We start from the raw sequence: 288358 nt of genomic DNA, 5'->3' as shown, positions 1-288358 counted from the left end.
CCTTAATGCACAATCCCTGTCAAAGAAAACTCACCTCCTTCACAACTACTTAATGGAAGCAAAACCGGACCTCTGCGCGATTACCGAAACCTGGCTAAAACCTGAAGATTCTCCACTAATCAACCAACTCCTTACCCTTTCCTACAACGTCTTCTCTATCCCTAGAATTAAAAAAAGAGGCAGCGGTTTACTACTAGCTGCTAACAAAGAACTAGGTCTAAGCCTACAGTTCACAAACTTCTCAACCTCGCTTGAATTGGAAGTATTTAAATCCAAACACCTACAAATCTGCCTAGCGTATGCCCCCCCTGGAAGTTTAGAATTGGATCCATCTCCATTAATTGAATTCATAGCCAAACAGATCAACACAGATACCCCTGCTATAATTATGGGAGACTTCAACCTGCACGTGGACACAACCCCTCAATCTTCCAATTGTGAAACCTTCCTCACCACTCTGAAATTTATGGGATTCAAACAAATTACAATCACAAAGCAGGACATACGCTAGACTTAATCTTCATAAATGAAAGCCTCACTACCCCTACATCCACGACACGTTCTCTGGTCCCATGGTCGGATTACAGGTTGATTGCTGTAACTCTGAAGAACCTCCAACCCATCCTTCAACCGAGACAAAACACCACGATCCAATTCAGAAAACTATGCAACCCAGACATCCTTAGCTCGAACCTATCCGCAGCATTAGACCAACTGGACCTCTCTGATGCAGAGTCAGCTTCATCTTCCTGGATCAAGATCACCAACCGGACGCCGACAACAGGAAACCTGTTGTCGGCGTCCGGTTGAAGGGCTTTGGTGGTACACACCTCGACCTAAAACCCTCAAACAAGAGCTTAGAAGCAGCGAACACCTATGGTGAAATAATCCATCAGCAACAAACCAGGGGGCTTACAATTCGCTCATGCACCACTACAGGATAGCCATCCTTCGAGCAAAAAGATTTCTTCTCACAGAAAATACACAACTTCATTTTCAACCCCAAAGCGTTATTTTCACTCGCTTCGTCCCTCACCAAATCTCCCCCACGACCATTCCAGACGATCAAGCAGCCAGAAAAGCCTCAGAACTCGCCACTTACTTCAAGAAAAAAATCACCGTTCTGATCACACAGGCAAAAACCTACACTGGCCCCAGTCACCCACACGCCTACTCAGCAGACATCGAACAGACCTCAAGCCTGTTAAACTTCGAGATGACTTCCTCCATCGAGATTGAATCATTACTAAAGAAGCTAAAACAGTCATCTCACCCCATGGATTCGATCCCATCCAACTTACTCATCTCCATTCCAAAAAAGAATCTCACCCCATCTGTTCCTCTCTGGGAGTTCCTCAGGGATCATCTTTATCCCCTACCCTCTTCAATATTTATCTCTTACCACTTTGCCATCTCCTCTCCAAACTAAATCTAACCCATTACATATATGCAGATGACGTGCAAGTACTTATTCCAGTAAAGAAAACAGTACAAAAAACCACAGACTTCTGGAACAACTGCTTTCAAGATATCAACCACCTCCTCACAAGCCTTAACTTAATCCTTAATACTAATAAAACTACTCCTAGTCTCTCAAGACTGCAATCACACAGTCGCCAACACGCTCTCCACAAGTCAACCATCTTTCTCCCTTCAAGTCAGAAACCTCGGTGTCTTAATGGACAACCAATTGAACCTAAAAAGATTCGTCAATAACACCGCAAAGGAAGGCTTTTTTAAATTACAAGTTCTAAAATGGCTGAGACCACTCCTTCACTTCTAAGACTACCGTGCAGTACTACAAGCAATTATCTTTTCAAAAATTGACTATTGCAATTCCCTGCTACTAGGCCTTCCAGCGAACACCATTAAACCCTTACAGATGTTACAAAACACCTCAGCCAGGATATTGACAAAGTCCACAAAAGAGAGCATATTACTCCCATCCTAATGAATCTGCATTGGCTCCCAATTAAATTTAGAATAATGTACAAAGTACTAACGATCATACACAAAACCATCCACAATATCAGTCCACTGGAGATCAATATCCCATTTCAGCTACATCTACCCTCCAGACCGGTGAGATTGGCATATAGAAATACCCTCCTTGCCCCACCTATTAAATCTTCGTTAAGAAAACGAGCTCTATCCACATCGGGCCCCGCGCAATGGAACTCTCTTCCACCAGAACTCCGGCTAGAACAATGCCATACTACCTTCAAAAAGAGACTGAAAACGTGGCTGTTCGACCAAGCTTTTCTTTCATTCAGAGGATCTTCCTAGGTCATGACTTTCACACCAATAGACTATAATTCAGGCTAGTACTCTAACCTGACAGATGTCTAATCTAATTAGGCTCCATTTTTACCTTTTACCCTTAGTTTATCCAAATCTCATTCAGATTTTTAGACAGCCAATTCACTGGCCCCTCGTTAAAAGCCTATAATTCTATTGTTCTTTGACCCTGTTACTTGGCACCAAGTTATCTTATACCTGTTATATGTAAAAGCATTCTTACATGCTAGTTTATGTTATACTGTAAACCGAAGTGATATGTAATTGTCTACATGAATTTCGGTATATAAAAATGTTAAATAAATAAATAAATAAATAAATAAATAAATAAATGATTTTAATGATAGGTTACAAATTTTTACTAATAGGTCTGAAATTTCATTTTTTAATTCCTTCAGAACCCTGAGGTGCATACCATCTGGTCCAGGTGATTTACTACTCTTCAGTTTGTCAATCAGGTCTACCACAACTTCTAGGTTCACCATGATTTTATTCAGTCCATCTGAATCATTACCCTTCTCCTGTCCTCCCCACCCTCAAAACCTAACCTAATTATCCACAAATTTTTATTTTTGTACTTATTGCTCCTCTGGAGCAGAAGTAATCTCCGCGCGCTGGCCGGCTGCCGGCACGTGCTTCCCTGGGACAGTGTCGAATGTTGCTGTCTGGCCCACCCCTGACCCACCCCTTTGAAAAGGCCTGGCACTGCAGCACATACCAGGGTTTGCACGCATGGCTGAGCCTGTTATAAAATGCACGCAGCGCACACAAGACCCAGCCATGCGTGTAAACCCCGAAATTTAAATGCGTAGCCAATTTAAAATTTACTTGAGTGTGAAAAGTGCTCTAAATTCTGTGGAAAAACTGAACAGTATGCTTAGGTCTACAGATGATATTTTAATGATGAAATATATAAATACCATCATCTCTGGGTTAAAGCACCAGTCATTTTTTAAAACTATATCATAATAATAATATTAATAATAATAATAATAATAATAATAATGAAACAACTGATTGTGTTATCAATGTTTTTTTCTTGTCTGTTTTTTCAGAAATACGTATTGAACCTGAAATACCGTATGAAGAGGACAAAAGTGTACATTTTGCCTTGTATATAAAATAGTGAAAGAAAAATATAAAAGTAATTAATTAACAAAAATATATCTGAACTAACAACCATGCCAAGCATGGTTTAAGGGTATATGGATGTTTTTGGGACACAGAGGGCATCCCCCACACAAAACAATTATAGCAGACAATGAAAGACTGAAGAAGTTAGGGCTGTTCAACTTGGAAAAGAGACGGCTGAGAGGGGATATGATAGAGGTCTTTAAGATCATGAGAGGTCTTGAACGAGTAGATGTGACTCCGTTATTTATACTTTTGAATAACAGAAGGACTAGGGGGCATTCCATGAAGTTAGCAAGTAGCACATTTAAGACTAATCGGAGAAAATTCTTTTTCACTCAACGCACAATAAAGCTCTGGAATTTGTTGCCAGAGGATGTGGTTAGTGCAGTTAGTGTAGCTGGGTTCAAAAAAGGTTTGGATAATTAATCAAGGTTACTTAGGGAATAGCCACTGCCATTAATTGCATCAGTAGCATGGGATCTTCTTAGTGTTTGTGTAATTGCCAGGATCTTGTGGCCTGGTTTGGCCTCTGTTGGAAACAGGATGCTGGGCTTGATGAACCCTTGGTCTGACCCAGCATGGCAATTTCTTATGTTCTTATGTCTTAATAAGCCTCACTGATGACTATGCTCAGACTGTAAAATTGATGATATAGCAACCATTTCATGAACTAAGAGAATGGATATTGTAATCAACTAGGTGGAAGCAGATGTCTGGACTCAAAATCTGTGAATAGATAATCTAATCAGGGAGAAACAATGTATAATATGAAATCTTTGGAGGAAAATAAAGGGCCCAGTTGATAATGACAATCCACTCAAGAGAACTAACTACCGTAAGAGGAGTTGCTTTAGGCATTACAGTTGTTCAACACATGAACACTGGGCAGTCAGTTTTGTGATACAATACTTTTGAGGATTGCTGTGGGTTACGCCTCTGCGGGGAATGTAGGTACACCCCAAGAACTACTAAATTACAGAAGTGTTCACCAGTCTGCAGTTTGTAAAGTGACCCAAGGCCTAAAGAGACATTGATAATTTACTCAAAAGGCCTGTAAACTAACTTATACTATAAGGAGATGGTGAGGGTGCAACAATGTCCATCACATGACAGCCAGATTTGTGATACAATACTCAATACTTTTAAGACTTGTTGCTGGGAATAAAGGTATACCCAGGGACCAGAAAAGTTCACCAATCTTTAGATTGTAAGATTTGAAGAGGCTGAAAAAGAAATGGATTCTTTAAATGAGAGGCAAAAGGCAAAGTTTATAAATAAAATGTCACTTACTAAACGGTGGTAGCAAAGAAAATTAAAATGTAAATAATGGTTTTGTTGTAGCTTCTGTTTTTAGATATGATTTTAAAACTATTGTAAAAGAAAAAAAAAGTGTTGACTGTTTTTTATTAGACCAAGGAAAAGTATCAAAACCGGATACATCTTTGAGCACAGACCAACAGCCAATATGTGGTGAGACCCCAAAAGAAAAAACTAAAAGGCCACACAGCTTTTCTGAGAGCAAACCAATCGAAGGTAAGTAAACATTTTTTACTTCTGAATGAGCAAACTTCAAAATAGTTCTCAGGTGTGTAAATGAAAAAGATATTGCTGTGTGTTTTTACATATCAGACCAAGAACTGAATAAGCAAACAAAATCTGAAGAACCAGCTTACAAGAAACCTAAAGATAAACAACATAGTAAGTACTTTTCTGTTAGAGTTCACAAGATTACACAATTCTTCTTAAAATATTGTAAAAGGAGTAAAATGTGACCCCCCCTTATTACTTTTTTTATTTTTTATTTTTAGACTGAGAAAATTTCCCCCCAAAAAAGAAAAGGCAGCGAGATCTTCTCAGAAGGAACCAACGCACAGTGACACAGTAGAGAAAGATTGTGAAAGCATGGAATTTGATAAATTTACTGCCAATTAGGGGTGTGCATTTGTTTGCAACGTATTGGCAATCCGCAACATATATGCCATATTCATTGTATTCGTGGAGGTCACGAAACGTTTGGCGAACCCCCACGAATACAACGTATCACTAAAGAATAAACCCATACCCTCCTGACCCCCCCCCCCCCAAGACTTGTTGCATCCGTTCTCGGGGGACCCCGATCCGTTCATTAGTTACATATGTATTCGTTTCCTAAAAAAAACCCCCATCCCAACCCTTTAAATTTAATTAACTAAACCCCCCACCCTCCTGACCCTCCCAAGATTTGCCAAAAGTCCCTGGTGGTCCAGCAGGGGTCCTGGAGCCATATCCTGCACTTGGGCCGTCGGCTGCCAGTATTCAAAATGGCACCGATAGCCTTTGCCCTTACTATGTCACAGGGGCCTACTGATGCCATTGGTCAGCCCCTGTCACATGGTAGGAGCACAAGATGGCACTGGCCATCCATTGCCAAAAGTCCCTGGTGGTCCAGGACCCCGCTGGACCACCAGGGACTTTTGGCAAGTCTTGGGGAGGTCAGGAGGGTGGGGGTTTTAGTTAATTAAATTTAAAGGGTTGGGATGCGGTTTTTTTTTTGGAAACAAATACATATGTAACTAATGAATGGATCGGGGTCCCCCGAGCACGGATGCAATGGAATTGGGTCCTGACGAATACAAATACCGAATAGGACGAATCCGTCCCTGCTGCACAATCCTACTGCCAATGACTGTGTTTCAGAGGGATTGGTAAATAATTGTATATCAGGCCTCTCTGAAAATGCACCTGCAGAAAATGAACTGGTGAATTTTGTGCAATTTGTGAGAAGGCAGAGCCATGAATTAGAGAAATATCACTTAGAACATGCTGTATGCACACAAAATCTTGCACATCTCTGAATGGGGTTATTCTTTAGATATATATATATATATATATATATATATATATATAAAACAAAATTCCTCTAAATTAGTGTTTTTAGTGCTGCATTTTCTTCTTTTCATAAATTAAAGAAAATGTGCTTATGAACTGATTTAGTACTACAAATGAGGCACTAAAAACACTTGCACAGGCCTGTCATCTTATCATCAAGCCAGCAGACAAAGGGGGGAATTGTGATATTTATTTATTTTTATTTAAAAACTTTTCTATACCGTCGCTAAGTTATATACCATCACAACAGTTTACAAATAGGCACATAGACTAAGGTAAGTAAATGTAGGATATCGTACATTCTAACAGGTGCCAATAAAGTTCGGTTACAATTTCATAAATAAAATCATGATACAGAATACAAACAAATATAAAGATGAGAAGTATTATGAATGAGTAAATGAAGATCTTACAAATGCATTGAAATCACAAATTAAATCTCTCATCCAGACAACTATTTTTTTGACAGTTAAAGAAAGAAGATTTCTTCTTGATAAAGATTCAATTATTCCAGTTATTTTACTCTGTACTGTTGCATTGGAGGTGGATCCTTGGGCTGAGGTGGGGTTGACGCAACCCGCAGGCAAGGGTCTACAGGTCCCACCATCAGTAAGTGGAGTGGGCTGAAGCTAAGGCCACAGGAGCTTCACCTATACCAGACCACATTCCCCTCGGGTCGAACCTTTGGTTGCCGGGGCCGGCAGGACTTAGGCGGGCCTCGAGATTGGATGTCAAAGGCAGATATTTCAGCCCAGAGACAGCAGTCAGCAGGTGGCATAGTTCTATCCTGGACTGGTCCCAGTACAGGAACCCAAGCACCAAGGAATGAGGATTGACTGAAGGTGATTGAGCAAAGAAAGGCCGGAGCCTTAGGAGTCCACATCCAGAGGATAGAGACAGAGGCGTCACTGTCTAACTTGTATGAGAGCTGGCAGCAACTGGAGGGTGTAGCAAGCAATGTAGAACTCTGGATACAAAGGAGTCTATAGCATGGTCATCCATAGCAATGGTTAACACACCTGCATGCCCTCCAAAAACTTAATATAAATCACACCACAAATCAGAGGTCCTGAAGTCAATCTTTACATTTAATTATCATTTATTAGCAAACTATTTCTTATAAATACATTCAATATGGCTGTTCTTTGTGTTACCTACTCGGACCCTTACCTGAACACTCTAAAAACACACTCATGCTTTACCCTTAAATACTTTCATTCATACCATACACATCTCATTCATACCCCACTCATTCTATACATAAAATATATAAAGTGCTAGAAATTCCTTTGCATCCAATGCAATTACAATACTAAATACATCATTTTTTCATCCTTATTTAACACACTTGTACCCCTTATACTTTTTAACATATGATGTTAATTGCTCTTGCACTACTGTGCATTAATTTGTAACGGTGGTCAAGGTTGTTTTCCATAGACTATTAAGAATGGAGATGTTTCAGTAGCTGTGGCAATGTGTCAGTTATGGGAGAACTCTACCCAGGATAAGTGGTCTGACCAGTTGTCTTGTCAGTCATTAATATAAGCACATAAGAATGCCTTCAAGGAGCGGTTCATCTGTTCAGCTTGCCCGTTGGCTTGGAGGTGATAGGCAGTCGTGAGGCTGATGTTAATATCGAATTTTCGGCAAAGAGTGCGCCAGTACCTGGCAACAAATTGAGGACCAAAGACAATATCTACTGGTAAACCATGTAGTCTGAAAATGTGATGCGAAAATAATCATGCCAACTCGGGTTCCAATGGTAGGCCCGGAAGAGGCACAAAATGAGCCATTTTCGAAAAATGGTCTATGTTAACCCATATCACAGTATTACCCTTAGAAGGAGGCAGATTCACAATGAAGTTCGTTGACAAATGGGTCCATGTTTCTTCGGGTGCTGGAAGAGGCTGTAAGAGTCCCCACGGTCACCCGACTGGGGGGTTTTGTTGTGCGCAAACATTACAGGATTTGACATACGCCTTTGCGTCGAAGACCAAAGTAGGCTATCAGAAAAACTGCTGGAGCAGTGCCACGGTTCACGCTTGTCCTAGGTGACCGGCAATCTTGGAATCGTGTGCCCAATGGAGAATTCTTTCTCGGAGTCGTCGGGGCACTATGGTTTTTCCCGTAGGAACTGAATGGGTGGCAGACAAGGAGATACAAGCTGGGTTGATAATGTGAGTTAGCTCTTCTGGGATATCTTCGGGTTCAAATGAGCAGGATTAAGCATCTGGCCAGAGGTTTTTATTGGCAGGGCGGTAGCAAAGCTCAAAATCAAACCTGGAAAAGAACAAGGCCCACCGGGCCTGGCGGGCATTGAGGCACTGTGCTTGACTTAGATGCTCCAAATTTTTATGTTCTGTGAACACCGTGAATTTATGCTATGCACCCTCGAGCCAAGGACACCACTCTTCCAGGGCCAATTTTATGGCACGTAGTTCGTGGTCCCCAATGCTGTAATTTTGTTCTGCTGATGAAAATTTTCGAGAATAAAATGAACATGGAACTACAGTACCAGAAGCGGTTCGCTGGCTGAGGACAGCCCCAGCACCTACAGTGGAGGCATCTACCTCAACTTGGAACGGGTGAGTTGGATTGGGGTGGCGTAAACAGGATCCCTTTTGAAAGGCTTCTTTCAACTGATAGAAGGAAGCTAGGGCCAATTCCACGTTGAGTGGTGGCGTCCTGAGAGTTGTGTGTATTTTATGCAGGAGAATGATATATACATCCGGAGAATTTTTTTGAACAGCGGGGATAATGATTATACGTGAATTAACGCTTACATAATTTATCTTGAGGAAGTGTTTGAAGATATACATTGTATATATGAGATGGTTTGATGAATTAAGACTCCACAGATTGTTGGTGTGGACACCGGTGTAATGACATTTGGAAGGTTCGGGACAACGGGGAATTGACGCTTTCAGTGAGAGGGAGAGTCTGTATTAGAGTACCGCGAAGGATAACCCCTGAAGAAGCTATTTTGTGAAACGAGGTTCCTTGTCGGGGTGATGAATTACAACTTACTAATATTTGATAAACTGAGTATGTGAAGGTCATGGACTCGAGTTGAAAATCCTTAGAATACCCATGTTCTGAATTAATATATAATATATGTCATAATACCTATAGTTTGAATTAAGGAATAATGCAAAAAATTGGGAAATGGTGCAATATATGTTGGGAGGGTTTTTAATTAATTAATTGGATGAATGTGGATGAATGAATGGTTTGGTTGTATTTTAAATAATGGGATATTTATTGTTGGTATTTATGTGGGATATTGAGGGTTAAGTAGGGTGTCCACACGTTGTTTAAAAAGATTTGTTAAAAAAGACTGCTTTAAAAACAATGTTTAAATTACTAAATTTTGTGATAATATGTTAATTTCTGACAATTATATGTACAATAAAATTATATATATATATAAAAAAAGATTTTTAACTTGTGAAGATAGTTGATTATATGCATGTTAAATTTGATGCAGTATAATATGGTATATTGTTAATTGGTGTCCTTATGGTGCTATATTGCCTTCCTGGTCAAGGTCTCAAGGGGGCGGCCACTGTGGAGTAATGAGGGATAAAATGTCGGTAATAGTTAAGGAAACCCAAGAAACGCTGGAGTGCCTTGAGTCCCACAGGCTGTGGCCAACCCCGGATCACCCTCAATTTATCCGGATCCATAGAGAAACCTTGTGGAGAAATGATATAGCTGAGGAAATGCAAGCTGGACTTCTCTAACAAACACTTGTTGAGTTTCACGAACAAATGATTTTCATGAAGGCGCTGCAGTACCATACATACATCAGTCTGGTGGGTGTCATGATCTTTCGAAAAATTGAGGATATCATCCAAGTAAACCACGACTTTGGTGTACAGTAGATCTCTAAAAATTTCATTCATCATTCGCTGGAATACAGCAGGTGCATTGGAAAGGCCGAAAGGCATCACTAAATATTCATAGTGAACATCTCTAGTATTAAAGGCGGTCTTCCGGATGTCAGCGGGACAGATTCTCACTAAATTATATACCTCACATAAATCCAGCTTCGTGAACATGGTAGCGCCCTGAAGACGATCGAAAAGTTCTGAAATCAATGGTAAGGGATATTTGTCCTTACAGGTGATAGCATTTAGATCGTGGTAGTCAATGCACGGTCTAAATGACCCGAATTTCTTTGTCACAAAAAAGAAACCCGCTCCGGCGGGCGATGTAGAAGGACGGATAAACCCTTTTTTCAGATTCTCTCGAATATATTCAGAAATGGCTTTTTTCTCAGGTAGTGACAAAGGGTAGGTGCATCCATGAGGGGGCGTGGTTCCAGGAAGAAGATCGATTGGACAATCAAACCACTGAAGAGATGGGAGAAGGTTGGCCTTCTGTTTGGAAAATACATCCTCATAGGCAGCGTATGGAGCAGGTATGCCAGAAGAGGTGGTAACCAAAGGAATCGTTGCTGACGGAGTCACTTTCTGAAGACAGGACTGGAGACTGAGTGGACCCCACTCTACCAACTGTAGTGAAGTACAATTGAACTGGGGAGAGTGCTTCTGTAGCCAAGGAAGTCCAAGCACTATGGGATGGATAGATTTACCCAATGCTAGTAGCTCAAGTTGCTCAAGATATAAGGCCCCTGTGCGTAACTGGACAGGTTCTGTGGTCAGGGAGATACGGCCGGGAAGCAGCTCTCCGTATATAGAAGCAATACACAAGGAGGGAACCAACGAGTGGGTTTTTATACCCAAAAGTTGTACGAGATCTTTGAGAATAAAATTACCTCCTGCTCCGGAATCTACCAGAGCAAGGACCGGGAAGGAACAGGAGTCCCAAATTAGTGTAACAGGAACTGAGAGTTCAGAACCCAAGTTCAGGACCCCTACTGAACTTTGGCCCTAGAGTTTCCTGGATGGATGGGACAATACAGACACAAGCCAGTTTGTCTTCGCCGGAGGCGCTCTTCCGGTGCCAGTCGCACACCCAACTGCATAGGTTCCTCTGCATAGGTTCCTCTGCCCTGAACCAAACTGCATAGGTTCCTCTGCCCTGACCACTCTATTGTCACTGGAGGTGGAGTTCGTGATTGGTGGTGAGTGGGAATGAACCCGCGAGGGCCTCTTGGGCATCCAATTCTCCCGGTGATGCTCTTGAAGATGGTGACCGATTCGGCCCATCAATATAAGATTGATGGGCCGAATCGGTCAAGGTAAATGGCTTGAAGGAAATCCTCTTGCCAAATGAGCTCGGAAGCCAAGGTCTGAAACTCTATAATATAATAAAAAAGACTTTGTTGTCCCTGACGAAGGTGAAGGAGACTGGTTCTTGCTACACCATGCCGCCCTGGATAATCGAAGGTCCATTTGAAGACAGCCACAAATTTAACCAGCTCCTTCAAAAGGGAGTAGGAACGTTCCCACAGGGGAGAAGCCCAGACCAGGGCTTTCCCTTCAAGACGAGTCAAGATAAACGTGACTTTTGTTAAATCTTACTGGAAGATGGAGGGTTGCAGAGTGAATTGCATATAGCACTGGTTTATAAACCCTCTGCGGAGCTTGGAGTCACCGTTGAAGCATGGAGGCGCTGGAAGAGTCAACAAGGCTCATGGCATTGATGGAGGTGGCGGTGGAGGAGGAGGAGGAGCCGGGCCACTAAGGAAGGCATCAACCCGGGCATGTGCCACTTTCAAAAAAAAAAAAACATCAACAAAAACTTTATTGAGAATTCGATCAGACCCCGGTAGGCCACTACCAGACACATAGGGGCGGATTTTAAGAGCCCTGCTCGCCGGTGCGCCTATGTTCAATAGGCCTACCGGCGCGCGCAGACCCCGGGACTCGCGTAAGTCCCGGGATTTGGCGAGGGGGGCGTGTCGGGGGCGGGCCCGGTCGGCGCGGCATTTTGGGGGCGTGTTGGCAGCGTTTTGGGGGCGGGCCCGGGGGCGTGGTTATGGCCCGGGGTGGTCCGGGGCGTGGCCGCGCCCTCCGTACCCGCCCCCAGGTCGCGTCCCGGCGCACTAGCGGCCTGCTGGCGCGCGGGGATTTACGTCTCCCTCCGGGAGGCGTAAATCCCGCGACAAAGGTAAGGGGGGGGTTTAGACAGGGCCGGGCGGGTGGGTTAGGTAGGGGAAGGGAGGGGAAGGTGAGGGGAGGGCAAAAGAAAGTTCCCTCCGAGGCCGCTCCGATTTCGGAGCAGCCTCGGAGGGAACGGGGGTAGGCTGCGCGGCTCGGCGCTCGCCGGCTATACAGAATCGATAGCCTTGCGTGCGCCGATCCAGGATTTTAGCGGCTACGTGCGTATCTACTAAAATCCCGCGTACTTTTGCTTGCGCCTGATGTGGCAGCAAAAGTACGCCAAATCGCGCGGTTTGAAAATCTACCCCATAGTGAATTCACTAATACATTTAAAAGATGTTAGACACATTCCTACTCCCATAGCAACCTAAAACTTAACTAGGAACTGATCAAAATTGAGATGAAGGCAGCAGTCCAGCAGCAAGAGGGGGGCTTCCCAGTCTTTTGCATCGAGTGTCACATGTATGATTTTTTACCCACCGGTGAGAAGTTGTACATGTGCATGCGATGCAAAGAGCTCCTGGCTCTCAGAGAACGAGTCCAATCTCTGGAGGCTAGAGTGGCAGACCTGGAGGCTAGAGTGGCAGACAGAGAGGTATATAGATGAGACCTTCAGGGACATAGTAGTCAAGTCCCAACTTCAGACTGGAAGCCCTGGTGCTGCCTTGGAGGAAGAAGGTCTCATGATGGGAGAGCACCAACCAGGTGTAGCAGGAAAGAATCCTGTAGCAAGGACCTGCTCTCCAGGTGATACATTATCCTTTCGCACTGAGGATATCTCCCCAAGGCCTACTGCCCAGGAGAGAAGGATTAGGTCGGCCGTCATAGTTGGTGATTCGATTATTAGGAATGTAGATAGCTGGGTGGCTGGTGGGCGTGAGGATCGCCTGGTAACATACCTACCTGGTGCGAAGGTGGCGGACTTCACGCGTCACCTAGATAGGATTTTAGACAATGCTGGGGAGGAGCCGGCTGTCGTGGTACATGTGGGCACCAACGACATAGGAAAATGTGGGAGGGAGGTTCTGGAAGCCAAATTTAGGCTCTTAGGTAGAAAGCTTAAATCCAGAGCCTCCAGGGTAGCATTCTCTGAAATGCTCCCTGTTCCATGCGCAGGTCATCAGAGGCAGGCAGAGCTCCGGAGTCTCAATGCGTGGATGAGACGACGGTGCAAGGAAGAGTTTTGTTAGGAACTGGGGAACCTTTTGGGGAAGGGGGAATCTCTTCCGAAGGGATGGGCTCCACCTTAACCAGGGTGGAACCAGACTGCTGGCGCTAACCTTTAAAAAGGAGATAGAGCAGCTTTTAAACTAGAACAAAGAGGAAAGCCGACAGTTGCTCAGCAGCGCATGGTTTGGAGAGAGGTATCTTTAAAGGATACTAATGATGCAATAGAATTAGGGCATCCCGACAGTGAGGTTCCAATAATTAGAAAAGTAGTCCAAGTGCCTGTAACTAAAAACTCACCTGAGCTAAAAAATTCCAACTTATCCCTATCAATTAAAAAGCAGAATGAAAATACAAACAAAAAACAAACTTTGAAATGTTTGTATGCTAATGCCAGAAGTCTAAGAAGTAAGATGGGAGAATTAGAATGTATAGCAGTAAATGATGACATAGACTTAATTTGCATCTCAGAGACATGGTGGAAAGAGGATAACCAATGGGACAGTGCTATACCGGGGTACAAATTATATCGCAATGACAGAGAGGAGCACTCGGGAGGAGGTGTGGCGCTTTATGTCCAGGATGGCATAGAGTCCAACAGGTTAAACATCCTGTTATGCTCCCCGACGGCGGTAAGCCGCCGCCGGGGCTGCCCACTCACCGGGGCGGTGGACCGCGCCGTTCCCGGTAACCTCCGTCCTTGCCCCATGGTCCCGCGGCGTTCTGCTCCGGCTCCAACATGGCCGCGGCGTCTGCAGCCCCAACGCGCGCCTGACTCCGCCCCCTGCTGGTTCCCTAGAGCCGCGCGCGGCTGAAGAATTCTTAAAGGAGCCACTACAGGAAATTGAGTGGCTCCTTCCTGTCAGCTCCTGCCGGCTAGGGTATTTAAGGCAAGGTCTGCACCTCAGACCTTGCCTTGGCTTCTTGGCTCCCAGTGGTTCCTGTTCTTGTTTCCTGCGCTCCTGTGATCGACTCCTGGACTGGTTTTGGTGTGGTATCTGGCTCTTGACTCCTGGACTGGCATCGGCGTATTCTGGCTCTTGACTCCTGGACTGGCATCGGCGTATTCTGGCTCTTGATCCCTGGACCGGCTGAGGTGTGTTCTGGCTCTTGATCCCTGGACCGGCTGAGGTGTGTTCTGGCTCTCGATCCCTGGACCGGCTGTGGTCTTCTCTGGCTCCGATCCCTGGACTGGCTGCGAGTTTCCCGAAAATCCTCTTGTTTTGGACGGCATCTATTCTTCTCCTTCTCACGACCTGCTGGAGGCGCCAGCCATCTGGACTACACGACCTGCTGGAGGCACCAGCCATCTGAACCACACGACCTGCTGGAGGCGCCAGCCATCTGGACTACACGACCTGCTGGAGGCGCCAGCCATCTGGACTACACGACCTGCAGGAGGCGCCTGCATCCAGATCTTCTTCTGTTTCCACATAAGGGCTCGACAAGGCCTCGCCTTCCAGTGTTTGAACACCCGTTCTTCGCTGGACCAATTACAGATTCCTATTCGACCCTGTCCTACACCATTAGTCGTTTCCTCCATCCATGGGGATCCACTACCTGGGACCATTACTCATCAGACGGAGCTTCTGGACTGTCATATTGCTCCTAACCACTCTGAACGGATTACCTTCTATGTACTTAAAAAAGCCATTCATCCGGTGGTCCTTGGCATTCCGTGGCTTCAACGTCACAACCCTCAAATTGACTGGACACTATTAAGACTCACGAAGTGGGGACCACATTGTTCGGGAGCATGTTTAAATCAAACTCCTCTATCTCGAAACTTACTTTGCACCTCTGGCCTAGGGGGATTACCCCCTCAATATAAACAATTTGCAGATGTATTTTCCAAAGAGGCCGCGGACATATTACCTCCACACCGGGAGTTCGATTGTACTATTAATCTGATTCCAGGTTCTACACCTCCGCGGGGGAGGACATATCCATTATCCGCTTCAGAGACTGTGGCCATGTCAGAATATATACAGGACAATTTACAGAAAGGCTTCATTCGAAGATCCACCTCTCCGGCTGGAGCTGGATTTTTTTTTGTCAAAAAAAAAGATGGTACCCTACGACCTTGTATTGATTTTAGGGGACTCAACGCTATAACTATCAAGGATCGATACCCGCTACCCCTTATTGCGGAACTATTTGATCGTTTACAAGGAGCCCGAATTTTTTCTAAACTTGACCTCCGTGGAGCTTATAATCTAGTGAGGATTCATGAGGGGGACGAGTGGAAGACGGCTTTTAACACGAGAGACGGACACTACGAATATTTAGTCATGCCGTTCGGATTAACCAATGCTCCAGCCGTCTTCCAACATTTTATTAACGAGATCTTCAGGGATCTGCTCTATATTTGTGTGGTGGTTTACTTAGACGATATATTAATTTTTTCTAAGGATCTTCAAACACATCGTCAACATGTTACGCAGATTTTGCAACGTCTACGAGACAATCATCTATTTGCTAAATTGGAGAAGTGTGTTTTTGAGACTGAATCATTACCTTTTCTGGGGTACATTATCTCCAAACAGGGGTTTCAGATGGACCCTGTTAAGTTAAAATCCATCCAGAACTGGCCTCAGCCCACGGGTCTACGTGCACTTCAGAGATTTCTCGGATTCGCTAATTACTACCGTAGTTTCATCAAAGACTTTTCCAAGCTTGCCGCTCCCCTGACGGCACTTACACGCAAAGGAGCCAATACTAAGACATGGCCAAGAGAGGCCATAGAAGCATTTCAAACCCTTAAGGAATCTTTTCTACGACAACCTTGTCTGCATCACCCAGATCCTAGACGACCCTTCATAGTCGAAGTCGATGCTTCCACTATTGGAGTTGGCGCAGTATTAAGTCAAAGGACTGTTACTGGTACGTCCCATCCTTGCTCTTATTTTTCCAAGAAATTCTCATCTGCAGAACGCAATTATTCGATTGGTGATCGGGAGCTGCTTGCCATTAAGCTCGCCTTGGAGGAATGGCGTCAGTGGTTGGAGGGGGCCCAGCATACGATTACCATTTTTACAGATCATAAAAACTTAATCTACTTACAACAGGCCCAACGTTTGAACCCACGCCAGGCCCGCTGGGCACTTTTTTTTACTCGCTTTGATTTTGAGATTCGCTATCAACCTGCTACTAAAAACATTAAAGCCGACGCATTGTCACGATCTTTCGTCAGCGAAGATGTCATAGAGCCTATACAGAATATCATCGATCCTGCCCGCATTATCCTTTCTGCTACCTTCACGGTGCCCGTCGGCAAGACGGTTGTACCTCGAAGACTTCGCAACAAAGTATTACAGTGGGGACACGACTCTAAAGTAGCTGGGCATTCTGGACAAAAACGTACGCTTACCCTTTTACAAAGGCACTATTGGTGGCCAGGAATGCGCAAAGACATCCGCGCTTACATAGAATCGTGCCCTGTATGCGCTCAACATAAAGGTTCTACAGGGAAGACTTGGGGGTTATTACAGCCACTTCCAGTACCCACTTCACCTTGGTCACACATTTCAACGGATTTTATTGTCGACCTACCGTCTTCTGAAGGACATACTGTCATATGGGTGGTAGTGGATCGATTCTCCAAGATGGCACATTTTATACCATTGCCCTCCCTTCCTTCTGCTCCCCGTTTGGCTCAACTCTTTATGTCCCACATTTTTCGTCTCCATGGGGTTCCGCAACACAATACCTCTGACCGCGGTCCACAGTTCACTTCTAAGTACTGGCGGAGTCTTTGCACTAAGTTTCATATTGCTCTCGATTTCACCACAGCTTTTCACCCCCAGGCCAATGGGCAGGCAGAGAGGACCAACCGGTCTCTTAAGCACTTTTTGCGTACTTACGTGAACTCCCGACAAGATGATTGGGCAGCCTTATTGCCCTGGGCGGAGTTTTCCCACAACTTTCACTCCTGCACCTCTACGGGAACGTCTCCGTTCCGGATCGTTTATGGCCGGCAACCCGCTCCGCCTATCCCACTACCAGTCCCGGTTGCCTCCCCAGCGGCTCACCTTACGGCTCTCCAACTTAAGAGGCTATGGACACAGACCCAACAGATGCTTCGAAAGGCGGCGAGTTCGGCTAAGAGATTCACGGATCGCCATAGACGACCTGCTCCACGATTTTTGCCGGGTGACAGAGTGTGGTTAAGCACCAAATACATTCGTTTAAAGGTTCCTTCGATGAGATTGGCTCCGCGGTACATTGGCCCATTTCCAGTGCTGAGACGTTTGGGCCCTGTGACGTATCGATTACGTTTACCTTCTACTCTTCGGATTCATAACTCCTTTCATGTATCTCTCTTAAAGCCGGTTCTCCTCACCTGGTCGTCCCGTAAGATGCCTGTTTCCCCAGTGGTTACGACTGCGGAGGATTCTATCTATCAAGTGCACGACGTTTTGGATGTACGCCGCCGAGGTCGTACATGGGAGTATCTTCTTGCCTGGGAGGGGTTTGGACCTGAGGAGAATTCTTGGGAGCCAGCCGCGAACATCCTCGACAAAGATCTTCTCAGGAACTTTCATACTAGTCATCCAGATAAGCCCAGGCCTTCTAGGGGGAGGCCTAAGGGAGGGGGTACTGTTATGCTCCCCGACGGCGGTAAGCCGCCGCCGGGGCTGCCCACTCACCGGGGCGGTGGACCGCGCCGTTCCCGGTAACCTCCGTCCTTGCCCCATGGTCCCGCGGCGTTCTGCTCCGGCTCCAACATGGCCGCGGCGTCTGCAGCCCCAACGCGCGCCTGACTCCGCCCCCTGCTGGTTCCCTAGAGCCATGCGCGGCTGAAGAATTCTTAAAGGAGCCACTACAGGAAATTGAGTGGCTCCTTCCTGTCAGCTCCTGCCGGCTAGGGTATTTAAGGCAAGGTCTGCACCTCAGACCTTGCCTTGGCTTCTTGGCTCCCAGTGGTTCCTGTTCTTGTTTCCTGCGCTCCTGTGATCGACTCCTGGACTGGTTTTGGTGTGGTATCTGGCTCTTGACTCCTGGACTGGCATCGGCGTATTCTGGCTCTTGACTCCTGGACTGGCATCGGCGTATTCTGGCTCTTGATCCCTGGACCGGCTGAGGTGTGTTCTGGCTCTTGATCCCTGGACCGGCTGAGGTGTGTTCTGGCTCTCGATCCCTGGACCGGCTGTGGTCTTCTCTGGCTCCGATCCCTGGACTGGCTGCGAGTTTCCCGAAAATCCTCTTGTTTTGGACGGCATCTATTCTTCTCCTTCTCACGACCTGCTGGAGGCGCCAGCCATCTGGACTACACGACCTGCTGGAGGCACCAGCCATCTGAACCACACGACCTGCTGGAGGCGCCAGCCATCTGGACTACACGACCTGCTGGAGGCGCCAGCCATCTGGACTACACGACCTGCAGGAGGCGCCTGCATCCAGATCTTCTTCTGTTTCCACATAAGGGCTCGACAAGGCCTCGCCTTCCAGTGTTTGAACACCCGTTCTTCGCTGGACCAAGGGTTCACACTCCGCAGCATAACACATCCTGCGTGAGAATAAATACAAAATTGAATCTTTATGGGTAGAAATCCCTTGTGTGTCGGGGAAGACTATAGTGATAGGGGTATACTACCATCCACCTGGTCAAGATGGTGAGACGGACAGTGAAATGCTAAGAGAAGTTAGGGAAGCTAACCAAATTGGTAGTGCAGTAATAATGGGAGACTTCAATTACCCCAATATAAACTGGATAAATGTATCATCGGGTCACGCTAGAGAGATAAGTTCCTGGATGGAATAAATGATAGCTTTATGGAGCAATTGGTTCAGGAACCGACGAGAGAGGGAGCAATTTTAGATCTAATTCTCAGTGGAGCACAGGACTTGGTGAGAGAGGTAACGGTGGTGGGGCCGCTTGGCAATAGTGATCATAATATGATCAAATTGGATTTAATGACTGGAAAAGGAACAGTGTGCAAATCCAAGGCTCTCGTGCTAAACTTTCAAAAGGGAAACTTTGTTAAAATGAGAAAAATTGTTAGAAAAAAACTGAAAGGAGCAGCTACAAAAGTAAAAAATGTCCAAGAGGCGTGGTCATTGTTAAAAAATACCATTCTAGAAGCACAGTCCAGATGTATTCCACACATTAAGAAAGGTGGAAAGAAGGCAAAACTATTACCGGCATGGTTAAAAGGGGAGGTGAAAGAAGCTATTTTAGCCAAAAGATCTTCATTCAAAAATTGGAAGAAGGATCCAACAGAAGAAAATAGTATAAAGCATAAACATTGGCAAGCTAAATGTAAGACATTGATAAGACAGGCTAAGAGAGAATTTGAAAAGAAGTTGGCTGTAGAGGCAAAAACTCACAATAAAAACTTTTTAAAATATATCCGCAGAAAGTCTGTGAGGGAGTCAGTTGGACCGTTAGATGATCGAGGGGTTAAAGAGGCACTTAGAGAAGATAAGGCCATCGCAGAAAGATTAAATGATTTCTTTGCTTCGGTGTTTACTAAAAAGGATGTTGGGGAGGTACCCGTAATGGAGAAGGTTTTCATGGGTAATGATTCAGATGGACTGAATCAAATCACGGTGAACCTAGAAGATGTGGTAGGCCTGATTGACAAACTGAAGAGTAGTAAATCACCTGGACCGGATGGTATACACCCCAGAGTTCTGAAGGAACTAAAAAATTAAATTTCAGACCTATTAGTAAAAATTTGTAACTTATCATTAAAATCATCCATTGTACCTGAAGACTGGAGGATAGCAAATGTAACCCCAATATTTAAAAAGGGCTCCAGGGGCGATCCGGGAAACTACAGACCGGTTAGCCTGACTTCAGTGCCAGGAAAAATAGTGGAAAGTGTTCTAAACATCAAAATCACAGAACATATAGAAAGACATGGTTTAATGGAACAAAGTCAGCATGGCTTTACCCAGGCTTGCCTCACAAATCCGCTTCACTTTTTTGAAGGAGTTAATAAACATGTGGATAAAGGTGAACCGGTAGATATAGTATACTTGGATTTTCAGAAGGCGTTTGACAAAGTTCCTCATGAGAGGCTTCTAGGAAAAGTAAAAAGTGATGGGATAGGTGGCGATGTCCTTTCGTGGATTGCAAACTGGCTAAAAGACAGGAAACAGAGAGTAGGATTAAATGGGCAATTTTCTCAATGGAAGGGAGTGGCCAGTGGAGTGCCTCAGGGATCTGTATTGGGACCCTTACTTTTCAATATATTTATAAATGATCTGGAAAGAAATACGACGAGTGAGATAATCAAATTTGCAGATGACACAAAATTGTTCAGAGTAGTTAAATCACAAGCAGATTGTGATAAATTGCAGGAAGACCTTGTGAGACTGGAAAATTGGGCATCCAAATGGCAGATGAAATTTAATGTGGATAAGTGCAAGGTGATGCATATAGGGAAAAATAACCCATGCTATAATTACACAACATTGGGTTCCATATTAGGTGCTACAACCCAAGAAAGAGATCTAGGTGTCATAGTGGATAACACATTGAAATCGTCAGTACAGTGTGCTGCGGCAGTCAAAAAAGCAAACAGAATGTTGGGAATTATTAGAAAGGGAATGATGAATAAAATGGAAAATGTCATAATGCCTCTGTATCGCTCCATGGTGAGACCGCACCTTGAATACTATGTACAATTCTGGTCGCCGCATCTCAAAAAAGATATAATTGCGATGGAGAAGGTACAGAGAAGGGCTACCAAAATGATAAGGGGAATGGAACAACTCCCCTATGAGGAAAGACTAAAGAGGTTAGGACCTTTCAGCTTGGAGAAGAGACGGCTGAGTGGGGATACGATAGAGGTGTTTAAAATCATGAGAGGTCTAGAACGGGTAGATGTGAATCGGTTATTTACTCTTTCAGATAGTAGAAAGACTAGGGGGCACTCCATGAAGTTAGCATGGGGCACATTTAAAACTAATCGGAGAAAGTTCTTTTTTACTCAACGCACAATCAAACTCTGGAATTTGTTGCCAGAGGATGTGGTTAGTGCGGTTAGTATAGCTGTGTTTAAAAAAGGTGTGGATAAGTTCTTGGAGGAGAAGTCCATTACCTGCTATTAAGTTCACTTAGAGAATAGCCACTGACATTAGCAATGGTAACATGGAATAGTCTTAGCTTTTGGGTACTTGACAGGTTCTTATGGCCTGGATTGGCCACTGTTGGAAACAGGATGCTGGGCTTGATGGACCCTTGGTCTGACCCAGTATGGCATGTTCTTATCTTCTTATGTTCTTATGTAATGGAGTTTGTGGTTACGTGTGTTTTGGTGGATCCTTGGGTGCTGTGGAGATGATCACACCCACGCTGAAGAGCCCCGTGAGGAGCACAGCACTGGGCTAGACTCGTACTACACAAAACACAAGATAGTTCTTTATTAGACAGCTTGAAGAGAGCCACCAGAGGTGGCAGTAGTGAGGCAGTCTCAGGGACCTCAGCAGAGGGAGCCCTTGTCTTCTAGATGACATTAGGAGGTTCCGCAGCAGGTCTCCCAGTGAGGAGATACTGTGGATGAGATAGACCGAGAGTTAGAGTACTCCCTAGGTGTTTGCTGTTGGATTGCAATTCCACCAGGTATGTTGTAGAAGGTACAGGCACCAAGGCAGGGAGAGCAGGCCCTCGAAGAGCGAGTACCTGTTCCCTGTAAGGCACCTGAAATAAAGCAGAGGGCCCCCGAGGAGCAGGTACCCAGGTTAGCAGTTACCTTGAAGGGCAGAGAGAGAGCTTCCTGCGGCAGCACGGAAGTGGCAGAGTAGTGTAGACAGGAATGGATTCGAGTCCTTGCTAACTCAATGAGCTAGCAAATTAGTGAAGGTAATATACCTGGATGGTGTGATGTCAGCATGAAGGAACACCCTCGAGGTACGCGCCTAGGGTGGTACAAAGACATGGGTTGCACACACGCGCGCACACCCTAGTAGGTACCTGGGAGGAGCAACGGTGGGAGGCTGCACCATAGCAGTTCCTGGACGCCAGAGAGGTCAGCTTGTAGACACGGCGTTATCCATCTTTCCCAGGTAAGTGGGAGGAGCCGTGAATAAGGTGAGGCAAACAGGGTGAATCCGTCTAGGACCGATGTATGCAACAGTATCCCCTTCAAAGGGCGTCCACGCTGTTTCCTACCAGGTCTTGGTTTTTGAGGATGCAAGTGATGGAAATCCTGTAGCATCTCTTTATCCAGGATATTAGACCTAGGTGTCTAAGAGTTTTCTTCAGGGCCATACCCTTCCCATGACAGGAGGAATTCCCATACTCTGCCTCATCTTCTCACATCGAGAACTGCATCTACTTTGTATTCGATGTCTTCTGCATCTATAGTTGTAGCTTCAGGTATCTTGTTGGAGAACTCACTAAGGATCAATAGTGAGACGGGGAATGCATTGTGGATCTTTAAAGTAGATAGTAGCTTCAGACTGTAAGCGAGATTGCCCAGTCGGAGAATGGGAAATGGTCCAACGAAATGAGGAGCGAAGTGAGCTGAAGGAAGTTTAAGTCTTAAGTGCTTCATGGAAAGCCAGACTTTATCATTAGGCTTGAAGTCTGGAGCCTTGCAGTGATGAGCATTGTATCCTTTCTTTGCTCGAAGTCCTGCTTTAATAAGCATCTCTTTTGTCTGAGACCAAAGTTGTTGGATATCTTTGGCAGTAGATTGAGCTGCCGGGGACGACACTGATAACGGAAGTGGCAGTGGTGGCAATGGTAGTCATCCGTAGACCACTTCAAATGGTGTTGATCCAGTGGAAGTAGCTGGATGAGAATTAATGGCAAATTCTGCCCAGTGCAACAGTTCACTCCAATCATTCTGGAGAGTGTTTACGTAGGCATGAATGAACTGCTTGAGAGTCCTGTTCATCCTCTCTGTTTGTCCGTTGGATTGTGGATGGTATGCGGAGGTGAAGTCGAGAGAAATATCAAATTTCTTGCATAGTGCCTTCCAGAAGTTAGCTGTGAATTGGGCTCCTTGATCAGAGACTATGTGCTTAGGCATGCCATGCAGGCGGAAGATGTGCGTGTTGAATAGCTTGGTGAGCTCCATGGCGGTGGGTAAGCCTGGGAGAGCCACAAAATGAGCCATTTTGGAGAACCGATCTACGGTTACCCAAATGGTGTTGTTTCCTCCTGAAGATGGTAAATCTACCACGAAGTCTGTGGCAATATGTGTCCATGGTTCTTCTGGCACTGGCAAGGGTTGGAGTAGACCCCTTGGACAACTCGGTGGTGTCTTCTGTTTAGCGCAGATTGTGCAAGATGCAACGTAGTAGAATGTGTCTTCCTTCATGGTGGGCCACCAGTAATAGGTTTGAAGCATAGACAGAGTTCTGCATTGACCAGGATGTCCTGAAAGTTTAGAGTCGTGGGCCAAAGCCAATAACTTTTTCTGAGGTTCTTGGGTACAATAGTCCTTCCTGCGAGTACTGAGTGGGTAGCTGCCAATATGACCTTCTCTGGGTCAATGATGTGTTGCATTTCTTCAGGTATGTCCACGGAGAGGAATGAGTGAGATAGAGCATCAGCTCTGATATTCTTATCTCCAGGGCGGTACTTGAGCACAAAGTTGAATCTGTTGAAAAACAGAGACCATCTAGCTTGTCTATGATTCAGGCGCTGTGCGTGGAAGAGGTAATCCAGATTCGTATAGTCTGTGAAGACCGTTACTTGATGTAGCGCTCCTTCAAGCCAAGAGCGCCATTCTTTGAATGCCATCTTTATAGCAAGAAGCTCCTTATCTCCTATTCCATAATTTTTCTCTGCAGGAGAGAAGCAACGGGAGAAGAAGGAGCATGGTTGTGGAACTTTTGAATCACCAGCCTGGCTTAATACGGCCCCTACGCCAACATCTGAGGCATCGACCTCCACAATGAAAGGCTTGGAGGGGTCTGGGTGTTGAAGGCATGGCTTGCTTGAAAAGGCATCTTTTAGTTTCTGGAATGCAGCTATAGCCTCTGGAGACCAATTAGCAACATTGGCACCTTTCTTCGTCATAGCTGTAAGCGGCACAGTAAGTGAAGAGTAATTCTTGATGAAGGTCCTGTAAGAGTTGGTGAAACCTAAGAAGCATCTGAGAGCTTTTAACCCAGTGGGTTGCGCCCATTTCTTGATACTCTTCAGCTTCTGTGGGTCCATTTGGAAGCCTTGATTGGAAAGGATGTAGCCTAAGAAAGCAAATGTTGCTTATGTTGTGGAAGTCACTGTTTAGTGGATCCTTGGGCCGGCCTGCTGGAGACTGGGAAGGATGGTCAATGTCTCTAATGAATAGCAGGCTGGGAGGCAAATGTTCAGGCAGGACGCAGATGCTCTTCACCCTGGAAGCTGGTACTCCCCCGGGAGGAGCCCGTAGGAGCCCAACCGCTGGGACTTAGGTGGCTTCACCCTTGGAAGCCAAAGCCCCCTGGGAGGAGCCCTTAGGGGCCCGGCCACTGGGACTTAGGCGAGTAGTGGATCAGGACAGGTAACTGGAATGAGACTAGGACAGTAGCAATACTGTAACTGGGTTCGGATTCTGAAACCAGGCAGGAACTGTAGCAAGACTCGGGTACTGAAACCAGGCAGGTACTGTAGCAAGCAAACAGGAACCAAGCAGGTATTGTAGCAGGTAAGCAGGAATGGAGCGATGAAACAAGACGAGTTGCTCCGGGGCACAACGCAGCAGGGAACCAGGAAGCTAACCCGTTGCAAGGCAAAGACTGGAAGACCGCAGCCAGCTTATCAAGGCCGCGGCATCTGACATCAGGATTTGGGTGGAGTCGGCTCTGGCGGGAAACAGCCTAGAAAAGCGCCCAAGTGGCGCGCGCGCGCCTAGGAGCAGGGCATCCATGGGAGAGCTTGCAGCGGCGCCGCCCCAGCAGGGACACCACCACACAGGCCGCAAACCAGCCCTCTGGAAGCTGGAGCAGGACCGGGAGCCCGGAGGTAAGGGCCTGTCCGCGGTGCTCGTGGCCAGAACCGCAACATTACCCCCCCTCTTACGCCCCCTCTTAGCCGATCTGGGTTTACTTGGGTAGTCCAGATGGAATTGGCGTAATAAGTCCTTGTCGAGGATGTTACGGGCCGGTTCCCAAGAATTATCCTCGGGTCCGCAACCCTCCCAGGCAAGCAAGTATTCCCATCGGCGTTGATGGAACCGGACATCCAAAATTTCACGCACTTGATACGTGACCTTGTCTGGTACTGAAGGATCTGATGGCTCAGGAGCTCGGGAGTGGTACCTGGATAACACAAGAGGCTTCAGCAATGACACATGGAACACGTCATGTATGCGCATGGAGGAGGGCAGGCGTAGACGGTATGAAACTGTTCCCACTCGTTCGGCGACTCGAAAAGGCCCACAGAACGTTGGAGTTAGTCTTTTAGATGGGATATGTAGCAGTAGATTTCTGGTGGTAAGCCAGACATGGTCCCCTGGAAGGAAGATGGATGCTGGCTGACGATGCCTATCCGCCCATTTCTTGGTGGATAGGGCGGCTTTATGGATCTTTTCCTGGGTAGAGATCCACAGGGAACGAAGTTGACAAGCTGAGAGTTGCACTGCTGGGAGTGCACTAGGTTCAGGCGAAGGCAGGGGTGGTCGAAGTTGCTTCCCATAAACAACGAGGAACGGCGAACTTCCAGTAGCTGCATGCGTGTGATTGTTATACGGGAGTAGATTGGCCCAATTATCTTGTCGTTCATTCACGAAGGCACGGAGAAAAGTCTTCAAGGTCCGATTGGTTTGTTCCGTTTGCCCATTACTTTGAGGATGGAACGCTGACAAAAGACTAAGTTGCACATTGAAGCATTTAGATAAGGCTTTCCAATAATGAGCTGTAAACTGTGGTCCTCGATCGGAGACTATATCCTGCGGGAGGCCGTGAAGTTTAAAAATATGCTGAGCGAACAGGTCAGCCAGGTCAGGTGCGGAAGGTAGCGTTGGCAAAGGGACAAAGTGCGCCATCTTGGAAAATCGGTCCACGGTTACCCAAATGACCGAATTACCTCCTGAGGCAGGAAGGTCCATGACGAAATCGGTGGAGATGTGTGTCCAAGGTTCCACCGGGTTGGGCAATGGTTGCAACAGGCCCCTGGGCTTCCCGATGAGTGGCTTTTGAACAGCACAGGTAGGGCATGAACCCACAAAAGCTTGGACGTCCTGTCTCACCGTTGGCCACCAATAGAAACGGTTTAGCAAGTCTAAGGTCCCTTTCCAACCAGCATGGCCCCCAGTAAGGGACTCATGAGCCCAGGTGAGAACAGCTCTCCGGGAGGGGCGTGGCACAACGGTTTTCCCTTGGGAGGACACTGAGTTTGCGGCTAGACTTACTTTCTCCAGGTCCAGGATGTACTGAGGTGTGTCAGGAGTCTCTTCGACCTCAGAAGAGTGTGAAAGCGCGTCAGCTCGGACGTTCTTTGAGCCGGGTCGGTAGCGTAAGGTAAAGTCAAACCGATCAAAAAATAGCGACCACCGGGCTTGTCTCGGGTTTAGGCATTGAGTTTGCTTCAAGAATGCTAGATTTTTGTGATCAGTGTAAATCGTAACCGGGTGGTTGGCTCCTTCCAACCACTGTCTCCATTCTTCCAGGGCAAGTTTCACGGCTAGCAACTCTTTGTCACCAACACAATAGTTGCTCTCTGCCGGAGAGAATTTCCTTGAGAAATATGAACAGGGCAACAGCTGTCCGGAATCAGAGTCCTGACTCAGTACGGCCCCCACGGCTACATTGGAGGTATCCACTTCCACCACAAAGGGCCGGCTGGGATCCGGATGACAAAGGCAGGTGTCCAGCAAGAAGGCTTCTTTAAGGATCTCAAAGGCATGACAGGCAGTAGCAGGCCAATCCACCGCGTTAGCCCCCTTTTGGGTGAGGGCAGATAGCGGGGCCATGATACGAGAGTAATTGGGAATAAAGTGATGGTAGAAATTGGAAAAGCTGAGGAAGCGTTGCAGCGCTTTAAGACCCCTCGGCCGGGGCCAATTCTTAATAGCCGCCACTTTCTCGGGATTCATTTGAAATCCAGCTGCAGAGACTATGTATCCTAGGAACGGCATGGACGTCTTTTCAAAGCTACATTTTTGCAGCTTTGCGTACAGACCATGCCCCCTAAGTATCTGGAGCACTTGGCGGACGAGCTGACGGTGTGATGACAGGTTCTGGGAGTAGATTAACACGTCATCGAGGTAAACAATTACGCAGGTGTTCAGAAGGTCCTGCAGCACCTCATTCATCAGGTGCTGGAACACTGCTGGGGCATTACATAAGCCGAAAGGTATCACGAGATACTCGTAATGCCCGTCTCAGGTATTAAACGCGGTTTTCCACTCATCTCCGGGATGGATTCTGACTAGAGTGTACGCTCCTCATAGGTCCAACTTTGTGAAAATTTTTGCTCCCTGAAGCCGATCAAGGAGCTCTGGGATTAACGTGGTCTCGCTTGGTAATAGAATTTAGACCTCGATAGTCTATGCACGACCTCAGTGAGCCATCTTTCTTGCTGACAAAAAAGAAGCATGCCCCTGCAGGCGACTTAGACGGGCAGATAAACCCTTTGGCCAGATTCTCGGCAATGGATTCAGACATGGCCTGGGTCTCAAGTATGGATAAGGGATAAACCCTTCCTTGGGGAGGCATGGTACCAGGTAGCAAGTCTATAGCACAGTCATACAGACGATGCTGCGGAAGGATCTCCGCCTTGGTCTTGAAGAATACATCCGTAAAGTCCTCATAAGGTGCAGGAGGACCCACGGCAGAGTGCATCAAGGAAAGTGTAGGACTCTTAGGTACTTTCATACAGTTGATCAGGCAAATAGGACTCATCTGACAATCTGTAGCATATCCCACTGAATCATGGGCGAGTGTTTCTGCAGCCACGGCAACCCTAGCACCACAGGGTGGACAGCCTTCTCCAACACTAAAAAGGCTATCTCCTCCGAATGGATCACCCCAGTGCAGACTGTAATGGGTGCCATGGACATCTGGACGGGTCCTGGAAGGAGCGTCCCCTGAATAGAGGTAATTCGTAACGGGACCTCTCGTCTATGCGTAAGGATTCGCAACTGGGAGACTAGGTCCTGCAGGATGAAATTACCTCCAGCTCCGGAATCCAGGAATGCCATCGTCTCAAAGGAGCCTCTGGGATATTCCAGGGTACAGGAACAGTAAATTGAGGAGCTGTAGCACAGCCTAAGAGGAGCTCCTCCTGACCTCCTAGGCTTTGGTGTTTTCCGCACGCTCCTAGCAGCGTGCCAAGAAGTGGCCCTTCTGGCCACAATATAAACACAACTTCAAAGAATGGCAACGTTGCCTCTCTTCAGCAGAAAGCGGGACCCGTCCATGGGTTCATGGACATGGGTTCGCAGGTGGTAGCGTCTGGACGAGAAATCTTGGGAGAGGGCACTGGTCTCGGCTCAGGAGTCGGACTATAGCGAGAGGAGCGCTGCTCCTTGGCCCGTTGTTGTAGGCGGCGGTCAATGCGGGCAGCCATCTCAATTAGGGCGTTGAGGTCCTCCGGCAGGTCTCGAGCTGCAATTTCATCCTTTATGCGTCCGGAGAGGCCTTCCAGGATGATGGCCTTAAGACTACCATCTTGCCAACCTACTTCCTGGGCTAAAGTCCGAAAGTCCATTGCATAATCTGCCAAGGAGCGAGCCCCCTGACGAAGTTGCAGCAGGTCAGAGGTAGCCGTGGCTACTTGGACGGGCTCATCAAAGGCCTGGCGGAAGTTCGTTATGAACTTTTGTAAATCCGTTAGCGAAGAATCATTGTTTTCCCAAAGGGGAGAAGCCCATATTAAGGCGTTCCCATCAAGCAGGGACAGGATATATGCCACTTTCACTGCATCCGAGGGGAACTGCCGAGGCAACAAGGAGAACCGCACAAAACATTGGTTCAGGAAGCCGTGGCAGGTCCTTAAATCACCAGCATAGCGGGAGGGTGCTGGTAGCTGAGTCTCAGAGGAGCTGTGACCCTCATGGGCCCTGCCAGCGGAAGGCAGGAAATCCAGGCTCGAGGATAGCCGTTCCACCGTGGCTGCCAAGGCATCTATGCAGCTCTGGTGCTGTAGCATCTGTCAGGCCATCCCGGGCAGATCAGAGGGAGCGGGTGCATCCGCCGAGTCCATGCCCTTGCAATCTGTTGTGGAAGTCACTGTTTAGTGGACCCTTGGGCCGGTCTGCTGGAGACTGGGAAGGATGGTCAATGTCTCTAATGAATAGCAGGCCGGGAGGCAGATGTTCAGTCAGGACGTAGATGCTCTTCCTCCTGGAAGCTGGCACTCGGGAGGAGCTCATAGGAGCCCAATCGCTGGGACTTAAGTGGCTTCACCCTTGGAAGCCAAAGCCCCCCCGGGAGGAGCCCGTAGGGGCCTGGCCGCTGGGACTTAGGCGAGTAGCGGATCAGGACAGGTAACTGGAACGAGACTAGGACAGTAGCAATACTGTAACTGGGTTCGGGTTCTGGAACTAGGCAAGAACTGTAGCAAGACTCGGGTACTGGAACTAGGCAGGAAATGTAGCAGGCAAGTAGGAACCAAGCAGGTACTGTAGCAGGTGAACAGGAACCAAGCAGGTACTGTAGCAGGTAGGGATGTGAATCGTGTCCTCGATCGTCTTAACGATCGATTTCGGCTGGGAGGGGGAGGGAATCGTATTGTTGCCGTTTGGGGGGGTAAAATATCGTGAAAAATCGTGAAAAATCGTGAAAAATCGTGAAAAATCGCAAAACCGGCACATTAAAACCCCCTAAAACCCACCCCCGACCCTTTAAATTAAATCCCCCACCCTCCCGAACCCCCCCCCCCCCCAATGAGTTAAATAACCTGCGGGTCCAGCGGCGGTCCGGAACGGCAGCGGTCCGGAACGGGCTCCTGCTCCTGAATCTTGTTGTCTTCAGCCGGCGCCATTTTCCAAAATGGCGCCGAAAAATGGCGGCGGCCATAGACGAACACGATTGGACGGCAGGAGGTCCTTCCGGACCCCCGCTGGACTTTTGGCAAGTCTCGTGGGGGTCAGGAGGCCCCCCACAAGCTGGCCAAAAGTTCCTGGAGGTCCAGCGGGGGTCAGGGAGCGATTTCCCGCCGCGAATCGTTTTCGTACGGAAAATGGCGCCGGCGCCGGCAGGAGATCGACTGCAGGAGGTCGTTCAGCGAGGCGCCGGAACCCTCGCTGAACGACCTCCTGCAGTCGATCTCCTGCCGGCGCCATTTTCCGTACAACGCAACAGGGAATTAGGAAGCTAACCCGTTGTAAGGCAATGACTGGAAGACCACGGCCAGCTTATCAAGGCCGCGGCATCTGACGTCAGGATTTGGGTGGAGTCGGCTCTGGCAGGAAACGGCCTAGAAAAGCGCCCAAGATGCCACCACACATGCCGCAAACCAGCCCTCTGGAAGCGGGAGCAGGACCGGGAACTCATGGTGCTCGCGGCCAGAACCGCAACAGCTTACCTGTAACAGGTGTTCTCACAGGACAGCAGGATGTTAGTCCTCACATATGGGTGACATCATCAGGATGGAGCCCAATCACGGAAAACTTCTATCAAAGTTTCCAGAACTTTGACTGGCCCCTACTGGGCATGCCCAGCATGGCACTAACCCTGCAGCCAGCAGGGGTCCCCCTTCAGTCTTATTTGAAAGCTACAGGCAGTGCCGAAAAAACAGAACAAGAAAACGTAACGAACCCAACACCGCGGGGCAGCGGGTGGGTTTCGTGAGGACTAACATCCTGCTGTCCTGTGAGAACACCTGTTACAGGTAAGCAACATTTGCTTTCTCACAGGACAAGCAGGATGGTAGTCCTCACATATGGGTGAGTACCGAGCTGAGGATGTCCAAACAGCACCAAATGTACCCAACGGCATACAACAGGTGCAACAACTGGGGTGGAATTTGGTAGAGGGCATCCTGAACCCCACCGGGCAGGCGGAAGGGTGTTGGTACGTCACGTTGGAAACAGGTTACGCAGGACAGACTGGCTGAAGATGAAATCTTGTCTTCCGGCTTTGTCCAAGCAATAGTGGGCTGCGAAAGTGTGGAGAGAACTCCAGGTGGCAGCCCTGCAAATGTCAGGAAGCGGCACAGATCGTAGGTGTGCTACTGAAGTCACCATGGCCCTCACAGAGTGTGCTTTAACACTGTCTTGAAAAGGAATGCCTGCTTGCTGATAGCAAAAAGATATGCAGTCCGACAACCAGGAGGAGAGAGTCTGCTTACCCACAGGTTGCTCTAATTTGTTGGGATGGAAAGAGACGAATAACTGAGTGCTCTTCCTGTGGGCAACTGTACGGTCTAGGTAGAACGCTAGAGCCCGTTTACAGTCAAGGGTATGCAGAGCCTGTTCCCCTGGATTGGAATGGGGCCTGGGAAATAAGGTAGGTAGTATGATGGATTGATTAATGTGAAACTCCGAAACTACCTTAGGTAAGAACTTAGGGTGAGTCCTGCAGGAGTTTAGTGTAAGGCGGATAGGTAACTAGGGCCTGTAACTCACTAACCCTGCGAGCTGAAGTGATAGCCAAAAGGAAAATCACTTTCCATGTGAGATATTTTAGGTCACAGGAATGAAGAGGCTCGAATGGTGGTTTCATGAGCTGACCAAGAACCAGATTAAGGTCACAAAAAGGGGCCGGAGGACATACAGGTGGCTTGATATGGAGCAAGCCCTTTAAAAAGCGTGTTACGAGGGGTTGTCCCGATATAGGGACATCCCCGACACCTTTATGGAAGGCGGCTACCGCACTGACATGCATTCTGATGGAAGAGGTCTTTAGACCTGACTCCGACAAATGCCAGAGATAGTCCAAAAACCTTGGGATTGGACAGGAAAAGGGATCAAGGGACTGCGAGGTGCACCATGAAGAGTACCTTTTCCATTTATAGGAATAAGATTTTCTAGTAGAAGGCGTCCGTGAAGCAATCAGGACACAAGAAACCGAATCTGAAAGGTTAAGTGGTTGAAGGATTAACCTTTCAACATCCATGCCGTCAGAGACAAGGCCTGAAGATTGGGATGGCGTAGACATCCATCGTTTTGAGTGATCAGATGTGGGTCCGTTCCCAAGGGAATGTGCCTGCGGATGGAAAGATCCTGAAGTATGGGAAACCACACTTGGCATGGCCAGTGAGGCGCTATCAGGATCATTGTTCCCTTGTCCTGACGTAGCTTCACGAGAGTCTTCGATAGAAGAGGAAGTGGAGGAAATGCATAGAGCAGACCGGTTGCCCACGAGAGGGAGAATGCATCTTTGGGTGGAGAGTGCTCGCTCCGAATGAGAGAGCAGTAGTTGTCCACTTTGTGGTTATGAGGGGACGCAGAGAGGTCTGTCTGGGGATAACCCCATTGTTGGAAGATGAAGTTCGCAACTGAGGGGTTGAGAGACTACTCGTGCAGTTGAAAGACACGACTCAGTTTCTGCCAAGACATTGTCCACTCCCGGCAAATAGGTGGCCCTGAGGTACATCGAGTGGGAGAGTGCTTCTGCCCAAATCTGAGCAGCTTCCTGACACAGAAGGAAGGACCCTGTGCCTCCCTGCTTATTGATGTACCACATGGCCACCTGGTGGTCCGTCTGAATCAGGATGACGTGATTTGATAGGCATTGCTGAAAAGCCCTGAGAGCATATCGCATTGCTCGAAGTTTGGCTTCCCCTGGAGACGAAGACCCTTGTGTCTGTAGATTGTCCACGTGGGCTCCCCACCCGAGGTTGGAAGCATCGGTGTTGAGAATGAGTTGAGGATCTGGCACTTGAAAGGGCAGTCCCTGGAGGAGATTGTTCTGATCTTTCCACCAGGCGAGAGACAGATGGAGTGAGTCGGTGATGCGGACAATGGTTGACAGAGGCTGGACAGCTTGAATCCATTGTGACCTCAGAGTCCAATGCATGAGCCTCATGGCAGGTGGGCCATTGGTGTGTCATGGACTGAGGACGCCATGTGTCCTAGAAGGACGAGGAATTGGCGAGCTGTTGCTGTATGCTGAGACTGCAATTGGTGAGCAAGAGACACGAGGGTTAGCGCTTGTTGTTGAGGTAGAAAGGCTTTTGCCTGCAAGGTGTCCAAGTGTGCCCCAATGAACGACAAGGTTTGAGATGGGACTAAATAGGATTTTTGTAATTGACGAGAAATCCTAGAGAAATAAGAGTGTGTAGGGTCAAATCGAGGGACGACCGAGCGGCTTGCTGGGTTGGAGCCCTGATTAACCAGTCGTCCAGATAGGGGTAGACGTGAATACCTTTCCTGAGAAAAGCTGTGACAACTACGAGACATTTGGTAAAGACCCGTGGTGCTGATGCTAGGCCGAACGGAAGCATGCGGTATTGATAGTGCTTTGGGCCCACTAAAAACCTGAGGTACTTGCGATGAGCTGGAGTTATCGCAATGTGTGTGTATGCGTCCTCAAGGTCCAGAGAGCAGAGCCAGTCTCCTCTTTGCAGAAGAGGTAAAAGCGAGCCCAAGGTTACCATCTTGAACTTTTCCCGCTGGAGGTACTTGTTGAGAGCACGTAGGTCCAGAATTGGACGAACTCCCCCGGATTTTTTGGGGATCAAAAAGTACCGGGAATAGAACCCTAGGCCTTGCTGCGAGAGTGGGACGGGTTCTATTGCTCTTGACTGGAGAAGAAGGGAAACCTCCTGCTGCAGAAGGACAGAGTGGTCGGATACTCCCCACCCTTGCAGAGGTGGTGAGTCTGGTGGAAGAGCAAGAAAGTTTAGGTGGTAACCCTGAGCAATGATTTCTAGCACCCATTAGTCGGTTGTGATTGATTGCCATTTGCTGTGAAAGTGGCACAATCGACCTCCCACTGGTATGCTTGGCAGAGGAATCAGGCTGCTGCTCTCCAGTGAAAGTAAAAAACCTGAAGCAGGCCCCGGCTGGGGAGCTGCTTGCGGCTTTTGCTTTTGGGCCTGGCGAGGCTGAGTTTTTTGATAAGGCCTCGTAGTTCGGGACCTTGTTGGTGGAAGATAATACTTCCTTGGACAGAAGAATGACTTCTTAGAGTCCTTCCTAAAGGGCTGTCTTGAGGGGAAGTTGGAAGGTATCAATGAGAGCTGTTTAAGGGTCTCATGATGGTCCTTTAATTCAGCCACTATTTGCTGGATCTGTTCACCGAACAGATTGTCTCCTACACATGGTAGGTCAGATAGCTTGTTTTGTACTTCTGGGCGAAGGTCAGAAGATTTGAGCCAGGCCCATCATCTTGCCGAAATGGTAGCTGCAGACACTCTAGTTGAGGTGTTGAAGATATCGTAAGCTGTTCTTATCTCATGCTTTCCTGCCTCAAACCCCTTGTTGACAAGGATTTGAAGCTGTTCTTGGAATTGGTCAGGCAGGGTTTCAGAGAAGTCCTGTATCTGCTTGAAAATGACCCTATTGTATTGGGTCATATATAGCTGGGAAGCAGCAATTCTGGAGATGAGGATGGTCCCTTGGAACACTCGTTGACCAATTTTGTCTAGGAACTTGTGTTCCTTAACAGGAGGGGTAGAGGAGTGAAACTTCGTTCTTTTTGCTTTCTTTTGAGCCGATTCTACCACAACTGAGTGGTGGTCGAGCTGAGATTTTTGAAAGCCAGGGGCTGACTGCACTAAATTGGTAGTGCCAGCCTTTCTGTGTCCTGGAGCAATGGATCCAGGGTTCTCCCAGTTCTTTTTGAGGAGGTCAAGAAGAACTTGATGAATAGGAATAGAAGTGATCACTTTAGAGGCATCCAGGAATTGGAGAAGCTCCATCATCTGGTGCCTATCATCCTGTTCCGTCTGAAGCTGAAAAGGGACCAACTCAGACATTTCCTTCACAAAATTAATGAAAGGTCCTCTGGAGAACACTTTCTACTTTCAGTAGGAGAGGGAGGTGAAGGTAAGTCATCGGTGTCTGTGGAAGTATCATCATCCCAGATGTCATAAGGATCAGCAGACTGACCTATAGGACAAGCAGGGGGTTGGATACCCGAAGGCCCCGGCTGAGGCTCCGAGAAAATCGAAGGAATCACCAGGGGCACCGTGGACACCCTGGAGGGCATCGGTGCCAGCATTGAAGGCATCGATGGCGCCAATGTGCGTATCATCCCCGATGAATGAATCGGTGGTGAGGGACGACATGGCATCGATGGCTGAGGCAATACTCCCGAAAGAGGAATGCGGAATGGTGTTTCTCCTCCCGAAGAAGCTGTCAACGGGGAGCGCACCGGAGCCATCGGAGACCCAGGAATCACCGGTAGAAGGGCGGTCATGAGCGCCTCCATCCAGAATAGCAGCGGTGCCAGCGCTGCTGCAATTGGGTCGGTGACCGGTTCCACTCTCGGTGCCAATGTCGGTGCCGGAGGAACCTGGAGCCGTTGCATCGCCTTGTCGATGGCCTCCTGGACCAGCCGGTCCAGTTCTTCCCGGAGACCTGGAGCAAGCAGCCCTGGCTCCATGACGGAAGAGGGAGGCGGAGGCACAGTCGGAGGGACCACCTTTACAGGTGGAATCGCGACTCCCAGACCCCAGTCGGGTGAGGGTGGCCTCGATGTCCTGGTCACAGGAATGGTCGGTGCCATTCCTAGACTGGGCTTCTTCGATGGTGGCTCGGACGGTGGCGAGGTCAATGATTTCGCTCCCTCGACGGTCCGAGATTTACAATGCCGATGGCGATGTTTCTCCTACGATCCCCTTGATCTTGAGGGGGAGTAACGGGAGTCGATGGCCGTGAAGACATCGATGGCGGACGGTCACCGGACGGTGGTCGATGCTGGTGCGACTTCGACAGTGCCGGTTCCGATGACGTTGATGCGATGGACGGCGTCGGAGTGTGAGCACGGAAGAGGAGTCCCATCTACTCCATTCTGGCTTTGCGACCTTTTGGTGTCATGAGGGCACATTTGGTGCAAGTCAGGACATCATGCTCACGGCCTAAACACATCACACAGATTCCATGAGGGTCTGTGATAGACATGGTGTGAGTACAGTCCGGGCACCGATGAAACCCTGACGCCATGGCCATAGAAAAAAATCGAGCCGCGGTACAGTCGACAGCCAGTAGGCCGCGAAGGCCAAACTCGATGGTAATCGACGAAAGATGGTCAAAAAACTTACCGGAGTACCGCAGCCTGAGAAAAGTTAAGGAGGGACCCCTGTGGGGCAATTTAAATTTAATTAACTCCGTGAGAAAAATTCCAGTCAGGAATCTCTTCAGAGCTCTTAAACCGCGAAGCTACTGCTGCGCGGAAAAAAGAAGACTGAAGGGGGACCCCTGCTGGCTGCAAGGTTAGTGCCATGCTGGGCATGCCCAGTAGGGGCCAGTCAAAGTTCTGGAAACTTTGACAGACGTTTTCCGTGATTGGGCTCCATCCTGATGTCACCCATATGTGAGGACTACCATCCTGCTTGTCCTGTGAGAAAGGCACTGACTCCTTGTGAAATTCACATTTGGATAGCTTGGCGTAGAGATGATTCTCTCGGAGCCTCTGTAGTACTCTCTTAACATCCTCCTGATGAGTGGTCATGTCTTGCGAGAATATCAATATGTCGTCCAAGTAAATAACAACACACTTATAGAAGAGATCCCAGAAAATGTTGTTCATTAAATTTTGAAAGACAGCCGGGGCGTTGCACAGGCCGAAGCGCATCACTAGATATTCAAAGTGGCCGTCCCGCGTGTTAAAGGCCGTCTTCCACTCATCGCCAGCTCGAATGCGAAGTAAATTGTAGGCTCCTTTCAGATCCAGTTTGGAAACGATTTGAGCTACTTGTAGTCTGTCGAATAGCTCTGAAATCAGAGGCAGAGGGTAACGATCCTTTATTGTTATTTCGTTGAGGGCCCTGTGGGGGATGTAAAGTACCATCCCCTGTGGGGGATGTAAAGTACCATCCTTTTTGCCCACAAAAAAAAAGCCTGCGCCAGCAGGGGACTTGGATGGTCTTATGAAGGCTTTTTGGAGATTTTCCTGAATATATTTGGACATGGCTTTATTTTCTGCCATTTTCTACCTTTGGGTGGCTCCGTATTAGGCTTCAGATTAATAGCGCAGTCATAAGGTCTGTGAGGCGGAAGTATCTGCAGCTTCTTTTGAAAAGACATCACTGGGGTAGTAGGCATACAGGGTAATGGAGCTACCTCCATCAGGCATTTATCATGGCAATCTGGACCCCATCTTGACAGTTCCAGTGTAGCCCGATTGAATTGAAGCATATGCTGCTGCAGCCAAGGTAATCTCAGTACTATAGGGTGCATGGCCTTCTCTAAAAGAAGGAGATGGTCTCAGAATGAAGGACATCGGTCCGTAGATGCACTGGTTCAGTGCATAGTGTTACTTCACCCAGTAAAGGCTCTCCATGGATGGATGAAAGAAGTAGTTGAGACTTCATAGTGGAAATGGGGATCTGTAAGTGCTCCACTAATCATTGTAGAATAAAATTGCCTCCTGCCTGGAGTCCACTAGGGCAAGAGTCTGGTACTCTAAAAGTCTGCAGATCAAGGATACTGGAAGAGAGAGTGGAGGAGAAGGAGTGGTGAGACCTAAGAAGAGTCCTCCTGCAGGACTTAGGTCTGCCAGTTTCCCAGACATATAGGGCAAGTTTGGATAGCATGACCTGCTTGTCCACAGTACATATACAGCCCCAATTTCTTCCGCATTCTTCTCTCTTTTGAAGTCATATGGCTGCGGCCTAATTGCATAGGTTCTTCTTCGCTGGCTGCTGGGACCAGAGGATGGGGAGTGGACTTGACTCGAACTTCACTCAGAAAGGGTCTCCTGGGAGTCTTGGTCTCTTGAACCTTGTTGCGAAGTCAGCAATCGATCCGTGTTGCCAATTTCACTAGTTCAGCCAAGGTCTCAGGCATCTCACGAGCGGCGAGTTTGTCTTTCAGATGGGAATTCAGTCCTTCAAAGAAGAGGGTCTTCAGGCATCTCGGGTCCCAGGATAATTCAGATGCCAGTGTCTTGAATTCGATAGCGAAGTCAGCTAGTGGTTTGTTCCCTTGCTTCAGGTGAAATAAAGTAGATCCTGCAATGGTATACCGGGCAGGATCATTGAAAACTGACTTAAACAGTTCAAGAAATCCTTCAAGGTCATGAAGAATCGGATCCTCGCACTCCCACAGTGAAGAGACCCAAGACAATGCTTGTCCATCTAGATACAACAGGGAAAGTGGCCAGGTTGTATTGCAAAGTGCATGCAACACTGGTTAATGAAGTTTCTGCATCTCCAGACTTCTCCCGAGAAGCAGGTGGGAGCTACTACAGGCACATTAGTCTTGACCGTCACCTCAGACAGTTTAGCTTCTTTACCTGAGGTGGAAGGCGAGTTCATCTGTGTGTGCAGTAGATTAAATGCAGCGGTCAGTCCCTCCAGTGCAGTCTGCTGCTCGGAGATCCGCTAGGCCAGGCCTGGAATGGCCTGCAACGCAGTGAGCTAAGCCGGATCCATGGAGTTAGCAATCTGTTGTGGTTATGTGTGTTTTGATGGATCCTTGGGTGCTGTGGAGATGACCACGCCCAAGGGGAGGAGCCCCGTAAGGAGCCACTGCACTGGGTTAGACTAGTACTACACAAAACACAAAATAGTTCTTTATTAGACAGCTTGAAGAGAGCCACCAGATATGGCAGTAGTGAGGCAGAGGGAGCCCTTCTCTCCTAGATGACATCAGGAGGTTCCGCAGCAGGTCTCCCAGTGAGGAGATACTGTGGTTTGTTGGTATGCGATTCCACCAGGTATGTTGTAGAAGGTACAGGCACCGAGGCAGGGAGAGTAGGCCCTCGAGGAGCGAGTACCTGTTCCCTGTAAGGCACCTGAAATAAAGCAGAGGGCCCCCGAGGAGCGGGTACCCAGGTTAGCAGTTACCCCGAAGGGCAGAGAGAGAGCTTCCTGCGGCAGCACGGAAGCGGCAGAGTAGCGTAGACAGGAATGGTGTTACGATCATGGCTGCTATGCCGCCTCCTCACCACCAGAGGTCCTCCACGAGCATGTTCTTCTGGCTGGGCCACTCCCTCCTTCCTGTCTACTCTATACCCCAGACTTTCCTTGATAACCCTGTCTAGCAGTTTCATCGGTGCTTCAGCATCGAGCTCGCCTGGGCTCCCTGCTCTAGCCTTCTGTGCCTTTGTGTATCTGGCCTACGGGCCTTCTGACCTGACCTGCCTTTGTGTATCTGGCCTTCTGTGCGTGTGTGGCCTAGGGGCCTTCCGACCTGCCTTGCCTTTGTGTATCTGGCCTACGGGCCTTCTGTGCGTGTGTGGCCTACGGGCCTTCTGACCTGCCTTGCCTTCGTGTTTCTGGCCTACGGCCCTTCTGCCTATTGTGTGTGTGTGGCCTACGGGCCTTCTGCCTATTGTGTGTGTGTGGCCTACGGGCCTTCTGCCTATTGTGTGTGTGTGTGTGGCCTAAGGGCCTTCTGCCTATTTTGTGTGTGTGGCCTACGGGCCTTCTGCCTATTGTGTGTGTGTGTGTGTGTGTGTGTGTGTGGCCTACGGGCTTTCTCCGCTCTGCTGCCTTCAGGCAGCAGAGCGGAGAAAGAGCAGAGCAGTTTTCCTGTACACCTTTACCTACATTCACGCTCACACATACCTCCATGCTGTTCCAGTATTCAAGTTCACCCTTTCCTTCATGCATCTGGTATCAGGTATCTCCAGCCACTATTAGACCTAGTCTGCTTATTCCACCTTCCCACTTACCCATAGGGTTACTCATTCCTGCCTGCACCAGCCAGTACTAGACACTACTGTCTCTCTCCACCCCGAGACACTCCTCATAGCAGTGTTCTATACATGAGACCTGTGCCCAGTCGTAACAAACGGATTTGATTCCTTGCTAACTCAACGAGCTAGCAAATTAGTGAAGGTAATATACCCGGATGGCATGATGTCAGCATGAAGGAATGCCCTCAAGGTACGCGCCAAGGGTAGTAGAAAGATGTGGGATACGCGCACGCGTGCACTCTAGTAGGTACCTGTGAGGAGCAATGGTGGGAGGCTGCACCATAGCCGTTCCGGGGACACCAGAGAGGTCAGCTTGTAGACGCGGCGGTAGCCATCTTTCCCAGGTAAGCGGGAGGAGGCATGAATAAGGTGAGGCAAATGGGGCGAAGCCGTCTAGGACCGACGGACGCAACAAGGAGGAGGCCAGTGCCTCAAGGAATTGCGGCTGTTTTTGGACCTTGGAAGCCAGGCCTGGAATGGCCTTGAGGTTACGCGGCTCCACTGAATCCATGGCCTTTGCAATCTGTTGCACTGGAGGTGGATCCTTGGGCTGAAGTAGGGTTGACGCAACCTGCAGACAAGGACCTACAGGTCCCCACCATCAGCAGATGGAGTGGGCTGAAGCTAGAGGCCACAGGAGCTTCACCTATACCAGACCACATTCCCCTCGGGTTGAGTCTTTGGGTGCCGGGGCCGGCAGGACTTAGGCAGGCCTCGAGATTGGATGTCAAAGGCAGATAGTTCAGCCCAGAGACAGCAGCCAGCAGGTGGCGTAGAACTATCTTGGACTGGTCCCAGTACAGGAACCCAAGCACCAAGGAATGAGGATTGACTGAAGATGCTTGGGCAAAGAAAGGCCGGAGCCTTAGGAGACCACACCCAGAGGATAGGGACAGAGACATCACTGTCGAACTTGTAAGAGAGCTGGCAGCAACTGGAGGGTGTTGCAAGCAATGTAGAACTCTGGATACAAAGGAGTCTATAGCATGGTCATCCGTAGCAATGGTCAAGGCACGGAGAAGACAGGCGTGGTCAGGTGTAGCAATGGTCAAGGCACAGAGAAGGCAGGCGTGATCTGGCATGACAATGGTCAAGGCACGGAGAAGACCAGCAAGGTCGGACATAGCAGAGGTTGGGCTTGGAGAAGGCAGGCAAGGTCAGACGTAGCAGAGGTCAGCACCAGGAGGTCAATCAAAGTACAGACGAGACGAACGAGGAATCAGGAACTTGGAGACAATCAGGAACACGGAACAAGGAAACACGGAGGCAACGAGAACTCAGAACCTAACAGGGAATCAGGAGACCTGTTGCAAAGGCAGCGTGATGATGCGAGGCCTGAGCATTTATACGCTGAAGGATCTGACATCAGCATCCGGGTCCGTGTCCAGGTTCCCGTTGCGGGCCCTTTAAAAGGTTTACTGATGCTTGCGTGCCTAGGGAGGAGCACGGCGCTGCTGGCGGTGTCTCTCCGCGAGCCCTGCGGAGAGACGTGACAAATGGAGGAATCCTGGCTGGAAGTGCCAGGAAGTGGAGCAGGGTCGGAGGCGTTGGCGGGAGCCCGAGGTTGGAGTCGGCAGCCCACTGCCACAAGCGATGGGGAGCTGGAGCCTTGAAGTTGCTTAGAAAGGTGAGAGGGCCACACTGCGCGGCTGCTGCAGGCAGAGAGCATAACAGGTACCTAAGGTTCATAAGTTAATGTGTAATCCTTCCGTTAGACCAATAATTTCACCAATTGGATCTTTGTTGGAACCTTTGGCTATAGTTCTGGATCGTGTTTTGAAATCGGAAGTCTCACAGGCTAAGTCCTATATACAGGATATGTCTATTTTTTGAGCAATTTACAGTCTATACAGGTGGATCAATACCCACTGGAACAAGGCATGCAGGAACACAGAGCAACATGCACTGCACGGCAAGGCGAGAGACCCATTGCTAAGGCATTGACTGTAATGCAACTGGGGTTTAAATACCCAGCCATGAGATGTCATCAGGAGACACCAGCACTGAGATTTCCTGCTGCTGGGCCCTCAAAGGCCAGCATGCATCACATGCACCCTAGTGGGGAGTGTCAGTAGGCCACAAGTGATGGTGGCATTCTACTTCATGGTATCAGGGTGAGTAAAGCCTAACATTACAATAATGATTTTTTTAAAAAAAATTTTATTTATGCATTTTTAGAATATAATAAAAAAAAACTTTACAGATATTTAAATTCCAAATACAGAAATATATTCTTTCAAAATCAAGGTGGGGGCCCGCTCACCATATACGGCTCACCATATAAGGTGAGCCGTGCAGAGGAGGCGCTACGGGAACAGACCTTAGCCAAAAAAACAAAACAAAAACAAGAGGAGCAAGCGGGAAGCCTCCGAGCCAACGCCACGCAGTGAGTTAGCCGCACCCACCTGAGAGGCTCCAGGCCTATCAGAGGACACCGAGAAGCCCTTTAAATCAACGCTCCTTATGGCGGCGTTGCGTGCCCGAAGGAGCACGACCTAAGGGGCCTGTCCCTTAGCGCGCCCCTTTGCGAGACCCAGGACCCAGGACCGGGCCTCTCACCGCGCGGACAGCCTCCTCCCAATTCTACAGATTGAAACGTCCCACTCCAGCACACTCATTATCACCTCATCAGCCTCAACCAACTTCCATCCAAACTCTTCAGGCATTCATCCACCCCTTCATCAAACAAACACTCTTCATTCCTCCATTCTTCCATCCTTATCATTCAGCAGATCGACAACCATCTGACCCACTCAGCAAACTTGCAGACTCGCACAACAGATGGATACGCGGCAGTTTTCACTAAGACGGTCATTCAAAGGTCTCAATCAACCTGACAGACACTCAGCAGACTGACTCAGCAGTCTCTCTCAGCTGACAGACACTCAACAGACCCACACAGCTTACGGACATTCAACAGACTCATTCAGCAGACGGACTATCAGCGGACTCACACTGCAGACGGTCATTCAACAGACCCACCGACATCCACCAGCCAAGATGCGCACCTTCCCAATCCTCATCCTCCGCAACAACTTCAGAAACCACTCTAAACCCACCACCTTTCCTATCATCCAACCCAAGAGGCTGATACCCATCATGATATCCCCCCTCACTCAACTACTGGGCCTTTCCTTGTTTTCACTAACCCTCTTTAATGCCCAATCGCTCACGGAAAAAACCCACATTATCAATGACTATCTACTGGATGCTAAACCTGACATATGCGCTATTATGGAAACTTGGATGAAACCTTCTGACGCAGTGCTAATCAACCAACTTCCCACTCAGATGTACGACATTTTCCCTATCCCTAGACCCAAAAAAAGAGGTGGCAAACTCCTCCTAATGGCAAAAAAAGAGCTAAGATTTTCACTTCTACACTCAGAATCAGTTGCAAAGCTTGAATTCGCAGTCTTTAAATCCAACCAGCTCCAAATATGCCTAATTTACGCCCCTCCAGGGACTTATAGAACGCATCGCCAAACATATTAACTATGACAACCCTGCTATAATATTGGGAGACTTCAACCTACACGTTGATGCCTCCCCTCCCTCACTCAATTGCGAAACCTGTCCCTCCTCACTTAAATATATGGGTTTCAAACAAATCATAGACAGCCCAACGCATAAAGCAGGACACACTCTGGATCTAATATTCCTAAACGAAGGCCTCTCCTACGCTGCCAGACCCATTTGCACACCCATCCTCTGGTCAGACCACCGGTTGATTACCTCAACCGTTGAGATCACCAAAACTACACCCCAACCATCTCATAAGTCTACAATACAATTCAGGAAACCGTGCACCCTAGACAACCTCAGCTCCCACCTCTCCAAAGAATTAGATCATCTTGATCTTTCAGATGCAGATGCGGCCACCACCTCTTGGTTCAAGATCACTAATAAAGTGGCAGACCTAATCTGCCCTACAACTACTAAAGTATTACACCCAAATACCGATAACAGGAAACCCTGGTTCACATCGGAATTGAAATCCCTCAAACAAGAATTAAGAAACAAGGAACACAGATGGCGGAAAAACCCCTCCACATCTACGCAAGCGGCCTACAAAGAGTCTATGCACCGTTACAGGAATACGATCATCCGAACAAAGAGAGATTTCTTTGCACAAAAAATTCATCACTTCATCTTTGATTCTAAAGCCTTGTTCTCGTACGTCTCATCTCTCACTAAATCCTCCCCACCAACTATTCCAGATGACCAAGCTCTAACTAAAGCCACAGAATTAGCTACTTACTTTGAAAAAAAAATAATCAACTTGGTAGCGCCACTTATCTCCAACAATAACCATCCCCATCTCTCTTATAATACTCCAACTCAGCAAAACTCCAGACTCGAAACTTATAATACTCCAACTCAGCAAACCTCCAGACTCGAATCCTTCGAGCCTACGTATTCATTGGAAATTGAAACTCTGCTCAAGAAGCTCAAGCCATCCTCACACCCTTCTGACCCTATACCTTCAAATCTACTCATCTCCATCCCAAAAATCATTGCCAAGCCGATTTCTGATATCATTAATTGCTCGCTCTCACAAGGCTTAGTACCAGACACTCTCAAGATTGCGATTCTCAAGCCGCTGCTGAAAAAAAATGAATCTCTCACCTTCTGACCCAGTCAACTTCCGCCCAATAGCCAACTTTCCATTCATCGCCAAACTCTTAGAAAAAATCGTTAACAAGCAACTCTCAGAATACCTAGACATTCATGAGATTCTTGCTCCAGCTCAGTTCAGTTTCCGCAAATTGCTCAACACGGAATCCCTTCTAATCTCTCTCTCAGACTCCATTATCCTTAGCCTAGAAAAAAGACAACCGTACCTTCTGGCTCTTCTAGATCTATCCGTGGCCTTCGACACTGTGAACCACTCCATTCTTTTAAACCGCCTCACAGACATTGGTATTACTGGTACGGCGCACAGTTGGATCAAGTCTTTCCTCAGTAACAGATGCTCTAAGGTCAAAATTAATAACAAAGAATCGCACCCTGTCTGCTACACCACAAGGTTCTTCTCTCTCTCTAACCATTTTCAACATTTACCTCCTTCCGCTCTGCCAGCTTCTAACAAACCTCAAGCTAACCCACTACATCTACCCAGATGACGTACAGGTACTCATCCCTATACAAAACCCTCAGCTTCTGGAATAATTGCCTCCAAGCAATCAACCACCTCCTCTCCAGTCTTAACCTAGTCCTTAACACCAATAAGACTGAGATTCTCATCATCTCCCAAGACGACAATAATAAACTAACCAACACACCAATCACCTCTCAATTGAATTTCTCACTGTATGTCAGAGACCTGGGCGTCATTCTGGACAATCAGTTTAACCTAAAAAAATGTGTCAATGCAACGACTAAGGACTGCTTCTTCAAATTACAGGTCCTGAAAAAGCTGAGACCCCACCTCCACTTCCACGACTACCGGACGGTGTTACATAAGAAAATGCCATACTGGGTCAGACCAAGGGTCCATCAAGCCCAGCATCCTGCTTCCAACAGTGGCCAATCCAGGCCACAAGAACCTGGCAAGTACCCAAAAACTAAGTCTATTCCATGTAACCATTGCTAATGGCAGTGGCTATTCTCTAGGTGAACTTAATAGCAGGTAATGGATTTCTCCTCCAAGAACTTATCCAATCCTTTTTTAAACACAGCTATACTAACTGCACTGACCACATCCTCTGGCAACAAATTCCAGAGTTTAATTGTGCGTTGAGTAAAAAAGAACTTTCTCTGATTAGTTTTAAATGTGCCCCATGCTAACTTCATGGAGTGCCCCCTAGTCTTTCTACTATCCGAAAGAGTAAATAACCGATTCACATCTACCCGTTCTAGACCTCTCATGATTTTAAACACCTCTATCATATCCCCCCTCAGTCGTCTCTTCTCCAAGCTGAAAAGTCCTACCCTCTTTAGTCTTTCCTCATAGGGGAGTTGTTCCATTCCCCTTATCATTTTGGTAGCCCTTCTCTGAACCTTCTCCATCGCAATTATATCTTTTTTGAGATGCGGCGACCAGAATTGTACACAGTATTCAAGGTGCGGGCTCACCATGGAGCGATACAGAGGCATTATGACATTTTCCGTTTTATTCACCATTCCCTTTCTAATAATTCCCAACATTCTGCTTGCTTTTTTGACTGCCGCAGCACACTGAACCGACGATTTCAATGTGTTATCCACTATGACACCTAGATCTCTTTCTTGGGTTGTAGCACCTAATATGGAACCCAACATTGTGTAATTATAGCATGGGTTATTTTTCCCTATATGCATCAACTTGCACTTATCCACATTAAATTTCATCTGCCATTTGGATGCCCAATTTTTCAGTCTCACAAGGTCTTCCTGCAATTTATCACAATCTGCTTGTGATTTAACTACTCTGAACAATTTTGTATCATCTGCAAATTTGATTATCTCACTCGTCGTATTTCTTTCCAGATCATTTATAAATATATTGAAAAGTAAGGGTCCCAATACAGATCCCTGAGGCACTCCACTGTCCACTCCCTTCCACTGAGAAAATTGTCCATTTAATCCTACTCTCTGTTTCCTGTCTTTTAGCCAGTTTGCAGTCCACGAAAGGACATCGCCACCTATCCCATGACTTTTTACTTTTCCTAGAAGCCTCTCATGAAGAACTTTGTCAAACGCCTTCTGAAAATCCAAGTATACTATATCTACCGGTTCACCTTTATCCACATGTTTATTAACTCCTTCAAAAAAGTGAAGCAGATTTGTGAGGCAAGACTTGCCCTGGGTAAAGCCATGCTGACTTTGTTCCATTAAACCATGTCTTTCTATATGCTCTGTGATTTTGATGTTTAGAACACTTTCCACTATTTTTCCTGGCACTGAAGTCAGGCTAACCGGTCTGTAGTTTCCTGGATCGCCCCTGGAGCCCTTTTTAAATATTGGGGTTACATTTGCTATCCTCCAGTCTTCAGGTACAATGGATGATTTTAATGATAAGTTACAAATTTTTACTAATAGGTCTGAAATTTCATTTTTTAGTTCCTTCAGAACTCTGGGGTGTATACCATCTTGTCCGGGTGATTTACTACTCTTCAGTTTGTCTATCAGGCCTACCACATCTTCTAGGTTCACCGTGATTTGATTCAGTCCATCTGAATCATTACCCATGAAAACCTTCTCCATTATGGGTACCTCCCCAACATCCTCTTCAGTAAACACCGAAGCAAAGAAATCATTTAATCTTTCTGCGATGGCCTTATCTTCTCTAAGTGCCCCTTTAACCCCTCGATCATCTAACGGTTCAAACTGACTCCCTCACAGGCTTTCTGCTTTGGATATATTTAAAAAAGTTTTTACTGTGAGTTTTTGCCTCTACAGCCAACTTCTTTTCAAATTCTCTCTTAGCCTGTCTTATCAATGTCTTACATTTAACTTACCAATGTTTATGCTTTATCCTATTTTCTTCTGTTGGATCCTTCTTCTAATTTTGAATGAAGATCTTTTGGCTGAAATAGCTTCTTTCACCTCCCCTTTTAACCATGCCGGTAATCGTTTTGCCTTCTTTCCACCTTTCTTAATGTGTGGAATACATCTGGATTGTGCTTCTAGAATGGTATTTTTTAACAATGACCACGCCTCAGACATTTTTTACTTTTATAGCTGCTCCTTTCAGTTTTTTTCTAACAATTTTTCTCATTTTATCAAAGTTTCCCTTTTGAAAGTTTAGCACAAGAGCCTTGGATTTGCACACTGTTCGTCTTCCAGTCATTAAATCAAATTTGATCATATTATGATCACTATTGCCAAGTGGCCCCACCACCGTTACCTCTTGTTGCAATCTATCATTCTTTCAAAACTCGACTACTGTAACTCACTCCTCCTAGGTCTCCCAGCAACTACTATCATACCTCTGCAGATGGTTCAGAATGCCGCCGCAAGGATCCTGACCAACACTAACAGAAGAGAGCACATCACCCCCATACTTCGTAACTTACATTGGCTACCCATCAAATTCAGAATTCTCTACAAAGTCCTTATGATAATTCACAAAGCTACACACAACCTTATTCCTCTCGATCTTATCTTACGTCTTTGCTTCCCCGAATCTTCCAGACCTGTTAGATCTGCTTACAAAGGTTCTCTCTACACACACTCATGCAAGACCACCCTAAGGAATCGTGCTCTATCCCGCAGATCTCAGGCTAGAACCCTGCCATCAAACCTTTAAAAAAACCTCAAAACTTGGCTTTTCAAACAAGCCTTCTCATAACCAGACGTTCCTTTCAAAACAAGCCTCCACATATCCAGACGACACATTCCTCCATTGTAGGAATGACTTATACTGGATCACTTAATAACTATCTCAACACTCTCAAGGACATTCGTTCCTACTTGCTCTTAGTTCATACTTCCATTCTGGTCAGGAATGGTCTCTTCATCTAGATTGTCAGGTCTCATCATAACTTCCGACATTCTCACAAGCTTTTTACCATCGCACTTTTAAGGTTTTATTGTATTGAACTGCACCTAATTTGATTATTCTATAGATTCATCACTGTATCTTCTGTTCAATGTCTCATTGCAGTTGATTGATTGGATTTTGTACCTTATGTTCAATGTATCTTTGGTTTGTTTTTTTGGTTTGAGTTTCCCCACCCCTTACTTGGTCTCTATTTAACAGTTTCCAATTATGTTCCTTAACTTTGTATTACTTTGCTCCCAGTTCTTTATTACCCTGTTCTTTGTAATGCTCTTTGCAACCTGTGTTTCACTGTAAACCGATACGGTATGTAATCTACCACATGAATGTCGGTATATAAAAATCCAAAATAAATAAAATAAATAACAATTATCTGTATTTAAAGAAAAAGTTAATGAGGCAATCCTCAAGAAGTAAGGAAGGAAACACATAGGTAAACATGGAATATCCAGTTAACAATTGAAAAATAAGATTAAAGACCTAAATATTTCTATTTATTTGCCGTGTTTTCCAAGACTAAGGACTCATGGGCTATAGAATCCAAATACATTCTTAATTGTGAGACTTCAAAGAAAATATTTTTCTGATTTTGATGCATTATCTCACATCTACATGGGAATTTTAATATCATTTTTCCCCCCATTTTTTCAATTTCAGATTTTAAGGCAAGAAACTGCCTCCTCCTTAATTGTGTTAATCTAGAAAGATCAGGAGATATCCAAATTGGGGCCCCATGAAATTTCTCCAATCTTTTCCTCATGTAGAGGCGGAAAATAGCATCTCTATCAGACTCAAAAGCAAATGTTATATGCAAAGTTGCCCTTGTTGTAATTATAGTTTCTGCAGTACATTCTAAAACTGCACTCAGATTCAATTGATGCTCCTCTGGTTTGTTATCCAAGATTATTTTATTCCTTTTAGGTAAAATATAATATATTTTTGAGATCGGTGGAAGAGATTCTTGAGGCATCTGTAGAATGTAAATGAGATATTCTTTGAACATTTCCATTGGGGAAATTTAAATCCTGTCTAGGAAAATTCAGTACTCTCAAATTAAGATATTTTAAAGTATTTTCAATTGCTTCAAGTCTCTTGTCATAAATTATCTCTGCTTTTGTGAATCTTTGATAACAACTTTCCATCTTATTCACTCTTTCTTCTAGTTGATTCTTTTCTCCTTCTATCTTTGTCTCAATATTAGTAACACAGTCTCAGTATTAGTAACACGTTGATTAGCTACTTCTGTTATTTTTGTTAATTTATCTATTGCTAATTCAAGTGCTTTGATAGCTGACCAGATGGAGTCCATTGTAACTTCCGCTGGTTTATCCAACTGCAGAGAAATATCACTTAGAATGCTGGATTGTTGTTGCCCTTCCTTAGCCAGGGCTCCTTCTCCAATCCCTTCCTTTGGTAAAGGTGGAGGAGGAGTATCCAGGGCACCGGGACTAAGAGATGTTTCGGCCGGAAGACTGGACACCTGCTCTATGCCCAATTCTTCAATGGCCAGATTCACCGGTTGAATATTAGGTATAGGTGAAAAGAATGCCTGGATCTGGGGTTGTGAAGGCTCAGATAGGGGAGAAGAGGTAATAACCTCCCTAATCTTTGCCTTCCTTTTTGTGTGTGGCATATCAAGTAAATAGTAAAGAAAAATAAAAATAACCCTCAGATCTTAAACACCTCTCCACAATCTTAATTGAATACCTTACTTCTCAAGTGGAGGTTTGGAGAGAGGATACAAAGTATTTTTAAATTAGGAATAACTCTCAATTACTACTCATCAGCAAAAGTTCAATAAGAAATTTGAATTAACTCATATTTGCTTACTTACTTACTTAGTTGGGGAAAGATATCAGGAACAACAAGAAAGGGAGGATCTTCTGCTCAATTGGGAGACGCACGCTCCTATGTCGACTGCGCGACGTGAGTAATCTATTTTTAAAGGACCTCCCAGTGACGTCACTCCCGGAAGTGGACGGGCTCCGTCGGGGCAAGTTCTTCTCCGTCCCCGTTTCCAACAGTAAGTTTAATTCCAAACCTTGCAGATGGAAATTAAGGTTCCTCTCTCCTTCTCCTCCTACAATAATGATCTTTTATACAGAACCAATAAGCTCCCCTCATTGGGGCTGATGCAATACAGTGCGCTCAGCCGAGTGCACTGTATAACCCGCAGACGGACACGGGTTAAATAGGCGCTAATCCACACCCTAATGCAATAGGGGGATTAGCACCTATTTAACGCGAGTCCCACTGTTTTGGTTATGAGGTGTTGGAGTGGATTCTTGGGTACTGCGGTGATGGCCACTCCCATGGGGAGGAGCCCCGTGAGGAACCGCAGTACTAGGCTAGACTCTATACACGCAAACACAGAGAAGTTGTATTTATTGTACAGCTCAATGGTACTGCCTGGGGAGTCTTAACGATCGTCTTAACGATCAATTTTGGCTGGGGGGGGGGAGGGTGCCGGCGCTACCTTTGCCCTGTCATATGACAGGGCAAAGGTAGCACCGGCGACCTCCTGCACTCGGGTCGTATTGCCGTATTGCAAAATGGCACCGGCCATATGGCCGGCGCCATTTTGCAATACGGCCCGAGTGCAGGAGGTCGCTCTCGGACCCCCGCTGGACTTTTGGCAAGTCTTGTGGGGGTCAGGAGGCCCCCCAAGCTGGCCAAAAGTCCCTGGGGGTCCAGCGGGGGTCCGGGAGCGATCTCCTGCGCTCGTGACGTCGGGGGACAGGAACCAAAATGGCACCGGCGCCATTTCTATTAACGCAGCCATGGCCCGAGAGTGGAAGATCACACCGGGACCCCCCCACTGGACCCCGTAATGGACCCAGGTAATGGACCCCGTAATGGACCCAGGTAATTTAAAACATTTTGGGGGGGTTCGGGAGGGTGGGGGATTTATTTTAAAGGGTCGGGGTGGGTTTTAGGGTTGTTTTAGTGTGCCGGTTTTCCCGCCCTCCCCCTTCCCCTCCCCCTCCCCCGATTTACGATTTTTGACGATAAATCGGGGGAATTCCTATTGTATCGTGCCTCTAACGATTTTTGACGATTTAAAATATATCGGACGATTTTTTAAATCGTCAAAAAACGATTCACATCCCTACTGAATATACAGTGGAGTTTAGAACACTAGCTACTGAGTTAGGTTGGCAAGAAGACTGCTTGCGGGCACTCTACCTCAAGGGACTGTCTCCTGCCCTTAAGGATGAACTTGACACCTGCGAGATCCCCGTATCTCTGGAAGACCTGATCTCCCTGGTCGGTAGAATTGACTACCATCTTCGACAATGACATCATGAGGTAAGGGTCCTGCGACCTCCTACCCTACGATCAACACATTGGGTGAATCCTTAGTTGAAGGCCTTACCAGCGGCTCCTCAACTTCCTGAGGAGCCTATGGAAATTAATCATGGCCACCTGACTCCAGAGGAATTCCTCCGATGCAGAAAGGTGGACCTTTGCCTATATTGCAGCGGTTCCGGACATCTTCTTCAGACTTGCCGTGTCCGTCCAGGAAACTCCAAAGCCTGAGTCCGGCGGGGGTCCCGAGCTTGGGCGCTACTGTTTCTGGCCCTCAACTATTTCTCCCTATCTCCCTCCTTAGGGAGTCATGATCATTTTCCACTACTGCCCTTGTGGACACTAGGGCGAGTGGAAATTTTATTATGGAAGATATCGTCAAGCTTCTCCAGATACCGGTCCAACCGCTAGAGGTACCACTCTGTATTGCCTAGATACAGGGAAAGCATCTCCTCAGTCGTATCACCCACTGTACCATGACCATTCGCCTCACCATTCGGACCCTCCATGATGAGGAGATCTCCCTCTTGATCTTGAAATGATCCACGCACCCTGTAGTACTTGGACTTCCCTGGCTCCAGTTACATGCACCCCACTTCGACTGGCAATCCCTGCAACTAACTCAGTGGGGCCCACAATGTCAAACCCACTGTTTACGGCACGTGTCTCCATCTGTGACCCTTCTCAACTCTACAACCCTTCCTGGATTACCTGCTCTGTACTTGGAATTCAAGGATGTGTTCTCCAAAAAAATGCTGACATCCTGCCTCCACTCAGAGTTTAACTGCCCCATAGAACTGCTACCTGGAACCATGCCTCCCAAGGGCAGAACCTATCCTTTGTCACTTCCTGAAACCCAAGCAATGTCAGCCTACATCAAGGAAAATTTGGACAAAGGATTCATAAGATCCTCTAATTCCCCGGCAGGAGCCAAGTTCTTCTTCGTAAAGAAGAAAGATGGCAGCTTAAGACCTTGCATAGACTACAGAGGTTTGAATGCAGTAACTCGTAAGGACCATTATCCGATACCACTTATTAGTGAACTATTCGACAGCCTGCAGGGTGCACAAATCTTTACGAAATTGGAACTCCGAGGGGCGTATAACCTTGTACAGATTCAAATGGAAGACATCTGGAAAACCACCTTCAACACAAGAGATGGCCATTACGAGTACGTAGTAATGCCCTTAGGACTTTGCAATGCCCCTGCAGTCTTTCAACGGCTAATGAATGAGATCTTCCGGGACTGGCATTTATATACATTTGTCGTAGTATATCTAGACGATATACTAATATTCTCCAAAGACCTGAAGTCTCATCATTCCCACGTTCAAACAGTCCTCTAACGTCTCAGAGTCCATCATCACTATGCGAAGCTAGAGAAATGCATTTTTTAACAACCCAGTCTTCCATTCTTAGGCTACATAATTTCCAACTGTGGCTTCACCATGGATCCCGACAAACTCCAGGGTATTCGAGATTGGCCTCAACCAGTGGACCTCCGCGCCCTACAAAGATTCCTTGGATTCACAAATTACTATCGAAACTTCATCGCTAATTACTCCACGCTGACTGCTCCACTCATTGTCATGACTAGGAAGGGATGTGACCTTTGAATGTGGAGCCCCAAGGCCCATTCAGCATTTCACGCTTTGAAAGAAGCCTTCTATACCAGTCCGGGTCTACGACATCCGGATCCTAATCGCCCCTTCATCATCAAAGTTGACACATCCTCCATCAGAGCAGGGGAGGTCTTGAGCCAATACTCCACTAAGGGAAATCTAGTACCATGTTCCTTCTACTCACATAAATTCTCCTCCATAGAACAAAATTATACTATAGGGGCCCGCGAACTCCTAGCAGTAAAACTTGCCCTCCAGGAATGGCGTCCCTGGCTGGAAGGGGCGCAACACAAATCCACAATATTCACTGACCACAAGAATCTAGAACACCTAAAGGAGGCCCAGTTACTTAACCCAAGACAAACCTGCTGGGCCTTGTTCTTTGAACGCTTCAACTTTGAGCTCCGATATTGCCCTGCAACTAAAAACCTCCATGCAGATGTGCTCTCTCGCTCCGTCGAGCCAGAAAACACACCCGAGACTCCTAAGCACATCATCAATCCAGCTTGCATATCAGTTGCAGTCACCACCATGGTACCAGATGGGAAGACGGTGGTTTCCTGCCGTCTCCGTGAATGCATGCTCCATTGGGCTCACAACTCTAAATTGGCCGGTCATGCTGGTCAAGCCCAGACTATCGAGATGCTTCGAAGGCACTATTGGTGGCCAAGTATGATAAAGGACTCTTGTGAATACGTGGCCTCCTGCCCAGTTTGTGCGCAGCAAAACCCCCCAATTAGCCACCCATGGGGGCTTCTCCAACCGCTTCCTGCACCCACCGAGCTCTGGTCAAACCTTTCCACTGATTTTAACGTGGATCTGCCTCCTTCAAAAGGAAATACTATAATCTGGATCATCATTGACTGCTTCTCAAAAATGGCCCACTTTGTCCCATTACTTGGTCTCCCCTCAGCTCCAGAGCTAGCTAAACTGTTCTTGACCAATATATTTTGTTTACATGGACTTCCACAAGAAATCGTCTTCGATCGTGGACCTCAATTTGCTGCTAAATATTGGAGATCTCTTTGTAAAAAGTTCAATATTACGTTAAATTTAACATCAGCCTACCATCCACAAGCAAATGGCCAAGCTGAAAGGACTAATTGCTCCTTGAAAATATTCCTGAGATCATATGTCAACAACCTGCAAGTTAACTGGGCCAACCTTCTGCCAATGGCAGAGCTATCCCATAATACCCATATCACCTCTGCCACCGATGTTTCACCCTTTGCGGTAGTCTTTGGCTGCCAACCATGCCTACCACTACCGGTGCCACTAGTGTACTCTCACCTGCTGCCCAGTCTACAGCACAAACCATACGCAGCCTCTGGATCAGGCCAAACGCTTCACAGACATCCATCGTCGAGCCACACCACTATTTCGGCCTGCCCAGAAAGTCTGGCTCAGTATGAAGCACATCTGACTACAATTGCCGTCTCACCGGCTAGCCCCAAGATTCTTTGGTCCATTTCCCATCCTGCGACACATAGGAGCAGTCACCTACCAGCTACAACTCCCAGCCTCCATGGGAATTCACAACACGTTCCACGTGTCGCTACTTAAGCCTTTAGTTCTGTCTTGGCCTTCCCAAAGGCCTCCTCCACCTACACAGCATACAGCAGAACCTGAGAACACCCTGCAGGTTAAGGAGGTCCTAGACGTACGATGCCGTCGAGGCCACTGGGACTACCTCCTGTCGTGGGAGGGCTTCAGCCCTGAGAAAAACTCCTGGGAGCCCTCTCACCACATCTACAACAAGACACTCCTGCAAGACTTCCATCGCGCCCATCCTGAGAAGCCCAGACTGGTAAGGGGGAGGCCTAGAAGGGGGAGTACTGTTGCACATCCCAGCTGCATTGGGACCGCGAAGGGACCTGCTCACCTAGCACTTCCGTCTACCAGATCCTGCTCCCCCTCACTCGCAGCCAGCGCCAGTGCCTCTCGTCCACGTCACCTGAGTGTCTCCAGGCCCATCGAGGCCTTCAGTCTCACAACACTCCTCACTTCGGGGCTCAGCGTCCTCCACGAGGTCGGCCTTGCCCCTAGATGCATGCACATGAACCGCACGGCCCTTTAAAGGGCCCAGTGCGGGAAGCCAGTCCACGGCACCCGCTGATGACCTCACATGATAGCAGTATATAAGGCGAGGCCCAGTCCCCAGAGCTTTGCCTTGGCAATCGGGTCGACACCGTTGGTGTGCTAGTTTGCCTCGTGTGTTCCAGTGTCTCCTCGTTCCAGCGTCTCTTCGTTCCCTGTGTCTCAGTGTGTTCCTGAAACCTTCTCAGATAGTACCTCTTCGGACTGACCTCTCGTACTGACCTCTACCTGCTTGACCATTGTTCTGTCTGCCGCCTAGAACTGACCACTCCCTGACTGAATATTCTCCTGTCTGCCGACTGGAACTGACTCTGGTATTGACCCTTGCTTTGGCTATTCTTGGACTGATACTCTGGCTCTGACCCTTGCGCTTCACTCGGACACTCTCTTCTGGCCTGCTGTGACTACCAGACCAACCTGCTTGGAAACTAATCGCGGCTCCCATGTGACTAGACCTGCAGGCTAGTCCTCCGTGAACTGCTACCTCCCTGAGATCTCCAGAGCTTCCAGTTCGGGTCTAGTCCATCCATTCTGCATCAGCCGCGCACCCTTGCTCATGGTGGGCACACCCCTCCGCTACCTCTCTGGGAGACCACCAGAGGCCCACCTAAGTCCAGGCGGTCCGGGTACCCAAGGGTCAACTTGCAGAAACCCTGGACTGTTATTGGTGAAGCTCCAGTTAACCTCTTTCTCCTTGTGTACTTCGTCTCCTGGTGGCAGATGCTCTCTGGGTCCGACCAGAGGAACGAACCAATCCTGCACAGGCCAAGGATCCATCTCCAGTGCAACACTGACAGGTGATATGAGAGAGGTTTATAAAATCATGAGTGGGGTGGAACAGTAAATAGGGGATGGTTATTTATCTCTCAAATAATGCAAGATTGGGAGAAACTCCATAGAATTAACTGGTAGCAGATTTAAAATAAAACTGGAGAAAGTATTTTTTCACTCAACTCACATTCAAGCTGTGGACCTGAAAAAGTTACTGCTTATCCCTGAGAGTAACAAGAAATAGATCTGCTCTTTGAGATTTGTGGGTAGTTGTAACCCAATTGGCATTGTTGGAGACAAGTTTTTGGGCTTGACGGACCTTTGGTCTGACCCATTACGGCAGTTCTTATGTCTTATGAATTTATTCTTGCCCCCTCCCCGAGCAGTCGGGTTAATTGCAGAATCTGTTTTAGTACTTCAGATGTGGCTGCCTCTCCCGTGTGGTTCAGTTCTGTGATTATAACCAGATCTCTATGGAACTGAACCACTCACGAGAGGCAGCTGCCCCTGGAGCACTATGACGGTGCCCTGGTGCTGCTATTTTCCTCTGAAAAGAGGGAGGGGATAGGGCACAGCCTCAAGGCATTGCCTAGGATGTGATCTGGGCTACTTAGAGCTGTGGTGACTGCAGTTTCCTCAGCCCCAGCTGGCTTGTTGCTGCAGATGTTCAGCCTCCATACACCCAGAGGCCCAACTGGATACTGCCACTCCAAAGCGAGATACTGATGCCTTAGGAGACCACACAAAACCTTCACAGGGTAATTTTCAAGCTTCCTGCACGAGTGCAATACTCACAGGAACATTTTATCTGCAACAATTTTCAAAGGGAAAGTTTTTTTCATTTTAAGTATGAGCACAAATTGACATCTGATTTTATGGGCAAAAGTAAGTTCATGCTTGCAAACCTCTCCCCGATCCCACCCCAGTGAACCCCTCTCCCCAGTGTAGCAAAATTATACACACAGAACCAATATGCGCATAATTTTACCTTAACATAGGGTGGGAAATTTTCAAAGTTGCCTCTTACCTGCTGAAATTACTTTTGAAAATTGCCTTTCCCAAGCCTAGATAAGACTTTAGTACTTGATTTCTTTTAACATTAAAAGCATTTAAATTTCATATCAGTCTTAATGCAGCAACTTTCAAAAGAGATAAAACGGTATTTATTTTAACATTTTTTTCCTTTAAAATAGTAATATACAAAATACAAAGACAAATAATATAAAATCTAATTAAAATTCAAAGTAAAAACATACAACAAATCTACAAAACAAAATAAAACACAGTTAAATAACCCCCAATAAAGCCCAATCATGGTTAGTCAGATTACTTTCCCCAGCTAGCCCTGATTTTCAAAGCAAGCTGGATGAATGGAAACCCCAGTCTCTGAATGCCCCTATTCTTTATTATCCTCCTCTTTATTATCTGTCCCCACTCTAAAATGCTTCTTTATTATCCAACTAAAACCTCACTATTCAGTGGGGAGGGAAATTCAAAATTTGGGGTTTGTCCAGATAAGTCTCAAACTTAGCTGTACAAACGCCTTTGAATACTGACCTCACAGTTCTCAAGGATTTAGAAAAACTCAGATAATCCTGAATCTCTCTAATATCCAAAGGAAGATTGTTCCAAAATCTTGGGCCAATGCACCGAAAGGCATAACCACGAGTACATTGCAGTCAGGCTTCTTTCAGTGGAGGAATTGTCAAAATGCTACTGTGAGAAGCATGGTACATGGGACAGGACAGTATAGATGCAGAAGATGTTTTACATAACTTTTTACATAACTTGCCTCTTATCATGAACAGATTTAAACAAACAGACATGAAATTTTAAAGTAAATTTGCTGATTAACTGGGAGCCAATGCAATTGTTTCAAAACAAGTGATATTCCCTCTTTAAACTGCATACTCATGATAAGATGAGCAGCTGTATTCAGAATTAAATGTAGGGCATTCCAACTTCTTTAGTCACCTTACACCCTGGGAGGCAGTTTCATTTACAGTTGAGGAAGAGGATATGGAGGTCAAAGTGATAGTGGTGCTGGAGGAGGTAGAAGCTTCCTCCTCGCCAGCGGTCTCCAAGTCAACAATATCTATTAAAAGAGAAAGATATGGCTGTTAATGCCCCAGATTGTAAAAAGTCTTAGCCAGCATTTTCTAGGTTCCAAAAATTGTCGAGAGAGCAAGTTGCAAACCTCACCCCATCCCTTCCCCTTCCTTTTAGCTCATTTCTCCTTGCTCCATCCTTGGTCTGACCTGACCTGGCAGGAGAGCAGCATTGGCAGCCTAGTGCTTCTAACCTCCTGCTCCTGTCACCAAATCCCCTCTCTCTCTCCTGTGCAGTTCACAGAACAGCTGTTTATCTAGCGCACACCATGGAGGTCAAACAGCTGATTGCTAGCATTGAGTAGGAGAGAGAGAGATGGGCTCCAGTAGCAGGAGGAGCAGGTTAGAAGCACCAGGGTGCTGATGCCACTCTTCTATCAGCTGAGCAGCAGAAAGGAGATGGAGGTGAGGGAGTTTGGATAGGGTGGCCCCAGCAGGCCTGTGCCACCATTGGAGGAAGGAGTGGGGCAAGCAAATTTTTAGAGCATCACCTAAGTGAATAAAGAGACACATTGCTCACAGCGTGGGCATCAATGCAGAGGCACCAAGGATGTTCCTAAATCTGCCCCTTACTAGCAGAGGTTACCCTTTACCCTTATGGCAGCAGTGGCCTCAAGTCTGCTGTGACAGACCTTACCTCATGTGTGATGTCTGTAGAGTGAAGTGTATTAGTGAGGAGAACCATTTCCCATTGGGAAGGGTTCTGAGGCTGAATAAAAACCCCTGTACCCATGTGATGCAGGAGGTAAAGAGGACTCAGGGTGGTGTTGATTTAAAAGTAAATGATGGTAATACAGCAGCAATTGTATGCACATCCACCCAGAGTAAATCAAATTCTGACATGGATCCCAGCTCCATGCCTGCTGAATGTCCTTTAAGATTTCATCTGCTCTTCTGTGTAGCTTACCCCATATCTTCCAGAAAGCACAATGCAGCCGCATCACTACTGCCTTGGGCCGTAACTGTTGCTCAGTGAAGGTTGCCCAATGCCTTCATTTGAGGGCCCCCTACAAAGACTAGGGGACTCACAATGAAGTTACTAGGCAATACATTTAAAACTAATGAGAGAAAGCAAAATTGCTTACCTTGTAATAGTTGTTATCCCAGGGCATCAGGATATAGTCCTCACATATGGGTGACATCATTGATGGAGCCCTATTGTGGAAAACTTTCTAGAAACTTTTGACTGGCACTCTGAGCCCACTGAGCATGCCATGATATTGTCAGCCACAGGGGTCTCCCTTCAGTCTCATATATAGCAATAAGCTTTAGCAAAAATAAAATAAAACGTATCTGACCCAACTCCGCGGGGTGGTGGGTGGGTTTCGAGAGGACGACATCTTGCTGTCCTGGGATAACACCTATTACAAGGTAAGCAATTTTGCTTTATCCCAGGACAAGCAGGATGCTAGTCCTCACATATGGGTGATTAGCAAGCAGAGGCTGTGTCATTTTGTAGTGAAGCAACACTGAAGTATTGTTGGTGAAAATGAGGCTGCCAAAGATCACAGCAGGTTGGATGTAGAAGGAGTTGGGATTATACTGGAAACAAGTTCTTTAAGACAGATTGTCCGTAGGCTGAATCTTGTCGTCCTTCTTTGTCCAAACAGTAATGAGCTGCAAAGGTGTGAAGAGAACTCCATGTTGGTGCTTTACATATGTCAAGAATTGGCACTTAACGATAGTGTGCTACTGAGGTTGACATTGCTCTTACTGAATGCACCTTTATTCGCCCTTGGAGAGGAAGGCCTGCTTTTTCATAGCAAAACTGTATGCAATCTGCTAGCCAATTGGAAAGGGTATGTTTACCCACTGCTTTTCCCGGTTTGTTTGAATCATAAGATACAAAGAGTTGAGTGGATTTTCTGTGGACTGCAGTGCGGTCTAAGTAAAATGCTAGCGCCCACACTTACAGTCCAAGGTATGTAAGGCCCGTTCTCCTTGATGAGAATGAGGTCTTGGAAAGAATGTGGGTAAAACTATGGAATGGTTCAAGTGGAATTCCATAACTACCTTGGGGAGGAATTTTGGATGTGTACGGTGAACAACTCTGTCATGTAGGAATTTTGTATAGGGTGAGTACATGACAAGTGCTTGTAACTCACTAACCCTTCTAGCCAATGTAATGGCTATGAGGAAGATAGACTTCCATGTGAGAAATTTAGGATCACAGGAAGTCATGGGTTCAAAAGGAGAATGCATGAGTCTTGTTAAGACCAGATTTAGATCCCATTCTGTGACTGGTGGCCTAATTGGTGGTTTAAATTGAGTTAAACCTCTCATAAATCTACTGACAAGAGGTTGTATGGATATTGGTGCATCTCCCACCTTGTTATGGTAAGCTGAGATTGCACTTAAATGTACTCTTACAGATGAGGTCTGGAGACCAGAATCTGAAAGATGGCATAAGTAGTCTAGTAGAGAAGTTGTGGGGCAGGAAAAAGGGTCAATGTTCTTTTGTGTGCACCACAAAGTAAACCTTTTCCATTTCGAAGAATAGTTCTTTTGTGTTGAAGGTTTACGTGAAGCTATAAGCACATGAGAGACATTGGAGGAAAGATTAAGTGATTGTAAGATCAAGCTTTCAACATCCATGCTGTCAGGAATAGGGATTGAAGGTTGGGATGGCGCAACCGACCCTGATCCTGAGTTATGAGAGTGGGAGCTACACCCAGGCGAATTGGTTCGCTGATCGAGAGGTCTAGAAGTGTGGGAAACCATACTTGTCGAGGCCAATACGGGGCTATGAGTATCATGGACCCCTTGTCCTGTTGTAGCTTCACTAGAGTTTTGGTTATGAGCGGTATCGGAGGATACGCATATAAAAGGCCTGAGTTCCAAGGGCAAGCAAAGGCATCCTTGGCTGGCTGGTGTTTTTGTCTGTGCTGAGCGCAGAATTTGTCCACTTTGTGATTCAGGTGTGATGCAAAGAGGTCTATTGTTGGTTGCCCCCAACGTTGAAATATCCTGGTTGTTACTAAGGGATCCGGGGACCACTCGTGTGGTTGGAACTGACGACTGAGTCGATCTGCCACTATGTTGTGAATGCCTGTCAGATAAGTGGCCCGGAGATAAGTGGTAAACAAGGACAAGTTGTCCTTGTCTACCCACCAAAGTAGAGATGAGCGCAGCTGGTGGGTTACTTGAATCGGAGAGGACAGTGGTTGAATGGCTTATAGAAACATAGAAATGACGGCAGAGGAAGACCAAACGGCCCATCCAGTCTGCCCAGCAAGCTTCACACATTTTTTTTCTCATACTTATCTGTTTCTCTTAGCTCTTTGGTTCTATTTCCCTTCCACCCCCACCATTAATGTAGAGAGCAGTGATGGAGCTGCATCCAAGTGAAATATCAAGCTTGATTAGTTAGGGGTAGTAGGGGTAGTAACCGCCGCAATAAGCAAGCTACACCCATGCTTATTTGTTTTACCCAGACTATGTTATTCAGCCCTTATTGGTTGTTTTTCTTCTCCCCTGCCGTTGAAGCAGAGAGCTATGCTGGATATGCGTGAAGTATTAGTTTTTCTTCTCCCCTGCCGTTGAAGCAGAGAGCTATGCTGGATATGCATTGAAAGTGAAGTATCAGGCTTATTTGGTTTGGGGTAGTAACCGCCGTAACAAGCCAGCTACTCCCCGCTTTGTGAGTGCAAATCCTTTTTTCCACATTTCCTCTTGCTGTTGAAGCTTAGAGCAATGTTGGAGTCACAGTAAGCATGTTTATGTTTATTGAATAAGGGTATTATCTCCAGGCAGTAGCCGTCATTCTGGCGAGCCACCCACTCTTCATTGACGGCCTCTTGACTTTATGGATCCACAGTGTTTATCCCACGCCCCTTTGAAGTCCTTCACAGTTCTGGTCTTCACTACTTCCTCCGGAAGGGCATTCCAGGCATCTACCACCCTCTCCGTGAAGAAATACTTCCTGACATTGGTTCTGAGTCTTCCTCCCTGGAGCTTCAAATCGTGACCCCTGTTCTGCTGATTTTTTTCCTACGGAAAAGGTTTGTCGTTGTCTTTGGATCATTAAAACCTTTCAAGTATCTGAAAGTCTGTATCATATCACCTCTGCTCCTCCTTTCCTCCAGGGTGTACATATTTAGATTCTTCAATCTCTTCTCATAAGTCATTTGATGAAGACCTTCCACCTTTTTGGTCACCCTTCTCTGGACTGCCTCCATCTTGTCTCTGTCTCTTTGGAGATACGGTCTCCAGAACTGAACACAATACTCCAGGTGAGGTCCCACCAAGGACCCATACAAGGGGATAATCACTTCCCTTTTCTTACTCGATATTCCTCTCTCTATGCAACCCAGCATTCTTCTGGCTTTAGCTATCGCCTTGTCTCATTGTTTCGCCGACTTCAGATCATTAGACACCATCACCCCAAGGTCTCTCTCCTGCTCTGTGCATATCAGCCTTTCTCCCCCCATCGAATACAGTTCATTCGGATTTCCACTCCCCATATGCATGACTCTGCACTTCTTGGCATTGAATCTCAGCTGCTATATCTTCGACCACTCTTCCAGCTTCCTTAAATCGTGTCTCATTCTCTCCACTCCTTCCGGTGTGTCCACTCTGTTGCAGATCTTAGTGTCATCCGCAAAAAGACATACCTTACCTTCTATCCCTTCCGCAATGTCGCTCACAAAGATATTGAAAAGGACCGGTCCCAACACTGATCCTTGCGGTACACTGCTTAAAACCGCTCTCTCTTCAGAGAGAGTTCCATTTACCATCACACATTGTCTTCTGTCCATCAACCAGTTTGCAATCCAGGCCACCACCTCGGCACTCACTCCTAAGCTTCTCATTTTATTCACCAGTCTCCTGTGCGGGACAGTGTCAAAAGCTTTGCTGAAATCCAAATAGATGACATCGAGTGCTCTTCCTCGATCCAATTCCTTGGTTACCCCGTCAAAAAAGTCAATCAGATTTGTCTGACAGGATCTTCCAATGGTGAATCCATGCTGCCTCTGGTCCAGCAATTCTCCCGACTGTAGATAGTTCACTATTCTCTCTTTCAACAGTGACTCCATTACTTTTCCCACCACCGAAGTGAGGCTAACCGGTCTGTAGTTACCAGCCTCTTATCTGTTCCCACTCTTGTGAAGCGGGACCACCACCGCTCTCCTCCAATCACTCGGCACTACTCCCGTTTCTAGGGATCTATTGAACAGGTCACACAGTGGACCCGCCAGCACATCTTTGAGCTTCCTCGGTATTCTGGGATGAACTTCATCAGGCCCCATGGCTTTGTCCACTTTCAGTTTCACCAGCTCTTCCCATACATTTTCTACTGTAAATGGAGTTACATCTACTCCACTTCCCTCCAGTTTCTTGTTAACTAGTGACGGTCCTTCTCCAGGGTCCTCTTTAGTGAACACAGAACTGAAGTATTCATTTAATATTTCTGCCATTTCTTCGTCTCTCTCCACACATTGATCCTTTCCACCTTTCAATTTCACTATACCACTTTGAACTTTTCTCTTTTCACTGATGTATCTGAAAAATGTTTTGTTACCATTCTTTACCTCCTTGGCAATCCTCTCTTCCGCTTGACTTTTTGCCATCTTGATTAATTTCTTTGTCTCCCTCAGTTCTACCAGATATTCTTCTTTGTGCTCCTCCTTTTGGGATCTTTTATATTTCTTGAACGCTGTTCTTTTAGCCTTTATTTTGTCAGCCACCTCCTTTGAGAACCAGATAGGTTTCATTTTTTCTTTTGCTTTTCTTTAGTTTTCTAACATATAGATTAGTTGCCTTGGTAATTGCTCCTTTTAGATTGGTCCACTGTTGATCCACATCTCTCTCTTTCTCCCAGCCTTTTAGTTCTTCCTCCAGGTACTTCCATTTCATCAAAGTCTGTGTTTTTGAACAGCAAAACTTGGGTTTTTGTGCTTCTTTTCTGTGTCCTTTTTGTGATATTAAACCATACCATTTGATGATCACTGGTGCTGAGGTGGGCACCCACCTGGACGTCTGAGACATTATCTCCATTAGTGAGCACTAAGTCGAGTATAGCTCCTTCTCTCGTGGGTTCCATTACCATTTGTTTGAACAAAGCTACTTGCAGGGCATCTACTATTTCTCTACTATTATTACTACTATGCACTTCCACCCTATTCCCACAATCAAGAGAAAACCCAGAAATAACACCCCACCAGACCCAATCCACATACCCAGACAACAAAGACTAATCTCCATCATGACATCTCCCATCACGCAACTACTAGGCCTCTCACTTTTTACTTTAACCCTATTCAATGCACAGTCTCTTTCCAAAAAAATGCACCTACTCAATGATTACCTCATTGATAACAACCCAGACGTATGTGCAATAACAGAAACTTGGTTAAAGCCTTCAGACATAACACTAACAAACCAACTACCAACACAAACCTTTGACATCTTCTCAATACCCAGACCCAAAAAAAAAAGGAGGAGGAATCCTACTTGCTGCAAAAAAACAACTGGGCCTAACCTTACAACAATCATACTCCACTACAAAACTGGAATGCTCCACATTCAAATCTCAACAACTTCAAATATTCCTCATCTACGCTACACCAGGAACCCTAAACGCTGACCCCTCTCCTCTAATAGAGCTGATAGCCAAACACCTCAACTCAGACAAACTGACCATCATCTTAGGAGACTTCAACTTACATGTTGACTCCACCCCTCAATCTTCAAACTGCGAAACATTCCTAACCTCCCTCAGTCACCTAGGATTCACACAAATAATCAGCGGTCCCACACACAAGGCAGGTCACACATTAGACCTCATCTTTATCAACGACAGCTTATCCGCCTACTCCAATCCCTCCTGTACACCAGTACCTTGGTCAGACCACCAGATCATCAACACGACCATCAAAATGAAAAACGCACCACCTCCAAACATCAACAAAACCACTATACAGTTTAGGAAACCATGCTCACTTGAACTTCTTAACGAACAATGCTCCAAAGAACTCAGCCAACTTGACCTCTCAGATGCCAACACAGCCACTACCTCATGGATCAAACTCACGAACAAAATAGCAGATCAACTCTGCCCAATCTCCTCCAAAATAATACAACCAGCACGAGACAACAGAAAACCGTGGTTCACTCCAGAACTCAAATCCCTGAAACAAAAACTACGAAATAAAGAACAAAGCTGGAGAAACAACCCCTCACATACAGCAAGACTGGACTACAAAAACGCCCTCAACACCTACAGAAATGCCATCCACAAAACAAAGAAGGACTTCTATGCAAAAAGAATTCACAATTTCATCTTTGATTCGAAAGCTCTATTTTCTTACGTCTCATCTCTTACCAAACCAACTCCCCCTTCCATTCCAGACCAACAAGCACTCAACAAGGCCAATGAATTGGCCACTTATTTTAAGACAAAAATTTCCAACCTTACTCTACCTCTTACAACCCACAATGCCCCACTAACACCTCTGAGAACATACCAAATCACTCAGAATGCCAGACTAGAGGCATTTGAACCCACATCCGCCATGGAGATCGAAAACATACTCAAAAAAATCAAACCAGCTGCACATCCCTCAGACCCTCTACCAACCAACTTGCTCACCTCCATCTCAAACACCGTAGCAAAACCCATTGCTGAAATCATTAATACCTCCTTAGCCCAAGGTACGGTACCCAATCAGTTAAAACTAGGAATTCTTAAACCACTACTGAAAAAACCAAACAAATCACCCACTGACCCAGCAAACTTCAGACCCATTGCGAACTTACCATTGATTTCCAAACTGATGGAAAAAGCTGTCAATAAACAACTTTCCGAATATCTCGAGGAGCACAATATTCTCTCTCCTGCACAATATGGTTTTCGGAAATCATTAAGCACAGAGTCCCTATTGCTTTCTCTCACGGATACCCTGCTTCTGAATCTGGAGAAAAAACAATCATACCTACTGGTTCTTCTAGATTTATCCTCAGCTTTCGACACGGTAAACCACTCACTACTCTTAGACCAACTATCAAACATAGGAATTAAAGGCACTGCTCTCATTTGGTTTAAATCGTTCCTATCAAACAGGTTCTACAAGGTCAGAGTAAACAATAAGGAATCTGAACCTATCCTATCAGACCAAGGCGTACCACAAGATTCATCTCTCTCACCCACCCTGTTCAACATATACCTCCTCCCCCTCTGCCATCTGCTATCAAATCTCAAGCTTAAACACTACCTCTATGCAGACGATATCCAGATCCTCATACCCATCACAGAATCTATTCAAAAAACCCTCTCCTTCTGGGAGGATTGTTTACAACCAATTAAACAACTCCTCTCCAACCTTAACTTGATTTTAAACTCCAGCAAAATAGAGATGCTACTTATCTCACTAGACCCACGTATCTACTCACCCAGCCTTTCGCAACCCTCCTCATTAAACATTTGTCTCCCCTCAGACATCAGGGATCTAAGAGCATGGCTTGACAATCAACTTAACTTAAAAAAATTTATAAATACCACCACCAAGGACTGTTTCTATAAACTACAAGTCCTCAAAAAGTTAAAACCACTCCTCCACTTCAACGACTTTCGCCTCGTCCTACAATCCATTATTTTTTCAAAACTCGACTATTGCAACGCAATTCTACTTGGCCTCCCTGCCAACAGTATTAAGCCTCTACAGATGGTACAAAATGCCGCTGCCAGAATCCTAACAAACACCAATAAAAGAGAACATATTTCCCCCATTCTGAGCAACCTCCACTGGCTACCCATCAAACAGAGAATCCTTTTTAAAACCCTTACCATTATTCATAAATCAATACACAACATTGCACCGATATCACTCCAAACTCAACTTCTTCCACACCTATCCTCCAGACCCATCAGAAGCGCCTACAGAGGCACATTGTTCGCCCCTCCAGCAACATCATTATTTATTTATTTATTTATTTAATATATATTTCTATACCGGACTTCACGAATAGAATTCACATCAGGCCGGTTTACATGGAACTTAGGGGATACACAAGTGTAACCAAGAACAAGAAGGCTGAATCAAGCAAAGTTACATAAAACAGGGGCATTGAACTTGGGGGCTAGAGTAGCCAGGAAGAAAGGTAGAGCGGAAATAAGCAACAGATACATAATATATAACTGGTTATGAGATTGGTAATTATCTCCGAACAAAATACAAAAAAGGGCATGCAGTTAATGGAATCCCTCCCTACGTAGAGGGGAGAAAAAAACACCCCCAGGGAAGTGTGATAATCAAGCTACCGACTTGAGCCACCATCTGAAAACTAGTTTTGTTTGTTGGAAATCCAAACGCTGCCAAGTGTGCATGCTGATGGCCGATTTAGCCGGCCTCCCTAATTCTGAGGTGAAAAAAAGGCTGGGGTGAAGAGGTTTTGCTTACTGTAAAACCACAAAGTGTTTCCATGGAGGAAGGCCAATCTAGAAAAAATAAAAAATAAAAAAAAACCCGAACATCTGTATCATTAGGGGCGGATTTTAAATGCCCTGCGTGCCTATTTTGCATAGGCCGCCGGCGCGCGCAGAGCCCCGGGACACGCGTAAGTCCCGGGGCTTTGTCAAAGGGGCGGGGAGCACTCTCAACTGCAGGACCACACCATTGGAACGCTCTCCCCCCAGACCTACGCCTCGAACCCAGTCTACCAGAGTTAAAAAAAAACCTGGCTCTTCAGGCAAGCGTTCCAATCTCAAGAATTTAACTAAGCGCCTCATCCTGACTGAACTTAGGAATATTTTGTATTACAGTTAACAATAGGAAAATTAGTTTCTTACCTGATAATTTTCGTTCCTGTAGTACCAAGGATCAGTCCAGGACACCTGGGTTGTGACTCCGCACCAGTAGATGGAGACAGAGCAAAACTTGTGGGCGGAGCATATATGCCCCTGTGCCAGTCACAGCCCCTCAGTCATACGTAATGTCAAAGTAGAAAATCCATAAGGCAACCATAGCTACCTACACAAACTTGCCAATGAAACGGAAATTCCAACACCCCTACAAGAACCAGACTCCCCAACCGAGAGAGCAAAGAAACAAGGGGCAGCTTACTAAAACCAACGATGAGCGGACTCTCCGTTACTTTAGCGTAGCACTGCGGGCGGGATCCTGGACTGATCCTTGGTACTACAGGAACGAAAATTATCAGGTAAGAAACTAATTTTCCTTTCCCTGTACGTACCAGGATCAGTCCAGGACACCTGGGATGTACCAGAGCTAACTTACCGAGGGTGGGAAGCAGAGAGTCCCGCTCGGAGTACCCTCTCTCCAAACCCTCCGGCCTCGGCAGCCTGAACATCCAACCGGTAATGTTGAATGAAGGTATGTAACGACTTCCAAGTAGCTGTCCTGCAAATCTCCTGAGGCGAAACCAGAGACGATTCCGCCCAAGACGCAGTGAGGGATCGTGACGAGTGAGCCCTGAGACCCACGGGAACAGGCTTTCCCTGCACTAAGTATGCTGAGCCAATGGCCTCCTTGAGGCAACGGGCGATCGGTGCCCGGGAAGCTGCGGCCCCTCTCTTGGGACCGGCGAACAGAACAAAGATGATCTGTCACTCGAAAAGGATTGGTACCCTCCAGATAGCGAAGGAGGGACCTCCGCACATCCTGCTTCCATAAGTCCTTCACTTTCGGGTCCGAGGAATCGCCTACCGGGAACTCGGGAAGCTCAATTGACTGATTTAAATGAAACGCCGACCCCACATTTGGCAAAAAAAAAGAAAGGACTGTGCGCAAGGAGACTCCCGAGTCGGAAGTGCGCAAGAATGGCTCCCTACAGGCCAACGCCTGCAACTTCGAAACCCGCCGTGCCGAAGAAATGGCGACAAGGAATACAGTCTTCAACGTGAGATCGATAAGAGTCGACCGCTTCAAGGGCTCAAACGGTGCCGCGCAGCGGCAGAGGGAGGAGAAAACCCAAGTCCGATTCCAAGACGGGCACGGATGACGGAATGGAGGACGGAGATGTTTCGCCCCCCGAAGAAAAACGGGAGATATCCGGATGCAGGGCGAGGGAGGATCCATGAACCTTACCTCGCAAGCAAGGGCCGCAACCTGGACTCGGAGGAAACTGCACGCAAGTCCTGTGGCAAGACCAGCCGGAAGAAACGCCAGGATCTCGGGGATGGAAGCGGAAGAAGGGTCAGACTCGGACAAAACCAAGGACGAAGACTGCTTTCTGGACCTCCACAGCGTGGACCCGAGGAACCGGTTTTCTACAACCGATTTCTCTCAAAAGCCATGTCGTGAGACAAAAGTGATCCGCATCCTCCAAACAGACGGGGCCTTGGCGGAGGAGCCCTGCCAACCCCCGAAGGCGGAGTGGAGCATCCACTGATAACTGAATGAGGACCGCGAACCACGGCCGCCGCGGCCACTCCGGCGCCACCATGAACACGTTGGACGGGTGCAACTCCATGCGCCGAAGGACCTTGCCTAACATCGGCCATGGGGGAAAAACACGTAGAGCAACACCTCCGTCGGCCAGGGGAGCAATAACGCGTCGACTCCCTCGGCTCTCCTCTCCTGACGCCGACTGTAAAATCGCGGAGACTTCGCGTTGTGCCATGTGGCCATCAGATCCATTTGAGGCACTCCCCACGCGTCGCAGATGAGGAGAAACGCCTCGTTCGCCAGCTCCCACGCTCCGGGGTCCAGATGATGACGGCTGAGCAAACGTGCCTGGACTTTGTCGACCACGGCAATGCGAGACGCTGCAATGTCGCTGAGATGTTGTACCGCCCAGGATACCAAGAGTTGCGCCTCTTCCGCCAGCAGTAGACTCTGTGTCCCGCCTTGGCGATTGATGTAGGCCATGGATGTCGCTTTGTCCAACAACACTCGGTCCGCCTTTCCCCGCATCAGCGGCAGAAAAGGACAGTAGCGCCAGGCGAGCCGCTCTGGACTCTAGCCTGGTGACGGACCATTGTGATTGAGCGTAAGACCATCGGGGTTACCACCGTCCAGTTGGGAACCAGGAGGGACCCTCCACAAATCAGGTGGTCCGGATCCAACCACCAGTGAAGACTGGACCTGGCCTGGGCCGTGAGTGGAAGCGGTAGGTGGAACTCTTCAGACACCAGCTGCCATCGGGAAAAGTAAGGCTGATTGTAATGGTCGTAGAAGCACAAAAAGCCCAGGGAACCACCTCGATCGTTGATGCCAGAGAGCCCAGAACAGGCAGAGAATCGCAAAACAGCGGCAGTCGAAGAGATAGGAACCGTCTCACTTGACACTGCTGCCTGCGCACACGGACTCCGGACCGGACCACTTCGCCCTGTTTTGTGTCGAACAGGGCTCCCAGGTACTCCAAGGACTGGGTGAAGACTCGCTGACTCATGTTGAAGTTGACGACCAAGCCCAGGGACTGCAAAAAAATGGAGGACTCTGGCGACCGCCTGACGACATCGATCCTCGGACTTGACCCGGATCAGCCAATCGTCCAGGGCGGGGTGCACCAGGAAACCCCGCTCGTCAAAGCCGAGCCGCCACTACCCCCATCACCTTCGTGAACATGCGAGGAGCCGTTGCGAGGCCGAAAAGGAGAGCTCGGAATTAATAATATCTGCTCAGAATGCAGGATGCCCACGTGGAAGTACGCTTCCGTGAAATCCAGAGAGGCCAGAAAATCGCCTGAAGCACCGAGGCAATCACAGACCGGATTGTTTCCATTGTGAAGTGTGAGATGCGAAGACATCTGTTTACCCCCTCCAGATCCAAAACTGGCCTTGACGTGCCGTCCTCCTTTGGCACGATGAAGCAAATGGAGTAACGGCCCTTGCCTCGCTGATCGGAAGGGACGGAGGAGATTGCTCCCAAGCTTTCCAGGCGTCGTAGGGTTTCTTGCACTGCCGTCCCTTTCTTTGGGCACTGGCAGGGTGACATCAGAAATATGTCTGCCGGACCGTAGCCGTGTCATATGACGCTGAGGACTCACCGATCCGACGTTATTTTGGCCCATTCCTTGAAGAACAACGTCAACCGCGCCTCTACGTTTGGGACGATGGCCTGAGGTTGATGCGAGGGATGAACCAACTGTATTTCAAAGGGAAGCCTTGGGCCCCGAGCCCGACAGGGCACCTCCTTGTCTACCGAATCTCTTCCCACAAAAGGACTGCTGCCACTGCGACCGGGAAGACGAGGACCGGTAGGAAGGCCCAGTAAACCCCTGGGGTGCGATCTTCCGTTTCCCCGAAAATGCGCCCTGCTAAGGAAAAAAAAAAGACCGAGTTCTGGGCATGTCCTTAGGCAGTTTAAAAACCCTGTTCTCCCCCAGGGACATCATTAAATCATCGAACTCCTTGCCAAACTGCCTCTAGAACGGCAGCGCTCCGAGGTGAGCCTTGAAGGATCCATTCGCCGCCCAATTGCGAAGCCAAAGAAGGCGGCGTGCGACCTAGCAGATGTACGAAGGAGATCGTGGAGGGCAACTGCTCCATAGGCTATCGCCGCCTCCAGCCGGTCTGCCTGCGTGGCTTCCTCCACTGCCAGATCTGCATTTGCTTGGAGGACCTGGGCCCAGCGTGGACTAACCCTCATGGCGAAGTTGCTACAGACGGGAGTACGGACCCCCAAGGCTGACACCTCAAAATCTTCGTAAGCTGTACCTCCAGCTTCCTATCCTGAATGTCTCTGAGAGCCGTGGCTCCCGCGACCGGGATCGTCGACCGCTTCGTCAATGCTGACACCGCCGCGTCCACCTTGGGGAGCCGTAGGAGCTCCAGGACGTCCTCCGGCAGCGGGTAGAGCTTATCCCTGGCCTTGCTGACCTTCAGACCTAACTCCAGTGAATCCCATTCGCGAAAACAGGATATCCAATGACGAAAAAATGGAATGGGAAGGCCACTGCTGGGTCAGTGAGACTTAAGAACACTGGGTCCATGTTGGTTCCTGGCTGGGAAATTACTGGTAGGGGCTCCACCCCCAGATCCTGAAGGATGGCCGGGATAAGAGGGGACAGCTCCTCTCCCCGGAACAGCCGAACACTTTCGGGGCATCCCCGTTGACGGCTTGTGTTCCTTCGCCCGCTCCGGGCTGGGCGGAACCATCCCCTGCTGTTCCTTTGGCCCCCCCCCGGGGGCTCCTCGGTCGAATCCACCTCCTCCTGCGAGGAGGACTCTGTGTCCGTCCCCTGAGGGACTCCTCTCGGCGGCCGCGTCCTCCTGAGCGGCGCTGGGGAAAAGCCTGGGGCCTCCTTGTTTTCCTCTTCTTAGGTTTGCCTGCCACTTCCGCAGGAAAAAATTTTCTCCGCCCTGCGCCTGCGTCTCTTAGGCTTAAGAGCTTTGCGCAGCAACAGGGCAAAGTCAGAGGAAAATGAGGACCCAGAGTCCGAAGAAAACTTCACCCGCACTGGCCTGCACAGGGAACTCAGCCCCCTTCTGGACCTCCACAGTCCCGGGGCGCCCCTTCTCGATGCCCTTCTCTGTGGAGAAAACGCGGGAGACATGGCGCTAGGCCCGGCGGCCTCCCGCGCGATTTCGCGGGCTGTCCTAAAATGGCCGCCACTCCCGCGCTACTCGGGAAGGGGTCAGCAGGCCTCTCAGAAACTGCAGCAACACGCGGCGGCGATCGAGCTGAGCGGGAACAGCACCCCCGACTCGTCCCGGACGGTCCCTCTCCGCCCGAGACACAGGAAGAACAGATGCAGTCCATAGAAAACCGCGCACGCGCCGAGCCGCATGACCGGCCGACCGACCCCCGCGGCATCTCGCACAAACGCGGCAAGAACACAGAAAATAAAACTGAAGAAAAAAATTAGATTCGGTCCCCCCGTCCAGCCGCTCCCCCCGAGAAACCCCTGAGACGGAGCGCAAAGAAAACGGAGAGCCGACAGAAATAAAATAAACACACTTTTTTTTTTTTTTTTGTACTTGCCGTTGTCCTCGGTCCTGAGGTCCTACTCCAGCGGGGGTGAGTGAACCGGGCTCCCCGGTGTCACCCCCGACGCTGCCACTAGTTCAGCCGGGCCCTCAGCCCTGGCAGCGGCCTCAACCAGGGGGGGATAGTCCCCTCAGAACCTTCAAACCCCCCTGGGAGGCAGGACGGACCGGATTCCTTCAAACTTTCCAGACTAAAATAAAACTAACCAGCACTAAGAAAAAATCAACAACCACCCTGACTGACTAAAAAAAGAACCCAGGGCGGGAAGAGGCTGTGACCGCACCTGCACCACCTACTGGAGACAGAGTAAGACTGAGGGGCTGTGACTGGCACAGGGGCATATATGCTCCGCCCACAAGTTTTGCTCTGTCTCCATCTACTGGTGCGGAGTCACAACCCAGGTGTCCTGGACTGATCCTGGTACGTACAGGGAAATACAATATTATCCTAAATTAAATTTAAATTTAATTTTACGTTTAATTTAAGTTTAACATGCTAATTGGCTTAATTTTAATTTAATTATGAAAATATTTAAGTATTTATTGTTATTGTTCAATGTTCAAGGATTGTATTATATTTTATTGTTCTATGTTTTATATGTTATTGTTCAATGTTCTTTGTAAAAAAAAACCCCGGTCTGACCTCCCAGACCAGGGCAATCTTTTCGTTTCATGTAAACCGGACTGATTTGTATTGTATACAGGAATTCCGGTATATAAAAATTAAAAATAAATAAATTAGATTCTGCAGATGGGATTCTCCAGTCTACATCTGGCATATTAAAGTCTCCAACGATCACCACTTCTCCTTTCTTTCCTATCCTGTGGATGTCTTCAACCAGATCTCTGTCCAGCTCTTCCTTTTGGTTTGGAGGCCTGTAAACCACTCCAATAAAAATGGATGCCCCATCTTTTTTTAAGTCGGCCCATAGTGCTTCTTCATTGCCCCATCTTCCTTGCAGCTCAGATGCTTGGATATTGTTTCTGACATAAAGAGCCACTCCTCCCCCTTTCCTATCCTCTCTGTCCTTCCTTAACAAGTTATAGCCTGGTATTGCTGTATCCCAGTCATGAGATTCCGTAAACCACGTTTCTGTGACAGCAACAATGTCCAAGTCCACCTCTACCATTAGGGCTTGCAGATCTGGGATTTTATTACCCAAACTACGAGCATTTGTGCTCATAGCTTTCCAGCTTTCTTCGTTCAGGTTACTGCTGTTCCTGGACTCCTTTTGTCACCTATTTAGTTGAGTTTTGTTATCCACTTTTCTCTTTGCATTTGTGCAAGGGAAGAGATTAGTGCCTCTGATGACAGAGTCATCCATCACCGTGAGCTTTTTTCTTTGGTTTCTGATCTGGAATTTCTGTATGCATTGGGTTTTTTCTCTCTTTTCCAATAACACTTCAATCTTTTTCTCAAGGACTTCTTCAGAATTTAATACAGAGAAGGCATTTTGTACTTGCTGCACTTGATACAGTGTGTGTCTCCGGAACACAGGTCTAATTCTACCAGAGCCCACTGTAATACTTTTTAAGTTTCTTAATGGCCTGTATGAGTGGGGGGATAGAGTTGTGGGCTGCACAGCTTTCAATAATGGGTGTCTGTGGGTTACAGGTCTTATCCTACCTGAGCCCACAGTAAATCTCTTTTTTCTTGAGTTTTGGTTATTCAGTGGTAAAGTGAAATTATTTCCTGAATAATGTACAGTGGCTGAGACTCTCTTTATTGAAGCTAATTCAGCTTTAAAGTCATCCAGCTCCTTTTCCAAGGTAGAGAGTTTTGACCAAAAGGGGCAAGCCTTAAGTGTTATGACTAGACGATGGGCAAGCAAGAAGTGGACCCTTGAGCCGACCTGCAGGTAACACAGGGCAGGCCGGGAGGCGGAGTCAGAGCTAGGCAGTAACACCCGGAGCCGGAATCCCCCCGGGAGGGGCCCGTAGGGACCCAGGCTCTAGGGATAGCACAGTTCAAGATAGTCCAGAGGGTTCAGAGAGTTCAGGTATGACTGCCAACGAGGAGACAGAGGACTGGAACGCCGGCAAGTCACTGATGAAGGCAGGGTTGAGCCGGCTGTGGGAAGGAGGCCGGGCTGCGGACCTACCTGAGAGCAGGAGGACAGCGTGGCCAGCGCAGGAGTCCAAGGCGGGCTGGGACCAAGGCAGACAGCTGGCAAGCGAGAAGTCCGTGATGCAAACCGGGATCAGGGCAGGCGGCAGGCTGGCGAGAGGTCCGTGAGGCAAACCAGGAACAAGGCAGGCAGCAAGCTGGCGAGAAGTCCGTAAGGCACACCGGGGTCAAGGCAGGCGGCAAGCTGGCGAGAGGTCCGTGAGGCAAACCGGGGTCAAGGCAGGCGGCAAGCTGGCGAGAAGTCCGTGAGGCAAACCGGAGTCAGGAACCAGGAGACAACGAGAGCAGTAAGAAGAACAGGAACAGGAAGCAACTAGTTCGCAGGAAACCTAATTGCAAGGCGTCTAGTGAGAGACTGGACGCCGGTTAAATCAGGGGCAGAGCGTGACGTCAGTAGGTGAGGCGGAGCCGGGCTTCCGGGTGCTGCGCGCTCAAGAAGACTGTTCTCGTGCGCGCGTGGGGCCAGGCAGGGATAGGCCTGTAATGGCGTCTTCCGCGTGGGGAGTCCCCGGCTTCCAACTCTATCGGGCCAGGATTCGAGCGGTTTCTTAAGGGAGCTGAAGTGCCGGTAAGCGGGCCTAAGCCCGAACATGAGAGGGGCGGTCGGGACCGCAACATTAAGTTTCCATATGATTACCCTCAATATAAAGGCTCCACAGCAGTTGCATTGGATAGTACTCATTTAGGTAAGTTATTTGATTGGTACACCTAAGGAATAATCAATTTACTAATTTATCTTGTTGCCAATTATGAAGTTAGGATGACTACATTAGAAATACAAACCTAGGGGTGGGTGGGCAGAGGGGTAGGGTGGGAGGGAGTTAAACAGTTTACACCTAGGTCAAGCTGGGTAGGGCAAGACACTTTCTGAAAGTGTACTTGTCCTTTAGCTAGTAAATGATCCCACAGCACTTATATCCCAATATGAAACAGATTATAATGACAGCTATACAATAAGAGAGATACTGGGGATTTTTCTTTTTTGTGGGTTTTTTGAATCGTACAGCAAACTAATATCAAGAAACCAAACAGATTAGTATACAATATATCAAGAAACCAAACAGATTAGTATACAATACTAGAATAGAAAGGGATTTGAAATCACAGAGCAGTTTTCTACACAGAAGCAAACCAATATCAAGGAACCAACAGATTAATATACAATACTAGAATAGAAAGGGCTTGGATCCATTGTGATCTTAAAGTCCATTGGGTTATTCTCATGGCTAATCTTGCCATAGGAGTGACATGAACTGTGGAGGCCATATGACCTAGTAAGGTCAGAAACTGATGAGCTGTTGCTTGTTTCTTCGAGTGTAGCGAGTTTGCCAATAGTGCAAGTGTTTCTGCCCGATCATCGGGTAGAAAGGCTTTTGAGAGGATGGTGTTCAATTCTGCTCCGATGAATTGAAGCAGATGAGACAGAATGAGATGGGACTTTTGATAATTGATGAGAAATTCCATAGAGTGAAGTAGAGCAATTGTTCGATTGAGAGAAGTTATTGCTCCTTGTCCAGATAAGGGAAGATGTGGACACTTTCCTTGTGGAAGTGTGCTGCTATTACTGCCAGGCATTTTGTGAATACTCTGGTAGCTGAAGCGAGACCGAATTGTAGTACCCTGTACTGGAAATGCTGATGACCCACCAGGAAGCGCAGATACTTGCGATAAGGAGGGAATATTGGAATGAAAGCTTAAGCGTCTTGTAGATCCAGAGAACAAAGCCAATCTCCTGTTTGAAGAAGTGGAAGCATGGTGCCTAGAGAAACCATCCTGAACTTTTCTTTCTTCAGAAATTTGTTGAGATTTCTGAGGTCTAGGATGGGACATAGGCCTCCAGTTTTCTTTGGAATGAGGAAATAACGGGAGTAGAATCCTCTGCCCTGCTGGGTCCAGGGCACCGGTTCTACAGCCCTGGCTCTCAGAAGGGTGGATAATTCTGCTTGTAGATGAATTATGTGATTTTCGCTTAATGGAAGAGATTTTGGAAGATAATCTCTTGGAATTGAGATGAAATTGAGTTGGTAACCTCGAGATATTATGGAGAGTACCCATTGGTTTGTTGTTGTTTGTATCCAATGGTTGTAAAAGGAGGAAACTCGGCCTCCTACTGGTTGTGGGTTGTGGAGATGGCTTTGATGTCCGGTGATGGCCTCAAAAGCCTGCAGCCGGTTCCATCTGCGGTGGAGGCTAAGGCCTAGCAGCTCTGGGTTGCCTGGGCTGAGATCTTTGCTGCAGACATGAAGATTTGCCCCTTGATGTTGGATGGTAGTAACGCTTCTGCCTGTAGAAAGGGTGTTGAGAGTCCTGCGGAACTGAAGATAGTTGATGCAGGGTTTCTGTATGTTCCTTTAACTGGGCTACAGCATCTTGCACCTTAGAGCCAAAGAGGTTGTCCCCCACGCATGGCAAATCAACCAATTTTTCTTGGACCTCAGGCCTGAGGTCCGAGGCCTTAAGCCATGCCCAGCGATGTGCACTTATGCTGGAGGCCGCTATTCTGGAGGCAGTTTCAAAATTGTCATAAGCGGCCCGGACTTTGTGCTTGCCAGCTTCGAGCCCTTTATGTATTATTGTTTGAGCTGCTTCTTGATACTGCTGTGGTAACAAAGTTGAGAGATCTTGCATCTGTTTTCACAGGTTTCTCTGGTATTGCGTCATATATAACTGATATGACGCAATCCTTGTATTTAGCATGGCCCCTTGATAGATTTTCCTACCCAAGGTGTCCAGGAATCTGTGATCCTTGCCTGGGGGAGTAGAGGAATGATGCCTTATTCATTTAGACTTCTTTTGTGCAGACTCCACAACAACTGATTGATGTGGCAGTAGCGATTTCTGGTATCCAGGGACAGATTGTACCAAATAAGTGGTGTCCATTCTCTTATTTATGGATGGCACTGAGCATGGATGCTCCCAGAGTCTGTGCTGTAAGTCTAGGAGAACTTCGTGGACAGGTATAGCCAAGACTTCTTTTGGAGGGTCCACAAATTGAAGGACTTCCAGTGTTTGCTGTCTTGTGTCCTCCTCTGATACCAAAGTGAAAGGTATGGTGTCTGCCATATCCTTAACAAAATTTTAAAGGATAAATCCTCCGTTGGAGATTTCTTTCTGTCTTCTGCAGGAGAAGGATCAGACATAAATCCTTCAGAAGAAGTATCTGTATGTCTACCATCCCAGGAATCGTCAGGGTCATCTTGAAGTGGAGACATGGGAGAAGACCTTGGTGGTCGAGAAAGCCCTGAAGGACCTTGCTGTGGATCATCGAATGGTAGCCATCCAGGGACATCTTCTTGTGGCTTGGTTGGAACCGATGGTAGAGCAACTGTCCATCAACAGTTGGAACAGTGCTAATTCCAGCTGTCCTGGAGCCTCAGGTGGCATTGGCATCGATGGAATTGGTTCCGGTATTGGGCTGGGCATCGGCGATGGTATGGGCATCGGCATCGATGGCCACTTCGGTATCTGTGCAGACTTCGGTGTTCGTACAGACATCGGTGCAGGCTCCAGCATCGGCGGGAGCACCTGCATCGGTGATGGCACCTGCTTCGGTGTAGGCACCAGCTTCGATGTGGGCACCGGTATCGACGATGACGAAGGCATCGACGGTTGCTGGTCCTTTAATGCTTGGAGCACCACTTGACAGATAAAATCCGTCAATTCCTCCATGGTAGCTGGTGCATGCAGAGCAGCTACCCATGGTGGTGGTGGAGGTGTTGATGGTCCTTCCACAGGGCCCTGTGGAGGTTCAATGATTGGTGCCTCGATGGCCGGTGAAGGCCTTGGCGTCGCAGGCCTTAGTGTTTCTTTGAGTCGAGGCCGTTTCACAGTTGATTCCTCTGGGGAGAGAAGCGCCTCCGGGATCGATGGGTGTTGGTGCTGATGGCGATGCTTTGGTCGTTCCGCCACTGACCTCATCAATGCTACGGATGGGGACGGCAATGAATGATCCCCCGAGCCTTCTGGATGATGCTTTTTAAGAATTAAACGCTTGGCAACTCCGGCTGGAGACGATTGCATAGACATCGACGAGGAAGACAAAAGTTGTAGATGGAATAAATGCTCCATCTTTTCTTGGCGGGTCTTTCTACCCTTCGCGTTCATTTTAGCACCCTTGGGACAGGTTGTTACGTCGTGTGTTTGACCTAAGCAAAGGACACACTCGAGGTGTGGATCTGTAATGGACATAGTCCGATTACAGTTGGGACATTTTTTAAATCCCTTGGCCATATTTTCATCGACAGCCTTCGATGAAAATGAGAGAAAAATGAGAGAAAAATTATTTTACTCCAAAAAGTAAAAAAGAGACTAATTTTACTCACCAGCCGGTGGTAACACGAGAGACCTCGATATGGGAGAGAATAAATGCTTTTAAATCTGATTTTTAGTCAGACAAACTGTGAGAAAACTCACATAGGCTCCTGCTCCGCGATGCCAACAGCAGCACGGAAAAATGAAGACTGAAGGGAGATCCCTGTGGCTGAAAATATCATGGCATGCTGGGTATGCTCAGTGGGCTCAGAGTGCCAGTCAAAAGTTTCTAGAAACTTTGACAGAAAGTTTTCCGCAATAGGGCTCCATCAATGATGTCACCCATATGTGAGGACTAGCATCCTGCTTGTCCTGGGATAAAATATTTTTTTCCTCAACACATAATTAAACTCTAGAATTCATGGCCAAAGTATGTGGTGAAAGCTGTTAGTGTAGCTGTGTTTAAAAAAGGTTTGGACAAGTTCCTGGAGGAAAGTCCATAAACCTGTTATGCTCGGGCTGTGTTCTGGTGTTCTGAACACCACCTTCTGGAGTGACTCCAGGTAGAGAGAGATAGGGATGGCTGGAAAGTCTCTGATGATGGTGACAGTGGAGCAGAGTAAGGTTGGAAGCAGTGTCAAATTCCAGGCTGGGTCAGGGCAGACAGCAGGCAACAGTGTCAGAGTCCAGGCTGGGTCAGGGCAGGCAGCAGGCAACAGTGTCAGAGTCCAGGCTAGGTCAGGGCAGGCGGCAGGCAACAGTGTCAGAGTCCAGGCTGGGTCAAGGTACCTAGTAGTAAGGCAGAGGGCCCGAAGGCCACACACGCACACAGTAGGACAGCGGACCCGAAGGCCTGACTCACACGGCAGAGCAAAGGGCCTGAAGGCCTCACTCACACGGCAGGGCAGAGGGCCCAAAGGCCACACACACACGGCAGGGCAGAGGGCCCGAAGGCCACACACATACGGCAGGGCAGAGGGCCCGAAGGCCACACACAAACGGCAGGGCTGGGAGCCCGAAGGCCACACACAAACGGCAGGGCTGGGAGCCCGAAGGCCACACACTCACAGCAGGGCAGAAGGCCCGAAGGCCACACACACACACACGGCAAGGCAGAGAGCCCGAAGGCCGCACACTGCGCAAGACAAGGCAAAGCAGGGTAGAAGGCCCGAAGGCCACACACAGCGCAAGGCAAGGCAAAGCAGGGTAGAAGGCCCGAAGGCCACACACAGCGCAAGGCAAGGCAAAGCAGGGTAGAAGGCCCGAAGGCCACACACAGCGCAAGGCAAGGCAAAGCAGGGCCCAAAGACCACACGCACAGCAAAGCAAGGAAGGCTAGAGCAGGGAGCCCAGGCGAGCTCGATGCCGAAGCACCGCGGGAACTGCCAGGCAGGGTTATAAAGGGAAGTCCAGAACATAGAGTGAACAAGGAAGATGGACTGGGCCCGTCAGGAGAGCCTGCTCTAGAAGGACCCCTGGTGGTGAGGCGGTTGCACAGCAGCCATAGCCGTAACAAAACCATTATTAAAATGGACTTGCACAAATTCATTTCTTATATCTGTGATTGGAATTTATCTACCTCTTGGGATCCTGCCAGGTACTGGTGACCTGGATTGGCCACTGTTGGAAACAGATACTGGGCTTGATGAACCTTTGGTCTAACCCAGTATGGCAAGTCTTATTTTCTTATGTCCATTAAGATTCTCTTGCCCTTGCTTTTTTGAAGTCTGTTACTCTTTTTGCTTTCACAACTTCCTCCAGGAAGGCATTCCAAGTATTCAACACCCTTCTCTTGTGAAAAACTACTTCCTGATGACATTCCTGAATCGAACCTCTTGGAGCTTCATGTTGTGACTCCACAGTTCCACAACTTCTTTTCCATTCAAAAAACTTTTGCTTTCGTGCATTAATGCCTTTCAGATATTTAAATATCTGTAGTATACCCCTCCAGTCTCACCTCTCTTCTAGTATGTGTATATATATATACAAGTTCCTTAAGTATTATTATTATTTATTTGATTTATATTCTGCTTTTTCAGCAACTTCAAAGTGGAGTACATATATGTCATAGGGCTTTTGATACAAACCTCACACCATTTTGGTTGCCTTTCTCTGGACCAAGTCTATACTTTCTATATCCTTTCTGAGACACAACCACCAGAACTGAATACAGTATTCCAAGTGAGTCCTCACCAATGACTTGTAAAGAGGCAATATTATCTCTCTTTTTCTACTGGTTATGCCTCTCCCTATGCATCCACGTATAGTCATGGTCCTGCCTACCACCTTCTCACACTGTTTCACTACCTTGAGATCATCTGATACTATCACATGAAGGTCCCTCTCCTGGTCAATGCATATGTTCTTCACCACCTATTGCAAACCACTCCCATTGATTTCTGCACCCCAGATGCATGACTCTGCACTTTTTAGGCATTGAATCTTTACTTTCAATTATTAGACCACTCCTCTAGCTTTCTTAGATCACTTTTCATTATGTCTACTCCTTTAAGGGGGGCCACTTTGTTGACAAGAATGAACCATTACTCGCAAAAAGGCAAACATTTCCCTCTAACTCCTCTACAATATTTCTGACAAAGATATTGAACAGAACTGGCCCTAGGACCGATATCTGAGACACTCTACTAATCACGCTTCTCAGAATGAATTCTGTTTACCATTAGCCTCTGTCTATCACTCAACAAGTTTCTAACCCAAGCCACTACCTTGGGACCCATCCCCAGGCCACTCATATGTACCCTGGCAACAATCACAGTCCTTCTCTAACTTGAACAGAAGTATTTATTTAGCATTTCTGCTTTTTCCTCATCTTCTCTGTCTTACAAAACCACCTCTGGCCTTCCTTCTTTCACATACATGAAGAAAGTTTAGTTGCCTTTCTTTACCTCTTGTGCAAGCCTTTCTTCTGTTCATACTTTGGCCATCCTGACTTCTTTTCCTGCTTCTATGACTTTCCCAGATATTCTCTCTCTTGGGGCAGTTTCGCCAAATGGGTTTGTTTTGCGCATATCTTGACAAGAATGAACCATTCATAAGCCAGGTTGTACTGGGAATGATTTCAATCTCTCATATTTACTGCTAATGCCCTTCTTAGTACTTGCTTTGTGCCAAAGAACCTCCTTCTGGAATTCATAGGGCATAATTTTTATAGGAAATAGATCAATTGTTAATTGTTAATAAGGCTTGCTTGCATCTCTTGGGTACTTAAGAATCTTGGTTTTCTCCAGAGGATTCACAGAATAGTCAATGGGTACTGACATTTCTATCAGCAATGCTGTTCTTGTGTTTTTATCCTTCACTACAATTCCTGATTTTCTAGCATCGACCTTCCTGTTGGTGAGAATAGGAAGGTCCCAGATTATCACAACTTCTTTATCCTCTTTTATTCTATTAGGGCTGTGTTCCCAGTGTTCTTTTTGTGATCCTTTGCTAATCTGGCCCAGTGGCCCTTACTATTTCTGCCACCTCTTTGGAAATCCATAACAGGTATTTTTTCTCTGCTTATTTTTATTAACCTTTCCTGATATAAAGATCTGTCATCCTGCTATAACTTCTTTTAGTTTAGCCCACTCTTCTTCCACTTTACCTACCTCCTCCCACCCTCTCAGAACCTGCTTAGATATTTCCTCATTGCACCAAAGTCATATTTTTGAAATCAAGGACTTTTACCTTTGTATGACTTCTCTCCTCATTGGTGACTGTATCAGCCATATTGTCTGACAGTTACTGTTGCTAAAGTGGGCTCCTACCTGGACATTAGAGACACAGTCTCCTTGTAAGTACTTTTCACTCAGCATACAATCAAGCTTTCAATTCTTTTGCCAGAAATAATGGTTAAGGAAACTAGAAGAGCGGATTTAATAAAAGAATTTTGAACAAGTTCCTGGAGGAAAAGTCCTTAAAACACTATCAGCAAGGAAAATAGGCAAAGCCATTGCTATCCCTGGGAGTGAGTAATAAGACATAGATCTACATTTTGACATCTGCTACATATTTATAGCTTGGATGTTGGGGAGGTACCCGTAATGGAGAAGGTTTTCATGGGTAATGATTCAGATGGACTGAATCAAATCACGGTGAACCTAGAAGATGTGGTAGGCCTGATTGACAAACTGAAGAGTAGTAAATCACCTGGACCGGATGGTATACACCCCAGAGTTCTGAAGGAACTAAAAAATGAAATTTCAGACCTATTAGTAAAAATTTGTAACTTATCATTAAAATCATCCATTGTACCTGAAGACTGGAGGATAGCAAATGTAACCCCAATATTTAAAAAGGGCTCCAGGGGCGATCCGGGAAACTACAGACCGGTTAGCCTGACTTCAGTGCCAGGAAAAATAGTGGAAAGTGTTATAAACATCAAAATCACAGAACATATAGAAAGACATGGTTTAATGGAACAAAGTCAGCATGGCTTTACCCAGGGCAAGTCTTGCCTCACAAATCTGCTTCACTTTTTTGAAGGAGTTAATAAACATGTGGATAAGGGTGAACCGGTAGATATAGTATACTTGGATTTTCAGAAGGCGTTTGACAAAGTTCCTCATGAGAGGCTTCTAGGAAAAGTAAAAAGTCATGGGATAGGTGGCGATGTCCTTTCGTGGATTGCAAACTGGCTAAAAGACAGGAAACAGAGAGTAGGATTAAATGGGCAATTTTCTCAGTGGAAGGGAGTGGACAGTGGAGTACCTCAAGGTTCTGTGTTGGGACCCTTACTGTTCAATATATTTATAAATGATCTGGAAAGAAATACGACGAGTGAGATAATCAAATTTGCAGGTGACACAAAATTGTGCAGAGTAGTTAAATCACAAGCAGATTGTGATAAATTGCAGGAAGACCTTGTGAGACTGGAAAATTGGGCATCCAAATGGCAGATGAAATTTAATGTGGATAAGTGCAAGGTGATGCATATAGGGAAAAATAACCCATGCTATAATTACACGATGTTGGGTTCCATATTAGGTGCTACAACCCAAGAAAGAGATCTAGGTGTCATAGTGGATAACACATTGAAATCGTCGGCTCAGTGTGCTGCGGCAGTCAAAAAAGCAAACAGAATGTTGGGAATTATTAGAAAAGGAATGATGAATAAAACGGAAAATGTCATAATGCCTCTGTATCGCTCCATGGTGAGACCGCACCTTGAATACTGTGTACAATTCTGGTCGCCGCATCTCAAAAAAGATATAATTGCGATGGAGAAGGACTACCAAAATGATAAAGGGAATGGAACAACTCCCCTATGAGGAAAGACTAAAGAGGTTAGGACTTTTCAGCTTGGAGAAGAGACGACTGAGGGGGGATATGATAGAGGTGTTTAAAATCATGAGAGGTCTAGAACGGGTAGATGTGAATCGGTTATTTACTCTTTCGGATAGTAGAAGGACTAGGGGACACTCCATGAAGTTAGCATGGGGCACATTTAAAACTAATCGGAGAAAGTTCTTTTTTACTCAACGCACAATTAAACTCTGGAATTTGTTGCCAGAGAATGTGGTTCGTGCAGTTAGTATAGCTGTGTTTAAAAAAGGATTGGATAAGTTCTTGGAGGAGAAGTCCATTACCTGCTATTAAGTTCACTTAGAGAATAGCCACTGCCATTAGCAATGGTTACATGGAATAGACTTAGTTTTTGGGTACTTGCCAGGTTCTATGGCCTGGATTGGCCACTGTTGGAAACAGGATGCTGGGCTTGATGGACCCTTGGTCTGACCCAGTATGGCATTTTCTTATGTTCTTATGTTCTTATGTTATGCTCGATGGACCCTAGCCTGACCCAAGATGCCATTTATGTTCTAGAGCCACATTGAAGTAAAGGGACTTCTCCATGGTCATACAGAGTCTGTCTGTGGGACAGCTGGATTAGCAATGAGGCACGAGGTGGTAAAGCAACTCGCCCCAAATTCCTGTTCCCCTCATGATACTAAACTCCTCTCTTCCTCGTCTGGTCACTTACCTAGCTCTCTCTCCTTGATTTTATTCCCACAAATGAAAAAAGCCAGGGCAGTGAGGGATACAATAATGACAGTCCCGCAGATAATCCAAGTGATAATCTCAGATCCCAACTCTTTGGAGACTGCCGGAAAAAGAGAGAAGATTTTATATCCAGATACCTGAATACCCCAGTTTGGCCTAAGTCTCTGTTTAGATGAATGGAAGCATGTGTCTGTTCCTTCCAGACAGAGTGCCCTGGGCTGATGTAATAAAACCCATATTAAAACCTGCATTATTTTTAGCATGGGTTTTCTTTTACTCACACATTAAAAAAAACACGTTGATGTGGGATGCAGTAAGTTAATGGCAAGCAAATGGCCATGAGTAATAAAGCGCCCTACAACATAACAGTATGGCAAAGTCGAGATGCTCAGTGCCAAAGGGTATACAGTTCAGCTGTAGGTCCCTATCCAGAATTTACGCTTTGATTTTACTTGTCATGCCTTAACAAAATGGTCTTGCATTTCAGATTGTGCCCCCAAATCAGAATGCACGGTGCCAATCTTACCTGCAGTGCCATTTTGGCAAGGTATGACAGTTAAATCAAAACATAAGCTCTCATGAGCAGTACACACTTTGGCAATGCATACTGTACAGCTGTTCAGAAAAATCAAGAAAACCTGTAACTGGTGCCTTCCCCAGAGAGCTTACACAGGAAATGTAACTCTTGGGTCTGAGATGGAGCAAACTTAAATTTCTGGTAGTCAGTGCTATTCTATTGCTGAGCTTATTTGGTAGTGCCTAGCTGCTTCTACCACACTGGGCACAGCAATAAAATAACATGACCACCAAAAATGAGTTAACCTTTACTTCATCTCAGACCCAGGAATTAAATTTCTAATATTCAAAGCGCATTCAGCGCTATTTAGCTGGATAAGTGAGACATATGCGACTAAGTAGCAGCTACTAAATGTGCGCCTACATTCAGCAGCCACCACTTAACTACATAAGTCACATATGTGGCTAACGTTTTAGCCATATAAGTTGTGGGTGAATTGGGGAGGAGCAATTAGCCACACAACTTATGCAGTTAACTAGCAATATTCGGACTTAGCTGCATAAGTTATACGGCTAAGTTAGAACTGCTCCCATAGCAGGTCTAAATTTAGCCATATATAACTTATACAGCTAAGCCATATATATATACACGTGTGTGTTTGTGTATATTCAGTGGTTTAGCCATGCCCCTGAATATACCTTGTAACTTAGCCATTTATTTATTTATATATTTATTTATTTATTTGACAGCTTTTTTTATACCCACATTAGAGGGCACATCATATCGGTTTACATCTGAACAAAAGGTGGAAATACAAAAAAACAGGGAGGGGGGAAAGGGAAGCAACAAGAGTAACAAGTTGCAACAAAGATGCTGCAGCTAGAAGGAGGCTCTATATGTGAGCCTGAAAAATTGAAACCAAAGGGTTAAAGATATTTACATATTAACATATTAGCCATAGAAGTTATAGCCAGCCAAGTTACTTAAACAGCTAGCTTGAATATTGCCCTCCTAGTATTAAGTACAGTAATTGTATCTTAAGCTTTCTGTCCTTGAGCAGGCCTTCCTGCATTATTGGGGAATAGCTAATTCCTTCATTAATATAGGGACTTACATCTTCCGAGCTATTCTTAGCATGGGTTTTAACTCCTGTTTTAGTGTCACCTCTGTTAAATATCAGGGTTAAGTTTCACAAAAAAATGAGCTAAAACACAAGTTAAAATCCAAGCTAATATTAGTGCATCTTATTACATCAGTATCCCAATACTCCCAGACAGGTATTTTTCCTAATCTGTCTCTGAACACCTGTAAACAAGAACTCCTCCCCTCCCTGTATCAGGCTTTCTGCATTAACAATGGTAGCAACAATAGTCATATCTACAATATCAGTTTCAATGAAATAATGCAAAATGTTACTTTTCTTGAGATTCCCTTGTTTATTTGCATTCAGGCACTGGATATTGATGGTGCTTTTGTTGTTCCTTCGATGGCTGTGGAAGGTTAATGTGCTATTCACTTGATACTCATAGGATCCAGAGAACACCTTCATGGTACGGTTGCTGTAATTCCCAATAACAATCTCCTCATTAATCAGCCACAACACTACTGGTGGAGGGTTGGACCGAATCCAGCAGTTGCATATAATCCTTTTACGATATTCTTTACAATTAGATTTCAGCCAGTCTCCAAATTCAGGCCAATCCACAAACACTGATGTGGCAGGAATGATAGTCCTATTGATTGTGGGTGTGGTGACTATACTGGATATGTTGGTAGTGATAATCATGGTGGATGTGGTAGGAGTGGTGGTCACATTGGGTGTGGTGGTAATCAGCATAATGGTTGCAGTGGTGGTAATCGGCATAATGGTTGCAGTAGTAGTTATGATTGTCATTTTCGTTGAGTGTGTGGTAGTTGTAGTGGTCGGCATTTCTAAAATAAACACATCAGTAGTGTACAATTAGAGGGAATCTTGCAGCTTTTCATCTTTCAAGCCGATTATCTTATATTTAAATCACATCTGCTGTATACAGCATCTGTGCTATACAACAGATTATCAACTTATTTATTTATTTATGGCTTTTATATACCGATGTTCCTGTACTAGTACATATCACGTCGGTTTACATAGAACCAAAGTTGGAAATTACATCAAACAAGAGGGTACAGAGAACAGGGCTAACTTCGTATGAACTTATAGATAAAGCAGCGAACGACTTAAAATAATATTAAATTATTATAAATATAAGTATAAATATACAAAATATAAATAAACAAACAATCAACAAACTTGGATTTACAGCAGACTTGAAAAACTTGAATGCATTATAACATACAGCTAGCGGGGAAATAATGAGATTAATTTATAAGATTAAATGGTTACGGCGTCAGACATCTCGCATATTGGGTTATGAAATGCGTGAATCTGACCCTGAGGGAGAGACCTTTAAGTGAAGGCTTTTGTGAAAAGCCAAGTTTTGAGCTTCTTTTTGAACGTCAGACTACAAGTTTCTAGCCAAAGGTCTGTGGGGAGGGCATTCCAGTGAGAGGGGCTGGTGGTCGAGAATGCACGTTTCTTGAGCAATGACTTGGCTGGAGGTGCATATAAGGTGCCTAAGTAGCTGGTTCTGATTGGTCTCGATGATGCGTGGGGACGAAGTGGGTCATTTAGATTTAGCGAAGTTTGGGAATGAATGGCCTTCTTTCAAAATGTCAATCACTGCATTTTCTAGTCTGTGCTGTATAATACAACAGTGGATTATTTTAGCCAGTGTAAAAAACATGAAGAGGGATTTAGTAAAGTTCTAGGAATGGTTTAGAGAATGGCAGCTAAAATTTAGTGCTACAAAATGCAGAATAATGAATTTAGGGTGCAAACACTAAAAGGGATAAGTATAGTATTGAAGTTCCAATTCTTCTAAGCACAAAAGAAGAGCAGGATCTGAGGGTGATTGTATCTGATGATCTTAAGGTGGACAAACAGGTGGATAAAGGAACAGCAAAAGCTAGAAAGTTCCCTGTACGTACCCGGATCAGTCCAGACAGTGGGTTAGGTCCCCCTTCCAGCAGAGGGAGTCAGAGGAAAACTTGAAGGGCGCTCTCCCAGACACAAGTGCGCCCTCTGTGTCCCTTCAGTATTGCTCTGACTCCAGCAGAGGAAAGTCACAGAACCTGCGGTTCCCTACTAATCTCTCTAGAAGGTTTGAATTTTCCTTTTCATCTCTACTTTCAATAATTTTTTGTTTCTCTTTGTTGGATGGATCATTTCTTAAAAAAAAAAAAAAAAAAAGAGAGAAATATTTAACCCGAGAAAGTTTCAGAGACCTCTTCTACTTTCTCCCGGCTTTCTCAGTAAATATTCTTGCAGGCATAACCGGCAGCAGGCTAGTTTAATATTGTTTTAAACTTGGGGTAAGTCTCTGTAATTTTTTACTTCATAGATTTAGTTTTGGCTGTCTGGGGGTGCACGTTGGTGGTCCAACTTCTCCCCCCACAATGATCCGCTGCCCTGAGAAGCCATTTACCTCAGGGCAGCACTTGCAGAGAAGCGGCATTTGTCTGCTTTAAAAAAAAAAAAAATATATATATATATATAGATATATATATATATATATATCAATAAAGTATAATAGGACTCTTTCAGTGGACATTTACTGGGTCATTGTTTCTTACCTGAGCGGAGGTTTCTCACTGTTTCCCGCTCCTCACAGCCTTCGGGGGAAGTTTTGTTATAGTTTTGTTTACCTTTTCTTCTCCCATGCCGCGACCTTCGCGATGTTCAGTGTGTGGAGAGCTGGGGACCCGGCTCTCCTGCCACGGCCTGTGTTGAGTTGCCTTCCTGGTGGGGAGGATACCTCGAGGCCAGCTGGGCATTCCTAAACGCGCTCTCAAGCGCGGCGGCTCGATGGGGGGGGGGGGGGGGGGTCGGCTCCTCTCCTGTCCAAAGCGGGAATGGCAGCCATTTTGTTTTCTGTGTTGGCTACTCCACAGCAGCCCCCTGAGGATTCAGATGTGTTTTCTCTGCCGAATCTGACTCCGGAGAACCCCCCTGATCAGGAGACTCCTCCCATCCATTTTCTCAGCAGATTTTATTTTATCTCTGCATAGGGCTTACCTAGTCAGTTTGGAGCAGCAGCAGCAGCATCCAGATTCTGGACCTACCCCTCCCAAGGTTGTCAGTCGCGGATCCCCTCTATTCTGCAGGAAGTTCTCAAGGTACCTCTCGGGTTAGGGTGGTTCCGCAGCCTGATCGTTCTCCTCAGGATCTCTGCCCACTGCCAGATACTGTCCAAGATATGCTGGATGATTATGTGCAAGTGGAAGGCGATGACCCATGGGTCCTGCATTTATTCCAAAGGGATGAGTTGGACCCCCTCATCCCCCATGTTCTGGCGGAGTTAGATATTGATGCTCCTCAGGAGTCGCTAGTTACCCCTTCGGGAACTAAGAAGGGTGACTCCTTCCATGCTGGGCTGTGCCTGCCCGCAAGCACCTTTCCTTTCCACCCAATGTTACTTCAATTGTTGTCTAGGGAATGGGATTCACCGGAGGCTAGTATAAGGGTCGGCAGAGCTATGGACAAGCTCTACCCCTCCCGGAGGAGTATATGGAACTTCTCAAGGTTCCCAAAGTTGACACATCAGTCTCAGTGGTCACTAAAAGAACTACTATTCCAGTGATGGGGGGAGCTGCCTTTTGGGACTTACAGGATTGGAAACTCGAGGTCTACCTCAAGAGGATTTTTGAAGTTTCAGCCACAAGCTGTAGCTCTGATGCAGCGCGCTAGTCTCCGTTGGGTCCAACAGCTACTTGGCACTCAAGATCTGCCTCCAGAGGAAGTGCAGCAAGCAGAACGTCTAGAAGTGGTAATAGCTTATGGAGTGGATGCTTTATATGATCTTCTCCGCGTCTTGGCCAGATCGATGGTATTCACAGTTTCTGCTAGACGTCTTCTCTGGCTCCATAACTGGTCAGCAGAGGCCTCTTCTAAGACTCAGTTGGGGTCTCTTCCCTTCAAGAGCAAGTTGGGGAAGATCTAGAGTGGATCATTAAATCCCTGGGAGAGAATAAGATGCATACGTTGCTGGAGGATTGTCCTCGGGCCTTTAGGACCTTCAACTCTACCAGAAGCCAATTCCGGGGTCAGCATCACTTTCGTCAGTCAAGGCCACCTTCACAAAAGCTTCCTTCCTCATGGTCGCATTCCTGGTCTCAGTCCTTTCAGGGCTGCAGACCAGCCTGAGATGGCTTCTCCCAAGGGGCCCCCTGCCAAGCTAGCCCAATGAAGCCTTGCCGATCCACTCTTCAACTCAGGATAGGGGGACGTCTTTCCCTCTTCTTCGAGGAGTGGGTCAAAATTACTTCGGACAAACGGGTCCTGGATATTCTACAGCACGGCTATGCTTTCGAATTTGTTCGCCCCCTTAAGAGACAGATTTCTCTTTTCTCCCTGCAGAACGCTGCAGAAACAATGTATAGTTCGACAAACGCTAGACCACCTCCTGGACCTAGGGACCATCCTCCCGGTACCTCCATCAGAACAAGGGTCAGGCCTTTATTCTGTCTACTTCATCATCCCCAAAAAGGAGGGCACCTTCCGGCCAATCCTGGATCTCAAGATGGTCAACAAGGCCCTCAAAATCCCATACTTCAGGATGGAAACATTGTGATCCGTAATAGAAGTGGTTCACCGCAGAGAATTCTTAGCCTCCTTGGATCTCACGGAGACTTACCTTCACATTCCTATCCTAAAGCAGCATCAATATTTCCTTCTGTTCAAGATACTCAGACAACATTTTCAATTTCAGATCTTACTGTTCGGTCTGGCGACCGCTCCCTGCACTTTCACCAAAGTTATGATGGTGGTAGCAGCAGCCCGAAGAGAAGGGATTCTGGACCATCTCTACCTGGACGATTGGCTCATCCAAGCAAAGACCCTGGATCATTGTCATCGGGCAGTTGACAGAGTCTTGAACCTTCTGCACTCTCTGGGATAGGTAATCAACTTTGCCAAGAGAAGCCTTTCACCCTCACAGTCGATCGACTTATTGGGAGCACACTTTGATACCAGCGTGGGCAAGGTCTTTCTCCATCATGATCATGCTCAGTCTCTTATCTCTCAGGTACAGCAATTCCGCTGTCTCCCTCTCCCCACAGCATGGGATTACCTTCAGGTCCTGGGCTCGATGGCGTCAACTATAGATCTAGTTCCTTGGGCCTTTGCACATATGAGATCATTGCAGAGAGCATTGCTCTCTCGCTGGAAGCCTGTGTGTCTCAAGAGTTCAAAGCCCTCCTGCCCCTGTCAGAGGTTGCCAAGGACAGCCTAAGCTGGTGGTTCTGTCTAGACCACTTGCTTCTGGGAGTGGACTTAGAGATCCCTCAGTGGGTGATCATTACCACGGATGCCAGTCTCTCCGGTTGGGGAGCAGTGTGTCAATCGCATTCGGCTCAGGGGCGATGGTCGTCAGTGCAGGTGACATGGCCAATCAACAGTGTGGAGACCAGAGTGGTTCGTCTCGTGTTAAAGCATTTCCTCCCTCTGGTTCATCACCGAGCATTAAGGATCCTCTCCAACAATGCCACGACAGTGGCTTACATCAACCGTCAAGGGGGCACAAAGAGCCTACATGTCTCTCGGGAGACAGGCAAGTTAATGGCTTGGGCGGAGCTCCACCTCTCCAGCCTGGCGGCCTCCCACATAGCAGGGGTCGACAATGTTCAGGCATACTTCTTAAGCCTCCAGCACATAGATCCCGGGGAACGGGAACTCTCCGCCAAAGTGATGGCACTGCTCGTCAGATGGTGGGGGTCTCCCCATCTGAACCTGATGGCCACTCAGCAGAATGTGAAGGCTCCGCGCTTCTTCAGTCACAGAAGGTAACACGGTGCAGAAGGCGTGGATGCCCTAGTCCTCCCATGGCTGACACATCTCCTTCTCTATGTGTTTCCACCATGGCCCCTGGTGGGCAAAGTGCTTTGATGGATAGAAATTCACCAGGGGCTAGTAATCCTGGTAGCACTGGTGTGGCCCCGAAGACCATGGTTCGCGGACCTTGTCAACCTCACAGTGGACGGTCCTCTTCACCTGGGACATCTGCAGAATCTGCTGCGTCAGGGTCCTCTATTTTTCGACCCGGCAGATCGCTTCTGTCTTGAGGCCTGGCTTTTGAGAGGCACAGATTGTGGAGACGGGGCTACCCGGAGCAGGTTATCTCGACGCTCGAGAGCCAGGAAGACGTCCAATTCCAATTCCTATGTCCGGGTCTAGAAGTTTGAGGTCTGGTGTGATTCCATCCAGATATCGCCATGTCACGCTTCTGTAGTCCAGATCCTCTCCTTTCTACAGCGAGGCCTTGAGAAGGGTATGGCTTACAATTCCCTGAGGGTTCAGGTGGCCACCCTTGGGTCTCTCATCCGTCGCCTGGACGGGGCTCCTCTTTCTTCACATCCGGACATAGTCCACTTTTTAAGGGGCGTGAAGCACCTACACCCACCGGTTCGCCACTTATGTCCCTCCTGGAGCCTAAATTTGGTTCTTCGGATCTTGGGCGGCCCGCCCTTTGAGCCATTGTGCAGAGCTACACTCAAAGATTTAACTCTCAAGACAGTCTTCTTGGTGTCTATCTGTTCTGCCCACAGGATCTCAGAGATCCAAGCGCTGTTGTGCAGTGAACCCTTCCTCCGCTTCTCAGACTTGGGAGTATCCTTGAGTACAGTGCCCTCTTTTCTGCCGAAGGTGGTCTCAGCCTTTCATTTGAACCAATCAGTGGAGCTTCCATTCTTTCCTGACGAGGATTCCAAGGAAGTTCGACGGCTTGATATCAAGCGAGTTCTTCTTCGCTACTTGGAGGTTACCAATGACTTCCGACTATCGGACCATTTCTTTGTCCTCTGCAGTGGTCCCAGGAAGGGGAATGCGGCTTCCAAAACTACTATTGCTCGCTGGCTGAAGGCAGCCATCTCTGCAGCATATATTTGTGCCGGGAAGCAACCTCCAGAGGGCATTAATGCTCATTGCCTTCAGGCTCAAGCAACCTCTTGGGCAGAAACTCAAGCAGTCTCTCCACAGGAGATCTGCAGGGCTGCTACCTGGAAGTTGTTGCACACTTTTGCCCGTCATTATCGTTTGAATCTCCAACCTCCGGTTTTTGGCTCGTTTGGCACTCAGGTCATTCGAGCAGGGCTATCCGGGGCCTACCCTATGTAGGGAAGCTTTGGTACATCCCACTGTCTGGACTGATCTGGGTTCGTACAGGGAAAAGAAAATTATTCCTTACCTGCTAATTTTCGTTCCTGTAGTACCATGGATCAGTGCAGATGCCCACCCTCAGATTTTCATGGGTTTTTGGGATTAGCCTCCAGCTCGATTATTGGGGAGATTTCAGACTGTTTGTACCTGTTTAAGTGTTCAGTTTGCAAGTTGTTTTTCTTGATGCTAAACTCAAGTTTTCGTACATTTTGTACATGTTTCCAGTTGCTTGTTTGATTTTCCATGATCCATCCTCCGTTCTCTTCTGGCTTTGATATTCTTAATACTGAAGGGACGCAGAGGGCACACCTGTGTCTGGGAGAGCACCCTTCAAGTTTTTCTCTGACTCCCTCTGCTGGAAGGGGGACATAACCCACTGTCTGGACTGATCCGTGTACTACAGGAGAAGAATGGTCAGCAGAAAAAGGGAGGTAATATTGCCTGTGAGACTTCATTTGCAATACTGTGTGCAATTCTGGAGATCACACCTTCAAAAGAATATAAACTGGTTGGAGTGGATCCAGAAAGCAGCTACTAAAATGATCAGTGGACTTTGCTGTAGAGCATATGGAGATAGACTTAAAGATCTAAACATGTATACCCTAGAGGAAAGGGGATATATGTTTCCATGTACGGAAGGTGTGCCTATTTCTTTTTTTTTTTTTTTTAATTTATTTATCATATTTTCAAAAAATCTTTACAAGAATCCTTGTTACAAATAGAAAAGAGTGTATAACTTTTCCAATCTATTATCTTATAACCAAAGAAAAAAGAAAAACCAACCATAATATACATCCAACTTTTCTAGTAGTCCACTATAATAAAAGATGCTGATTTATCAAATACTATTCCATTAATAAGGAAATAAATAACACTATTACAATACACAATATTGTTATCAGACAGTAACTGTAACTGTTTTTTTTAATATTAGGGACACCCATTCCTAACATAGAGGTATAGTCAGATCAAACTTATTTCTCAGAAATTTTATCGCTTAGAAAGAGAGATAATTGAGATGGAAAGTAGAAAATGTAAGAGACTCCTTTAAATTTTAAACAACATTTACAAGGATATTTTAATGCAAATATCCCCCCAATCTGGACTACCTTGGGTCTTAATAATAAGAATTGTTGTCTTCTTTTCTGTGTAGATTTTGAGACATCTGGATAAATTCTAACCTTCAATTTATAAAATTCCTCAAGCCTATATTTAAAGTATAATCTTAAAGTCCAATCTCTGTCAGGCTCTAGGGCAAAAGACACTATCAATGTCGCTGCCTGAACCATTTCAGAGTTGGAAGTCTCTAAAATGTTTGATAAATCCAGGGATAAAATATCCATTACTTGTCTGCCTTCCTGATTAGAATTTAAATTTTCTTGTTTCTTATATGGCATTAAATAATACGCTTTTACTATTGGAGGCATCATTTCCTCTGGAACTTTCAATATTTCTACCATATATTTTTTTAACATATCCTTTGCTGTTATATGGGGTAATTTGGGGAAATTGATAAATCTTAAATTCCTCCTCCTATTAACGTTTTCTAAATTTTCAACTTTTATCTGTAGCATTCTATTTTCTGCTATTATTGAATCTTGCATTGGTTTCCACTTAGATATATCCGATTTTACATTTTTAATATCTTTTGATGTTACTTCTTTAAATTTTTCCAATGTTACGAGCGCGCGCGGGCGCGGTCGTCGTAAGCGGGTGGTGAGCCCTTGGGCCACGGCGAAAGCTAGGGAGGAGCCCCAGCCACACCGTGGGAGGTGAGCTGAGCAGGCATGGTGAGCCAGGCAGGCAGGAACAAAAGCAGGGAGTCCGACCCTCAGCCCGACCTGCATGCCCATGGTAGCCAACACGGAGAAGTTGACTAATGAACGGTCCTCCGACTGTTCCCGGCCCTTTCGGACCTGCCGCAGGGTACGGCAATGGGCAGCAGGCCGGACAGAGGCGAGGGCAGACAGAGTCCTTATACAGAAGATGTCAGACGGGGGCTGAAGCAGACATCCAAGACAGGCTGAAGCAAGACGTTGGAGACATCAGGGCAAGGGCTGAAGCGAGACATAGGAAAGATCCAGGCGAGCGGGAACTCCGATGTTGGGATACTGACATCCGAAGCCCCTTCGGCTGGCAGAAGCTCAAGAGCCCGTGGGACGAATCCCTCCTGTTGGCCACTCCAGGGCCCAACAGGAGAGAAGGCTCAGGAACCAGACGAGGACGTAGGTCAAGGCAGAGACAGGAAAACATCCGGGCAGGGGCTGAAGCAAGACACTGTAGACAAGGCTGGACGGAAACATGGCACTGTCCATCAGGGCGCCCTACTCAGCCAGCACAGCTAGACTGGTCACGGACCACCCCGTCCCAGACACGCCCTACACAGCCCAGGAAGGCTGGTCGCGGACCACGCTGAGGAAAGGAGGGTGCAGGGAAACTCCAGGCGAACAGGAACTCCGATGCTGGGATACTGACATCCGAAGCCCTCACGGCTGGCAGGAACAGGAACAGACATCTAGGCAAGGTCAGAAACAGACATCGAGACAAGGTACCATCTAAGCAAGACAGACCACGGTAGACCTGGATCAGGCAAGGTTACAGACAACTGTAGAGCTTGATCCGCAGGCCAGTTGCAAGTGAACAGAAAGTCCTTAAATACTGGAGGTAGAAGGCAACTCCCTGGGAGGAGCTTGCCAGGACCGCCCACCGCTGGTCCTATAACTGGGGTAGAGAGCTGCGGGCCAGCCCCTAGGAAAACGGGCGTGGCTGGAAACCAGGAAGTCCAAACGTAGAGGCATGCAAGCCACAGGCACAGCTAGGCCTCTCAGGCCCTGGAGCAAGTCCCGGATGGAACGTAGGCGAAGCCCTGGCTTCAGAGCGGCCTCTGGAGGAAGGTAAGAGACCTCCTGTAGCGCAGCAGCAGGGGGGATCGCAACATCCAAATCACATACTCTCTTTTGTATTTCATTAACTTTCCCCACAATAGGATTTATCTGAGCAGACATTGACAAAGACAGTCCAACAATCGCTTCCCAGATTGTGTCCAATGTTATTAACTCAGGTTTTGCCAAAACCGGGGGACTAAATTCTTTAAGAAAAGGATCTCCCATTTCCTCAGTTTCCTTCTGTATTAAGTGTTCCATCCGACTATCTTCCTCTAGGAGTGGGCTTATCATAATCAGGCTACCCTCTCCAGACTCTCCAAGACTTGCTGACCCTGCTCCCGATGTTTCATTCGCGCCTTCCGCTTGTGAAGCACCGGGCAGCACTTCTTGAGCTCTAAAGAGTGCCGGATTCGAAGGTGGATCCCTATAAATCGGGGATAATGTTGTTGAAAGGTCTGGAGGTGTGGATGCTTGAATTTCTGCAACCACATCCTTCAACTGCGACCCATCCGATTTAACACCTCGTTTCACATGAGCATCCATAGGTCCTGAAACTTGAGACATCGGGGAGATAGCAGGGTCTGCTCTCTCTTTGGCTCGTTGTTTTCTGGCTGTATGTGGCATTAACAAATAGGCATATATCGTGGAGCCCACTTACTGCTTAAACAACTCTTTTAATCAGCAACTATTTAAACTTTGGGGGGTTTTTAGAGTAAATACTTATATCCTGTGAAAGTCCATAATAGTTTACCAAAACAAATTACTCACTTTTTGTCCATCACAAGATTTCCACAAATTTAAAACAAAGCCGCTTGGGCGCGCGCGTCTTAGGCAACACGCCGGCGGCGACTCACGCGCCGCAGGAGGGATGGAATTTAAAGATCTCTCCGTCGATGAAAAATGACGTCAGCACGTCGACACGTCCCAGCTGATCCCCGTCAGGGCCGGTAATTACCTGTACCCCCGGAAGGCCACTGGGTCTTTCTTCAAAGTTTTTCCTCCTCTCAACCCCCGTTCCAGTCCTGAAGAGGGGTGGAATTTAAAGAGCTCTCCGTCGATGAAAAATGACGTCAGCACGTCGACACGTCCCAGCTGATCCCCGTCGGGGCCGGTAATTACCTGCACCCCCGGAAGGCCACTGGGTCTTTCTTCAAAGTTTTTCCTCCTCTCAACCCCCGTTCCAGTCCTGAAGAGGGGTGGAATTTAAAGAGCTCTCCGTCGATGAAAAATGACGTCGGCACGTCGACACGTCTCAGCTGATCCCCGTCGGGGCCGGTAATTACCTGCACCCCCGGAAGGCCACTGGGTCTTTCTTCAAAGTTTTTTCTCCTCTCAACCCCCCAGGTGTGCCTATTTCAACAGAATTACATAATCAACTCAGAGGCACTCGGCAAATTATTATGCCCACACTTATTTTATTATCCAACTTTTAAACATCATTTTCATTATAACAATTATTATTAGACCACACTTCCCCCTATCATTCATTCATTACCCTTCATTCACACCACTCATACCACTGATACCTTTCATACAAAACTTCAATTAAAATACTCAAATATTTGTCATCCAACAATACCTACATCAAAAAGATTTTTTGCACATTACATTGCTTATATCCTATACTGATAACTCAAATTACTCATATATATTCATCTGTTAATTCCATTTGATGACTAATGCTTTAAACCGCACTGCATTCATATTATACAAGAAGAGATAATTCGATTATATATATGTCCACCCTATACAAGTAATGCTGTTCTAATTATGTGTACATCCAAGACATAATTCAATTATATGTATGTCCAACCTATACAAGTAATGCTGTTTTAATTATGTGTACATCCGACGAGAGCCTTGTTTTACCCTGAGAACCAGGGCTTCTTCAGGGATCTGCAATGCTTAATCTTGTCTTCATACTTTCATCATGAGATGTCTTTCCTCATTTGTTCATAGATCAAACCCCATTCTATAGTTACACAAATTTATGTTCCATATTAGGAGCTACTACCCAAGAAAGAGATCTAGGAGTCATAGTGGATAACACATTGAAATTATCAGTTCAGACTGCTGCGGCAGAAAAAAAAGCAAACAGAATGTTGGGAAATATTAGAAAGGGAATGTTGAATAAAACGTAAAATGTCATAATGCCTCTGTATTGCTCTATGGTGAGACCACACCTTGAATACTGTGTACAATTCTGGTCGCCGCATCTCAAAAAACTAAAAAAGATATAGTTGCGATGGAGAAGGTAATGAGAAGGGCAACCAAAATGATAAAGGGAATGGAACAGCTCCCCTCTGAGGAAAGACTAAAGAGGTTAGGACTTTTCAGCTTGGAGAAGAGGCGGCTGAGGGGGGATATGATAGAGGTGTTTAAAATCATGAGAGGTCTAGAACGGGTCAATGTGAATCAATTATTTACTCTTTCGGAGTGTAGCTGTGTTTAAAATAGGATTGGATAAGTTCTTGGAGGAAGAGTCCATTACCTGCTATTAATTAAGTTGACTTAGAAAATAGCCATTGCTATTACTAGCAACAGTAGCATGGAATAGGCTTAGTTTTTGGGTACTTGCCAGGTTCTTATGGCCTGGATTGGCTACTAGGGATGTGAATCGTTTTTCAACGATTAAAATTATCGTCCGATAATGTTTATATCGTCTTAAATCGTTATAGAACACGATACAATAGAAATTCTAACGATTTATCGTTAAAAATCGTTAAATCGTGTTAGTGCGCACTAACTCGAGTTAGTGTGCACTAACTCCCCGTTAGTGCGCACTAACTCGATTTAGTGCGCACTAACTGAAAATGATACAAATAAACACTTTCCAGGTCACTGAAGGTCAGTTAGGAATGAATATGTGTTCCTATTGGCTGGCTGCCCTCTTATCTATTGATATTACCAAGGTTACCACTGAGGTGATGGTTGGGGGGATGGGAAATGGAACTGGAAACTAACGAACACCAACAGAAAATGAAACAAAGTGTTCACACTTCCCAGGTCAGTAAAGGTCACTTAGGAATGAATATGTATGTATGTATTCCTATTGGCTGGCTGTGCTCTTATCTATTGATGTTACCAATATGGTTGGGGGGATGTGAAATGGAAACAGTTGGAAGCTTGACAAAAAAAGTAATGTAATGATCAGCACTCACGTGACTAGAACTTGTTTGTTTATTATTTTTGTTAGCAGGCACCTGAAATGCTAGTGCATGTTGAATTTGCCAATCACTGTGCATTTTAGAAAGGTGGTCCTGGCTGGAACTGTACACAGTTCAAATATATGTAATTGATTGTTGGTAAGTGTATTTTTTAAGTAGCCACACTGGCACCAGTATGTTTACTTTTCCTCCTACTTAACTCACTAGCTCAGCTTTGTAAGAAGGGCTTCTCTGCTTGTGTGTTGTTTTTGTTTGGTGTGAGGAGAGCAGAAACATCAGATCTTTATTCAATCTACTACAGTCATCTCTTACAGTGCCCTATCCCTATTAATACCAGGAGTGTTGTGATCTTCCTGCACACAGTGCCCTAACCCTGATACCAGTCTGAGACAGCTCCCTCCCTGCATTACTAGTGAGAGGCTGGCTTCACAGACAGGGGGGAGCTGCCTGACCCTCACTCCTGACTTCCCCCATGTCCCAGCTAGTGAATGGTGTGTGGGTGAGGGGGGAGGGGGGGGGGAGGATGGTGAAGTCTGAGACAGCTCCCTCCCTGCATTACTAGTGAGAGGCTGGCTTCACAGACAGGGGGGAGCTGCCTGACCCTCACTCCTGACTTCCCCCATGTCCCAGCTAGTGAATGGTGTGTGGGTGAGGGGGGGGGAGGATGGTGAAGTCTGAGACAGCTCCCTCCCTGCATTACTAGTGAGAGGCTGGCTTCACAGACAGGGGGGAGCTGCCTGACCCTCACTCCTGACTTCCCCCATGTCCCAGCTAGTGAATGGTGTGTGGGTGAGGGGGGGGGGGAGGATGGTGAAGTCTGAGACAGCTCCCTCCCTGCATTACTAGTGAGAGGCTGGCTTCACAGACAGGGGGGAGCTGCCTGACCCTCACTCCTGACTTCCCCCATGTCCCAGCTAGTGAATGGTGTGTGGGTGAGGGGGGGGAGGATGGTGAAGTCTGAGACAGCTCCCTCCCTGCATTACTAGTGAGAGGCTGGCTTCACAGACAGGGGGGAGCTGCCTGTCCCTCACTCCTGACTTCCCCCATGTCCCAGCTAGTGAATGGTGTGTGGGTGAGGGGGGGGGGTGGATGGTGAAGTCTGAGACAGCTCCCTCCCTGCATTACTAGTGAGAGGCTGGCTTCACAGACAGGGGGGAGCTGCCTGACCCTCACTCCTGACTTCCCCCATGTCCCAGCTAGTGAATGGTGTGTGGGTAAGGGGGGGGGGGGAGGATGGTGAAGTCTGAGACAGCTCCCTCCCTGCATTACTAGTGAGAGGCTGGCTTCACAGACAGGGGGGAGCTGCCTGACCCTCCCTCCTCCGGGGTATTGTGATCTTCCTGCACACAGTGCCCTATCCCTGATACCAGGGGTGTTGTGATCTTCCTGCATGCAGTGCCCTATCCCTATTAATACCAGGAGTGTTGTGATCTTCCTGCATGCAGTGCCCTATCCCTATTAATACCAGGAGTGTTGTGATCTTCCTGCATGCAGTGCCCTATCCCTGATATCGGGATGTGTGCAAGAAGATCACAACACCCCCGGTATCAGGAATAGGGCACTGCGTGCAGGAAGATCACAACACCCCCAGTATCAGGAATAGGGCACTGTGTGCAGGAAGATCACAACACCCCTGGTATTAGGGATAGGGCACTGTGTGCAGGAAGATCACAACACTCCTGGTATTAATAGGGATAGGGCACTGTGTGCAGGAAGATCACAATACCCCTGGTATCAGGGTTAGGGCACAAGTTCTAGTCACATTGACTGATCACATTACTTGTTTTGTCAAGCTACCAACTGTTTCCATTTCCCATCCCCCATATACTGTCAGTAGGAAACTTGGTAACATGAATAAATAAGAGGGCAGCCAATAGGAATACATATTCATTCCTAAACTGACCTTAACTGACCTGAAAAGTGTCAAATTGTATCATTTTCAGTTAGTGCGCACTAACTCCCAGTTAGTGCGCACTAACTCCGAGTTAGTGCGCACTAACTCGAGTTAGTGCGCACTAACTCGAGTTAGTGCGCACTAATCGGAAAAAACGATTTTTAACGATTTTTTAACTAAAAAATCGTGCCTAAGACGATTTTCTTGCCCTGCCACACGATTTCTATCGTTAAGACGATATGGAAAACGATTCACATCCCTATTGGCTACTGTTGGAAACAGGATGCTGGGCTTGATGGACCCTTGGTCTGACCCAGTAAGGCATGCTCTTAAGATTGGGATCCAGTATATTAGTAGATAGCTCCCAGGAATTTTCCTCTGAGCTGTAATTTTCGCAAGAGATCAAGTATTTCACCTTGTTACGTCTTCTGTAGGAGTCCAGCATCTGTTGGAATTCGTATACAGTGTCTTCCTTGGAAATGATTTCTTTGGGTTCCAGGGTGGTGCATACAGGCCAGGAAAGCACCAGAGATTTAAGCAAGGAGATGTGGAATGAATTATGGATCCTTTAGAGTGACAGGTAACCTCAATTGATAGGTGGTGGGACCTAGCTGACGTATCATTGGGAAAGGTCCTAAGAAGCGAGATGCCAAGCATAAAGAGGGTTTCCACAGGAGTAGGTGTTTGGTGCTTAGCCATACCTCGTCTCCTATCTTAAATTGAGAGGCTGGCCTCCTTTTGGCATTGGTGACTCTTTTAGCTTACATGGCAGCCTTGTGATCAGCTCATTGATTTGTTCCCAGACTATCTGTAACTCTTCAGAAGCGATTAGGACTGCAGGGGAGGTTACCCTTAGTGGAAATGGCAAAGGAATCAGAGGTTGCTTCCTGTAGACAATCTGAAAGGGGGGAGATCCAGTGGTGGTGGTTGAAGTGGTTATTGTGGGAAAATTCAACCCACAAGAACAGCAAGGACCAGTTGTCCTGGTACTCATTAACATAAGAGTGTAGAAAGGTTTTAAGGGTCTGATTTGTGCATTCTACTTGTCCATTGCCTTGGGAGTGATAGGCAGTTGTATAGTGTTCCCAAATTTCTTGCAGAGGGCTTGCCAATAGCGAGTGTAAACTGTACCCCCATCTGAGAGAATGTGGTCAGGCAAGCCGGTAGGTAGAAGATATGTTGTGTGAAGAGACATGCCATTTCTGGTATGGAAGGAAGACCTGGCAAGGGAACAAAATGTACCATCTTGGAAAACAATCTAATTATCATCCAATCACTGTAGCACCATGAGAGAGAGGAAAATCCATGATATATCCGTGGAGAAGTGGGTCCATGTAAAGTCCATCCAGGGAGATGATGTATTCTAAGATGTGGAGCTCCTCTTGCTCAAAATTGACATTTCTCAAGTTTGGCATTCAACTTATTTTCATGGAGACACTGTAGGGCCACCCAGATACGTCTGGGATGAGCAGTCAGGGTTTGTGGGAAAAAATCATGATATCATCCAGGTATATGTCCATGCAAGTATAGAGAAAGTCATGGAAAATTTCATTAACAATATTCTGGAAAGCCGCAGGAGCATTACAGAAACCAAAGAACACTACCAAAAATTCACAATGCCCATCCAGTGTGCTGAATGCTGTCTTTCACTCATCCCCAGGCTTGATGCGGATAAGACTATAGGCGTCTTGGATATCCAGCTTCGTTAAAATCTTGGCACCCTGAAGGTGATCAATAGTTTGGTGATCAGTGGCAGAAGGTACTGATTCTTCTTCATAATGGAATTTAAACCACAATAATCTATAAATGGTCTAAGGTGTCCATCCATTTTAGCCATAAAGGAGAACCCAGTGCCTGCTGGAGAGGATGATAGTCAGATAAACGCTCTGGCAAAGTTGTTTTGGATGTATTTGAACATAGTTGGTGATTCAATTATTATAAATGTAGATAGCAGGGTGGCTGGTGGACGTGAGGACCGCCTGGTGCGAAGGTGGCAGACCTCATGCGTCACCTAAATAGGATTATAGACAGTGCTGGGGAGGAGCCGGCTGTCATAGTATATGTGGACACCAATGATATAGGACAATGTGGGGTGGCATTCTCTGAAATGCTTCCTGTTCCACGTGTAGGTCCCCAGAGGCAGGCAGAGCTCCAGAGTTTCAATGTATGGATGAGACAATAGTGCAGAGAAGAGGGATTCAGTTTTGTAAGGAACTGGGGAAATGGGGAGACTTTTCTGAAAGGATGGGCTCCACTTAACCAGAGTGGAACCAAGCTGCTGGCACTAACTTTCAAAAAGGAGATAGAGCAGCTTTTAAACTAGAACAAGGGGCAAAGCTGACAGTCAGCAGTGCATGGTTCGGAGCAATGTATCCTTGAAGGATACTAATGAAACAGGAGAGTTCGGGCATCCCAACAGAGAGGTTCCAATAAAAGAAAAACATAACCCATGTGCCTATATGTAAAAAATCACCGAAGCTAATGATTTCCAAATTATCCCTAACAACTGAAAAAGCAGGTTATTAATAAAAACAAAAAACATTTATTTATTTATTTACTTTTATTTACCGACATTCGTGAAGCACATCATGCCGGTTTACAATGAACTCAAGGAGGAAAATTACAATAAAACAATAAAACAACAAATCAATAAAAACAATAGAGCAATAAAACAAAGGAGGAGGGTGGGGAGGGAGGATACGGAGGGGTGGGAGAGGGAGGGGATGGGGGATGGGAAAGGCAGAACTGATAGAAGAAGTAAGAAACAAACTAAAAAGAAGTAACTATATACAGTTGACAATATGTACAGTTGCAATCAACGTATGTTGATTGCAGGGTCACTACTGTGGCTAAGATGGAAAAGCCCATGCAGTTGGGTGGTGGGCGGCTGACACCTGAAGAGCGCCTCCGGCAGAGACAAACAGGTCTCTGCCGGAGGCGCTCTTGTGATATTGTGGTGCACCTGGCCACCATCTACAGACCTGTCCTATCTGTCCTGAAAACTTCCCGGCCTAAGTTCAGTAGGGGTCCTGAACTTGGGCACAAGCTCTCCGGCCCCCAGTTACTGTACCAGTCACATTGTTCTGGGGCTCCTGATTCTTTCCAGTTCTTGCTCTGGTAGATTCAAGAGCAGGAGGTAATTTCATTCTCAAGGATCTTGTCCAGCTCCTGGGTATAAAGACCCGCTCACGCGAGACCTCCTTGTGTATAGCATCTATTTATGGAGAGCCATTACCTGGCAGAATCTCCCTTACCACAGAACCTGTCCAGCTGCACACTGGCGCCTTATATACAGAAGAACTTTAACTGCTAGTACTGGAGAAATCCATACATCCGGTAGTCCTCAGACTCCCCTGGCTACAAAAGTATTACGTTCGTGCCTTTTCTCGCCCTCGCACCACCCTCTCTACCTTTGTGGCGACTCCCTTCGGGTCTGACGGACAGATGCTGCCGCGGCTTCTCCTCGCCTTTTCTTCCTGGAATCCCCGGGCTGGCTTGACGCTGCAGATCTGCCATGTTCCTGATGACATAAGGGCGCGTGCGCTCCAGACTTTGTACCAGCAAGGGCGCGAACCTCGGGGGTGTCCCCCCGTAGTGACGTCATCCGCTTCCAACTTAAAAGGTCTTTGCTTGCAACTAAGAATCAAGTTAGCAAGGAGGGGAAGGGAAAGGAAACCTTTCTTCGCTGCTCTGCCTCTACAAACTTACCTAGGGGTACCCGCGCCTCAGCTCAGCAACCCAGAGATCATATTCCAGTATATCTGAGGGACTTCAGCCCTGCCGGGTACATCAGCTCACTACTGCCACCTGGTTCAATTTCCAGTCTAATAAAGAACTATCCGTGTTTGTCTCATACTCCAGCCTAGCCGGTGGTCCCACTCAGGATCTCCTCCTGGGGTCGCTGTCATCTGCCATCGGCCCAGGGATTCACCATTTCTACTAAGTGTTTATTTCTTACACTACTAGCGGTATCTTACAGACTGCCATTCTGTGGGAGCCAACCTACTACAGATCAATATATTATAGTCTGCTAGCTCCTCCCCTTGGAGGAGCAGCATTGAACAGATTGCTAACTCCTCCATTCTTGAGGAGTAGATCTCTTCAGACTGCTAACGCCTTAGCAGATTTCTAACAGATTGTTAACTCCAGTGAATGGCTTAAAAGTATGGGACACATTTAACTTCATTGAATTCAGCTTTCAAGAAAAGCATTTGGAGAAGCAGTACTCCTGGGGATTCAGCTCAAGGTAATTGATGTTTGTAGCCCATGGGCCCGGCTCACCTTTCTGCCTTACAGGCTATTCCGGGCTTAGCTCAACACCTTTCAGAACAGCAAGAAATCTTGGAGAAAGTGACTGCAGCTTTCCACCAGCTTCACACACAGAAGGCACAAAGCACAGCTTCTATACAAGAAGGACTGTTACCAGAGGTAACTTTAAAGTCAGCTGTTCCACTGGCGGCGCCTGTTCGATTCTCCGGAGAACTCCAGAAGACTCGAGGCTTCTTGAATCAGTGCAACTTACATTTCTCTCTACAACCTTCATTGTTTCCCACAGGCCTCTCTAAGACCAGCTACATTCTGTCTTATTTGGATGGGAGAGCCTTATCGTGGGCATCTACCTTGTGGGAACGCAAGGACCCTATCTTGCAGGACATAGAAAGATTTATGGACTTGTTTAAATCCGTTTTTGATGACCCTGCTCGTATGTCTGTTGCTGGATTTGCTTTGGTGGACTTGAAGCAAGGCAACAGATCTCTGGCGGAATTTGCCATTGAATTTAAAACTCTAGCAGCAGAATTATGCTGGGACCCCAAATGCCTGAAGACACTCTTTTGCAGAACATAAGAACATAAGAAAATGCCATACTGGGTCAGACCAAGGGTCCATCAAGCCCAGCATCCTGTTTCCAACAGTGGCCAATCCAGGCCATAAGAACCTGGCAAGTACCCAAAAACTAAGTCTATTCCATGTAACCATTGCTAATGGCAGTGGCTATTCTCTAAGTGAACTTAATAGCAGGTAATGGACTTCTCCTCCAAGAACTTATCCAATCCTTTTTTAAACACAGCTATACTAACTGCACTAACCACATCCTCTGGCAACAAATTCCAGAGTTTAATTGTGCGTTGAGTAAAAAAGAACTTTCTCCGATTAGTTTTAAATGTGCCCCATGCTAACTTCATGGAGTGTCCCCTAGTCTTTCTACTATCCGAAAGAGTAAATAACAGATTCACATCTACCCGTTCTAGACCTCTCATGATTTTAAACACCTCTATCATATCCCCCCTCAGTCGTCTCTTCTCCAAGCTGAAAAGTCCTAACCTCTTTAGTCTTTCCTCATAGGGGAGTTGTTCCATTCCCCTTATCATTTTGGTAGCCCTTCTCTGTACCTTCTCCATCGCAATTATATCTTTTTTGAGATGCGGCGACCAGAATTGTACACAGTATTCAAGGTGTGGTCTCACCATGGAGCGATACAGAGGCTTGGACACCCGCATAAAAGGACGAGCTGGCTGCTCGTCAGACACCTGACTCCCTGGAAGAATTAATATCCTTAGCCACTAGGATTGACTGGCGACTCCGAGACAAGGTGAAGGAACTCCGGCCTAAGGTGTTACCTGGGATGAAACCAACCAGTGCTCCTGCACTACGAGGGGGTACAGCACCTCCTGCTGTGGAGAAGAAGGAATTGAAGGAATCTGGTCACGGTCACTTGACCTCTAAAGAGAGAGGATTTAGGAGGAAGAACGGCCTGTACATGTTCTGTGGTCAGCTAGGCCATGATGTTTTTGTTTGCCATATTCGTCCGGGAAACGGACAAGCCTGAGTCCCGCGGGAGGACTGTTCTTGGGCTATGGAGCAATATCTCCTCCACTCTCTCATCCAGTCTCTGTGATCCCTGAACCAGTGACGGTTCAAACCTCTGCACTGAAGGACTCGGGCAAGAGAACTCCAATCTCAGATGTTTTGTGGAATACCTGAGGAGTCCATGTGGTAAATTTGAAGATCCACTATTGTATCACAATTTGAAGTGGGCCTTGGATGATTCTTTTCACCCCCACTTATTTTGAAGATCTCATACAACATTACCAGCAGTTTTTCTATTACCTGCTGTTATTCATAGCGGTTGCTATGTGCGCCATAGCTAGGTGGCGCTCTACATCTTTAATGTTTTCCTAGATCACAAATTTGAGATATTTACTATGATCTGCCCACTCGGAAGTCATGCTGAAGGACTACAGCACTGTTGATTCCGAAGAAGAAAATATCTCTAACTACCAGCCTGGTTATCTGCTGGTGCTACCATCAGATCCAAAGAAGAAGACATCCCTAGCTACCAGCGTTCACAATTGGTTCACTCGGAAGTCGTGTCCAGAAGTCTTTGGCACTGTTGATTCCAAAGAAGATATCTCTCACTATCAAACTTTAGATTATTCGGAAGGCATGCTGGAGGTTTACAGCACTGTTGATTCCGAAGATGAAGATAACTCCATCCATCAGCCTGTTCGTTTTGCTGATATTGTCATCATCTCTCTTCCAGCATCCTGCGGAAGAGCTATTCAGAAGTGGATTTTGGACCAGTTTCTACATCACCACTTCCACTGAAACTTCAGTGATGTCCACGGCAGGCCTCTCATTGCTGCTGACTTCATTATACACTCTGCTAGATTCTTCAAATCTCAACATCTAGATCTCATCGTGAAATTACGAACTTGAATTCAAGAAATTTGAGACCCTGGATGTTTGAAGAGAGACTGAGTTTTGTTTGCCTGAAAGGGCTTCGGCCCTGAAATCATCTTGGGAGCCTCAGACCTATTGGATAAGAGATGCTTCATCAGTTCCACCTCACGCATCTCTGGTACTTAATCTGGTACCCAAAGAGGAGACCACCCTTTGAAGGGGGGTACTGTTGCGTTCATGCCTGTTCTCGCCCTCGCTCCACCCTCTCTACCTTTGTGGCGACTCCCTTCGGCTCTGACGGACAGATGCTGCCGCGGCTTCTCCTCACCTCTTCTTCCTGGAATCCCCAGGCTGGCTTGACGCTGTGGATCCGCCATGTTCTTGATGATGTAAGGGCGTGCGCACGCGCACACCCCAGACATTGTACCAGCAAGGGCGCGAACCTCGGGGGCGTTCCCCCGTAGTGACATCCACTTCCAACTACGAATTGAATTAGCAAGGAGGGGAAGGGAAACCTTTCTTCGCTGCTCTGCCTCTACAAACTTAACTAGGGGCACCCGCTCCTTGGGGGCCCCGCTCCCGTCTTCTTGATTTCGGATTGCTAAGACGGGATCCAGTACTCGCTCCTCGAGGGCCTACGTCCCTGAATGCTCAGAAGACTCCTCACTGCCTGGAAGCAATTGCAGACGGGAACACTGCGAGTTCTATTGCAGATAGGAATTGGTACTCGCTCCACGAGGGCCTATGTTCCTAATCTCTGAAGACTCCCTTCTGTCTAAGACATTATCGCAGGTACGGAGATCATGAGTTATTATTTCAGATTGCAGATAGGAACCGGTACTCGTCCCACGAGGGCCCATGTTCCTAAAACCCTTCACAGACTCTCTTCTATCTCAGAAGCTACCGTATACCTATACCTGGTACATTACTATTACAGATTGCAGATAGGAACCGGTACTCGTTCCATGAGGGCCTATGTTCCTAAATCTCTCCAAGACTCTCTTCTATTCCAGATGCCATCCCATACACAGGCTGCCTATAGGAACCAGTACTCACCTACGGCTCTTGTTCCTGAATATACTGAAAACTCTCTGTTTCATAAGAGGCCATTAAAGATATCTACAATTGTGAGTGTATCATCTACTACTGGTTATGTATCCAGAATATCCTGTCTACTCACTACCTATAGCCTCTCTCTATATTCCAGTATCTGAGGAACTTCAGCCTTGCCAGGTATATCAGCTCACAACTGCCACCTCTGGTGGTACAACTTCCAGTCTAATAAAGAACTATCCGTGTTTGTCTCATACTCCAGCCTAGCCAGTGGTCCCTCTCAGGATCTCCTCCTGGAGGCGCTGTCATCTGCCATCGGCCCAGGGATTCACCATTTCTACTAAGTGTTTATTTCTTACACTACTAGCGGTATCTTACAGACTGCCACTCTGTGGGAGCCAACCCACTACAGATCAATATATTATAGTCTGCTAGCTTCTCCCCTTGGAGGAGCAGCATTGAACAGATTGCTAACTCCTCCCTTCTTGAGGAGTAGATTTCTACAGACTGCTAACTCCTTAGCCGATTCCTAACAAAAAGCATTCTCCACAATTCAATTGAGGTTCATTACAACTAGTTGAGTGGGGTTCCGCCTGTCATCAGTCCTGCCTTCAGAAAGTGGTACCGCCATCCGTGGTTCCTCTGGTTGTCACCTCTTCTGGCATACCCACGCCTTACGCAGATTTCAAAGATGCGTTTTCCAAACAAAAAGCAGACCTTCTTCCGCCTCTTCAGAGATTTGATTGCCCTATTGATCTCCTTCCAGGTACCATGCATCCTCGAGGATGTACCTACCCTCTGTCTCTATCCGAGACGAGGGACATGATGGAGTACATCCAAGAAAAACTTGCGAAGGGTTTCATCCGCCCCTCTACTGTTGTGTTGGAGGTGGACCCTTGGACCAAGGTGGGGTTGACGCAACCCATAGGTGAGAACCTATGGGTCTCCACTGTTGGCAGTTGGAGTGGGCTGAAGGTAGAGTCCACTGGAGCTTCAACTGTACCAGCCCTTATTCCCCGCGGGTTGAGCCTTTGGGTGCTGGGGCCGGCAGGACTTAGATGGGACTCAAGGTTGGTTTCTGAGTAATTGGTTCAGCCCAGAGACAGCAGTCGATAGATGGAGGAGTCCTACCCTGGACTGGGTACAGTACTGGAACTCAGGCGCCAATGGAACGGAGAGTGCTTGAGTAAAGATACGCCAGAGCCTGGTAAGTCCACATCCTGGGGATAGGTTAGGAGAGGCATCAAGAACAGGCTTGGATTTGGGCCTGCAGCAAGGGGAGGTCATGGCAAGCAATGATGAATTCTGAACACAGAATTCAAGTAGTCAATCAAGGTGATGGTCTGATCATGGAGAAGTCTGGCGTAGTCAGGCATAGCAAAGGTCTGGAGACAGGCTGTAGCATAGTCAGGTGTAGCGGAGGTCTGGATCTGGGCTGTAGCGTAGTCCAACAAAGCAAAGTCGATATCCGTAGAGTCAGTCCAAACATAGACAGGGTAGGAACGATGAAGACAGGAATCGGGAAAAACGAAGGTCAGGAACAAGGAATAGAGACATAGGCATCCTTGAGGAGGCATGGTTCCTGGAAGGAGGTTGATTGGACAATCAAACCTTCGGAGGAGGTTGGCCTTTTGCTTGGAGAACATGTCCTCAAAGGCTGCATATGGAGCAGGTATGCCAGAGGATGTAGTAGCCAGAGGGACCACAGGTGGTGGTATCACTTTCTGGAGACAGGACTGGTGGCATGCAGGACCCCCACGCCACCAGTTGCAATGAACCCCAGTTGAATTGGGGGGAATGCTTCTGTAGCTAAGGGAGTACAAGAACTATGGGATGGATGGATTTCTCCAACACTAGTAATTAGAGTTCCTCGCTATGTAAGGCTCCAGTACATAACTGGACATGTTCCATAGTCAAGGAAATTCGGCGGGGTAATGGCTCTTCATAGACAGAAGCAATACATAGCAACATTTCAAGCGAGCAGGCCTTTATGCCCAAAAGCTGAATAAGGACCTTGAGAATGAAATTACCTCCTGCTCCGGAGTCAACCAGAGCAAGAACCAGAAAGGACCAGGAATCCCAGATCAGGGTAACTGGTACAAATAACTGAGGGGCCAGAGAGGTTGCACCCAAGTTCAGGATCCCTACTGAGCTTGGGCCAAGGAGTTTCCTGGGCGTATAGGACAAGTCTGTAGATGGTGGCCAGGTGCTCTGCGATACAGACCAAGACCAGTTTACCTCTGCTGGAAGCACTCTTCTGGTATCAGCCACCCATGACCCAACTGCATAGGCTCTTTCGTCTTAGCCACCCTAGTATCACTGCTGAGAGCAGGGTTGGTAAGAGGTGGTGAATGGGAACAAACCCGCAAAGGCTTCTTGGGCATCTGACTTTCCCGGTGAAACTCTTGGAGATGATGGTCAATTCCGCCTGCCAAGTCTATAAGGTCCTCCAGAGAGGAAGGGAGCTCCCGTGCAGCCAGCTCATCTTTCAGCTGTGGGGAGTCCATCCAGGTAGATAGCTCGGAGGCAGTCTTCCTGCCAAGCAAGCTCAGTAGACAAAGTCCGAAACTCAATGGTATAGTCGAAAAGACTTCTTTGACCTTGACTGAGATGTAGTAAGCTGGTGCTTGCCACAGCATGTCGCCCAGGATCATCGCAGGTCCATCTGAATACAGCCACAAACTGAGCCAATTCTTTCAGCAAGGAATCTGAGCGTTCCCACATGGGCGAAGCCCAAGCCAGCTCCTTTCCTTCAAGGGGGGATAGAATGAAGGAGACCCTTGTCAACTCGTCCTGGAAGATGGAGGGCTGCAGAGCAAATTGCATATAACATTGGTTAATAAACTCTCTGCAGAGTCTGGAGTCACGATTGAAGTATGGGGGTGCTGAAAGTGCCAAAGCTCGAGGCATCAATGGAGATGGCTGTGGAAGAGGAGAAGCTGGAAGAGGAACCGGATTATTGGTAAGGGCATCAAGCCGGGGGTGAAGATGATCCATGGAGGAGGCCAGTGCCTCAAAGTGCTGCTGTTCTTGTACCTTGGAGGCCAGGCCTGGGATGGCCAGGAGAGCATGTGGCTCCACTGAGTCCATGGCCTTTGCAAACTGTTGCATCAGAGGTGGAGCCTTGGATCAAGGTGGGATTGATGCAACCCGTAGGTGAGAACCTATGGGACCCATCATCGGCAGGTGGAGTAGGCTGAAAGTAGAGGCCACTGGAGCTTCACCTATACCAGCCCTCATTCCCCGCAGGTTGAGCCTTTGGGTGCCAGGGCCAGCAGGACTTAGGTGGGTCTCGAAGTTGGTTTCTGAGAGTAAATTGGTTCAGCCCAGAGACAACAGTCGATAGATGGCATAGTCCTATCCTGGACTGGGTAAAGTACTGGAACCTGGGCACCAATGGAGCGGAGAGTAACTGGAGGCGCTCGAGCAAAGATAGGCCGGAGCCTGGTAAGTCCGCATCCAGGGGATAGGTTAGGAGAGGCATCAAGGACAGGCTTGGATCAGGGCTGGCGACAAGCAGAGGTCATGGCAAGCAGTTAAGAATTCTGAATACAGAAGTCTATAGCATAGTCAATCAAGGCGATGGTCTGATCATGGAGAAGTCTGGCGTAGTAAAGGTCTGAGTCTGGAGAGAGGCAATAGAGTAGTCAGGCTTAGCAGAGGTCTGGGTGTGGAGATAAGCAGTAGAATAGTCAGGCGTAGCAGACGTCTGGGTCTGTAGATAAGCGGTAGAGTCATCAGGCATAGCGGAGTTCCAGATCTGGAGACAGGCGGTAGAGTAGTCAGGTGTAGTGGAGGTCCGGATCTGGAGATAGGCTGTAGCGTAGTCCAACAAAGCAAAGTCGATATCCGTAGAGTCAGTCCAAACAGACAGGGCAGGAACGATGAAGACAGGAACCGGGAAAAACAAAGGTCAGGAACAAGGAATAGAGAGGATTCTCTATCAGCAACAAGTATGAGGAGATCTGTTAAAAAGGCAACACTATGCAGCGAGGCCTGAGCTTAATAACACTGGAGAGTCTGACGTCAATATCCGGGGCCGCGGACAGATTCCCACCATGGGCCCTTTAAAAGGATTAGCGATATGCGTGCCTAGGGAGGGGTGCTGCGTGGGTGGCGGCATCTCTCTGCGGACCCCGCGGAGATGACCGATGAGCAATGGCATCTTGACTGGCAACACTGGGGACCATGGCAGAGCTGGAGGCACCAGGGGTGGCCCGAGGTCAGAGCTGGCGGCCCACCCGCGCCGCGGGTCTGCCGCGGAATGCACATGTAACATCTACCTCTCCTGCTGGGGTGGGATTCTTTTTTGTGACCAAGAAAGATGGGTCACTTAGACCGTGTATTGACTACTGCAGCCTAAATGCCATCATCTGCAAACCCAAGTATCCTCTGCCACTAATCTCAGAACTATTCAATCGTTGTCAAGGAGCATGCATATTCACAAAATTGGACCTCTGCGGAGCATATAGCCTGGTACAAATCCGTCCCGATGACATTTGGAAGACTGCCTTTAACACCTGGGTCGGGCATTATGAATACCTGGTGATGCCTTTCAGCCTCTAGAACACGCCTACAGTTTTCCTACGAATAATGAAAGAAATTTTCAAAGATTTGCTGTATACCAAGTTGTGGTTTACCTGGACGATATCCTTGTCTTTTCTAAAGACCTGGCCACACACCGCACTGATGTCCGTACCATCATCCAACACCTTCGAGAGAACCACTTGTTTGCAAAATTGGACAAATGCTTGTTCGAGAAATCCAGCCTACCTTTCCTCGGATCTCCCAACAAGGTTTTTCCATGGACCTGGCTAAGTTAAAAGGAATCCGGGATTGGCTGCAACCCGTGAGTCTTAAAGCTCTCCAACGTTTCCTGGGATTTCTGAACTACTATCACCATTTCATCCCATGTTACTCCATTCTGGCTGCTCCTTTGACAGCCCTTACCCGTAAGGGCCAAGATACTCGAAATTGGACTCCTGAGGCCATCGCAGCCTTCCACCGCCTCAAAAAAGCCTTCCAGGTGGGGTCTTGCCTACATCATCCGGACCCGAACCGTCCATTTCAAGTGGAAGTGGATGCCTCCACTATTGGAGCTGGGGTGATCCTAAGCCAATGCACTGCTTCTGGAACTATAGTCCCATGCTCATTCTACTCCCGTAAATTCTCATCTGCGGAGCAGAACTACAGTATAAGAGATAGAGAGCTACTCACCATAAAGCTGGCCCTTTAAGAATGGCGCCCGTGGCTAGAGGGTGTGCAACATAAGTTCACTGTGCTCACCGATCATAAGAACCTGGAACTTCTGAGCCAACGTCTCAACACCCGTCAAGCTCAATGGGCTCTGTTCTTTTCCAGGTTCAATTTTGAGCTTCATTACCATCCAGCCAATAAAAACCTCTGGGCAGATGCCCTATCATGCTTCTTTGAGCCTGAAGACACTCCGGAAGAACTCAGCCATATAATAGACCCGGCCTGTATCTGTCTGCTACTTATGCAGTCCCTGCTGGGAGGACTGTCGTGCCCTGACGACTCCGAGAAAGAGTCCTCCACTGATGCATGATTCAAAGTTTTCCGGTCACCCAGGATGAGCACAAACCTTGGCATTGCTCCAGCGGTTCCTCTGGTGGCCTACTATGGTCTCTGACGCTAAAGCATACATCGAATCCTGTAACACTTGTGCACAGCAAAAGCCCCTGGTCAGTTGACCTTGGGGTATCCTGCAACCAATTTCAGCTCCCGAGGAACCATGGACCCACCTGTCTATGGATTTCATCATGAATTTGCCTCCATCGAAGGGTCATACCGTAATATGGGTAACCATAGAACGATTTTAAAAAATGGCCCATTTCGTCCCTCTACCGGGCCTACCATCTGCTCCAGAGTTGGCACACCTATTTTTTCACCATATCTTTAAATTGCATGGCCTACCCAAGGACATTGTCTCCAACAGAGGTCCACAGTTTGTTGCTAGATATTGGCGCACTCTTTGCTGAAAATTCAGCATTAATATCAGTTTAACAACTGCCCAAGCTAACGGACAAGCCGAGCAAATGAATCGCTATTTGAAGGCCTTCCTGCGCACTTACATCAATGATCGCCAAGAAAATTGGTCCGAACTTTTATCCTGGGTGGCGTTTTCTCACAACTCCCACATCGCCACTGCTACAGGTAAGTCACCGTTCTCTTTCGTCTATGGGAAACAACCATGACCACTGCTGCCCATACCTTTGCCATTACCGTCCCCTGTTGCACAGGCTAATGCGGATGCCCTCAAGACTTTATGGGAGCAGACGAACCTTTGCTTACGTCAAGCCGCTTCCCAGGCCAAGAGAACTGCTGACAGTCACTGTCACTCGGCTCCTGAATTTCTCCCTGGCCAGGAAGTCTAGTTAAGTACTCAGTAAATATATCTGACTCAGAATACCTTCCCAAATATTCGCTCCAAGGTATATTGGACCTTTTACGGTCACCAGACGCATTGGACCCGTGACATACCAGCTTCAGCTGCCTTCTATGCTGGGAATACATAATATGTTTCATGTATCTCTCTTAAAACCTGTGGTCCTATCCTGGCCTGCCCAAGAGGCTCCTGAACCACCTCCACTTGTGGCTGAAACTGATACGACATACAAGGTACACAAAGTCCTCTATGTCCACCATAGGGGCCACCGGTGGGAATACCTCCTTTCTTGGGAGGGTTATGGACCCGAAGGGAATTCTTGGGAACCAGCTCAGAACATCCTGGACAAAACCCTCCTCCTGAACTATCATTGTGCCCATCTGGGCAAACCCCGACCTCCAAGAGGGGGGCGTAAAGGGGGTACTGTTACCGGTTCCATCCACGGCAGAACCTCAGCACGGCCCCCTTACCTTTTCACAGGGGCTCCAGCCTCTGGTTCCTCCTCGCTGGCGGCGGTGGGCCACCAGCTCCATCCTCGGGCCTCCCCCGGTGCATCTGGCCCTGCCACAGTCCCCATTATTCCCGGTCCTGATGCCACTGCTCAACGGGCCTCTCCGCATGGCCCGTGAAGAGATGCCACCACTCGCGCAGCTCTCCTAAGCGGGCGTGTGCGCATCACTAATCCTTAGGTAGGGACTGCAGCAGGAACCTATCCATAGTATTTAAGCTCAGGCTCCGCTCCCTAGTTTTGCCTTTGCAACAGGTCTCCTCGCTGGTCGAGTACTCGTTGCTACTTAGAGATTCATCTCTTCCCTGCGTTCCTGCTCTGCTTATGCTTCAGATCGACTACACGGACTTTGACTCTGCTTCGCCTATCTCCAGACCATGCTATTGACTATCTCCATGATCAGACCTCAGCTTTGCTTGACTAGCTGTGATCAGACCTCAGCTTTGCTTGCCACTGCCTCTGGATTTCCGCCAGCCCTGACTCAAACCTACCATTGGATGCCTCTTCTGCCTACTCCCTGGATGTGGATTAATTAGGCTTTGGCCTACCTTTGCTCGAGCACCCTCTTTCTGCCTTTGTTCCATTAGCGCCAGAGTTTCCAGGACATTATCCTGTCTGGAGTAAGACTGTACCATCTCTCGTCTGTGTTTCTGGGCTGAACCAACTTTTCCTGCTTCATTTTCCAGATGCAAGGCTTGCAGGTTGAAGGTGGCTCTTCATCGTGATGGTATAAAATGTCTTCCCTCATCCTCTACAGCAAACATGAGTATCCTGCACTCTTCAGCAGATGTGGCTGTCTCCCTCCTGGACTGGCTGCAATTAACACTCGAAGTATCATTGGGAGAGGGTGCTAGCAGTAGAGGGGTGCCCAATGTCAGCACAGCATTGGTCCCTTGGGCATGAATTTGGGTTCCGTGTGCAGCCACACATCCATTTCTGTGAACATCTGAGTAGAGATCACCATGAGATTCAGTGTGAATTTACTGATGGGGGAGTGTACACATCCTTATCTCTTCCTCTGCACCCCCATCCCACTTTCACACATTCTCTTATACCAGCATGAGATTCAGTGTGAATTTACTGATGGGGGAGTGTACACATCCTTATCTCTTCCTCTGCACCCCCATCCCACTTTCACACATTCACTTATACCAGCCCTCATTCCCACAGGGAATGAGGGCTGGTATAAGTGAAGCGCCAGCAGCCTCAGCCTATCAGCCTACTCCACTTGCCGATGGTGGGGACCCATAGGTCCTTACCTACAGGTTGTGTCAACCCCACCTCGGCCCAAGGGTCCACCTCCGACACAACACCAGCCGTACTTAGGCGAGGGTCTCTAGAAATAGGTAAGAAAGCAGAGTCCAGGGCCAGGCTAGGTTCAGAGACAGGCAGCTAACAGTCTAAACAAGGGTCCAGGCAGAGGTTGGAGGCAGGCAGTAATCAGGTGAGACAAGAGTCCAAACAGTACCAGGTCTCCACTTGAGAAGCAAGGAGAATGAGAGGTTGAGCAGGAACAGGATCAGCCTGGGCAGACAATGCAACATCCACTACTGAGGTAGTTGAACCTGTTACTGAGGCAGTCTTAAATAGAGGGAGACCAATGATTTCATCTAAGGGCGCCGCAGGGATTTCCCGCTGTGGGCCCTTTAAGAGGCTCAGCAATGAAATGCATGGGTGCTGAGTAGGGCCAGTAGCATCCTGTCGCGTTGGTTGTAATGAGAGCAAGCTGCCGTGAAGACTCTGCTTTGGGATGAGTAGTGGGGTTTGCAGGGATCTACTGTGAGCCATGAAACGCAACAGTAGCAGCAGCAGTAATTCTCTGGCTCCCTTCATGCTGCCTGGGAGGAGGGTGAAACAAGAGGAGAGGAGCTGGATTAGGGTGCAGAATAGCTCTTCAGTTCTGTCCACTCCAGATGTTCCAGCCTCAGCTCTACCACCCCTCCTCCTGTTCTCAGCTGCCATCTGGAAGTGGTGCAGGTCCTACAGCAGAAAACAGAGGGCTGTTTTCTATTGAATGTGTTTCCTTGTAGTAAAACTGGGTGCCCAAACCTATCCAGGGGGAGAGCACTGGGATGAAAGAGGTAGATAAGAGGGAAAGTGATGAGTTCAGCCTTGGAGACAGATGGCCGAATGCTGAGGTTATTGCTGGAAGGAGAAAGAAAGAGAATGTGTGAAAGTGGGATGGGGGTGCAGAGGAAGAGATAAGGATGTGTACACTCCCCCATCAGTAAATTCACACTGAATCTCATGGTGATCTCTACTCAGATGTTCACAGAAATGGATGTGTGGCTGCACACGGAACCCAAATTCATGCCCAAGGGACCAATGCTGTGCTGACATTGGGCACCCCTCTACTGCTAGCACCCTCTCCCAATGATACTTCGAGTGTTAATTGCAGCCAGTCCAGGAGGGAGACAGCCACATCTGCTGAAGAGTGCAGGATACTCATGTTTGCTGTAGAGGATGAGGGAAGACATTTTATACCATCACGATGAAGAGCCACCTTCAACCTGCAAGCCTTGCATCTGGAAAATGAAGCAGGATTAGGAGGCAAGAGGGATCTGGGCCACCACTGAGAAAATTTGAAACACGCATCTAGAACAAATAATTATAAATGGAAGAAAGAAGGAAACTGCTGCTGAACACTGGAGGGTGGGAAGGTAGAAAATTGGTCCCTGGCAGAGGTGAAGGCAGGGAGAGAGATAAGGAAGTGGGGGGGAGGGGAGAAGCGGGGACAGAGACTAGAGAGGACAGAGGGGGAATAGGATCAAGAAGTGCGAGGGGATTGGGGGCAAGATTATAAACTCTTTGGGTAAGGGTATTATTGTACCCAAGTTCTAAAAATATGGTAAACCACCTTGAGCCATAGAAAGGCATGCAAAAACCGCTCTTTCTAAAGGAGAAGAAATTAGAGTATGGGAGGGATGGGATGAGGAAAGGGAAAGAGAAAGAAAGCAGGTGGGATGGGGAATTCGAGTGTTGGCTCCCAGGTGCCAGAGACCCACAGTATGACACTGATTAGACTGGTAGGAAACTTACATTTTTATTGTTTGTGATGCGTGGGTGGAGGGGAGGGAGAGAGGGGGGTGAGCCATGTGCATTCTAATTTTTTTCCAGCAGGGATACTGATTACAGGAAGTCCAGGCTTATTGGGGTAAAAAGAAACAGAAAGCTGGGTGCAGCTTTTATTGGTTTTGGTTCAAACCAGAGAAAAGCAGACAGATTTTCTGCAGTCCAAACTTTGCAAGACTCTTTCACATTTATGAATACGTGGCCTGGGAAAAAATGGATTATTCTATCACAGTACTTTTTTCAATCAAAGTAAGCTACTTACTTTTCACATTTAAGGAGACAGTTTTCTCTGTGGAAATTTTTATCTTAGGGTAGTACACCAAACAGGTCAGAATTTTCCTATTATCGTCCATAGTTGGAGTAAAAGTGAAAATGGATGAAAAGACGAATGATCCATAGTCATAAGGAGATTTTGTGCTATTTGTGGAATTAGGTCTAGTTAAAGCTCCTACCCAGATGAAGACGGGGGCGGTTCCTGCACACCTTACTGGAGATGTGCAGTTGAACGACACTGGAACATCTGCCGCCAGTATCTCGGGGATTGAGAACTCGGGCTTCCTCGAGAGACCTAAAAAAGAAATAGAGAAAGAAAGTGCCACATCGCAGAAAACCATCAGCAAAGATAAAACAGTGCCAAGGCCAAATATGTGATATTACTGCCATATGCTCATCTCATCACTTCTGCAGCAATATGAATGGCATATGTTTGTTGTACTTAATGTAAAGGCTTCTGATTAGTTTAGGAAGTCAGAAATGTAGAAGATACTTACCTCTTACAGTGATAGAAGTTGGTTGTAACACGTGACTATACACATGTCCTCCCTCAAACCTGAAGTAATATACGCCGGTATCCTGTTCCATGGCGTCATCGATCCTAAAGGTGCAGTCACAATTTGATGTGTTCCCAACAAAGGTGAAGCGATCCTTGGTATATTCATCCAGTAGTTTTAATTTATTACTTGATGTTACAGGTTTTGCTAAGACAGAATCTCCCTGTCTGAACCAATGTCCATGAAAAACTCTTCTTATTTTAACTTTTAATGGGATAGTGAACTGACACCGGATGACCACACACATACCCACATCACCTATTACCGGAGTATCAACATTTAAATAATCCATTGTCTTCAGGTCATGGCAGGGGGAACCTGAAGGGAAAAATATATTTAGTGTTACAAAAGTACAGCATTTATGACTGAATATCAGTTTCAATACAAGGCTAAGCCCCAAATGCTCACAATATGACAGAAAGCAGAGTTGCTTACCTGTAACAGGTGTTCTCCCAGAACAGCAGGATGTTAGTCCTCACATATAGGTGACATCATCAGGATGGAGCCCTATCACAGAACACTTTTGTCAAAGTTTCTAGAACTTAGGCACACTGCGCATGCTTTTAATATAATTTGTTGATTGTTCTATGTAACACTCACAGGCGAAGTTATGTTTTTATTGTAAACCAGTGTGATTTGTATTTTATACAGGAATGTCGGTATATAAAAGTTAAAAATAAATAAATAAATCCAGCAGGGGTCCCCCTTCACAGTGGGTTGTTTGTTGTAAAATGTACGAGCGAAAAATAGAATAAGAAAACGTAAACGAACCCAACTCCATGGGGTGGCGGGTGGGTTTCGTGAGGACTAACATCTTGCTGTCCTGGGAGAACACCTGTTACAGGTAAGCAACTCTGCTTTCTCCCAGGACAAGCAGGATGGTAGTCCTCACATATGGGTGAATAGCGAGCTACAGTATGCCCGAGTAAGTGAACCAAAAGCACCCAACGACGTGCAACAGGCACAAACAACAACAGGGGTGATTTTGGGTATGAGGGCAGCCTGAGTTTCACAGTGGGTCACAGGAAGGAAGTTGGGTTATTAAAATGGAAACAAATTACGCAGGACAGACTGGCCAAAGATGGAATCCTGTTTGCCAGCCTTGAGACAATAATGAGCTGCAAAGGTGAGAAGAGAGCTCCATGTGGCAGATCTGAAGATGTCAACAAGAGGTACAGAACGGAGGTGCGCTGACATTTTCATGTGTCCCTGTAGCGGAAGGCCTGCTTGTTGGTAGCAGAAGGTAATACAGTCTGCCAGCCAGGTGGACAGGGTCTGCTTGCCCACCGGAACTCAGAGTTTGGTTTTATCGAAGGAGACAAACAGTTGGGTGGACTTCCTATGGGCTGCAGTGCGGTCCAAATAAAAGGCGACCACACGTTTACAGTCCATGGAATGCAGGGCCCGCTCACCTGGGTGTGAGTGAGGTTTCAGAAAAAAAAATGTGGGTAGTATTATGGATTGATTTAAGTGAAAATCAGACACTACTTTTGGCAAAAATTTAGGGTGAGTGCGGAGTACTACATGATCGTGGAGAAATTTTGTGTAAGGTGGGTACGTTACCAGTGCCTGTAGCTCACTGACTCTGCGAGCCAGTGTTAAAGCAAGTAGAAAGAGCACTTTCCAAGTGAGGTGACAGCTCACAGGAGTGCAGAGGCTCAAATGGAGGTTGCATGAGCGGTGCTAATACCACATTGAGGTCCCATGATGGAACCGGAGGACGCAACGGAGGCTTCAGTTGGAGCAAGCCTCTCAAAGCGCCTTACAATGGATTGCGCCGAGATCAGGGCATCTCCTATACCTTTGTGGTAATCGGCTATGGCACTGACATGCACTCGGACGGAGGAAGTTTGTAGACCAGACTCTGAAAGGTACCAGAGGTAGTCCAGGAACAGGAATCTATTTCCTTCATCAGGCACCACAAGGAAAATCTTTTCCATTTGGAACAATAAGATTTCCTAGTAGAAGGCTTTTGTGAAGCTACGAGGACCTGGTACACATTTTCGGAAAAATTAAGGGATTGTAGTATTAACCTTTCAACATCCATGCTGTCAAGGACAGGGAGTGGAGGTTCAGCTGATCTGTGCCCAGGCAAGTTGGTTGCTGGACTGAGAAGTCATGTAGGATGGGAAACCAAACCTGACATGGCCAGGATCATTGAACCCTGGTCTTGTCGTTACTTCATGAGAGTCTTGCTGATGAGTGGAAGTGGAGGGTAGGCATATAGAAGACCCATTGTCCACGAGTGGGCAAAGGCATCCCTCGGTGGTGTCTTGCGGCTGCGGTGTAGAGAGTAAAAGTTGTCTACTTTGGGGTTGTGGATTGACGCAAAAAGGTCTATGTGCAGGCGGCTCCACTGGTAGAAAATTTGGTTTGCTAAAGTGGGATCTAGGGACCATTCGTGGGGATGAAAGGTCCGGCTGAGATTGTCTGCCATCACATTGTCCATGCCTGCCAGGTAGGTTGCTCTCAGCAGCATGGAATGGAGAGAGCCCAGGCCCAGATCTGCGCCACCTCCTGGCACAGCAGGTAAGAGCCTGTGCCCCCTTGCTTGTTGAGGTACCACATCGCTACCTGGTTATCTGTTTGAATTAGGATTACCTTGTTGGATAGGCAATCCTGAAAAGCGAATAGGGCATATCATATTGCCCTGAGCTCCAGAAAACTTATCTGGTGCTTTGATTTCGGTATGGTCCAGGTTCCTTGGGTTTGCAGATTGTTGACATGGGCTCCCCAACTGAGGTTAGAGGCATCCGTTGTCAGTGTAATCTGAGGTTCTGGAGATTGAAAAGGTAGTTTTTATCTGAATATTGGACTCCTGTATCCACCAAGCTAGTGAGAGACGAAGCTGGCTGGTGATGTGGACAATGTGGGACATGTGTTGATATGATTGGGACCACTGGGACTTTAAAGTCCATTGCGTTACTCTCATGGCTAGATGAGCCATTTGGGGTAATATGAACCATGGACACCATGTGACCTAGTAAAGTTAGTAGATGACGAGCTGCGGTGGTTTGGCGAGTCTGTACTGCTTTGGTCAAGTTTGATAATGTGCATGCTCGGTCCTTCGGGAGGAACGCTTTGGCTTGAACGGTGTTTAAATCCACTCCGATGAAAGAAAGGGTACATAATGGAGTCAGATTTGACTTGGGGTAGTTTATAAGAAAACCCAAGGATTGAAGTAGTTGTATAGTGAGGTAGAGGGATTGAAGTACTACCTCCTTGGATGGACATCTGAGCAGCCAATCATCTAGATAGGATAGATGTGGATGCTGCCTTATCATAGGTAAGCTGCTACTACAGACAGGCATTTTGCAAACACATGGGGTGCTGATGCTAGGCCGAACGGTAGCACGCTGTATTGGAAATGCCGGTGACCAATTAAGAATCTGAGATATTTTCGATGAGAAAGGGTTATATCTATATGGGCATACGCCTCCTGAAGATCTAGAGAACAGAGCCAATCTCCATTTTGTAGGAGAGGGAGCATGGTGCCCAAGGTGACCATCCTGAACGTTTCCTTGCGGAGATGTTTGTTTAGGGCACAAGGTCCAATATAGGACGAATGACGCCTGAGTTTTTTGGAATTAGAAAATATTGGGAGTAGAACCCTTTTCCACGCTGCAGTCAGAGGACAGACACGCAGGCAGCGTCCTTGCCGTGTGGAAGGCCCAATGAGGGACAGCTCCCTGCCACTTGGAAGATGGATGCAGGCAGCAGCAGAGACAGCCTCTCTGCCACTTAGACGGAGGACCACGGCAGCAGCACCAGCCGCGAAGGGGCAGGAGCAGCTGTGGCGGCTTCAGCCGTGGAGGAAATCTCGACAGCGGCACTAGGGCTGCGGGGGAGCTGAGACACAGCAGCACGGCCTGCCATGAGGAAACTGCGTCGGCGGCTTGCTGGCCACATTTGAGCTGAAGGTAAGTGGGGGGACTGCCTGCGGCTTGCGGGTAGTACCACACTACTTCTAGCATTCTGTGTATAAATTGGCAAATGAGAGGTCCTCTGGAGGAGAGCAGTGTCTTTCTTCCGGAGGTGAATCCTGGGAGTCATCACCCCAGGGATTGTATGGCTGGTCTTCTCCACCCTGTGGTTCTTCCAATGGAGGGAGAACCCCTAATCCAGCCTGATCAGGAGGTGGCACCAATGGAATTTGAGGAGACACCGAAATAGGTGGAGGTATCGATGTTGTCGATGGGTGTTGGAGTGGCAATATACCTGATGGCCCTGGAATCAGGTCCGGCATCAACGGATCGCGGTCTTTATCGTCGGATGATAGAGAAATAGGTGTCAATGCTGGTGGAGGAACTGATGGTCTTGGAGGCATCGTCAGTCCAGAAGGTACAGGCACCAATGAAAGCGTGCCAATAAGGGTGTCTAGTCTTTCGAGTAGTGGAGCCAGCATTGTAGGCATCGGGTCAGGCCTCGGCATGGGAGTTGGTGCCGGTGGCAATTGAAATCCTCGAAGCACTTGGAAGACTGCCTCTTGGACCATCCGCTCAAATTCCTCCCGGAAGGCTAGTGTTGGTAACACAGCTGCCAGGGTTGGAGGCTCCATGGGCGTTGCCGGAGGATCCACAGGAATATGTGGAGTCTCGGCTGCTGGCACCATTGCAGGTGGGGAACACCTCAGTGTCCAGGGTCCAGAGAAGGATGGGGGCTCCTCTCCCCGGGCCGTTTTGGTCGGTGTTTCCATCGATGTCGATGGTTTGTAGGTGCCCGTTCCAGAAGATGAGTCTCGTCGATATCAATGACGATGCTTGGCCCGGTCATTCTCCAGTGCAGAGGATGATGATGTGTTGGCCTTTGAATGAGAAGATGCTGGTGACGGCCGTTTACAGGTGTCCCAATGCTGAGATGTTGATGGAGATGGAGTCGATGACGGCTTCCGGCTTAGTTCACTTTTGGCCGGCCTAGAAGGGGACGAGCATAGTTTGAAAAGATGTTCCATTTTCACTGTGGGCTCGGTGGCCTTTCAGTGTCATTTGGGCACAACAGGTACACAGTTGGATGTTGTGGAAAGACTCCAAGCATAAGACGCAGACATCACAGGGATCCGTAATGGACATAGTCCTCAGACACTTGGGGCACTTCTGAAAACCAGTCGCCGTTTTTTGAAAAATAAATGTGGCGCACAGTCAGCACCATTGGGAACTGACCGCAAAGAACAAGGTAAAAAAAAACAACTTACCGGCATTAGTGACGTCAATGGCCGATGGGGGACCTCGGGATGGGGAAAAACGTTTTGAAATTTTAAAGAAAATTCCATGAGGAAAAAAAGTTGTGAGAAATTCACACAGCTTCTGAGAACCGTGCGGCAACTGCTTCATGGAAAAAAAAGACTGAAGGGGGGCCCCTGCTGGATGCAGGGTATGCTCAGTGTGCCAGACAAAGTTCTAGAAACTTTGGAAAAAGTGTTCTGTGATAGGGGAGAGATCATCAGGATGGAGCCCTATGTGAGGATTACCATCCTGCTTGTCCTGGAGAACTGCAGCATTAAGCATAGAAAGCCTAAATAGCTTCTAAAAACAGCTATATTTAAGGCTCTTTCAAATGTTTTTAGTCATTTGTACTTAAAATCCTGAAATTAAGATTTGCTAACCTGAACCCTCTCCTCTTAGTGAAGATGAGCCTTTGCCCTGGGTCATGAAAAAAATTCAGACTTTCTACCTCCTCCTAGAGCTCTGGGGGATGCCTGTCCACAATAGAGAAGTGTCTGTATCTGATCTAATGAGACCCTGCCCTGATCCAGGAGAGGAATAAAAGCAATTATAGATCCCTGATGAGTGCAGCAGCCTTTCAACTGTGTTACATTTACTACTGTAGAAAAATGCAAAAACAAAAAAGAGCAATAACCTCAATGATTAACACCACACAAGAGATAACAGGTTAAAAAAAAAATCAAATCTTCCATCTTTAACAATAAAATCATAAAATTAACATCTCTTATAGAACACAGCATCAGATAATTTGAACGCGCTAAAAACAATCTACCATCTCTTGCCATGCAATGGGCTGCAAATGTTGTCAGAAATAAGATGCTCAATGTTTTCATTCATCTGCTGCTTACTTTGCTTGCCTAATAAATCCACCACTACTATAGAAAATTTTAAAAAATATCATTATACATACTTAGCTCTAGAACAAAACTTTGTGAAGCACTGTGTTTAATACAGGACACATGACCAATGACAAAAGGCCCATGTTTTGGTGAAAACCCACCTGCATCAGGGAACTGGGTTATTTATTTATTTAGATTCTTTTTTATACCGAAGTATAGCAGGAAGCCTTCACTCCGTTTTACAATTGAACAACTTCATACATGGAAACATTTTTGTAACATATAAACATTAGTATCATAATTAACATCTCGGCTAAAGCAGAGTAATATAGAATAGAACATAATTAAAGAAAGTATCTTATAATTGAGATTTCTGAAGTATAATGGGAGATATTAAAGTGGAAGTAAAAGTCAGATTAGTATTGTGGAGGGGTGAGAGATCAAATTATTAGAGTAAGGGCTGGGTGAGTAAAAAGGAAGAGAAGGTTCAAGGTAAGAATGGGAAGAAGAAAAAGAGGAGGTAATTTTTAAGCGGATTGGAAGGATGGAGAGGAGGAGAGGGTTAGGGTTCTTACATGGGGCGAGTTTCAAAGAGCTGAGAGTGGATATCGAGTTCAGACTGTGAATGCTTGTCTAAATAGCCAAGTTTTAAGTTCTTTTTTGAAGGATTTGGTATCCCTTATTGAGCTTAAATATGTTGGTAAAGAGTTCCATTCTTTTGGACCGGCTATAGAGAAAGCTCGATTCCTGGTGATAGATAGTCTCGCATCTGAGAGGGGGGGGGCGGGGTATGATTAGCTGCAATTTGTTTGAGATTCTTGTTGATCGTGGTGGTTTGTGAAGTTTAATCATGCAATCATTACCTAAAAAATTACCTAAAAAATGAAAAAAAAAAAAAAATCCAAACACGCTTATGAAACAAGAGTGCAACCCTTCAAACACTCATGGACACATGTGCACAACTTTATAAAATCTATCCCTTTGTGTAAATGTCATATTACTGTCACTGCCTCGATGGGCATTTACAGATGGCTGCTGGCTCAACAAAAATACCGCCAATGCCGGAAATTAAATTAAAAAAAAAAAAAAAAAAAAACACGCCCCTTTGAGCAAGTTCTTGACCAATAAAAATGCTTATTTAAATATCCTTCAAAATATTATTTTTTTGTTTAAATTTGTTTGAGAGGCAACAGGAGTACAATGAACAGCAAACCAATACAAATACAGAAACCACAATTACAGGAAAAATGATGATTACCCACCGGTACAGCAAGTAAAACAAGCACCGAACACAGCAGGGGTAACATATGTATTAAGACGTCCAGATATCCCAGACCTCTCGTTTTAAATACATACAAAGAAACTTAAAAAAAAAAAAAAAAAAAAATAGAAAAGAAAAGAAAGCAATAGAAGATAAATTAGGTAAATTAGAAAGAAAAGGAGAAATAAGAAAAAAAAAGAGAAGGGAAGGACAAAAGAAAAAGGGGAAGCAAAGGAGAAAAGAGCCCACAGCATGAAATACGGCAGAAGAGGAGGAGACAACAGCAAGGTGAGAACATGCGACATCCAACTGTCAGTATATACCACCCAGATCATGACAAGGAGCGTGAAACATAAGCGTCTAACAGCTTCCAAACTTGACACCATGAAGATACTCTGAAACTTAAGTGCCATATGGCTTTTTCATATTTGCTAAATAAGCAGACTGTATTCCAAAGATGAGCAGAAAGCATATCACTATTCTTCCAATTAGCTAGGATATTATGTAAGGCCACTAAGACTAGAAAATCCAAAAGTTTACCAGGAGCGGGGGGGGGGAAGAGATTTATGCATGGGTCAGCCCTCTGAAGAATAACCAGGGAATAAGAAATGGATTGAGTTATATTTAAGATTGTAGAAATAATATTCCATATTTGGGACCAAAATTTAAGGACATGTGGACAATAATACAACATATGAGATAGAGTACCCCTAGTAGCATGGCAGGACCAGCAGGCATGGGAAGAAACCAGCCCTGCACTGTGCAATCTCCAAGGAGTCCATAAGGCCCTATGCATGATAAAAAAAGAAGTTTGGGTCAGGCTGGAAGATAGTGATATGCGAACTGAAACCCGCCATAGATGTTGCCAATTAATGGAATGTGTGTCACGATTCAAGTCCGTAGCCCAGTGACTAAGCAGGATCCATGGCTGGCAGACTTGGATTGTTTAAGAATTTTATACAACTGGGAAGCCAAATGACCCAGATGACCAAACTTAAATACAAGGAAAGAATATATGGAGATTCTAGAGTAAAGAAGGAAGTCAAACTCTGATCCCGCAAGGCATGATGAAACTGTAACCAGGCATAAAACTGTGATGCAGGGAGACCATATCGTTCTCGAAGGTGTTGAAAAGAAAATAAAACACTGCCATCCCATAAAGAAGATAGAAACCAAATCCCATGGGGTTGCCAGATAGGCCATTGGAGAGTGCGGCCATCAATTTTGTATTTTAGGGTTGTGCCAAAAAGGGCAAAGCAGGACTGCCGCCTTGGTGGAAGATCAATAGGTCGAGTACGATCCACTTCTGCTAGGGCACGATGTAAGGACCGCACTATAGGGTTAGAGGCTGCAATTTTAGGTAAGGGCACTGCTGGAAAAAATTCCATGGGAGAAGGAAATAATACAGAGTGCTCTATAGCAAGCCATCTAGGGGAATCTGTGGAGAATATGGGAGGGGCAAAATAATGATATCCTTGCTGTAAAATAAAAGCTTGATGGTAAGCGAAAAAAAGATTCGGGAAAATTGACCCCACCATGTTGCTTTAGCCATTTTAATTTGGACAAAGCTATACGAGGGGTTTTATGCTTCCATAAAAATCTGGTTAGTAGGCGATCAATTTGTTTATAAAAGTCAATAGAGAAAAATATTGGAAGCATGGCAAGGTAATATGTAATTCTGGGGACTAAGACCTTTTTTTATAGTATCCAGTCGACCCCACCAAGTAAGGTGTGAGGGGGACCATTGAGCAACAGCATCTCGAAGCTTCTGAAGAACAGATGATTCACATTTCTCCAGAGTAACAGAGGTATCCTTATGGAAGCGAACACTAAGGGGTAGATTTTCAGACGAGCGCGAACAGCCTACTTTTGTTTGCGCTCCAGGCGCAAACAAAAGTACGCTGGATTTTAGTAGATACGCGCGTAGTCGCGCATATCGGCTAAAATCCTGGATCGGCGCGCGCAAGGCTATCGATTTCGTATAGCCTGTGCGCGCCGAGCCGCGCAGCCTACCCCTGTTCCCTCCTAGGCCGCTCCGAAATCGGAGCGGCCTAGAAGGGAACTTTCCTTTGCCCTCCCCTCACCTTCCCCTCCCTTCCCCTACCTAACCCACCCGCCCGGCCCTGTCTAAACCCCCATCCTACCTTTGTCGGGGGATTTACGCCTCCCGGAGGGAGGCGTAAATCCCCGCGCGCCAGCGGGCCTCCTGCGCGCCGGGCCGCGACCTGGGGGCGGGTACGGAGGGTGCGGCCACGCCCCCGGGCCGTAGCCACGCCCCGTACCCGCCCCCAAAACGCTGCCGACACGCCCCCGCAACGCCGCGCGCTCCGGCCCCGCCCCCGACACGCCTCCCAACATGCCCACTCCGAAAACCCCGGGACTTACGCGAGTCCCGGGGTTCTGCGCGCGCCGGTGAGCCTATGTAAAATAGGCTCACCGGCGCACAGGGCCCTGCTCGCGTAAATCCGCCCGGTTTTGGGCGGATTTACGCGAGCAGGGCTCTGAAAATCCGCCCCTAAGTACTTAAAACCTCCAGATACCTTTTGAATGGGGAACCCAGAAAAGTCAACCAAAGAACCCAGAGAGAGTTCAGCGGTAGCATCTCAGTTTTATTCCAATTAATCTTATAGCCAGAAACCAGTGAATATTGGGAAATTAAATCGAAGAGGGAGGAAAGTGAGCGGCTAGGATTCAGAAGGTATAAAACAACATCATCCGCATATGCTGATAATTTGTAGGAATCATCTCCTATGTGTAACCCTTCAATCGAGGTAGTCTGCCTGATAGCTAGCAGTAGAGGTTCCAAAGCCAGGTTGAAAAGCAGGGGAGACAAAGGGCATCCTTGATGTGTGCCCCTATGCAATTGAAAGGATGGGGAAATCCTATTGTTTATGTAAAGAAAAGCAGAGGGAGAAGTATAAATGCGTTGTACCCATGAGATGACTGTAGGGCCAATTCCAAACCATTTTAAAGTAGCCAATAAATAGACTCACTCAACCCGATCAAAGGCCTTTTCAGCATCTAATGAAACAGCCTCAGCAGGGGCTGATAGGGTAGAGACATGTTCTAGAATATGAAGGGAGGTACGAGCATTGTTTGTAATCAGGTGACCCTTAATAAACCCTGATTGGTCAGAATGGATAAGAGAGCACATCACCTGAGAAAGCCAAATAGCTAAAATTTTAGCAAACATCTTGTAATCAGTATTCAAGAGGGAAATCGGCCTATAATTTGAGACTTGTGTGGGATCTTGACCTGGCTTGGGAAGAACCACAATACAAACTTCAAAATGAGAGGAGCCTGAGGATTAGAGAGAAGAGAAGTAAAGTACTTATGTAAATGTGGCACCAAAACATTTTTGCAGGATAAAAGTCCAAAGTAAATCCATTAGGACCGGGTGCTTTCCTCCCAGTCAAGGCAGAGATAGCGGACGAGATTTCTGCTTGCGTGATGGACACATCGAGGGCGGAAGCCTGAAGCTCCGTGAGAGAGGGGTGAGCAAACTGTGATAAAAAGTGTTGAAGCACTGGAGGAGAATAGTTTGATTCTGACTGGTATAGAGTATCATAGAAGTCTCTGAAAGCATGGAGAATGTCCGTATTTGTGGTAAGTGGTGATTGAGTGGACGACATGATTTTCACTATACGCTTTTTTTCCTGTCGTTTTTTGAGATAAGCCGCTAGCATGTGCCCACATTTGTTTTCTGCATAATTTATTTAAATTCTTTTACTATACCGATACTCAAGACAAGGTCTTATCGTACCGGTTTACATTATAACAGGGGAAACCAATTAACAACTAAGTAGAAGGTAAAAAGTTACATTAAACAGGGAGCAAAAACATGGGCGATGGAAGACAGGAAAGATTTTAAAACGATAACAACTGGAGAGTGATAAAATAAACTAAAAACCATAGAGTAGCGAGATTTAAACAGATTTATCCTAGGCGATTAACAACATAGTATATCTGGTGGGAGGAGGAGACACGGGGAGGTGAGCGCGGGGGGGGGGGTGTGGTGTCAGGTCAGGGACTGGAAACAGGGAGGGGGGGGGAGGGATTAGGGAAGGAATCGAGGGGTGAGAGTCAATGTTGTTTAATAGAGGTTCCTTCAACGGTACGCTTGTGTGAACAACCAGGTTTTCAGTTTCTTTCTGAAGGAGAGATGGCATTGTTCTAGGCGTATATCTGGGGGAAGCGAATTCCAATGGAGCGGACCTGCTGTCAAAAGTGCTCGCTTGTGAATAGAGTTGTGGACAGAGGATTTTTTTTTGGGGGGGGGGTGGTCTTGAGCGAACCTTTTTAGGCGGTTCTGGTTGGCCTTGTGGAAGTATGTAGTTCGAGAGGGATGGCGAGTTGTAGTGTGGATTGTTGGTAGACGGATTTGTGGATAATAATGGGCTTTGGTGCACGCAAGACAAAGCTGAACCTGCGCACTCAAGTGTTGATTGTAGCAATATCTAGCCTTCAGGAGAAACAAGTGTAGATCCAGTAGGCGAAGAGATGTGAGCTCGTTCCAACAGGTCCACTTCTTCTTGCAACTGAAGAAAGTCAGCTTTCTATGATTTCTTGGTCTTAAATCACAAGGCTGATGATATGGCCATGGATAGTAGCCTTAAAAGCATTCCAAACAGTTTCTGATGAGATATCCGAGGTAGAATTAAACTGGAAGTATTCCGTTTTTCGTACCTGCAGCTCCTCAGTGAAAGTAGAGTCAGCCAGAAGAGAGGAATTAAAACGCCATCGATAATCATATTGAACAGGAGAGAGGAGGTTCAGTGTCAGGGACACCACAGCATGATCAGATACTAATATAGGGTGGATGACTGCTGATTTGATAGCAGAAACCAGGCTAGAAGAGATGAGAAAATAGTCAATCCTGGAATAAGATGTGTGCGGAAAGGAGAAAAACGTATAGTCCTTATCGGTAGGATGGAGAAGACACCATGGATCCACAAAGCCGTAAGATTGTGTCAAATGTCTCAGTGCGTTGCAAGACTTAGAGATTTGTGGGCACAATGTGGTAGTTTTGTCCAGAAAGGGTTGAGTGGCTGATTGTGATCACCGCCAAGAATAACTGGCGTAGGTTCCAGAGCAAGTAGCTGAGAGAAGAGATTATGGAAAAATTCTGTAGAATCCGCATTGGGAACATAAATTCAGCAGGGTATAAGAATGCTGAGCTACCTGTATTTGAGCAAGGTTCCATCTGCCATCAGGATCAGTTGCCTGATGAAGGATTTGGGCATCTAACCGCTTATGCAACAAAATAGCAGTCCCTCTTTTCTTGTGTACCGCAGGACTAAAAAGGACAGTACCCACCCATTGTTGCCATAGTTTTTGCGATTCCAGCAAGGTAAGATGTGTCTCTTGAAGAAATGTAATATCAGCAGTTAGAGTGTAAATAAGTCAAAATTTTCTTCTGCTTTATGGGATGAGAGAAGCCGTTGACGTTCAAGGAGACAATTGTAATGGAAGTTATGGAGGACGCCATGTAATCCACATAAGGTCTGAAACTGGGCAGTATATGGAAGTAACATTGCTGTAGTGCTCCTGTAAAGAAGGCAGGGTAAGGAAAAATCACCAGTGAAGAAAGACGATGCAGAAAACAAAAAAGTGTATATGTAGGGGGAACACAAAAAAGAAACCATGACAAAAAACATTGACCAAAAAACATAGCCAAAAAGTCACAGTGGCTGCAGAACAAGATTCAGGGTCTCCTGTCATACCAGAGGCTGATACGTACCAAAGGCACTCGCCGGATCAAGAGTAGGCTAGTATACTAAAAGAAAAAAAAGAGGCTGTATTCAAAGTCAATGACTGTAGAAATCGTAAATCGGCCATATTAGACAGCAAAAGCAGCTGAAGTAGTCGGCTCCAATGTAGGTGCACACCAGAGAGAGAAAATAAACAGCGAGAAAAAGGTCATGGCCAAAAATCACTGAAAAAGTAAAATAAAGCCATGAGAACTAAAGCCAATTGCTTTAGTAGGAACAAGACAATACCAACAATTGAGAACAGGTTCAAGTTACCATTTCAGATGCTGATTCTTGATCATGAAGGAAATCCTCAAGAGCGCTAGGTTGTTGAAAGATTGAAGTTTTATTGCAAAATGTGACTTTCATTTGAGCCGGATATAGGAGGCCATATTGAGCGCCTAATGCACAAAGGAGAGGGTGCAGGGCCAAAAAATTCTTGCGCTTCGCCACCATAGTTTTTGCGAAATCTGGGACAAAATAGATGGTCTTACCCTGAAAGAGCAGGGGTGATTTACTCTTGGCCACAGTAAGTATGCGCATTACTTGCGGATATCGTAGCACTTTGAAGATCAGAGGCCGTGGATGTGGGGAATCTCGGAGTGGCCTGGTCGGGACCCGGTGCACACGCTTGATTTCAAACTGGTCAAATTTTATATTGAGACAGGAGGGAATGAGATTAAGCAAAAACTGTACAGGGTCAGATCCCTCTGCACCTGCAAGTATCCCTAATAGTCGCAGATTATTTCAGAGGTTTCTATTAGATAAATCTTCAATCTCACCCTGTAAATGCTCCAGGTCCTGAGCGAAGCGTTGCACCGGGGCAGTGGTAAGTAAAAGAGAAGAGGTTTGAGACTCCACATCCTCTAGCAGAGCTTGAAATTGAGCCATTTGTTGTGTGATCGATTGCAGGTCAGAATGTACAGCCGTTGTAGCATATCTTTTAACTGTTTTAATTCCAGTAGTACTAAGTTGGCAGACACCATTGTTTTTTGGTGGTGCAGCCTTTTCAGGTGTGGGTGGATCCTGTTTAAGGCACTTTGAGCCTGAAGATGCGGCTAATGCCGCCTCGATTTTACCCGCTTTGGAAGCAGACATCTTCAGGAGTATTTTCCGCAATTTGTGATCCAATTATTGAAAAAAAGAAATGGGTACAGCACTCTAAAAGCAGCAAGGTCCGGCGGAGCTCTGAGGTTAGGCAGCCATCTTGGTTGATGCGCAAGAGTGCCCCCCTCCTTCAAAATATTTAATATCCTGCAAAAAAACAACCTCTAAGGGCATTTAAAAATGGCAGCTGGCTCTACAAAATCACCGCTGCCAACAAGAGTTTAAACAAACACAGCCCACCCCTCAGAAGGGATCTTCAACCAATGAAAACCAACAATCAGCATCCCTCACAACCACCATCAAATCAGCATGGAATCGCTGCAGAGAATGTTGTCCATCCACTAACAAACAACTCTCCTTTCAGACTTAGCACTAGGGATGTGCATGCCGCACTTTCTCTGGCTGATAAGCTCCAACTCTCTGTCTGGTGGTTGGCTCTCTTGAACACTTGAAAACTCAAGTAGAAACAATTTACAGATTTTTCCCGCACAAGTCCCCAGATGCGATTTGAACTGTCCTGGATCAGGGTGCAAGGCAGATGCCTTCCCTGTTGAGCCAGCCGGCCCAACCAACAAAGGTTGGCTTCCACAAGTTCACCTTTATATCCTTTAACTTGGGTTTTTCCTGGTCACCGAAAACATCCAATTAGCATTCCATGTATTGTCATAAAGTTCAAAAGTCTGACCCCACTGGGCCTAACTGCCACCTCCCACTGTAACTTCTCAGGATATTTTACTTGTCCCTTTAGATACAACCACCCACCTGGCAGTTCTCCTGATAAATTGACCTTGAAGTAAATCCAAACACACAGAAACTCTTATATCCCCGAGCTCACCTTCTTTGGGATAGACTGTTGCCATCCTTCTTCGCATGGTAGTGGAATATCCAGAAACACAGTCTCCCAGGGCAAACAGGTAGTCCCATCCTTCCTCCTCGGTCCCCAGCAGGAGACTGACTCTGCTCTACTGGGGAGTCCTTTTTATCCTGTGGAAACTCCTCCTCCCATTGTAGGCAATTGGCTCGGACAGGCTCCTCCTCAATTTGGCCCTCCCCTTGAAGCCAAGGATTGGTTCCCAGAGCTCCACCCTTAACCTCCCACACCTGTGGTTCCTTTGGTCTTGTAACATCCGGGGGAAGGAACCAAGGGACGTCTCTAGCCTGGTGTTGCCGTATTTTCCTTCCCCCCTTCTCTTGAATCTTTGGTTCCGGGGTTTTTAACTGACCTCTCAGGTTTGGGACATAGACCCCGTCACAATGCAGAAGAAAAAATTTCATTTTGGTTCATTTTTTCGTTTAGTTTCATAGCAAAAAAACCCAATTTGTTTATTAGTTTCATTTGTTTTTTGTTTGCCATTAAAGTCAATGGGGGAAGTATTTTCAGCCTATTTTGGGGGTTTTCTGGGGAGCAATCATCAGAACGGGAAAAGAGCTCCAAAGTACTTAGTCTGTGGCAAAGTGGCACCAAAGTGGCATGAATAGCCTAAGACATCGTAAAGGGGCAAAGGGGTACCAGGAGCGGAAGGTTTGCTTTAATAGAGGTGTAAAGCAGCAGCGAGAGTGTCAAAAACGCCCCCAGCTTCAAAAGAGAGCACCGATAACAGGTGCATGAACCCTCGAAGGCAGCATGACAGGCAAAGTGGCAAAACAAGTGGCATCAACATCCTACAGCATGATGAAGGGGGAACATAGCAAGCAGAAAGGGTGTCAGAAAAACCACAAGGTGCCGATAAAGGGACAAAGCAGCAGAAAAACTAGCATCAACACACTGAGGAATCATGATAGTGGCAAGAACACCATAAGCAATAGAGATGTTTGGTGTATGGCAGCAAGGCAGAGTGGCAGAAGGTTGATAGGGGCAAGATGGGCTGGCAGAGTGGAGGTAGTCTAGTCCCTGTGATGTTGTTAGGTGCAAGAAAGGCTGGCAGAGGAGAGGTAGTCTAGTCCCTGTGGTGTTGATAGGTGCAAGAAAGGCTGGCAGAGGAGAGGTAGTCTGGTCCCTGTGGTGTTGAATGGAGCAAGACAGGCTGGCAGAGTGGAGGAAGACTGGTTGCTGTGGTATTGATAAGTGCAAGACAGGCAGGCAGAGTAGAGATAGTCTGGTCGCTGTGGTGTTGATAGGGGCAAGACAGGCTGGCAGAGTGGATGTAATCGCTTTCAGTGTTAACTGGTTTACTCCCTAGTTTATTGTAAACCGGTACGATAAGACCTGGTCTTGAGCATCGGTATATTAACATAATTTAATTAAATACATAAATAAAATAAATAGTCTGGTCCCTGTGGTTTTGATAGGGGCAACACAGACTAGCAGAGGAGAGGTAGTCTAGTTGCTGTGTTGTTGATAGGGGCAAGACAGGCTGGCAGAGTAGAGGTAGTCTGGTCCTTGTGGTTTTGATAGGGGCAAAACAGGCTGGCAGAGGAGAGGTCGTCTGGTCCCTGTAGTGTTGATAGGGGCAAAACATGCTGGCATAGGAGAAGTAGTCTAGTCCCTGTGGTGTTCATAGAAGCAAGACAGGCTGGCAGAATGGAGTTAGTCTGGTTGCTGTGGTGTTGATAAGTGCAAGACAGGCAAGTAGAGTTAGTCTGGTCCCTGTGGTTTTGATAGGGATAGGACAGGCTGGCAGAGGAGAAGTAGTCTGGTCCCTGAGGTGTTAATAGTAACAAGACAGGCTGGCAGAGTGGAGGTTGTCTTGTCCCTGAAGTTTTGATAGGGTCAAGACAAGATGGCAGAATGGAGGTAGTCAAGTCGCTGTGCTGTTGATAGTCACCAACGATCACCACTTCTCCCTTCTTTCCTATCTTAAGGAGTGGTGATCATTGGTGACTTTAATATGCCAGATGTAGACTGGAAAATCCCATCTGCAGAATCTAAAAATAGTAGAGCGATAGTGCATACCATGCAAGTAACTTTGTTCAAACAAATGGTAATTGAACCCACTAGAGAAGGAACTATACTCGACTTAGTGCTCACTAATGGAGATAATGTCTCTGATGTCCAGGTGGGTGCCCACCTCAGCACCAGTGATCATCAAACGGTATGGTTTAATATCACTAAAAGAATATGGAAAAGAAGCACAAAGACACGAGTTTTATAGTTCAAAAACACGGACTTTGAAGAAATGGGGAAGTACCTAGAGGAAGAACTAAAAGGCTGGGAGAACGAGAGAGATGTGGATCAGCAGTGGACCAATCTAAAAGGAGCAATTACCAAGGCAACTACTCTATATGTTAGAAATGTAAAGAAAAGCAAAAGAAAAATGAAACCTATCTGGTTCTCAAAGGAGGTGGTTCTTAAAGATCAGATTGCTAATTCTTATCGTCTTGAGATGATTGAAAATAACATAAGACATCTAAATGTTAGAATTCTGAATTTCCCCAAAAGGGTGAAATCCCTTTTATTTCTTTAAAGAGATTCCTAATAGAAGTATTAGGATTTTCTGAACAAGATTTTCCTTCAGTAAATTCTTGTCATTTTCTAACAAAAAGAGCTTCGGCTCCTACAGTCTATATTCCCGCAAACTTAACAAGTTTCTGGAGAGCTCTAGCTTAGATATCATAGATCTAAATACCCTAATAGTTTCATTTATTACTACACAAGATATAAACAAACTTATGAGAAGGTATTTCCAAAAGTTTCCAGTATTATTTCATGCTCAACCAATTAAGATATATCCTGATCTTGCTCCAGTTACTCAGGTTAAAAGAAGGGAATTTTTGTCCTAAAGACAAAAGGTTATTTCTCTGGGATTTTCTTTTTTATTATGGTACCCTTATCAGTGTGAAATTAAGAATAATGAAGATACTTTTGTATTTTTTCAGATAGATCAATTACGTCAGTTTCTGGAGGCTTGACTACCCAGTACTTCCTCCCCTGTGCCTGTTAATGAGTAGGCTTAAATAAGTATGAATACCAGCTGATATTCTGTGTTAATGCTCATTACCCTGTTCATTTTTTCTTTTGATTATCTCCTTAAATAATATTTCAATCCTTTCTGCCCATATATTATACTGATATAATTTTGTTTGTTCTGAATATACAAATTTAATTAGTCAAGATGAATGTAATAATGTATTTTTTTCCTTTTACTAATTTCTATACTGGGATAAATGTAATATCAAGTGAATAGATCAAACTATTTCTGAAAAATGTCAATATTTGTAAATTCAAAAATTATAAATAAAGAATGGAAAACCCCCCCCCAAGAACTTTGAAGACCAAAGCGAAGAAGGGTTCTATGTGAACAGCAATTCAACATGGATCAGCAGGTACTAAGAGATAGGCGAGCCCCGGGGAAAGTTCCCTTTCCTTTGTGCAGGAAAAGGCTCCCTGGAATGGGTTCACCCCAAAAGTGTGGAGGTTCCGATGCAGTCTAGTGAGCTCTTGCTGGTTTTTGAAAATCTGGGGGACATAGCAGATATACAAACGAGAACTTTGAAGGCCAAAGCGGAGAAGGGTTCTATGTGAACAGCAATTCAACATGGGTCAGCGGGTACTAAGAGATAGGCGAGACCCGAGGAGAATTCCCTTTCCTTTGTGCAGGAAAGGGCTCCCTGGAATGAGTTTGCCACGAGAGTGGGGCCCGAGCCTTGGAAAGTGTGGTGAAGTGGAGGAGGTTTCCATGTGAACAGCAGTTCAACATGGGCCAGCGGGTAATAAGAGATAGGCGAGCCCCGGTCAGAACGCAGAAAGGGAGCCGGCGCCACCTCCTTTTCCTATCCCACTATGACCTCAGATCAGATGTGGCGACCCGGTGAATTGACAGAATGGCACCATGAGGAAGATGAATTTGTTCCAGCTTTTTGTCATTCAGTTGATTACTGCTGCCATACTGCGCAAGGCGGGGTGAGAAACGGATGGACCTGCGACTCTTAGCAGTGGATCACTCGGCTCGTGCATCGATGAAGAACGCAGCTTTTGAGGCCTCGACGCCCTCCCCTATAGAACATGGAAAGGGAGCCGGCACCTTCTCCTATTCTTCTCCCACTACGACCTCAGATCAGACGTAGCGACCCGTTGAATTTTAGCACATTACTAAGCAGAGGAAAAGAAACTAACCAGGGTTCCCTCAGTATCGGCGAGTGAACCAGCACCAAATCCCCACCCTTCCGGCGGGCGCGGGAAATGTGGCACACAGAAGACCGCCTCCCCAGCACCACTCAGGGGCCCAAGTCCTTCTGATTGAGGTCAGGCCCTAGTAGTGATGTAAGGGCTGGATGGACAGGCACAGCGTTTGGGGTCAGGCCCTTGTAGTGACAAAAGGGCTGGATGGACAAGCACAGAGTTTGGGGTCAGGCCCTTGAGGTGACATAAGGGCTGGACGTACAGGCACAGTGGTTGAGGTCAGGCCCTTGTAGTGACTTAAGGGCTGGATGGTCAGGTACAGTGGTTGGGGTCAGGCCCTTGTAGTGACATAAGGGCTGGATGGACAGGCACAGCAGTTGAGGTCAGGCCCTTGTAGTGACTTAAGGGCTGGACGTACAGGCACAGCATTTGGGGTCAGGTCCTTGTAGTGATGTAAGGGCTGGACGGACAGGCACAGCGGTTGAGGTCAGGCCCTTGTAGTGACAAGGGCTGGACAGATAGGCACAGTGTTTGTAGTCAGGCCCTAGTAGTGACGTAAGGGCTGGATGGACAGGCACAGCGGTTGAGGTCAGGCCCTTGTAGTGACTTAAGGGCTGGATGGACAGGCACAGCGTTTGGGGTCAGGCCCTTGTAGTGATGAAAGGGTTAGATGGACAAGCACAGAGTTTGGGGTCAGGCCCTTGTAGTGACGTAAGGGCTGGACGGACAGGCACAGCAGTTGAGGGCAGGCCCTTGTAGTGACTTAAGGGCAGGATGGACATGCACAATGGTTGAGGTCAGGCCCTTGTAGTGACATAAGGGCTGGATGGACAGGTACAGTGGTTGGGGTCAGGCCTTTGTAGTGACTTAAGGGCAGGACAGACAGGCACAACGGTTGAGGTCAGACCCTTGTAGTGACGTAAGGGCTGGACAGACAGGCACAGCGGTTGAGGTCAGGCCATTGTAGTGACTTAAGGGCTGGATGTACAGGCACAGCGGTTGTTGTCAGGCCCTTGTAGTGACTTAAGGGCTCGATGGACAGGCACAGTGTTTGGGGTCAGGTAATTGTGCTGATATTATCTGGAGTATATGAGGCAGTTGGAGCTGCTGCAGGGCTTTAAATGCTTTTATTCATCTTGCCATTCACAGGGAAAATCTGGAAATCCAAGCAAAGGCATGTTTATTTTCAAAAACACTAGCATTTCCATCAACTCTGGTACCAGCCTTGAGCGATGAGGGCTCATGATATCCCCTGTCATTGAAAATACACGTTCACTGGGCACACTGGTTGGTGGACATGACAGAAATTGCTGAGCCACTTTGGCTAGGTGTGGCCAGTTAGTGGACTTGTGTGCTCAATATGCCAGCAGATCTGTCTCCATGTCCTCATTGGGCTCTGTAAGATACCATGTCACTGACATTTGTGCTGGTGTCTTCTTTGCTTGGGTGGGCTGAGTATCCTTCTTGCCAGCTGCTTTCACTCTAGCCTGTGCCAGAAGAGATGATTTTTTAGGGGCAACATGACTTTGGCATACTAACGTGGAGGAGGACATACTAGCTGTCGCTGAGAGAGTGCTGCTCCTGCTTGCACTACTCTCTGAAGTGTCCACTGTTTCCTCCTCTGCTTCATGCCTAATATGTTTCTGTCTATGGAGCTCCTGTTCACCGACTTTTACTAACAGCATTTTCTTCACAAATGTGAGACAATCGGACTGTAGGGCGAGTTTCCCTTTCACACAGGGATCACAGACTTTGGCAAGCATGTATGTGTGGAGCTTTGTTAAAGGTCCTAATCTCTCTTGCACCTGCATCTGCAAAAAATCCAGACAATGAAGCACCTCTGCTGTCATTCCCTCTTCCTGTTTAAAGCCCTCCAAATTTTTCTCCAGAATATTAACTATAGGGATGATGTCACCCAAGGTGGCACTTCTGGAACTCAACTCCTCCATGGCATCCTTGAAGGGCTGCAGGATTTTTACCAGCTGGCTCATGACTAACTAATCATGATGCCCTAGGGGACTCTGCACACCTATGTCCATTTCCACAGAAAGTTCATGAAGGGTTGTCTGCTGCTCCACTAATCTCTGCAGCATCATATAGGTAGAATTCCATCGGGTGCCAATGTCTTGAATGAGACACTTGTGAGGCATCTCCAAATCAGTCTGCTTTTGTCGGAGAACCTGCCCCACCTTCACACTTCTGTGGAAGAACCCTGCTATGTTCCTGCACTCATTATTAACGTATGAAGGTACTCATTCTCTTGGTGCTTGGACTCCAACCCCAGAGCTGACTTCACTACCAGGTGCAGAGTGTGTGCAAAACATCAGATGTTCTGAAAGCTCCCTTCGGCTATTGCCTTTACCATGTTTGCACTATTGTCTGTGACAAAGAACCCTGCCCGAAGATCCCTGTCTCTCTGGTCTAGCTGTCAGCCTGCCAGCATCTGTCTTATGCATGCTAAAATATTAGCTGAGGTATGTGCCTCGTCCTTCAGGTGGGTGTGCAGTAAAGCCCACCTGCCCCCTGATACTTGTTCACTAATAGAACTGCTGCCTGCCCTTGCCTCAGTCAGGTCCCACCAGTGTGCTGTCAGGGAGAGGTAAGAGTGTGCAGTATTCAGTGTGGTCCAGATATCACAGGTGAAATGCACACTAACGTCTGCTTAGCTAGCAGTGCTTGGATGCGACTGCGACACTGGTTGTACAGGCTGGGAATGACCTTTCTGCTAAATGTGGTTCTGGAGGGGACTTTGTAATTTGGAGCTAAGGCCTGCAGCAAACGCTTGAAACCCACATTCTCCACTACCTGCAGGAGCTAGTCATGAAGGGCAATCATTTCCCCGATGCTCCTGGTTACAACCTTTGAGGCTTCCTGCCACCTTCCCCGGGATAGTGCTACCGACCACCCCATTTCCTCCAAGGTGGGTTGTTATTTCTGATGCATGGCAGAGGGCTGCTGGCCTGCCACCTGACTGCTGAGGGTATGGGATGACTCTGCTCCTTTTCAACCACTTTATGCTGCCTGTAAAAAAGGGGTCCCCTGGGGCCACCATCCCCTGATGTCAGTACTGTTGGGTGTTGCTACTGCATATGATGCATCATTCCAGAATTAGTTAGATGTCTCACTTGTTTGCCTCTGCTAATATCCATGGCACAGTAATTACACTGAGCAAAACACAGGTCCTCCTTCACTTTAAAGTGGCTCCTGATCACAGATTTCTTTCATGATCCCTTCTCTATAGCCTTCGGGGTGGATGCTGGCATTGGAGAAGCAATGCCAGGGGCATCAGTCACAATCTGTGCCTGTGCTGACTGCTCTTCCTCCTCATCATCAACAGTTTCCTCTCTCTCCTCCAGCACTAAAGTGGAGGCTAAGACAGAAAGCAAAATTGCTTACCTTGTAATAGGTGTTATCCCAGGACAGCAGGATGTAGTCCTCACATATGGGTGACATCACTGACGGAGCCCTAACGCTATTTAAACAAGCCTTTCAAAAAGAGAAGGTAGAATAGATTCTAAGGACTTGCAAGGTTCAAACCAGGGAAGTGCAAGAGACAAAACACCCACTCAAACAGGAATCAATAAGGGTGTTCGTTTTTAATAGAATTCATCACTAAAGGATAAGTTACATTTATAGAATGAGTCCTGAACTCAAACTGCTATAGAATTGACCTGAACAGAATAGTGATCACACTCATTTAACATCTAGCTTTGATTAAAAAACTATGTTACCGAACCTAATGGCACCTGTGTAAACTGATAAATTTTAATAACATTATTTTTTGTGCCTTACTGTAAACCATTGTGACAGTACCAACCTTAATGACGGTATAGAAAAGATTTAAATAAATAAATAAATAAATAAACTTCTGTCAAAGTTTCTAGAAACTTTTGACTGGCAGCCTGAGGCTACTGAGCATGCCCAGCGTGCCATGATATTCTTTGCCACAGGGGTCTCACTCCAGTCTCATATGTAGCAATAAGCTTTAGCAAAAATAAAAAGATATAAGTATTGAGACCCAACTCCGCGGGGTGGCGGGTGGGTTTTGTGAGGACTACATCCTGCTGTCCTGGGATAACACCTATTACAAGGTAAGCAATTTTGCTTTATCCAAGGACAAGCAGGATGCTAGTCCTCGCATATGGGTGATTAGCAAGCTAGAGGCTGAGTCATTTTGTAGTGATGCAACGGTGAGGTATTGTTGTTGGAAATGAATCAGCCAGAGATCACAGCAGGTTGGATGTAGAAGGAGTTGGGTTTAAACTGGAAACAAGTTTTTTAAGACTGATTGTCCGTAAGCTGAATCTTGTCTTCCTTCTTTGTCGAGGCAGTAGTGAGCTGCAAAGGTGTGAAGAGAACTCCATGTTGCTGCTTTACATATGTCAAGGATGGGCACTGAACGATAGTGTGCTACTGAGGTTCACATTGCTCTTACTGAGTGTGCCTTTACTCGCCCTTGTAGAGGAAGGCCTGCTTTTTCGTAGCAAAACTGTATGCAATCTGCTAACCAGTTGGATAGAGTATGTTTACCTACTGCTTTACCCGGTTTGTTTGGGTCATAAGAAACAAAAAGTTGTTTAGATTTCCTGTGGACTGCTGTGCGGTTTATGTAGAAAGACAATGCACGTTTACAGTCCAAGGTATGTAAGGCCCGTTCCCCTTGGTGAGAATGAGGCCTTGGGAAGAATGTGGGTAAAACTATGGTTTGGTTCAAGTGGAATTCCGTAACCAACTTGGGGAGGAATTTTGGATGAGTACAGAGAACCACTCTGTCATGTAGGAACTTCGTGTAAGGTTCGTATGTGATCAGTGCTTGTAACTCACTAACTCTTCTAGCTGATGTAATGGCTACGAGGAAGATAGTCTTCCATGTGAGAAATTTAAGATCACAGGAATCTATGGGTTCAAAAGGGGAACACATTAATTTCATTAAGACCAGATTCAGGTCTCATTCTGTGACTGGGGGCTGAATTGGTGGTTTAAGTTGAGTTAAACCTCTCATGAACCTGCTGACAAGAGGTTGTGTGGATATTGGTGCATCTTCCATTTTGTTATGGTAAGCGGAGATTGCACTTAAGTGTACTCTTACAGATGAAGTCCGGAGACCAGATTCTGAAAGATAGTATAAGTAGCCTAGAAGAGAAGTAGTGGGGCAGGTGAAAGGTTCAATACTCTTTTGCCTGCACCACAGAATGAATCTCTTCCATTTGGAAGAATAGTTCTTTCGTGTGGAAGGTTTACATGAAGCTATAAGCACTTGAGATACATTGGTTGAAAGACTGAATGGTTGTAATATCATGCTTTCAACATCCATGCAGTCAGAGATAGGGATTGAAGATTGGGATGGCTCAATCGACCCTGATTTTGGGTGATGAGAGTGGGAGCTACTCCTAGGTGAATGGGATCCCTGACTGAGAGGTCTAGAAGTGTGGGAAACCATACTTGTTGAGGTCAATACGGGGCTATGAGTATCATGGACCCCTTGTCCTGTTGTAGTTTCACTAGAGTTTTTGTTATAAGCGGTATCGAGGGATACGCGTATAGGAGGCCTGAGTTCCAAGGGCAAGCAAAGGCGTCCTTGGTTGGTTGGTGTTTCTGTTGGTGTAGAGAACAGAAATTGTCCTCTTTGTGATTCAGATGTGACGCAAAAAGGTCTATCGTTGGTTGACACCAACGCTGAAATATCCTGGTCGCTACTGAGGGATCCAGGGACCATTCGTGTGGTTGGAACTGATGACTGAGTTGATCTGCCACTACATTGTGAATGCCTGCCAGATAAGTGGCCCGGAGGAACATTGAGTGGTTCAGGGCCCAGCCCCAAATCTGTGCAGCCTCTTGACAAAGGAGATACGAGCCCGTACCTCCTTGTTTGTTGATGTACCACATGGCAACCGTGTTGTCCGTTTGGATTAGAACAGTCTTGTGTGAAAGATAGTCCTTGAAAGCATGCAGGGCATAACGTATAGCTCGAAGTTCTAGGAAATTGATTTGAAATGTTGCTTCGAGTTTTGTCCATGTCCCTTGAGTTTGGAGATTGTCCATGTCAGCTCCCCAACCCAAGGTGGATGCATCTGTAGTTAACGTTATCTGTGGGACTGGTTGCTGGAAGGCTTGTCCCTTGCGCAAATTGTCCTTGTTAATCCACCAAAGGAGAGATGAACGAAGTTGGTGTGTGATTTGAATTGGAGAATGTAATGGTTGAATGGCTTGGATCCATTGTGATTTTAAAGTCCATTGGGTTATTCTCATGGCTAGTCTTGCCATAGGAGTGACATGAACTGTGGAAGCCATGTGGCCTAGTAACGTTAGAAAGTGGTGAGCTGTTACTTGTTTCCTTGAGTGTAGCGAATTTGCCAAGAGGGACAACGTTTCTGCTCGATCGCCGGGTAGAAAGGCTTTTGCGAGGATAGTGTTTAATTCTGCTCCTATGAACTGGAGAAGATGAGAAGGAGTCAGATGGGACTTTCGATAGTTGACGAGAAATCCCATGTTCTGAAGTACAGCAATTGTGTGATTTAGAGAAGTTAGAGCTCCATCTTGAGATTGACTTCTAATGAGCCAATCGTCTAGATATGGAAAAACATGAACACTTTGTTTGTGCAAATGTGCTGCTATTACTGCTAGACATTTGGTGAATACTCTGGGAGCAGAGGCAAGGCCGAATGGCAGAACTCTGTATTGGAAATGTTGATGGCCCAACCATGAAGCGCAGATATTTGCGATGAGGGGGGAATATTGGAATGTGAGCATAAGCATCTTGAAGATCCAGAGAACAAAGCCAATCTCCTTTTTGAAGGAGTGGGAGCATTATGCCTAAGGATACCATCCTGAACTTTTCTTTTTTTAGAAATTTGTTGAGATTTCTGAGGTCTAGTATAGGATGAAGACCTCTGGTTTTCTTTGGAATGAGGAAATAACGGGAGTAGAATCCTCTGCCCTGCTGGGCCCAGGGTACTCTCTCGACAGCCCTGGCGCTCAGAAGGGTGGATAATTCTATTTGAAGTTGAAGAATGTGATCTTTGCTGAGATGAGGTTTCGGTGGAAAATCTGGAGGGATTGAAATGAAATTGAGGTGGTATCCTCTGTGGATGATGGATAGAACCCATTGGTCCGATGTTATTGATGTCCAATTGATGTAAAATTTAGACAGTCTGCCCCTACTGGTAGTGTTGGCTAAGGGTTGACATACGGGCCTTGTTCTCCGGATGTAATCTCAAAAACCAGTAGCAGGTCCAGTTTGTGGAGCTGGTGGTGCTCTTGCTGCTCTCTGTTGTCGTTGCTGAGGCCTTTGCTGAGAGCTAGGAGGCCTCGGCCTAGATGCGGGGGATAGTACTTACGCTGCCTGTAAAAAGGCCTTCTGATATCCCTACGTGATGGTCTTCTGGCAGTGTGTGTAGAAGGGTCATGTGGCAGTGAGGATAATTGCCGCAGGGTTTCAGTATGTTCCCGTAACTGGGAAACAGCGTCCTGTACTTTAGAACTGAACAATTATCGCCCAGGCAGGCAAGATCAACCAGCTTGTCCTGTACTTCTGGTCTTAAATCGGAAGCCTTAAGCCAGGCCCAGCGTCTTGCAGCGATGCCCGATGCAGCCACTCGTGAGGCTGTGTCGTAGCTGTCATAAGCGGCTCTTACCTCATGCTTCCCCTCATTGAAGCCTTTATTTATAACAGCTTGTGCAGCTTCTTGATACTGTGAGGACAAGGATAGCACAAACTCCTCCATTTGCTTCCACAGGTTCCTGTGGTATTGTGTCATATATAAATGGTATGCTGATATTTTTGGATTCAGCATTGCTCCTTGGTACACTTTTCGGCCCAATTGGTCAAGGAACCTATTATCTTTCCCTGGAGGAATTGAGGAATGGGCCCTTGTCCTTCTAGATTTCTTTTGAGCCGATTCCACTACCACAGAGTGGTGAGGAAGCTGTGTTTTTTGGTATGCAGAGGAAGGTTGTACCAGATAAGTTGACTCTATGCATTTGTTTACTGTAGGAACTGAACAGGGGTGCTCCCAAAGGCGTTGCTGCAGTTGCAAGAGAATGTCGTGAACAGGGATAGCCAGAGTGTGCTTAGGGGGATCAACAAATTGAAGTACTTCTAGAGTTTGTTGTCTGATATCTTGTTCAGTGTGTAACTGGAAAGGAATGGAATCTGCCATTTCCTGAACAAACAATGGGAATGTAAAATCTTCCGGAGGTGACTGCTTTGTAGCAGGAGGTGGAGATGGGTCTGACATAAAGTCCTCTGTTGAGGGGTCAGAATCAGTGTCAGACCAGGTATCATAATGGGTTGTCTGATGAGGGGGTGTTGCTTTCTGAGCAGGACGTACCCCAGAAGGTCCTGGTAAAGGTTCATCCGATGAGAATTGTTCAACTTGCTCTTCTTCTGGACAAGTTGGTAAGGAAGATAGCAAGTCAGTATGTCGTTTGATGAGAATTTCATGTAATGATCTCTCTTCTGAAATTGGCATTTTTGGCATCAATGATTTCTTCTTAGTGGACGACTTAGGCTGGATTACCTTCTTGGTAAGGTGTGGTATGGTAGGAGCCGTAGTGTAGATAGGTATTGAATGTGACATCGATGAAATAGACGATGTTGAGGAAAGGAGAAATGAAAATTCCGAAATTGGTATAGAAGGTGGAGCTATCGATGTCCTGGAAGGGCCTGGTGTTGCTGCAGTTTATCGAGGTAGGCCTCGAAAATGTCGATGGCACCAGCGATGTAGTCATCGAAGAGGTCTTGGGCATCGAGGTTGTTTGCATCATCGGTGCTTTTGATGATATAGGTTCGATAGGCTGCATTGGCGCAACCCCCGGCATCAGCGATGGTGCTGGCATCGTCGTGACCGCCAGCATCGACGATGACGTCAGCATCGGCGGTACCGCCGGCATCGGTGTGTCCACCGGCATCAGTGATGGCGCCGGAAGCTGTTTCTGTAAAGCCTCTAGTACTATCCTGTGAATGAGGTCTGCCAAGTCTGGCGTAGTTGTCATCGGTGACGGTGTCGATGTCGAAGTCGAGGGTATCGAAGATACTGAGATATGGGGAACTTCGACGACTTTATGCCGCTTTGCTATCGGTTCTGTCGATGACGGAATCGACGGGGACGCCGAAGATCGACGTCGATGCTTATGTCTTTGCTTCGGTTCTGACACTGACCTGATCGATGCCAAAGATGGGGGTCGGTGAAGCTGCGTCCCTAGAACCCTCGAGGTGTTGTTTTTTGAGCAAGAGTTTTTTGGTTACTCCTGCGGGTGAAGACTTAGTTGAAGTAGATGGCGATGGTAACAACTGAAGTTTGAAAAGTTGAGCCATCTTCTCCTGCCAGAGTTTTTGGCCCTTTGGGTCATTTCCTGGCATTGAGAGCATGAAGATATTTCATGCTTTTCTCCGAGGCAGATCACACATTGGAGATGTGGATCTGTCACAGACTTGGTCCGGTTACAAGAACATTTCTTGAAACCAGAGGCCATGTTGGTATCGACGGCCGTCGATGAGAATTCTTGAGAAAAAAAATTTCCAATGAAAAATGAGAATTCAATATTAATTATGTCACTGTCCGGTGTCAAATGTGAAGTGAGACCTGATGTGGGAAAAAATTCAGAGTTTTAATTGAGTTTTTTAGTCAAAGTTGTGAGAAGTCTCAGAGGGCTCCAATAACTGCGATGCTAATGGCAGTGCGGAAAAACGAAGACTGGAGTGAGACCCTTGTGGCAAAGAATATCATGGCACACTGGGCATGCTCAGTAGCCTCAGGCTGCCAGTCAAAAGTTTCTAGAAACTGCCAGAAGTTTTCCCGCATTAGGGCTCCGTCAGTGATGTCACCCATATGTGAGAACTAGCATCCTGCTTGTCCTGGGATAACTAACTAATCCTCCTAATCCTTCTTCAGCTATTAATTCTTCCATTTCTGATGAAAGGAATACCATACAAGATGATTCTTTATCAGAATCAGATTCAAACAGTGTCTGCGCTACATCATCAGCGCTAACTAGAGTCTGCTGTCACTTTTGGGTCTCACTGTTTTGTCTTGGATGGCTCAGCCTCCCCTTCCCTCATCTCCAAAACAACAGGGTCAGAAACAGGTGGTGGTGGTGCATCATCTTTAAATTTAAGTTTTTTCTGGATGGAACTGCCTGCCCCTCCAGAGATTTTAGATTGGAACAGGTCCCTTTTTAACTTTCATGGGGGACTGCCTTTTGAAGTGCCTCCTCTGCCAGTGCCAATCACTCGACCACATCTACCTTTCCCTGACATCATGGATTTAATGTCACTTCCTACTTGGGATTTCAATTAAAAGGATTATTTCTTTATTGGTAACTGAACACCTCTGTACCAATATATGTAAGTGTGGAAAACTATAAACCCACACACAGTGCAGTGCCTTGCTGTATACTACAACTGAGACTGCTCTATGTGCACAAAAAAAAATTAAAACTCCAGATGCCTACTGGGGATTTGGATTAAAAGAACACTGTTGTACCAATATACGTGAGTATAGAAAACTACACACACACAGAGACACACAGTGCAGTGCCTTGCTGTATACTACAACTGAGACTGCTCTGTGTGCACAAGAACTGAAACTCCAGATAAAACACCGGAAGCTTCAGCCTGCTGTGAGTCTGCAAGCCCAATTCCTACAGTACTCACTGTGATGCTGCTTGTAGTTTGAAAATACCAAATGCCAGACAGCAACTGCAACTCTCACACTATCTCCCACCCACACCACCCAAACCCTGCCTGCAACCTACCCCAGGGGGGTAAGATCAGCAGCAAAATGCCACTGCTGGCAGCTTGTCTCAGTGGGTAAGACAGAAAGACAATCTGAGTTCAATAAAAAAGAAGTGAGGTAAAAAAAAGCCTGGCTGCCTGGCAGGCACAGAAGCAAAAAAGAACAAATATCTTTTTCAACAATAGCAAATTGTAGCAATAGCAATTGAAAAAAGATTTGAGACACTCTGAAAGAGCTCCAACAGCAAACAACCTTCTAGATAGAACCTAAGAAGAAAGTGCACTGTGATATACTAGCTTGAGATAGAAAATACGCAGGAACAGCATCACAGAGCAGTGATTGGCTGAATTAGAAAAATACTTTGCTCTGATATGTTGGCATTCTGGTCTCCTTGTCAACCTGTCTGACCTTCTCTATGACAGGGCTGTGAGGTCAGTTATGAGTCATAGGAAAGGGCTGGTGTTGCTATGGATACTCCCACATGACCTTCTCGTATTACAAAAGGCTGCTAAGAAAGCACTGTGAACAAAACAAATGAAATTAATATGATATGTTTCATTCGTGGAGGATCGCCATTCATTTCACGGTCCCACAAATCCAACGAATAGGGACATATTCGTTGCGGATGCCACATTTGTTGAAAACAAATGCATATCCCTACTTAGCACAGAGCCCATTCAATCTCCTTGTTAAGACCATGGGGATGCATAGAATTTAAATGGTAAATCCACCATTATTCTTTGGTGGTGGTTGTGAGGGATGCTTATTGTTGGGTTTCATTGGTTGAAGGTCCCTTCTGAGGGGTGGGCTGTGTTTGTTTAAACTCTTGTCAGCAGCAGCAATTTTGTAGAGCTGGTGGCATTTTGAAATGCCCTTAGAGGTTGGGGTTTCACAGTGATGTCATATCACTTACCAATGGGTTTTTGAGGGATGTCAAAAAAACATTTTGATTGGTCAAGAATCTGCCCCAAAGGGGCGTGTTTTGTTTATTTAAGTTCCGGCAATGGCGGCATTTTTGTCCATCCGGTGGCCATCTTTAAAGGCCCATTGAGGCAATGACGTTAATATTTTGTTTACGCTAAGTGTATTTTCAGAGGTTTTCTTTGGTCAGTTGAACTCTTGTATATAAGTGTGTTTTAGTTCTTTTTCATTTTTTAGGTAACCCGTTCCTCGATGTAGGGGTTTTTTCACCAAAACATGGGCCCTTGTCGGTGGTCATGTGTCCTGTATTAAACACAGCGCTTCACAATGTTTTGGAGTTCTAGAGCTAAGTATCTACAATGATATTTTTTACATTTTTTCTATAGTAGTAGTGGATATATTAGGTGTGCATAGTAACCAGCAGATGAATGAAAATATTGAGCTTATTTCTGAAACCATTTGCAACTTATTGCGTGGCAACAGACGACAGATTGCATTTTGTTGCTTTCAAATTATCTGATGCTGTGTTCTTTAGGATATTGATAAGATATATTAATCATGTGATTTTACTGATGTTAAAGTTGGATGATTTGATTTTTTCAACCTGCTATCTCTTGGGTGGTGTTTACACTTACTACTGCCAGAGTCTGTGTCTGTCCCACACTCACCATCCCATACCAAACTCAGCAGAAAAACCCCTCCTCTCTGCATCCTTCCCAAGGAACCGACTTTCCTTGCAGTGTGTCTGTATCCGATACTAATGAGATCCTTCCATGATCCAGGACTGGAACAAAAGCAGTAACAGATTCCTAATGAGTTCAGCTTCCTACTACTGCCAGAGTCTGTGTCTGTCTCATAGCACATTCAGCAGAAGAAGCCTCTCTGCGATTGATGGGCAAAGGGTTCTGGAAGGGACTCTTGGCAGGATTAAAAGGATTTAGGAAGAGTTCATGGGAGAGGTAGTAAGAAAGAAATCACCTGGGAAGAAACTATTGGAGTAGGGTGGGGAGGAGTGAAGGAATGTCCAGAGTACATGGGAAGAGGCTATGGGAAAACATGGGAGGGAGAATATTTATCACATTTCAAAAGAAGAAAGAGGACCCTATGGGCTTAAAATTAAACTTTTAAATTCTTCCTGATGTTTCTGTTTACATGTGACAACTGTGGCACATGAAATGTCCTAGAGGAGCAGATTAAAGGAAGGAAGTGGTTATGATGGTCATGGTAGGAGATGTGGTCTTAGTGGGTGTGATAGCTTTGGTAAAAGTGATGGTCAATATGGCTGTGGTGGTTGTGGTAGGAATGATGTTCGTGGTAGGAATTGTTAGTGTGTTGCTGTGGTAGGAGGTGAGATTGTGGTAAAAGTTACGGTTTTATTGAATGTGGTATTGTGGTAGAATTTGCGGTTATAGCAGGTGCAGAGATCGTAGTAGGCATTGTGTTCCTGGTGTGTGTGGTGGTCATGGCAGGAGTTGTGGATGTGGTTTGAGTAGTGACCATGGTTGTGGTTGTGGGTATGGTCATTGTAGCGAGCATGGTGGGTGTACTAGGAGTTGCGATCGTGGAAGTTGTGGTCATTGTGGGCGTGGTAGTCATATTAGTTGTGGACATCATGATTGTGATTGTCATAGTTCTGGTAGTTGTGGTCTCTGTTCCTAAAATGAACACATCAGTACTATATAATTAGAGGGGATTTTGCAGATATTCATCTTTGAAAACAATTATCCTATATTCAAACCACATCTACTGTAGACTGTATCTGTCATGTACAAGAGATTATAAACTTCTTTCAAAGTGCCAATCACTGCATTTCCTAGTCTGTGCTATAGAATAGAAGTTCCCAAACCTGTACTGGGGGAGCTCTAGCCAGTCATGTTTTAAGGATATCCACAATAAATGTGCTATAGAATAGAAGTTCCCAAACCTGTACTGGGGGAGCTCTAGCCAGTCATGTTTTAAGGATATCCACAATAAATATGCATGAGATAAAATCTCCATGCTATGGAGGCCTAGTGAATGCAAATTTATCTCATGAATATTCATTGTGAATATCCTGAAAACTTGAATGGTTTGGAGTCCTCCAGGACAGGTTTGGAAACCACTGCAGTGGAACAGCCAGTGACAGCTGGTGAGATATTCAATTCAGTGGCATACCCACAGGCCGATACAGAAAAACACGCGGGAGAGCTGGCAAGCGCCCGCTCTCCCAGTGCGTGCACAGGCCACTCTCCTGGGCATGCGATTCAGGAGGGTGGACTATGCAAATTAGGGTCCGTGGTAAAAGGAGGTGCTAGGGACACTAGCGCGTCCCTAGCGCTTCCTTTTTGACAGGAGCGGCAGCTGCCAGAGGGTTTAACAGCTGACGCTCAATTTTTCTGACAGCCACGGGTTCGGAAAATGGACACCGACATAATTGAGTGTCCGTCTTCCGACCCACGGGCCGATTTTTAATTTTTTTTTTTTTTTTTTTTTACTTTTGGGGCCTCCGACTTAATATCGCTATGATATTAAGTCAGAGGGTTACAGAAAAGCAATTTTTTGTTTTTCTGTACAGTTCCCCGGCACCAGCAGAAATTAACACCAGCCTTTTGTTACAGGCGTGTCCGCCACGCCGCTGACGGGCCGAGGGTTTGGGCGCCCTCGGATACATATCGTAGGTGCGAGGTGCACGGCCGTCTCTAAAGCACGTGGTGTGAGCCCTTGGGCCACGGCGAGAGCTAGGGAGGAACCCCAGCCACACCGTGGGAGGTGAGCCGGTGCTGGCATGGTGAGCCAGGTGAGTACTGAAGCAGGGGTTAAGGAGCGGAGTCTGACCCTCAGCCGGACCTGCACGCCCATGACAACCAGCAACGCAATGTTGGTTGATGAACGGTCCTCTGACTGTTCCAAGCCCTTTCGGACTTGCCGCTGGGTAACGGCAAAGGGCGGCAGGCCGGACAGAGGACGAGGGCAGACAGAGTCCTTAGTACACGGAAGACATCTTAGACGAAGGCTAGTGCAGAGACATCAGAGGCAAGGGCTGGTGCAGAGACATGGGCACTGTCCCTCAGGGTGCCCTACTCAGCCCACCCGCGGGACTGAGTTGCAGACCACCCTGTCCCATACGCGCCCTACACAGCCCAGGAAGGCTGGTCGCGGACCACGCTGAGAACAGGAGAGCGCAGGGAAGATCCAGGCGAGAAGGAACTCCGATGCCGGGACCAATGACATCTGAAGCCCCATCGGCTGGCAGGAAGGGAAGCTCCAGAGCACAGGGACGAATCCCTCCTGTTGGCCACTCCGGGGCCCAACAGGACAGAAGGCTCAGGAGCCAGACGAAGACATAGGGCAGAACAACCGGAACTGGATCAGGAACTGGATCAGGCACAGACATCAAGGCAATAACTGGATCAGACATCAAGGCAAGTTCAGGAACAGACATCAAGGCAGAGACAGGACAAGGAGCCATCAAAGCAAGACCACAGAGGATCGGGAGAGGTTACAGGCAACTGTAGAACCCAATCCGAAGGCAAGTAGCAAGTGAAATGAGAGTCCTTTTATACTGCAGGATGTAGGCAACTCCCTGGGAGGAGTTTGCCAGGACCACCCCTTGCTGGCCCTATAACTGGGGTGGAGAGCTGCGGGCTGGCCCCTAGGGAGAAGGGCGTGGCCAACCAGGAAGTCCAAACGCAGCCAAGCAAGCCACAGGCAGGCCTCAGGAACAGCTAGGCCTCCCAGGCCCTGGAGCAAGTCCTGGATGGTGCACAGGCGAGGCCCTGGCTTCGAAGCGGCCTCCGGAGGGAAGGTTAGATACTTCCTGTAGCACAGGAACAAGGGGGATCGTAACACCTTTGGGCAGGCATTAATTTCTGAAAATAAAATGTGTGGCTTGGCTGCACATTTTACTTTCTGTATTGCGTGAGAATAACTAATAGGGCTATCAACATGCATTTGCATGTTTCGGGGGGGTTGGATGCGCGTTTTCGGCCATTTGCAACCTATTGCGTGGCAATAGACGGCAGATTGCATTTTGTTGCTTTCAAATTATCTGATGCTGTGTTCTATAGGATATTGATAAGATATATTAATCATGTGATTTTACTGATGTTAAAGATGGATGATTTGATTTTTTCAACCTGCTATCTCTTGTGTGGAGTTTACACTTACTACTGCCTAGCTAGCTTTAGCCCTTACTGTATAAGGGCTAAAGCCTTCCTGGCTTCCCAGCCAGGAAGGTGTGAAAAAGATGAGGAAGAATCTAGCGAAGCTCAAGGAATGGTCTAGAGAATGGCATCTAAGATTTAATGCTAAAAAATGCAGAGTAATAAATTTAAGATGCAAAAGTCCAAGGAATAGGTATAGTATTGAAGGTAAAATTCTAAGGATAAAAGAAGAGCGGGATCTAAAGGTGATTGTATCTGATAATCTTAAGGAGGTAAAACTGGTGGATAAATCGATGGCAAAAGCTGAAAGTTGCTTGACTGCATAGGAAGAGGAATGATCAGCAGGAAAAGAGAGGCGATATTGCCCCTGTACAGGTCTCTGGTGAGACCTCAATTGGAATACTATATACAATGCTAGAGACTGCACCTTTAACAGAATATAAATAGGATGGAGTTGGTTCAGATGGTGGCCACTAAAATAATCAGTGAATTTCATTCTAAAGCATATGGGGATAGACTTAAAGATCTAAACAAGGATACCCTAGAGGAAAGGCGAGATAGTTTTCCATGCCCAGGAGAAGTCTCTTTCAACAGAAAGGAGGCTCTACAACAAGGGAATGAAGAAGAAAGGGGATAGATTCAGGAGTAATCTGAGAAAATATTTCTTTAAAAGAGGCTGGTGGATGCATGGAACAGCCTCCCAGTGGAGGTGTTGGAGATAAAAACAGCATCTGAATTCAAGAAAACATGGGATTAAATACAGGGGATCTCTGAGGGAATGATAGGAATTGTAAGGGCTACATAAATTGGAAGGATGAGCAGAAGAGATGGGCCATATAGTCTTTTTCTGCCATCATGGTTTTTTTTTTTTAATTCTTTATTTATCAAGTTTTCAAACTTACATTACACACAAGATTTAATTTGTATTCAGAAACAATACAGAAAGCCATCGGACCTCGAGACTGCCGCCGCTCGAACTCGGTAGGAGCTGGGAGTAAGGGCCGCGCAGCCGGTGCTGGGACCCATCGGGGTAAGGCCCTCTTTACTCGCCCTAACCTCGACGGCCCAACACCGGCCACGCGACTGCCTGCATAAAATTAAAAGCGCGACCGCACCCGAACGAGGCCCCGAAAAAGACGCATCGACGACGTCACGAACCCGCGCCAGACGAAGGGATTTAAATCCCCACCTGATCTCCAGGAGTCCTTTTCTCTACGCTAGCCGAAAGCCATCGGACCTCGAGACTCCGCCGCCGCTCGAACTCGGTAGGAGCTGGGAGTAAGGGCCGCGCAGCCGGCGCTGGGACCCATCGGGGTAAGGCTCTCTTTACTTGCCCTAACCCCGACGGCCCAACACCGGCCACGCGACTGCCTGCATAAAATTAAAAGCGCGACCGCACCCGAACGAGGCCCCGAAAAAGACGCATCGACGACGTCACGAACCCGCGCCAGACGAAGGGATTTAAATCCCCACCTGATATCCAGGCGTCGCGCGACGCCAGGAGCGCGACAAAGGGGCCTGCCCCTTTGAGCGCCCCTTCGTGCGCCCTTTGTGACCCTTTTGACCCAATATAAAGCTCTGTGCATTGCCCTGCCATCAAACGTTGTTGCAACAATCTTAAAAAAAAAACAAAAACAAACAAACCACCTTGGATGCAGCCTTTGAGAGGCAACTGCTTACTTGTCTTAACCTAGATGTTGTTAGATCCAACAGTACCTAAAGCCGCTTACTTGTCTCATTTACTTATCTTACTTGCTTACTTGTATTTACCTAGATTACTTTTATGTCTTTACCTAGATTTGGTTTGATACAACAGTACCTAAAGCCTGAAGCACCTAGAGATTGAAGCATCCCTCTTATGCACGCTTCTATTTGCCCTAATTTAACTGTAACTTCACGTACTCAAACTCCCCTTTTCTTCCCTCCTCCCTCCCCCTTCCTCCCTTAATTATAGGCAAGCTACTTTGCTTCCTATTATCCCCCACTTTGTCAGCCCTCATCTACCGCAATTTACTGACTGATACACTCAATAGAGATGTGAATCGTGTCCTCGATCATCTTAACGATCGATTTCGGCTGGGAGGGGGAGGGAATCGTATTGTTGCCGTTTGGGTGTGTAAACTATCGTGAAAAATCGTTAAAATCGTGAGCCGGCACACTAAACCCCCCTAAAACCCACCCCCGACCCTTTAAATTAAATCCCCCACCCTCCCGAACCCCCCCCCAATACTTTAAATTACCTGGGGATCCGGCGGTGGTCCAGAACAGCAGCGGTCCGGAACGGCCCCCTCAATAGAATCGTGTTGTCTTCAGCCGGCGCCATTTTTCAAAATGGCCGCCGCAAAATGGCGGCGGCCATAGACAAAAACGATTCGACGGAGGTCGTTCCGGACCCCCGCTGGACTTTTGGCAAGTCTTGTGGGGGTCAGGAGGCCCCCCCAAGCTGGCCAAAAGTTTCCTGGGAGTCCAGCGGGGTTCCGGGAGCGATTTCTTGCCGCGAATCGTTTCCGTACGGAAAATGGCGTCGAGTGCAGGAGGTCGTTCAGCGGCGGTCCGGAACCCCCGCTGAACGACCTCCTGCAGTCGATCTCCTGCCGGCGCCATTTTCCGTACGAAAACGATTCGCGGCAAGAAATCGCTCCCGGAACCCCGCTGGACTCCCAGGAAACTTTTGGCCAGCTTGGGGGGGCCTCCTGACCCCCACAAGACTTGCCAAAAGTCCAGCGGGGGTCCGGAATGACCTCCTCCGTCGAATCGTTTTTGTCTATGGCCGCCGCCATTTTGCGGCGGCCATTTTGAAAAATGGCGCTGGCTGAAGACAACACGATTCTATTGAGGGGGCCGTTCCGGACCGCCGCCGTTCTGGACCACCGCCGGATCCCCAGGTAATTTAAAGCATTGGGGGGGGGGGGTTCGGGAGGGTGGGGGATTTAATTTAAAGGGTCGGGGGTGGGTTTTAGGGGGTTTTAGTGTGCCAGTTTTCCTGCCCTCCCACTTCCCCCGATTTACGATTTTTTAACGATAAATCGGGGGAATTGGTATTGTATCGTGGCCCTAACGATTTTTTGACGATTTAAAATATATCGGATGATATTTTAAATCGTCAAAAAACGATTCACATCCCTAACACTCAACAAAAAAAATACAACCTCACTTTACACAACACAAACACACAAATACACACTCACTATTTCCTGTTCAGCTTCAAAATGATAAACATCCCAACACTCAGCTACTATAGACATAGACCTACTGCACCCCATGCCATACGACAACGATCATACCTCAAAAGCATTCACACAACCATGATCTCCCCACCACTCACACAAATCATCGGCCTCACAGCACTCACACTCATCCTCTTCAATGCACAATCATTAAACAAAAAAACCTCTATACTCAACGACATCCTCTCAGACGAAACACCAGACATCTGTGCAATAACAGAAACATGGTTGAAAGACACTGACAATGTTCTCCTCAACCAGCTCCCTAACAATATATACGATATAGTCTCCATCCCCCGATTAAAAAAGAAAGGTGGAGGCATTCTCTTAGCTACCAACAAACAACTTAAACTCACACTCCAACCCATCCCCCCCTCCAGCTAAATTAGAAATTGGTTTGTTCAAAGCCCCCTCTCTACAAATCTGCCTCATTTATGCTCCCCCTGGAACTCTTAACAATAACCCTTCTTCTCTCATTGAATACATAGCTAAAAATATCTCCATCGACTCCCCAGCTATTATCCTAGGAGACTTTAATCTCCATGTCAACACAACACCCCTTAAACCTAGTTGTTCCTCCTTCCTGGAAGCCATGAAATCACTAGGATTCAAGCAAATCATAAACATGCCCACACATAAAACTGGTCACTCACTCGACCTCTTATTTAGCAACCGTCACATCGTAACTGACTCTCTATCATGCACACCCATCCCATGGTCTGACCACTATATCATAAGAACATCTAACACCCTACAAAGACCTCCACCCCTCCCAATCAGCTCTACCACTATACAATACCGAAAAACATGCAATAGAGACAAGCTTACCACAGCTCTATCCAACACCCAGTCTAACCTCGATCTATCAAATGCTGACACTGCCTTAACATCATGGAATGAATATACCCTCTCAGCTGCTAATAACATTTGCCCCCTCATTACAAAAAAACTCTCTTCTCAAAAAAATACAAAAACACCCTGGTACACTCCCACACTAAAAGACCTAAAACAAGCCCTTAGAAAAGCTGAAAAAAGTTGGTGTAAAGAACCCACACCTACTCTACTTGCACGTTACAAAACTTCGCTGCAAAGCTATAGTGAGATGATCAACAATGCTAAAAAGAATTATTACGCTGGTAAAATACACCAATTTCAATTTAATCCAAAAGTGCTATTCGAATATGTCACTTCACTTACTAACCTCACTCCAAACATCATCCCAGAAGAAGAAGCCAAAATCAAATGCGAACAACTGGCCTCTTTCTTTCAGGACAAAATTAACAAAATTATGACACGCTTCCCCCACAATTCCCACATGCCCCCATTCAATAACCTCTGTCACATAAAAGACTCTGCACCTCAGCTAACAATCTTTGAAAACACAGCAACAACTGAAATTGAATCCCTACTCAAAAAAGCTAGACCCTCCTCTCACCCTTCTGATACCATCCCCACAAAACTCCTCCTCACTGTCCCTGAACTAATAGCCAGCCCTATCTCTAACATTATCAATGCATCCATCGAATTTGGGCAAGTGCCCAACTCTCTTAAATTTGCTATCCTTAAACCCACCTTAAAAAAACCTAAGCTCGACCCATTAGACCTTGCCAATTACCGCCCTATCTCTAATCTCCCATTTATTGCTAAAATCCTAGAAAAAACTATCAACCGTCAACTTAGTGACTATTTAGAAGAACACCAAATCCTCTCTCCCTCGCAATACGGATTTCGCAAATTACATAGTACTGAAACTCTTCTCTTATCACTGTCTGATTACCTTCTCAAAAGCCTAGATAAAAATCAACCTCATCTTCTAGTGATCCTGGATATTTCAGCGGCTTTTGATACCGTTAACCACCAAATTCTCCTCCAACGCCTACACGAGATTGGAATAACTGGTACTGCCCATAATTGGTTTACATCCTACCTGTCCAACCGTAGCTATAAAGTCAAAATTGGCAACCACTTATCAAAAGAAATCCCCCTGAAGCAAGGAGTCCCTCAAGGTTCTTCACTTTCATCAACCCTTTTCAACATCTATCTTCTACCGCTTTGCCATCTCCTCGCCAACCTTAAGCTTCCACACTTTTTGTACGCTGATGATGTACAAATTCTTATTCCAGTAACGGAATCCATACCCAAAGCCCTTGAAATTTGGGACACCACTCTCGCTTCTATCAATAACCTATTAACCTCCTTACAACTTGCCCTCAACTCCACAAAAACAGAACTCATGATCATATCTCCTCCCACCCCACTACATACCTCTCCTACCTCACCTATAACTTCGACGCACATACAATTCTCCCACCAAGTCCGAGACCTAGGAGTCATTATTGACGACCAAATGACCCTCAAAAAATTTATCAGTGCAATCCTTAAAGAGTGTTTTTTCAAATTACATACACTCAAAAAATTGAAACCCTTGCTTCGCGCATCTGATTTCCGGACAGTTCTACAAGCCATGTTGTTTTCCAAAACAGATTATTGCAATTCACTCCTCCTAGGCCTACCCAAAAATGCCATCCGCCCCTTACAAATCCTACAAAATACTGCAGCCCGTATCCTTACTAACACAAACTCAATGGAACACATTACGCCAGTTTTGAAGGAGTTACACTGGCTCCCCATTCAGTCTCGCATACATTACAAGACACTAACTCTTATCCATAAAGCCCTCTACAATCCTGAAATGAAATGGTTTAATAACTCACTACAATTTCAAACTTCTATTAAACCTACCAGAAATCAATACCTCGCCACTTTACAGACCCCCTCGCCCAAACTATATAACCATGCCTCCACCAAAGCACGAGTGTTTTCCTTTGCTGGCCCTTTGTTATGGAATACCATGCCCACCGAACTGCGCCTTGAGCTATCTCCCAAAACTTTCAAGCAAAAACTCAAGACATGGTTATTCACACATGCCTATACTTGAAATATATATGTCTTTCTTCTCCTTTATATGCCCTGCATTATCTACCCAGCACCCCCTTTCTATGCACCATCTCTAATTTCCCCCATCTCTGCTTCTACTTTCAATACCCTTCCATATAACTGCTCTTAATTGCATTCGAAGCGCTATTTCCCCCCTCTTACCACCTCTAATTTAGAACTCCATCTCCTCCTAACCCTTCCCTAACCTTATACCTATTTTCCTAGAATCCCTTTACTCTCTAGCTCTGTTTAACTCAGCGCAGTTAAGTTACACCTAAATGATAGTTCTGTTTTTAAAAGCCTCTACTTGTTTATGTTCAAATACTTATATACTTACCTTTGTTAAATGTATAACGCTTGTATAACCTTTGTTAAATGTATAACGCTCCGGCGTAAGTTCCTGTTCACTGTACACCGACGTGATATCTCTGATGAGCGGCGGTATATAAAAAATTATAAATAAATAAATAAATAAATAAATAAATAATTAATACCCCATCTATTCATATCCTTCAAAATATTCAGTATCAATCCAAGGAAACATTAAGTGAACACACTGATTCTTTCAGAGCGACTCTAAAGTAATATATAAATCAAATTTATATTATACTATAAGAAAAAGTAAGTTTCTCTTCTAATTACTTTTAGCCTGATCATCAATTCCCAACAAAGATCTAAGGTGGTCAGGATTAGTGAACTGGTATTTATGCCCTTTATATTTTATAGCACATGTACATGGATATTTTAACAAGAAATGTCCCCCAGCTTCTATTACATCTTTCCTATAAGCTAAAAATTTTTTCCTTCTAACTTGCGTATCTTTAACAAAGTCTGGATATATCCAGACTTTTTGTCCGTAAAAAGTTTCCTCCCTATTCCTAAAGAAAAACTTTAAGATATTCTCTTTATCCGAGACCAGTGCGAATGTTATTATCATCGTACCACGATTTTCAATCTTTAGTTCTTCCTGAGATTTCATCAAGAAATCTGTGAGATTCATATATTTCTCCTTTTCTACATTTTACAGGCTAGCTTCCTGTTCTTTCCCTTCCTGATCTAGTTCTTTTCCTCTGATCTTTACTGTGTTCTTCAAAAAGAAGGCTCTTACAATAATAGGCATTCCTTGTTCAGGGATTTTTAATACCTGTTTAACATATGATTTAAATGATTCTATTGGACTTATTTTGTCCAGCTTCGGGAAATTTATAACTCTTAAATTTAAGACTCTAGTATGGTTTTCCAAGTATTCAATCTTTCTCTGTATTTCTGAATCTGCTTTAATTTGCAAATGCTGTATTTTCTCTACCTGCTCCACTCGTTTATCTATATCATGCATTTGTTTTTGTTGAGTATCTAATATCTCAGAGTTCTTTTTTACTACCACATTGGTCTCCTGAACTACATCTGCAAGTTTCATGATAGAAGAATCCAATTTTGCAATATAGTTCCACAATGTTTCCATTGTAACAGTTCCAGGTTTCATCTCTATATGCTTGATTTTCTTTTCTACAAGACTATTCCCTTTTAGAGAATGAGATGTAATTTGTTCTTGTTTCTTATCATTCTTTGGCATACTCCCTTGTTCCGGAGTGAATGAGTGGTCATTACTATTATCCAGTTCTGATATTGTCCGTGATGTTTGTAGACTTTCCTGGACATCTTGATTTTGTTTAGGTGTTCCTGGTAGTAATTGGGGACTAACCCCATTTTTACCAGGCGGTGATGGCATCTCAGGCGCTCCTGGACTTAACGAGATGTCCTCGGCCATAAGGGGAGATTTTCGCCCTAAATCATCCCCTACTGCGGCCCCCTCAACAGGGGTTGTTTGAAGATTGTTTAACCACTCAGGCATAAATCTTTGAGTAGATTCTATTGATATTTCAGGAGCAGGCTTAATTTTCGCCTTTCTCTTGGTATGAGGCATTATTAATGTACACTTCAATATAATCAGTCTAACCTCAGACTTATTTGAGTGGTGCTTACTTATAACAGTGGTTCCCTTGGGAGGCAAGGAGAAATTAAACTTGCCTACCTGGTGATGCTAATCTTCTCCAAAAAAAAAAAAAAGGAACAGTCCCAACAATCCAACGAATCCGGTCGAAGCCGGTCAAAGCCGCGCGCCGACGGCTGCTTCGCGCCGTAGGAGAGCCCTTAAATCCTCCACGACCGGCTCCTCCTAATGACGTGGCTGCTGTCTATTGGCTGGTAGTAATGCCGTCGGGGCCGAGCTCAGCAACCCCCGGAAGTCCAAGGCACGCAGCAGAAATCAATGAATTCAGCAAGTAATGTCCCGAATAAAGATAAGGTAATAACCTGTAGGCTGTCCCTCTCCTTGCCTCCTGCCATCATGTTTTTATGTTTCTGTAGATACTATATTGCATGTGCCGGCCAAGGCAGATCCGCGACCTGGCCCCTTCACCTCCCTTTGCCAAATCCAGCATCTAGTTCCAAGTCTCTGGCGGTGGTGGGCTGCCGGTTCCGTCCACAGGCCACCCCAGTGCCCCAGCTTCGGCTACAGGTCTCTGTGCTCCGCGACGGGCCTCTCCACGTGGCCCTGGAGAGACACCACCATTCAACGCCGCGCCCCTCCCTAGTCGCGCGCACATCATTGTTGCTTATGAAAGGCCCATGGAGGGAACTTGGCCGTGGCCCTGGATGATGACGTCACTGAAGGTCCAGTACTTAAGGCCAGGCTCAGCTCCTGATAGTCGCCTTGCAACAGGTCTCCACGCTGGTCGTGTACTTCATTGCCTCCTGGTGATTCTACTTTGTTCCTGATTTCTAGCCCTCCTTTGTATTGACTTCTTGGAACAACCTCAGCATTAACATAAGAAACATAAGAAACTGCCATGCTGGGTGAGACCAAGGGTCCATCAAGCCCAGCATACTGTTTCCAACAGAGGCCAAACCAGGCCACAAGAACCTGGCAATTACCCAAACACTAAGAAGATCCCATGCTACTGATGCAATTAATAACAGTAGCTATTCCCTAAGGAAACTTAATTAATATCAGTTAATGGACTTCTCCTTCAAGAACTTATCCAAACCTTTTTTGAACCCAGCTACACTAACTGCACTAACTACATCCTCTGGCAACAAATTCCAGAGCTTTATTTTGCATTGAGTGAAAAATAATTTTCTCCAATTAGTCTTAAATGTGCTACTTGCTAACTTCATGGAATGCCCCCTAGTCCTTCTATTATTTGAAAGTGTAAATAACTGATTCACATTTACTCATTCAAGACCTCTCGTGATCTTAAAGACCTCTATCATATCCCCCCTCAGCCGTCCTTCTCCAAGCTGAACAGCCCTAATCTCTTCAGCCTTTCCCCATAGGGGAGCTGTTCCATCCCTTTTATCATTTTGGTTGCCCTTCTCTGTACCTTCTCCATCACAACTATATCTTTTTTGAGATACGGCGACCAGAACTCTACACAGAATTCAAGGTGCGGTCTCGTCATAGAGCAATATAGAGGCATTATGACATTTTCCTGTTTTATTAACCATTCCCTTCCTAATAATGTCTAACATTCTGTTTGCTTTTTTGACTGCTGCAGCACACTGAGCCGATAATTTTAAAGTATAATCTATTATGATGCCTAGATCTTTTTCCTGGGTGGTAGCTCCTAATATGGAACCTAACATCATGTAACAACAGCAAGGGTTATGTTTCCCTATATGCAACAACTTGCACTTGTCCACATTAAATTTCATCTGCCTTTTGGATGCCCAATCTTCCAGTCTTGCAAGGTCCTCCTGTAATGTATCACAATCCACATGTGATTTAACTACTCTGAATAATTTCGTATCACACATAATTTATTGAAATGAATTGTTACCGCACTATGATGGCACACGATTAATTGTAATCTATACCACTCACTTTTTTCATTATCGTGCCTTGCTGTAAACCGTTGTGACGGTTATCTAACTTAACGACGGTATAGAAGAGCTTTTAAATAATTAAATAAATAAACCATCCACAAATTTGATAACCTCACTTGTCGTATTCCTTTCCAGATCATTTATATATATATTGAAAAACACCATCCAAGTACAGATCCCTGAGGCGCTCCACTGTTTTTACCCTTTTCCACTGAGAAAATTGACCATTTAATCCTACTCTCTGTTTCCTGTCTTTTAACCAGTTTGTAATCCAGGAAAGGACATCACCTCCTATCCCATGACTTTTTAGTTTTCTAAGAAACTTCTCATGAGGGACTTTGTCAAACGCCTTCTGAAAATCCAAATGCACTACATCTACCAGTTCACCTTTATCCACATGTTTATTAACCCTTTCAAAAAAATGAAGCAGATTTGTTAGGCAAGACTACCCTTGGGAAATCCATGTTGACTGTGTTCCATTAAACAATGTCTTTCTATATGCTCTATGAGTTTGATCTTGAAAAGTTTCCACTATTTTTCCCAGCACTGAAGTCAGGCTCACTGGTCTATAGTTGCCTGACTACACTACTGATCCTCTCCAAGCCCGGACCTCTGCTTTGCCTGACCATGCTACTGATCTTCTCCAAGCCCAGACTACTGCTTTGCCTGACTACGCTACTGATCCTCTCCAAGGCCGGACCTCTGCTTTGCCTGACCACACTACTGATCTTCTCCAAGCCCAGACCACTGCTTTGAATAACCATGCTACTGATCCTCTCCAAGCCCGGACCTCTGCATTGTCTGACTACACTATTGATCCTCTCCAAGCCCGGACCTCTGCTTTGCTCGATTATGCTACTGATCCTCTCCAAGCCTGGACCTCTGCTTTGCCTGACCACGCTGCTGATATTTTCATCGCTCAGACCTTGTTATGGTTTTGAGGTACTGGAGTGGATTCTTGGGTACTGCGGCGATGGCCACTCCCATGGGGAGGAGCCCCATGAGGAAATGCAGTACTAGGCTAGACTCGGGACAGGACACGCAAACACAGAAGATGTGTCTTTATTATACAGCTTGGAGTATACCACCAGAGGTGGCAGTAGTGAGGTGATCCAGTAGTAGCAGTCCAGGGACCCTCGGCAGAGGAGACCCGTCCCACAATGGTTGGTGTTAACAACACACGATAGTATAGGGAGTTCCGGATGCAGGTTCCCAGTGCTGAGCTGTAGATGAGACAGACTGACAATAGTTAGATTACTCACTAAGTTGGTATCTGTATAGATGGAGATCCCAGCAGGCAGAAGTAGTTGGAATGCAGGCACCAGGCAGGGAGAGCAGGCCCTTGAGGAGCGAGTACCTGATCCCACATAGGCACCTGAAAGAAAGCACAAGGCCCCCGAGGAGCGGGTACCCAAGTTAGGAGAAATACCCCGAAGGGCAGAGAGAGCTTCCAGCGGCAGCACGTATGCGGCAGAGTAGCTCAGTCCGGAGAAGACAAGCAGATCCAATCTTTGCTAACTCGAATAGTCTGGATCCGCTGCAGTTCTCCTGTTACCTCTTTGGGTTCCTGGCTCACTACCACCTTGCCAACTGGGAGTCATCTGATGGAGGCCCACCTAAAAAAACAGCCGGCAACGGTACCCAAGGGTTCAACCTGCGGGGAATGTGGGCTGGTATTGGCGAAGTTCCAGTCGGTTTCCATCTCCTGACCAGCTCTGCCTTCCGACGGTGGGGACCCGTAGGGCTTGCCCTGTGGGTAGCGTCAATCCCACCTCGGGTCAAGGGTCCACCTCTGACGCAACAGGTTGCCAAGGCAAAGGCCCTCCGGCCTCCAAGCCATTCCAGGCCTGACCCTGAAAATCCAGGAACAGCAGTGGTTCCTGGAGGTGCTGGCTTCCTCCGTCAAGCGCCTCCATGCCTGGATTGATATCCATGTGGGTCCTTCAGCACCGACGTCTGCACCAGCCAGCCCTGAGCTGTTGCCCTAGCCCTCTAGGTCTCTGATTGGTTCTACCCTCTCCACCCTGTTTTAATGGGGATCCCAGACTCTGCAGAGGGTTTATCAACCAGTGCTATACGCAGTTTGCTCTGCAGCCTTCTATCTTCCAATCTTCCAGGATGACTCACGAAGGTCACCTTCATTCTGTCTCGTCTTGAAGGCAAGGCACTGGCATGGGCCTCTCCCTTGTGGGAGCGTTCGTACTCTCTCCTTCAGGAATTGTCATGCTTCGTGACTGTCTTCCGTCGAACCTTCGACGATCCTGGGAGGCAGGCAGTGGCTAGCTCCAGCCTTCTACATTTACGGCAAGGTCAACGAGCTCTCAACAATTATACAAATCGAATTTTGGACCCTAGCCACAGAATTGGCTGGGCAAGAGGATTGCCTCCGAGCCATTTATTTGGCTGATTTGTCAACCCAACTTAAAGACGAGCTCGCAGCCCGCGAGCTACCCTTGAGGACCTTATTGATCTGGCAGGCCGCATAGACCATCGCCTCCACGAGCATCACTGTGAAGTGCAGAGCGTTCCAGTTCGCCGCCAGCAGCAGGGTCCGCTGTTAGCGGAACTCTGCCATTTACTAAAATGGAAGAACCTATGCAGCTGGGCCGAGGGTGCCTGTCTCCGGAGGAATGCCTCAGACTGAGGCATTCAGCTCTGTGCCTGAACTGTGGGGCTTCTGGCCACCACCTCCAGTCTTGACCAGTTAGCCCGGGAAACTCCCGGGCCTAAATTCAGTTGGAATCCTGAACTTGGGTGCTACTTCTCCGGCCCCTCAATTGTCTTTGCCAGTCACCCTGACTTGGGACTCTCGCTCCTTCCCAGTCTTGGCTCTAATCGATTCAGGAGCAGGTGGTAACTTCTAGGGATGTGAATCGTTTTTTGACGATTTAAAATATCGTCCGATATATTTTAAATCGTCAAAAATCGTTAGGGCCACGATACAATACCAATTCTCCCGATTTATCGTTAAAAAATCGTAAATCGGGGGAAGGGGGAGGGCAGGAAAACCGGCACACTAAAACCCCCTAAAACCCACCCCCGACCCTTTAAATTAAATCCCCCACCCTCCCGAACCCCCCCCAAATGCTTTAAATTACCTGGGGATCCAGCGGTGGTCCAGAACGGCGGCGGTCCGGAACGGCCCCCTCAATAGAATCGTGTTGTCTTCAGCCGGCGCCATTTTGCAAAATGGCCACCTCAAAATGGCGGCGGCCATAGACCAAAACAATTCGACGCAGGAGGTCGTTCCGGACCCCCGCTGGACTTTTGGCAAGTCTTGTGGGGGTCAGGAGGCCCCCCCAAGCTGGCCAAAAGTTCCTGGGAGTCCAGCGGGGTTCCGGGAGCGATTTCTTGCAGCGAATCGTTTTCGTACGGAAAATGGCGCCGGCAGGAGATCGACTGCAGGAGGTCGTTCAGCGGGGACCGCCGCTGAACGACCTCCTCGCTGGAGGGGGTGCAGGACCCCCTCCAGCGGGGGTCCTGCACCCAAACGGCAACAATACGATTCCCTCCCCCTCACAGCCGAAATCGATCGTTAAGACGATCGAGGACACGATTCACATCTCTAGTAACTTCATCCTCAAGGACACCTCCTGAGCATCTCCATTCGTACTATCAAAACACCGCTACGCATCGCCTCTGTTCACTGCGAACTGCTACCCGGAAGGATCTCCTAAGTGATGGCACCCGTCTGTCTCCTCACTGGAGCCTTACACGAAGAGGAGGTTGAATTCTTCATGCTGGAGAAATCCATCCAGTGGTCTTGGGATTGCCATGGCTTCAGCGTCACTCCCTCCAGTTTGACTGGGGAACTTTACAGCTCACCGAGTGGAGCCCAGCCTGTCATCACACCTGCCTCAAGGAGGTGGCACCTCCTCCTGCGATTCCTCTTGCAGTGACCGCCTCTGGCCTTCCGCCCCTATACGCAGATTTTGAAGATGTGTTCTCTAAGCAGAAGGCAGATATCCTTCCGCAGCTCCATACGTTCGATTGCACCATCGAGCTGTTGCCGCGAACCATGCCTCTTAGGGGTAGGACCTACCCGCTATCTGTGCCCAAAACCTGAGCAATGACTGAATCTATCCAAGAAAATCTGGCTAAGGGCTTCATCCACCTTTCTATTTTGCCTGCAGGCGAGGGCATTTTCTTCATCATGAAGAAGGATGGGTCATTAAGACTATGTATTGATTATTGCTCTACCGACAAACCTCTGCCTCGAGCCTTACCCATACAAATTCAGGAAAATGCTGAAAACTTGGCTTTTCCACCAGGCACATCCTGACTAGTTCCCTTTACCACTGCCACCTTCACCTCCTCACCTTGCAATTAACCCTCACCACCCTTAGCACTATGTTAATATGTTAATATGTAAATATCTTTAACCCTTTAGTTTCAACTTTCCAGGCTCACATATAGAGCCTCCTTCTAGCTGCAGCACCTTTGTTGCAAATTGTTAATCTTGTTGCTCCCCTTTCCCCCCTCCCTGTTTTTTGTATTTTCCACCTTTTGTTCAGATGTAAACCGATATGATGTGCCCTCTAATGCTGGTATAAAAAAAAAACTGTTAAATAAATAAATAAACAAGTAAATAAGTAAGTAAATAAATAAATAAATAAATAAATAAATATTGTGGCTTAAATGCTATAACCCACAAGGAAAATACCCTCTGCCAAAAATCACGAAATTGTTTGATCGCCTCCAGGGCACCACCATCTTTACTAAGTTGGACTTGCGAGGCGCCTATAACCTGATCCACATATGCCCTGAAGATGTCTGGAAAACGGCATTTAATACCAGGGATGGACACAGCGAATACCTTGTCATGCCTTTCGGACTTTGTAATGGCCCTGCAGTATTTCAATGCATAATAAACAAAATCCTTCGCGACCTCCTTTACACTAAGGTTGTCGCATATCGTGACGACATCCTCATCTTCTCTAAGGACTTGACCACTCACCAAGCAGACCGTCGTATGGTGCTCAAACGTCTGCGAGAAAGCAGAGTTGCTTACCTGTAACAGGTCTTCTCACAGGACAGCAGGATGTTAGTCCTCACATATGGGTGACATCATCAGGATGGAGCCCAATCACGGAACACTTTTGTCAAAGTTTATAGAACTTTGACTGGCACCTACTGGGCATGCCCAGCAATGCACTGACCCTGCATCCAGCAGAGGTCTCCCTTCAGTCTCGTTTCATAGCAAAAGTATGTGCGCAAAATAAAATAAGAAAACGTAAACGAACCCAACTTCGCGGGGTGGCGGGTGGATTTCGTGAGGACTAACATCCTGCTGTCCTGTGAGAACACCTGTTACAGGTAAGCAATTCTGCTTTCTCACAGGACAAGCAGGATGTTAGTCCTCACATATGAGTGAGTACTGAGCTGAGGATGCCTGAGCAAAGCACCAAATGCACCCAAAGACATGCAACAGGCACAGCAACAGGGGTGGAGTTTTGGTTAAGAGGGCATCCTGAAATTCTGAATGGGTTGGTGGAAGGATGTTGCGAAGTTAAACAGAAAACAAATTGAGTAGAACTAACTGTCAAAGATGGAATCCTGTGTGCCAGCCTTATCTAAGCAATAATGGGCTGCAAAAGTATGGAGAGAACTCCAGGTAGCAGCCTTACAAATTTCAGTAAGTAGCACCGAACAGAGGTGCGCTACTGATGTCACCATGGCCCTGACCGAGTGTGCTTTTACACGGTCTTGTAGCGGAATGCTTGCTTGCTGGTAGCAAAAAGAAATGCATTCTGCCAACCAGGAGGAGAGGGTCTGCTTTCCCACAGGATTTCCCAATTTGATGGTATCAAAAGAAACAAACAATTGAGTGGATTTCCTGTAGGCTGACGTGCGGTCCAGATAGAAAGCTAGAGCACGTTTGCAGTCCAAAGAATGCAGAGCCTGTTCTCCTGGGTTCAAATGGGGCCTGGGAAAAAAGGTAGGTAGGATAATAGATTGGTTAATATGAAATTCTGACACTACCTTTGGCAAAAATTTGGGGTGAGTGCAGAATTTTAGTGTAAGGTGGATAGGTAACTAATGCCTGTAATTCACTAACTCTGCGAGCGGACGTGATTGCCAGAAGAAAAACTACCTTCCAGGTGAGATAGAGGAGATAACAGGAGTGGAGAGGCTCAAACGGAGGTTTCATGAGCCATCCCAAAACCACATTAAGGTCCCAAGCAGGGGCAGGAGGGCGCAGTGGAGGTTTTAAATGGAGCAAGCCTCTCATGAACCGTGATACTAAGGGTTGCGTTGAAATGGAGACATTACCTACCCCCTTATGGTATGCAGACACTGCACTAACATGCACCCTGATAGAGGAAGTGTTTAGGCTTAACTCTGACAGGTGCCAGAGGTAGTCCAGGAACCTTGCAGTGGAACAAGTGAAGGGGTCTATGGACATGGAAGCACACCAGACTGTAAACCTCTTCCATTTAGAGTGATAAGACCTTCTAGTTGAAGGCTTTCGTGAAGCCACCAGGATTAGGGATACCGACTCTGAAAGGTTAAGAGGTTGGAGTATTAACCTTTCAACATCCAGGCTGTCAGAGACAGAGCTTGGAGGTTGAGGTTATAGAGATACCCTTTGTTCTGAGTGATTAGAAGGGGATCCTTCCCCAGAGGAATGTGTCGGCGTACTGATAGATCCTGAAGGATTGGAAACCACAGCTGGTGTGGCCAATGGACAGCTAACAGAATCATTAATCCTTTGTCCTGCCGGAGCTTCACGAGAGTCTTTGAAATGAGAGGAAGTGGAGGGTATGCATAAAGGAGACCGCTGGCCCAGGAGAGGGTGAAGGCATCTCTTGGCTGCAAGTGGTGACTGTGAATGAGAGAGCAGAAGTTGTCTACTTTGTGGTTGTGTACTGACGCAAAGAGGTCTATGTGAGGGTAGCCCAATGTTGAAATATCACATTTGCTACCGTGGGGTTGAGAGACCATTCGTGCAGATGGAAAGTGCAACTCAGCTTGTCTGCCAACACATTGTCCACTCCCGGCAAGTAGGTTGCTTTGAGGCACATCGAGCAGGAAAGGGCCCATGCCCATATCTGTGCAGCTTCCTGACACAGAAGGTAGGAGCCCGTTCCTCCTTGTTTGTTGATGTACCACATCGCAACCTGATTGTCGGTTTGAATCAGGATGGCTTTGTTTGATAGGCAATCCTGAAAGGCCTTGAGGGAATATCTGATCACCCATAGTTCCAGGAAATTTATTTGGTGTCTGGCTTCCTCTGGAGACCAGGTTCCCTGAGTCTTCAGGTCGCCTACATGTGCACCCCACCCAAGGTTGGATGCGTCTGTTGTTAAGGTGATTTGAGGATCTGGAGCCTGAAATGGAAGGCCTAGAATGAGATTGGAGTGGTGCATCCACCAGGCTAGTGACAGACGAAGCTGTTTGGTAACCTGGATAATGCTGGACATTGACTGACAAGCTTGAATCCACTGGCATTTTAAGGTCCACTGCATCACTCTCATGGCTAGGTGAGCCCTCGGAGTTACATGCACTGAGGACGCCATGTGACCCAACAGTATGAGGAAGTGACAAGCAGTTGAAGATACTCGAGACTGTAGTCGATGCGCCAGAGATGTAATGGTGAAAGCACAATTCTGGGGGAGGAAGGCTTTTGCCAACATAGGGGCGGATTTTCAGAGCCCTGCTCGCGTAAATCCGCCCAAAACCGGGCGGATTTACGCGAGCAGGGCCCTGCGCGCCGGTGAGCCTATTTTACATAGGCTCACCGGCGCGCGCAGAACCCCGGGACTCGCGTAAGTCCCGGGGTTTTCGGAGTGGGCGTGTCGGGAGGCGTGTCGGGGGGCGGGGCCGGAGCGCGCGGCGTTGCGGGGGCGTGTCGGCAGCGTTTTGGGGGCGGGTACGGGGGCGTGGCTACGGCCCGGGGGCGTGGCCGCGCCCTCCGTACCCGCCCCCAGGTCGTGGCCCGGCGCGCAGGAGGCCCGCTGGCGCGCGGGGATTTACGCCTCCCTCCGGGAGGCGTAAATCCCCCGACAAAGGTAGGATGGGGGTTTAGACAGGGCCGGGCGGGTGGGTTAGGTAGGGGAAGGGAGGGGAAGGTGAGGGGAGGGCAAAGGAAAGTTCCCTTCTAGGCCGCTCCGATTTCGGAGCGGCCTAGGAGGGAACGGGGGTAGGCAGCGCGGCTCGGCGCGCGCAGGCTATACGAAATCGATAGCCTTGCGCGCGCCGATCCAGGATTTTAGCCGATACACGCGACTACGCGCGTATCTACTAAAATCCAGCATACTTTTGTTTGCGCCTGGAGCGCAAACAAAAGTAGGCTGTTCGCGCTCGTCTGAAAATCTACCCCATAGTGTTTAGGTCGGCCCCTATAAAGGATAGGGTTTGGGATGGAACTATCTTGGATTTGGGATAGTTGTACCTGAAGACTGGAGGATAGCAAATGTAACCCCAATATTTAAAAAGGGCTCCAGGGGCGATCCGGGAAACTACAGACCGGTTAGCCTGACTTCAGTGCCAGGAAAAATAGTGGAAAGTGTTCTAAACATCAAAATCACAGAACATATAGAAAGACATGGTTTAATGGAACAAAGTCAGCATGGCTTTACCCAGGGCAAGTCTTGCCTCACAAATCTGCTTCACTTTTTTGAAGGAGTTAATAAACATGTGGATAAAGGTGAACCAGTAGATATAGTATACTTGGATTTTCAGAAGGCGTTTGACAAAGTTCCTCATGGGAGGCTTCTAGGAAAAGTAAAAAGTCATGGGATAGGTGGCGATGTCCTTTCGTGGATTGCAAACTGGCTAAAAGACAGGAAACAGAGAGTAGGATTGAATGGGCAATTTTCTCAGTGGAAGGGAGTGGACAGTGGAGTGCCTCAGGGATCTGTATTGGAACCCTTACTGTTCAATATATTTATAAATGATCTGGAAAGAAATACGATGAGTGAGATAATCAAATTTGCAGATGACACAAAATTGTTCAGAGTAGTTAAATCACAAGCAGATTGTGATAAATTGCAGGAAGACCTTGTGAGACTGGAAAATTGGGCATCCAAATGGCAGATGAAATTTAATGTGGATAAGTGCAAGGTGATGCATATAGGGAAAAATAACCCATGCTATAATTACACAATGTTGGGTTCCATATTAGGTGCTACAACCCAAGAAAGAGATCTAGGTGTCATAGTGGATAACACATTGAAATCGTCGGTGCAGTGTGCTGCGGCAGTCAAAAAAGCAAACAGAATGTTGGGAATTATTAGAAAAGGAATGATGAATAAAACGGAAAATGTCATAATGCCTCTGTATCGCTCCATGGTGAGACCGCACCTTGAATACTGTGTACAATTCTGGTCGCCGCATCTCAAAAAAGATATAATTGCGATGGAGAAGGGCTACCAAAATGATAAAGGGAATGGAACAACTCCCCTATGAGGAAAGACTAAAGAGGTTAGGACTTTTCAGCTTGGAGAAGAGACGACTGAGGGGGGATATGATAGAGGTGTTTAAAATCATGAGAGGTCTAGAATGGGTAGATGTGAATCGGTTATTTACTCTTTCGGATAGTAGAAAGACTAGGGGGCACTCCATGAAGTTAGCATGGGGCACATTTAAAACTAATCAGAGAAAGTTCTTTTTTACTCAACGCACAATTAAACTCTGGAATTTGTTGCCAGAGAATGTGGTTCGTGCAGTTAGTATAGCTGTGTTTAAAAAAGGATTGGATAAGTTCTTGGAGGAGAAGTCCATTACCTGCTATTAAGTTCACTTAGAGAATAGCCACTGCCATTAGCAATGGTTACATGGAATAGACTTAGTTTTTGGGTACTTGCCAGGTTCTTATGGCCTGGATTGGCCACTGTTGGAAACAGAATGCTGGGCTTGATGGACCCTTGGTCTGACCCAGTATGGCATTTTCTTATGTTCTTAACCCTAAGGAGATCAGGGTGTTGATAGTGAGACGCAGGGAGCTTAGCGCGCCCTGATGAGTCAGAGCCCTTATCAACCAATCGTCGAGATAAGGGTAGACATGGACACCCTGATTCCTGAGGAAGGCCGGTACTGGAAATGACGAGTGCCGACTAGGAATTGCAGGAATTTTTCGATGAGATGTTGTGATTGAGATGTGTGTGTATGCATCCTGGAAATCTAGAGAGCATAGCCAATCTCCTCTTTGCAGAAGAGGAAGTAGAGAGCCTAGGGTTACCATCTTGAATTTTTCTCTGCAGAAATGTCTTTAGTGCACGGAGGTCCACTTTTATTCCCGGTATTAGAAAATACCGGGAATAAAATCTCTGCCCCTGCTGGGAGAGGGGTACCGGTTCTATTGCTCGGGATAGGAGGAGGGATGAGACCTCCTGTTCGAGCAAGGGAGAGTGGTCGGACTTCCCCACCATCAGTTGAGGTGGAGAGTCCACTGGAACAGTCAGAAAATTTAGATGGTAACTTTGGGTGACCACTGCAAGTTCCCACTGGTCTGTGGTGACTGTGTTCCAAGTGCTGTTGAAATGGCAGAGTCGACTGCCGACTGGTATGGATGGAAGAGGAGGTTGGCTTACACTCTCTAGGAAGAAGTCAAAACCCCGACGCTGGTCCAGGCTGAGAAGCTGGCTGAGACTTTTGAGACCGAGTCTGCCTGGATTGACCTCTTTGGTAAGGCCTGGAAGGGCATCCTCTAGAAGCCGGAGGATTACATTTTCTTGGCTTGTAGGTTGGCCGCTTAGAATCTCGACTGAACGTTCTCTTAGGGGCAGAAGGGAACTCAGACGGCACAGAAGAAAGCTGGCACAGCGTTTCATGGTGGTCCTTCAACTGCGCCACAGTCTCTCGGATCTTTTCCCCCGAAGAGGTTATCACCCACACAGGGTAGATCCACCAGGCCCATCTTCGTGCACTAATCCCCACTGCAGACACTCTAGAGGCAGTGTCAAAGATATCAAAAGCAGCACGGACCTTGTGTTTTCCAGCATCCAGACCTTTTTGAGCCAAAGTATGAAGTTGAGTCTGGAGTTGCTCTGGTAATGAATCAGAGAAGTCCTGGATCCTTTTAAAGAGGTCTCTGTTATACTGGGTCATGTATAACTGGTAAAAGGCTATGCGAGATATGAGCATGGAGCCATGGAAGACACGACTGCCAAAAGCATCCAGGGATTTTTGTTCTTTCCCTGGAGATATGGAGGAATGAGGTTTTGAACGTCGTGCCTTCTTCTGGGCTGATTCAACAACCACAGAATGATGATCCAACTGAGGCTTCTGGAACCCAGGAGCTGACTGCACCAGATAGGTGGCATCTGTCTTGCGGTTGACAGGTGGGACGGAACATGGGTGTTCCCAGTTTCTTTTCAGGAAATCAAGAAGGATTTCATGAATAGGTATGGACATGATTTCCTTAGGAGCATCAAGAAATTGGAGTACTTCCAGCATCTTGTGCCTAGAGTCCTCTTCTGTCTGAAGTTGGAAAGGAATGGTTTCAGACATTTCCTTGATGAAATTGAAAAAAGACAGATCTTCTGGTGGAGAACATCATCTTTCATCTGGGGGAGAGGGCTCTGATGGTAGATCATCTGAATCCTGGGAAAAATCATCGGTCCAAGGATTGTAGGGCTGATCTCCAGCACCTAGTGGGTCTCCAGCAGGGAGAAAGGGTGCTAATCCTGAAGCACCAGGTTTAGGCATTGATGGCATCGGAAGCGGCACCGACGGCATTGATGGAGGCACTGACAGCATTGAAGGAGGCATCGATGGCATTGATGGAGGCACCGAGGCATCGATGGAGGCACCGAAGGGACCGGTGACATCGATGGACGAGTTGGTGGTAAAATCCAAGATGGTGGAATGGGAATCGGTGTTTCTTCATCATCCGATGATAAAGGAATCGGTGTAGAAGGCACTGGACCCACCGGTGTTCTTGGTTTCATCGGAGGCAGGGCACTGATCAATGCATCCAGTCTATCCAGTAGCGGTGCGAGCACTATGGGAATCAGATCGGTGACCAGCTCGGGGACCGGTACCGGCGTCAATGGAGAATGGAAGCCTTGAAGTGCTTTTCCGATGGTCTCTTGGATCATCCGATCCAATTCCTTGTGGAAACCTGGGGCATGGAACCCCGGCACCAGAGTAGGAGTTGCCGGAGGGTCCAACAGTGAAGGTGGAATACCGGATCCCAGCACCACTGAAGGTGGGGAATGCCTCGGTGACCCGGTCACAGAAGAGGATGGGGCCTTTTCTGGATGGGGCTTCTTTGTCGGTGGCTCTGTCGACGTCGATGTCAAGGGGACAGACTGAGCCTTCCGATGCCGATGTCGACGCTTTTCACGATGTTCTCCTCGGTCCTTTTCCTGAGGAGGAAAAGAGGCTATCAACACTTTTGGAATCGTCGACGCTGGTCAACCAGCAGCGGTGTCTCGGTGCTGGCGAGAAGTCAATGGCACTGACTCAGATGACGTCGAAGCTATTGATGGAGTCGGGGTTTTTAACTGAAAGAGAAAGTCCATTTTCTCTAAACGAACCTTACGTCCCTTCGCTGTCATTTGGGCACATTTGGTGCAAGTTAGGACATCGTGGTCGGACCCCAAACACATAACACAGACCCCATGCGGGTCAGTGATGGATATTGTTGAGTACAGTCGGGGTACTGATGAAAACCTGACGCCATGGCTCTGACAAAAATTTAGCCGCGGTGTGGTCGATGGCCAGTAGGCCCCAAAGGGATAACTCGACTGGAATCAACCGCAACAAGGGTAAAACCTTACCTTTCGACCGTGGAGTATGGATATTGATAGTGGGACCCCCATAGGGTAGAATTTGTTTTGAAATTTTTGAAAGAAGTTCCGTGAGGAAAATTCCTGTCAGGAATCTCAAGAGCTCCTTAACCCATGTGGCTACTGCTGCGCGGAAAAAAGAAGACTAAAGGGGGACCCAGTAGATGCCAGTCAAAGTTCTAGAAACTTTGACAAAAGTGATCCGTGATTGGGCTCCATCCTGATGATGTTACCCATATGTGAGGACTACCATCCTGCTTGTCCTGTGAGAAAACCATCTATTCGCCAAGCTCGACAAGTGCCTCTTTGAAAAATCCAGTTTGCCATTCCTAGGCTACATTATTTCTCAGCGAGGTTTCACCATGGATCCTAGCAAATTAAAGGGCATTCAAGATTGGCCTCGGACTGTGGGCCTTCGGGCTCTCCAAAGGTTCTTAGGATTCACTAATTATTACTGTCATTTTATAGCAAATTACTCCTTGCTCGCAGTGCCCCTCATGGCTCTGACCCGTAACAGCAGCAACACCAACAATTGGCCTCCTGAAGCCCTCACTGCCTTCCAGAAACTCAAGGATGCTTTCCTTTCAGGTCCTTGCTTACGCTATCCAGACCCAAACCACCCTTTCATCGTGGAAGTGGATACCTCTGCCATGGGGCTGGGGCAGTTCTGAGTCAGCATTCAACCCAAGGAGTCCTCCAACCTTGTTCTGTTGCGATTCGGCCTGTGGCAGGAGCCACAGACTGCTTCTCTACCTTTTTTTCCCTTCTCAGCGCTTCTTCAGCAGCTCGGAGGTTGCCAACGTTCTCCTCCACTTAGTCACCTGGCCTGGAGGCTGTCGTTCCTTAAGCAGCCCGGAGGCTGCCGAAGCATATTCTGTGCGGCTAGTGCCTCACTGCTCATCCCCTGCGCTCAGGGGTGCACACTCGGCGCTCCAATGCGGCAGGAGCTGCCTCCAGACAGTCCCACATGGCAGGGAGGCCGCTGACATTCCCAGCATGACTGGAACCATACTCGGAGGCCGCTGACTCCTCTTCCACATGGCTGGAGACGCGTTTCCATTCATCTTGCTGCCGACAACGCCCTCCTGCGACCCGGAGGTCGCCAACCTTACCTCTGTGTGGAGAAGGCCCTCATCCCTGGACTCGCCTATGGCATGGAGCCGCCTCAGGTGCTCTCCCTGCGGCCTGGGAGCAGCTAACAACCTTAGGCCTGGTTTGCGGCCTAGTTTTAGTCCCTGCTCCTGCAGTCTCCAGCATATTCAGCAGGGCCGCTGTCCAGGGTCCTGCACACTTCCTGCTTCCTCCTTAGGGGGCGAGGCAAGCTCTTCTTTCCATTTTTAAAGGAACAGCGAGGGAGGAGATCCATCAGTGAAGTCATCTTTGCTTCTGCCTCTTCTGCCTATAAAAAGGTCTTGTCTTCATTCCTTCCTTGCCTTCGCAAGGAGCCAGTCCTCCTTAGGACTTCTCGTCATCTGCTTCTCAAGGCACTTCGTCATCTGCTTCTCAAGGCACTTCGTTGGGGCATAAAGTGCTGTTAAGGACAGGTAAAGTGCCAGAAAGTGTCCAGCTTATACCAGATTGGGTGTGGCTAACTCAGAGGCTGGGGTAACTCATTCAGATAACCAGCAGGGTCATCCAGATTCAGCCAGGATACAAGACTGTCTGTTTCCAGCACAGATAAGATACAACTGTTTTATTATTTATTATTACATCTGTGTATAATATATATTGCTCTATACTATCATTTCATTATCTCTTTCTCTTCTAGTTAAAGATATTGTATATTAATTTGTTTGCTTTCTTGATATTTGGTTGCTTTTAGATTCCAGAGGAAAAAAAAAAGCCATTCCAGCATTTTAATTAGTATCCCTCTCTTTTGTATCGAGCTGGCTCTATTAATCTCTGTTTAGATACTAATATTGGGGCATAAAGTGCTGTAGGATCATTAATAGCTAAGGACAAGTAAAGTTGCAGAAAGTGTCCTGCTCTATCGAGCTTGACCATGGTTTAACTGTTTAACTCCATCCCACCCTACCCCTCTGCCCACCCACCCTAGGTTTGTTCTTCTGATAAAGTCTGTCTAAATTCATAATTCGCAACAAGACAAATTAGAAAATTGGTATTTCCTTAGCTGTTAACCATCAATAGATTACCAATATAAGGACTATTCAATGTAGCTATTGTGGAGCCTTTATTCTGAGGGAAATCATCTGGAAACTTAGGGCTTGCCCTATTTATGCTGAACTCTCTTCCTGGAAAAAGTAGCTGGCTGAAGTTAAAGCTGAATTAGCTTCAATAAAGAAAGTCTCGACCACTTTTCAATATTCAGGACTTAATTCCCCATTACCACAGAAAAACCAAGAGTCAAGAAAAAAGAGTACAGGTCCTTGGTGAGGCCTCACCTGGAGTACTGTGCTCAGTTCTGGAGACCGTATCTACGAAGGGACAGAGACAAGGATGGAGGCAGTCCAGAGAAGGGCGACCAAAAAGGTGGAGGGTCTTCATCAAATGTCTTATGAGGAGAGATTGAAGAATCTAAATATGTACACCCTGGAGGAAAGGAGGAGCAGAGGTGATATGATACAGACTTTCAGATACTTGAAAGGTTTTAATGATCCAAAGATAACGACAAACCTTTTCCGTAGGAAAAAAATCAACAGAACCAGGGGTCACGATTTAAAACTCCAGGGAGGAAGTTTCAGAACCAATATCAGGAAATATTTCTTCACGGAGAGGATAGTGGATGCCTGGAATGCCTTTCTGGAGGAAGTGGTGAAGACCAGAACTGTGAAGGACTTCAAAGGGGCATGGGACAAACACTGTGGATCCATAAAGTCTAGAGGATGTATATGAAGAGTGGGTGCTTCGCGGGAAGGATGGCTACTACCGGAGATAATACCCTTATTCAATAAACATACACAGTTAATGCAACTCCAACATTGCTCTAAGCTTCAACGGCAAAAGGTAATGTGGGGGGAAAAAAAAAAGGATTTCCATTCACAAAAAAACAGGGAGTAGCTTGCTTGTTACAGCAGATACTACTTCAAACCAAATAAGCCTGATACTTCACTTTCAATGCATATCCAGCACAGCTCTCTGCTTCAACGGCAGGGGAGAAAGTCTGATACTTCACTTTCAATGCATACTACTCTCTGCTTCAACGGCAAGGGAGAAAGCCTGATACTTCACTTTCAATACATATCCAGCATAGCTCTGTGCTTCAATGGCAGGGGGGATGAAGAAAAGTGGATCTATATACAGACAACAACCAACAAGGACTGAATTACATAGTCGAGGTAAACAAGCATGGGTGTAGCTTTCTTATTGCGGCGGTTACTATCCCTAACTAATTAAGCTAGATATTTCACTTAGATGCAGTTCCAACACTGCTCTCTAATTAATGGAGGGGGGAAGGGAAACAGAACCAAAAGGTTACTAAGGGCCAAGAGTAACAGATAAGTATGAGAAAAAAAAAAAACAGTGCGAAAGCTTGCTGGGCAGACTGGATGGGCCATTGGTCTTCCTCTGCTGTCATTTCTATGTTTTTATATGTTTCTATATGTAGGATCCTGTGTCTTCGTGATGTCCTCACACTTCGTCTTCATCTCTTCAAGGTCTCCAGATGTCTTGTCCTGATGTCTTCCTTATCTGGTTGATCTTCGTCTTGGCAGCGCAAGTCTCCAAAAGGTTCCAGCTTCTTATTTTAACCTTCGTTGTAGAGGCATCCCCTCGAATCTTCAACTTTGCTTGGATCCTTGGAGTCTGCACCCTGCCTCCACGAATGAACTCTATTATCCGATCCGTTCCGGTGTGGCCCTGTCTGGCCTTTATCAGCTGTGCAGGGTGCATTTTGGAACAGGCTCTGTCGGAGTCTTCACTTCATCTTCATCTGTCCAGTACCGACTCAGTTATCTTCAAGCAACTCATGGCCTTCCAGAGTTTCTTCATATACGTGACCAAAGTACCTTTTTGCTCCACATATCCAGATTTCATCTCTTCATGTTCTGAAGTCTCGTCTTACTTCATGTATCCAGAGTGATGTTCCACTTCTCGTATCCTGAGTCTTGTCTCACTTCAAGTCCTCGTCTTTAATGTCCTCATCCTCTGACCACTGGCCATCCTGTCGCAGTTGCTGCTCCATGTGGCAGATCCAAAAGGGCTTGTAGTAGTCGGAGGACCACTCATGAGACCAACATTGCGTTGTTTGGGTCTCTCTCTGCTGCATTTAGATGAGGCTGTGGTCGAGGCCATCATTCTCCATCTTCAGCCCATGCTGGGTCACCTCTCACCTGCCTCAGTGCTTGCTGGAGTTCCTCTGCAGCTGAATCAGGGCCCAGGGGCACACGAAACCACCAGAGATGAGGTTGCTACCCGCATCTCCCACAACATGTTCCTTTTACTCCCGCAAGTTTTCGTCAGCTGAGAAGAACTACAGCATTGGTGATAGAGAGTTACTTGCGATTAAACTCACACTCGAAGAGTGGCACCCCTGGTTGGAGGGCGCTCAGTTCAAGTTTACAATCTTCACTGACCATAAAAACCTCAAGCACAGCATCTCAATGCTCACCAGGCCCGCTGGATGCTGTTTTTCTCCCGGTTTAACTTTGAGCTCTGTTTCTCCTCCAACGTTACTACTGGTGGCCCACCATGTCTACCGATGTCCGTGCCTATGTGGACTCATGTCCAAGTTGTGCCCAGCAGAAGCCACCAGTAGGTCGACCCTGGGGCCTCCTTCACTATTACCTGCACCCGAAGAGCCGTGGATTCACTTATCCACGGACTTTGTGGTGGACCTCCCAACTTCCAAAGGGAATATAGTCATTTGGATCATTGTAGACCGATTTTCCAAAATGGCGCATTTTGTCCCCTTGCCTGCCGTACCATCGGTTCTGGAGCTAGCATGTCTTTTCTTCCTGCATGTTTTCCATCTGCATTGCCTACCCAAAGATATTGCCTCGCATAGAGGTCCCCAGTTTGTCGCCTACTATTGGTGCGCCTTATGCAAGAAATTTGGCATCACCATCAGCCTAACTACAGCATATCACCCTCAGGCCAATGGCCAGGCTGAGCGGATGAACCGCTCACTCAAGAGTTTCCTTCATGCCTACTCCAACGATCAGCAAGACAACTGGACGGAGTTACTTACATGGGCGGAGTTTTCCCACAACTCCCACATTGCAGCAGCTACTGGAGTCTCACCATCCTCCATCGTATACGGCAGACAACCCCCAGCTCCCGTTACCGATTCCTTTCTCTGTGCCCTTGCCAGCAGCTCAGGCTATGGCAGACACCCTCCAAGTGCTGTGGGCCCAGACCAATCGTCTACGCCAGGCCGCAGCTCGGGCTAAGAAATTCACAGATGCTCATTGTCGTCCAGCTCCAGAGTTCCAGCCAGGCCAAAAGATTTGGCTAAGCACATGCTATATTCGACTTAAGCTCCCTTCACAGAGATTGGCACCTTTTTTCATTACCGGGCATATTGGGTCAGTCACGTACCAACTCCGACTACCAGCAACTCTAGGAATACACAACTCCTTTCATGTATCATTGCTTAAACCGGTGGTACTCTCCTGGCCTTCACGTAAGACTCCTATACCTTTCCAGGTTGCTGCCGAGACTGATACCACGTATCAAGTACATGAAATTCTTGATGCTCGTAGAAGAGGCTGTCGCTGGGAGTATCTTCTCTCCTGGGAAGGTTACGTTCCCGAGGAGAACTCATGGGAGCCTGCTAGCAACATTCTGGATAAGGATCTCCTCCTCCGATTCCAAGAGGGGGGCATAAAGAGGGGGTACTGTTGCGTGCCCTGTCCACAGCAGGCCCACAACTGGTCCTACTCACCTCCGGCACCTAGCTGCCAGTCCTGACCTGTCTTCCCTCGCGACTGTGGGCAGCCGCCTACGCTCCCGAGCTTCCCTTGTCTCCTCGGCCATCTCTGGCTCCAATTTGGACCTCCCCAGCCTCCGGCGGGTCTCCCCACATGTGCCATGGAGAAACGCTGCCATCGAACATTCTGCTGTTCTCTAGGCGTGCGCACATGCACCTTGCCGTCTTTTAAAGGAACCGTGGTGGGAATCCAACCCGCGGCCCCGGATGATGACGTCACCAGGCCCTGCTATATATAGGCAGCGCCCGCCACTATTTCCTTGCCTTAGCAACAGTTCTCCTCGCTTGTCGTGTGCTTGTTGCTTGTTCTTGACTTCGTTCCTGGTTCCTGTTCCTGACCTCTTTCCTGGTTCCTGTTCCTGACCTGGTTTCTGGTCCCTTCCTGGTCTTGCTTGGACTGACCTCTGCTTTGACCCTTGCTACGCTTCGGACCACGCTCAGGACTGCCCTCTGGCTTTGACCCTCACTCTACTTGACCTCCATACCTTGCCTTGCCAACTGCCTACCCAGATGCCCTTAGTCTCCTGGTGTCTTTCTGGACTTGGCCTCCTCAGACTTCGGCCTACTACTACCCTGGCGCCATTTGTTCTTGCTCCTGGCCCTTCTTGATGCTCGGGTCTCTGGATCCTGCCTTGTTTGGATCCACTGAAGTCCTCCTGTTACCTCTTCAGGTTCCTGGCTCACTACCACCTCACCGACTAGGAGTCATCTGACGGAGGCCAACTAAGACCAGCCGGCTTCGGTACCTATGGGCTCAACCTGCGGGAATGCAGGCTGGTATTGGCGAAGCTGCAGTCAGTCTCCGTCTCCCGACCAGCTCCGACTCCTGACGGTGGGGACCCATAGGGCTTTTCCTATAGATAGTGTGGAGGAGTAGCCTAATGGTTACAGCAGTGGGCTATGAACCAGGAGACCAGGGTTCAAGTCCCACTGTCACTACTTGTGACCTTGGGCAAATCACTTTACTCTCCATTGCCTCAGGTACAAACTTAGGCCTGGATTCATTGTTCTTTTGCAGAATGATGAATCCTGCGAAAGCTTCAGCCTTTGCACCATGGCGGTGCTCCGGCTGCCGGCTTTCATACCGATTAGCGCCACTGCCGACGATAACGTTACTAACCTTATCGCTGGCAGTGAAGACACCGCCGGCCCCTCCCTGCCCCGTCTACTCCCCGTCCCGAGTCCTCCCCTCCCCCTAATGTGCATGATATCGCATGCGAAAAGGCCCTTTTTTGCATGCGTAGAGGCTTATCACACACGATATGGCCGTATTGCTTGCGATAAGTCTTTAGAAAATAACCCCGTTAGATTGTAAGCCCTCTGCGGATAGGGAAATACCTACAGCACCTGAATGTAATCCACTTTGAAGTGCTGAAAAAAAGTGCAAAGAGCGGAATATAAATTTAAAAAATAAAAATAAAAAAACCCCACCTCCGACACAATAGCACATTGGAGGGAATGAGCAATAAGTCCTTTCAAATAAATAAATAAATGAGCCTGTGTATTTGGGGAAGAAGAGATGAAAACAGTTGGAGAAGAAACAGAATGAGAAGAGAGACCCTAAAAAGGAATTAGAAAATAACCGACAAGGGAAAATTAGGAAAAAAAGAGACTGGGACCAAGTGATTATAAAAATGCAAAGATCAGATAACAAAGATTAAAAAAAAATTGAGATTTTAGCAATCTGAATATGCCATCTTTGGGAATGTGCATTTCATATATTTTTGCATTTTGTTATTTCTTCAGTATTCTACTGTTCAGAGTCTATTTCTAATTTGTAGCCCTTTATTTCTATATTAGGAAAGGGTCGGTTTCTGTTTTGCCTGTGTGTGTGTGTGACTGAAGTGTAGTATTTCTGCTAGCATGTGGTTTCTCTGTAGCAGTCCAATCTTGTTCTGTTACTCCAGTAGATGGTATATTAATGTTCTAGGACATTGCTGCTTTTCCATAAGGTTACTGTTATTTGAGTCTTGAGAATCAGTGCTGTGACTGTATGGTAAGGCAAGATTCTCAATGTCTCCTTTTTTGCAGGAGTTTGTGTTCCTTCACAAAATGTTTAGTAGTGGAGGGATAATTTTTTCTGAGATGACACCAGAATTTGAATATTTTTTTGTCATGTTGATTATAATGTGAATTGTCCTAGTTCTCTGCTCTAAAACTGTTCTGATGATTAATGCTATTTTATTGAAGTTATGATGATTTTTTATTTATTACATGATTGATTAGATCCATTTATTTGTTTTCTTTGCTTTTTACATAATATACTTGTGCATTTATAAGCTTCAATAAATATAAAATATATGAAAACTGTTGTGCTCGGGGGTGGACCCTTGTCCTGGGGCAGAGATGGAATGCCTCCTGAAAGGGAACAAGAGGTAACTGCCCCCAGGGGGCGGAGCACTGGAGGAGACAGAGGCTGGGAAGAGCTTCACCACTGGAAGCCTGAGGTCCCCCTGGGAGGAGCCCGTAGGGACCCGGGCCGCTTGGACTTAGGTGGGCCTCGGAGGGTCTCTGAAGAGAATGAAAGCCCGGCGTCCCCACGGAGACAGGGGGAGCGCGATCGGATTCAAAGGTGGTTGCTGGTTGGAACAAGGAGAACCAGAACAGAGTTGGTGATGACAAGGCGAGGAACAGAGCCAGAATCTGGAGATGAAGTCAGACAGGCAAAGGTCTTGAGGCAGGCGGGCAGGCAGGTCAGGAACAAGCTGTCGTCTTTGAGGCAGGCGGCAGGCACGCAGGCAGGTTAGGAACAAGCTGTGGTCTTTGAGGCAGGTGGCAGGCAGGTCAGGAACAAGCTGAGCTCAGTACCAGTAAGACAGTCCGAGGGTACTACCTGGGTAGACAGACCGACGAACACAGGAACAAGCAGGACACAGGAACTAGGATGCAGGAACAAGTCATGAACAGAACTGGAACAAAAGGATCCTGGAACAAAACTAGGAACAAGCAGGAACAGGTACAAGCGCAGAGGCAATCTTAGAACAAACCAACCTGATTGCCAAGGCAAGGAAGTAGAGACAGGAGCTTCCTTAAATTGAGGGATCAATCAGGGCGCGCCGCAGAGCTAGGACCTGCCCTTGGCCCTACATGAGTCCGGGCAGTCCGTGCACGCGTATGGGCGTGGCTAACATGGCCGAGGACGCCGAACCTCGGCGTGAGGCCTGGCACGCACTGGTAGACCCGGTGACCGCCGCCACGGGACACCGGGGCCTGGCAGGACTGGCAACTACCGCGAGGGAGGTCGTCCCGGGACCCGCTATGGAACCATGAAAGTGAGCAGGCCCGCGCACAGGATGGCTGTGGGCGGGGCGTGTAACAGTACCCCCCTTCTAGGCCTCCCCCTACGTGGATGTGGTTTCTCAGGGCACATTCTATGGAAGGTCCTCAGGAAATCCTTATCAAGGATGTTTTGGGAGGGTTCACACGAATTCTCCTCGGCCCCATGGCCCTCCCAGGCTAAGAGATATTCCCATTTGCCTCGGTGTCGCTGGACGTCGAGGACCTCTCTTACCTGGAGAGAAGTGTCAGGTTCTGCAGAGATACACAGTGCAATAGGGTCTTTGCGTGAGGGCCAGGAGAGGACCATCGGCTTCAACAGGGACACGTGAAACGTGTTGTGGATACCCAATGAACGAGGTAGCTGGAGTTGATATGAGACAGCTCCCACTCTTCGGATCACAGGAAATGATCCGATGTATTTCAGAGACAGACGGTGAGAGGGAAGTCAAATGTGTCGAGCACTCAGCCACACTTTCTGGCCAGGTCGAAAGAGTGGAGCGGTTCATCTATGAAAATAAGAAGTGCGCTTGGCACGTTCAGCAGCTCACGAAAGTCGCTCTTTTATCCGGGTCCACACTTGGCGAATTGTTTGAGCCATGGATTGAGCCGTTGGAGATGGAACTGTCAGAGGAATAGGAAGAGGCAGTGGGGACTGCCGTCCGAAGACTACTGCAAACGAGGATGTGTTGGTGGCTGCTGCGACATGGGTATTGTGCAACAGTTTAGCCCAGAGAAGAAGATCCAACCAATTGTTTTGCTGATCATTTACATAGGAGCGTAGGAATGTCTTCAGGTTCCGATTGGTCCATTCGGCCTGCCCATTGGCCTGGAGATGGCAGGCCGACGTATAACTCAGGAAAATGTCAAACTTTTGACACAAGGAATGCCAATACTTGGCAGCAAACTGTGGTCCCCGATTGGATGCAATCTCCTTGGGGAGTCCGTGGAGGCGAAAGATGTTCTTCAGGAAGAGCTTTTCTAGTTCTGGGGCTGAAGGGAGGCCCGGCAAGGGAATAAAGTGACCCATTTTCGAGAAGCGGTCGATGACGACCCAAATCACCATGTTATTCTGGGAAGGAGGTAGATCAGTAATAAAGTCCATCAAAATGCTGGACCATGGCTCGGTAGGTGCCGGGAGAGGCTGGAGCAAGCCCCAAGGCTTCCCCATTGGTGACTTTTGCTGGGCACAAGTGGGACATGAGTCCACGTAATTCCGTGAATCTTGCACCATAGTAGGCCACCAATAGTGCCTTCACAGCATTTCCAGTGTCCTGGCACGACCAGGGTGGCATGCCAGTTTGGAGTCGTGAGTCGTGTTGGGAAGACCATGGAACGATGGTCTTCCCAACAGGGACTGTGGTAGTCGCAGCAAGGGAAATACAAGCAGGGTCGATAATTTTTATTATTTATTTATTTAGTTTGCTATACGACATTAAAGTACACATCATATCGGTTTACAAATAACAATAGATGGAAATTACAAATAACAGGGGAAGGGAGAACGGGACAACTAATAGAGGTCCGGGAGTAACGGAAACCTAAACAAGATAGCAGAGAGGAGGAAGGGGTAACAGGATTAACAGGTTACAATTAACAGGATTGACAGGTTACAATTAAATTGTAGATTTTAGTTGAATTTGCAGATTACAATTAAATTGTAGATTATAGTGGAATTTACAGATTACAATAAATTACAGGATAACAAGATCAACAGAATACATTAGATATTGTAAAAGGATTAACGAAAGAGCGGGCCTGGTCTGCAGGGGGTGGGCGAAGGTCAGTCTGGGAGTTAATCCGGAAAGGCTTGATGAAAAAGCCAGGTTTTTATAAGTTTGCGGAATTTGAAAGGGCATTGCTCTAGGCAGAGTTCAGGAGGGAGAGAATTCCAGAGGGAGGGGCCCGCAACGGAAAGGGCGCGGGACCTTGTTGCTGAAAAACGGGCTTTCTTAAGTGTGGGGACTTGTAGGGTGCATTTGGAGTTCATTCTGGTGGGACGGGCAGATTGAACTGGTAGCAGTGGTTCGTTGAGCCATGAGGAGTTGTGGGAGTAGAAGGCTTTATGTATGATGGTGAGGGTTTTGAACAGGATGCGGGAGGGGATGGGAAGCCAGTTAAATCTCTGAGGATGGGGTAATATGGTCAGATTTGCGAGCATTACTGATTATCCTTGCTGTTGCATTTTGGAGTATCTGGAGGGGTCTGATGGTCGAGAAGGGGAGGCCAAAGTACAGTGAGTTGCAGTAGTCTAACTTAGTTATGAGGGTTGCTTGGATAACTGTTTGAGGTCATGGGTGTGAAGTAGGGGCTTGAGCTTTTTTATGACCATGAGCTTGTAGAAACCTCCTTTAATGACGGTGCTTATGTGGCTCTTGAGGTTCAGGTGAGAGTCGATGAGGACGCCTAGGTTACGTACAAGGGGTTGAGGGCTGGTGGGGGTGGGCTGGGAGACATTAAGGGGGGAGATCGTAAGGGTCTTCTGGTAATGGATGTGGAGTAGCTCGGTTTTGGTAGAGTTAAGGGCCAATTGGAGGGAGGTAAGGAGCGTGTTGATGGAATCAAGGCATTTCTCCCAGAAGGAAAGGGTGGCAGTTAGAGATTCATGAATGGGGATGATGATTTGCACATCATCTGCATAGATGTAAAATTTAAGTCCAAGATCAGATAGGTGGTGGCATAGGGGGAGGAGGTAAATGTTAAAAAGGGTAGAGGAGAGGGAGGAGCCTTGGGGAACTCCTTGCGATAGAGAGTAGAGGGAGGATTCAGAAGAGCCGAGTTTAACGGAAAAGCGTCTGTTAGTGAGGTAGGATCTGAACCATAGGAGAGCAATACCAGAGACACCGATGTCGATGAGGCGAGAGATGAGGATATCATGGCTTATCGTATCGAAAGCCGCTGAGATATCAAGAAAAGCAATGAGGAAGTTTTGCCCTTGGTCAAGGCCGGTGAGGAGGAAATCTGTAAGGGATAAGAGAAGAGTCTCAGTGCTTAGATTTTTGCGAAAGCCAAACTGAGATGAGTGCAGTATGTTGTTGTCGTCGAGGTATTCCATGAGCTGGGTGTTAACTTCCTTCTCCATAATTTTTGCATTGAAGGGAAGATTGGAGATAGGGCGATAGTTGGTGGGGGTCTTTGGGGTCAAGAGAAGGTTTCTTTAGGAGGGGTTAGACTACAGCGTGTTTGAGAGGGTCTGGGATATTGCCAGAGGATAGTGAGTAATTTATAATATCAGCCAAGGGTTGAGCAATTGCAGTGGGAGTAGAGAGGAGTGTTTTTGTGGGTAGGGTGTCAGATGGATGAGAAGCAGGCTTGGATTTTTTGAGAATTGCCTCGATTTCCTTGACTGAGGTAAGATCAATGGTGTCAAGAGAGGTTTTCTTAGGAAGTGGGTTGGGGTTGTGCATGGGGGGGAGGGGTGTGCGAGAGGCAGCAGGGGGAAACCTAAGGAGTATATTAGCTATTTTGTTGTGAAAGAAAGAGGCGAGTTCTTCACATTTTGAGCTGCTTTCCTCTTCAGCCATGGTTGGAGTGGAGGGGTTGGTGAGGCTTGCGACATAGGAGAAAAGGGCTTTAGGGTTGAAGGAGTACTGATGGATTTTGGAGGCATAGTAGTCTTGTTTGGCATTTTGAATGGCAAGGCAATAGGAGTGTAAGTAGGATTTGTATGAAGAGGAGTGCTGTGTGGTAGGGTCTTTACGCTAGACTCTTTCTTTGGATCTGAGGTTGAGCTTCATTTGGTGGAGATCAATTGTGTACCAAGGTTTGTTGTTGGTGGGGGAGGTGCATAGTTTCCGGGTGATTAAGGGGCATAGTTTATCAGCTAGTTCTTGGGTGATGCTGGCCCAAGAGCTGAGTGCAGAGTCGGGGGAGGAGCAATCTAGGTTGTTCATGGATTCTGTAAGAGCGGAGGTGAGCTCCTCAGTGTTGCAGGCTTTTGGTAGGAGAAGGAGGAGATGTTTTGTGGGCGGGAGCAAGGGTTAGTGGTGCTGAGAGTAAGGCAGGTCTGAATAAGTGTGTGGTCAGACCATGGAACAGGGGTGCAGTTAGGGGGGGATGTGGACTGGATACAGGCGTTGGTGAATATGAGGTCCAGGGTGTGCCCCGCTTTATGTGTGGGGGCTGAAATTGTTTGGGTGAAACCTAGGGCCTGTAAGGTTGTGAGGAGGGTTTCACAGGATGGTGAGAGGGGGGTGGAGTCTACATGAAGGTTGAAATCCCCCAGTATTATGGCGGGTTGAAATCCCCCAGTATTATGGCGGGTTGATAATGAAGTGAGGAACTTCCGGGACGTCCTCAGGCTCAAATGATCTGGACAGCGCATCAGCATGCAAGTTCTTGGAACCAGGACGAAAGCATAGGTTGAAGTCAAACCTTTCGAAGAATAAGGCCCACCGGGCCTGACGGGGGTTCAAAAGTTGAGCCTCCTTGAGATGTTCGAGGTTCTTGTGGTCAGTGAAGATGGTAAACTTATGCTGCACCCCTTCTAACCAAGGGCGCCACTATGAAGCGCTAGTTTGACCGCAAGGAGTTCGCAGTCACCCACGGTGTAATGCTGTTCTGTGGGGGAAAACTTATGAGAGTAGAACGAGCAGGGAGTTAGCTTGCCCGTGAGGTAGTGTTGACTCAGAACGGCTCCGGCGCCGATTGCTGAGGCGTTGACTCCACAACAAAGGATCGTTTGGGATCCGGATAGAAGAGACAAGGGCCGGAGCTGAAGGCTTCTTTAATCCTCTGGAAGGCAGCAATTGCTTTGGGTGTCCAAACTCGGGTGTTGACCTCTTTCCTAGCCATTGCAGTGAATGGGGCAACTATGGAAGAGTAATTTGCAATGAAGCTCCGGTAATAATTGGTGAATCCTAGAAAGCATTGCAACGCTCGAAGGCCTACTGGCTGGGGCCAGTCGCGGATTCCCTGAAGTTTCTCCGTATCCATTGAGAATCCACGATCAGAGATGATGTAGCCCAAAAAGGGTAAGCGATTCCGCTCAAATAGACATTTTTCCAGTTTTGTGTACAAGTGGTTCTCTCTCAGACGTTGGAGAACGATGCAGACGTGTTCATGGTGGGATTCTATGTCAGAGAAGATCAGAATGTCGTCGAGGTATACGACTACGAAATTGTACAGGAGATCTCGGAAGATTTCATTCATGAGGCGCTGAAAGACGGCTGGAGTGTGACATAGCCAAAAAGGCATTACCATGTATTCATAGTGGCCGTCTCTGGTATTAAACGCCGTCTTCCAAATGTCATCAGGTTGGATGCGTACCAAGTTGTACGCACCTCTCAGGTCCAGTTTGGAAAAGATTTGTGACCCTTCAAGGCGATCGAACAGTTCGCTAATGAGGGGTAGTGGGTATCGATCCTTATGAGTTAAGACCCCTGTAATCGATACAGGGACTAGAGATGTGAATCGGAACTGATATCGGATCCGATTCTGGTTCCAATTCACATCTATAGAGATGTGAATCGGAACTGATATCGGATCCGATTCTGGTTTCGATTCACATCTCTAACAGGGACGTAGTCCACCATTCTTTTTCTTCATGAAGAAGAACCCCACTCCTGCAGGGGAATCAGATGGATGGATATAGCCTTTCTCTAGATTCTCTTTAATATATTCAGACATAGCCTGAGTATCAGACTGGGACAACGGATAGGTTCTGCCTTTGGGAGGCGTAGTGCCCGGCAGAAGTTCAATAGGACAGTTGAACTTGCGTAATGGAGGCAAGGTATCTGCTTTCTGCTTAGAGAACACATCACTGAAGTCAGAATACCGCGGAGGTAAACCTGGAAGGGTAACTGATTTCAAGACGGGTATCACAGGGGATACCGGGTACAGACAAGTCTTTTGGCATTTTTGGCCCCACTGTACCAATTGCAGGGATTGCCAATTGAACTGGGGTTCATGGACCTGGAGCTAGGGTAATCCCAGGATTACCGGATGAGTTGAGCATTTTAGGACATAGAAGGATGTCTCTTCCTCATGGAGGGTACCCACAGTGAGATGGATAGCAACTGTCTGGTGAGTAATGAGACCTGGAAGATGTTCCCCCTGGATGGAGGCAATACGAAGACTCATCTCTAGGGGTTGGGGAGGTATTTTCAAGAGTTTAATGATGTCGTCCGAAATGAAGCTATCGCTCGCTCCGGTATCAATGATAGCAGTGGTTGCGAAGGTATGGGCCTTGATGCCCAGGGATACAGGAAGCAAGAGTTGAGGGCCAGAAACAGTTGTGCCCAAGCTTAGGACCCCCGCCGGGCTCAGGCGTTGCAGTTTCTCAGACGGACAGGGCAAAACTGCAGACGATGTCCAGAAGTACCACAGTAAAGGCAGAGCCCCTCCTTTCGCTGACGGAGATTCTCGGTTGGAGACAATCGCCCACGATTCACTTCCATAGGTTTTACCATGGAGGAAGGTGATGGTGCAGGAGTCTTTGCTGGAGTGCAGGGTGCACTCCAGTAAAGTGGTGCGTACTGGAGGAGGGTGTGGAGCCTTTACTTCTAGGCGTCTTTGCCGGAGGTGATGATCAATCCTCCCGGCAAGGGAGATCAAGTCTTCTAGTCGTGGAGTCTCACTGGCAGAAAGCTCATCTTTCAGAGCACAGGAAAGTCCATCTAGGAAGATGGCTTGAAGACAATCTTCTTGCCACCCAAGTTCTGTGGCCAAGGTCTGAAACTCCACTGGGTATTCGGAGAAGGTCCTTGTCCCTTGATGGAGGTGGAGTAAGCTATGACTAGCGATAGCCATACGATCTGGGTCTCCGAAGGTCTGCTTGAAGAGGGCAATGAAGTCAGATAGCTTGGAGAGGATGGGATCCAAACATTCCCATAAGGGAGAGACCCATGCCAGAGCCTTCCCTTCCAAAAGAGACAGAATGAAGGTGACTTTAGTGATCTCCTTCAAAAACAACGAGGGTTGTAGCGCAAACTGCATAAAGCACTGATTAAGGAAGCCACAACAGGAGCGTGGATTCCCATTATACCTTGGGGGGTGCAGGAAGTGCCAGTGTTGCTTTGAGAAGCATAGTGGCCGAGAGGCCCACCGGGTTGGCCATTGCTGTATCTTGTAGTTGAGAGCGCAGTTCTTCAACCGAAGAGGTCAGCTTCTCTAAAGCTTGATGATGTTTCACTGTGGCGGACAGTCCTTGTAGGGCCCTGGAGGCAGGAGACTCCACCAAGTCCATGGCCTTGGCAACCTGTTGCGCTCGGGGGTGGACCCTTGTCCTGGGGCAGAGATGGAACACCTTCTGAAAGGGAACAGGAGGTAACTGCCCCCAGGGGGCAGAGCACTGAGGAGACAGAGGCTGGGAAGAGCTTCACCATTGGAAGCCCGAGGTCCCCCGGGAGGAGCCCGTAGGGACCCGGGCCGCTTGGACTTAGGTGGGCCTCGCAGGGTCTCCTAAGAGAATGAAAGTCCAGCGTGCCCACGGAGACAGGGGAAGCGCGATCGGATTCAAAGGTGGTTGCTGGTTGGAACAAAGAGAACCAGAACAGAGTTGGTGATGACAAGGCGAGGAACAGAGCCAAAATCTGGAGACGAGGTCAGACAGGGAAAGGTCTTGAGGCAGGCGGCAGGCAGGTCAGGAACAAGCTGAGGTCTTAGAGACAGGCGACAGGCAGGCAGGCAGGTCAGGAACAAGCTGTGGTCTTTGAGGCAGGCGGCAGGCAGGTCAGGAACAAGCTGAGGTCAGTACCAGTAAGACAGTCCGAGGGTACTACCTGGGTAGACAGACCGACAAACACAGGAACAAGCAGGACACAGGAACTAGGATGCAGGAACAAGTCAGGAACAGAAATGGAACAGAAGGATCCTGGAACTAGACTAGGAACAAGCAGGAACAGGTACAAGCGCAGAGGCAATCTTAGAACAAACCGACCCGATTGCCAAGGCAAAGAAGCAGAGACAGGAACTTCCTTATATCGAGGGATCAATCAGGGCTTGCCATGGAGCGCCCTTGGCCCTAATGAATCCAGGCACTCCACGCACACGCGTAATGGGCATGGCTAACATGGCCGAGGACGCCGAGCCTCAGCATGAGGCCTGGCGTGCAGTGAAAGGCCTGGCGACCACGCCACAGGACACCGGGGCCTGGCAGGACTGGCAACTACCACGAGGGAGGTGGTCCCAGGACCCGCTATAGAACCATGAAGGTGAGCAGGCCCGTGCGCGGCCAGGGCACGTACGTAACAAAAACAGATTAATAAGGAATTTTTAATGCTAGTAAATACTTGAAATAATTGAGGTAAAATGTTTTAAAATTTCATGCATGATGCATAGTGGCTATTGCAAGCTAATTAGAAAGCCAATTTAGAGTACAGTATATGGCATTATTTATCAATAAGAATACAATGAGTAGGTCTCAGACCTGCATGCCTACAGCCCACCCATGTTAACCTTCTGCCCACCCAAAAAAATCAGTTCTGGGTACACTACTGGGTTAGGGTGAGTCAAATGTGAGGGGAAAGGAATGGAGTGAGTGGGAAGAGGGGTATGAGAGGGAAGGGAGGGAAGGTGAGGGAAGTGAGTGATGGATATGTAAGGGTAGGAAAGGTGTGAATGATGGGAAGGAATGTGAGTGAGTAAGAGGAAAGGGGGGAGAGGATGTGAGATGGTAATTAAAAAGAGTTTGTGAAAGGAACTCTCTTATGTGTTTGAGTGAGAGTGAGCTTGTGTGAGAATCAGCATGTTTTTGTGTGACCGTGTGTGTTTATGTGTGTGTGTGAGAGAGAGAGAGAGAGAGAGTCAGCGTGTGCGAGTCAGTGAACCACCCTCTTCTTGTGGGAACTCACATTCAGCTTGCATGCACACCAGGTGCAGATAGGGGGATGAAGGGAGGTAACCCATTTAGACTGTAGGAAATGGTGAGATCTGACTGTCCCTACAGGTAGGCAGGTCTGTGTTCTGCATGTGTGACCACAGTGAGGTATTCTGTTAATGAGTAGTTTTTGTATAGGGGTCTATAGCAGCTTGGCTTATTTTGTTTTCCTTACAGAACATACAAAAATTTGATTTGGTATACCACAAGGTTTGAACAAACTTGAAAGTGTGCCATGAAATAAAAAAGGTTGAGATGCACTATTATTTTGTTTCAGTTTTGAGATAGTCAGTGTTAATTTCATTGGTAATGTGCTACTGGGGGGGGGCAGCAATGCCATTAACAGTGCCTAGGCCAGTGAGGGCGAACTCCAGGCCTCAAGTGCAACAAATAGGCCTGGTTTTCAGGACATCTATAATGAGTATCCATGAGAAAGATTTGCATGCACTGCCTCCATTGTATGCAAATATATCTCATGCATATTCATTGTGGATATCCTGAAAACCCGGCCTGTTTGTGGCACTCGAGGCCTGGAGTTCGCCATCACTGGCCTAGGGGGATAAAAACCTAAATCCATCCCTGTGTATGGCTGCACAGGGAATCCAAATTCATGCCCAAGGGACCAATGCTAAGGGACCCCTTTGCTCCCATCACCCTCCCCCACCTCTTCATAACACTTCAGGTGTTAACTGCAGCCAATGCAAGAGGCAGAGCAGAAGGCCCCATCTGCTGAAGAGTGCTGGAGGCTCAGGTTTGCTGCAGAGGATGAGGGGAGCCATTTTATAGCACCACTATGAAGAGCTGCCTTCAACCTGGAAGCCTGGCATCTGGGAAGTGAAGCAGGATTAAGAGGCAACATGGATCCGGGCCACCACTGAAAATATTTGGGATATACAGCTAGGAAGAATACCGTAATTATAGATGGGAGAGACCTTATAGCTGGTCTAGGGTGAAAGAGAGGATGGGAGAAATTGCTGCTGAGCACTGGAGGGGTAGGAGGGTAGGAAACAGGTGCTGGGCAGGGATGAGGCCAGGGAGAAAGAAAGAAGGGAGTTGGGAGAGCAGCAACAGAAAGAGGGGAAGGGATAGGAGGATGGGGAAGAGAAAGGAGAAAGGGGGAATGGGAGCAAGGAGTAAGAGGGATTGGGGGCAGGGTACCCACACAGATTATAAACTGTTTGGGGAAGGAAATGATTTGATCTGAATTTCAAAAATGTTGCAAGCCAACTTGATCATTTCTTGAAAAGTGACCTAAAAATCCAAATTTTCTTTTTCAGGGTGCAAGAGGAAGAAGGAGGTATTGAAAAAGAGAAGGCGGTATAAGAACAGGTTATCCAGGTAAATTAGCTCTTTGGGTACTGGAATAATTGCATCTAAATTCTGAAAATGCTGTAAGTCACCTTGAGCCATGGAAAGGCATGTAAAAATGCAAATTCCCCTCTCTCTTTCTAATGGGGAAAGGAGATGAGATTGTGTGTATGTGGGGGGGGGGGGGGGATGGGATCTGGAAAGGGAAAGAGAGAGAGAGAGCTGGGGAGATGGGGGAGGTGGTAAGTTCAAGTGTTGGCTCCTGGGTGCCAGAGACCCACAGTATGCCACTGATTACTTTTGGTAGAAAAATGACATTATTTTGGGTGATGGCGGGGTGGGGGGTAGCCATGTCCACTCTGTAACTTTCTTTTTCAAGCAGGGATACAAATTCCTATTTGAATCCAAGAAGTTCAGGCTTATTGGGGTCAAAATATATAGAAAGCTGGGTGCAGCTTCCATGGGTATTGGTTCAGACCAGAAATCGCAGGCAAAGCTTCTGCAGTCCAAACTGTGCAGGGCTTTTTTACATTTATGAACATGTGGCCTGAGAAAAAATGGATTATTCAGTTACAGTGTTTTTTTCAACAGAAACAAGCTACTTACTCTTTACATGTATGGGGAGAGTTCTTTGCGTGAACTTTTTCACCGCTGGGAAATACACCCAACAGTTTATCGTTTTCATATGGTCATTCTGAGATGGAGTAAAGGTGAAACTGGATGAATAGCGGAATGTTCCATCTTTAAAAGGAGATTCTGTAAAAGTCGTGTCATTCGGTGTAGTTAAATCTCCTATCCAACTGATGGTGGGAGGGGTTCCCGCACAACCTCCCGGAGCTGTGCAGCTCAACTCAGCTGGAACATCTAAAAGGAACATCTCAGGGATTGAGAACACCGGTGGAATCCAGAGATCTAAACAAGAAATAGAGAAAGAAACTGACAGATTGCAGACCTCTGCAATGAACACCAGCAGCAAAGAGAAGCCAGTGCCAAGGGGAAGTATGTGATATTACTGCCATATGCTCATCTCAACACTACTGCAACAACATGAATGGCAATGGTTTGTTGCATCTAATGGAAAGGCTGCTGATTGGTTTAAAAAGTCAGAAATGCATAACATACTTACCATATATAGTGACTTCAACCATGTGTGATTTAAAACTTATAAACTCTCCTCCCTCAAACCTGAAGTAATATTTGCCATTGTCCGATTGTATGGCGTCATTGATCCTAAAGCTACAGTCACATTCCTGTATGTTCCCAATGAAGGTGAAGCGATCTTTCGTTTTTTCATCCACTATTCTATATTTATCAGTAGTTACTACGGGTTTGTCGTCTTCTTTACGTCCCTCCCTGAACCAAAATCCATTATGAGGTTTTGTAAGTATAGTAGTTAATGGGAAATAGATATGACATTGGATGAACGCACATAGACCCTCATTCTCTGGTACCAGAGGTTTGATGTCCAGATAATACTCCGTTTTCATGTGATGGCAGTAGGAACCTGCAGGAAGAGATATACTTAGTGTTACAAATACAGCATTTGAGACTGAATATCAGTTTCAATACAAGGCTAAGACTCAAATACTCACAACACATAAGTACTGCAGCATTAAACATAGATAAAACAACAGCTATACTTAAGTATCTTTCAAATATTTATAATAATTTGCATTTAAAATCCTGAAATTAAGATTCTCTGGTAACCTGAACCCTACTTCTCGAGTGAGGATGAGCCTGAGCCCTGGGAAATGGAGCAGGATTCAGAATTTCTACCCCCTCCTCGAGCTCTAGAGGATGCCCGTCTATGACAGAGAAGTGTCTGTATTTGATCTAATGAGACACTTTCCTGATTCAGTACAGCTGTAAAAGCAATTACAGATCCCTGATGAATACAGCAGCCTTTCCATGTGTTAAACTTACTCCTGCTGCAGTCTGTGTCTGTCCCATACTTATCCTCCCATAGCACACTCAGCAGAAGAAGCCCTGCTCTCTGTCTCCTTCCAAAGGAACCAACTTTCCTTGCAGTGTCTGTTTCTGATTTAATGAGACCCTCCCTTGATCCAGGACAGGAACAAAATCAGTAATATCTCCCTAATGAGTGCAGACTCCTAGCACTGCGACAGTCTGTGTCTGTCCTACACTTACCCTCCCATAGCACACTCAGCAGAAGATCCCTGCTTTTTACATCCTTCCCAAGACATTTACTTTCTACAGCTGCCTCTAACATATAGGATAAGGGAGGTGCAGGTGAAACACAAAGAATATTTAGCATGAGGCCAACCACTCCCAAGGCCAGTCACAGACCCATTCTTTACACATGTTCCCTTGGTAATGGGACGCTCGTGCAGAAAGAAAGGGGCGGGGTCTGTGCGGTGGTGATCACAGGAACCAATTAAATGAGGGCAGGAGATGGAGCAGGTAGAAAGGAAAGGACCAAGATAATAGCCTTGGAGTTGGGGGGCAAGGGTGTTCAAGAAGGGACAGGAGAATGCACAAATGACACAGGATGGGAGCATGGTTGAGGAGATGCAGGTTCAGTTAGAGACCATGAAATCCATGAGGGAAGGACAAGGGAAGAGGTAATTGGGGAGGAGGGACACAGGAAGGAACTTAGGGATAGGTGGAAGGGAAAAAACTGGAAAGGAACAATGGGGAGAGGGGGCGCAGGAGATCTGGGTTGAGTGGCATGGCTAGGAGAAAAGGGAAGCAATCAGGAAGTGCCCATGATTGGATAGGATAGGGAGATTCCAGAAGTGACCATGGGGAAAACCCAGGAAGGGACAAGGCTGATGGTGGAAGGTTAGGAGCGGATTCGGGAAACAACCATGATGGGGGGGAGGGGGGATAAAAATAGTAGAAACCATGAAGGTGCCATGGGGGTTGTTGGGTAGAGGGTTTGGGAAGGGAAGGGAAGAGAAGGGACCATTGGCAAGGTTAAGAGGAAAAGGACTTGGGAAGAGTTCATGGAGGAGGAAATAAGAGGGGAAAAAAAATCTAGGAAGAGACTTTTTAGAATGGGGTGGGGAGGAATGAGGGATGTCTACAAGAGACTACCTGGGAAGGGGCTAAGGGATACATAGAAGGGAGAATAGTTATCACATTTCAAGGGAGGGAGAAGGGCCCTATGGGCTTAAACTGAAACTTCTAAATTATTGCTGATGTCTCTGCTTATATTTGACTTCTGTGGCAAAAGAAATGTCCTAGAAGAGCAGATTAAAGGATGGGGAAAGAGATGTGGTTATGGTGGTCAAGGTGAGAGTTGCAGTTGTGGTAGGAGCTGTGGTCTTAGTGGGTGTGGTGTTCGTGGTAGGAATTATGGTCGTGGTGGGTGTGGTGGTTGTGTTAGGAGTTGTGGTTGTATTGGGTGTACTAGTTTTGGTAGAAGCGGTGGTTGTTTTGGGTGTAGTAGTTGTGATAGGATTTGTGGTTGTAGAGAAGGAGTAGTGGTTGTGGTAGTTGGTGTGGTTGATGTAATGGGCATGGTGGTTGTAGGAGTTATGGTTGTAGTAGTTATAGTCGCTATGGGTGTGGATTCATACTAGTTGTGGTCATCCTGAATGTGGGTGTTGTAGTTGTTGTGGTCACCAACCCTAAAATGAACACATCAGTACTTTACAATTAGAGAGAATCTTGCAGCTTTTCAACTTTGAAAAAGATTATCCTATGTTTAAACCACATCTGCTGTATACAGCATCTGTGCTATACAAAAAGTATCAATCACTGCATTTCCTAGTCTATGCTGTAGGACAGAGGTTCCCAAATCTGCAATACGGGACCACCAGCCAGTCAGGTTGTCAGGAATTAAAATTTGCATGCTATAGACTATATGCAAATTTATTTCATGCATTTTCATTGTGAATATCCTGAAAATCCAACTGGCTTAGGGTCCTCCAGGATAGATTAGTGAACAACTTCTATTGAACTGCCAGTGACAGCTGATAGGGATGTGAATCGTTTTTTGACGATTTAAAAAAATCGTCCGATATTTTTTAAATCGTCAAAAATCGTTAGAGTGCGCGATACAATAGAAATTCCCCCGATTTATCGTGAAAAATCGTTAATGGGTTAGTGTCCACTAACGGGAGTTATTTGGGGGGAGGGCGGGAAAACCGGCACACCAAAACAACCCCTAAACCCACCCCGACCCTTTAAAACTAAACCCTTACCTTCCCCCACCCTCCCGAACCCCCCCAAAACTTTTTACAAGTACCTGGTGGTCCAGTGGAAGCCCTGGGACCGATCTCCTGCTCTCGGGCCATCGGCGCCATTTGGCTGCCACTAATAAAAATGGTGCCGATGGCTGATAAAAAAAAATCCCACCGACCCTTTAAAAATGATCCCTTTGTTTCCCCCACCCTCCCAAACCCCCCAAAACCATTTTAAAATTACCTGGTGGTCCAGTGGGGGCACGGGGAGCGATCTCCCGCTCTCGGGCCGTCGGCTGCCACTAATAAAAATGGCGCTGATGGCCCTTTGCGCTTACCATGTGACAGGGTATCCGTGCCATTGGCCAGCCCCTGTCACATGGTAGGAGCACTGGATGGCCGGCGCCAGAGTAATCTAAGGAAATATTTCTTTACAGAGAGGGAGGTGGATGCATGGAACAGCCTCCCACTAGAGATGGTGGAGATGAAAGCAGTATCTGAATTCAAGAATACAGGGGATCTCTGAGGGAGTGATGGGAATTGTGAGGGCTACATAAATTGGACAGATGGGCAAACAAGATGGGCTATATGGTCTTTTCTGCCATCATGATTTTATGTTTCTATGGATATGAGATGGCACCAATCTCCTGTGTTTCTATTGCTCAGGGAGTGTGTGCATACTTGGCAAATCTGCAATAGTTGTGTAGCAGGTCCCCCATCTGGTGGGTTATCCTTCTGGGTTTGAGTCCGGATGGGGAGGAAGAATTCTCTTCCGGGGCCCTGGACACATTCACTTTTTTGCATACTCATGGATCACACTCTAGGTAAGCATCTTGCTAAGATGCAATATTGTCCAGAAGAGGAACAAGGAAAACAAAATTAGTAGAAGAGGAAGAAAATAAGCTCAACCCAGTGTCCATTCATTCAGTCCTTCCACTGGAATCAGCAGGAAAATTCAAAAAGAGTCCAGAAGTGGTGTTCAATATAAATTGTTTACTGTAAATTAAAATAAAGAATTCAAGACAATGAGCAAGAAAATCCAAACATCAAATTGATAAGAATGAGAAAAAACAGAAGTGTCCTTGTCTAAGTTCTTTCACTCCTTTCCTACCTCTTGCACCTTCATCCTTAGCCAATGTATCTTCACCAGTAGGGTGGGACAACCAGAGTGTGACTTCCAACATCAGCCAATCTATTAGAAAAATATTCCCAATCCAAAAAGTATCCAAAATGGATTCCAAACTTCCCAAAAAATCATCTCCACTCTTGCTTGACTGGACACTTGGGCGAAAAGGTATTGAACCCCAATCTTCAGGGAGGCAGGAGGGGGGCCACCCTACCCTTCAGACCAAGAAGTCAAAAATTTTCCAAAAGTCCAAACTTTAGCTTTTCAGTCGAGACTGTGGATGAATCTCAAAACCAGCCCTCCTTCTCTTTCTCACCTCTACTCTGAGATCAAGGGATGATCTCCAGCTTTTTCTCCTGCCTGTGGAGATTCTGGGATGGATCTTTAGCTCTTTTCTCCTGGCTTCTTCAGCCACACCTAATCCTCTGACTCACAGGGCATGCTACCAGGGTTTATAACCTCAATTTGCCCCTACCCCAAAAAAGTGAGGTTTAAGCAGTGGGAGAATTTCTAAATCCATCATTCCTCTTATTGCCCCTAGCATTTATGAAAAATATCAGTGATGGGCTGAGACTCTTGTCACACTTGGGATGGTGCTCTTATGCTCCTGAGTACCAAAGAGCTCTGAAATTGGTGGTTGGTGAAACAGATACATATGAGAAAATAAGTGTGGGAGCTTGCTGGGCAGACTGGATGGGCCGATTGGTCTTTTTCTGCTGTCATTTCTATGTTCCCTCCGCATGTAAGCATGGGGATCATCTTTTATGACACTCTCTCCTTCCTTACACTGTTGTGTCTGTGGACCCTAGGGCAGAAGCAGGATTGATTACCTGCAGGGAGGAACCCTGCAAGTTACCAGCTCGGCAAGTGGACCCAGGCAGGCAGAGACCCATCAGGACCTTCACCTATACCAGCCCTCATTCCCCTCAGATTGAGCCTTTGAGGGCCAGGGCTGACAGGATATAGGTGGGGTCCTGCTGGTGGCAGAAGGGAAGGTCTGTGCTAGGGTCATAGGCAGGCAGCAGTCAGGTGTATCCAAACTCCAGGCAATGGTCAGAAGCTGGCATCAGTCAGGCGCATCTGAGGTTCAGGTCAAGGTCAAACCAGATAGAAGAGAGATGGATAGATAGGGCAAGCAGGTAAGGACAATAACAGGTGCACAATGAGATGAAATGGCGATGAAGACCGAAGACAAACCAAAGACAGCTAGATGAAGACTGAAGACAAGCTGGACAAAGACAGGAGTGCTGGAAGCAACACGCACTATTCAGGAGAGGCAGCAACGGAAAGACAGGAAGAGCCTGGGCTAAACATATGATATCATCAGTGAGTGCCACAGTGTTATTACCACCGCAGGCCCTTTAAAAGGAGTGAGGTGGGGCGTATGCGCATATAAGGAGTAGTGCAAATGGACAGGCCCAGCAGCATCCTGCTGTATGCAGAGCTAGGAGCGTCTTGCCTCATTAGAGTGTGGCATCTCACTGCAGGAAGGACAGGTGGCTTTGGGCCACGACGAAAGCCCTTTGAGATGGACCTGCTGGGGAGCTGAGTGTGGCGGTTCACAGGGGCAGCCCTCAAACCGCCAAATATACCATGCGCACATCCAAAAACATCGCTAAAATGTGTCCCTTCCTTTCTGAGCATACAGTCAAAATTCCAATTAATTCTCTTATTACTTCCTGATTAGATTTCAATGTGCTCTTGGCAGCTCTCCCGCTGAACAGTCTTTCTCCACTGCAGTCTTCAAAATTTGGCTGCATGAATTTAACTTCTGTCAATGTCGTAAGACTATGTAACCCCTCTTCTAAAGTCGCTACATTGGCTCCCTGTCTGCTTCCAAATAACGATCAAGCTTCTGTTGCGTCAGCCGGCTGCATACTCTGCAGCTGGCCTTCCTCACCCCGTCTCACACCCCTGCACCGAGAATGGGCCCAGGCTCCCCGGCGGTGGTGAAGGACGCCATTGGTCTAGACTTCGCTGTCATGGCCTTGCGTGCCCCGCAACTAATTCCCATGGCACGGGCCGCAGTCTGCAGCTTTCTTCGTGGCCGAGATGCCGCCATCGTCCACGCCTGTTATCCTTGCCTCTAGGCATGAGCACCTTTCTAGGTGATTTAAAGGGCCTGCAGCTGGGAGAGGCTGCTGGCTCCCTCTGATATCAGCACCAGCTTTACTATTTATGGGAGGTTCAGACACTTAGAGCCTGCCTTGGCAACAGGTCTCCACGCTTCTCTGCTATGTGCTTCGTTGCTGAACCAGTTCCAGTTCCTGATCCAGTACCTGCTCCAGTTCCAGTTCCAGTTCCTGTTCCTGCCCTTCTTTGGACGGACCTCCTTGGCTTGACCCGGACTTGAACCTGACTCCGAGCCTAGCTGCCTGCCTCTGGCCATTCTGCCTGAACTTGACCTCGCCTGTAGCTGCCTGCCCTTGACCTTCTGCCTAGACTCCACCTTGGCCCTTGTCTCGCCTTGCTGGGACCCTGCGACTCTGCTGCTTTCTGGCATTCTGCCTGATATATGGGAAGCCTAACATGAAGACTTTGGTTCACTCAGTTTACCCAGAATCCTTTGCTGTCTTGGCTTAGCTGACACTTCTGGCATACAAGGAACTCAGACTGACCTGAGCTTGAATGGCTTCTGGGAGACATCTGCAATGAATTCAGACCTAGCCAGATATGATGGAAGGTCATGAGGTCACAACAAACACATGGACCAAGCTATGTTCTTACAGACTACTATCTCGATTCGAGGGGCCCAGTGTAACTGAAGACCCCCATGAGATTAGGAGTCTGATTAAAGGACTAGAATGAGTGACAAAACAAAGAATCATTAGAATGATTGACAGCCATTAGCAGACACGTGGGTCTTCGCTATGCCTAATTGGATCTCAATATGGGAGGCGGGACCACGGAAGTTTAGACACAGTTTGTCTGACTTGGACACAGGGTACGTGGTACCTGAATGTATGTTTTACCTATAAAAAGTCAACACTCACTGACAAACGCTGAGACAAGCAGGGAGAGCCTTCATTAAAAAACATGAGGCTCCCACTCTATGTCTCCTTGAGGTATCCTGATTACTTTTATATGCCATATAAACTTAAATTTGTTCTGATTAAACTTGGTACTGGACCTCAGTATTATTGGAGCAGCACAGTTAAGCTGCTTCTATTGGCGCTACCAATTAACATTTTGGCGCCCGAACAGGGACCTTGTACTGGCTGCAGCTGGTTGGAGAAGTGTTTACAGTTTGCTCATTCCCGAAAAGATTGGCTTAGTCCGGAGGAAGATACCCAGATCTGTCTGGATGGCTGTTTTTTCAACAGCAGTAATTTCTAGGAAGCTTTCCTAGATGTCTGGCCACATTTGGTTCAGAGAATACGGTAATTCAGCAGTAATTCCTGGAAGACAGTGCTGCTCATGAAGAAGGTAATGCTTGCTTTGGCAAAAGACAGATCTGTGTAGGTAAGTATTTTCTACCTTGTAACTATAATTGTTTAGTTAGTAAGCTACATTTTCATTGGCCATTTGTACATAGACGTCGTTTTGTAGTATACTGTTTCTGGTTCATATGCCTGTATAGGTGTTAATAGATTTGCACTGGAAATAATACACTAGGGGGTAGATTTTTAAAAACTGCGCAATCGCATACTTTTGTTTGCGCCTGCTGCGCAAACAAAAGTACGCTGGATTTTATAAGATACGCGCATAGCCGCGCGTATCCTCTAAAATCCTGGATCGGCGCGCGCAAGGGAACTCTCTTTCGCCCTCCCCTTACCTTCCCCTCCCTTCCTCTACCTAACCCACCCCCCTGGCCCTATCTAAAACCCCCCCCTTACCTTTATCCACGGATTTACGCCTCCCGGAGGGAGACATAAATCCACGCGCGCCAGCGGACTGCTGGCGAGCCGTGCTCAGACCCGGGGGCTGGTCCGAAGGCCTGGACCACGTCCCCGGGTCGGCGCCACGCCCCCGGTCCCGCCCCCGAAATGCTGCACCCCACCCCCGAAACGCCGCGTCATCGGGTCCCGCCCCCGACACGCCCCCTTCCAAAAACCCCGGGACCTACGTGCATCCTGGGGCTCTACGCGCGCCGGCGGCCTATGGAAAATAGGCGCACCGGCGCGCAAGGTCCTGCTCGCGTAAATCCGGGCGGATTTACGCGAGCAGGGCTTTGAAAATCCGCCCGTAGGGTTTTAAAACAGCAGCAGTCATTTCTTTGTCTGAGAATGCATGGGCAGTTGGCGCCACAATAGTTTCATATTACAAGTGCCAGGATACTGGGAGCTGCTGAGTTAAATGACCAGATGTTGACTTTCTTTCAGTGGAGTAATTGCCAAAGTTTGGTTTAGGTGGCTGTCTCTGCCTCAAAGGTATGCTTTGGTTTTGACTAACAATGGCATGTTTGTAAAAAACCATGTGGTTACACACAGACTGGAAGTTCTTTCTCTTTAAGTTAAATGGAATGGAGTTCCGTCAACTTCCAGTACACCGAGGTGTTAAACAGCGGCAGTTAGTCTTTTGTTCTAAGCTGTTGCCTGGCATGCCTGCTGAGAGGTTGTGAATCACAGCAGTTTCAAGAGGAGGAAGAGAGAATTAAGTGAATTTCAAAGTTGTTTGTATATGAACATAGACACAGTGGGTACATTTGAAAGTTATAATTAGCCTAAAGAGGAGTTATGGTTATGGAGACATGTGTTGCTTTCTACAGAAAGGGGATTTTAGTTAGTGAATTGTTTACAAAAGTTTGGTTTCGTCTGCTCTCTCTTGAAGGAAGGTAAAAATGGCTTTGCCAGAGCCATAGAATTCCTTTGTGTAAAGCAGAGAGAGAGAGAGCGAGTGAAGAAAAAAAAAAAAGTGGTGCTTTTAAATTGCATGACCGGAGTCCTCTTTGTGTGCTGACTGGATACTGTAGTTTTTAGCTGTCTGTTGTTCCATTTGATTAGAGGTACAAAGATGCATTAAATTTCTTTCAGTCTGTGAGATTTATTTCTATAAGTTCATACATTAGTTTGCTGTGAAGCTAAAGCGTGATTGATATTAGGTTATTAAGGTGCTTATCTTAGCTGCATGTGTAAATTCATCCTTTATTTTCATTTACTTTTTGTTGAATTTTTTTTTCGTTACACTGACTATGACCATGCTACTCTATTCAGCATTTAAAGTGTCCCTACTGTATTATAGAAGAAATCCCAATTTAGTATGCTGGCAGTGCGGTATAAAGGGACATTTGACTCAATTGCTGCAGTTCATTAAACAGACAAGGGAATCTTTCGGTTCTATGCTTTCTTCCCCTCCCCCTCACAAGAGTACAGGGATGTGTGATTTAACCCCTGCTTGGTACAAGGAATCTTATGTTCACAGCCTGTTGTCATGATAGTGTGTATTAAAAGTTGTATGTTGCTCATAGTTTCATTTTAGTTTTTACAACTGTGTTATTAATGAGAGTTTATTGAGAAGCGATTTTAGTTCCTTTTCTTTTTCTATTCCCTGCCTTTTGGAGTCGGAGTGTTGTCTTAGTGAGTAGGGTAGTAATTAAAGAACAATGTGAACTGTTTTTCATTTATGAGATCATTTAGTTTGAAAACTAAATTTGTGTTGTTGTTTGAAAGTACGCGGAAGTGAATCTGGTGGCATGAGTGGTGACATGGTGATGTTAAAGAGAGAACTGAGATTTATTTTTATGCTGGATGCTGGTGTGTACAGTGCTTTGTTAGTAAATTAACTATACGTTATAGTGTAACAGTTAAATATGCAGATTGCTGTTTGGCGGGAGATTCGGAATGTCTTTGTTTGAGTAGAGAAAAAAAAGCTGTGCATCAGTTGCGTTTGAAAAGAAAAAGAAAACCCCACTGTGTGTTTGCTTTTAAAATGACTTGCTGAGCTTTACTGTTGTCAGAATTTGGATACTGTAAATTAATTTGGATACAGTAAATCATTTTTATGGTTTTGGTAAGTTAGGGGATGGAATGTGTGATGAGCTAAATATGTCAGAGAGAGGAAAATTTATTAAAGGTATGAGGTATTTCATTAAACAGAAGTCAGAAAAGAAAAGAAAGCACTTATAGGCATGAAACCCATGCCGAAGTATTTGTTAATGAAAGAACTTAAGTTCTATCCTAATGATAGTAGAAATTCTGGAAGAGTAGTTAAATCACAAGCAGATTGTGATAAATTGCAGGAAGACTTTGTGAGACTGGAAAATTGGGCATCCAAATGGCAGATGAAATTTAATGTGGATAAATGCATATAGGGAAAAATAACCTATGCTATAATTACACAATGTTGGGTTCCATATTAGGTACTACAACCCAAGAAAGAGATCTAGGCGTCATAGTGGATAACACATTGAAATCGTCAGTTCAGTGTGCTGCGGCAGTCAAAAAAGCAAACAGAATGTTGGGAATTATTAGAAAGGGAATGATGAATAAAACGGAAAATGTCATAATGCCTCTGTATCGCTCCATGGTGAGACCGCACCTTGAATACTGTGTACAATTCTGGTCGCCGCATCTCAAAAAAGATATAATTGCGATGGAGAAGGTACAGAGAAAGGCTACCAAAATGATAAGGGGAATGGAACAGCTCCCCTATGAGGAAAGACTAAAGAGGTTAGGACTTTTCAGCTTGGAGAAGAGACGGCTGAGGGGGGATATGATAGAGATGTTTAAAATTATGAGAGGTCTAGAACAGGTAGATATGAATCGGTTGTTTACTCTTTCGGATAGTAGAAAAACTAGGGGGCACTCCATGAAGTTAGCATGGGGTACATTTAAAACTAATCGGAGAAAGTTCTTTTTTACTCAACGCACAATTAAACTCTGGAATTTGTTGCCAGAGGATGTGGTTAGTGCAGTTAGTATAGCAGTGTTTAAAAAAGGATTGGATGAGTTCTTGGAGGAGAAGTCCATTACCTGCTATTAAGTTCACTTAGGGGTAGATCTTAAAAAAATATGCGATCACGTACTTTTGTTCGCGCACCAGGCGCGAACAAAAGTACGCTGGATTTTATAAGATACGCCCTTAGCCGCGCATATCTTATAAAATCCGGGGTCGGCGCGCACAAGGGGGTGCACATTTGTGCAACCTGCGCGCGCCAAGCCCAGCGCATGCTGCCTGTTCCCTCCGAGGCCGCTCCAATTTCAGAGCGGCCTCTGAGGGAACTTTCCTTCGCCCTCCCCCCACCTTCCCCCCACCTTCCCCTCCCTTCCCCTACCTAACCCACCCCCCGGCCCTATCTAAACCCCCCCCCTACCTTTGTCGGCAAAGTTACGCCTGCTGAAAGCAGACGCAACTTTGCGCGCGCCGGCCGGCAGCCCTGCTCCGGGTTCCGGTCCCGGGGGCTGGTCCAGAGGCCTTGACCATGCCCCCGGGCCAGTGCCATGCCCCCGGGCCTGCCCCTGAAACGCCGCGTTGTTTCGGGAACGCCCCCGACACGCCCCCTCCCCGCCCCCTTTCCAAAGCCCCTGGACTTACTCGCGTCCCGGGGCTTTACGCGCGCCGGCGGCCTATGCAAAATAGGCATGCCGATGCGCGATGGCCCTGCGCGTGTAAATCCGGAAGGATTTACGTGCACAGGCCTTTTAAAATCTGCCCCTTAGAGAATAGCCACTGCCATTAGCAATGGTAACATGGAATAGACTTAGTTTTTGGGTACTTGCCAGGTTCTTATGGCCCGGTTTGGCCACTGTTGGAAACAGGATGCTGGGCTTGATGGACCCTTAGTCTGACCCAGTATGGCATTTTCTTATGTTCTTATGTTCTTGGGAGCTAGAAGAAGGGAATGAATTGGATTTTTTATTTTGATGGGAGTTCAGGTATTGAACGTTTGTATTGTGAAAAGTTTAGACAATATCCGAAAGGAGAAATAGATTGTGGGACAGTGAATAGCAGTATTTTCTAGTGCCAGTAATGCTTTGTAAGCCGGTGTTTGAAAAAAAGAGAAAAAAAAAGGAAATCCCTCATATACAGTTTTAGATCTTGGTTAATGCATATTAATGTGTGCCCAGGGTTGTGCACAGTAGGGAATTAATTGCTCTCTATTATAACATAAAGTCCGTCCTTTTATTTTGAAGACTTTCAGTCTCTCAGCTGATGTGTCTGTGCTTCTGGAAATGATCTGTTACTGTTACTTATAGTATTCACAGGATCTGTTAGTAGGAACTCTATGGAGCATATTAGTACAGGAAGGAAATAAAATAAATTCTAAGCAAGTACAAAGTTCTCTGTGCCAGGTTTCCCTTTTAGGAATTGAGTTAGGAGTTCACAGTTCATAGTACACGGAGGTATAAAAATAAGGAAAAAAAAAAAGGAGGTTTTAGATTTGTAAATGGAAGTAGCTCTTATCACAGGGGACAGCGCCTCCTAGAGGTGGAATGCTAGAGACAGGAAAGTAGCTTTATGACTGCTTTTTGATGAATTAAGCTATAACAGACTACTGAGTTTTAAGGAAACTGTAATGTCACTTTTAAAGTTAATTTTAATCATTGTCAAATACTAGATTTCTTTCCAGGGTAAGAAGAAACAAAGCACATCTTTTTTTGTCCCATGGGAGATGACGATTACAATTTTTTCCAATTTGATTCCTTTTCATTTTTAAATAGATCTATTTTAATTTCAATTCTGATTTTTTGTGTTTTATTCTTGGATTGATCCACTTATTTTTAATCTTTGTTTTAAGTATTTTTTTTTCTAATTTTCATTTTCATTTTGAGCTCAAATGTTTGTCAACTGTTGTCTGTTATGTGTTACTTGTGGGTCATTGGAACTGAAGAATGAATGAATGCATGAATTTATGTAGTCAGTTCAGTGAAATATATGTTTTTATGTAATGTCTGAGTACTTAAGTTGTTTGTGGTTTGGACTATTGCATGCTACTTTGAAATTGTTATGAGCGCGCCCTCCGGTGGTTGCTAAGGACCGAGGGCTGGACAGCCTTCGACTATGGTTAAAGGCACAGGGGCGCAGTCTGACCCTCAACTGGACCTGCACACCCCGGACAACCAACAACACAATGTTGATTGATAAACAGTCCTCCGACCGTTCCAAGCCTTTTCGGATCTGCCGCTGGGTACAGCAATGGGTGGCAGGCTGGACAGAGGACAGAGGGCAGGCCAGACAGAGGACAGAGGACGAGGGCAGGCCGGACAGAGGACGAGGGCAGAACACAGAAGACTTGGGACTATGACTGAGACAAAGACATCACAGGCGAGGGCTGATGCGAAGATATTTTATTTTTATTTATTTATTTAAAATTTTTATATACCGGCATTCATGATACAATCACATCATGCCGGTTTACATAGAACAGGGGTGTACAAAGAACAAATGAGTAACCTATTAGTGAGGAGGAAGCAGTTACAAATAACAAGGTACTAGAACTGGGAGTAGAGAAGAAAGGGAGAGGATAACATTAGATAAAGATATTTACATTAAATTAACATTTTTACAATGGGAGGTAGTTCAACAGGCTGCAAGGGTTAATCAGTGTCCGGGAATGCTTTTTTGAACAGCCAGGTCTTAAGTCTTTTCCTGAAGATTGGGAGGCTGGGTTCTTGTCTGAGGTCTGGTGGGATGGAGTTCCATAAAAGGGGGCCGGCTGTTGAGAAGGCCCGATCTCTTAGAGTGATATCACAAACAAGGCGAGAAGTGATATCACAAACAAGGCGAGAAGTGATATCACAAACAAGGCGAGAAGCGATGACATCGCAGACGAGGGCTGAAGTGAAGACGTCACAAATGAGGCGAGAAGCTGGGAAGGTAGACATTGGCACTGTCTCTCAGGGCACCCTACACAGCCCACCTTCACAGGCAGACCCAATGGGCTGGTCGCGGACCATCCTGTCCCACTGTGCACCCTACACAGCCCGAGGAGGCTGGTCACGGACCACGAGGAGAGCGGGTCGAGTGCAGGAAAGGAATCCAGCTGAGGTGAGACTCCAATGATGGAGCTGGTGTCATCCGGAGAACCACAGGGGCTGGCAGGTCAGGAAGGCTCAGGAGCACAGGACATGAATCTACTGCAGGCAACTCCAATGATGGAGCTACATCACCCGGAGAACCAAGGAGCCAGCAGAACAAGAAGGCTCAAGAGCACTTGAAGACAGAGGAGAAAAATATCAGGAAGAGCTGGAACATCAGGAACCAACATCAAGGAAACAGGCAGAGACATGGAGCCATCAAAACAAGAGAAGACCACAGATGACCTGGATCGATGAAGGACCATAGATGACTGAGAGTCAATCCAAAGGCCCACAGGAACTGAAATGAAGATCCTTTTATACTGCTGTAGACAGGGAAAAAGGCATGGCCCAAACCAGGAAGTCCATACAGACCCAAGCAAGCCTCAGGCAGGCCCCAAGGTCCTCGAAGGCCTCCCAGGCCCTGGAGCAAATCCTGGATAGTTCGTAGGTGAAACCCTGGCTTCGGAGTGGCCTCCAGAAAAGGTGAGATGCCTCCTATGGCACAGCTACAGGAGGAATTGTAACAGAAATAATGTGGGGATGTTATGCAGACTAGATGCAGGGAGTTCATGAAATGATGGAATTTTCTTATTGATTAATTTAATTTCTTCTGCTTTTATATTAGGCTTTAATCCATCCCATATGTATCTCACTTAATAATGAGTTAAAAGGCTCTGCTTAATGTCAGGAAAATGCACCCCGAGAGAATGTATACGCACTGATTTCAGAAATCATCCTTTGCTACAGAAGTCATCATGCATCTGCATTATATGGACTGAAATGCTTACAATATATACCTGATCTTTATGTTTTTTCTTGTTCTATGGGGGTGGCTTTACTTAGAATCTAGGTTCTTTTGTTCTCTGAGGTTTCTGATATGCAATAACTGATTGCCACTAAACTTATTCTTTATGACATTCCTAGTTAATATCTGGTTATGTATCTATCTGCAACTACCATTGCTTAGGTTCTTAAGTTAATGACATTGTCTGAAGTGATGCCATTTTTATTAATTTGTACATTCCAAGTTTTGTAGCATTTTCCAGTCTAAGAATTTTTAATACTTATGCATTTCATTGCTGAATCAGCTAAATGATTATGTAATATGTCTTTCTTTACCTCTGACTATGAAAGCTGTTTTGTTCACACTACTCAAATACCATATCCCACTGCTTGCCTTTTTAGAGTGTGATATGTCTCAGTGTGGATCAAATGTTTTCTTGAATTCCTTATTCTTTGAGTATCTGTTTTTTCTCTGGATCTTCTTTTTCTTATTGTATCTTTTGTAGTTTCAGTGATAATTCAAGGTTTAAGAGGGAGACATATATATAGATATATATATCCATATTTCTGCCACAATAGCATATGTTGAATATGTGCTGTTCTATTTGCTGTAAGCTATTTCTAGCATTCTCTCACTTGCCTTGGTGCCTCTGCACAAGTTGTCTTTTAGTTTATTCTTTCTTCTTTCTTCTGCAGCCTGCACCTATGGTAATCACTTTGCTGATCTTTAACATCTCAATATCCTATTCCCTTTTTACTCTGATTTCCCTGTAACCCTTTTTGAACATCTCTTCTTGTAACACTACCTATTAGATTTTACCTAGAGTCTGTTTATGCCCTCTCACTAATGTTTCTTGGTAGTGTGGCCTTTGGTGCTTATTATGAGAGTGTCCTCCTTGAAAAAAATGCACCCCTTATACATGATGCTCACTGTCATAGGGATATGAAACTATTCTATTACTATATCTTTTTGCATACTAATTTCTCATTGTTCTTTTCATCCTTATCCTGGCTCCAACATTATGTAGTGCTTTGACTTAGAAAACACTATATATAATTTCAAACATTTTTCCTGCACTGCCATTTTATGTCTTTCTTCTTTCTCTTTGTCCACGACAATGGACTGCCTCTTATTACTTTCTCTGTATCTTCTGCCAGTTGTTTAGCTTTTTACACTGTTCTTCTGATACTTATGTAATGTAAATTGAAGCTTGAGACTAATGTTATGATAATCTAGTTGTATTTGCAGTTCAACTACAGAGCTGACTGACTTTTATTGTAACTTCAGCCTTACTGCTGCCATGTGCTATCTGAAGACTGATTGAATCTGTGAGTATCACGTACCTAATTTAGGGATCTAGAGGGACACATGCTTGACACACCCAACACAAACCAAAGGTTAGTGGCTAGAATACAACTATAGGCCTTTGCCCTAGACTGTCTGCTGTCATCGTCTTTGATGCTTCGGTGTGCCACTTTTGCCATTTGACGTGGCACAAGAGGGAAATGATATATTGGGAGCCTAACACGAAGACTTTGGTTCACTCAGTTTACCCAGAATCCTTTGCTGTCTTGGCTTAGCTGACACTTCTGGCATACAAGGAACTCAGACTGACCTGAGCTTGAATGGCTTCTGGGAGACATCTGGAATGAATTCAGATCTAGCCAGATATGATGGAAGGTCACAACAAACACATGGACCAAGCTATGTTCTCACAGACTACTGTCTCGATTCGAGGGGCCCAGTGTAACTGAAGACCCCCATGAGATTAGGAGTCTGATTAAAGGACTGGAATGAGTGACAGAACAAAGAATCATTAGAATATTTGACAGCCATCAGCAGACACGTGGGTCTTCACTATGCCTAACTGGATCTCAATATGGAAGGTGGGACCAGGGAAGTTTAGACACAGTTTGTCTGATTTGGACACAGGACTCGTGGTACCTGATACTCTATGCAGTCCTATTAGGGATCATTGTATGTTTTACCTATAAAAAGTCAGCACTCACTGACAAATGCTGAGACACGCATGGAGAGCCTTCTTTAAAAAACATGAGGCTCCCACTCTATGTTTCCCTGATGTATCCTGATTACTTTTATATGCCATAATAAACTTAAATTTGTTCTGATTAAACTTGGTACTGGACCTCAGTATTATTGGAGCAGCACAGTTAAGCTGCTTCTAATGGCGCTACCAATTAACACGCCCTCTGAACACCTATCTCAGGATCATCCTTGCAGAGGTCTATCTAAGTCCAGCTGGCCTCAGTACTCAAGGGCTTAACCTGCAGGGAACGAGGGCTGGTATTGGCGAAGCTCCAGTTGGCCTCCACTTCCTGCTTAGCCTCACCTCCCAACGGTGGAGACCTGTGGGGGCGACAACATCACCTCAGGCCAAGGGTCCACCTCCTCAACAGCTTCTGTTACTTGCCTATGAATGCATTCACTCTGCAGCTCCTCGTCACCAGTCTGCTTTTCTCTCTCTACACCTTTTTTCAAAAACGTTATTCATCAAGCAAGTCACTCTGATCTGTATTTTTCTCCACTGCCAACTTCCAACCTCACAATTTCCATCTTGCTACACCGTATGCCTGAAATGGCTTTCCTGGGTCAGTGCATTATGCTCCCTGTCTAGCCAGCATCAAATCCAGTTTAAAAAATCACCTTTCTGAGGCTGCTTTTAAATCCAAAGCACTTATTTACAATAGATACACTTCTCATAGATTCATTTATCATGTATGTTTGTCTTCATTACATTGTAAGCTCTAGCAAGCAGGGAATACTTCTTATGTGTCTCTGTACAGTGCTGTGTATGTTGAAACGGCTTCAGAAATGATAAAATTAGTAGAAGCAGTAGAAGAGCTAAATCATTGGTTTGGTTCCCCTCCTGTTCCCAGGATGCTGCCTGGGAGGGAGGAGAAACAACAGGAGGAGAGGGGCTGGATTAGGAAGCAGAATAGCCCTTCTGCTTTATCCACTCCAGATGTTCCACCCTCAGCCTCACCACCCCTCCTCCTGTTCTCTGATGCTGCCTGGGAGTGGTGCGGGTGCTACAGCAGAAAACAGAGGGCTGTTCTCTGTTGAATGTGTTTCCTTCAGTAAAACTGGGTGTCCAAATCTATTCAGGAGGAGAGCACTGGGATCAAGGAAGTAGGTAAGGGGGAAAGTGCTGAATTCAGCCTTGGAGATAGAGGGCTGAGTGTTGAGGTCATCACTGAAGGGGGAAAGAAGGAGAATGTGTGAAAGCGGGATGGGGTGCAGAGGAAGAGAAAAGGATGTGTACAATCCCCCACCAGTAAATTCACACTGAATCTCAGGGTGAGCTCTACTCAAATTTTCACAGATAAGAATGTGTGACTGCACAGGAAACCCTAATTCATGCCTATGTGACAAATGCTAAGCTAGTTTAGACACCTGTCTGCTGACAACACCCTCCCTCACCTCACCATGATACATGATAATTGCAGCCAATCCAAAAGGGAGGAGGCCCCATGTGTTGAAGAGCACAGGAGGCTCATGTTTGCTATAGAGGAAGAGGGGAGCCATTTTATACACCCACAAAGAACAGCCACCTTGAACCTGCAAGCCTTGAATCTGGAAAATGAAGCAGGATTAGGAGGCAAGAGGGATCAGGGCCACCGCTGAAAACATTTGGGACCTGAGGCTAGGAGAAAGAATTATAGATTGGAGACATCTTAAAGCCAGTACAGAGTGGGGAGGAGGAAAGAGAAACTGCTACTGAGCACTGGAGGGTGGGAGGATAGAAAATTGGTGCTGGGCAGGAGTGAGGGCAGTTAGACAAACAAGAGAGTGTGGGGGGGGGGGGGGGGGGGGAGCAGGGACAGAAAGATGGGAAGGCATGTGGAGACAGGGAGTAGAGAGAACAAAGGGGGAATAGGAGCAAGGATTGAGCGGGGAATGGTGGGCAGGGTGCCCACACAGATTCTAAACTACTTGAGAACATAAGAACATAAGAAATTGCCATGCTGAGTCAGACCAAGGGTCCATCAAGCCCAGCATCCTGTTTCCAACAGAGGCCAAACCAGGCCATAAGAACTTGACAAGTACCCAAACACCAAGAAGATCCCATGCTACTGATGCCAGTAATAGCAGAGGCCATTCCCTAAGTCCACTTGATTAATAGCAGTTAATAGACTTCTCCTCCAAGAACTTATCGAAAACTATTCTAAACCCAGCCTCACTAACTGCACTAACCACATCCTCTGGCAACAAATTCCAGAGCTTAATTGTGCGTTGAGTGAAAAAGAATTTTCTCCAATTAGTGTTAAATGTGCTACTTGCTAACTTCATGGAGTGTCCCCTAGTCTTTCTATTATCCGAAAGTGTAAATAACCGATTCACATCTACTCGTTCAAGACCTCTCATGATTTTAAAGACCTCTATCATATCCCCCCTCAGCCATCTCTTCTCCAAGCTAAACAGCCCTAACCTCTTCAGCCTTTCCTCGTAGGGGAGCTGTTCCATTCCCTTTATCATTTTGGTTACTCTCCTCTGTACCTTCTCCAGTGCAAGTATATCTTTTCTGAGATGCAGCGACCAGAATTGTACACAGTACTCAAGGTGCGGTCTCACCATGGTTTTGTTAACCATTCCCTTCTTAATAATTTCAAAGGAATTATTAGGAAGGGAATGGAAGGAAATTATTATGAATTCAACAAATGCTTTAAGGTATCATGATCATTCCTTGCAAAGGTGGCCTAAAATCCAAATTTTCTTTTCCTTTGGGGGCATTGAGAGAGAGGAGGAGGTATGGGTTCAGACTACCCAGGCAGATTATAAGGGAATTATTGCACCTAAATTCTAAAAATGTTGTAAACCTCCTTGAACCATGGAAAGGCATGCTAAAAATGCAAATTCCCCCTTTCTAATGGGGAAAGTGTTACGCGTGCCATCTGCAGCAGACCCACGGCGTGGCCCCCTCACCTTTTTATACAGATTCCAGCTCCTGCTTCCTCCTCGCTAGCGGCAGTGGACTGCCGGCTCCGACATCGGGCCGTCTCCAGTGCCTCCGGCTCTGCCATGGTCCCCAGCGTTTCAAATCAAGATGCATTGCTCATCGGGCCTCGCCGCGTGGTCTGCGGAGAGACGCACTACCCGTGCCGCACCCGTGCATCACTGATCCTTATGAAGGGCCCACAGTGGGAACCTGCCCATGGCACCGGATGTTGACATCAAACTCTTCAGTGTATTTAAGCTCAGGCTTTGCTCCATAGCATTGCCTTTGCAACAGGTCTCCTTGCTACTCGAGTACTCGCTGCTAGAGAATCATCTCTACCCTTCGTTCCTGACACTCGTTGTTCCTGGTTCCTGTTCTCTTCGTTCCTGCCCTGTCTATGTTTTGGTCTGACTCTACGGATATCGACTTTGCTTTGCTTGACTACGCTTCAGTCTATCTCCAGACCCAGACCTCCGCTATGCCTGACTACCGTACTGCCTATCTCCAGACCCAGACATTTGCTATGCCTGACTACGCTATCGCCTATCTCCAGACCCAGACCTCTGCTACGTCCAACCAATGCTATTGACTTCTCCGTGATCAGACCATTGCTTTGATTGACTTCGCTATTGACCTCCGTGATCAGATCTCAGCATTGCTTGCCACGACCTCCACTTTGCAGCTGGCCCTGATCCAAGCCTGTCATTCACGCCTCTCCTAGGCTTCTCCCTGGACGTGGAATTATTAGGCTTCGGCCTACCTTTGCTCGAGCGCCCTCAGCTATTGTCCGTTCCATTGACACCCGAGTTCCAGTACCGTATCCAGTCCAGAGTAGGACTACGCCACCTATCATCTGCTGTCTCTGGGCTGAACCAACCTCACTTGCTAGTCAACCTCGAGGCCCACCTAAGTCCTGCCGGCCCCGGCACCCAAAGGCTCAACCCACGGGGACCAAGGGCTGGTATAACTGAAGCTCCAGCGGCCCTCTGCCTTCAGCCCACTCCACCTGCCGATGGGTTGATCAACCACACCTCGGCCCAAGGGTCACCTCCAATGCAACAGGTTGCAAAGGCCATGGACTCAGTGGAGCTGCATGCCCTCCAGGCCATCCCAGGCCTGGCATCCAAGGCACACGAACAGCAGCAGTTTCTTGAGGCATTGGCCTCCTCCATGGATTGTCTTCACACCTGACTTGATGCCCTCACTAATAATCCAGTTCCTATTCTGGCTCCTCCTCATCCACAGCCATCTCCATCGATGCCTCGGGCCTTGTTGGCTCTCCCAGCTGTTTTTGACGGACCTTCGATGATCCTGGGTGACATGCTGTGGCAAGCACCAGCTTATTACATCTCCGTCAAGGTCAAAGAAGTCTCTTTGACTATACCATCGAGTTTCAGACTTTGGCTACTGAGCTCACTTGGCAGGAAGACTGCCTCCGAGCTATCTACCTGGATGGACTCTCCCCGCAGCTGAAAGATGAGTTGGCTGCAAGGGAGCTCTCTTCCTATCTTGAGGACCTTATAGACCTGGCAGGCCGAATTGACCATCGTCTCCAAGAGCATCACCGGGAGAGTCAGATGCCCAAGAAGCCTTTGCGGGTTCGCTCCCACTCACCACCTATTACCAACCCTGCTCTCAGCAGGGTTGGTAATAGGTTAAGACGGAAGAGCCTATGCAGTTGGGTCGTGGGTGCTGACTCCAGAAGAGCACCTCCAGCAGAGACAAACCAGTCTGTGTCTGTAATTCGGAGCATCTAGCCACCATCTACAGACTTGCCCTATCCATCTAGTAAACTCCTTGGTCCAAGTTCAGTAGGGGTCCTGAACTTTAGCGCAACCTCTCCAGCCCCAGTTATCTGTACCAATTACCCTGATCTGGGATTCCCGGTCCTTTCCAGTCCTTGCTCTGGTAGATTCCAGAGCAGGAAGTAATTTCATTCTCAAGGACCTTGTTCAGCTTTTGGGTATAAAAACCTGCTCATTTGAAACCTCCCTCTGTATTGCTTCTATCTATGGAGAGCTGTTACCCGGCCGAATTTCCTTGACTATGGAACCTATCCAGCTACGCACTGATGCCTTGCGTATTGAGGAACTCGAATTGCTAGTGTTGGAGAAATCCATCCATCCAGTAATTCTTGGGCTCCCTTAGCTATAGAAGCATTCTCTCCAATTCAACTGGGGTTCGTTGCAACTGGTGGAGTGGGGTCCCACCTACGACCAGTCCTGTCTCCAGAAAGTGATACCTCCATCCATGGTTCCTTTGGCTACTACATCCTCCGGCATACCTGCTCCCTATGCAGGCATTGAGGATGTGTTCTCCAAGCAAAAAGCCAACCTTCTGTTGCAGTCCCAGTCACGGCAGCCGCGACTGGGCCCTTACCTCCTTGGCCCCGGTCCGTCTCCGAGGGTCTGCGGCCTGTTTCGCGGCATCCCCACAGGGGGGACGCCGCCGTGAAGCCCTGCCTGGACGCCTTCTCCCTAGGCGCGCACACGCGCACAGTCTGCACTTATGAAGGCCGTTTCTCGCCACTGGAAGTTCCGCCCCACCGATGACATCAGACGCCGCGGCCTATGTAAGGCCGCCGCGGAGCCCAGGACTTTGCCTTGCAACGGGGTTCCTTGCGGTTCTCAGTTGCTCCGTGCCCCGGAGTGAGCAATTGCGTTAGCGACTCCGTTCCTGCCTGAGACTTGTGTTCTTTCCGTGCTCAAGTCTTGCTTTTGTCTGGCTTGCTTGCAGTAACCTGTTCTGCTTCAGTTCCAGCTTGGTTCCAGGTTCCAGTAGCCAGTTCTGCCTCAGCTCCTGTCTGGTTCCAGTAGCCAGTTCCGCCTCAGTTCCTGTCTGGTTCCAGTAGCCAGTTCCGCTTCAGCTCCTGTCTGGTTCCAGTAGCCAGTTCTGCCTCAGCTCCTGTCTGGTTCCAGTAGCCAGTTCCGCTTCAGCTCCTGTCTGGTTCCAGTAGCCAGTCCTGCTTCAGCTCCTGTCTGGTTCCAGTAGCCAGTTCTGCTCCAGTTCCTGCCTGTCACCAGAACCCTGCCTGCCTGCCTGCTTCAGCTCCAACTTCAGTGATCGCCTAAGTCCCAGCGGCCAGGCTCCTACGGGCTCCTCCCGGGGGAGTACCGGCTTCCAGGGTGAATCACCTAAGTCCCAGCGGCTGGACTCCTATGGGCTCCTCCCAGGGGAGTACCGGCTTCCAGGGTCAACCTCACCTTCTTCTCCTGCCTGGTATCCGCCTCCCAACCTGTCACACTACAGAGACTATAGTACATCTCTCCCCAGTCTCTCACAGGTCGGCCGAAGGGTCCACTAAACACTTCACTCACAACACCTTCGAAGGTTTGATTGTCCAATTGACCTCCTTCCAGGAACCATGCCTTCTCGAGGACGCACCTACCCTCTGTCTCTCCCCGAGATGAAGTCTATGATGGAATATATCCAAGAAGATCTCGCAAAGGGATTCATCCACCCGTCTGTTTCTCATGCTGGGGCAGGCTTCTTTTTTGTGACCAAGAAAGATGGGTCCTTAGGCCGTGTATTGACTACCACGGCCTAAATGCCATCAACCGTAAGGATAACTATCCCTTACCATTAATTTCCAAAGTATTGATCGCCTCCAGGGTGCATCCATATTTACAAAGCTGGACCTACGTGGAGTGTATAACCTGGTAAGAATCCGTCCCGAAGATATTTGGAAAACTGCCTTTAATACCCAGGACGGGCACTACGAATACCTGATGATGCCCTTTGGCTTCTGTAATGGACCCTCAGTATTCCAACGAATGATGAACAAAATCTTCAGAGATCTACTGAACACCAAATCGCGCTTACCTGGATGATATCCTTGTCTTTTCCAAAGACCCCGATACCCACTGCGCTGATGTCCGAACTGTTCTTCAGCACCTTTGTGAGAACCATCTGTTTGCGAAATTGGACAAATGCTTGTTCGAGAAATCCAGCCTACCTTTCCTCGGTTATATCATCTCCCGACAAGGTTTCCATGGATCCAGCCAAACTAAAAGGAATCCGGGATTGGCCACAGCCGGTGGGCCTCAAGGTGCTCCAGCACTTCCTGAAATTCCTCAACTTCTATTGTCACTTCATCTCACATTATTCTACCCTGGCTGCTCCATTGACAGCCTTGACTCATAAAGGTCAAGACACGTGTAATTGGACTCCGGAGGCTGTCGCAGCCTTCCATCGCCTGAAAGAAGCCTTCCAGAAAAGGTCCTGTCTGCATCATCTGGACCCAAATCATCCTTTCTTAGTGGAAGTTGACACCTCCGCCATTGGGGCTGGGGCAGTTCTGAGTCAATGCACTACCTCTGGTACCATAGTTCCCTGCTCTTTCTATTCCCATAAGTTTTTATCTGCAGAGCAAAATTACAGCATAGGGGATCATGAGCTGTTCACCATAAAATTGGCTCTCGAAGAATGGCACCCATGGCTAGAGGGCGCACAACTCAAATTCACTGTGTTCACCAATCATAAAAATCTGGAACATTTGAGTCAAACTTTAGGTTCAATTTAGGTTCGATTTTGAACTTTGCTATCACCCAGCCAACAAAAATCTTCAGGCAGATGCTCTATCACAATCCTTCGAGCCTGAAGACACTCCAGAAGAACCTACTCATATAATAGACCCAGCCTGTATTTGTCTATCCGCCACTCATCCAGTCCCTGATGGAAAGACAGTTGTGCCCCGACGACTCCGAGAGAGAGTTCTTTGCTGGGCACATGATTCCAAATTCGCTGGTAACCCAGGATGAGCATGAACCTTGGCACTGCTCCGGTGGTTCTTCTGGTGGCCAAATCCTGTAACATCTGTGCACAGCAAAAACCCCCAGTTGGTCGACCTTGGGGTCTTCTACAACCACTTCCAGTACCCGAAGAACCGTGGACTCACCTGTCTATGGATTTCATTGTGGATTTGCCACCTTCAAAGGGTCACACCGTAATATAGGTAACCATAGACCAATTTTCAAAAATGGCCCGTTTCATCCCTCTACCGGGCCTACCATCTGCTCCAGAGCTAGCACGTTTATTCTTCCACCATTTATTTTATTTATTTATTTAAGGTTTTTATAAACCGGCATTCATGATACAATCATATCATGCTGGTTTACAGTTAAACAGGGGGGGTGCATGATAAACTAAAAACTTGAACTTGTGTGATGAAAGAATGCAGTTACAATGAACAGGGATGGTCAAACTAGGAGAAGAGAGAAATCCAAGAGGAATGATTAACATCAGAGAGAATTATTTACAGTGACCTGAGATGGCTGCATTGTAAATGTTGATGGGGTGAGATTTAGGTAAAGTCCGGAAATGCTTGATTGAACAGCCAAGTCTTAAGTTTTTTTCAGAAGGTTAGGAGGCAGGGCTCCTGTCGGAGATCAGGAGGAATGGAATTCCATAAAGGTGGTCCAGCTGTTGAGAGGGCCTGTTCTCTTAAAGTTATATGTTGAGTGGTTTTGGTATGAGGTACCTGAAGAGATCCTCTGTATCCTTCTCTGGTGGGTCTTGATGAGTTATGCTGGCTGAGTGGAAATTGTAGGTCAAGTGGAGCATGGTTATGAATGGCTTTATATATAATGGTGATGGACTTGTATATGATTCTGAAGTGAATTGGCAGCCAGTGTAGGTTTTTTAGGATTGGGGTTATGTGGTCTCTTCTCCTAGTGTTTGTCAGTATTCTTGCTGCTGTGTTTTGGACCATCTGTAGCGGTTTGGTGTAAGAGGATGGGAGACCTAGTAAGATAGAATTACAGTAATATATCTTTGAGAAAATAATTGCTTATAGAATGGTTCTCAAATCATGAGAGTGGAAGAGAAGTTTTATCCTTTTCAGCACTTGGAGTTTATAGAAACAGTCCTTGGTTATTTGGTTTATAAATGATTTCAAGTTCATCCGTTGTCAATTATCACTCCTAAGTCTCTCACTTGGGTGGAGGGTGGGTTGGCTGGAGGAGTTGAGGTGGTGTTACTATTCTCTGGTGAGATGAGCAGGAGTTCGGTCTTGGAAGCATTTAATATAAGGTTTAGACTGGCGAGGAGGCGGTTGATTTCTTGGAGGCAGTTTTCCCAATGATCGAGAGTTTTCGAGTAGGATTCTTTAATGGGAATCAGGATCTGAACGTTATCCGCGTAAAGAAAGTGTTTAAGTTTGGTTAGGAGCTGGCATAGAGGAAGAAGGTAGATGTTGAAGAGCGTAGGGGATAAGGAGGAACCCTGTGGAACTCCTACGGATGATTGATTCTTTGTTGTGGATTCTAACCTTGTAGCCTCTGTTGTTGAGGAAAGTTTTAAACCAAGCGAGTGCGGTACCTGTTATACCAATGGTCGATAGCTGGTTTATGAGGATGGAATGGTTAACAGAGTTGAAGGCTGCCGAGAGGTCCAGTAGAATCAATAAGAAAGATTGTCCTTTGTCGAGGCCCATAATGAGGTAGTCTGTCAGCTATATGAGGAGGGATTCTGTGCTTAATGATTTGCGGAACCCGTATTGGGAAGGGAATAAGAGTTTGTTGTCTTCAATGTAATCCGATAGTTGAGTGTTGACTAATTATTCCATGATCTTTACTATGAAGGGCAGGTTGGCGATCGGGCGGAAGTTATTTGGGTCTTTGGGATCCAAATTGGGTTTTTTTAGGAGTGGTTTGAGGGAAGCCAATTTGAGGTCGTCTGGATAGGATCCTTGAGATAGAGAACAGTTTATGATGTCCGCCAGCGTTTTGGAGATGGAGTCAGGAATTATCAGGAGTAGTTTGGTGGGGATATGGTCTAAGGGATGAGAGGAAGGTTTCATTCTCCTTAAAACTGCTAGGATCTCTGTGGCGGTAGTGGGTTCGAATGATTTAAGACAAATGTTTTTATTGTGGAGCTGAAGTGAGTTTGAGTGAGTGGGGGTGTTAGAGGGCAGCTGTGATAGGAGGTTGATGATTTTGTTTCTGAAGAACAGAGCTAATTCTTCAGCTTTAGATTAGACTGCAAGGCCTATCCAAGGGCATTGTTTCAGACAGAGGTCCTCAGTTCATTGCAAGGTATTGGCGCGCCCTGTGCCGAAAATTCGGTATTAACATCAGTTTACCAACTGCCTATCATCCCCAAGCCAACGGGCAAGCTGAGCGAATGAATCACTCCTTGAAGGCCTTCCTGCGTGCTTACATCAATGACTGCCAGGACAATTGGTCCAACCTTCTATCATTCTCACAACTCTCATATTGCCACTGCTACTGGAACATCATCATTCTCTGTTGTCTATGGGAAACAACCATGACCACCATTGCCCATACCTCTATCAGTGCTGCCCCCTGTGGCACAGGCTACTGCGGATTCCCTTAAGACGTTATGGGAGCAGACAAATCTCCGCTTGCATCAGGCCACTTCCCGGGCCAAGAGAACTGCTGACAGTCGATGTCGCTCGGCTCCTGAATTCCTCCCTGGCCAGAAAGTCTGGTTAAGTAGTCAGTATATCTGACTTCGAATACCATCCCAGAGATTCGCTCCTAGATATACTGGTCCTTTCTCAGTTACCCGATGCACTGGACCGGTTACATATCAGCTTTGCCTGCCTCCTAGCTGGGAATACATAATATATTTCATGTATCTCTCTTAAAACCTGTGATTCTATCCTGGCCTGCCCGGAAGGCTCCTGAGCCTTCCGGGCAGGCCAGGATAGAATCACGACATACAAGGAACACGAAGTCCTAGACGTCTGCCATATGGGCCGCTAGTGGGAATACCTCCTTTCCTGGGAGGTTTCGGACCTGAAAAGAATTCGTGGGAACCAACTCAGAACATCCTGGAAAAAACTCTCCTCCTGAATTACCATCGTGGCCATCCGGGAAAACCCCGACCTCCAAGAGGAGGGCATAAATGAGAGGGGGTACTGTTATGCATGCCGTCCACGGCAGACCCGCGGCATGGCACCCTCACCTTTTTACATAGATTCCTGGTTCTAGGGATGTGAATCGTTTTTTGACGATTTAAAACAATCGTCAGATATATTTTAAATCGTCAAAAATCGTTAAGAGTCGTGATACAATAGAAATTCCCCCGATTTATCGTGAAAAATCGTAAATCGGGGGAGGGCGGGGAAAACCGGCACACCAAAAAAACCCCTAAACCCACCCCCGACCCTATAAAATTAATCCCTTACCTTCCCCCACCCTCCCGAACTTCCCCCCAAACTTTTTACGACTACCTGGTGGTCCAGTGGGGGCACGGGGACCGATCTCCCGCTCTCGGTCCATCGGCGCCATTTTGGCTGCCACTCAAAAATGGCGCCAATGGCCCGATAAAAAAAAACCCACCCGACCCTTTAAAAACGACCCCTTAGCTTCCCCCACCCTCCCGATCCCCCCGAAACATACCTGGTGGTCTAGTGGTGTTCCTGGGAGTGATCTCCCGTTCTCAGGCCGTCGGCTGCCACTCATAAAGATGGCGCCGATGGCCCTTTGCCCTTACTATATGACAGGGTATCCGTGCCATTGGCCGGCCCCTGTCACATGGTAGGAGCACTGGCTGGCCGCCACCGTATTTAAAGATGGCCGCCGCGGTCGTAAAGATGGCGCCGGCCATCCAGTGCTCCTACCATGTGACAGGAGCCGGCCAATGGCACGGATACCCTGTCATATGGTAAGGGCAAAGGGCCATCGGCGCCATCTTTATGAGTGGCAGCCGACGGCCTGAGAACGGGAGATCGCTCCCGGGACCACCACTAGACCACCAGGTATGTTTTGGGGGGCTCAGGAGGGTGGGGGAAGCTAAGGGGTCGTTTTTATAGGGTCAGGTGGGGTTTTTTTTTTATCGGGCCATTGGCGCCATTTTTGAGTGGCAGCCAAAATAGCGCCAATGGCCCGAGAGCGGGAGATCGGTCACCGCGCCCCCACTGGACCACCAGGTAATCGTAAAATGTTTTGGGGGGGTTCGGGAGGGTGGGGGGAGGTAAGGGGTTAATTTTAAAGGGTCGGGCCTCACTACAAAAAAAATAACGATGTGAATCGGAACCAATTCCGATTCACATCACCCACATCACCCACGATCAGATTTTTTCCCCCGTCTAGCAGAACCCGATCGTTAAGACGATCGGGCACACGATTCACATCTCTACCTGGTTCCTCCTCACTAGCGGCAGTGGGCCTGCTCCACCTGCCGACGATGGGGACTCGTAGGTCCTTACTTACGGGTTGCATCAACCCCACCTCGGCCCAAGGGTGCACCTCCGAAGCAACAGAAAGGAGATGAGAATAGAAAGTGGGGTGGGGGGAGATGGGATCAGGAAAGGGAAAGAGAGAGAAACAGCTGGAGGGATGTAGGGGGATAAATTCAATTCTTAGCTCCTGGATGCCAGAGACCCACACTTAGACTGGGTAGGCAATTTACATTTTTATAAGGGGGGGGGGGGGGGGGTGTTGCCATGTCACGTCAACTCTGTAACCTTCTTTTCCCAGCAGGAAGTCCAGGCTGATTAATTTCTGTGGTAACTTGGGCAGTAGTGGCTTGGGATCTGCCAGAGTAAAAAGGATGCATACCTCTAACTATTCCTTATGTGCAGTTCATTTATAGTGAAAACAAAAGCACAATTAAATCAAAACAAACAAATTAGGCAGCACCCCTTAAAGATCAAGTTTCTCACAAATGACACAGTGCAAAGCAACACAATTTAAGCATCTGACCTTGAATAAAGGCAAGTCACAATCTTCAAATATAGCAAGTCTTAAATTTACCTTCAATCTCAAACCTTATATGTTGCAAGTCTTAGCATAAGATGAATCCCTAGCTGTTCCCCAAGACCCACTTAACCCTTTTAGGCTCTGAAGTCTTATACTCTGGTGAAGGACTCCTCCCTTCACCCAGGATTCCTTGTGGTTCTGAACCTTAAGGAGGACTGGGTAACACTGCTGTGCTTGGTCCCTTGAGGTGGTCTGAGGGAGTTGTCTGAATACTCCCTCACAGGGTCAAAACAAACAGAAAGCTGGGTGCAGCTGTAACCCACTTTAGTAAAAAAGACAATGACACTGAAGAACTGCCAATTGAGTGCTGTCTCTTTAAGGGCTGTAAACACACAGCAGAGCTGTAGTCAGTTTGGGGCATGTGCAAACAGATTGCTTCCTGAGCAAGAGGGAGGAAGTTCTCTGCTCTGAAACTAAAGAAAATTGTCTGTTTTAATTAAGGATCCATGCTGTGAAGGATTAGTCATTTGAATTGCCAGAGACTGAGGGTTCTCTTTGTAATGAGATTTCAGTCCTTAGGACCAGAAGAAGGGTCTAGGGCTTCACAGTAGGACACAAGCTGGGACTTTGAACTACATGTAGACTGTGTAAAGATTGAAGATAGCTGCTGAATTATCATCAGTTGAAATATTTGTGCAGTATTTCATGTCTAAGCTACTACAGTGTGCATGTGTTGTGGAGTGAGCAGAATGATTAAGTCTGCTAATTATTCAGTAAAGCTTAATGCTGTTATATGCTAATGCGGTGTATAACTTCATTATTGGTGCTGGGCTATCAGTTGAACTGCAGGTCTCTACAGCCTTAAACTTGTATAGTCTGGTTAACCCTAAAGTAATAAACTACAAGAAACCAGTGTCACACATGTATTACAAGGTTACAAAATAAATTGGTGCTTCAACGTGGGGCTGTAGCATTTTTTTGACCTGTGACTGAGTAACTCAACATCATTAGTGAAGTGATTACATAATTTTTTTATGCAATATTGAAAATGGAGTATTGTACATATTATGAATGCATTCCTCATAGATCTGTCATTTTGGGTTCTGTAAGCCCTGCAATGTCTATGGCAGTGTTGAAAATGCTTTAAGCTCATTACAGTTGCAAAACTACAACATTTAAGGGCTAAGTTATCTAATCAGGTTTTATGTGAATTTGAAGACCCCCTTTCTGTACTCATTTTAGAAGGGTTGTGTATTGGTGGGGAATTGGACAAGCAGTGGACAGTTAAACCAGTTCTGAATGAGACACTATCAGAACAGAATGCTGAGCCTAAGGCCCCTAAGGCATGCACTGACTCACTAGTGAGTGACATACTCCTAGACATAACAGATCGATTTCAAGAAGAGTTAGTTCATATAGCTGACAGCCATAAAATTGATATTAAAGATCTGAGAAAGAGAACATCTGCTCTTATAACTGGGGGTTTGGGGTCACTAATGGAAGGAGCAATTGATGCGAAGGACTCACTTCAGGGTGTGCTGTGGACTTCAGCTAAAGGCCAGCAGGAAGTTCCCAGATAGCAGGATACTACACTAACTCAACTTTCTGTGACAACCAGTTCTCCTCAATATTCTACTCCATCAATCTCCATTCCTGCAGATATTTCAATGATTATAGTGGAGCATGTGATGAAAACTCCCAAGGAAGGGGGCCAAGTTGAATCATACTTACCACAAAATTAAAGTTTTCTCTGGGAATGTCCCTTAACCTAGTAATGAAGGAGATTATGAAACTTGGCATATTCAGATTAAGCAATTATTGCAGGACCCAGACATCACTGCAGGTGCTAAAAAAAAAGAAAATTATTTGAAAGTCTCCTCCCTCCAGCTTTAAATGTTGCCTCTTATATGTGTTATTGTTCGGTGTGGTTGTGGAGCCCTGGGTCGTAGTGAAAGTTGACCCCACCCACAGGGAGGAGCCCTGTGGGAACTCATTATGACAGGCTCTAGTCTCAATAGACAGACAACAGTAATAGATTTTATTAAGCAGGAAAGTAGGTATACCACTAGGTGGGCATATACTCAGTCTGGAATGAAGTGGTGTGAAGCTGGTCCTCCTGGTAATGGTCCACAGAGCGGGGTACACCAGGGCAGCTCATCTGGAGTGGAGATGCTTCTAGATGTGATCCGGTAGTGGCCCGCAGCACAGGTTATGCCGTGAATCAGGTGGAGATGAGAGAGAAGCACTCGTAGCAGAGGAGCAGAGAAGATGAGGGCACTCACTTTGTAGAAATGAGGCAGGTAACAGAGAGCGCTCGGTAGTGGCCCGAGGTATGGGGTACACCGGAGGTCTTGTCACCAAGGTGGTAGATAAGGTACTCACAGACAGAAGTAGTAGATTACTGCACACAAGATGGCACTCCGAGGAGTGGATAGCCAGAGCATAATAGGCCCCCGAGGAACAGGTACCTTAAGTCCAATATCAGTAGTCAGGAACGAGTACTGTGAAGCGAAGAGAAGATCTCCGTAGGAGTGGAATCAAACAAGACGGAAGTCCTTGTTAACTCCTTGAAATCACTGGAGCAGGCAAAAGAGAGGTGAGCAACAGAGATCACAGCCATCTGCGACCGACGGGCTCAACAGTACCCCCCCCTTCTTAGGGCCCCTCCCATGTGGTTTTGGCTTCCTTGGATGAGTTAAGTGAAATTGTCGAAGAAGATCCTTGTCAAGGATGTTAGTGGCTGGATCCCAGGTTTTCTCTTCAGGTCCATAACCTTCCCATGATATGAGGTATTCCCATATCTTTCCTCTCTTGCGGACATCCAAGATAGCATCCACTGTGTAAGCAATGTCCTCTTCAACTGAAAGAGGTTGTGGGTCTGGAGGCTTTTTAGAGAACTTGGAGAGGATGAGTGGTTTTAGAAGTGATACATGGAAAGCGTTGTGTATCTTCATTGATGGAGGGAGCTTTAGGCTGTTCGTTATTGGTCCCAGGCGGCGGATGACAGCAAAAGGGCCAATGCAGCGAGGAGCGAATCGGACAGATGGCAATTTGAGACATATGTATCTGGTGCTGAGCCATACCTTGTCTCCCAGTTGGAATTGAGATGCAGCTCTGTGATGAGCGTTGTAACATTTCTTGGCCCATTGTCCTTCCTTCTCCAGAAGGCCTTTGGTCTGCCTCCATAGTTTATGAAGTTCTTCCGCAGAAGCCTGGGCAGCCGGCGATGATACCGTTAAAGATAGTGGTAAAGGTGGTAGTGGCTGACGGCCATATACAATCTGGAAAGGTGAAGATCCAGTGGTGGCAGAAGAATGAGAGTTTAGGGCAAACTCAGCCCATGGAAGTATTCTGCCCAATCGTTCTGTCTTGAGCATAAGAACTGCTTGACAGTTAAGAACATAAGAACATAAGAAAATGCCATACTGGGTCAGACCAAGGGTCCATCAAGCCCAGCATCCTGTTTCCAACAGTGGCCAATCCAGACCATAAGAACATGGCAATTACCCAAAAACTAAGCCTATTCCATGTTACCATTGCTAATGGCACTGGCTATTCTCTAAGTGAACTTAATAGCAGGTAATGGACTTCTCCTCCAAGAACTTATCCAATCCTTTTTTAAACACAGCTATACTAACTGCACTAACCACATCCTCTGGCAACAAATTCCAGAGTTTAATTGTGCGCTGAGTAAAAAAGAACTTTCTCCGATTAGTTTTAAATGTGCCCCATGCTAACTTCATGGAGTGCCCCCTAGTCTTTCTATTATCCGAAAGAGTAAACAACCGATTCACATCTACCCGTTCTAGACCTCTCATGATTTTAAACATCTCTATCATATCCCCCCTCAGTCGTCTCTTCTCCAAGCTGAAAAGTCCTAACCTCTTTAGTCTTTCCTCATAGGGGAGCTGTTCCATTCCCCTTATCATTTTGGTAGCCCTTCTCTGTACCTTCTCCATCGCAATTATATCTTTTTTGAGATGCGGCGACAGGAATTGTACACAGTATTCAAGGTGCGGTCTCACCATGGAGCGATACAGAGGCATTATGACATTTTCCGTTTTATTCACCATTCCCTTTCTAATAATTCCCAACATTCTGTTTGCTTTTTTGACTGCCGCAGCACACTGAACCGACGATTTCAATGTGTTATCCACTATGACACCTAGATCTCTTTCTTGGGTTGTAGCACCTAATATGGAACCCAACATTGTGTAATTTTAGCATGGGTTATTTTTCCTTATATGCATCACCTTGCACTTATCCACATTAAATTTCATCTGCCATTTGGATGCCCAATTTTCCAGTCTCACAAGGTCTTCCTTCAATTTATCACAATCTGCTTGTGATTTAACTACTCTGAACAATTTTGTGTCATCTGCAAATTTGATTATCTCACTCGTCGTATTTCTTTCCAGATCATTTATAAATATATTGAAAAGTAAGGGTCCCAATACAGATCCCTGAGGCACTCCACTGGCCACTCCCTTCCTCTGAGAAAATTGTCCATTTAATCCTACTCTCTGTTTCCTGTCTTTTAGCCAGTTTGCAATCCACGAAAGGACATCACCACCTATCCCATGACTTTTTACTTTTCCTAGAAGCCTCTCATGAGGAGCTTTGTCAAACGCCTTCTGAAAATCCAAGTATACTATATCTACCAGTTCTATTTGTTCTTTTGGTTTGACCATTCGATTGAGGGTGGTATGCTGATGTTAGATCTAGAGAAATGTCCAACTTCTTGCAAAGAGCTCGCCAGAACTTTGCCGTGAATTACACACCTCTATCTGACAGGATGTGTTTGGGTATACCATGGAGGCGGAAAATATGCTGAACGAACAGCTTAGCCAATTCTGGGGCTGATGATAGTCCAGGCAATGCTACGAAGTGTGCTATCTTCGAGAAGCGGTCTACTGTGACCCATATAGTGTTGTTTCTACTGGAAAGAGGCAGGTCAACAACGAAGTCTGTCGCAATGTGCATCCAGGACTCCTTGGGTGCTGGCAAAGGCTGTAGAAGACCCCAAGGGTGACTGGCCGGGGGCTTTTGTCTGGCACAAGTAGCGCATGATTCAACGTACATCTTAACATCCTCCTTCATGGAAGGCCACCAATAATATCTTTCCAGAGTGGATAATGTACGAGCTTGCCCGGGATGTCCAGCTAAACAAGAATCATGTGCCCATGTCAGTTTTTTCCTCAGGTTCTGAGGAACTACGGTTCTCCCTGCTGGCACAGCATGAATAGCAGCCAGCACTATTTTCTCTGGATTGATGATGTGGCGAGGAGCGCCTGGAACATCTTCTGGCATAAATGAACATGAGAGGGCATCTGCCCTTGTGTTTTTGTCAGCAGGATGGTATTTGAGTATGAAGTCAAACCGATTGAAAGAAGGTGACCATCGGGCTTGTCGATGGTTGATTCGTTGCGCATGACACAGATATTCTAAATTTTTGTGATCTGTAAATAATTATCTGGTGCTGTGCTCTCACTAGCCAAGGGTGCCACTCTTTGAAGGCAAGCTTGATAGCCAGCAGCTCTTTATCTCCAATGCCATATCGGCAGGTGAAAATCGCCTTGAGAAAAAAAAAACAAGGATGTAGAGTATGACTGTCACTATGCTGGCTAAGCACTGCTCCCACCCCGACATCAAGGCGTCGACTTCCACAATGAACGGTCGTTGGGGGTCAGGGTGATGAAGGCAAGGTTTCTTTAGAAAGGCCTTCTTAAGCTCTTGAAAAGCGGCAATGGCCTCGGGAGACCATTGTGAGGGATTGGCTCCTTTTCTAGTCATGGCAGTGAGTAGTGCTGTCAGGGTAGAGTAGTGGTGGATTAATGAGCGGTAATAATTTGTGAAGCCGAGGAAACGGCGGAGAGCCTTGAGCCCTGTGCGTTGTGTCCAGTCTTATATGCTTCTAGTCTTTTGGGGATCCATCTGAAATCCTTTGTTGGATACTATGTAACCCAGGAAGGGAACAGACATCTGATGGAATGTGCATTTCTCAAGCTTGGCATAAAGACGGTTCTCTTGAAGCCTCTGTACGACTCTGGTGACATCTACTTGGTGGCTCTGTGGATCTCAAGAGAAAATGAGTATGTCATCTAAGTACACAACCACACATTGATATAGCTTGTCTCGCAGGATCATCATATTGTTGCGGAGCGCTCGGAGAGCGATCCCACTCCTGGGAGATGTGTGTGCCCTTGGGCCGCGGCTCGACACCAGAGAGTCTGAAGAGGTGCCGCGGGAGGCGTGGCATGCCCGAGCATGGGCTGGACGGAAACAAGCTGGAGTGAAGACTGGAAGACAGGCCCTCCTCCGGGCCTGCATGCTTCGGAAGACCCAACAACGCTATGTTTATTTTATTTATTTATTTAAATAATTTATATACCGGGGGTTCCTGTATAATATACATATCACCCCGGTTTACATATAACAGTAACAATCGCTACATTTTGCGGTTTACATAGAACAGTATTAAACAACGAAGTTTTACATTGAGCAAAAAGAAGTAAACAAGTTTTAACATTGAAACAAACGAAGTAAACAAGTTTTTACTTTGAAACAACTTAATAGAAGTAGGCAAATAGTAAATACTATTAAACCATTAATAGAACATGCGGTTAATAAATCCAAAAATAACATGGAGATATGTAAGTCCACATGAATGTGTATGTAGACTGTATGTAGACAGCATGAATGTGTGAATCTCTAATTGAATAATGAAGATTAAAAAAAGATCTGAAAAATATCATTGTGGGAGTGAAAAGACTTTTTTTCTTGTTCTTGGTTCTAGGGGAAGGCTAGTTTGAATAACCAAGTCTTAAGTTTCTTTTTAAATGTAATGTGGCATGGTTCCAGACGCAGGTCTGGAGGGAGCGAGTTCCAAAGTGAAGGGCCCGCTGTCGACAGTGCACGTTTCCTTAGAGCGGATTTCGCCGGCTGTGTGATTAGTCTGTTCTGATAAGCGCTTCTGGTAGGTTTTACGGATGTGTGTAGTTGAATTTGAAATGTTAAGTTGAGAGGCGCGATGTTGTATAAGGCCTTATGTATCATCGCTAGAGACTTGAATTGGATCCTGTATTGGTGTCCGGATGTTGATTAGTGTTAGAATGTGAAGGGGGGGTATAGTTTTCCGGTGCTATAATGAGGATTTCGGTTTTGTTTTTGTTTAGGACCAAGTTGAGGCTGGTGAGTAGATTGTTGATAGCAGACAGACATTTATTCCAATATGATATGGCTTTGTGTAGGGAGTCTTCTATAGGGATGAGGATTTGAATATCATCCGCGTATAGGTAATGTCTTAGCTTAAGGTTAGTGAGTAGTTGACATAGTGGGAGCAAATAAATATTGAAAAGAGTCGGAGAGAGGGATGATCCTTGCGGTACCCCCCTCTTGGATTCGATGGTGTGGGACTCTTTGTTATTTATCTTGACCTTGTATGATCTGTTCTCCAAAAACGATTTGAACCAGTTAAAAGCTGCTCCTGAAATGCCGATGTCTATTAATCGTTGCAGGAGGTATGTGTGGTTTACGGTATCAAACGCTGATGAGAGATCCAGGAGAGCGAGGAGGCAAGGTTGGCCCTTTTCAAGGTTGAAGATGATGGTGTCTGATAAAGATGTTAGTAACGATTCGGTATTCATAGTCTTACGAAAGCCAAATTGGTTTGAGGTGAGGATATTATTTTCATCAAGAAATTCTGTAAGTTGTTTGTTGACAACTTTCTCTATAACTTTGGCTATCATAGGGAGGTTTGCTATGGGTCTGAAGTTAGCTGGGTCTGATGTAGGTAAGTTGGGTTTTTTGAGGAGCGGTTTGAGCATGGCTAACTTGAGTTGGTTCTTTTTTTTTGTTTGTTTTTTTTTTTTTTGTTGGTCTTGTGGACAGTCCTCCGACCGTTCCCAGCCCTTTCGGATCTGCCACAGGGTACGGCATGAAGCGGCAGGCCGGATGGAGGCCAGGGCAGCGAGGACTGGAACATGGATGCAGACGAGACTCAGAAACGAGGTACTGGAAGTGCAGACGTGGACACAGAGACAAGGTACTGGACGTGCTGACGTAGACTCAGAAGCAAGGTACTGGAAGTGCAGAGGTGGACTCAGAGACAAGGTACTGGATGTGCTGACGTAGACTCAGAAGCAAGGTACTGGAAGTGCAGAGGTGGACTCAGAGACAAGGTACTGGAAGTGCAGACGTGGAGTCAGGAACGAGGTATGATGCATACAGGAGACTCAAGGGCGAGGTACGAGACTGGCAACATGGAGCGCCCTACACAGCCCGCCCGTGGGGCTGGTCACGGACCACAACAGGGGTTGCCGCAGGATACCAGGCTTTCAGAGAGTTCAAGAACAAGGTAAGGCTTTTCTCAGAGACTCAGGAACGAGGTCCATGGCTTGCATCATGAAGCGCCCTACTCAGCCCGCCCATGGGGCTGGTCACGGACCACGACATGGCTTGCCGCGAGGCACCAGGACATCTTGAAGAACAGGAATGAGGTGCTAGCTTTCAGGAGATTCAGGAACAGGGTAAGGCTTTCTCACAGACTCAGGAACAAGGTGCATGGCTTGCATCACGAAGCGCCCTACTCAGCCCGCCCATGGGGCTGGTCACGGACCACGACATGGCTTGCCGCGAGCCACCAGGACATCTTGAAGAACAGGAACGAGGTGCTAGCTTTCAGGAGATTCAGGAACAGGGTAGAAGCAGCTTGCTGCACTCCTGGCAGCATATAGCAGGGGTTTGCTGCACACCGGCAGCCTGAAGCAGGGTTTGCTGCACACCGGCAGCCGAAGGCAAGGTAAAGGCATCAACTGGACTGGAACACGGGATCGGATTGGAAGACAGGCCAAGGGCAAGAACATGGACAGGCAAACATCAGGGCTGGAACATCAAGCAGACATCAGGACCAGAACAGCAGGTAGACATCAGGACAGGACGAGGAGCTCCAACAGAGAACAAGTAACACTGGACCTTGCAGAAGGCTGGAACACGGACAACTCCTGGAGCAAGGATGGTAGAATCCCAGGAGTGACCAACTCCTTGCGAAGGCAAAGACAGACTGACTGCTGAGCCCTTTAGTAGGGCTGATGATGACAACGCCCAGGGAGGGGCCAGCAGGGGGCCACACCTGGCTGGCCCTAGAAGAGGAGTAGAGAGGCGTGCCCGCGCCCTAGGAAGCTGGAGAGGCAAGCTGGAAGCTGGTGGCATCCTCCCGGCCACATGGAGAATCCAAGAAAGACAGGCAGGCAGCGGAGCAGCCCTGCCCTGAAGCTGGAGAGGTGGCAGGCTGCTTTAGTGGCTCCCAGCCGCGAAGACTGAAGCAGGAGTGAGGTAAGCTGGCTGCAGGGACGGCTCCATGCCACGGAGTCAGCCCCAGGGAGAGCCGAGGGCTGCAGGGTCCGAAGCAGGAAGGCAGCAGGCGCAGCCCCGCCACGGGGCCGAAGGGAAGCAGCGATGGCAGGCTGCAGGAGGTTGGAGTGGCTGCAGGCACCGGCAGGGATGGCCTCCCTGCCGGGCAAGGACCCGGACTGCAGCACGGGCACCGGCAGGGACGCCTTCCCTGCCGGCCGAGAACCCCGGGAGCGGCAGAGCATGCCGGGGAGAGCCAGAAGCAGCAGCGGGAGTCCCGACCACGAGGGAGAGCTCGCGGCGGGTCGGCCCCACTGCAGGGAACAGAAGGCGGATGGAGGGGGACCTGGAGGCCGCGGAGACACAGGCGCGGCGGCAACAGCATCAGCGGCCCGACTGGCCGCACGAGGTAAGAGCCTGCCCGAGCTCCTCGCGGGCAGGATCGCAACACATATTTTGGAAGACAGCGGGGGCATTACATAGGCCAAATGGCATCACTAAATACTCGAAGTGGCCATCACGAGTTTTAAAGGCCGTCTTCCATTCATCCCCTTGGCGAATGCGTACTAAGTTTATGCCTCTTTTAAGTCTAATTTTGTAAAAATCTTGGCCCCTTGAAGATGGTCAAATAATTCTGAAATCAGAGGTAAAGGGTATCTGTCCTTAATGATAATTTCATTGAGACCTCTGTAATCGATAAAAGGGTGAAGGAATCCATCTTTTTGCCAACAAAAAAGAATCCGTCTCAGCTGGAGATTTGGAGGGACGAATGAAACCCTTCTGTAGATTTTCTTTAATATAGGCCAACATGGCCTCAGTCTCTGAAAGGGAGAGTGGATATACTCTTCCTCTAGGGGGCTCGGGGTCTGGTTTTAAATTAATTGCACAGTCAAAAGACCGGTGTGGTGGTAGGATATCTGCTGCAGTCTTGGAAAAGACATCCTGAAATGAAAAGTATTGAGGTGGCAGTCCAGGTGGACCGATAGAGGTCGCCATGCAGGGCATAGGAGTTATCTTCTTCATACATTTATCTTGGCAAGCTGCACCCCATCGTGATAATTCCAACGTGGCCCAGTCAAAATGAGGTGTGTGCTCTTGAAGCCAGGATAGGCCTAGTACAATGGGATAGATGGCTTTATCGAGGACAAAAAAGAGGTAGTCTCGGTATGAAGAGAACCCGTGCACAGACATACAGGTTGCATAGAGCAGGAAATCTCTCCAGGTAGTGGCTCACTGTGGATTGAAGGAAGGAGTAGTGGAGTGGATCTCAGAATGGTGAGAATCTGAAGATGTTCAACCAGTCTTCTGAGTATAAAATTGCCCCCTGCTCCGGAGTCAACTAGTGTAAGCGTTTGATATTCAAGAGTCCCGGAAATAAGTGAGGCTGGGAGTGTTAGTGGAGGAGATGGTGCAGTAGTAAGACCTAGGAAGAGTCCTCCCACGGTTCCTAGGTCTGCATGTTTCTCGGAAAGATAGGACAAGATTGAACCGCATGGCCAGGTTGTCCGCAGTACATTCAGAGACCCATCTTCTTGCGGTGGCGTCTTTCTTTGCTGGTTAAATGACTGCGACCTAATTGCATGGGCTCATCTTCCTCAGGGATTGAAGAAGGCTGGTTCTGTATTGCTGGGGTAAGTCGAGGTCGTACACCTCCTGATGAAGGTTTTTTGAGGCTCTTTACCTCAGATGAGCGCTCCCGCAAGTGGTGATCAATTTTGCTTGCCAGGCCGTGAGGGAATCCGGTGTTTTAGGTAGTTCGCATGCTGCTAGTTCATCTTTTATTCGAGAGTTGAGGCCTTCTAGGAAAATTGTACGTAGACACTCCTGGTAGAGCTCAGAGGATAATGTCTTGAAGTCGATGACATAGTCCAAGAATAGCTTGGTTCCCTGTTGAAGGTGCAGCAGGGCCGATCCGGCGAAAGTCTTGTGAGCTGGGTCGTCGAATACTGACTTGAATAAAGCCAGAAACCCCGGCAAGTCACTGAGGATCGGGTCGTTGCATTGCCAAAGAGGTGAAGCCCAGGCCAGGGCTTTCCCGTCAAGCAAAGACAGGAATTAAGTGGTCTTGGCTAGTACCATAGGGAAGTAACTTGGTTGAAGTTCAAAGTGCATACAGCACTGGTTGAGAAAGCCCCGACACGACAGGGAGTCTCCTAAAAAGCATGTGGGGCTGGTAAAGGTACTGCAACTCGTGAAGAACTCACGATGAAGTATTTTTGTCTGGTGTGGCAGTGTTCAGTCGAGAGTTCAACTGATTGAAAGCAGTTGTCAATGCCTCTAGAGTCCGTTGCTGTTCAGCAATGCATTGGGCCAGGCCTGGCATGGCCTGTAAGGCTGAGACTTGAACCAAGTCCATGGAGTTAGCAATTTGTTATTGTTCAGTGTGGTTGTGGACCCCTGAGTCGTAGTGAGAGTTGACTCCAGCCACAGGGAGGAGCCCTGTGGGGACTCACTACGACAGGCTCTAGCTTCAATAGACAGACAACAGTAATTTATATATTTTATTTATTTCGTGATTTTTAATAACATCACCTCGGTTTACAATAAACAATAAATCAGTCAATAAGAATTCAGGTATACATAAAAAATATCAATTAAGAATAAATTAAGAACCAATTAAGAACAATTAACAAATAAACTAATGATAAACAGAATAGATTTTATTTAGCAGGAATGTAGGTATCCCACTAGGTGGGCATATACTCAGTCTGGGGTGAAGTGGTGCAAAGCTGGTCCTCCTGGTAATGGTCCGCAGAGAGGGGAACACCAGAGCAGCTCCTTTGGAGTGGAGATGCTTCTAGATGTGATCCGGTAGTGGCCTGCAGCGCGGGTTATGCCATGAATCAGGTGGAGATGAGAGAGAAGCACTTGTAGCAGAGGAGCAGAGAAGACGAGGGCACTCACTTGGTAGAGATGAGGCAGGTAACAGAGAGCGCTCGGTTGAGGCAGAACTGGCTACTGGAACCAGACAGGAGCTGAGGCAGAACTGGCTACTGGAACCTGGAACCAAGCAGGAACTGAAGCAGAACAGGTTACTGCAAGCAAGCCAGACAAAAGCAAGACTTGAGCACGGAAAGAACACAAGTCTCAGGCAGGAACGGAGTCGCTAACGCAAAAAGCGCACTCCGGGGCACGGAGCAACTGAGAACCGTAAGGAACCCCGTTGCAAGGCGAAGTCCTGGGCTCCGCGACAGCCTTACATAGGCCGCGACGTCTGACGTCATCGGTGGGGCGGAACTTCCAGTGGCAGGAAACGGCCTTCATAAGCACAGACTCTGTGCGCGTGCACGCCTAGGGAGAAGGCGTCCAGGCAGGGCTTCTCGGCAGCGTCCCCACCCGCGGGGATGCCGCGAAACAGGCTGCAGACCCTCGGAGATGGACCAGGGCCAGGGAGGTAAGGGGCCAGTTGCGGCTGCCGCGACTGGGACCGCAACTGTACCCCCCCTCTTACACCCCCTCTTAGCCGGCCCGGGTTTACCTGGGTGGTCCTGATGGAAGGCTTTCAATAAGTCTTTATCAAGGATGTTGCGGGCTGGCTCCCATGTGTTGTCCTCGGATCCACAACCCTCCCAGGCGATGAGGTACTCCCAGCGACGTTGATGGAATCTGACATCTAGAACCTCCCAGACTTGGTAAGTGGTGTCTCCTGGCACAGAAGGATCTGCAGATTTGGGAGCTCGGGGATGGTACCTGGAGAGGATGAGAGGCTTTAAAAGTGACACATGGAAGACATTGTGCACATGCATTGAGGAGGGTAAGCGCAAGCGGTAGGAAACGGCTCCTACGCGCTCAGCAATGCGGAATGGCCCACAGAATCTGGGGACAAGTCTGCGGGAAGGAATCCGAAGTTGTAGATTCTTTGTGCTTAGCCAAACACGGTCTCCAGGGAGGTAGACTGGTGCTGGCTGACGGTGGGTGTCTGCCCATCTTTTGGCAGCAAGAGCAGCCCTTTGCGTCTTCTTTTGAATAGACGTCCAGAGGGCAAGTAGCTAGCGGGCAGAGAGTTGCACTGCTTGCAGTGCGCTAGGTTCAGGCGAGGGCAAGGGCGGCCTAAGTTGCTTCCCATAGACAGCCAAGAAGGGAGAACTTCCAGTAGCGGAGTGCGTATGGTTGTTGTATGAAAATTCCGCCCACGGGAGAAGTTTACCCCAATCATCTTGTCTTTCGTTGACAAAAGAGCGCAAAAAGGTCTTTAGAGTCCGGTTCGTACGTTCAGTCTGCCCGTTACTCTGAGGGTGGAAGGCTAATGAGAGACTCAACTGGACCTTGAAGCATTTACATAACGCCTTACAGTAGCGGGCGGTAAATTGTGGTCCTCAGTCTGAAACGATGTCCTGGGGAAGCCCATGAAGTCGAAACACATGTTGAACAAATAAATTAGCCAAGTCAGGCGCTGAAGGTAATTTTGACAGGGGAACAAAATGTGCCATTTTGGAGAACCGGTCCACAACAACCCAGATGACCGTGTTCCCGTCTGATGCTGGGAGATCCACCACAAAATCTGTGGAGATGTGCATCCAGGGTTCTACTGGGATAGGAAAGGGATGTAACAACCCTCTAGGCTTCCCACCAAGCGGTTTTTGCAATGCACAAGTGGGGCAGGAGTCAACAAAGAGGCGAACATCTTGTCTTACCGTTGGCCACCAATAGAAGCGGTTGAGGAGGTCTAGTGTACCGGTACGGCCCGCATGCCCTCCTGTGAGGGATTCATGGGCCCATGCCAACACGGCCCTACGAGAGTGGCGTGGGACTACGGTCTTTTCTTCAGAAGACACGGAGGTGGCGGCGAGAGACACTTTCTTGGGATCCAAGATGTACTGAGGCGTCTCAGGGGTTTCCTCAATCTCGGTGGACCGTGACAGGGCATCTGCCCGCACATTCTTTGAGCCAGGGCGATATCGTAGCGTGAAGTCAAATCGGTCGAAAAACAAAGACCACCAGGCCTGTCTCGGGTTCAGACGCTGGGCTTGGCGGCTAAACGAGAGATTTTTATGATCCGTGTAAATGGTGAAGGGGTGGTTGGCTCCCTCCAACCACTGCCTCCATTCTTCTAAGGTGAGTTTCATGGCGAGCAGTTCTTTGTCGCCGACTCCGTAATTACTCTCAGCTGGGGAGAAACTCTTAGAATAGAAGGAACATGGAAGAAGCTGTCCATTGTCGGAGTGCTGACTCAGCACCGCTCCGACAGCTACATTCGAGGCATCGACCTCAACCATGAACGGTTGACTGGGATCAGGATAGCGGAGGCATGTGTCTTGTAAAAAGGCTTTCTTCAAATCCTCGAAAGCTTGGCAGGCTTAGGCAGGCCAGTCCACCGCATTGGCTCCCTTCCGGGTAAGCGCAGTCAGAGGAGCCACTATGCGAGAATAGCCAGGAATAAAATGCCGATAAAAGTTAGCAAAGCCGAGAAAACGTTGCAACGACTTGAGACCCCTCGGCTGCGGCCAGTTCTTAATTGCAGCGACTTTTTCTGGATCCATCTGGAAGCCGTCAGCCGAAACAATATACCCTAGGAATGGCAAGGAAGTCTTTTCAAAGCTACATTTCTCAAGCTTAGCGTATAGGCTGTGTTCTCTGAGAATTTGGAGCACCTGGCAAACATGCTGGCGGTGCGTAGGCTGGTCACGGGAGTAAATCAAGACGTTGTCGAGATAGACGATCACACAGACGTTGAGCAATTCCCGTAGCACCTCGTTCATCGGGTATTGAAAGACTGCTGGGGCATTACAAAGGCCAAAGGGCATTACGAGGTATTTGTAATGTCCATCCCGAGTGTTGAACGCGGTGTTCCTTTCGTCCCCGGGACGGATTCTTACTAAATTGTAGGCCCTGCATAGATCCAACTTAGTAAAAACTCTTGTGCCTTGGAGCCAATCAAATAGTTCTGGAATCACGGGAAGAGGGTAGCGGTCCCATTTGGTAATTGCATTGAGCCCTCAGTAGTCAATACAGGGCCTCAAGGGGCCATCTTTTTTGCTGACGAAAAAGAATCCCGCCCCGACTTTGACGGGCGAATTAATCCTTTTGCCAAATTCTCAGTGATGTACTCAGACATGGCCCGTGTCTCGGGCAGGGACAAGGGGTACACCCTACCCCGAAGTGGCATAGCTCCGGGCAATAAGTCAATAGCGCAGTCATATGGACTATGCTGCGGAAGAATATCTGCTTTAGTCTTCAAGAAGACATCCGCAAAGTCCTCGTATGGTGCTGGAAGTCCAAGGGTGGAGTGCAAAAGCAGAAGTGCTGGAGGCTTGGTAACCTTCATACAATGAGAGAGACAATAGGGACTCCACTTAGTAATTTGCAGAGTATCCCACTGGATCACAGGCGAGTGCTTTTGGAGCCATGGCAGCCCTAGCACCACGGGATGGACAGCCTTTTTGAGGATCAAGAAGGCTATCTCCTCCGATTGGATCGCCCCGGTGTGGACTGTGATGGGAGCCGTGGTGGTCAATATGCGACCTGGAAGGAGCGTTCCCTGAATGGAGGTAATCCGGAGTGGAACTTCTCATCTCTGCGTAGGAATCTGTAGTTGAGAGACCAAGTCTTGCTGGATAAAATTACATCCGGCTCCGAAATCCAGGAAGGCGAGGGTTTCCAAGGACCCTCCAGGATATTCCAAGGTAATAGGTATCATACTCTGAGGAGCTGTGACACAACCTAGGAGGAGCTCCTCCCGACCTCCTAGGTTCTGGAGTTTTCCGCACGCTGCTGACAGTGTGCCAAGAAATGGCCTTTCTGACCACAGTAAAGGCACAAGCCCAACGAGCGGCGGCGTTGTCTCTCCTCAAGGGAGAGCGGGGCATGTCCCAACTGCATGGGTTCAGAGGCATAAACCAGGACGGACAGGCCTGGGTGAAGGCAGCGGGCATGGAGAACTGCGGGCAGGGCTGTGCTTTGTCAGGCGTAACTCTCGTGCTCGCTGTTGCAGGCGGCGATCGATGTGGGCAGCCATGTCAATGAGGGCGTTAAGATCTTCCAGGAGATCCCGGGCGGCAATCTCGTCCTTGATGCGCCCTGACAACCCTTCCAAGAAGATGGCTTTAAGGCTATCATCCTGCCAACCTACTTCCTGAGCGAGAGTTCTGAAATCCATTGCATAGTCCGCCAGGGAACGGGATGCTTGGCGAAAGTTGGTGACGAACTGCTGTAAGTCGTCCAAGGAGGAGTCGTTACACTCCCACAGGGGGGAGGCCCACACCAGGGCCTTTCCATCGAGCAGGGAAAGAATGTATGCTACCTTGACGGAGTCCATGGGAAACTGCCGGGGCAGAAGCGCGAAGTGCACGAAACACTGGTTCAAGAACCCACGGCAGATCCTAGCATCTCCAGCGAAGCGGGCAGGCGGCGGCAGCTGAGTAATAGATGAAGCTGTATCCTCGGGTCTCGAACCCACAGCAGGCAAAGAACGGGTATCATGAGCATCCATTCGGGCAGCCAATTGCCCAACGGATCCGGCCAGGACATCCAGGTATTGTTGTTGTTGTTGTAGCTGCTGAGCCAATCCAGGAAGATCCTGGGATTCTGGTACCTCGGCCGAGTCCATGGCCTTGCAATCTGTTGTGAGTGAAGTGTTTAGTGGACCCTTCGGCCGACCTGTGAGAGACTGGGGAGAGGTGTACTATAGTCTCTGTAGTGTGACAGGTCAGGAGGTGGATACCAGGCAGGAGCAGAAGGTGAGGTTCACACTGGAAGTCGGTTCTCCCCTGGGAGGAGTCCAGCCGCTGGGACTTAGGCGATCACTGAAGCTGGAGCTGAAGCAGGCAGGCAGGGTTCTGGTGACAGGCAGGAACTGAAGCTGGAGCTGAAGTAGGCAGGCAGGGTTCTGGTGACAGGAAGGAACTGAAGCAGGCTTGGACGGAAGCAAGCAGGAACTGGAGCAGAACTGGCTACTGGAACCAGCAGGGAGCTGAGGTAGAACTGGCTACTGGAACCAGACAGGAACTGAGGCAGAACAGGTTACTGCAAGCAAGCCAGACAAAAGCAAGACTTGAGCACGGAAAGAACACAAGTCTCAGGCAGGAACGGAGTCGCTAACGCAAAAGCGCACTCCGGGGCAAGGAGCAACTGAGAACCGCAAGGAACCCCATTGCAAGGCAAAGTCCTGGGCTCCGTGACTTCATCTCCGAACCTTCAGCATTCAAAAGGCTTCACAGTAGGACACCAGCTAAGACTGAAATAAATGCAAAGACTGTGTAAAGATTGGAGATAGCTGCTGAAGTATCACCAATTGAAATCTTTGAGAAGTATTTCATGTCTAAGCTACTACAGTGTGCATGTGTTGTGGAGTGAGCAGAATGATTAAGTCTGCTAATTATTCAGTAAAGTTTAATGCTGTTATATGCTAATGTGGTGTGTAACAGATTATTGTTGCTGGGCTATCAGTTGAACTGCAGGTCTCTACAGCCTTAACCTTGTATAGTCTGGTTAACCCTGAAGAAATAAACTACAAGAAACCAGTATCACACATATATTACAAGGTTACACAGCTTCTAAGGGTTTTTGGTTCATTCCAGATAGAAGAAGACATAGCTTCTGTATTCCAAACTGGACAGGGTCCTTTCATATTTATGAACATATGGCCTGGGAAAAAATGGATTATTCTGTCACAGTGTTTTATTCAATAGAAGCAAGTTACTTACCCTTCACATTTAAGGTAACAGTTCTCACCGCGGAAGTTTTTGTTGCAGAGTACTTCACCAAACAGGTCAGGGTTTTCCCATGGTCACTTATAGACGGAGTAAATGTGAAACTGGATATATAGGTGAATGTTCCATATGTATGGGGAGATTTTAAGCTAATCGAGGATGAAGGTGTAATTAAAGTTCCTGTCCAGGAGATGTCGGGGGGGGTTCCCGCACATATCCCCGGAGATGTGCAGTTGATGGTCACTAAAACGTTTGCCTCCAGTATCCCAGGCATCGTGATCATAGGCTTGGTCAATGTAGCTAAAAAAGAGAGAGAGAGAAAGCAAAGAAAGCCAGTGCTAAGGACAAGTATGTGATATTACTGCTTTGTGGTCATCTCATCCCTGCTGCAGCAACATGAAGGGCATCTATTTGTGGCATCTAATAGAAAGGCTGCCAATCAGGGTTGGTGCAAGGGTAGTGGGTGCCCTAGGCGACTTCTGCCTTTCGCCCGCCCCCCCCCTTCCCGCCATCCCCCCCCCCCCCCCCCATTCATGGGCCCGACTCCTACCACCACATTCTCACCGACCACTCTATGCTTCTCAGGGCTGCGAGCAGCATGTACTGCTTGCGACCCGACGAATCTCTACTCTGCTTTGCCACGAGCGGCTCCGCTCACAGCACCACCTGTCTGCTCTTTGGTGTCCACTAATTGTCAGCCCCATAGGTGACCGCCCAAGTTTTTGCTAATGGACATGCCAGCCCTGCTGCCGATTATTTTAGGAAGTCAGAAACACAGAACATACTTACAACCTATATCGATTCCAACTGAGCTAGATACGAAACTTTGCAAAAATTCATTCTGAATCTGGAAGTAATATCTTCCAGTATCCTCTTTAATGACGTCATCAATCCTTAAGGTGCATTCTTGTTTTGATATGTTTCCAAAGAAGGTAAAGCGACTCCTGACAACTGGTTCTTGTCCTCCAGAGCTGTTACTACTTGCTATGGGGAGGTCTACTCCCTCCTTGAACCAAAGTCCATATGTCTTGTTAGACTGTGAGAGAGAGAAGTAACACCAGATGATCACACACAGACCCTCTTCACCTGATAAAGCTTTAGGAATGTTTACTTGAAACTCTGCCTTTTGGTCCTGGCAGAGGAAACCTGCAGGGAGAAATATATTTAGTGTTACAAATGTACAGCATTTCAGACTGAATATCAATTTTAATCCAAGGCTAAGACCCAAATGCTCACAACACATTAGAACTGCAGCATTAAACATAGATAGCCTGACCAGCTTCTAAAAACAACAGCTATGTTTATGTATCTTTCAAATGTTTATAATTATTTGTGTTTAAAATCCTGAAATTAAGATTCCTGGCTAATCTGAACCCTCCTTCTCTGGTGAGATGAGCCTGAGCCCTGGGTCATGCAGGATTCAAACTTTCTGCCTCCTCGTGGAGCTCTGGGGGATGCCTGACCATGACAGAGAAGTGTCTGTATCTGATCTTATGAGACCCTTCCCTGATTCAGGACAGGAACAAAAGCAGTAACAAGTCCCTGATGAGTGCGGTAGCCTTACAGCTACTACTGCCAGAGTCTGTGTCTGTCGCACACTTACCCTCCCATAGCGCACTCAGCAGCAGAAACCCTGCTCTCTGCATCCTTCCCAAAGCATTGACTTTCTGCAGCTGCCCCTCAGCTCCTTGTGCGCGGCCAACTGCCTCCTAAGCCCAACTGTGGCTCCGCCCTTCACATGTGTTCCCTTGGTAATGGAAGCCCATGCGGAGGAAGGGGGTGGAGTCTGTGTGAGAGCAATTACAGGGATCAGTGAAATGAGGGCAGGAGATAGGGGCAGGTAGAAAGGACAGGACCCAGGAAAGAGCCTTGGAGCTGGCAGCAGGGGAAGGGAGAAGGGGGTACACACGAGTGACACAGGATGGGAGCATGGAATGAGGAGCTGCATGATTAATAAGAGACCATGAAAAGCATGAAAGCAGGACCAGGGAAGAAGTAATAGGGGTGGAGGGATACAGGAAGGAACCTAAGGATTGATAGGAACCTTGGAAAGAGGCATGGGGAGAGGGATCTCAGGAGATCAGGTTGCGTGACATGATGGGGAAACAAGGGGTGATGTGGCCATGGAGGGTAGGATAGGGAGATTCCAGAAGTTACCATGGAAGGAGTAATGCAGGTGGTAGAAGGGGAGGAGAGGATTTGGAGAAGAGGAGGAAGGTAATAGTAAAAGAAATCCATGAAGGGGTAGGGGGTTTTGGAAGGGCCCAATGGCAGATTTAAGAGAAAAAGGATTTGAGAAGAGTTCATGGAGGAGGGAGTAAGAGGGGAAAAACTTGGAAAGAAACCATTGTAGTGAGGTGGGGAGGGGTGAGGGAATGTCCCCAGGAGAGTACATGGAAAGGGGCTATAGGGGTACATATGTGGGAGGAGGACCCTATGGGCTTAAACTGAAGGTTTTAAATGTTTGCTGATGTCTCTGTTTATATGTGACATCTGTGGCACATGAAATGTCCTAGAGGAGCAGTTTAATGTAAAGGGGAAGACACTGCACTACTGAAGCTGCTGTCTGTGTGCAGGATGCTTTCTTACTCTTCTTTTTCATTCATTTCTTTTATATATCTTTTTCTACTTTTAATTGTATTGTTTCTTTGTCTTCCTTTCTCTCCTGTTTTCTAGTGGTTTTTTTAGAAATAATAAAGGGGGAGAGAGAGAGCAATTTGGGTACAAAGGGAGTGTTACCCTGTCATTAGGTAGAGGTATGCCCCAGAACCACCCTTGTAGGGAGACCCCATGTGGTTGGGTCCAGGATGTAATTTGGTTATGACAGAGAATTTGGATCATAGTCTTTGCCTCAGAGAGAAGAAGTGGTCTAGACAAGAATGAATAGTGTAAGGTGGAGAAGTTGGCATGGATGTGGCCATTACTGTCTGACTCCCTGGCGGGGCTTGTTTGTGCCCAATGGGAAGAGAACAAATTACAGCTAAGGGAGCTCCAGGCCCTGTGAAATATGGCACAAGTCCATGAGTTCCCAAGAGGCAGAACCCTGTACAGCCTCAGGTCTTACATACCTGGCAGAGTCTAGGAACTGGAGGAAAGACATCCTTGAGGGAGAAAGGAAATTTCCAGGAAAAGAATTATGGGAGTGAGCCAACCCCTCAGTGGTATCAGGACTCTCCCTTTGATGTCAGTGGGGTCAGGAGTGGAAGTCGAACCCTTGAAAGTACCAGGCAGTGTGAAAAGCACTTGACTTGAAGATTTACTATTTGTTCTCTTCTGTTGAAGGCAAAAAAGGAGCCAACAGCTCTTAGCCAGGTCTTGGACTGCAAATTTCCCTGTGCAGGAGTTCGTGCTTGAGAAAAAAAAAGAGTTAAACACTAATAGTCTGTAACTATCTGGTGATGTCATGAGATGAAGGGACTTGTGATTCTCGCCTGCACCAGTTTGTAACACAGTTGACATACTATCAAATGGAGGTGGTATAATATACTGTTTACAGCCAGCCTGCCATGAAGTTTGTAAATAAAAGTCAGCCAAGGTGACACCAGTTTCTAAATGCTGTGCTATCCTTGCAGATACATTTAATAAGTTTTACAGCTGAACCCCAATGAAACTGCCCTTGAGTTGTTCTAGTCACCTGAGGACCATTCAGACCATCTGATTAATCTAATCATGCAAGAACTCACATAGCCAGGATAAAAGTCTTTGCCAAGAGATGGGTACGAGGCAAGTTAAATCAACATTTCCATGAAGATTTACCTCCGGGTGCTCCCCATGCAGCATCATTGTCATGGAACCATAGCTGGGATTCTGAAGCTTGGGACAAGCCGTCAGTCTGAGGGCCCCCTGCTTTGTATCCCTCCTTGCCCTGAACAGTTTTTATTCCATCACTGCCAGTGCTCAAAAGGGGGGTAATCTTTAGGGGTTTTATGTATGATTTTACTTAGACTTTAGAATATCCCTGGGTTGGGGGAGGGGGACAGAAAACAGTGAAAGAGTGGTGAGGGTGTAGTATGCAGGGGGTGGTGGGGTGTGCAGGCGTAGGGGTAGAAAGGACCAGTTCAGATTTGATGAAGTTGAAAGGGAGTAGTAATAGTAGTAGTTAGGAAGCAACTCAGCAGGTGAGCCCTGAGTATTCTGCCCTGCAGTGCTGAATGGGAGAGGGGGTGGGTTGAGGGAAGGGGGATGGGGGATGGGAAAGAAGAATGGGAGAAGTCCCTTATGGTTAGTTCTTAAGGTGTAAATTGGAAAAGGATAGGTTTCAAAGTTAGGTAAGTGTTCAGCAAGCCATCTTGCAGGGTAAAAGGAAGAAGCTGAGACTAGATGAGTAGAGGTGTATTATTTGGCAATTTTAGGGATGGGGTTGCACTGTGTATATATGTGTACGGTTCCAGACAAATAATCTACTTATATGATATACTCCTCCCATGATGTTATGTTAATAAGTTAATAAGTTATTTTTGGTTACTCTCTGCTCAGCCTCTCTCCTTATCTCTCACTCTATCTCTACTCGCCCCCTGCCCACCCCTTCTTCCCACGTTCATGCCTGCTCCCCTCTCCCCGTTCAATGTAATTTCTTTACTTCTAGTTAATTGTAAACCAGCGTGATGTGTCCTATGAATGTCGGTATATTAAAAGTTCATAAATAAATAAATAAATAAAAGTTCAGTCCTTTGCATTCATTAATATCTAAGGGCTGCAGGTTTGGGGTTGTGAGGTGGGAGAGATCCTATATACAAGCCTGGAAGTGTAGGGAGGATATTGTTTGGTAGCTAGTCAAAACATTAGGATTAGTGGTATGTTTATTTTAATAATTGGTAAAACTGATATTTTAATCAAATATGGGTTCAAAATTGTGACTCCTCAATGATAAATTCACAATTTTAGCCATGTGAGGCGATATCTCTAAGCGGATAATTTTACTGCAATTTTCACAATAGGGTTTAGTTATTAAAACACTGGATTTAATTTGGCTATTGTCTGTTGGATCGCAACATTAGCTACAGGAGAAAAATATTCCCAGATGAAAATGGCTTTTTGATGATTTGCAAGTAAAGAATCAGCTACTGGAGGAAATTTGCTACATAGAGCATCCACATTTTTTATAAAAACAATATAAGCAAACTCCTCACAACGATGAGTTGATAAGCAAACTTATTTGTCTGAATTACAAAAGTGGATTTAGTGAGCCGTTCCAAAAGGAATATTCAATACAATATGAATTTCATGTTAAAACATGTATCATGTATTTTAGCTGTGAGGAATCCCTATAAGAACATAAGAAATTGCCATGCTGGGTCAGACCAAGGGTCCATCAAGCCCAGCATCCTGTTTCCAACAGAGGCCAAAACCAGGCCACAAGAACCTGGCAATTACCCAAACACTAAGAAGAACCCATGCTACTGATGCAATTAATAGCAGTGGCTATCAACTAAGTAAACTTGATTAATAGAAGTTAATGGACTTCTCCTGCAAGAACTTATCCAAACCTTTTTTGAATCCAGCTACATTAACTGCACTAACCATGTCCTCTAATTTGCTACTCTTTAGTTTGTCAATCTGGCCTACTACATCTTTCAGGTTCACAGTGATTTGGTTCAGTTCATCTAACTCATCACCCTATATTTCTGTAATTGCAATCTATACATATCTGTATTTATAGTAGACTGTTTTTTTTTGTCCATTTACTTTCAGCCAGGCATAAAGACACTTTCTCTTCTCTTAAATTAGCTGAATACCATGGTAACCTACTTTTCTGCTTCCCAATAAATTAATGGTACACATTAGGAGCCAGTTCATCAGCTATTTCCAATACAGTTTCATTCCATTCAGTAACAAGAACCAAAGATGATCTGTAGGTTTCCTTCCAGGAGAAGGACTTCAAATGGCAAACTTGAGTCTAAATCCTGCATCTAGCACAGAAATACATCTGATAATAGTAAGACTGGAACCTGTGGACCTAGTGGGTGAGACATAACACAAACTTAAATATGTATTTAAGTTTAAATATGTATTTAAATATGTATTTAAGTTTAACATAGAAGCAACCGTTCCTGCCGATCGACTCTCCTTTATGTTTAGAATAGTAATTATCTATCCTTTCCTTCCAACTCCATGTTCGTTCTCCCTGTTTTAATGTAACTTTTTTTCCACTTCCTATGTTAACCGGTTTCCCCTTGTTTATTGTACACCGGTACGATAAGACCTTGTCTTGAGCATCGGTATATTAAAAGAACTTAAATAAATAAATAAATAAATATCACATCACATACATTTACTATTTCCTTTGGGAGTAGGAAATTTTTATAACCCCATTTCACACCAATTGACTTTAAATTTTCTGTTTCACATCATATGCAAATTTAAATACCAGGAGGGAATTAGAGTGTTCTCTCTCTAATTTTATGTCACTAGCACTAACAGAATAATAGTTATCGCAAAGAATAATCAAGATTGGGATAGATTAGAACTGGAGCTTTTTCAAGAATTTTTCTGTTTTTCATAATTTTTCCAAAACATTTTAAAAAAATGTTTCGAGTTTTCTCAATCTTTTTCCAAACAACGTTATGAAAGTAATATCAAAATGTTGCGCTTCCCGGCCGTGGCCGCTCCATGGCCGGGCCTGCTCACCTCTCTCGAACATCCACTAGTTCCGGTCTCACTCCTTCGGCCTCGACTCCGAGTTCGCAGCGTTCTTGGCTCCCTCGTTCGCTACCATCCATGCCGGCCTCTCAGCGGAGCTCCCGGATGACTAGCACAGGACTAGCACAGGACTAGGAGGACTAGCACAGGACTAGCACAGGAAACCCGGGCCGGGCACTCCCCGATGACATCACACTCCCAGAGTATTTACGTCAAGCCTCTGCTCCCAGCTAATCGCCTTGACAATCGGGTCAACACCGTGTGTGTTCTAAGTTTGCTTCTGTGTTCCAGCCCTTGTTCCAGTCTCATCTCAGCCTTGTTCCAGCATCCTACTGTTCCAGCATCTACTCAGGTAGTACCCTTGGACTGACTTATAGGTACTGACCTCTGCCTGTTCTTGATTCACTAATCGCTGCCTGGATATTTACCTCTGCCCGTTCTTGACTACGCTGATCGCTGCCCGGATATTGACCTCTGCCTGTTCTCAACCACACCTGATCCTCTGGAACCTGACCCTCACTTTGGCTGACTACTCATGGACTGACCTTTGGAACTTGACCCCTGCATTGGCTGACCACGCTTCTTTGAATCTGGCCTTGATCTTAGCCTTATCATCAGAGACACTCTTCTGGCCTTCTCAGGCACCTTTGGCTTCTAGTTTGAACGTCGACTGTGCACCCTTGATTCTGGAGGGCACACCCCTGAATTATCTCTCTGGGAGATCCTGCGAGGCCCACCTAAGTCCAAGTGGTCCGGGTCCCCAAGGGCTCAACCCAGGGGGACCTCAGGCTGCCAGTGGTGAAGCTCCAGCTAGCCTCTGTCTCCTCCTGTGCTTTGCCTCCTGGTGGCAGGCGCTTCCTGGGTCCGTCCAGGGGGCCTACAAATCCTGCACTAGGCCAAGAGTCCATCTCCCGGCGCAAGACAAAATCAAGCCAAAACACACATTTTCCATGTAATTAGGCACAGTGAGAACTTAATTAACTCAGTCCATGATCAAATAAACCTTCTGGCCTTTTTGCCTGCTTGAAAAGGGAAGTCATCAACTATAGGGTATATTAATCCCCCTTTAAAAGTCCAAGTCCATAAACTTTAATTAAGTGGTCACAGATGCTGCAACGTTGCTGCATCTGTAATAAAGCACAGACAGTCAGACAACAGAAGACAACAAAAATAAATGTTCTTCAAGGTGACAATCTTCTGTTGATCTTGAGTTTCTCAAAATGAATACAATTGGGATCCGGGATTTGAATGCAGTTTCCGCCAGGTAAGATGCAGGTCTTTGAGTATACGCTGTGTTTACCTTCTTTCCCCAATATCAATACGGCATTTTTGCGGATGCTCCTTTCTTCTTGCCAGAGATGATATTGTTTGTTGATGGTGGCTCTGCTCATTAAATGGTACCTGGGGAGATCTTTGTAGGCAATTTCCCTTTTTATATGGTTGTAAATCTCCTGCCACACTGAATCTTCATGCCTCCATTTCACAATGGCCATAACTGGGAATGAGACAAATGAGTAGGAGTAATCCAACATCTCATAGACAATCCATCAGAAAACTGTTTGACATGGGACTCCTGCAGTAAGCACTTACCCTTGGACATGCAAGTTCCACCCAGGGTGCCATGCTCAACTCAGGAAGTGCAGGGACTAGTGAAAGGTCCACTGTGTCTTCTTCTGTATCCAAGCCGGGAATTCTCCAGGGCAGCTGCTAGTGGTGGACTGTGTCTCTACCTCAGGGCAAGAAATGGTCTAAACTGGGGATATTCCAGAAAAGGAGGATTCTTCTACAATGTATCCCATGGCCAGCACCATGAAATTTAAATTGTCTCCAATGTAGGCGAGCAGCCCAGCATTTGATTTTCAGTGTTCGCATGCAGGCGCTTGTGATGAACATGTGCTCAGTGCCAGAACTCTGGGCTTCCCACCGATCGACTTGAAACACCCAGGAATTCATGTTAGCCTCTGTACTATCTACAGACACTTGGGTTGGGGTGATATTGGTTCTACCTGCAGGGAGGAGGCCTGAAGGTTCTCACCACTAGCACATGAACCCAGGAGAAGCAGACACTGATCTGGAACTTTACCTTTACTCAATCATTCCCCTCGGATTGGGCCTTTGGGTGCCGGGACTGGCAGGACTTAGATAAAGGTCTCTGCTGAAGACTAGCGACAAGGTCCAATGACAGATGAATGTCAGAGGCAGGCAGCAGCCAGGTGTTATGAGAGTCCAGGCAAAGGATCAAAGGAGGCAGGCTGCCACTGCCATCGGGGAAAGCCTGCGCGTTCGGCGCCGAGCCCCGCCGGGGGAAGGTAAGGAAATAAACTCTCTCCCCCCAGGCAGTCCCTGCGCCGACAGCGCGGCTCATTCAGCAGCAAGGCAGATAAAAAACAGCTGCCCACATTTAAAAAAAACGCGCCGAGAACGCCGCGATCGGAAGCCCCGCCCGCCCTCCAATAGGAGCCAGCCCAGAGGGGATTTAAAAAGTCTTCAGCCCGGCGCCATTTCCTCTTTCACGCTGCCACTGCCATCGGGGAAAGCCTGCGCGTTCGGCGCCGAGCCCCGCCGGGGGAAGGTAAGGAAATAAACTCTCTCCCCCCAGGCAGTCCCTGCGCCGACAGCGCGGCTCATTCAGCAGCAAGGCAGATAAAAAACAGCTGCCCACATTTAAAAAAAACGCGCCGAGAACGCCGCGATCGGAAGCCCCGCCCGCCCTCCAATAGGAGCCAGCCCAGAGGGGATTTAAAAAGTCTTCAGCCCGGCGCCATTTCCTCTTTCACGCTGCCACTGCCATCGGGGAAAGCCTGCGCGTTCGGCGCCGAGCCCCGCCGGGGGAAGGTAAGGAAATAAACTCTCTCCCCCCAGGCAGTCCCTGCGCCGACAGCGCGGCTCATTCAGCAGCAAGGCAGATAAAAAACAGCTGCCCACATTTAAAAAAAACGCGCCGAGAATGCCGCGATCGGAAGCCCCGCCCGCCCTCCAATAGGAGCCAGCCCAGAGGGGATTTAAAAAGTCTTCAGCCCGGCGCCATTTCCTCTTTCACGCTGCCACTGCCATCGGGGAAAGCCTGCGCGTTCGGCGCCGAGCCCCGCCGGGGGAAGGTAAGGAAATAAACTCTCTCCCCCCAGGCAGTCCCTGCGCCGACAGCGCGGCTCATTCAGCAGCAAGGCAGATAAAAAACAGCTGCCCACATTTAAAAAAAACGCGCCGAGAACGCCGCGATCGGAAGCCCCGCCCGCCCTCCAATAGGAGCCAGCCCAGAGGGGATTTAAAAAGTCTTCAGCCCGGCGCCATTTCCTCTTTCACGCTGCCACTGCCATCGGGGAAAGCCTGCGCGTTCGGCGCCGAGCCCCGCCGGGGGAAGGTAAGGAAATAAACTCTCTCCCCCCAGGCAGTCCCTGCGCCGACAGCGCGGCTCATTCAGCAGCAAGGCAGATAAAAAACAGCTGCCCACATTTAAAAAACACGCGCCGAGAACGCCGCGATCGGAAGCCCCGCCCGCCCTCCAATAGGAGCCAGCCCAGAGGGGATTTAAAAAGTCTTCAGCCCGGCGCCATTTCCTCTTTCACGCTGCCACTGCCATCGGGGAAAGCCTGCGCGTTCGGCGCCGAGCCCCGCCGGGGGAAGGTAAGGAAATAAACTCTCTCCCCCCAGGCAGTCCCTGCGCCGACAGCGCGGCTCATTCAGCAGCAAGGCAGATAAAAAACAGCTGCCCACATTTAAAAAAAACGCGCCGAGAACGCCGCATTCGGAAGCCCCGCCCGCCCTCCAATAGGAGCCAGCCCAGAGGGGATTTAAAAAGTCTTCAGCCAGGCGCCGCGCGCCGTGCGTCGCGCGCCGAAGGAGCGCGACAAAGGGGCCTGCCCCTTTGTCTCGCCCCTTCGTAGAGCCCCGAGGAGGCTCGAGCCATACCTGCGGAACAACCTAAACCCCCAAACCTCCAACATAGGCAACAGCCAGCAAAGGTATGGAACAGACCGTTTCAGCAGTATGGAATAAAAGTCTACCTCTCCAACAACTCTCCAGCCACCTCTGAGACCCCATGCAAAGGGCATCACCCCCTACCCTCCCGAAGCGCACAACGCTCAGCCCTCCTATCCAGACAGACTCAAACAGCTCGCTCAAACATCCAGCTCTTCAGCAGACAGACCCATGCTTCACTCTCAAGTTGACCTAAGCTCTTATATCATTCCTCCCACTGTCAGACTAGCCTTCCACCACGACCCACTTCCTTCCTAGAGAAGTCAACATGCAAATCTTCCCTATTCCTATCATATACCACCGCCACCTCCATCACACAAAAGCCTTCCAACAACCATCAAGACACACTACCAGATCTCTCATTCCAATCATGACGTCTCCGCTCACGCAGATGCTAGGTCTCACCATGTTCTCACTTACCCTTCTCAACGCACAATCGCTAACAAAGAAAACACACGTCCTCAATGACTTCCTCTCAGATTCAAAGCCAGATATCTGTGCCATCACAGAAACCTGGCTAAAAAGCTCAGACACAGCCCTAATAAACCAGTTACCGACTCACCTCTACGACATCATCTCGATCCCCAGGAAAAAGAAACGAGGAGGTGGTATCCTTCTAGCCTCCAAAAAGGAATTTAAACTTAATTCACTTCCAATCAAAATCATCACACCTACAAAACTCGAATTAGGCCTTTTCAAATCTAAACTCCTACAAATTCTTCTAATATATGCTCCGCCAGGACTTCTGGACTCAGATATTTCCCCCCTAATAGAAACAATAGCCAAATACATCAATATGGACTCGCCAGCCATAATAATGGGGGACTTCAACCTCCATGTAGACGCCTCTCCCCTCACCCCTAACTGTGAAGTACTCCTTTCCACCCTGGGTGCAATGGGCTTTAAACAAATCATAGAAAAACCAACCCATAAAGCAGGACACACTCTGGACCTCATCTTCATCAATTCTAATATATCTTATAAAAATGATCCTATCTGTACCACAATTCCCTGGTCAGACCATTCAATAATTACAACCACACTCATGACTCAAGAAAGCCCTAAACCTCCTCAACCACCTTCCACCATCCAATTTAGGAAAACCTGCACTTCTGACACACTCAGTGATCAACTCACCAAAGAACTCCCCAACCTGGACACCACGAGCCCAGATGCAGCCTTCCTCTCTTGGCACAATATCACTGAGGCAATAGCAAATAAATTATGTCCTAAAACGGTGAAAATAATCAACTCAATACAGAATAAGAAACAACCCTGGTTCTCCCCAGAACTCAAGCAGATGAAACAAAACCTCAGACACAAAGAATACGAATGGCGTAAGATCCCCAACTCCACTAATTTAGCTGATTACAAACGCACCCTCCACAACTACAGGATCACCATCTTAAAGACAAAAAGAGACTTCTATGCCCACAGAATACACGACCTTCAATTTGATGCCAGGACCCTATTCTCTTACGTCTCCCAACTCACAAAATCCCCTACACCCACCATTCCAGACGACCAAGCACAAACCAAAGCAGACGAATTAGCACTCTACTTTCAGAAAAAAACAGCAGACACACTAGCACGCCTACCGAACAATGCAACTCCACCCTCCATAATTTTCAATTCCAGGACTTATATTGGGGCCATCCTTGATTCCTTTGAACCTACAACACCACTGGAAATCGAATCTATACTTAAGAAACTAAAACCATCTAACCACCCAACAGATCACATTCCAACTAAACTACTGCTTCTCATCCCGAATACTATTTCCAGAGCATTGGCCAACATTATAAATTGCTCACTCTCCCAAGGAATCTACCCGGACAGGCTGAAAACCGCATCCCTCAAACCTCTCCTGAAGAAACCTAACCTCGACACAAGTGAACCTTCTAACTTCCGCCCCATATCCAACCTCCCTTTTTTAGCAAAAATCATGGAGAAAGTTGTTAATACACAACTTTCCGTATACCTGGAAGAGCACAATATCTTTCACCCATCCCAATATGGCTTTCGTAAAGCAGCGAGTACAGAAACCCTTCTTATCTCCCTTGCCGACCACATCCTCATGGGCCTAGACAAAGGTCAATCTTTTATCCTAGTCCTTCTGGACATTTCATCCGCATTTGACACCGTGAACCACTCCATCCTACTAAATCGCCTTGCAGAAATCGGATTAACAGGATCTGCACACAGCTGGTTTAACTCCTTTCTAAGTAACAGAAGCTTCAAAGTAAAAATCAATAACAACGAATCCCCAGATGTCAAATCAACATTAGGAGTACCACAAGGCTCTTCCTTATCACCCACACTATTCAATATATACCTCCTGCCCCTCTGTCAACTGCTCACGGACCTAAAATTAAAATTCTATCTATATGCAGATGACGTACAGATTCTGATTCCCATTACAGAATCTCTCCCTAAATCTCTCGCCTTTTGGGAAATCTGCCTCAAATCTATAAACAGTCTGCTCACCAACTTGAATCTAGTTCTGAACGCAAATAAGACTGAACTCCTAATCATCTCCTCGGACCACTCGGCCATAATCAATCCACCAGCAGGCAACACCCAGATCACGCAAGTAAGGGACCTTGGAGTAATCATTGATAACCGTCTGAATCTTAAGAAAGCCATCAATAACACTACCAAGGACTGCTTTTATAAATTACAAGTCATGAAAAGGCTCAAACCCCTCCTCCATTTCCAAGATTTCAGGACAGTGCTCCAAGTCACACTCTTTTCCAAAACAGATTACTGTAACTCTCTTCTCCTCGGGCTCCCTACTTCATCTATCAAACCACTACAGATGCTCCAAAATGCTGCGGCAAGAATCCTGACTAATACCAACAGAGGAACACACATCACCCCCATACTACAGAACCTGCACTGGCTGCCAATCAAATATAGAATATTACACAAGGCTATCACTATAATTCACAAAGTCATTCACAACCAACAACAACTAGACCTCCAGATTCCCCTCAAATTATACACATCAGACAGACCGATTCGAGAAGCATATAAAGGCACCCTGCAACCCCCTACAACGAAATCTACCCGCCTATCATCTACCAAAGAACGAACCTTCTCTACAGCTGGCCCAGCCATCTGGAACAAGATGCCCACAGAACTCAGATTAGAACCATGCCCGTCTACCTTCCGCAAAAAACTTAAGACATGGCTCTTCATCCAGGCCTTCACTTAACCAACAGTTCCAGCAATTCCTCACTAATTCAGACACTGACTCCTAGCTAAACTTTATGACAAGTGTAGCCTATACACTTAAGCCTCCTCTCATCATATTATTGTATTATCTAATTTGTTCAGTTATGCCTTCTATCGCTCCGGCTATTCTAGCCATCCAGGTTAATACCCCCTGTTATATGTAACTTTCATTTCTTGTTATATGATTGACTTTGTTATTCCCCTCATGTTATTTGTAAACCGATCTGATATGAATTTCTTTCATGAAGGTCGGTATATAAAAATGTTAAATAAATAAATAAATAAAAATAAATAGTGAGAGTTCAGGCAGGGGTTGAAACTAGGTATCCATCTGACGGAGCTGAAGAGAGATGGATAGGGTCTGCGGCAGACAAGCAAGGCAGGAGCAGACTGGAACAGACTGGGCAATGAGGATTGGAATAGGCTGGGGAATGAAGACTAGAAGCAATATGCACCATTAAATGTAGCTGGACCTGTTGCTGAGGCACAGTGCATAGGGAAACTGTCCTTACATAGGGCAATGCCATTGACATTATCAGTAATGGTTGTGGGGACTTTCCCACCACGGTCCCTTTGAAAGGCCTGACATCAGGCATGTGTGTGTCTAGGGGGAGGTGCAGAGAGTTGAGGCTAGTGGTGTCCTGCCACATGGCATTCAGGAGAAGTGTCAGCAGCATCCTGCCACACTGGGATTTAGAGTGGCCAGCCTGGCTGCAAATGTGAGAGTGGCAGTTCACGGGAGCAGCCCGTGGATCATCAAATGCAAAAGCCTCTCTGGCTCTTGAGGACAGTGATGATGGAAGCTGCTTCACTAACTGGCGATCCTGAATGGTGCCTCTTCCAATGGGGCAAGGAGGTTCACTAGTAGTCAGAGATACTAGTTTAGGCTTCAAAGCTTGCTCATGAAGATGGTAGATTTTACCACGGCCCCGGCTTCGAGTGAGAATCTGCAGCAAAGGTACAGTGACAGCTTCATCCTCTCCTCCCCGTGCACTGGCACAAGTTCCTTCCCTTCCTTGCCTGTCTCACTCCCATTTTCTGGTTCTTCTGCCTGAGGCTCTAAGGATGAGGGGGATAAAGCCTGTGTACTCAGTTAGTACCAGGGTCTCATAACCCCTTATACTCGCGTACCTCTTTCACAGAATTGTGTTTGTTTTTTACCTCATGTGAGTTCCCCCTTGATCCTCTCCTCATGAACTTTATGTAACTAGCTTGTCAGCTCAGACTTTTTCTTTTTATCTCTTTGCAACTGATCCACTAACGCTGCCTTGGAATGACCAAGAGTTTCTGTACCTTGTATTATAGTCTCTTGTATCTTGTATTTTAGCATTTTAGCATGATACCCTGTATTAGGGATGTGCATTCGGATTGACCGCATATGGAAAACGCAACTCAATATTTTTTTTTAACTTAAAAAAAAGATGGGGCGTATACGAGCAGATTTCCGACATAAATGAACATAGATATGTCGGATACGGGGAATCGCCATGCGCGCGCTTTCTCGCCGCCATTACCTGCGACTCGAGCTCGGAGCCCCGGATTACCTGAAAATGGCGGCGCCCCTGCGGTAACCATGCCAACCTGTCTGACCCTGTCCTGTGAGTCTCAGTGACTCACAGGAAAGGGTGGGACAGGTCGGCATGGATACCGGAACGCAGCGAATCTGCGTTCACCTTTTCAGAGAAGCACTGAATGCAGCGAATCGCGCTGTCATTCCGTGCTTCTCTGAGGATTTCCTGACGAGCCAGCAGCACTATAAAAGCAGCAGCAGCACGAGGACTGACGGACATTGTCAGCGATTCAGTGGGGAGGTGGGATCGGGATCGGGATCGTGCAGGGTGGGCTTAGGCAGGCTGAGGCAGAGAAGATAGCAGAACCCCATTTTGATAGACAACACAGAACAGAACCAGATTTGATAGACAACACAGAACAGATTCTTTGTTAGGGAAAAAAAAAAAAGAACATTCTTATTGAGTGAGTCTGTACATTTTATCCTGGGCAGTGCCAGGCAGGGCTGGCAGTACTCTGCCTCATATTTGCTATTTTTAAACAGACTTAAAAGCATTCTCCTTGAGTGGTTCAGTGCTGGCTGGGCAGCAGTTCCAGGGCTGGGAGTACTCTGCCTCATATCTACTTTAGTTCTATGTGCACTGCAGTGCACACAGACAGACACATTCCGTGCATTGCCAGGCAGACAGTGAGGCAGTGGGCATTGTAAACAGAGTGAACATTGCCCTTCAGCGAGTCTGTTACATTTGCTATTTTTAAACAGACTTAAAAGCATTCTCCTTGAGTGGTTCAGTGCTGGGTGGGCACTGGGCAGCAGTTCCAGGGCTGGGAATACCCTGCCTCATATCTACTTTAGTTCTATGTGCACTGCAGTGCACACAGACAGACACATTCCGTGCATTGCCAGGCAGACAGTGAGGCAGTGGGCATTGTAAACAGAGTGAACATTGCCCTTCAGCGAGTCTGTTACATTTGCTATTTTTAAACAGACTTAAAAGCATTCTCCTTGAGTGGTTCAGTGCTGGGTGGGCACTGGGCAGCAGTTCCAGGGCTGGGAGTACCCTGCCTCATATCTACTTTAGTTCTATGTGCACTGCAGTGCACACAGACAGACACATTCCGTGCATTGCCAGGCAGGCAGTGAGGCAGTGGGCATTGTAAACAGAGTGAACATTGCCCTTCAGCGAGTCTGTTACATTTGCTATTTTTAAACAGACTTAAAAGCATTCTCCTTGAGTGGTTCAGTGCTGGGTGGGCAGCAGTTCCAGGGCTGGGAGTACTCTGCCTCATATCTACTTTAGTTCTATGTGCACTGCAGTGCACACAGACAGACACATTCCGTGCATTGCCAGGCAGGCAGTGAGGCAGTGGGCATTGTAAACAGAGTGAACACATTCTCCTTCAGTGGTTCAGTGCTGGGTGGGCAGCAGTTCCAGTGCTGGGAGTACCCTGCCTCATATCTACTTTAGTTCTATGTGCACTGCAGTGCACACAGACAGACACATTCCATGCATTGCCAGGCAGGCAGTGAGGCAGTGGGCATTGTAAACAGAGTGAACATTGCCCTTCAGCGAGTCTGTTACATTTGCTATTTTTAAACAGACTTAAAAGCATTCTCCTTGAGTGGTTCAGTGCTGGGTGGGCAGTGCCAGGGCTGGCACTGGCAGTTCTCTGCCTCATATCTACTGAAAAGGAAGCTTGTTCTCTGTGCACTCACTGCACACACACAGACAGACACATTCCGTGCATTGCCAGGCAGGCAGTGGGCATAAACAGAGTGAAGATTGGCCTTAAGCGAGTCTGTTCAATTTGTTATTTTTAAACAGACTTAACCGCATTGTCCTTGAGTGGTTCAGTGCTGGGTGGGCAGCAGTTCCAGGGCTGGGAGTACCCTGCCTCATATCTACTGAAAAGGAAGCTTGTTCTCTGTACACTCACTGCACACACACAGACAGACACATTCCGTGCATTGCCAGGCAGGCAGTGGGCATAAACAGAGTGAAGATTGGCCTTAAGCGAGACTGTTCAATTTGTTATTTTTAAACAGACTTAACCGCATTGTCCTTGAGTGGTTCAGTGCTGGGTGGGCAGCAGTTCCAGGGCTGGGAGTACCCTGCCTCATATCTACTGAAAAGGAAGCTTGTTCTCTGTGCACTCACTGCACACACACAGACAGACACATTCCGTGCATTGCCAGGCAGGCAGTGGGCATAAACAGAGTGAAGATTGGCCTTAAGCGAGTCTGTTCAATTTGTTATTTTTAAACAGACTTAACCGCATTGTTCTTGAGTGGTTCAGTGCTGGGTGGGCAGTGCCAGGGCTGGCACTGGCAGTACTCTGCCTCATATCTACTGAAAAGGAAGCTGGTTCTCTGTGCACTCACTGCACACACACAGACAGACACATTCCGTGCATTGCCAGGCAGGCAGTGAGGCAGTGGGCATTTATTTAATATATATTTCTATACCGGACTTCACAAATTCATTGTAAACAGAGTGAACATTGCCCTTCAGCGAGTCTGTTACATTTGCTATTTTTAAACAGACTTAAAAGCATTCTCCTTGAGTGGTTCAGTGCTGGGTGGGCAGCAGTTCCAGGGCTGGGAGTACCCTGCCTCATATCTACTGAAAAGGAAGCTGGTTCTCTGTGCACTCACTGCACTCACACAGACAGACACATTCCGTGCATTGCCAGGCAGGCAGTGAGGCAGTGGGCATTGTAAACAGAGTGAAGATTGGCCTTCAGCGAGTCTGTTCAATCTGCTATTTTTAAACAGACTTAACCGCATTGTCCTTGACTGGTTCAGTGCTGGGTGGGCAGTGCCAGGGCTGGCACTGGCAGTACTCTGCCTCATATCTACTGAAAAGGAAGCTGGTTCTCTGTGCACTCACTGCACACACACAGACAGACACATTCCGTGCATTGCCAGGCAGGCAGTGAGGCAGTGGGCATTGTAAACAGAGTGAACATTGCCCTTCAGCGAGTCTGTTCAATCTGCTATTTTTAAACAGACTTAACTGCATTGTCCTTGACTTGGTCCGTTCATTTTGTTATTTTAAACAGACTGAGCATTCTTCTTGAGTGGGTCTGTTAATTTAGTTATTTTAAACTGACCGAACATTATTATTGTGGGACAGTGGGCAGTGTTACCACTAGTACTCATTGACATTAAATCCATAATGTCAGGGAAAGGGAGATGCAAGCGACTTAGTTTGAATGGCAGCGGAGGCACCGCAAAAGACACCAGCGCAACACCACCAGTACAGGTAAAAAGGCAACTGTCACAATCAAACGTCTTTGTAGGGGATGGCAGTTCCATGGCAAAAAAAAAGAAATCAGACCATGAAACTTTGCAATTGCCAGCACGTGTTTCTGGCACTGTAGTTTTGGAGGAGAGTGAAGAGGAGGCAGAGTCTAGCCAGACAAAAGTTACACACCCAAGAGCAGCCAGGGGACAGAAGTGTCCTGCAAAACTTCGCGGTGACAAGGTAGCGCTGGCACTGTTAGCTTCTGATTCAGAAGAAGAATCTTCTTGGATGGGATTCTCATCAGAAACGGAAGATGTAATACCTGAGCAATCTTCGGTAGAATTGTCAGTTAGTCCTGTTTTAGCCTCCACCTCCAGAAATCTGCGGCAGGGGAGACATTCCACTGATATCGAGGAGGAGGAAGAGCTGTCAGAAGGGAGACAGAGGGTGACTGTTGCCCCCGCTGGCATTGCTTCGCCGGGTGCAGTGGGTGCACCACCCACACCCAGTAGTACCTCAACTCCAGTGCCACCATCCACCCCCAGGGCGGGAAAGAGAGGAGGATCACAAAAGAAATCTGCGATCTGGGCACATTTTAAAGTGACAGAAGACCCGCGTTATGCTCGGTGTAATTACTGTGCCAGGGATATTAGCAGAGGCAAGCAACTGGGACATCTGTCAAATTTTGGCATGGGGTATCATATTAAGAGGCAACACCCAACAAGATTACTGCCATCTGGGGATGGTAGCATTTTCCGTCAGGGGACCCCTTCCCCTTCCAACCAGGGTGCAGTGGTAGGAAAGCAGCAGAGTCAGCCCACGCCCTCATACCCTTCTAGCAGTCAGGCGGCAGGCCAGAAACCCACTGACATGTGGGAGAAGCGACAATGCACCATGGAGGAAATGGGGTGGAGTGCGGTAACGCTATCCCGGGGTAGGAGGCAGGCAGCCGCAAAAGTAGTAACCAGGAGCATTGGGGAAATGATTGCCCTTGATGACCAGCCCCTGCAGTTAGTGGAGAATGTGGGTTTCAAACGTTTCTTGAAGGTCGTACTTCCAAATTACAAAGTCCCCTCCAGAACCACATTTAGTAGAAAGGTCATCCCCAGCCTGTACAAGCACTGTGTCAGTCGCGTGCAAGCACTGCTAGGAAAGGCAGACGGAAGAGTGCATTTCACCTGCGATATCTGGACCGCCATGAATGCTGCACACTCTTACCTCTCTCTGACAGCACACTGGTGGGACATGGCAGAGGCAGGGGCAGCCAGCAGCTCTATTACTGAACAAGCATCAGGGTGGAGGTGGGCTTTACTGAACACTCACCTGACGGACCATTCCCATACCGCTGCCAATATTCTAGCATGCATCAGAAAGATGCTGGCGAGCTGGAAAGTACACCAGCGAGACAGTAAAACGCGGGCAGGCTTTTTTGTCACAGACAACGGTGCAAACATGGTTAAGGCAATAAGCGATGGGCGGTTTAAGAACATCCGATGTTTTGCACACACTCTGCATCTGGTAGTGAAGTCAGGTTTGGGCTTGGAGTCCAAGGACAAGGAGACTGAATACCTGCGTCGGTTAATACACAAGTGCAGGAACATAGCAGCACACTTCCACAGAAGTGTCAGGGCGGGGCAGGTTCTCCGAGAAAAGCAGACTGATTTGGATATGGCAGAGAAGCGTCTCATTCAAGACATTCCCACCCGGTGGAATTCCACCTTTATGATGCTGGAGAGGTTATTGGAGCTGCAGACACCCCTTCATGAACTTTCTGGTACAATAGACATAGGTGTACAGAATCCCCTAGGGCATCACGATTGGTTAGTCATGAGTCAGCTGTTAAAAATCCTGCAGCCCTTCAAGGACGTCACGGAGGAGCTGAGTTCCAAAAGTTCCACCTTGGCTGACATCATCCCTATTGTGAAATTCCTGGATGACCATTTGGAAGGCATTAAACGGCAAGAGGGAATGACTGCTGAGGTGCTGCAGTGTGTGGACGTTTTGCAGCAGCAGGTGAAAGACAGATTAAGGCCTTTAACAGAAGACAGCACATACATGCTCGCCTCTGTCTGTGATCCCCGTGTGAAAGGTAAACTCGCCCTACAGACCAATTGTCTGTCATTTGTGAAGGAGCTGTTGTTAGCACAGGTCCGTGAACAGGAGCACCATAGGCGGAGACAGATTAGGCTTGAAGCACAGGTGGAAACAGCAGGCACGTCACAGAGTTGTGCTGCTGCTAGCCCTGGCAGGAGAAGGACTGTGTCAGTGACAGATACTATTATTAGTGCGTCCACCTCAACGTCAGAACGCCCAAGGCATGTTGGCCATAAAGATACATCAGTTGTGCAACGGGCGAGAGAGAAAGTAACTGGATTGAGTGACTCTCAGCCCTCCCAAGCACAGGAGGAGACAGCAGCAGAGCTGTCAGTGACACGGTATCTCTCAGAGCCGATAGAGAACACGCAGACAGATCCGCTGGCATATTGGGCACACAAGTCCACTGTCTGGCCACACCTAGCCAAAGTGGCTGAAGGATATCTGTCATGTCCACCAACCAGTGTGCCCAGTGAACGTGTTTTTTCAATGACAGGGGATATCATGAGCCCTCACCGCTCAAGGCTGTCACCGGTCTTGATGGAAATGCTAGTGTTTTTGAAAGTAAACCTGCCATTGCTTGGCTTTCCTGATTTTCCTTGTGAATGGCAAGATGAATAAAAGCTATTGAAAGGAGCCTTGCAGCAGTTCCAATTGCCTCCTATGCTCAAGATAATGTAAGCACTGCAGCACATGTTCTTGACATGAATCGCTGTGCCTGACCGGCATCTACTGTGCAGCCCTTGTGTTCCCACAAGTGTTTTAACTCCGTTGCTGTTCCTGCCTGTACCTCCAGGCATTGTGTTCCTACTGGTGTTTTAACTCCATTGCTGTGCCTGCCTGTCCCTCCCGGCCTTGTGTCCCTAGCCGGGATTGACCTCTGTCCTCCAATGATATGCCTGTTCCTCCAGGCCTTGTGTCCCTAGCTGGGCAGTTCCGTTTTGTTATTTTAAACAGACTGAGCATTGTCCTTCAGAGTGGGTCTGTTGATATTGCTATTTTAAACAGACTGAGCATTGACCTTCAGAGTGGGTCCGTTAATTTTGTTCTTTTAAACAGACTGAGCATAGTCCTTGAGTGGGTCCGTTAATTTTGTTCTTTTAAACAGACTGAGCATGGTCCTTCAGAGTGGGTCCGTTCATTTTCTTATTTTAAACAGACTGAGCATTCTTCTTCAAGGCCGAAGTGGAGAAGGGTTCCATGTGAACAGCAGTTCAACATGGGTCAGTCGGTCCTAAGAGATAGGCGAGAGCCGTTCCGAAGGGACGGGCGAAGGCCTCCGTTGCCCTGGGCCCTGGGCCAATCGAAAGGGAGATCCCCGAACCCGGAGTGGCGGAGATTCGGCGCTGGGCTCTTCCCTCTTCACTCGCCGTTACTGAGGGAATCCTGGTTAGTTTCTTTTCCTACGCGGCTTGTGTCCCTAGCTGGGATTGACCTCTGTCCTCCAATGATGTGCCTGTTCATCCAGACCTTGTGTTCCCACGCGTATTCTTATTTCTGAGAGATTTTCCGATTCCTTTGTCATCAGCTAAAGTGCATAAGATGCGTTGATGAATAGTTTTGAAGATGACACATCTGGCTTTATAGATGATACGGAAGTGGACGGGTAGCCAATGTAACTCTTTCAGAATGGGAGATATGTGGTCTCTCTTTCTTGCGCCTGTTAGTAATCGGGCTGCTGAATTTTGAACCATCTGTAGTGGTTTGGAATAGGATGAGGGCAGACCTAGCAATAGGGAACTGCAGTAGTCTAATTTCGCAAAAATGACTGCTTCGATGATCGTTCTGAAGTCTTGAGCATGGAAAAGAGGTCTTATCCTCTTCCGAACCTGGAGTTTATAGAAGCAGTCTTTGGTTGTTTTGTTGATATGTGCCTTGAAGTTTAGCCGGTTGTCTATTATCACTCCTAACTCTCTAACTTGTGTGGTAGGTAGGTTGGTGGGAAGAGTAGTGTTGGAGATATTGTTTTCAGGAGAGATGAGTAGGATTTCTGTCTTGGATGAGTTTAAGATGAGGTGTAGGTTGTTTACTACTTGTTTGATTTTCTGGTGGCATGTTTCCCAGTACTCAAGAGTTTTACAGTATGTGTCTTTGATAGGGATGATGATTTCAATATCATCTGCGTAAAGGAAGTACTTTAGATTGAGGTCGGTAAGAAGTTGGCAGAGAGGAAGAAGATAGATATTAAATAGGGTCGGAGACAATGAAGAACCTTGAGGGACTCCTATGACAGAGTCAAATCTTGAGGATTCCTTGTTTTGGAGTTTAACTTTGTAACCTCTGTAATTGAGAAACGTTTTGAACCAGGATAGGACGGTGCCGCTGATTCCTATGGACGAAAGCTGGTTTAGGAGGATGGCGTGGTTGACCGTGTCGAACGCTGCGGAAAGGTCTAACAAGATCAATAGGAAAGAGTTTCCTTTGTCGAGGCCCATTAAGATATAATATTATATCTTATAGTTGTGGTTTGGATCATATTCTTTAGGTGAAGACGGTTGTCTATAATTACTCCCAGGTCTCTCACATGGTTGTGGGTGAGAAGGTGTTTGTGATGGATCTGAGATGGGAGGTTTTCTTGCTTGTAGGAAATGAAGAGGAGTTTAGTTTTAGAGGCATTGAGGACCAGGTTTACACTGTTGAGGAGATTAGTGGTGGCTTGTAAGCTGTTGTTCCAAAGTGCGATGGCTTTGTTAATAGATTCTGTTATGGGAATAAGAATCTGAACATCGTCTGCATAGATGTAGTGAATGAGGTTAAGACTACTTAACAGTTGGCAAAGGGGAAGGAGGAAACGGCAGGGGAAACGGCAAAGCTGCTGCCAGGGGGGGCTATAACACGCGCCGCCGGAGCGGCGGGCCACCTGCCCCCCCTGGGCCTTCCCAGCCAACACGGAGCCGGTTGCGGCGCTCCGCCGCGGAGGAAATGCGCCCTGCGGCCATCCGGGAGGCGTTCCCCGCCCCCCCCGCGAAAGGGGTGGGGGATCCGCCGAAACCCCGGTCCCACCGAACCCGCCGGGTTCAATCCTCCAGGCGGACTGCACGCACCCCACCCGTTTAACTCTTAACGGTTTCCCGCCCTTTTGAACTCGGTCTTGAAAGTTGTTTTCAACTTTCCCTTACGTACTTATTGATTTTATTGCTTTACTTTATTTTTTTTATTCCTGGATGGGGCCGGGGCCGCGGACTGCACGCACCCCACCCGTTTAACTCTTAACGGTTTCCCGCCCTTTTGAACTCGGTCTTGAAAGTTGTTTTCAACTTTCCCTTACGTACTTATTGATTTTATTGATTTCCTTTATTTTTTTTATTCCTGGACGGGGCCGGGGCCGCGGACTGCACGCACCCCACCCGTTTAACTCTTAACGGTTTCCCGCCCTTTTGAACTCGCTCTTGAAAGTTGTTTTCAACTTTCCCTTACGTACTTATTGATTTTATTGCTTTACTTTATTTTTTTTATTCCTGGACGGGGCCGGGGCCGTCCGGGAGGCGTTCCCCGCCCCCCCGCGAAAGGGGTGGGGGATCCGCCGAAACCCCGGTCCCACCGAACCCGCCGGGTTGAATCCTCCAGGCGGACTGCACGCACCCCACCCGTTTAACTCTTAACGGTTTCCCGCCCTTTTGAACTCGCTCTTGAAAGTTGTTTTCAACTTTCCCTTACGTACTTATTGATTTTATTGCTTTACTTTATTTTTTTTATTCCTGGACGGGGCCGGGGCCGTCCGGGAGGCGTTCCCCGCCCCCCCGCGAAAGGGGTGGGGGATCCGCCGAAACCCCGGTCCCACCGAACCCGCCGGGTTCAATCCTCCAGGCGGACTGCACGCACCCCACCCGTTTACCTCTTAACGGTTTCCCGCCCTTTTGAACTCGCTCTTGAAAGTTTTTTTCCACTTTCCCTTACGTACTTATTGATTTTATTTATTTATACCGGCATTGCATCCTCTGTAGGCTTCCCTGGTGGATCTTGTGCATTTGAATAAACGAAGAGGAATTTGTAGGTCGATTATGGTGTGTTGGTGAATGATTTCTTATATCAAGGTGATGGATTTGTAAATGACTCTGAACTGAATTGGTAACCAGTGGAGGTCTTTTAGGACTGGGGAAATGTGGCCTCCTTTCCTAGTGTTTGTTAGTAGACGGGCTGCTGCGTTTTCAACCATTTGGAGTGGTTTTGTGTATGAGGAAGGGAGTCCAAGTAATGTAGAGTTGCAGTAGTAGAAAATGAGGGCTTGGAGGATGGTTCTGAAGTCTTTGGCGTGGAAGAGTGGTCTTATCCTTTTTTAAACTTGCAGTTTATAGAAGCAGTCTTTGGTGGTTTTATTGATATGGGATTTCAAGTTTAGTTAATTGTCGATTAGCACACCTAGATCCCTCACATGAGTAGTTTGTAGGTTGGTTGGGAGACAAGCTGTGAGATTGTTGTCAGGAGTTATGAGTAATACTTCAGTTTTAGAGGAGTTTAGTACCAGATTTAGGTTTTTGAGGAGGCTTTTGATTTCTAGGTGACAGGAATCCCAGTATTCGAGGGTTTTTGTGTATGATTCTTTGATGGGGATCAGGATCTGGATGTCGTCAGCATAGAGAAAGTGTATTAAATTGAGGTTGGTAAGGAGTCGGCAGAGTGGTAGGAGGTAAATATTAAAGAGTTTAGGGGATAAAGAGGAACCTTGTGGGACTCCGATGGCCGAGTCGTGGCGTGGTGATTCTTTGTTCTGGATTTTTACCTTATAACCTCTGTTGGTTAGCAACAATTTGAACCAGGCGAGCGCCAATCCAGAGATTCCGATTGCTACTAGCTGTTTCATCGGTCTTGTGCCAGTATTCAGCCTTACACGGAGTTTACCACCCGCTTTGGGCTGATTTCCCAAAGAACCCGACTCAGAGAAGACCCGGTCCCGGCGCGCCGGGGGCCACTACCGGCCTAACACCGTCCGCGGGCTGATCCTCCATCAGAAGGACTTGGGCCCCCGAGCGGCGCTGGGGAGGCGGTCTTCCGTATGCCACATTTCCCGCGCCCGCCGGACAGGCGGGGATTCGGCGCTGGGCTCTTCCCTCTTCACTCGCCGTTACTGAGGGAATCCTGGTTAGTTTCTTTTCCTCCACAGCTTGTGTCCCTAGGTGGTCCCTGCGGGTCGGTACGGCAAGAGCGGTATTCAAACAGCAAGCACTGGGGTATGAAAATACAGACCCCTGTGTACTTACTTGGTAGAGGTTTTGCTAGGAGTAAGAATTTGTTGAGGATAATGTCAGTTTCTTAATAAGATCTCATGCTTTGACTGTTGAGGAGATTAGTGATGGCTTGTAAGCTGTTGTTCCAAAGTGCGATGGCTTTGTTAATAGATTCTGTTATGGGAATAAGAATCTGAACATCGTCTGCATAGATGTAGTGAATGAGGTTAAGACTAGTTAACAGTTGGCAAAGGGGAAGGAGGAAACGGCGGGGGAAACGGCGAAGCTGCTGCCAGGGGGGGCTATAACACGCGCCGCCGGAGCGGCGGACCACCTGTATATACAATATATACAGCTTCTGAGCAGAGAATTTATTGATGGTGCGTGTTAGGTGGAGTTCGGGAAGGCTTGCCTGAAAAGCCATGTCTTGAGTCTTTCCAGAAAGGTTAGGAGGCGAGGTTCATTTCTGAGATCTCCCCGTGTACAACATTTTGAATTAAACATGCCACTTTATATTGTATGCGATATTGGATGGACATGGACAGCATTCCAGGTCAAACCCTTTTAGAGACGTCAAGCCTCGACAGACAAAGTAAAGAGTAAGAAATTGTTGAACTTGGAGGTGGACCCTTGTCCGGGGGAAACGGCGAAGCTGCTGCCGGGGGGGGGGGGGGGGCAATAACACGCGCCGGAGCCGGTATTTACCCTTAGATGGAGTTTACCACCCACTTTGGCCTGCATTCCCAAACAAACAGACTACGAGAAAACCCGGTCCGGAGCACCGGGGGCCGCTACCGGCCTAACACCGTCCGCGGGCTGAGGCTTGATGAGAAGGACTTGGGCCCCTGAGCGGCGCCAGAGAGGCGATCTTCCGTACGCCACATTTCCCGCGCCCGCCGGACGAGCGGGGATTCGGCGCTGGGCTCTTCCCTCTTCACTCGCCGTTACGGAGGGAATCCTGGTTAGTTTCTTTTCCTCCGCGGCTTGTGTCCATAGGTGGGATTGACCTCTGTCCTAGAATGATGTGCCTCTTCATCCAGGCCTAGTGTTCCTACTGGTGTTTTAAGTCCATTGCTGTGCCTGCCTGTTCATCCAGACCTTGTGTTCCCACACGTATTATTATTTCTGAGAGATCTTCCAATTCCTTTGTCATTTTCTGAAGTGCATAAGTAGGGTAGCTAAATGAGGAGAATATTGGAGGGGCGAAGTTCCATATTCAAAGCTGAGTAGCTGTACTTATCTAGTGAAAGTTTGAAGGATCAGGGAAGGCTTGTAAGAATAGCCAAGTTTGTTAATAGATTCTGTTATGGGAATAAGAATCTGAACATCGTCTGCATAGATGTAGTGAATGAGGTTAAGACAAGTTAACAGTTGCCAAAGGGGAAGGAGGAAACGCCAGGAGGGGGGGCTATAACACGCGCCGCCGGAGCAGCGGGCCACCTGCCCCCCCTGGGCCTTCCCAGCCGACCCGTTGCCGGTCGCGGCGCACCGCCGCGGAGGAAATGCGCCCTGCGGGGGCCGGGGCCATCCGGGAGGCGTTCCCCGCCCCTCCCCCACCCCCCGCGAAAGGGGTGGGGGTGGGGGATCCGCCGAAACCCCGGTCCGACCGAACCCGCCGGGTTGAATCCTGCGGGCGGACTGCACGGACCCCACCCATTTACCTCTTTACAATTTCACGCCCTCTTGAACTCCCTCTTCAAAGTTGTTTTCAACTTTCCCTTGCGGTACTTACTTATTTATTTTATTTATTTAAGGTTTTTTTTATACCGGCATTCATGAAATCGTTCACATGATGTCGCTTTACAGAAAACAGGGGTGCAAAGAAAACAACCTATAACATAAATACACGTGGTGAAGAGATGCAGTTACAATTAACTGGGGCTATGAACTGGGAGTGTAAGAAATAAAGAGGGATAGAGGAGGTTAATTATATACATGTGTAGAATATAAAAATATACAAGAGTACATTACAAATATGGCGTCCAATATATACAGCTTCTGAGCTGAGAATTTATTGATGGTGTGTGTTAGGTGCAGTTCGGGAAGGCTTGCCTGAAAAGCCATGTCTTGAGTCTTTTCCGAAAGGTTAGGAGGCAAGGTTCATTTCTGAGATCTGGGGGGATGGAGTTCCATAACGGTGGACCTGCTGTGGAAAGGGCTCAATCTCTAAAGGTGCTGTGATAAGTGGTTTTGGAGGGTGGAACAAGGAGGCATCCTCTGTAGGCTTCCCTGGTCGGTCTTGTGCATTTGTATAAACGGAGAGGAATTTGTAGGTCGATTATGGTGTGTTGGTGAAAGATTTTGTATATCAAGGTGATGGATTTGTAAATGACTCTGAACTGAATTGGTAACCAGTGGAGGTCTTTTAGGACTGGGGAAATGTGGTCTCTTTTCCTAGTGTTTGTTAGTAGACGGGCTGCTGCGTTTTGAACCATTTGGAGTGGTTTTATGTATGAGGAAGGGAGTCCAAGAAATGTAGTGTTGCAGTAGTCTAATTTGGAGAAAATGAGGGCTTGGAGGATCCTGGTTAGTGTCTTTTCCTCCGCGGCTTGTGTCCCTAGCTGTGATTGAACTCTGTCCTCGAATGATGTGCCTCTTCATCCAGGCCTTGTGTCCCTAGCTGGGATCGACCTCTGTGCTCGACTGCTGCGCCTCTTCATCCCGGCCTTGTGTTCCCACAAGTGTTTTAACTCCGTTGCTGTGCCCGTTCCTGCAGGCCTTGTGTTCCTCTGGGGATAGGGAAATACATACAGTAACTGAGTGTAAGCAAGTATGATTTGCATTGAATACAAGAATGTCAGTATATAAAAATGACAAATAAATATAAAAATAAATGAAGTGCTATAAACTTTTTAAAAAAAGAATATAAATCCATAAAAAAAAAATTGTACTATCCGAGTATCAGTGTTCATCCATCTTCCTACTGGTGTTTTAACTCCATTGCTGTGCCTGCCTGTTCATCCAGGCCTTGTGTTCCCACAGGTGTTTTAACTCAGTGGCGGTGCCTGTTCATCCAGGCCTTGTGTTCCTCTGGGGATAGGGAAATACCTACAGTACCTGAGTGTAATCAAGTATGACGTGCTAGAAACGTTTTCGAATAAGAATATAAATACATTAAAAAAAACACATAATTACTATCCGAGTATCCGTGTTCATCCAGGCCTTGTGTTCCCACAGGTGTTTTAACTCAGTTGCTGTGCCCATTCTTCCGGGCCTTGTGTTCCCACAGGTGTTTTAACTCAGTGGCGGTGCCTGTTCATCCAGGCCTTGTGTTCCCACAGGTGTTTTAACTCAGTGGCTGTGCCTGTTCATCCAGGCCTTGTGTTCCCACAAGTGTTTTAACCTGGTTGCTGTGCCTGTTCATGCAGGCCTTGTGTCCCTAGCTGGAATTGACCTCTGTCCTCGAATGATGTACCTGTTCATCCAGGCCTTGTGTTCCCACACGTATTCTTATTTGTGAGAGATCCTAGGCTCCAATTCGTTTGTCATCAGCTGAAGTGCGTAAGTACAGTCTGAATTCACTAGACGCCAACGGAATTCACTAGACGCCAACGATATTCACTGGACGCCAATGTAAACACCGGGTACACACAACTCTAGGGGTGGACCCGTTCCAGGGAGTCCTTCCCTGAACAAGCATGAGGGTGGAGGTGGGCTTTACTGCACACCCACCTGACGGACCATGCCCACACCGCTGCCAATATTCTAGCATGCATCAGAAAGATGCTGGCGAGCTACCAGTGTTTTAACCTAGTTCCTGTGCCTGTTCATGCAGGCCTTGTGTCCCTAGCTGGGATTGACCTCTGTCCTCGAAGGAAGTGCCTGTTCATCCAGGCCTTGTGTTCCTACTGCTGTTTTAACTCCATTGCTGTGCCTGCCTGTTCATCCAGACCTTGTGTTCCCACACGTATTCTTATTTCTGAGAGATCCTCCAATTCCTTTGTCATCTGCTGAAGTGCGTAAGTACCGTCTGAATTCACTAGACGCCAACGGAATTCACTAGACGCCAACGATATTCACTGGACGCCAATGTAAACACCGGGTACACACAACTCTAGGGGTGGACCCTTTCCAGGGAGTACTTCCCTGCACAAAGGAAAGGGAACTCTCTCCTGGGCCAATTGATAAGAAAACCACAATTCTGCAGCCAAAAATAGGCTGGAAATCCTTCCCCCATTGACTTTAATGGGCGACATATGTACATATACCCAACTCATTAGATTTTTTTTATGTCCATATTGGCCGCAAGTGGGACCCCCTTTCGGACATAAGAAATATGAACATAAAATTTTGCTCTGCACATCCCTACCCTGTATTATATAGTTCCTCGTATTTAATATATATTTATATATGCTACACGACTCATTTCTACCAGAGACCGAGCTTTTTCCACAGCGGATCCAGCCATCTGGAACAACCTCCCTGCAGAACTCAGAATGGAACCGTGCCTACCAACATTTAAAAAAAAACTCAAAACTTGGCTCTTCTTACAAGCCTTCCCTGATCCTTCAAATTTTCATTAGACAACTACAACTACTCAGCATTGAATATGGAACTTCGCCCCTTCAATATTCTCATCAGTTACTATTCTCCTACCCTTATAAGCAAACTAGCTCTAGACCATGCTCGGTCTTTTTCACTATGTATTTTAATTTAATACCTTCTTAAGGTTTCTCTTTTTCCAGCTGAATTCAGCTTCCTAGTTCATGGTCCTTGTTATAATGTAACTTTCTTACTTTTCTGCTTTGTCTCCACTAATTATAAAAAGTTGTTCCTTTGTTATGTTATGTTACACTGATCTACCCCTGTTCGATGTAAACCGACCTGATATGGTATTCAACCTTGAAGGTCGGTATAGAAAAATGTTAAATAAATTTATTTTACTGTTCCTCTTATCATATAATTGTTACTGTTCCATGTAAGGGCCACGCCCAAAAGTTCCTAGTTATATGTAAACCGATACGATGTGCAAACGGCTATCGCTATAAAAGAAATTCTAAATAAATAAATAAATAAATAAATAAATAAATAAATAAATTACTACTTGAGCTGGTTCCAGCTAATTGCACTGAGGCACACTGAGTCCTGCTACTGCTCCAATCAGAAACGGATAGCGATTTAGGTGGGTCAGTACTGCCCTTGTCATCTGGTTTCATGCTGGGCAGCAGATACACAGCCAATTTGGAGTTCAGCCAACCTTGCAAACCCAGGCTGTTGTTCATAGAGGGCATCATGGAAGAACGCACACCAAACTCAATATTGAGCCAGACTTGTCCTCATAGTCAGTAAGCCATGTTGCTGGCTGAATGGCAGAGATGAACACTTGGCCATGTTGTATTTTCCAGCAGCTACATGCTGCCTCGTAGAAATGGCTCCTATGTGATACACAGAATCACTCCTTGCTTGTGCAGCTCATGGTCACCTCTGCAGGGACTGGTCGCTTTGAGTTATTCAGTTGGTGACATCATCTCTCTCGTTCACTTTCCAGTCCCAACACAGACGCACACTCTCTTCTCTCTTGTGCCTTCTTCTGTGCGCCAGCTAGCAGTGTAGCCATCTTGGATTTTCATGAGAAAATGATAGAGCAATGTAGTTACTGTCCTGAGGTGGGGAAATAAATCTCCAGGTCTGTGAACTGGGGGCAGGATAACCTGTAGGGCCAGTACCAGGCTGAGAACACTCCAAACACTCTCCAGACTCGAGTTGTGCTCCAGAAATAGTTTACTGCAGAATCTTCTGAATCAAACATAATGACAGCTCAGGTAGATGCAGAAATTAAACAGAATTTCATTTCCAGATAATCTTTAATTCTTCTCCTTATAGCGCCTCTCCTTAAATAATAGTTTCTTCTTATAGCAATATAGGGTTTCTGGTTACTTTGTTTCTTCTCTCTCCTCACTCTTTTGCACAACTAGCCTGGTCCTCTTTTTAAACTCCTCAGTTAGCAAAATAGTTACTCACAACAATGTCCTGCTCAATTCAAGGAAAATTCCTTCTGGTGCAGCATCAGGGTCCCCCGAGCCCCAAAACAAGTTCTCACTGGCACGGTTTAGCTTCCTGGTCCAAATAACTTCCTGCTTTAGTTAAACACAGGTTTTAGCTTTTAAACTTCCGGGCAGTATTGCTCCCTCAGCTTCTGCTCCTCAGGCCTCTGGGGATTTTTAGAAGAAAATCCTGCCCACTTCTTGCTGCTCCCTTTTGTAATCCTGGGAGAGGATCACAGCTCCATCCCATCTCTTTCCCTTACAATCTGGAGCAGTCCTAGACTCAGTAGAGGCAGGGTTTTATTACTTCTGCTCAAAGACCCCCTTATCTGTCAAGAATGGTATCTGACCCAGAGCTCTGGAATATTCCTACCCTGGTTCCAGATTAACCACTCACCTCATGCACATCATGTGCACGTCCAGCAACTGTTGGCACACTGTTTAAAACCATTCAGGCCTTCCTGTTAGGGGAACCATTTACATCTCCACAAACTCTGCTAGCACTATTAACTCCTTTACACTTCTTGTGGCATGGGGTCACATAGGCTAATAGTCCCAGGAGACAGTACGTCAAATTTACACAACTGGGATGGCAAAATTAATGCCTCAAAAGGAAGTGTGATAGGAATATCACCTATTAAATTAACTGCACAAAGTGTGAGCCCTTGAATGTGATGTGGCTGACACAGCCTGGTAGGTGAATCCACTAGTCCCACACCAACAGCAGGTGGACTCAACTGGAATGAGGTATGGGCTTCAAATATATGAGTCCCATTCCCAGCAGATTGAACCCTTGGGTTCTAGGGATCAGCAGGGTTTAGGCGAGAGTCCATTAGAGGGTGGTCAGGCAGACTCCAGTAGTAGGACAAGGTCGGGGCAGGCAGCGAACAAATAATGGTTGAGTCCAGGCTGAGGTCAGGGCAGGCAGATAAGCAGCATCAAGTTCCAGGCTGAAGTCAGGGCAGGTGATAATCAAGTACTAATGTCAAAACCAAAGCAGAAGTCAGAATCAGGAGTCAGGCAGAGGGAAAACAAGAAAAAGACAGACAGGGACAAGTTAAGGACAAGGCATAGAGACACGGAATGGAACCAGGAAAGGAGGCACAAGCTGGAATTAGGTAAAGAGGCATAGATGTGGGCCCTTGAGCTGGCATGAGCGCTGGTAACACCGCTGAGGGACAGCCCCCAGGGGTCCTCATGGCCACGAGGTGGTACAGGTCCAGGAGACCCAGCAGGAGCTTCACCTATACCAACCCCGTTCCCCTCAGGTTAAGCCCTTGGGCGCAGGGGCTGGCAGGACTTAGGTGGGGGTCTCCTGGTGCAGGGTGGTCCAGAGGAGGAGGTGTTGTCAGGAAGTCCAGGTCGAGGCAGGCTGAAGCACCGTGGGCAGTCCAGAAGTCAGGGCAAGTGGAGAGCAGGCTGGGCACGGAACCAGGCCAGGGGTCAGGGCAAGCAGCGGACTCAGAGAAGCCGTGAACAAGCCAAGATCAGGACAGGCAGCAGACACGGAGAAACCAGGAAGCCAAGCCAAAGTCGAAACCGAGAAGACCATCCAAGGAACAAGGAGCCAGGAACAGCAGAACCATGGGCAAGGGGCAGGCAGGAACTCAGGAACAGGCAAGAACTCAGGAACAAGCAGGAACACAGCAACACACACTTAGAGAGTAGGACCTGTTGCCAAGGCCCTGATTGAAGGCAGGGCCTGGCTTTAAATAGTCCCAGTCTTGATGAGGTCATCAGTAAGGGCCATGGACTTCAGGGCCCATCCCCCTGCTGTTGGCCCTATAAGAGGCCAGGCTGTCCTGCACATGCGCCGAATGGGGGGACGGGCAGAGATAGCCCTCTGGCGTGTGTGGCAGCACAGTGCACCAAACATTAGTTTCCGTACCGGGGCACAGGGCACCCGCCTCGCAGGACCAGGTGTGAGTGAGTCCAATGGGGTAACTCATGGGCCGCTGAATGTAACAATACCCCCCCTCCAAGGCCCCCCTCTCGATGCCCCGTTTTAATGGGGGTACCAGCTCCAGGGAAGACTTGAGTAGAGGATTCTGCAACCAATGGATTGGTTTGGTCCCCTAGTTCATGCAATTCTGGGGCTGAACCCTGTAGTGGGATGAAGGCCCTCCATTCCCTTAGGGGCCAGACAGGCAGAAACAGGTCTCTGTCTCTTGTCCTTCTCCTTTAACAAAAGGGAATTCAGAGTTTGTATTTTTTCATCTTTGTCAATTAGTAGGAATGTGATCTTTTCCATCGCTCGGTTATGCTCCTTCCTCCGTTCCTCATGTTCGAATCTCTCTTGGACCAACTGGTCCTTCAACTGAGCAAAGACTAGTTGTAGAATATCCTTTTGGAGGGCCCCAGAGATGGTTTGGATCTCTTGTGACCTCTTCTCAGGGGGTATGGAAGTATGGCATGGTGGTGGCCACGAGCAGAGAACTGGGAGGCTCTTCTGACTTTAAACAGGAATTCATGCATCCTAGCCCCCAATGGACAGGTTCCATCATGGACTAATTAAACTGGGGTTGGTTCTTCTGCAACCACGGTAGACCCAAAATGATGGGGCTTACTGTCCTAGGAAGCACGTGGAAGGAAATGAGCTCTGTGTGTGTGGGTCCTATCTTCAATGTGAGCAGCATCGTGGTTTGAGTCACCAGTCCTGGAAGAGGATCCCAAAAAGCCAAGAAGACTGCCAGCAGTGGTATTATTTATTTATTTATTTATTTATTTAACAGCTTTTAATATACCGGTGTTCATGCGAGCACATCACGCCGGTTTACAATAAACTTGAGAAAGGAGGAAATTACAAAAAACAGGGGATGGGGGATGGCGCAGGAACGAAAACGGGGGGGGGGGGGGGGAGAGAGGGGGAGAAAGTAAAGGAAGAAAGATAGCAGCTGAGAAGGTAGAGGAACGTAGCAGTATTTACATGAGAGACAAATTAACAAGGGTTAAGCATTGTCGCAAAAATTACAGCGGTTAATGAAGAAAGTATAGAATATATGGAGGATAAATATGGTGGCTTATTTACAGCAATTATGGCAGGTTATAAAAGGTAACTCAGTTAATATTTAAAAAACAAGTATATATAATAACTTATTTACAGCAGTTATGGCAGGTAATAAAATAACTCATTTTAACTTTTAACACACAGGTTATATAGGTTGTACGGTCTAGGGTGCGAAGAGGTGTATGGTGGGTGGGGGGGGGGGGGGGGAAGGGTAGGTGGAAGGGTTGCAGGGGTGTGCGAAAGGAAGGGTTTCAGGGGGGTTGACTATGAGGGGTTGGATTCGGGGTAGGCCTGTCTGAAGAGCCAGGTCTTAATGCCTTTTTTGAAACTGGGTAGTGAAGGTTCAAGACGGAGGTGTGTGGGGAGGGAGTTCCAGAGGGCAGGGCCAGCAATGGTGAAGGCCCTTTCTCTGGTGGTGGAGAGGCGGGCTGTCTTGAGGGGGGGGGGTGTGAAGGGTGCCTGTGGAGGAGGATCTTGTTTGGCGGGTTGAGAGGTGGAAGTGGGGCATTTCCTTAAGCCAGGGGGAGTTGTTTTTGTAGAGCGTGTTGTGAAGAATAGTTAGGGTCTTATATTGGGAGCGGAACTGGATGGGCAGCCAGTGTAGGTCTACTAGGATGGGAGTAATATGCTCTCTTTTACGTGTGTTTGTAAGGATTCGTGCCATGGCGTTCTGAAGGGTTTGGAGTGGTTTGATGGTGGAGTATGGAAGGCCTAGTAGCAGGGCGTTACAATAATCCACTTTGGAGAAAATGGTGGACTGTAGGACTAATCTGAAGTCTTGTGTATGAAGTAAAGGCTTGAGCTTTTTAAGGATCTGGAGTTTGTAGAAGCCTGCTTTAAGAAGGGACTTGATGTGTGGCTTGAAGTTCAGGTGTTGGTCAAGAGTGACTCCCAGGTCTCTTACGGAGGGTAGTAGTGTGGGAGAGATGCTGGGGGGCGGTGGTGTGGTGGAGGAGTCGTGTTCAGGTTGCTTGGATATAAAGAGTAGTTCGGTTTTGGTTGTGTTAAGGGCAAGGTGTAGGTCGGTTAGTAGGGAGTTGATGGTGACTAGGCAAGATTCCCAGAAAAGGATGGTTTCATTGAGAGTTTTCTGAATGGGTATGAGTATTTGTACATCATCAGCATATAAGAAGAAGTCCAGGCCTAGGTTTGAGAGTAAATTGCAGAGGGGGAGGAGGTATATATTGAAGAGGGTGGAAGATAGGGAAGAACCCTGGGGGACGCCTTGTCTGAGGGGAACGTGACAGGATTCACAGTTATCGAGTTTTATGAGGTACTCTCTGTTCGTAAGGTAAGAGGTGAGCCAGTCTAGTGCTGTGTCGGTAATGCCTATCTCTGTCAAGCGTGTGATGAGGATTTGATGATTAACAGTGTCGAAGGCTGCTGATATATCTAGAAGGGCCAGTAGGAAAGATTTTCCTTGGTCTAGTCCAATGAGTATGGTATCAGTAATGGCTAAGAGGAGATTCTCGGTATTTCAGCTTTTCCGAAATCAAATTGTGAGGGGTGCAGGAGGTTGTGGTCCTCGAGGTAGTCGGTGAGCTGGGAATTGACTACTTTCTCGAGGACTTTCGCAAGGAAGGGAAGGTTGGAGATTGGCCGATAGCTTGCAGGGTCAGAAGGGTCAAGGGAGGGTTTTTTTTAGGAGGGGTTTCACAACGGCAAGTTTGAGGGGATCCGGGACTTTGCCAAAGGTGAGGGAGCAGTTAATGATGTTAGCTAGGGGTTTGGCGATGGTGGTGGGAATGGAGAGGAGGGTCTTGGAGGGGATTGCGTCTGAGAGGTGTGTGGCCGGTTTCATTTTTTTGAGGATGTTCTCAATTTCTAGCGTGGAGGTAGGGTCAAAGGATCTGATGCAGGCGCTGTTGTGCTTTGGGGAGGGGTAGGTAGTCGTGGGGTTGTGGGGGAAGCGTAGGAGGATGCTGGAAATTTTGTGCTGGAAGTATTTGGCAAGATCCTCGCATCTTTCCTTGGAGTTTTCTTCGATGGTGGCGGGGTGAGGGGTCTTGGTGAGTTTAGTGACGTAGGAGAAGAGGGCGTTGGCGTTGAATTGTAGGTCGTGAATTTTTGATGCGTGGAAGTCCCTTTTGGCAATGATAGTGGCTTGACGGTAGCTGTGTAGTGATTGATTATATTAGTATTAGGCATTTCGTGGGGATCCGATACTGTTCTATGATCTCGTCATATGAAATTTTCCCCAGTCCTGGAGTCCATCAGGGCTTGGGTGGAGAAGCATGCGGAGGATTGTTCCAAGGATACAGGCAGTAGAAACTGGGGCAGGGGGGTTGCTGGCCTGAGGGTCATCCGCTCTGTCGCTTCGCGGCAAGGGGGAGTCCCCTTTCTCTCTGGGCACTGGGCTAACAGATGGCTGCTTGTTCCGCAATACAGACAGAGACCTGATTGATGACGTTGGGTCTTCTCTTCATTAGTAAGGTAGATACTACCGAGTTGCATGGGTTCTTCTAGGGCAGTGATGGCTAACCTATGACACGCCAAGATGTTTTGCTGACACGCGCAGCGTTTTGTGGACTATCGGGAATTTTTTTTTTTTAATTGGCTGTGCAGAGCCTTTTTTTTAATCGGCTGCGCTGACCCTTTAAAACTAGTTTTTTATTATCTCCCCAATGCCCCCAGGCACAGCGACAGGCAGATCGGCAAGGCCAAGAAAAAGATTGCATTTAAACGCGCTGATGCTCCTCCTCCTTCCTGCCTATGCGTCCCCGGAAGTAAACGTTGCCGGAGCCACGTGGACAGGAAGGAGGAGAAGCATCAGTGTGTGCAGAAGTGGAGCTCTTGCGTTTACGGGCCGCCGCGAATCTCAAGTCGCAGCAGCCCGAGAAGAAAAAGAGGCCCAGTAGCAGGGCCACCGCAGAGCCCATCCTGCGGCGACCCGCGAAGAGGAGGCCCAGAGGTGAGAGAGAGGCTGAGGGTCTGTAGAGGGTGTGTGTGTGTGCGTGTATGAGATGAGTGTGTGAGAGTGAGGACCTGAATGTTTGCAGAGACAACATGTGAGAGCCTCTGTGTGTGTGAGAAGGCAGCATGTGACAGTGAGAGCCTGTGTGTGTGTGTGTGTGTGTGTGTGTGTGTGAGAGAGAAATGCATGTGAGAATGAGAACCTGTGTGTTTGAGGGAAGAAGATGGAGAGAAAAGAAACAGAAAAAAAGACAATATAAAAGGAATTGGCAAAAAAAAATAAGAAAGGGAAGGTGGGAAAAAATAAGAAAGGGAAGGTGGGAAAAAAAGCCTGTGACCAACCAATTAGAAAACGAAGATCAGACAGCAAAGGTAAAAAACAAAATTAATTACTTTTTAGTGATTGGCACATGTAATCTTTGGGAATGTGCAAGAATAGCACTTTCTCTATGTGGATCTCACAGTGTACGAGATCAGCATGGAGAAAGTGGAAGCCCACGGGGTCTGCACAGAGGAGGCAGCAGAATGGGCTTCAGTGTTAGTAGCAGCAATCGGCACCTCCCCAATAGCCATGCGGCAGCAGTGACAGTGGCAGCAGAGGAATGAGAGAGGTTCTGAGGTTGCTGGCAAAAGAGAGGGGGGTCTGCCTTTAGTGTGTGCATGTGAATGAATGGGACACTGCATGGGGGGGTATGTGTGTGAATGCATAGGTGCCTGCCAGGGTGTGTGTGTGTGTGTGTGTGTGTGTGTGTGTGTGTGAGAGAATGAATTGGTGCCTGCCTGGAGGATGGAGCGGGAGTGGTGTGAGAATGACTGGGAGCCTGCCTGGGTGTGTGTGTTTGTGTGTATGTGAGGGAGCCAGTGAGTGTGAGAGCATGAGTGTGTATGAGAAAATCCAGGGGAGTAAGAGTTTGTTTGTGTGTGGGGGGGGGGGGGGGGGCGGGGGTGGAGGGGGAGAGAGTGTTTTAATTGAAGATTTAGCCAATAAAATTCAGCAACAAAACAGTCACTAAGCAGGTAAGGTAAAGAATTATTTGTTTTTGCTTTATTAATAAATACAGAACATATATTAAAATTATAACTTTTTGTTATTAATATTAGAGCTACAAAAATCACAAAATTATGAATTTTTCTAGAAGTGACACACCACCCGATTTATGCTCGGTTTTTTTTATGAATTTTGACACACTGAGCGCAAAAGGTTGGCCATCACTGTTCTAGGGTGAGACTGATCGAGGAAGAAGATGGCATTCTGGAGGGGCCTCTTTGAAGTGAGCGGAGCTCCTGAGCTCACTGCTGGAGATGTCTGTTGATCTTTCTTGTGAGGTCAATGAGGCCTTCAAGAGAGGGAGGAAATTCTCACGTCACTATCTCATCCTTAATCCTGGGGGCTAAACCCTCCAGGAATATAGTACTCAGGCAGTCTCCATGCCAGTTCAGCTCTGTGGCCAGGGTTTAGAATTCGATTGCGTAGACCATTAGCGATCGATTACCCTGGCGCAGATGCAGAAGATCAGAGCCCAATGAGGGTAACCGGCTGGGCTCATTAAAGACCTGCTTGAATACTGAGATGAATTGCTGGAGGTTAGAGAGAAGTGGGTCAGCGTGCTCCCACAGTGGGGAGGCCCAGACCAGAGCCTTCCCATCAAGAAGGGAGAGGATGAAAGTTATCCATACTGAATCATTTGGAAATCGTGCTGCCTGAAGCAAAAAATGCATATGGCATTGGTTCAAAAATGCCATGTCACGAACCTGCCTGAAATCTCCGTCATACCGGGGTGGTATGGGCAGGGGAATTATCACCAGATGGGAATCTGGAACTGGCACATGAGCGGCTGCACGCAGCAGTGGGGCCGCGGGAAGGGTCAAGGAGTCCAAACTGTGGCAAGGCGATTCATATCTGCCATAACATGTTCTAGGGCTGACTGGAGAGTATGCAATTTCTGGGCGAGGCCAGGAATTACTTTGAGGGCAGCAAGGTCTGCCGGGTCCATGGCCTTGACAAATTGTTAGCTCTGTGGACTCTTGAGCCGGCACGAGCACTGGTAACCCCCCCCCCCCCCCCGAGGGACAGCCCCCAGGGGTCCTCGTGGCCAGGAAGCGGTATGGTCCAGGAGACCCAGCAGGAGCTTCACCTATACCAACCCTATTCCCCTCAGGTTGAGCACTTGGGTACCGGGGTTGGCAGGACGTAGGCAGGGGTCTTCTGGTGCAGGATAGTCCAGAGTAGGAGGAGGTGGTGTCAGGAAGTCCGGGTCAAGGCAGGCTGAAGGCAGAAGCATCGTGGGCAGTCCAGAGGTCAGGGCAAGCGAAGAGCAGGAACAAGCCAAGGTCAGGACAGGCAGCAGACACTGAGAAACCAGGAAACCAAGCTAATTCAAAACTGAGAAAACCATCCAAGGAACAAGGAGCCAGGATCAGCGGAACCATGGGCGAGTGGCAGGCAGGAACTCAGGAACAGGCAGGAACTCAGGAACAGGCAGGAATGCAGCAATACACACTCAGAGAGAAGGACCTGTCGCCAAGGCCCTGATTGAAGGCAGGGCCTGGCTGTAAATAGTCCCAGTCTTGATGAGGTCATCAGTAAGGGCCATGGACCTCAGGGCCCATCCCCCTGCTGTTGGCCCTTTAAGAGGCCAGGCTGTCTCATGCATGCGCCGAACGGGGAGAAGGGCAGAGAGAGCTGAGAGCTGCCTGCACAAGGGAAGCACTGGACACGACAAAGCCGCGCACCATACCGGCCGTGGCATGCTTGACAGCGCAGTGCGCTGAACAGCAGTCCCCGTACCGGTACACAGGGTGCCTGCCTCTCAGAACCAGGGATGAGTGCGGCAGTCCAATGGGGTAACTCACGAGCCGCCAAACGTATCAACAGAAGGTTGGAACTGGAACAGGCAAGAAATAGAAACAGATGGAGGGCTTGAACATTGGATGCAGGTTCCCACGTGTTTTCTCCTGGGCCAAAGCCCTTCCAGTAAGTGAGGTAAAATAGCTTGCCTCTGATGAACTTATTCAGAATGTCCTTTACCTCATACTCTGTGCCTTCTTTGCTGATCACATTGGTTAGCTTGGAGATGGATCATTTTGGCCAATACAGGAGCAAAGGCTTAAGTAAAGACACATGAAATGTGTTATAGATCTTGCATGTAGGAGGTAGTAGCCCCGGTTCAGCTGGCAAATAACGGAATGGACCAATAAAATGTAGGCAAATTTTATGGAAGGCGTCTTCAAGCAAAGGACATGGGTATTCAAGCACATCATGTTACCTGGATTAAAGTGAGGAGCTTGTGGAAAATATGGAAACCTCTTTTAGATATTTAAATCTAAGAGTTTTAAATTTTCCTTATGTAAATTTAAGATATCCACATGACCAGTTTAAAAAACACCTACTGGATATTTTGTAATTTCCACCTGATACTACCCCACCTATTTCCAAGATTTATTTTTCCTCTACCGAGAAGAAAGAAAACCCTGATACTTCAGTTATTCAATCGCAGATTCCTGGGAATGCCAACCTTTCAGCTTTCTTAGAAACGTCAGGGGAAGGTCACGTGGAATTTTGTGGGACTTAGTTTTATTTTTTCCTCTGATTGGGACTCACTTCTAAGACTTTTTCTGCGTAATAGGGATAAATTATACTATGGCCAGATAGTATCACGAGTGAGATAATCAAATTTGCAGATGACACAAAATTGTTCAGAGTAGCTAAATCACAAACAGAT

At 47.0% G+C, this 288358-nt stretch overlaps 1 protein-coding gene across 1 annotated transcript; it reads right to left on the bottom strand.

Annotated features, from left to right (window-relative positions):
• Window positions 1-57704: 57704 nt before the first annotated feature.
• Window positions 57705-248547, bottom strand: LOC115076168. The gene is made up of 10 exons (XM_029577309.1): window positions 248466-248547; window positions 247652-248008; window positions 246857-247162; window positions 199348-199725; window positions 198828-199133; window positions 121050-121427; window positions 120542-120847; window positions 87779-88294; window positions 85826-85945; window positions 57705-58560 (listed from the first exon to the last, which is right to left on the bottom strand). The coding sequence occupies exons 1-10, from the start codon at window positions 248506-248508 to the stop codon at window positions 58436-58438; spliced, it is 2835 nt and encodes a 944-aa protein (XP_029433169.1). The 5' UTR covers window positions 248509-248547; the 3' UTR covers window positions 57705-58435.
• Between the last annotated feature and the right edge of the window lie 39811 nt (window positions 248548-288358).

The sequence above is a fragment of the Rhinatrema bivittatum genome, chromosome 14, assembly GCF_901001135.1.
Source record: "Rhinatrema bivittatum chromosome 14, aRhiBiv1.1, whole genome shotgun sequence".
Lineage (NCBI taxonomy): Eukaryota > Metazoa > Chordata > Amphibia > Gymnophiona > Rhinatrematidae > Rhinatrema > Rhinatrema bivittatum.
The sequence above is the reverse complement of the archived record's forward strand: the minus strand, read 5'-3'. Positions and strand labels throughout refer to the sequence as shown.

Bases quoted from the DNA above. Each gene is read 5' to 3' on its own strand.
- LOC115076168 (XM_029577309.1), bottom strand. From the start codon at position 248,508: ATGCAGAGAGCAGGGTTTCTGCTGCTGAGTGCGCTATGGGAGG. The intron at 121,428-198,827 runs GTAAGTAGCTTG...TTTTCCCTTCAG, and splicing joins TCTCCCCATACATGTAAAGA to GTTCCCCCTGCCATGACCTG. The intron at 85,946-87,778 runs GTAACATTTTGC...TTTTTCCGGCAG, and splicing joins ACAAGGGAATCTCAAGAAAA to TCTCCAAAGAGTTGGGATCT.